This window comes from Falco peregrinus, chromosome 5, assembly GCF_023634155.1.
Source record: "Falco peregrinus isolate bFalPer1 chromosome 5, bFalPer1.pri, whole genome shotgun sequence".
In the NCBI taxonomy this organism is placed as follows: domain Eukaryota; kingdom Metazoa; phylum Chordata; class Aves; order Falconiformes; family Falconidae; genus Falco; species Falco peregrinus.
Genome location: NC_073725.1, coordinates 66,603,590 through 66,856,949, shown reverse-complemented (window position 1 = coordinate 66,856,949; position 253,360 = coordinate 66,603,590). Strand labels below are relative to the sequence as shown.

The window sequence follows — 253,360 nt, the reverse complement described above, 5'->3', positions numbered from 1 at the left end:
CCATGCTGGCGAGGGCCAGTGTGGGAAAGGATGGGTGTTCAATGAAAGGCACGTTCCCAGACAGCTTTTTCCCAGAATTTGGCCCATCAATTGCCCATGTTTGGTGACTGTCAGCAGAGGCCAGCCACCAGGAGAAGGGCACACACTTGCCAACAGATCAGCACCAGCACAGGCTGGCAAAAAGCATCAGGAGCTTCCTATGGAGTGTGCAGAGAGGAAACCATCCTCAGGAACGCATCCAGCTCTGCGCTAAGGCCACCAAGAATGGGATCTGCTGGGGAGTGGCATGGTCTTGACATGAACGTGTTCTATTGTGCAGGCAGCTGGGCTCAGACCACTGTCCGGGCACAGGCACACAGGCAGAGGCTGTTCAGTAGCTCACAGGGGGGCATAAGCGTTGCTTGTTATCTGTTGGGGAAGAGTTTGAATCACAAGGGGTGCTCTCTGCTATGAGGGCATCTCATCTGCTTTCAGAAATAAGAGGGAGGTTTGTGCCAGGCAGTGACTGCATGAGGATGAGGAGGGTTTTCCTCATGGTGTCAGAGCCCAGGCACCAAACCAGGAATTAAGAGAGTGGGACACAGCCCCTGCACACCCTCCTGCCAGATCTGCTCTGTGGTTGCTGCTGGCATTTTTGTGCCCTCCTCAGACCTTGCTATTTCAGATGACAAACTCTTCCAAGAGTTTTTTCTAGTGGTACTTCTAAGTGTCACCATGTCCTTGTTATAACAATCGCTCTTGTCTGCCCATGAGGCACTTAAAACAAATTTCTGTTTTCAACATAATGCACAAAGAGAGACTGTGTTAAATATTAGACTCCCCTTATTTTTGTAGGCTGGCAAAGGTTTCAAAGCATCTGGGATGGGACGTGCTTCTTTGAAGAGAGATGGGAAACTAGACAAGGCACAGGGATGTGCACTGGGAATGACCAGGATGGGATGGGGAGGTTGCAGGGAGATGCAGTGAAGGGGCCTGGAGGACAGGAGCACAGAACATGTGATTTCCCACTCCAGAAGTGACCCAGCTGGAGGGCACCCAATGCAGCCATCAGGCAGCAGATGGGCAAAAGGAGGTACTTTTCCACCCAGCACCTAATTAAACTAGACCTCATAGCCACGGGATACATCTTTAAAAAATAACCTTTAAAACTTGAGGTAAACATATGCAGGATTGGCCTGTTCTGGCTGGTTAAAGATGATGGTCCAGGACCTCCAGCTAAGGAAGTATTAAGTCACTGACCACCAGACGATGAAGCAGGACTGTTTCCTGCTTGCCTGCCTTCCTAGATTCCTTCCAACAGAGCAATACTGCCAGGGATAGGGTCAGAGGCAAACCTGTGGTCTGCCTTCTTCGGCACTTGCGGAGTTTTAGTGAAGCCACTAATTCCCCAGACTTTACTCTGACCTTCACCATGAACTGAGATGAAGCTTCTCCCTTCCTGAAACAGAGACAGCAGCTCCTGCTTTCTGCCCCATGGGGAGCAGAGTAAAGAGGGGCCGGGTGTCTCCCCCTTGGATACTCCAAGACAGCCCTGGATGGAGATGCCTCTGGTTCCCAGGGCCTGGTGCAGACGCCGCTATTAAGTCTCTTGCAGGACTTGCACAAACCATTGCTGTCTCCTGCCAAAGCTTTGCGCCACTCGGAGAAAGGATTGCAGCGTTAGATAAACACAACTACCTGGGTGCAAAGCACTGCCAAGCTTCTGCCAGCAGTGATGTAAAGCTGCAGGCTCAGGCCAAGCAAAAGGAACTTTCTCTTCATCTCCTTCCATTTTCACATCTCTTCGGAGCCAAGATTCCTGCAAATAAGAAAGGGTGAAAAATTGCTAGATGCAGGGGTTTGCTTTGGCAAGAGGTGCCTCCCTGCTTTGTCTGCACTAAATCTGAAAGCTTCCAGGACTTGAGGCAGCCCTCGCTGTGCCCGTGGCCCTCACCTAAGTGGGAGAGCCCTGGTTGTGCCGTTACAGCACTGCCAAGAGCAAGGCGGTTTTTCTCTCTCCTGGTTTCGATAGCCTCTATTTTCATCTAGAAGAAAGGGAGAATGAGAAAGGTCTCTCCTAGCCCCTGCGCATCCAGAAGCTCCTGCTGAGTTATACAAGCCAAGGCCTCTGCAGCGTATACACAACTGCACTGGGAAGCGCATGTGACAGATGACAGCACTGGGAGAACTTCCTTTAATTATTACTGTTATTGCTGTTACTATTAGCAATTAAGGCATTTGTTTTAAACCTGTCTGTATTTCAAAACAAGCACGGGGTGGTCAGATTGGCAAAGACTATTGGGTTAACAGGTATGGCGTCCTGCCTGGAATAAAGATAATAGAGTGCCTGGGTGGTTGCTCAATGATGATGGATTGGTGGGGAATTTCTCTTGGACCCTGACACCAACCCTCTGGGGCCTGACAAGGCTTGTGCTGTGCTCCTCTGGAGGCTGACTTGCACAAGTACCAGGGTCACGATGTTGTAAAGAGCAGGTGTTTCAGACATTTGAGACTTTAAAGCCACACCTCGCGTGGGGTGCAATCTGTCTTTGCCATTGCTGCTGATGCTTTTTGGTTGCCGGGAGCCCCTGCCCTACCTGCTGAAGGAACACAGATATTTACAGCTCTGCAGATGTGAATAAGAACAGGTACATTGCTCCCAGTAGGCTATGCAGCAGAAATGGAGACGAATGCTTTCATTTGGCTGTGTAAAGCACATCCAGCTTTAGCATGTCTCCTGCTGCTGTTATTATTTCTTTCAGACCGCGATTTGCTAAACAGTTTCCAAACCAAGCAGAGGACGTGGTTCCTGCCCTGTGGAGCCATGAATGACATGGATTATCTAACTGTTCGGTGTTAGCAAGGCTCCCAGGTCACCTGCCTTTTTTGGGTTTGTGTTTTTTTTATATCTGGAAGCATGAAATTGCAGCCCTGGAGCTCGAGCTATGTACCAAAAGGAGCTGGCAGTGGGCTGCAGCCTGTCCAGGCTGCTCCAGGGCCTTCGTGGACACAGGCAGAGCGATGCAGCAGGGCACTGGTGAGCCCCAGTGCCTGGATTCCCTTCCCACTCACCCACTGCCTTGTTGTAAGAATGGAGCTAAGTCATTCCATCTCCTTCCACCCCAGGGCTCTGACTCACGCTTGCTGAGCAAACAGCAGCGGTGATGTGGGATGCCAGTGCTCCCACCTGACCCTCCCTGCCCTGGCTGTTTGTTATTGCCCCTCTGCCCACAGTCGCAGCCCCACACCAGCTGAGGCAATAAATAAAGACACATGCCTCTGAGCCACAGCTTCTCCAAATGGGCTTTTTAAAAGAAATCCCTCGTCATCAGCAGTTCAGGCGGAAGCCTCCATCTGAGGTGCTGTAGGACAAGGCAGGTAGAACCAGCCTCCAGCTCAGTAACTGAATTCTCCCAGACTTGCCTGCCAGAGTCCCCACTCCCCTGGTTTGGTGGAACCAGCAGCAGAACTGCTCCCTCACCGTGGCTTGTGAGTGCACGGGTACAAAACACCTGCAGATGGGCCCTGAGGCTGCAGGTTCAGCTCCTGTGAAAGCCCCTGCCCCTTCCACTGCCTGCTCTCAGCTGCCTCACTGCAACACCCTGGGACCCTGCTGCCTGCCCAAGGGATGACAGAGAGGCAGAGGAGCCAGGATGAGGCTTTCCAGATTAAATCATGTCCCATATTACAAAGCCTGGGACATTGCCTGGGATGTGGGGTCTTGCAAGATGGTATCAGCCCCAGGGAGCAGGAAGGGAACAGCTAAGGAGACAGGATGAGGAACAAACCTCATCCTTGAGTTTTCCTTGCAGATCCTGGTGCAACATCATGGAATCATAGAATGGTTTGTGTTGGAAGAGACCTTAAAGATCATTAAACAGCACTGGTCCCAGTACCAGCCCCTGAGGAACACCACTTGTCACTGGTCCCCACAAAAAGAAGAGACACATCTGAGCGAGGCAAGATGTCACATGTTAGAAGAAAGGTGGAGGGGAGGCAGCAAGTCTTAGCAAGGAGATGAGGACTCTGGGTGAAGCTTTGAGAGAAAGGAGTCTCAAATACAGTGAGATTTAGGGGAGTCTCTCTGTGTAGCTCTCACAGGAGACCCAGAAAGCTTCACCCCTGTGCTCCCTGGGCACCACATCTCCTCAGCCCACTCCCTTGTCAGCAACCTCAGCATCCCAGGCCCTTCTGACCACAGGCAGGAGGATGTAAACATTAGGAGGAGCTGGGAAGGAGGACTCACCAGGAAATCAGCCTCTTTTTATGACCTGAAAGCTACTTATTGATGAATCAGGGCAGATGTGGATTCATTACACCCTCCCCAGTTATTTATTGATTGTGTGGCACAGGATATATGAGTGATGCTTGGGCGCTTTGCTCATGCCACGGATGTCAGAGATTTTGGAGTAGGAAAACTCATTGTTTTCAAAGATGTTCATCTAGGCCAGGCATCACGTGTTTGGGCAACGATCCGTCTTATTATCACATCCACCTCTACATTTTCCCTGACTGACACCGTACTTCACCTGCCTCCCTGCGCAGTGGGATGGGCAAGTCACCACTTGCTTCTCACTGAGATCCTCTGGCAAATTCAGCACCTTCTTTCAGCCTGCGAGATCAGCCTCCCGCTCGCACAGTCCCTTCAGGAGTTGTAAGTGAGTAAGAAGCAAATTCACCCCAGACTTCCTCCACGTGGACACCGCAGTGCAGCCATCCAGGGGGTAGAAGCAGCTTGTCGGGGACTGCCTCTGATCTTCTGCTTCAAGCTGCATCATCTGTCCTAGAAAGACACCCAGCCTTGACTTAGTTGCGCGTAACGGAGGCTCCACCATGTTGTAATATAAGCTGCTTCAGTGGTTAATTACCCTCTCATTTCAAAACGCATGTGGATTTGCAAAGTTTTTGTAAGCCCTGGCATCTTTAGGAGGTGACACACAGCGCAGGTCTCCCAGGTACACTCTTTTTCATAGAATTATCAAAATTAATGGCTAAGCTTCCCAAACAGCCAGTCCCCGGGGCAAAGCAGGGCTGCTGTTCGATCCCTACTCTTCAGGCAGCACCTCGACAGGGACAGGGGCACCTTGGATCTTGGTCTGGCCCTGCCCTGTGATGCTGAATGTGGTGTCTCCCCAGCTCCAACAGGAAGAACTGACCAAATAATCTTTTTTATGTGTAAGGAAGCAACATATTTCCTCTTTTCCTAACTCTACATGGAGGAAAAGATGCTGATTTTGGGGAAAAGTTTAATTGCTCCCCATTTTCTTGACATCCTGAATAGGATTCAGGGGGGAAATGTTTGCAAAACAGTCACCCAGAAAGTGTCCTATTCAGCCCATTCTTCAAATAAATAACAAAATAGACTAGCTAGAGAAAATAAAACTATTTTTGATAATAAAACAGTAGTTGGGGAAAAGTTGAAAAGCAGCTCAAATTCAAAACCCGAGAAAAGAAGGCAACAGCACCTTGGTGCACGCTTCTTGCTGAAAACTGTTTTATTGGGGTTTAACCAGCTCTGTGAGGGAGGCTGTGTGGACCAGTCCCTCCCCTGGGAAAAACAGGGTTAGGACTGGGGTGTGCACGCATGCGCAGGTAACCTGCCTAGGGGCACACCGATGATTTCAGACTGCATTTCTACCCGCTCTTCCAACCTTTCCAGCTCACACTTCTCTGCCCTCCCTCTCTGCCCCTGCCCATTTGGGTGCACAGATATAAACCCTCCAGCCAATATGTTCCCTTTAGGGCGCTGGAAGGTTTGCCTGGAGGGTGCGCATGGCTCTTGTCTCATCCCAGTGCTTTCCCTAGAGACAAGCAAGGGTATTTTCTGGCGGCTGCTCCTGGTGAGCTCACACCGTGGGCACTCCTTCAGAGCTACAGCAGCAGGGCAGGTTACTGCTCCAGCTTTGCTAGAAACCTTGGAGCTGTCAACGCTTCGCCTCCCCGTGTGGAAGCAGTGCTGGTCCGTCTCAAGAGAACACAGGTAAGCCAGGCTGGGATGAGAAGCGAGCAGCAAGCCAGCAGCCACTGGGTGCTTTGATTGCTCTTTTGATTTTTCTGTTCACTTTTTCTTCTTCTGTCTTGTGTCTTCTCCAACCCCTCACCATCTCTCAACTGACGTCTGTTCAGCTAGGAGTTAGGGTTTACCATCTTGGGTCTGATTCTTTTTTTACCCTACGCAACCACTTGCATCGCTGTAAAAGCGTAATGCAGAGCACCAGGGATCAGGAAAGAGTCACTGTGGTGTGAATGAGCACATGGAAACCCAAGATCATGAAGACTCAGACCTCAAACCAATCTGCCTGCCATTTTTTTTGTTCTTCTTCTGTATCTGTGATCTCACCTGCTCTGGGGAACCAGCCAGCCTGGATTAAAGAGAGGGCATCATTAACCTGCAATTGTAAAGGAACAGTGGAGGTTTATCCACAAGTCAGTTTATCTGGTTGGAGCAGGAGGTTACAGAAGAGCTTGTTTGTATTTGTGTGACATTCTTGTGTTTTCTGCCTTTGAACTTCTTGGGAAGAGACGCAGAGGAAGCTGTGGTACCTTCACACCACTGCACACCTACAGTAACTGCTGAACTCGGTGGTGTTGCTCAGCTGACACCAGTGTAAATAGAGACTTAACTGTTTCTCCTCAGGGGTGGTTTTAAGATAAACTCCCCTCCCTGAGTTAGACTCAAAGCTGAAAGGATTTTCAAAGAAAAGAAAGCTCTGTTTTTCACCGGTGCCTCGGGAGATCAGAGATGTTACTGCGGTGGTTGGTGTCACACTGGTACCTGCTCATTCTGCAGAGTTAGAGGACAGCTGGACAAGTTAGTCCTACACTGCATCCAGGGACTTCACTGCTCAGCTCCAGGGAATTTCTGTGGCTCTTGTGTACCAAATACCCATCTGCTAGGGTTTGGATGGTGCTTCCAGACACCTGTAAGGTTGGCACCCATCTATCAGCTTCTAAAATACCTCCAAAGTCTCGAAGATCTGAAACAAAATATGCCAAATAGGAAACTTGATCAGAACTTTTACTTTTTCAAATGAATAAAAGAGAGCTGAGAAATGATGCTCACACTGAGTATAGCAAAGTCTTTAGCATGGGGAAGAAAACCAAGCAAAAGGTTAGATTTTTTTGTTTAGCCTCCCACCTGTAACTGCAGCTCCTGCCACTACCAGAGGCCAGGCTGGGGGACCTGGCAGTGGAGAGCCCACTCAAGGTGTGAAGCTCTGATGCCTTTCACTGGGAAACCAGGACAGAGATTGCATGGGAGCACATTCAAAGTGAAATCACTGCCACTGAAGAGACACCTCCCAGTGCCTTTCCTCTGTGCCCCCAGGACTCCGGTAATACCCAGGGTCTGTGCTGGTGCTCCAGGGCTGAGCTTGCAGAAAGCAAGCTCCAGCCCTCAGGAAGATGCTGAGAAACAACTAAGGAGAACAGAGCCAATGAGCAATTAACCCTGTAGAGTTGTCCACTCCCAGAAGGTAGCTCACAGCCTACAAAGTACAGGGAAGTCCTCTTGGCAGAAAGACCTGAGTCATAAAGAAAGTGAAGAGAAGGGAGAAGACACTGTGACAGGGACAGGGCTGAAATGGGGAAGCATCGTGTGGCGCCAACAACCTCTGATGAGAGATGTTAATACCATGGATGAGATTGTGGAGTTCGAGAACATTTCCTAGGGTGATTTGCCACTCCTGCATCGTGGTGAGAGAGGAGGAAATATTCTGCAATATGATGCATGCTGGGAAGAGGATGCGTCTTTTGTAGCAGGGTAAGGATGCGGTGCTTGAGCAGACTTGGTGCAACGTGGGTGTGCATGTGCGCAGGAGGCAGGCAGGCAGAGTGTGCTTTTCCACTTTCCCTTTGGCTGTGCAGCACACTCCTTGCCCACGTGCAAAACTAACCCACTCCTCTCCCTTTTGCAAAGGTGGCCCAACGATGCCGAGCATATTTTCCTACCAAAGTGCTGAAGTCGACTGGTGTGAAGGCAACTTTGAGCGCTCGACGGTCATTGCAGAGTACTACAACACCGTGAGTGCGGGTGCATCCAAGGGCTGGCTGGGGCACAAAGGCAGCCGTCTCCGGGCACCCAGGAGCTGCTTTTGGGAGAAAAAGGCGGGACAACCTTTTCTTTCCTCCTACTCACTCCTTTGAACTTCCTGGTGTTGGAGGGTGCTGGTATGGGGAATGTTTTCTGACTTCAGGTAAATCATGGGACTTTTATTGCTTACAACAGCCAGTTGCTCAGAAAACAAGCTGGGGTCAGGGGTACTTCTGGCTTGTGTGGAGCTGAGTTCCCAGTGAGAAAACCCTGGCAGTGCTCCTTCGCCCAGATTTGTGAGATCCTGTTATACCAGTCCTGCAGCTCTCCTGCCAATTGGGGTAAGTCCCACACAGGGCTTATATATTCCAGCTAAATGTACAGGAGTGGCAAAATGAGACACAGCACTTGCATGAACCGTGTTGGGCAGGTTGGGAATCTGGAACTCAGCACAGAGGGAAGCTGATGCATAAGCCAGTTTCACCTCCTATGATCCTTTATAATTCAGGCTCCATCCAGTGCCAGGCCCTTGAATGCAGCCTTCCGGCTTAAGCGTGGCTAGAAGCATCCACATCTGTTTGCAGAGGCCTCGGTACACAACCGCTCTCTGCAAGCGTGTCCTTCTACCTCAGTGCAATTACAGGCTAGCAAGGATGTGAGGCATGTGGATTTACAACCTTCCAAAGGCCTTGTTTACAACTTTTAGCAATTACTGCCTAACCCTAGAAGTTCTTGTTCTCATGGAAATGTCTCTTCCTCTTTTTAAAAAGCATTTCCTGCTTTTAATAAATTGCCTATAATAACAATAATTCCCTCCCCTCAGTCCAGCAGCTCCCCAGCAATAATTGCCCAGCTCGGGTCTCAGAGGAGGGATGCTCGGGCTGTGTATAGTCACTTCTCCTTGAGGCAGTTAAGAAACAAAGATCTGCCGGTCCAGGCCAAATCCTGCTTCCCTCTGGCACCCAACTGAATGTGTTGTGTTGTTGCTTGTTTACTGGCATTGCATCCCTGTCGGATGGGCTCAGAGCTGCAGAGGAAGGCACAGCTAGAAAGGAGATACAGAAATCACTTATATCAGTGTTTCAAATGCAGCTGGGGATGCCAAAGGTCTCTGTGTTTTGGAGTGTCACTGGCAACACTGGAGAGGGGCTGATTTCCACAAAGAGCGGGAAGTCTGAGAGCTACATTTTTAATCGGAATTCATCCTGGGAGATAAATCTGCCTCACCTCCTAGTTTAGTACATAAGCAGCATTTTTAAAATGTGTCTTTGGAGCTGAGACCCCGTTTTCACAAGGATCCTGATTTACACCCAGACTGTCAAAGTGGCTGAGGTTCCTTTTAACACACCAAGAAGTACCTCAGGAGCTCTCCAAAAGCATTTCTGTGTCTAACTTCTCTGCAGCACACTGCTAGACACCAGTTGGTGTGGCCAGATGCATAACTATCTTTCTTAGAACCCAAAGCCCTTTTCAATTTCCATTAAGAAAAAACTTATTTATTTTAGTAAGTTAGCTTAGGTGCCAAGGTCGTTTTGTGGCACAGGTTTCTAGATTATGTAGCTATTCCTGAAAACCTTACCCAGGTGTCTAGTTCTGGACTGAGGTCCCTGCTAGCCACAGCCTTCTCCTATGTTTCCATACTACGCCACTGGGCTTGTCGGGATGAATTTTCACTGGGTAGGACTCAGACACAGCCCTCCTCTAGGACAGGAAAACTGCTCCAATTCATGTTTCCACACAGATGTGAGCCACTGCAATACTGAGGAACACAGAGATGTGGGCAGAGCAAACCCTGCAGGACTTTTCCCAGTGATTAAACTAGCCCTTGTTCCTCCCTATATGTGAACACAGGGCACCTCTTTCCCAGCAAAGAAAGCGCTTTTTTTTGGTCCCTGCACTGAACTCCTTCTTGCCAAACTAATTTTTACCAGTCCATGGAGCTCAGCAGAGTGCCCATGTAGGTGGAGGGTACCACTTCTGCAGTTTCTGCCTTAAGATGCGATTCCCATTTCGAGAGAGCAGCAGAGATCAGGCTCCTTGTGATGTGCCCTACAGGGGGGACTCTAGAAAACTGACCGGACTGAGATCCCTACCTATCCCTGCTGGCTGGCAGCATGTTGTGGATGCAGCTGGGGATCAGGATACTATCTTGGATGTGTTCCTAACAGCCTGGACCTCATCCTCTTCTCTCCTCCATTCATTTGTTCCCTATATTCAGCTTCTTCCCTGTGGCAAGCTTTATGGGCTTTATCTCACTGGCCTGCCCTGAGATAATTATATCAATATTGACTTCAGCATCAGTTTGCCAGTTTTAGACTAGCTGGGAATGCAGCCAGCTCCTACCCAAGACTCCTACACCAGTAAATCAGCAGGGCTTCCTAATGGTGCATCCTTTCAGTGTCTTCTTCGCAACGCTGCCCGGGGCTCAAGCAAGGTAGCTTTGTGCCAGCAGCAGCAATGTGCTGCTGAGAATTACTCTGTGCCAGCCACACTCTCTCTCAGGTCTGCTTGGGTTTGATGCTTTTTATTAGAAATAAGCACCAAGGGTATGAGCAAAGAATGTAAACAGTATCTTTAAGTACCTAATAATACATGGTGGTTTGTGATTGGAGGCAGTTCAGCAGCAAAGCACTAACTATTTATAGTGACTCAGTGACCCAGAAATTTATTGTCTTCTGGCTGTTCGTAGAAGAACAGTACTGTGCTACATGAGGGTCATCAGTCAGGGACTTGTCTTTCTACCCTCATTTCTTTCCTGAAATGGCTGATCCAGGATGCTGGTAATGACACCCAGATCCCCAGCAGTCTTGCTGGCAAAGCAGCAGGAGCTCTGACACTGCCGTATATCCAGAGCTTGTGGATGTTTCATCGATTGGTGGAGATATGCCCGGCTGCAGGTGCAGATTACCTAGATATGCCCAGAGAAGCACTCAGAGTGCGCCAGAGCCGTGGTGTGCACCCTGGTCCTCCACACCCCAGCCCTCTGCACGGGCTCACTAACCCTGCAGCATCGCAGAGGCATTGTTCTCTTGTCTGCCCAGAAAGTTGCATGCAGGAGGATGGCAGCTCCTTGCCCAGCACTCTGCAGGCACTAAACAAACAGCTGTTTCCTGCCCCAAAGCACTGCCAGGACATTGTGATGGCAGGACAAACAGCCTCATCTTCTGCTACGCAGCTCTGGCTATTAGGAACTTGCTATACAGGTCTGGAGAGCCTCTGAGGTATTCACTGCTGTCTTTGGCCCTGTGGGCTCTTCTGTCAGCTAAAGCTGGTTCGCTGGCCTAAGTGAATGAACACACTCCCATGAGTCTTGCAGAAATCTCCTTTCACTGCAGAAAACGCCTGTCTTGAGTAAGGACCAGCACATGCCTTGGCTGCTGTTGCACTGTTGCCATGCTCACAGAGCCAGGCAGAGCTCTGCAAACCAGCATCTCCTGCCCCAATCTGTATCCAAGGCTTGTTCTCACCCTGTCATGGATGGAGATGCAAACAGATTCTCTGCAGGTCTCTCCTTTCATCTTAGGCTGCAAAGCGCCAAGTTGCAGAAGCCCTGGGGCCTTTCTGATGATCCTACTAATGCACCAAGATTAAAGCCATGTCGCTGATCCCAGTCTCAGTTTTCTCCTAGTGAAAGAAGCAGATGTCAGTACAGGCCTAAGCTTGGTTTAGTCAACTGGAGAAATAACTCACACTTGTTAGGAAGTGGGACATTGCTATGAGCTCACACTGTGGAAAACCATAGGGCTGAGTCACTGACACAGGTCAGATCACACCTTGGCTCCATCACCTCTTTTCTCCCTGGATCCTGGGCAGAAAGAGCTCATGCCTCCTGGGCCAGTACAACCCAGCTAGGTAGAAGCCGTGCTGGGGACACACAGCATGAGCAGAGACTCTGGAAAAACTTCCTAATGGGAGTACTGGGAGCAAACCCCTCCTAACCACATTTGAGATGGAGCTCACCCCATCCTAGCGGAAAGATATAAGGCAGCACTTACAAATCAGGCCTTGGATCTGACGAGCGGTGAAGACCCCTGATCTGTCCCCCACAGATGCAGTTTTGTAGCAGTCCTCCCCTAAGCTCTGAGTTTGGCTGCTCTGCAAGGAATCACTTTCTTTTTGACCATATTGGAACAGTTCCCCTGATTATCCCTCCCCTCTGATATCTGATCTTGCACATCTCACGCTGAATTAATGAAGTGATAACATTGCTATCATGTAATTAATGGCACTGTTGCAATGCCCACTGCAGCAGGGATTCCGACCTCTCTATACGCAATCTCAAACTCCCGGGTTTCCTCACATTGACGTGCATGCTGGCACTTGCATACTGCTGCCCTTTCTGCAAGCATTTTCTCTCTTCTTGCTATCCCTGCTTGTCTTCCTAAAGCCTCTTCAACCATTTCACAGGAAAAGAAATGTTTGCAACACAGTTGTTACTTTAACACATGGTTTGGTTTCTTGATCATTTCTGAACGGTTTGACCTCAAGTGTGCAAGTGGGAGCAGCACTTCTCTTTTCATAGCTGGAATGGGAATAGGCCTGGATTTGGCTCTAAGCACATGTAGAAAACCAATACATTTGGCCTGAGAGCTGCTGTTAATGGGAGCATCAACTTGTTTCGTAAAAGCCTTAGTGAAATTCAAGATTAATCTCCAGGTGTTAAAGGGAATAGAGACCTTACATTAAGTGTGAATTATGTTTCTCTCTGAAATATGAGAGGGTGTGTTTCATGTATATGACAACATCCCTGTGATTTGCAGCCCTGTTACCATAAACTTAGATCCCATGGGGCATCACAAGCCGAGTGTCAATTTTGCAGTTTACTTGGTGCATGTAAGGGCTGCTGAGGGGTAAGACTCCAGCTGTGGATGTCAGGTTCCAGGCGTGGGGTCTAGATCAGAATCTAGCTGGAAGATGAAAGGAAAAGGATTGTCAGGGTGAGATAAAAGTCTCCTGGTGGCTTGCCAAATGGCACTTTAGCAGATGGCTCTTCCCTGCTGTCCCCCAAAGAGCTGTCTGGCAGGTAAAACATAGCACAACAGTCCCAAACTTTCATAAGCAAGAAAGATTTTCCCTGCAGAGGCTGTGCTTCCCTGTGATACCCCTTTACTGAATTGCAAAATCAGGTGAAAAAGCCAGGATTATTTCAAACTTCATTCCCCCATAGCTGCAGGGTAGAATGGGCCTGATCCAGCAGAAAGGTCCAGGCTTTGGGCACTTGCTGCTGTTCCCCAGGTCCCAGATTTTGCCCATCAGCACCTACTGTTCCCCAAAGCACCGGCACCTTCAACCAGTCTAGGCAGCAGCAGCAGGCTGAGCCCCAGTACCATCCCCTTGTTCCCAGACAAATAGAACTCTGTCAATGAAGCAGTTTTGCAGAGAAATTAGGGCAGAATAATATCACTGCATTAATTTGCTAGGTATGTTTAAAGGAGGTTTATGACTTCACGTAATTACTAGTACCCAGAATACCTCTCCCACCAGGCCAGGTGGCTTCGCACATGACACTACAGGATGCCACCTCAACCCTGCCTGTTCCCACTTACCAACGTCCTGCTTGCTGTGCTGCCCTCCACCACACCTGCTACCAGCTAAGGATGGTTTTCCTGACTGTGGTTTGCTGTGGTGGCCTAGCTCCTCACACCCACCCAGCCCCTCGCCGGGGGCAGGCTGCTGGCTGAAAGGGGCAGAAGCCATTCAAGGAGTTTCTGGCGGGTCTGGGTTGACAGGAGAGGGGGATTGCTGAAAACAGAAGAGCTTTGGCAGCTTGCTTGAAGACACTGGACAGCTGAAGATAAACAGTCACCCAAAAGGGGCACACTGGCTTATCCTGGGCTTGCTGGCCCCAGAGGTGCCTGCAGGAAGAGCACAGGTGTCTGCAGCCATTGCTGTCACAGCAATAGCTGTCCTCCCAGTTCCAGCCTTGCTTCTCCAGAAACGCCTCTGCCCTCTCCCTGTGCCAAGAGTAGTACCGGCTTCCATACAACACTTTCCACTAGAGATCAGTATCCTCTTCACACATGGAGACACGGAGGCACATGGTGGGATGAGACTTGCCCAAGAATATGCAATAAGCTGAATGTGCCTCTTCTTTTTCAGATCAGCAATGTAAGCTTCTTTGTCCTTTCTCCTGCCCTGCTCTACCTGAACCGGCAGTACTGTCAGCAGCGCACCTTGCCCATGTATGTCGTCTCTGGCATGCTCTTCTGCGTAGGTGGGTGCCAAGGTTGTGAGAAGACCAGACAAGTTGCCAGAATACCAGACTGCTCATTCATGATACCTTTGGAGGTATCTTAGCAGCTAAAGCACAGGGGCCAGCTGGGGTGGGATACCAAACAGCCATGTCTGTCTGAAGCCCTGCAGCTCCTGGGTCCTGCTGGCTGTGGATGCACAGCTTCCAGCCAGTAAATCCCCATGGCGCTGTGTGGACTGACTGACACAGGCCTCCGTTAACACCAAGGCCCATGCCTCTGCTCTTCAGGAATGGTGTGTCTTCAGGAATGGCCCCCAAGGACTTCCCAGGCCAGATGGGTTTGTGTGAGGATGAAGCTTTGCTGATACAAGCTATCCTTGCTCCTTGTAGGTATCTTCTCCATGTACTTTCACATGACACTGAGCTATGTGGGACAACTTTTGGATGAGCTGTCCATCCTCTGGACACTGGCTGTGGCATATTCCTTTTGGTACCCAAGGGTTTACTTCCCCAGGTGCATCAAGACCAGGTATGACTCAGAGGGACACAGGGTTGCAGGCTTTCAGGGGAGGGATGGGACATTGACATCGATGTGTGCGACCCACAGACCCACCCCAGCCCGCAGCCAGCTCCCCTCCCCTGCAAGGGGTCAGCATTGAGGTTACTGCAGTTTGCTTTGGGACCAGACCCTCTATCACTCAGTGGTGGATGTGCTGACAGAGGAAGAGTAAGAAACGCTCCCACAGGGAAGGGCTGTGCTGGGCTCCTGTCAGCTGGAGCTGTTTGTCTTTGAGAAGCTGCAGAGGAAACTTTGCGTGGAGAATTTCAAAATCAATTAGGAAATTAAATGTTCCTGAGCACTGACATTCAATTATGCATGCTGTCAGAATTTATAGCATCCCCTGCCATCCACAGAGAGCTCTCCCTGAAGGCTGATGGGGCTTCCCATAGGATAAACTGGTCCAAGTTAACACGCCCTATTTTAAAGGTTGTTTGCAGGAGGGCTGCCTGGAGCTCAGCAGAAAGAATGGGAATACTGGGTGAGCATGGATCAGCAGAAACAGGAACCCAGCAGGGCTTTGCTCAAAGGATGGTCCCATCCTGGCAGGCTTGCTGGAGCCCTCTGAGCCAGCCCCGGAGAAGCCTTGCAAAGGCCTGCTCCAAGTCTGCTCTTCCCATGCCTAAGAGGAGGTCACCAGGAGTTCACTGTGGAGACACGGTTGGGGGAGAGGGGAAGGGACTTGGGAAGGGATTTGCATGTGAAAGGCCCCTCTGAGCCCTATTGTTGTTCAGTCAGCCCAAATCTGCATGTTTGCATGGTTCAAGCCCCTGCCCCACACTGCTGGGACTCCTGCTTTGCAGCCCTTCCCTAAGCAAAGCTCCCGATGCCTTCGGTTCTGCCTTCGGTTCTCAGTGTGCGTCTCTGGCATCACCATGAAAATGCACAAGGTACCTTCTGGGCTGTGTCCCCTCTCAGTCAGGGACTAACTGGGGGCTTTGGGCAAAGCACCGATATAAACAGATACCTCAGCCTTCCTGCCAGGACTGCTGCAGAGGCAGAGGTCAGCCATGTGCAAACAGATTGGAGGTGCTGGAGAAGGGTTTCCTCTCCCGGGCAATGAGCAGGAGCTCTCCCATCCTTATCCTTCCATACTGTGAACCTTGGGGGCACTGACACTCACTCCCAACTCCCTTTAGGAAGCATTTTCTCTGGCTGAGTGCTGTCACCACTGTGATCAGTACCTTGATGTCCTTCATCAAACCGGCCTTCAATGCCTACGCACTCAACTGCATCGCCTTCCACCTGCTGTACCTGACGTGGCGTGAGCTGAAAAAGTAAGGAGAGAGCTGAGAGGGGTTATCTGCAGGTCCATTGCATGCTCCTGGCAGGCTCACGTGTGTCAGTGACTGGGCAAAACAGTGAATTGAGCCCAAGTCTTCATCAGCCACACATTGGATTATCAGCTCTGCAAAGAATTGGGGCAGCCTAGGAAGGACCAGGAAGAGGCATAGGCAGGACTGTGGGCAGTGGGGTACAAGGCGACAATCTGGACCAGGTGCCACACAGAATGGAGACAATGCAAGTGTATCTTCTCCTCCCCAGCTACCACCTATGGCAGCTCCTTCCCCTTTGTGGGGATTTAGGAACCAGAGTGGGGTTGGAAGAACCCACCAGAATCTGGGGAGAAAGACAGGAATGCCTTGGCATCTCCTAGCATTATCCTCACCACAGAAAGTCAGAAACTCTCTCTACAGAGCCATACTTCTTCAGTTATTGTGGTCTGATGACTAGTCTCCAGAAGAAACTGCCCTGTTGCATTAGCATTTGCAGACAGGAACCAGCCCTCTTTAAAATTCACTTTTCTTCCAACGTGATTGCTTCCTCTTCCTCACTGTGTCTTCCAGGTGCAATGACAAAAGGGTTCATCGGATGGCCACAGTCATGGTTGTGTGGTGGGTACTGGCCATCAGCAGCTGGATAAGCGACAGATGGCTCTGCGGGCTCTGGCAGGCAATCAACTTCCCCTACTTCCACAGCTTCTGGTAAGGGCTCCAGTATAAGGGCAGGAATCCCAGCCCAAACGTTTCAGGGGCTGAAGGGCCATAGCTATGGAGAAGTGGCAGCTGGGATGAGATACCCAACCAGGGAGCAGCCACATCTCTGCTCAACCCTCTCGCCCTTTCTTCTGTCATTGATGCTGCTCCTCAGCCTGGCCCCAGCCCAGGGTTTTGGCCCTAATCACTGCTTAATATCCCTTACCTCCTATGTACTAGCCAAACAGTGTTTTGCAAGTGAAATTGTTCTAGAAGTCCCTCCAGGTAAGCAGCTTGCTTTCAAAGAGCTGCATCTGCTCCCAGGAAGCTGCATGAAGTGCAGTGTTCTTTGAGTTATTTTAATAGCCAGACTGAAAGACACTGATTTGCTTGGGTGCTTTCAGTGCCTGGCCAAGCATGGCTGCAAGTGCTGCACACAGCAGCATTCTCAGATTCATCCTCACAAATCACTGGGGTGACAGGGACGGATACCCAGCACTGCTGAGCTGGGCCAGGCAAGGTGGAGAATGGGTGGGCTGGTTTGGGGCTGAAGTCCCCTGCACCACCCCATCCCCTCTGCACAAAGAGTTGCTCCTGCCCCAGCTCACAGAGCAACTCTAGGGTTTCCCCATAGGTACAAAGCTTGCAGAACCCACGCTCCCTGCAGCCCTCATGCATGACAGGACTGGGACCTTTGCCTGCCATTGCCGTAACCCCTGGCTCTAGCCTCACGGTGACAATGCCAGCCGCACACCACTACAAGGTGCAGGAGCAGGTGGAGTTATCCATGTCCAACACGTGTCTTTCTGGTTTCCTTGCTAGGCATGTGCTGATAGCCATGTCCCTCCTATACTGCTGCCCACTGGTCATCTACTTCGATGTCAGCTACGAGATGCCATCATTCAAGCCAAAGCTTGGATATTGGCCCAGCGACTCTTGGCCTGTTGTGGTGCCTTACGTTGCCCTGGAGGAACCCCACAAGCAGTGCTAGAGCCAGTTGCCGGTTGCCATCAGGCATCCCTTGGGCATGGGGTGCGTGATGCACACGTGTGCGCCTGCATGGGGAACACCTCAGTTGTGCGCCTGTTCCTTGGACAAGGGCAATGTGGCTAGCGGATGGGGCAGGGAGCAGCTGAGGCCTCGTGATGCTGGGCATGAAGCAGGGTGGGAGCCCACAGGTGCCTCGAAAGACTCTGCCCAGACTGGTGTCCAGGGAGCTGAAGATCTCCTCCTCCAGCAGATCCGCACTGAGAAGGGGAGGGAGATGGTGCTTCTTCTGTGTCTTCTGCATTAGTCAGGCAGCAGCACCCTTTGCTGACATGGGCACAGCCGAGAACACAGAAGCTAAACTGGTGACAGTTGGGTTTTTTGGGGCTGCTCGAAGTATTATTATTATTAATAGATGTATTTATTTATTGATGTATTTGGTCTTGCTCAGGAGAGCTATGCATTAAAGCTGTGGTCACTGACTTGCACTGAGCCCCTTTCTTTCCCCTGACTGCACCATGTCTCCTGTTATCTGTTAGTCACTCCCCCAGACAGGGTGGCCAAAGCGCTCTCTGACCTAGGAAGAGCTGTTTATAAAGAGAAATCCTCCAGGGTGACAGCCCAAAAGAGGCTGTGCTGGCCCAGGTCCTGGGGTGCTGTGCCCCATGCTCTACCCTTTCAACCCCCAACTGCCCTTGTTCGTCCCCAGTCTCCAATGGTCATGTGTAACTTGGAGACTCCTCTGCCTGCTGAGGGCTGGCTGGTGGCAGAGCACGAGTTAAGGAGCCAGTACATTAGACAAACTTGTTGGTACCTTTCAAGAAGCAAGAGAACATGTAAAGCCTCAGAGAAAGACCACCGCTGTGCCACAAGTACAAAGCGACGCTTTCCAGGTTCTTCCCATAGTGTAAGAGTGAAGAAGGTGCTCCCACAGCCACAGGACACACTCGTGTTCTCTGAGCCTTGCTGCATGACAGTGACGAGTTGAACCATGTTGTGGGTCTGGGTCCTCGCACAATCAGCGGGGGCTGTCCCTGGAGAGCACTGAGAAGCTGGCGGAGTTGCTGATACTGGCTCACTTCAACACAGCCAGAACAAGGCAACATCACTTCAGGGACCACAGGCTTTTTGGGCCGCTGTGAGTAAAGCAAAAGCAAAAGCACTCTGGGTGTAACTGAGGTAGAAGGTGCTGTGCAGCATGCCACCCAGTGCCTGTGCCGGGGCCGCTGCTGTCTCGTGGGTCCCTCTGCAATGGTCCCCAGAGCCACTAGATGGCAAATTTGGCTCAGTAACCCCGAGCAATTTTTCATCTTGGGGAAAGGGATGCCTTGCTCAAGGACTGAACCCCCAGGCCTGGTCCCCCTTGCCCTTTCCATCACCCAGCACGGGGTCAGAGACCTCTCCTCCAGCACAGCCACCGATAAAACACCTGCACAAGGTGCAGGACAAGGGAGAATTGGAGCTCCAGCCTTTATATGGCCTTGCCTCTCCATGCTGGTGCCCATCTCCTCCTCTGTTTGCCTCTTTGTCTTCCTGCATGCCATCACTCTTGCCTCATCACCCCATCTCCCTTTCACTGACCCTCCCCGTTTTACTCCTTGCTCTCCCCCCGCCTCACCCCTTCCCCAGCCCATCACATTCTTCTACAGCCTATTAATAACTTCTGGGCAATTGCACCGGGTCCCCGCTGGGCTCGGCCCCTCCGTCGTGGCTGCCCTGCGCAGCCACTGAGCGCGCCAGCAGCAAGTTCAAAAGTGCAGCGGGGCTTTCACAGCCCCTCTCCCCGTCAGGGGGTGGAGGAGGCCGCTCGCAAAGAAAGGCTGCGTTGCCAGGGAGCCTGGCACAGGAAAAGGGGGTCACCTTCACCTCCGACAGGACCGCCAGAGATGGACAGGCGCCAGCAGCCCTGCAGGCCAGAGATGCTGAGAGCCACGAAGGGATGGAGGCTGGGGCGTGGGCAAGGAGGGGTAATTGGCCGTCTCTGGCCATGGAGCTGGTGTGATGCTCAGCAGAGAAACCCAGCGGCAAAATCCCCCGTGCAGTATGGTAATAAGGGAGGTGTCCCGGGCGCTGCTGCCTTGAGAACAATGTTGCTGCAGTTGAGTGACTGTAACAGGGCCTGATGACAGCCGGGGCCACGTTAAAAATGCCTATTCAAGCAGATCAAGACATTGAGAGGCCTCGTGGGGATCTGAAACCCTCAGGGATTTCTGGATGAAGCCAGAAGCTGAATCCTCAGCCCTGGGAACCTGGGGGGGGGGGGGGCGGGGGGGGGGGGCGGGGGGGGAGAAAGAGAGAAAAGAAAAGAAACCCACAAAGCAGCTTTAAAAGGACTGCAGCGCCTGAGGCAGGGCCTCCTGCTCCAAGCAGGGCTGTAGCCTGAGAAAGCCAAGCAACCCTGACACCAGTGTGTGACTGTGGTCTGGCCGTCCCCAGGGCTGCATGGGTTTATCTGAGGCTGGGGATGCTCTGTCCTTCCTGTCAGGGAGCCATGGCTCTGGCTTGTGGGGTGCAGAACTGACTTCCCACAAAAACGAAGGGGGCTGTCAAAGGGATGGGTCAGGGCATTTTTGCCTTGAGCTGAAAGGGGTCCTGCAGGGATGACCAGCATGCTGGACAGAGAAAGTTAGGAGCCCTCAGAGGGCAAAAAGCAACAGTGGCCCCTTCTCAACCCCCCCAGGCCATGGGGAGTCCTGATGGTACCTTCTGCACCAGGACCCTTGGCTGTGTGAGCGCCTCTCTGGGTGTAACCACCCAGCTTGCTCAGCACAGGAACACAGGAAAACAGGCAGGGCAGGAAGAGCTGCAAACCCGCATACTCAGGGATCTGAGTTAGGACTGGTCAAAATTAAACCTTTCCGTATTTTTGCCAGATGAGTCTTAACCCGGATCATTTCCCTGATTTGGTTCCCCATGTGGCTGCCTGAACCACAAAAAAAGAGGCAAGAGAAGGAGCAGGAATGAGGAAAAGGATAGAGGCTGCTCCTTTCAACTGATGCCAGATTAAAGAGGTTGTGAAACAGCAGCATCAATTGAGTCTATTTGGTGCAATTGCAACACAAATTAAATAATAATGTTGATAACGCACCAGTTCTGCAGAATCAAGGACTAACACTTACCTGTTCTGCTGCACCGAATTGCCTCCTGCTGTTATAGATTTACACTGCAGGGTTTGGCTCGCAGACTGGAAACTTTTTGAGGCAGAGTGATTTATCTGTAAAAGACATTGCACATTCATGGACCTGCATAAATAATGCAAAAGTAATTAATAATAACCCAGTCTCTGCTCTTAACAATGCCAGGAGAAGAAACTGCTTCACTGGAGTGTCTCTTATGCCTTTTGCAAAAGATCTTTATTTGTTAACTGTCTCAAGGAGTAGGAAGATAATAGTTTTGAAACACAGAATGGATGTCACTAGGTCCTGGGATTTTATTGCCAGCCTGGCAATCTTTACGATTGATTTAAAGAACCCTCTGCTGGAGTCATGTTAAAACAACATTGATTCAGCTTTGATTTTTTTTTTTAGTTTTAATCTCCTAGGTCTGCAGTCAAAAGTTTGAAACCATGAACGCAAAGGGCTGAGAAACCCAGGAAGGAAAGAAATAAGCTCCAAGAATTATTAATTCTGAAAGTCTTGTCCTTTCAACTCTAAGTGCTACTTTTGAGGTTCGCCACAGGATTTCCAACCCAGGGGCTGGCAGTTCTGTTATACCCACCTCACAACTGCTAGGAAACATGTTTAATTTTTTTTTTCCCACTGTTTTACCTACATCCTTGCTATCCCCTTTACATTTAAGACAAAACTAGCCATAGGGACATAAAAAAATGCCATGATTTTCCAGATATTGATGGCTGTTCTGGACAGATGAAAGCATCAGGTCCTGATCAGCTGAAAGTCGTATTTTAGCAAATACTCTGTGTCACCATGTTTGCATGGTCTTGAGATCCTCTGCCCATGTCCTTCTGTATTAGCTCACATGGTGGCTGCACACATAATCGGCGTGGGTTTGACCAGTCATCATAGAGGAGGTGTGTGTAGAAGTGCTTCTCAGTAAGGAGAAGCACAGCCATTACATGGCCAAATAAACCAGTTGACAAAAATGTTCTTTAAACAAAAGATCAAATGATCTCTTCAGCTGTTTCTCTAAAACCCCATGATTTGGTTCCACTTAGTAAGACATTCTCACTGCTGTTTTCCGAAGAAAAACAAGCAGTTCACATTTATCTGACAAAGTGGTTCAAATAACTTCAATTCTCTAGTAATGGCTGCTATCAAAATACCTAAAATGGAAGGATTAATTTTTCTGTGCCTTCACATTGCAGCTCAAAACATGGTTTCAATTAGGACTGTTGTCCACTTTCCTTTATTCACTTTCTATGAATGTTCAGTCACTTGGGTCCTGATTCATGAGCCCACTTTAAGCACATGTTTTTTTATAAATGTTTATAAATGTAAAACTGAATAGGGTTTTTCTGAAATGGCACACTTAGTTTCACTGTCAAAAATATTTAACAAAAGGCAAAGATTTATCCCAAATGCAGAAGTATTCACCAAAAGCAACACTCAGTTGTGCATCGGGTTATAAAATTCGCAATCTGCAATCGATGCTGCATTTATTTAGATAGGCCTTCCATAAGAGACCAGCTGTCTCGGTTCACTAAAATGCTAAAGCATATGTTTAATTTTAAGAATATGAATAATTCCATTGATATCAATGGCACTTACTTACACTTAAGAATATATTTTGCTGGGCTGGAGCCAGAAATAGTGCCATGTAATGCCAATAAAGTGCAAACTGCAATATTTCTGTAAATGCTTTCTGGGACCAATTTAAAAATTAATCAATGAAGAACTGTAATGTGAAAATGCAAAAATTAATGTATGTGAGATTTTGCTGTTTACTATCCTAATATTGCCAAGTATTAACATTCACCAGAGCACTGCCAAGTGAAATCAAAACCAAATCTGTGAAATAGAGCAAAAATGGCAACAAGTTGAATTTGTTATTCATCATGAATCATCCTATCAGACTTAAAGATTTACTCACGTAACACTGAGTAACATTTACCATCCTTACAGAAAGGCATACACCTAGATTAAAGACAGGGTCTGATCCCATTTGTACCATCTCCAATGCACATTAACTCTGTTCAGCCCAAAGAGCAAGTCCAGTTTGAGGTGATGCTTGAAAGGGAGAACAGGATCTGCTCTGTAGCCGCAGAACAAAGATGACTTATAATGATCCAAATATCATAGAGCAAAGTGTCACTGAAAATGTGATTTTACTCTCCTGCTTACTGTACCTTAACTTCTACAAAACTCTATGAATTGCTCTGTTATGAGGAATGGATAAAAATTTCCAGGCACCAAACAATTCAGCTATTTGTATTTGTTCTCATCGTGAGTCCAACAGTACCAATGTTGCCAGCGACCTACACAGACCAGGGACATAGCCCTTATTTCCCTGTGATGGTATCATCATACAAACAGCTCCATATGCAAATGATTGCTGTTTTCAAGCTGTTCCTGAGTGACCTTATACACTGCCCATACGGTACACTAATATGTTTTCCACATATATCAGATGTTTCATGACACATTTCACGCATATATTTAAAATAGATTTCATAGCATATAAAAATGCAGAGGCAATGGAAGAAACATTCTGCATCTGCAATGTTTACATAATGCATTTCAAAGTTGCATGAAATGTGCCCAAATTGATTGTATTCTTCATCTATCTAAAATATTGATGGCATATAAAATATATGTGTAATGGATTCACTCATGAGCATGTATTACATGCCTTATTTTGATGCCTGAGTAACAAAGGGAAAGAATTTGTTACAGCTCTGCCTCTGCAGTGTAGCTACAGACACAATTCTCAGTTCTCCCTGTGGTGGTCAGAATGGTATTTGTCGCATGTGTGTATTGCTTTATATTCCAACCTGACGCCCTTGAAATGGCACTGGCTGAGCCTTTATGCAACAAAATCAAGCTCCGAGGCATCTGAGACATGCCATGCTGCTAAGATATGACTTTGCTGCAATCAGGTGCACTATTGTCTCACAGGTAGTGATATCAGCGATAATGATTAAGTTTCAATGGGATAAATTTCAAACGGTAGGGCCAGCCAAATTCCCTGAGTCACAGATAAGTTTGCATAGCCCATACTGCAGTGTGGAGGATTATCTGAACTGCTATCATACCTGAGCTAGCTAGATTAGAGGTGGTTTGCATACATTTACATATGTGGCAATCCCCACCTCCAGTTGCTGTGTAGACAGGTGAAAGCTCATTTCATACCATTCCAGCAAAACTAAGCTGTTTTGCTGGAATCTGTCATGAGAGCAGCTGACCCAGAATCCACAAAAATCAGAAATTCATACTGATTTGAATGTTACAGTCTCTGAAGCACTGCTTCACCAGCTCTGGGATGTCTCACAACCTGCTCTGAGGACAGAGAGGATCAAACCACCAGGCTGGGTAGGTATCTGCTGATGTTGGAAATGGCCAGTTGCTCTAAAACCCACCAAACTGACTTACTGGGGTTGGAAATAGCAGGAAGACCAGTCCTGAGAGGAAAAGGCACTACACCTTGTGAGCCAGAGCTCAGGATGCTCAGAAACATGGCAAGCATGAGTGTGTGGCCACTGGACTACTACATTAAAGCCCTAGGAAACACCTTGGGAGAGGTTATATCTGACAGTATATTTGTCTGGGATAGTAATTTCTACCTGCTTTTTGGACTCATCAATCCAGAAAACAATTCAGAAAACAATTCAGAACAGGCTTTTGAGTGCTGGTCAGACTCCCCTACTGATCTCCTCCTGTCATGTCCTATTTTTCAAGCTATTTTTTCCCCCATCTGGTATTTTTCAGTGGACTAACGGTTATCCTGTCTAGGGTGACAGTCACCAGTCAGAAGGTGGCCTCTCTCTGAGCATGCAGATGAGCACCTTTCAATGACTTTGGCATCAAGCAAAAGAAGCCCCATGCAAAGCAGACACAAATTTCACCAGTGAATTTCACTCCCTCCTATTGTACCGTGATTGTGTTTGCTTCAATGGGCACATAAGATGCCTGGGCCCATCTTCTCCAGCCTGCACTTCTACCAGCAGCTCGTATTCAGTGCTGGGCAAATCCAGCTTGTGCAATGCTCTCCGTGGCAGGTCCAGCCGGCTGGCAGGTTTGGCACAGCACAGACCATTACATCACTTGGCCAAACTTGACCCCTGTCTGTAGAGTACAAGAGAAAGGTACCATCATCCGACGGCTGCTCAATAGCCAGGCAAAATGAATTGATAGGTGTCAATTCAGCCTGCAGTGGACCAGTAGCTACATTATAATGCCAACCTCACCTTTGGTGTTAATGAGGCCCCTTCATTAACAGCCTTGAGCAGAGGGGTCAGAGACTGAATAGAGACAGACTCCTTTCTCACCCAGAAAGCTGGTCCTTCTCATTCAGAATTGAAGCACGTTGGCGGGGCAGTTTGAGGACGCTTGCGCTGCCCATCTTGCATCTGCAAGGGACATGACGTATTTGTGACTATTCATCTGGCTCTTTTCACCAGCACTAAATACACAGAAAGAATAAAATAAATTGTCATTGTGTTCCCACTTACTAAGAAAATTTTCCCTCTTCCTTCTGGTTTGCAGGGTTATTGTACATTAAAAGCCTTTTGCATTTTTCAGTAGCTGTAGTACGCTATAATTTAGATTTTCCTCAGGCACAAAAGAACTTAGATAAGCTAAACTGTATTACAGTGTGGGGTTTTTTTTCTACTAAGTCCTTCATTAATAAGGGAACTAAAGAATTTCCAAGCTGTCTCTAATTTTTCCCAGATGCAGCTAGTAGTTGCTAGGAGTATCTTTTTGGCAATCAGAGTTTTTGGCCATTAACAATCTGGACTTTCGCTATACTTCCCTGGTGTTAAATATGTGTTGTGAATACTGTAGTGTGGAGCATGAACTGGAGAAGGAGAGGAAGGCAGACAACAGGCAAAAGAGAATCATTTTTAGAAGAATAAATATTGCTGGGATTAACAGCTGATTCAAATGAACATGCTTCCCTGCAGGGATCCCAATGCTGATTAGCAAACCAGGAGCCCTGCTACACCAGAACAAGCATTGCTGCCGAACTCACGGCTTCTCTCACTGTCACTACCTGTGCTGTTTTCTCCCTGGCAGCCAACACAAACAAGCCCTGCAGTGAGCCTGTGCCATGAACTAAAGACAACAAAGGCCACCAACAGCTGTACGCAAACCAAAGCAACACCCAGCACCTCTCGGTGCCACCAGAGAAACCGAATCCTCTCTTGACTTCAGGTTTAAGCTGTATTCTGAGGCTGTACATAAGGACATGACACCGTTGTTGGCAAAGCCACGGTAAGTACAGGATCTGCCCCTTATTACCTAGAATATCGTTTGTTCTTTGTTTTAACTGCAGGTATGTTCACCTTGGAAATGCCACAGAGTACTTGGCTCATTGGACGTGCTTCACAGAAGTAGGTGAAGACCGCTATAATCCCTTTGCAGCTGATAAGAGAAGGTGGTGCTGACTTACGTCCTGGAGAGAACTTGGGGGTCTTTCCACTCAGTCATGCTGCACATGGACACAAAGTGGAGGCACGTATTCTCTCAGAGAAACCCTGCTCAAATGCAGGGTTTGTGCCTTAATCTCTGAGTCTCTGGGACTATTACAAGATCCTGATTTTTCTACACTGCCTGACTCTTTAAGTGCTGGAGACAGCCTTGCTTCTTGGCTGGCTGGTGTCCAAGCCACTCAAAGCAGAGACTGACCACAGAAGCTGTGGTCTTCAGTTCAAGAGCGGAAACAAGGAAGATGCAACTAAATTAGTAATGAGAAAATAATAATGCATGGCAAAAAATAGTGAAAGAAACTTGTTTCTCCAAGGATAAGGAGGGCAAGCCGCAAACATACAGACGTGCACATATAAATTGACGATAGAGCCTTACAGCTGATGTACAGTCAACCATCCCGACGAGCGATGCCCACAGGACAGTACTTTTGCTGCAAACTGAGAGAAGTTGCTTGGAGGCTGGTGATTTGGGTATCATGGGTTGCATGGAAATTGGGATTGTCTTAGGGGGCTGCCAGGGGGGGTAAGGGTCTGTGTGTGTTTGGGGTGTGTGGTGTCAGTGTTGTGTTCCTGCAGAGAAGGGGAGCCAAGGAAGAGGGAGGAGAGGTGCCTGGAGGAGCACTTCTGACATCTCTCCCAGGAGGTGTCTGTGGACACCCGAGCATGGGCTGCACTGTCCCATCTCATACACGACATGACTTTTCCCACCAAAGAAGTAGGATGCAGCTCTTCTCAAACACTCCGGTTGTTGCCTCCTTCACTCATGCTCCCCAAGAACAGCCAGGTTTGGCCTCTAAAGCAGCCACGGATGGTGTGGTCCAGCAGGAAAAAGAAAGGATGTGTTCCACCTTCCCAGGACTATAGATTAGCCTGTGCTGGGGGAAACACCCCAGAAATCTTTCCTATCACTGCGTTTACCTGGCCAAGACCAGGAAAAGTGCAGCACAAAGTCTTCTTTCCACTTTATTTTCCACCATCCCCAACTCCCAGGAGACAGAACCAGTTCTTGGCATAGTCCCCTACCGTGGGCCAAGCCAGATTAAACACACACCTTTCAGTCCAAGACAAGGATCTTTGAAGCAAGACTCTGGAAAGAAAAATAAAAAAGTCCAAACAAAAATTAGGGAGAGCTGTCATGGATGATTTGCATATTTGAATATGCAAATAAGACCTGTTTCTTATCCATTGGCACTGGCCCTACTGTAGATGGCAGCAACACAGCAGATCTCTGCCAGCATACAGTGTCACAAAGAAAGACGCTAATTGGATTTGCAGACGCTTATTGCAAAACCCAGAAGTTGCTGGAATAGATATAAAGAAACAGGAGCTCAGCCCACGGCTGCCTTGGGTGCGAAGGCACTCAGCTGACAGCTCGTTAGCTTGAGATGTCCCTGCAAAATTAGAAGTTTGGAGGAGCCTGAATGACTGCTGGCTACACCTTCCCCAGCACTACCCAGCACCTGAAACCCCCAACGCACTCTTACAGAGCCTGGCAAATTTTCTACCCTTGGCTGTGATTGTTTTTTTTGCAGGGTGGGGAGCTTGAAAAGAAAAACAGGGGTAAGCTTGATCAGTCATTGGGCTGGAAACTGTTCAGAGCTGGGAACAGCTAGAGGAGCAAAGGCTGGTTATAGGAATTTCTCTGCTTGAGTATTCTCGCAGTTGAATGTAAAAAGCTACCGCAGCACATTTTAAACGAATCCACTTGCACTTCACGTCCCAGCACAGAGCCGTGGGGTGCTGGCTTGGAGCAGGCATCAATATAATGTGCTTTCTCTGAATGGGGCATCCCAACTTCTTCAGTCTAATGCAGTTTAATGACCATGTACTAGACTGCTCACCTGAGGTGCTGTGCAAGCTCAGGCGCCTGCTCTGGGTTTCCCATCCTTGACTTGGAAGTGTCAAAGTCCTTGCTCAGATCTCACCCCAGGTCACAGCTGAAAGCTGGAGGAGCAACTTGGGTCCAAACTAGCAGAAGTAAACACAGGCGTGCTGTGGAGGGAGGGCAGTCCCAGTCCTGCACTGGTAGAGCATGGAAACAACCATTAACACCAGGTGAGGCAAAAATAAAGGCCCAGAAAACTTGTCACCGATGGGAATTAAAATAAAAAGCAAATTCTGATGATATTTCAGAGGATGTTACAGACAATTTTTCAGGAAAGGGAAAAGTTCAGGGTCTTGCGCGTCTGAGCAACATCTCTTGCACAAGGAGGAAATGCAACAGAGCAAGAGTGGAGTCAAACTTGGGAAAAGAGACATTTCCAGAAAAGATTCAGGCCTGGGAGCATGTAACAACCATGGACTGTGATGAGGCTATGAGTGAATAGCTAGGACTGGAGTTAGAAAATAAAAGATTTAGATCTAAGAGTCGCATGCATGGGAATAATGTCCACAATTAAAGATATCAATGAGAACTCCCAAAGAAAGAGGCCCTGCCTCAATGGAGAAGAAAAGAGACTGTCCGAGGAGATGTCTCTTGGGACTGCATCAGACAGAAACATGGAAAATTAAAACTGGAGCACTTAAAAGAATCCAAATCAGGCTCTTTTTTGTTGTTGTTGTTGCCAACTGAAGCGATTAAGCATTTTGCTTTACTAATATCCTCTATCAGGTTGATGAGGTAAACTGGCTCTTTAGAATGATTTGGGAACCGATTAATCCTTGCCTGTGGCTATCAGTTAGCAACACACACGTTATTGGCTAACACGCATTTTTCTGCTGCCTTACAGAGATCAACAAACTATTTCAAACAAGAAAGTTGCGCGAAGAAAAAAATTCTGCCTTGCACCTAAAAGAAAATTTGCTCAGAAACAGTCACAAATCGCACTTGTAAAGACAGTCCCGCGTTAATTTAAGGCTCACAAAATCGAGCGCAATAACTTGTCATTTAGAGCCCGAAGAAAAGGTAAACAAAACCCACTTTTCAGATGCAAATTGTCACGCTCCGAGTCAGCAGCGGTGCTGAGAAAACCGCGTTTGCAGGGCGGGCGGCTTTTAATGCTGCCTCCGCCGCAGCCAGCAGCTCCTTTCTCAGCCAGGACAGTGACCTCCGGGCTCGTCACCCAGCTGAGCCTGCGGCTGATAGCCACCGCTTCACTGAAGGAATCCCTGGGCCCATTTGCATTGCAAATGCCTCCCGCTACAGACCAGAAAACGAGATATTGTTTCCCCCGCCGCGAACACCCCGCTCCCCCGCCGGCTCCATCGCGGCGCGGCCGCGGGCGGGCAGCGCGGCGGGCCCGGCCCGGGGGCTGCGGGCGGAGGGGAAGCGCGGGAAGGCGAGAGGAGCTGCGGGAGGATGAGGGGAAGGTGAGGGACAAAGGGGGGAGGCGAGAGACCGAGGGGAGAGTGAGGGAGCCGCAGGGGGAAACAGAGGCTGAGGGAAAATGAGGGGGGCTGAGAGGGAAATGAGGGGCACCGCACCGAGGGGAGAGAGAAACCGAGGGAAAATGTGAGGGACTGAGGGGGAAAATGAGGGGGTGTAAGAGGGAAATGGGGGAGACTGAGGGAAAATGTGGGGGATTGAGGGGAAAAAATGAGGAAACAGGGCGAAAATGAGGGAGACTAAAGGGGAAATGGGGGAAACTGAGGGGAAAATTGAGGGGGACTGTGGAAAATGAGGGAAAAATTGAAACGGAAAATGTGGGAGACTTGGGGAGAATAAGGGGGACTGAGGGAAAAAATTGAAACTCGGGGAAATGAGGGAGAGCGATGGGGAAATGCGAGAAAATGAGGGAGAGTTAAAGGCAGCTGAGGAAACAAGGGAGAGCAAGGAAAAAATGCAGGAGAATGAAGGAAAGCGAGAGGAAACGAGGAGAACAAGGAAAAAGGAGAGAAACTGAGAAGAAATGATGGCTAAAGAGGGAAAAGGCATTGAACGAAAATGAAGAACAGTGAGGGGAAAAATGAGACCGAGGGAAAATGAGAGGGGCAGAGATGGAGAAAATATGAGAAGGAAGGAGAGAGGCTGAAGGAGAACAAGGAGAACCGAGGGCGAGCAGTGCCACCAGCTTCCTCCCCAGCCAAGGCTCAGCCCTGCCCAGCCATTCTAGACTGCCGTGTCCGCTGTACTGGGAGCTGTGGTTTCCCTTGTTCTCAGCTCATTCGTGTAGGAAATTAATAAACGGGTGAGATTCGCTGCCGCTAGCGGCGGGGAAGCGTGGGCCGAGGGAGGGAAAAGGGGCGGGTTGGCGCGGCCAGGGCGCACGAGGCCCAGGCGCTTGGTGCCAGTGCCAGCTGTGCTGCGCCACTCCGGGGGGCCGGGGACAGGCTCAGGAGCGGCACCGGGGAGCGGGGAGCGGGCCCGAGCCCGGCCACGCCGCAAGGCAGGAGCGCGCCGCCGCGCCCGCCTCGGGGGCAGGGGGGGGCGGCGAGGCCCCACTCCCTCCCACCACCCGCCCCGCCTCCCACTCCCCGCTTGACCCAGCGTGGGCCCCGCCCCTGCCCCCGCCCCCTCGGTAGCCTGCCCGTCGCCGATTGGGTACAGCGACTGCCCATTAGGCAGAGGCGGGGATGGCCGGCGGCTCCCGGGCGGAAGCCCCGCCTGCAGGCGTGAGGCGGCGCAGCTATTGGCGGCGGGCGGGTGCCTCTCTGGTGGGGTCGGTTTCCGGTTCCGCGGGGCGGGCGCCGGGGGGGTGGCGGGGCTGCTGCCTGTGAGTGACACACAATGAGGCGAGCGGCGGCGGCGGGGCCGTGAGGGGCCGCGACCGAGGAGGCGGCGGCGGCGGCCGAGGCGGCGGGGAGGGGGGTGGGGGGGGGGACGGAGAGCGGCTTCGCTCGTAGAGGGAAGGAAGAGAGGGGGGGAACAGACTACCCCCCCCGCCGACCGGCCAGCGAAACCGCCCCGGCGGGAGCGAGCGAGCGAGCGGGGCCCGCGGCGCTGCGCCCAGCCATGGACAATCAGGTGAGGGGAGCGGCGGCGCCCGCCCCGCCGCGCCGCCGTGGGGGTGGGGCCCCCGACGCCGCCCCTCCCCCCGTGCGGGGGGCACGCGTGGGGAGGGGCTGCCCCCCCGCCCCCGTGCACCGGGGAGGGGGCCTTGCATCGGGGGGGGCCACCCCCGTCTTCGAGGAAGGAGGGGAGGTGATTCCCTCCGGTGGCGTTGAGGGCATCGCCCCCCTTTGGGAGGCACACCTCCCCCTTTTTTTTGGGGGGGGGCGGGTTGCTCAGTCCTCGCCCCTTCATGGGCGGCCGCGCTGCAGCCTCGCCCGCGGCGGGGGGTGGCAGCAGCATTTCCCGCAAATTCCTGCCCGGGCTTATTTACGGGGAGGGGTGGTGCCGGCGTTACTGCCTCCATCAGCCGCCGTGCAAAGGGTTAATGCCACCGGGAGAGTTATTGCCGCTCCGGGGAGGCGGCGGGGAGCCGGCTGGTAGCGGCCGGTCGCCGCGGCGCTGCAGCGGGCGGGGATGGATGCTGGAAGTTTACCTGAGGTGATGCAGAGCAGGCTGGCTCCGGCCTTTTGTGTGCGGGTGCGTGCGGGTTGGTAACAGGTTACCTATGAGCCTGAGGTTCGGGAGGTGAGCCCCGCTATCCTTTGAATAACTATCCAAAGGAGAGTGAATGGAAACTGGTTACGGCTTTCAGGCAATTAGCACATCAAACAAAAAACCAGAGCAGCCTTCAGAATGTTTATTGAGAAGTTGAAAAGCAGACTCCTTTGTATTATTACAAATTGTTTGAATAGGATCCTGATTTTCCTTTGTTGAGAGACACGCTTGGGGAAAAAAAAAACCCCTCCATTTTCAGTGGAGCAACTTATACGTGTGTTATGTTGGGAGATCTTATTTTCAAATGTGTTTCAACTTCGGGTTTAATTCATAGCGATCGTTAATTGGACCGGTATGTGAGGAGTATGGCAAGTACAACTTTTGCTCTCAGTTAAACAGTTCTCTTTTATCTTTAATTTTGTTCTCTTCCACATAGTCCCATCTGTTTCTCAGCTAAAATTTCTCAGCCGTTTCAACTAGAAAGGCAAATTTTGTAGACTGACAGTCATTTGCACTTCTCTGAAGAGGGGTAGTAACTGGCAACAGTAGCATGATTTAAAGGGTAATTATGGAATCGATAACGTGAAGCTGCAGAACAGACTGGCTCGGTTGATGTGAATGCTTGCGTGAACACTGTGGGAAGTATCCCAGATAAAGCAGGCCTGCGAGCACCCTCCTATGTGGGCTTAGGATTTAGGCAGACTGTCTCCACATAATGCTCTTCCACTGTAGGAGAGATTGCAGTGCTTTGAGTGAAGCACACCTTGCCATTTTTTTTTCTAATTCCTTAATTCGACATGAAAGAACAGACAGCAGTGTATCTTCATTTTTAGCGCAGGAGCGAGATGGAGCTAGTGTAGATAAGCCATGAAGTGCAGAATGGGAAAAAATGGCCTGCCAAGAGAACTTGAAGAGGAAGGTAACCTAAAGAAATGTTGTAATAATACTGGTGAAGGAATTAAATGAGTTTGTCCCTGAGTCTTGGAATTGATGTGTTGGATGTCAGCTGAAGGTATTTTGCTGCAAAGATAATCGCCTGAAAGAGTGTGTTAAGGCTTATAGTTGAAATTGGAACTGGGCTACAATTTGGGAGGTCGAGCTTTGATGCCTGGTACTCTCTAGACCTCCTGTGTGATCTTTTTACAAAGAAAAGAATACTGAGACTGAGTGACTTGTGTTTTTTTCATAAAGTGTTAACGATGTTCTAAAAAACCACGTTCCCATAAAATGTCAGGTTGGAGAAGCAAAATGTTTTTTTGAGCGTTAATCATGGTCATACTCCTTGTTGCAGTTCCTCAGTGGGAAAATGAGGATAATATTTTTCCTAAACATTTGTCTAGAGCTTGGGAAGCTTTCTCTTTCCATGTTCATTGTCTAACATCATGCCCTCAGGTTTGGCTCTGTATCCACCTGTAATACTGGTAATGACAAATAATGTTGCCTTTCCCAATGGTAATTGAAACCTGCCAGAAAGAACAAGACACCTGTTTTCAAGTCTTAGGTGAAGAAGGAGGTAAGGACTAAAACTGGCCCCTTTTTTTATAAGCTTCCAGTTGCTGAAGCTGGATTTGGGTAGGTTGAGTTTGAGATAGCTGTGGTGCTAGTCTAGTTTGTATAACATATATACACAAAATTAGTAATTAGTTGGATACCTTAGGTGTTATTCCCTGTCTCTGCAAATCTTGCCCTGAGATTTGCTTGCTTTAACTTGTGTCTGAATCATGTTTGCCTTTCCTCTTACATCTGTTTAATTTGTTTGCTTTCTTCTGACTGTGAAGTCCGCAATAATGCGTGGATCTTCACAATTAATTTAATCTGTTTTTTAAGACATTTAATGGGGTTTTTGTGCTTTGAGTGAGACGTTGAATACACCTTCTCTGTTATTCAATGATGAGAGTAGGATTCGGGAGTGCAAAGCAGAATTAGGTCATTTTAGTCTTGGATGTTGTGCCAGCATGCTGTATGTTGACTTGGTCTTTGAAAGTGTGTTAATAAAATGTATTTAAAAGAATACAGAGAGCATTGTAGTTTTATTCTAATGGATTACATATTCTAGAAAATATCATAAACCCCCAATTCATGATCTAATTTTTCCAGTTTTAAGATCAGTTTTCTGTCAGTGCTGTGAATTCTTTAAGCTGTGAACATCAAGTTCTGTCTCTGACACTTTCTAGAAATAAAGATTCCACAATTGGGACTTTGCTGACAATTTAGATGATAAGGGAGGCAGATAAACCTATCCCTCTTCTAAAGCTGTTTTCTCTGCAATGCTAATATTAGGAAGAAAATAGGTATGAAGTGGTGCTAGGAGCTATTTTTATGATACGTTTTCTGTTGATAACATTGTACTTTTCAGTATGAGTTAACCTCTCTGTGGAGGCTGTTGTATTCCTCCCCTACGGTGATCCAGTGTCTTCTGTCGGTGGGGCTTAGCATTATGCATAACACGCAAGCTGTTTCATTTTCCTTATGGTCTTACCTCTGTCCTAAAACAGTGCACAGTTCAAGTGAAATTGGAGCTGGGGCACCGAGCCCAACTGCGGAAAAAGCCCACCACTGAAGGGTTTACTCATGACTGGATGGTGTTTGTCCGTGGCCCGGAGCAATGTGACATCCAGCATTTTGTGGAAAGGGTGGTCTTTCGGCTACATGAGAGCTTCCCAAAACCCAAGCGAGGTGAGTGCATTTTTGAAGATGTGTTATTAGGCCTTCTCTGTACGAAAGGGCATTGTGCAAGTCAAGGTTGGCTTGGACTGTCACTTTTCAGTAAAATTAACTTCTTAAAGAGGAGCAAAATGTACATTGCGTGCATTTCAGCTTTAACCTTTACTGTCTTTGTTTGAGGAAGGTCAGGGAGAATGGGACCTTTCTTCTGATGAAAGGGCTGGAGGTGAGATGCTTTCTCTTATTTAGGCTCTAGTACATGAAAGTTCTCAAGACATTTAGTGACAGCAGAATATAATTCAGGTTACTAAATGGGAAAGATGGGTTTGATTTGTTAATATTTCCCAACAAAGACTGGAGGCATGTGATTGGTGAGAGATGTTCAAATACTGGGCTTGTATACATACGTACATTGCAGCCGCACGTCTCTGTGTGAGCACTGTGCTGTCAGCATGGATGGGGATAGTGTACAAATTGTAGTGTTACTGTCTGCTGGGTCTGTTCTTTGCTCTCTGTGCAGCAATGTGAACCTTATTCTTGGCACGGGGCAGCAGGAACGCATAGCTGAGGTGGAGGAGCAGGAATTGCCCTTTTGGGCAGCAGCACAGTTAGATCTGCTTAAGATTGTGTAACTACATCTGCAGTGTTACTGTTATGTAGCATTACAAGGAATGCTGGCTGCCTAATAGTATTGCTGTAAGTTACTGTGTAATATGTTCATTGAAATATTTCTCTGGAAATCTGCTGGTCACACAGGATGTCTTAGGACTACCTGCTACATGGGCTGTTCATGAGAGTCCACAGTGGAAAGCAACTCAAAGGTGTTCAGCTCATGAGGATGTGAATCTAGTCTGTGTATTAATATCATCTCCTTCAAATTGATGTGGTAAAACTGATGTATGATAAGCAAGTGCAGTCCTGAGCTGAAAGCTAATTTATAGGATAAAAGTTACAATCTGCTGTGCTGTAATTCTTGTCATCTGGTGCAATTACTGACTTACAAACAACTGTGTTGGGATAGTACGTGGTCTTTGCGCAATCTATTGCGTATCATTTACCTTTAAAGAGACAGGTTTTTTCTGATCTCTAGGTTTTGCATGCTTTCTTAAGCTTGCTCATAATGCCAGCTTGCTTTTGACCAAAGTGTGTCTGGGTTGTGCGTAAATGGTATGACATATGCATACTATTTCTAGATTTGTTTGAAGGGTTTCTTCAGATGGTTCGCTCTTACTTGGAGCAGAAGCTACGGGTGAAGGTAGGCTTGTGCTACTAGCAGATTGCTTGTGTAGTAATTTTAATTTGTTAGAATACAGCAGCAAAGGAACAAAGGCTGCTTGGCAGATAGTCTTAAGATTCCTGCTGCCATATTGGCACTGTTCTTTGGTTTTGGGCTTTTTCCCCTGAACGATAGGGTTCTTGTATGAAGTTCAAGTTAAAGTGAGTCTAGAGATTTTTATTATTTTTAGATATGCTCTTTTTTCACAATTGAATTTTGAATACTGCTTTCTAGCACCTTAATGATGGTAGATTTAGAGCTGGGGATAATATATCTGCATTAAAGGAAAATAATTTGTGTGCCTTTTAGGTCTGAGGTAGTTTCCTAGTCATGTTAATTGCTTGGAATTCTTTAGAGAAAGTAAAAAGATTTGCACTGAATTCCTCTAATTACTTAATTTACTTTATTTACATATATTGTAGTGCATAAATTACAAGCAAGTGCATCCGGTTCCTGAGAGGGAGAATATTTGTGTTCGTCTCATGTTTCTTCTGGCAGCTGTTATGTAGAAGTATGCCATGGCCAAATAAATGATTCGAGAATCCTTCAGCTCTGCTGTTGCTATACTGAAATGCAGTGGTAGGTGACAGGAAGGATTCGGTAGCATAGGTAGTAGGACAGGGGGAACTGAGGCAGGAGGCATGCAGATGAATTTCTTAAAGCAATTAACTTTTGTAATTGATGTTTCTGCAGTAAGCAGCCCTGTGACCTTAGTGGCAAACTGTTTAACCTTTCTTCATTTCCTTGTATGTTAAATAAATGGCAGTGCTTACCTGCCCTTCAGGTTTGTTATGATGTTTGGATGAAGCGGCTGGTAGTATGGTCATTACGTAATTATGAAGATTGAGCATTGCAGGAGAGCATTTCAAGGAAAAAAAATAATCCGCTTGCATGGTATATAGTGTTTTGATTAATAAATATGAGAATCAAAGTAAACGTTACCTTTCTGTACTGTTCCAATTCCCACCTTTTAGGTCTTCCCCTTTTTTCGCAAGACAGCTTTAGCAGGCGGTTTGCATTGTTGTGGAACAGCACAGAAATGTAACTGTATCTCACTGCAAAAGAGGGGGAAGAATTGCGGGAGACTCTGGCATGGAGTGTTTTATGTTTCCTTTCCATGGGAGGAGCTAAGAACAGATTTTCATGTTCTTAACTAAGCTTGTGACCACCATCTTATTTTGTTTTGATTTTTCTTTTTCCCACAAAGGTCAGTGTTTTAAATGTGTCCTGAGTTGTCAGAGGCCTATTACTCATCTTGTAATTCCTTTTTGGCTCAAATTAAGCTGCATTATATTCAAAGTTAACATTTGTCTGTTCTCTTTTCAGTGTGCAAGGAGCCCCCTTACAAAGTGGAGGAGTCTGGCTACGCAGGCTTCATTATGCCTATTGAAGTGCACTTCAAAAATAAGGTAGAATCTGATTTCTGGTCTTCTAATTGTTTTGAGCTGTGCCAGAGCCTGAAACTGCCTGACAGAAAGACTCTAAATTATGTGACTGTTTTATGTGTGTGTTTTTTATTAGTCTAATAAATAGAATTTAACTGGGAGTTGGAAGCTCCTGCCAGACTTCAAAGAAAGCTTTTGGCAGAAATGGAATTGTGTAGAAAGGTAATATCAGGACAGTCAATGGTCACAGAGATTCTGAACAAGGGATTGTACCACTTGTAACAACCTTCCTTAGTATGGATAGTATTAAAGTGGTTTAAGATATTTTATGTAAATGGGGAAGTAAAACATAAAACACTTATTTGTAAAAATTTGTAAATACTGTGTTAACTGGCAATATATTAATTTTTTTTTTTTATTTGCAGTCTTATTAAATTTACTACACAGGTATAAAATCTGTATAGGCCCAAGACAAACATTTGCATACATAGGACGAGTATTTACAGCTATGTTAAAAGGATTGTTGTTCTCATTCAGTACTCTTCCAAAAAGAAAACACTAAATATTTTAAATCTTAAGATGCATTGCCAACAAGTATATGAAGGTTAAAATTTGGGATTTATTGCTTGCTTGAAGTCTTACCGCAGAGGTCACGTGCTACATGACTTGAAGAAGGTTATGAAAATAGGGATTTGGGCACTTGTGTTCCTATTAACTCAGATCCAGTTAAATTGTTTTGTTAAACATGAATAATGACTCTTTCTGGCTTTGATTACTACTTAAATAATAAAAGAATTTGCTTTGCTTATTATCCCTAAGAGGGAACCTAGATAAACTAAGAATTTGTCCATTAAGCCGCATCACTGTAACATAGGCTCTCACCCGCAGCACCCTCAGCCCTCTGAGCACAAACCATTACCCCGGGTTTTGTTGACAGCAGACCACGTATAACAACCGAATTCTGTCTGGCTTCCCAGCGTCCTTTCCATTGTACCTCCCACAAACATACCTGTCTCTTGTTTCCTTCTCTCCCCAGTCTAGCGCAGTGTACTCTCCTGGTAGTGTCATTTTGTGAATAATTAACATTTTAGTTTGGTTTTTTGGCCTACCGCATTGCTCTAACCCCGCTTTATGAGTCTGAGTAATAAGCCAAATAATGAGACTGAACCACAAGAAGACTTGTTTTCTAAACCTGGGAACGTTTTGCCCACAAGTTTCTTTTGAGTGGGTGGGGTAAGCCAGAAGGATGTGAAGAGAAATGGCAGTTAGAGGGTTGGGGATGAAAGTTGTTGATAGAAGCAGCTTTTTGGCAAAGACTGAAAACTACTACTTGAATGCAGAAAAAGCCCTCAAGAGTTTAGAAGTAGTTTGACTTCTGGTGGCTTTTCTGAGGTTTTGGATGGAAATAGGAAACTCTTCATCTGCACTGGTATGTTGGCTTAATTCAGGTTCAAAATCTACCCTTATGTTCTGACCAAAAAATGTGAATTTTCCATGCTGATTCATTGTACGGGGAATCTCTAATGACTGTGATGGGTGAGCTGTGTTTTGTTTCTACTCTTACCTTTTATTTTTCCTTCCTGTCTTCACCCAGTCTTTTCTCACACTTGCCTTTTCCCTGCAGGTCTCTGATGGCTTTGACCTTCGCAAGTCCTCAGGTCTTTCTGTCTCATTTCTGCCTTTCCTGTATTTTTTGGTGGATGCACTTGTTTGCATTGACTGTCTGCATTCATAGGTTTTCTTTCTCTCCCTCCCTTATATTCCTGTGCTCCTTGCAGAATATGGAACTGGCAGCTCTTCTGAATATAACTTGGTTTCACACCCACCGAGGTCATCACTTCTCATTGTTTCTATAAACACGTGACTGCATAGTTGTTCTTTCTAGCATTAGGGATAGGATGACTTTTATAAATAAGGGAAATAGGTGGTCTCTGTTCTTAGTGGAAACAATGGAAGTAGCAGTTAATCTAGGAGAAGGCGGTTTGGTTTTGACATTTTGGTCTTCAGAAACATGAAAAATAAACAGAACAGGTTTAGTTGCAGGCTTGTTTTCAAAATTACAGATCTTCAAAATACTAATCTTTGCCCTGTTTTTTTAGCTGCATGCATTACAGACTAGTTCTTTTTCACTTTTAAGCTGATTGACAAATTGACTAATTAAGGAGTTTCAGATGGCACCTCCCATTATTAATTTGTGGCAGGCAGCGGCTGAGGGAAAACATGATAGCTTCTGTCTTCCAGCGTGTCATTTGAACAGAGACACATTCCCAGGTTCAACCATGAACTTCAAATACATGAGCTATACTGAAGTTGTTTGAAATTTGCTTTTACGCCTTAAAAGTAATTTTTCTGTCCTTATGTCAGCAAATGTAATGTTCTTTGCACATTTGGAAGTTAAGCTTGGTACTTATGATTGCAGGAAGCTTAGAAGCTGCCTGACGATGCGAAGAATTTGGCTCCTCTGACCGCTATTGCCTGGTGATAATGCCATCTTGAAATATTAAGAGCTATGATTATTTTCAGTAAGTGGAGTTGAAGGAAATGTAAAAGGAAAATTATTCTGCAAAGATAGAAATGCAAAAACAAATAAGCAAAGACTGGGATACAGTAGAAATTAAAAATATTGGGGAGGAGGAGGAGGAAGAGTGGCAAAGGCTTAGAATACAGCCTATTTTCTCCTTCCTGCATTAAAGAATGTGACATTAAAGCACCAAATAAATAAAAGTCTTTACTACTTTGAGACCATATGTTCACTCTGATCTCTGTAAACCTGTTGACACTGGTGGGGATCAGCTGTTGTGTGTGGAGCATATATTGTTCTGAATTTGCCTGAACTGATTACAGCATTTGGGACTCATCCTTGAATAACTCTTTTCAAGTAGATGTTATGGATTGATTCTGGGATTGGGTGGAAGGCAGTGTTCCGTAGGTGGCTGGGCAGGAGGAATCGGGTAGGTCTTTCTGGCCATATGCTCCCTACATTCTAGCACGTTTTTGTTGTGTGTTCTCTCAGTTGAAACGAGTTGCAAAGGCTGTGGGATTTGCTTATCGATGCATGTTTAGCTTTGTAAAGGTGAGAAGAGAAAGGATTTAAAGAGGGGGTGAACTGATCGGTGAAGGTTGATCTTTGCCGTGGCTGGCTGGAATTTTTTTTCCCCCCCCAGTTTAAGGCTTCTTTCTTTGTAGTTTCCTTTCCCTGTTCTAATTTGTTACTAGGATGATAAATAGTGGTTGTCGGAGCCAGTGTACTCTTTGCTTTGGCTAAAGAAACACGGGCCTGTTCAGTGCTAAGGAACAGTTTTACTAAGAATGGCTTAAAAATGGTTTTAATGGGCTTCATCAGGGATTATTATTATTTTTTTTGGCAACTTTGCATAAAACTGCCCATTAACTCTTTGTGTTGGAGTACTCTCTTTTTGTTATTGTTGTTGCCTGTTTGGAGTAGGAGAGTCAGTGCTCTTGGCCCCACTGAAGCTTTTGGTGCCTTTCTGTCAGACAGGGAAGTGTCAGCAGAATATTAAAAAAAAGGTGCAAGAGCTTGTTCTTCTGTGAACATAGTTATGCCTTGTTGGTACGTGTTTGTCCTTCCAGTGCTGTAATTCAGTTCCTCAGTAAGTAGGTGCTTTCTCAGTCTTGTCATTTGAATCACAGAATATGCATTTTGAGTGTTGCTGTGAGCCTGGACGGTTTGTATCTCCAGGCTTTCTAGAGAGTTGCAGTGGTCTGCGCAGGCCACAGGACTTGCAGTCTCTTTAGATATTGGTGGTCTGCTAGAGCCTTTGCCTCTGCAACTGAACCTGAAAAACAAATGGCAGGGTCTCAGCAGGTTCAATGATAAAGCTTTTGAAAGCAGAGTTGACTAATGATAGTGGATCATTTGGCATTGTTGGACTGAGAATGTTAGTAGGCTATTTTTATTTTTAAATCCTTTGTGTTCCTGTAATGAGGGCTGCTGTTAGTGGCTTCTGGTGCTTGAATCAATACAAACTGGGTACAATAAATGCATTGCTGTTTTTCTACTGTTCTTCCCCTTCCCTCTCCCCTCTTGATTTCTACAGTCTCGAGGGTTTTTTCATGGCCTCATTGTTGTCTCCAAATACGTCTCTCATAGTGGCGTATGTTGTAATCTGGAGGCTGTAATACAGGTATGACTTTGGTATTCATCCCCTGTTACATTTTTTACATCCTAATCAAACTAGATCACACGCGCACCCCCCCAACAAAAGGTCCAGTATACTTTCATGCTATTCTGATATAAGGCAGATGACATTAATGTAACATGGATAAGATGTTGTATTAAAGTCTCTTTAAAGATACTGCCTCCCAATTTCAGTGCTAGAGATAAAAGGCTTCCAGTATTTACATAATGGATACATGTAACTTGGGCTTTTTCTGTTAGTGAAAAGGGAGATAAGCAAAGAAAGCAGAAAGATCGGTTTGATTTTTCCAGTTAGGTTCAAAATAAAGACATGTTTATTTTACCCTTTCTGCAATATTTGTAGGTGTGAGATATATAAAATACAAAGAAAAATATTGGAGAAGGGAAAAACTATTTGTGTATCAAAGTAGGGGCTCGGTGGAGACATTGTATGTGGGTTGCACATATGGCAGGATAGGTGAAACTGGAGATCAATTAGAACTGTGTGTCAGGACTGTGCCATCAGGGAGGTATTGGCTTGTGAAATATGCCTCAGGAAGGCTGCTGAAGAGCCCGTGTTTGCATGAGGCATTTGAATTTACTTTACAAGTTGCTGTGGTTTTGGGGCAGGGTCTGCACATGTTTGAGAAAAAGGGGAGTAATTTAACCTGTTAGCATTTATTCAGTGTTGCAGAAAGTTGTGGAAGGAGTAAAACTTGTCATTTTGTCTGGCCTTTAAGCGGAAGCATTTGTTGCTCACATTTTTTAGATCTGCTCTGTGTCACTTTACTTACCAAACCTGCTGCACTTTCTCTTGCGCTGCTGCTGCTGTGGTGAATCTTTTCTTACCTTTTTCTGTCATAAATTAATACATATTACCCGTTTACCCATTCATCTATCTGAGCAGAGTGCTTTCCTGGCCAAAACACCTAGGCTGTGTGTGTTTCAGTAGCCATTCAGTGTGGCATATCAATAGGCATCTCCATATGCTGAATAGATTGCAGTGCCTGGCAAGGAAGCGTTGTCAAACATAGCAGCTTTACTGGCCACGACAGCATCATACCGTGTGTAAGAGCTGGTAGGTTATTAAATGCTTGTCTTTGAGCAATGAGTATATTTTCCTAATTTTCCAAACTAAGTAATAGGTTTCAGATGGAGGAAAGTCCCAAAATGCTGTTCTCTGTTTTTACTTAACCCTGTGGAATCTCAAAAAAGAAAAGGGGTGCTTCATGGACTTGTTAGCAGAGTGTAACGTAAGGCTACTTCAAAAAAAAAAAAAGTAATATTGGGCTATTCACTTATAAATGTCCTGTGTGGAAGCCGGGTGGAAGACTAGTCAAACGGGTTGTACAAGCCTGGAAAGGGGGTTTCATTTAGACAGACATTATGGACCAGTTGTGGATAAATGACTCTGTCAGGCTGGATCTATGGCAAAAGGGAAGTAGTGTTAGATGTTATAGTTATTGAATAACCATGAGTCTGCTTCCTTGGTGTGCTAGATTTTTGTAGATAATTTTATTTTATGGCTTTCTAAAAGTGATTTATGAGCTTTATGCGCACGCTACCAGTGAAATTCTTTTGATTCGTGTTAAGTGGCAAAGGGCACACCCTGCCTTAAAAACAGGACAAGGAAATTTTAACAAAAGACTTTGAAAAATTCCTCATCTTACAAAAAGTGCCAAAAGAACTTTAACCCATTGCTTCAGAACTCAGGAGAAAAATAAAGCCACTCCAGTGTTTGTAACAGTGCAGTGGTAGTCAGTGCAGACAGGAAGCTGGAAAACAGTAGAAATGAAGTGTAATGTCCTCGGCTTTAGAGATAGGAGGCGGAGTAGGGGGATTCACTGGAGGGAGGGGAATTTACAGCAGCTGCAAATAAAAGCTCATCCCTAGCTTTGTTGTATGCGCTTCCAGTTTACTTCTCTGGCATCCTGAGGTTTAAGGGGCAGATACAAATTCAGGTTCTAAGGTGGCGTGCTGAGAGATCCCATACCAGGTTAACCATTTCATGTCAAAATCGACCAATTAAAAATTGCATTTTAATCTGAATAGCCGCAATATCTACCGGTTAGAAATGGGTATGATCCATCCTTTCTAAAGCCTTTCCTGGGTGTAAGGCCCTTTAGAAAAGCTTGTGGTCTCAGAGAGCAACAAAATATCCACAGAAAGTCCCCTCTTCAGTTGTACTTGCTGACGTCAAGGGTTGAATATCACAAAGTGGAATCATCTAAGAATAAACCCTGGCTTGTGAGTATAGTTGCTGCTCTAGCAGGAGTACGTAAAGTGGTGGTGCAGTATGCGATCAGACTCCCTGGCCCCGAGTTCGTGGGTGAAAAAGTACCTGTGCTTTATCACAACTCCAAGCGCAGGATGTGTGGATCCCGTGTTGTTTAGAAAAGCTTTGAAGTGTGGCACTGTGAATTCAGTGTAGCTTTCCATTTAAAGTGAGAGGATGTGTAGGTTCAGGTCAACTGAGATATTTTCCTTGGTTTTCCTCTTTCCCACCCCCCTGGCTTCTTTCCCACCCCTCCACCCCCCTTGGTGGTTGTTTGGAGGGAAGAACCTTTTAGGGAGGACCGGATGGATTAAGCTTTGGAGTGTCTTGAGCTGTAATCATTAGCTGGTCAGTGAAGGCAGTAAAGGAAAGAATGTTTATTTGCAGCTTTTTGCTTTGAGACTTTTGTACTCATTCTTTTAGGAGTGCTGTAATCTTAACTATTCACTTGGGTGGGGGGCTTCTGATGGCCTGAGGCAATACAAAGGATATTTTAATGATCAGGGTACTTGGCTAGGGCTGGGTTCCCAGGGCAGTCGTGATCTCTGAGTTGGCAAAAAAATCACGTTGAAAAACTGTCTTAATTTTACAGAAAGTGGAAGCTCTTCAGTAGTTATGATAAATATTTGGGAGGTTCTCTGCTTTTGAATCCATATAAAAAATGGGATATGTAAGATAAAAGGAACAGGAATCTGCTGCCCTTCTGCTCTGAAAGCAAATAGGCAAATGCCAAAGCAGAGGTCTGATAATGTGATGGTGTAACACTATGAGTAAAGTCTGCTTTTGCTAATACACCCCAAGATCAATTTACTCTGTGTTGTAAACTAGAAAGAGCATTTTTGAAACTGTTCTTAGGCCACATTTGGATTTCTATTCATCCTTCATTTAAGTTTATTAGACTTTGAGGGACCCTCTACAGCTGCTGTTTGAACTCCAGTGTAAGCATGCACATGCAGAGCTCGCTAATGATTCAGTTAATGAGAATGGTCATAGAAAAGAGGAAAATGACAAGGCAGTGTATTTTGCAAGTATTTTTCTTTTTCTTCCCATTCATCAGTTTCAGTAGACGTTGAACCCTTTCAAGGCTGTGTGGATTCTTCAGGACTTTTCCAAAAGAGGGTCTGAAGACCCTCCTGTTGGTAGCATGTTCTTCCTTGTTAATGTGAGACTCTTCTATTGTACGTGTCTGCTTAGATTTCTGCCTTTCCCTGTTTGGGGAGTTAGAACCCAAAACCTTGGCTCCCGGCTGAGCTTAGGGCACTGATTTTGATGTAAACCAGGTGTGGTTACCACACTTTTTATTATTAGAGCTATAGTTTGTACAAGAAATGGCTTCTTTAGCGATGTTAGTATCCACCAAGCGAACAGCAGGAATCAGTGTGGTCTGAAGCCATTTGACGCTTCAACCTATTTTCAGCAAATCTAATGGCTTGGCCTAGAAGCCTGCGGCGTCTGTTCCCATACAACAATGCAACTACACCAGGAAATCAAGCTGCTGGATATGAATTGTGGAGAAGACTGCTGTGCAGCTGCTTGATGTTGCGCATTGAATGAGGCATGTGGGATGCATTCATGTAAATACTGAATGTACTGTAAGGCTCTGTGTGGTTTTCAGGAGAGTCTCTTTTGCCACATTTTTGAGTTTTCATCTTGAAATGCAGAGTGTGAGATAATGCCAGGAAATGTGCTATTGATATTTGTTATACACAAGCAGTATGCAATATTTGCGATTTTGGGAGAAAAAAAAAGAGGTTTCTTCCATTCTGTACTGCAAATGCAGAGTGTTTCCTGTGCTTCTGCAGCAGGTGGAACAAAACCAGTGAGGCGCAGATGATCCCCAATATGCATACAAACTCGGGATTTCTTCGGTGAAAGTGCCCTTGGAAAGTTCAAAAGCCTAGGATATCTTCCCATTCAGCCTCTGCAATATGCATATTGAAAAGGATTTTACAAAACAAGTCATCCTTTTACCATTGCATTTAATCTTTTCTCAGTACCCACAGAGATCCTGTGAGTTCAGAAGTTGTTCTTTCTCTGGGTAAAGGATTATGCTTTTCTTAATATTGATGCTTATAGTTCAGTTGCTTCCCAGAGGAGATAAGATCTGAATTTCGGTGAAAACAGGATAGTGGATAAAGCTTGTGAATCTGCTTTCCTAGGAAGACTTGAACAGCTTTAAACAGGCAATTGTCAATCAGTATCCTTGTCTGTGTGTTGCTTTTGCAGTGAAAAGCCATGCCTGAGTTTCTGATGAACAGTACGTTAACTTCAGGCACCAACAGTTTAATTTCTGGCTCTCTGATCTCATGATGAAAAACTGTGAATGCAACACTGAGTGGTTTATTTGGGATTTTCAGACATGACTGTTTGATTCCTCTGACATAGGGTGCTTGCCAGATTTCTTCCGTTTTCCCAAAGTCTGTCTTGTTTTTAGGAGGAGCCAAAAAAGGTTTGTTTCACATACGACCTGTTCTTAAATTTGGAGGGGAATCCACCTGTGAACCACCTTCGTTGTGAGAAACTGACTTTCAACAACCCCACCAAGGAATTCAGACGCAAACTCATTAAGGCTGGAGGGGTAAGTGCCAAAGGGATTGGAGATCTGAAGAGGTTCTGCTGAAATGTGTAGTGATCTCGTTTTGCTCTGAGGTTTCTTTTTAGCTGCAGCCCAGCAGGCTACAATTTTCTGTGTTCATCTAAAGGATGACCCAGCCAATTTTTACTCCTGGTTATACGACTGAAGCACTTGAAGCAGAACTAAACCATTGCTAGTGTGATTGGTGGCACTTCATTTTTCAATTTAAATGTGACCATTAATATCAGAGCAGTAAAACCCCTCTGGAAATGGAGATCTGTGGATGTGGCACACTGTCCGTCAGGCAGTTACAGTTATCTGTGACCTTCCTAGTGTTGTGAGCTGTATCAGTGTAGAAAAGCTTAAGAAAAGGGAGAGGCTTCTAATCTATTCCTTACTCATTTTTGCCACAGGAAAGCTTAATACTTAGTGCTTCCTAGTCAATAAATGTCCTCTGAACCCAAGGTCAACTCCTTGTGGCTTAGATAATAAAAAAGTAAGAAAAAGTGTTGGAATATACAGTGAAAATAGGTGTGGGAGGAAAAAAAAAGTACTCTTGAAGATACGGGTTGCCACAGCGGATGGACTCTTACTTCTGGGAAAGTAATATGCAGTGATAGACTAAAGAAATGATCTTCAAATAACTACAAGGTAAATGGGTACAAGCCACAAAGTACATGAAATTTTTAACTACACAGAGGATGTCTTGACTGTATTCTGTGACACCCCCAAATATGGTAGTGTTCTCTTCAAGGATTTTATTTAAGTTGATCTTAATTGCTGACTAAATTTACTTCTGAAAAAACATCTTTCTAGCCTGAAAAAGTAAAAATGTTGTGGGGAAGTTTGTTGATAGTAGATCTCAGGAGTGGCAAGTATTCCAAGCTGATCTGTCTGGAACTTCCTTAGTGTGCTGGTGTTTTTCTGTATTGGGCACAGAGGAAGGTGCTTATTTCAGCCATAGGATGGCTGGAACATCACTTGCTTTCTGGGAGTTTCACACTACATTATTGCATTCCTTACGTATGAAGGTGTTTCATCTGTGAATCACTTTTGATGCCATCTGTCCAGTGAAAATTTTTGTCAGGATTATTCTGACAGAACACAGGGGAAGTAAGAGGGAATGTGTTTCATGGAGCAACATCAAGCTCAGTGCTTGGTGTTAAGATCTTGTCAGGGGAGAGACTCAGGGCCTAGTTTGTTCTTTTTGTTCTCTTTTTTTTTTTTTTTTTTTTTTTTTTTTTTTTTTTTCCCCTGAATGAGGGAATTCAGCTTCTACTAAGTTGATGAAGTCTTGTTCATTCCTTCCAGATCTATATTGCTACCCTTTTGCAGGATAAGAGCATTAGCAGCAGAACACACAGTTCTTGTCCAGTGCTTTATTGCCTGCTTGTGCTCAGAATATTGGCGTTCCCTTTGGGAAAGATACTTGATACTGCATGTTGCCTTTCATTTTTTTTTGTGTGGTTTTAATGTTCTGTGTTTGAGGAGTTGCCTTGAAACTGAGCATTACCTAGACAATATTTTTTTATGGCCTTTAAGCAGGGGAAAAAACATTCAAAAGATGAATAATAGTGGCTTAATTGAGCGAGTGACTTAACATAATCATGTGTTAATAGTCCATGCAACTTTACTCATACATAATTTTTCTCTTCTTTATTACTAGGTAATGGTAATGCCAGAAGGAGCAGAAACTGTTTCAAGGCCAAGTCCTGATTATCCGATGTTACCCACAATACCGCTTTCTGCCTTCTCTGATCCCAAAAAGACCAAACCATCCCATGGGTCAAAGGTCAGTGACTCATGTTTTTGTGTCATCCTGAGGTGAAGAAGCCTTTCAGGACTTGCTATTAAGAACTTGTTTAGCAGCTCTTTCCAGCTACTTCTGATTCTGAAACCTTCTTGCTTGTACTCTGTAGTTCACTAGCTAATGGTCTGGAACTTACCATAATTTAGGAGGCCTTTTTATGATTTGCTAGACTTCTCTCCAGGGAAATATTGAAAAGAAAATTAAATGTCCAAGACAGAATTTTTGGTGAACCGTATCTTTCTCCTGATTTGCTATGCTATAGCAGATAAAGTTGAATGAAGTCCTCTCCGATTACTCTGACTTGTATACTTGATGCTGAGGATGAATTATGTGCATCTTTCCGTGCCAGTCATGTAAAGCTGTACTCCTGAGTCCTTGCCTACTCAGCCTTGCTGCTTAGAGATGGAGTCAGTGCTTCCTCTGTTGTTAGGACTGCTTGGGGTAGTGGTGTAAAGAACATAAAACATGCTGCACTTCATCAAACAAGTGATTTCAAGATTTGACGTTTGCATCCAGCAGTATCTAGTTTCTGAGACTTCAGGAGCACCTTAGGTTTTCTTCTTTCACTTATGTGAGGAAGCTATTTTTGTATAATTCTACATAGGAGAAACAATCCACAAGCAATGTGTTTTGAAGCAGATTACATACACTTTATCAGCCTGAACAGTCACAAATATTAAGAGCATTTAATTTTATAGTATAATTCAATTTTGATATTCATTTTCTTCAGGGCTCTAAACACTTCGGGCACTTCAGTCATGCTTTCTGATGTTGATGTTATGAAATGGAATAAAGACTGCTTTCCCGTTAGTGGCTGATTTAATTTTGGTCAGGAATTAAGCATTAGAAAACACAGAAGAGAAACAAAGGGCTCTGACACAAGCTCTGGTGAAAATTGCCAGTAGCTAAAGAGACAGTGGTGTCCTGCTTCTCTTCCTTCATGTGCATGTGTGTTTGCATCTCAGGGTGTCCAGTTCGTGTGTCAGTGTCTCCCTACAAGACCCACTTCTGTAAGTGTTTTAAATTCACTTAGAAATTGCAAAGGAAGTACTCCTTTGCCTTCGTGCACCCCTGACTGCTGGGGTGGGCAGGGTCCTAACGATTGGTGTCTTAAAGCTCTTAATAAAGGTGATAAAATGCCTGCTGATATCAGAGACTTTGGCTCTCTGGTGGTTGTGGGGACTTCTGGTATTTTTGCCAGGCTGCAGTGGGGTTGATGTGGTGAGTTGGGGCCTAGGCTGCAAACATAGCTTGCATTTGACATGGATGTGATATAACCTTAAAGAAACCTCTTTCTTTCTCCTCCGCCCCCCCCCCCCCCCTCAAATGTGGCAGGAGGTATAACTTTGTGTTAACACTGCTAGACTGAGTTTCCCCTTATCTGGCTTCAGATATTAATCCTGCAGATTAAATCTGAACTAAACATCTGTAGTGATGAACTTGGCAGTCCTGGGTTAACAGTTGGACTTGATGATCTTTAAGGTCTTTTCCAACCTAAAAGATATTATAGATGTTTATAGACTTCTGTTTATAGACCATGGAAAGGAAGAGGCGTTTGTGAAACATGTTTTGTCCTGTCATAATGTAGATGTTTAAGTGCCTACTGTCAATTTCTGTCCATCAGCTTTAGGGAATTCTAGATGTTTACCTCAGAGGTAGATAAGTACGTTATGCATCTGTGGGTGGATGTCTACATGAGACAAATGCTTCAGTGATTTATGAGAATGTGTTTTATAATTCTTCATGGAGCTTCAGTTTTGTACCTACCTTGCGTGTTTCTGCTGCTGAATTTTAGGATGCAAACAAGGAAAGCAGCAAGGCATCCAAGCCACACAAAGTAACCAAGGAGCACAGAGAAAGGCCAAGAAAAGACTCTGAGAGCAAAAACTCCTCCAAAGACCTTGAAAGAGAACAGAACAAGCCTTTGAAGGACTCCTCCAGAAAACCAACTGAGAACAAACTGCCTAAGGAGGAGAAGGCACCTCCAAAAGCTGCTTTCAAGGAACCAAAACTGGCCGTGAAGGAGACCAAACTGGAGAACACTTCTCCAAAGGGTGGGCCGCAGCCGGAGTTAAAGTCTTCCAGCAAGAGGCCCTCCAATGTGGAGTCACCAAAGCCTAGTGCCAAAAAACAAAAAAAGAGTAGCTCCAAAGGGGTAAAGAATATCCTTGGGACATCTCCCAGAACCTCGTCTTCCTCATATCCAGAGAAGAAACAAACCAAGGAGATGAAGAATGCCAAAGTGGAAAAGGTAAAATCAGAAAGTGAGGCCAAGGAGATCAAAAAGCCTGTGGAAATGGAGGAGTCGAATTCAGAGGATGAAACTTCTTTCAAGTCAGAGGTGAGTAGGGATTTGTCCTTTACCAGAAATTTTAAGCATGCTGTTTAAATCCCTGCATGAAAAAGGTGTTCAAAAATCTTCCCTCAGTCAAGATAGGGAACCAGATTGGCAAATGCTTAGGCTGGGTTGTATCTCAAATAACTCTTCTTTGAAAATCCTATCAGTATTAATCGTTACTGCTACCTGGTTTACCTCCCATTTAGAAACGCAGTTCTATTAAGGTTTATCTGCAGGCAGTTTTCTAAAAGCCAGAGTTTAAGGTTATGGTCTCTCATTCATCCCTTGCAGTGACATTTATAGAGCTAGGGTATAGTAGGCATAGATACACTTTCTGTCTGCCTATGATAACATAATGTTTTTGAACGTGAGCTTAATTCCGAAAAGGAGAAAATAATTTCAGTTTTGTTTCTGGAAAAAAAAAAAGGTATTAAAATGTAAATAAAACCCCCTATTCCTGACGTGGCTTGTGAGAAATGTGCTATTGGCTACAGCTCAAAATACAACCACATGCCACTAAACCTAAATAAGTTGTGTTGTAAAACATAAAAGAAATTGTTATTGTACTACTATTTTTAAAAGCTGTCTAAATATTTTTCCCTTTTTACAACTATGAACATTACTCATCCTCTGTCTTCTAAAAATCATTTTCCTAAAGAAGGCAAAAAGAAACGTGGGAGGGGAAAGACAACTTAAGTCCATACTCTCTCTACTTTTCGCCTGTATATTTTGTATTTGCTATAAAGAAGCCAGATAATGTCACAGGAATTTCTGAACAGCTTCCTACTGACCACTTTTAGAAAGATTTGTTTGACTAGAATAAGTCTTCTAGGGACAATTCATATTATGATTTAATCAGCACCATGATAAAGTAAGTAGTGATGTGTTTATTTCAGAAAGGATTTTTTTGCAACGGATTCCCAGTAGAAGAGTTTATTGGGGAAGTGATAATTCAAGTTACTCTGAAAAGATATTTTTTTTCCAGATTGATTAAATGTATAGCTTGTACGTTAAAAAGAGGCAGCTCCTCTCCACTTTGGCCTTATACCTGAAGCACATCAGAGCGTAGCAAGCCCGTCATTTCTGTACCAGATACATGGCCCTCACTGCGAGCTTCTGTACTCTGCTGATCTCTGTTAAGTCCTGAGTGTCTTGTACTTCATTATTTCTTAGGTGTCATCCATCCCCTTGGGACTCACCATGCATCTGTAAGCTGATAGTGCTGTTTAGACTGTTCCGTGAAACCACAAACTGTGGTTGTGGGTCCACAGCGTCTGCTGCAGTCGTGTCCTGCCCCCACCAAGCTTTGTATGCTTCTGTGTCCTCTCTTGCACCAGCTCTTGTGTCTGTTGGATGCTTGACAGAGGTATTTGAGTGCTAGCCCAGAAGGAGGGTAGGAATACTCAAGAGTGTGGTGGAGGGGGAACCATGGCAGCTGCCAGTCAGATCAGCTTAGGTTTCCGTGGAACTTGAAGCTTAAGGGTATAACTGCATAATGCATTGGCATCGGCAGAGCAGGCTCTTTGAGTTCCTTTTCCGCCCTGGGGGGTTCTTTTTGGTCCCAACGCTGCAGTTTGCTACTCCATCGTTTGTACTGGTACAGCTGTTTGTGGATCTGTGTGGTAAGCCACATCACTAAAGCGAATGAGCAGCTGGAGGTGGACTAGGGCCCGGAAACTCTTAAATCAGCTTTGCTGCTGCAGCCAACATATTGTGCAACATGCTCTGAGGCTGCAACTCCACGATTGCTTTGAGTTGACATCTTTGCAGGCTGCTGTTGAAAGGAACAGTCTTGCTCTCATTTGTGCTGCTGGCATGAGAGCTCATGTGACTTGCAGGAGGCTGGAGGAGTTTCTCCTTCCATTTCAGTCTCTGCTGAAAGTTAGTTGTCCTTTCTTTTTTTTCTTTTATTTTTTTTCTTTTATTTTTTCTTTTTCCTTCCCCCGTCAAGTCCAGTTCCCTGAACTGGCCTCATGCTTGGCTGCCTAAATGCTAGTGCTGACAAAAGGGAGAGGCTGAGATGTGAGGACAGGATTGCTTTTTTCCATTGTCGGCATGTGCTTTTGTCATATCATGGTGACAGCAACTGCAGCCTGAGCATGCAGAGCATGTCTAGCTGGAGGCCTCCTCAGCGGCTGGAATAGCTGATAGGGTTAATGGCAGAAGGAGAGATGGGGTCTGTACAGCTCCTGACTTCAGTCCATTCGGTCATTTTAAGGGAACACCTGTTGGATTTTCAGAATGAAGGATGTTAGGGTTGAATCCGTGGGTGAGGCACAAGAACAGTGCTCACTTATCTTGAAAATACTGCTCTTTACTTTCATGTTGTAATTTTTCTAAACAAATAAGGCTGCTGCGGTGTGCCAATATAGCAGATATCGGGATTGTTAAATTATTCTTCTTTGCTGCTGAATAATTGACAAGGGTTGTAATCCCCCTTTTTGACATTGTAAAAAGGCAGAGAAAATAGTTGAATAAATGAGATTCTTAACAATACTCAGTGATAAATTATAGGGGAGGGTGGTAGTGGGATGAAAGTCCTGCCACCACTTTCACCGCTTTCACTTATTAATGCCCAAAGCTGCTGCTGTGCCTCTTTCTACCTGTGTATGATGTTTTTATAATAATGACGTTTTGTAATAAAAGTTATTGTTCAGTGGGAAGGTATGTTTTTTCTAGCACCAGGATTTGGTAGTGGAAGTAATAGGTGGAGTCTCAGAAATGGTGCAATGAAGTTGAAATGCTGCATTTCCAGGGAATTACTTTCAGAAAGGCAAAATAATATTACAGTACAAACTAGGTCCTGCTAATTACAAAAAAAAATATCTTTAGGATGGTTGTAATAGTTGCTGCTGCTATTGGGGATGAAATAGTTGCTTTAGCCTTCACTGCCACCTCGTGGTCCTTTAAGCTACAGCCTATGATTGTTGTACAATATTTGGTTTTATGTTAAAAACATATGTAGCAGTAAAATATTGCTGCTGGATGCTGTTACTAGCAGTAGCTCATCATATCTTTTTAGTCACTCTTTACTGCATAGTATGCTTCTGGCATTTCTGCTGAATACTGACAGTCAGCAGAGCTGGTTTCGCTAGAGTTTATCTGGTTTCCGTTATGCTTTCACAATAAAGTGGAAACAGTACAGAGGATCACTCAAACTGGTGTAGAAACAACTGTTTTGAGGGTATACTAATAAATTGGAACTATTTTTGGAGTTGAGTGAGCTAGTGAGGGTAGGCATCCTTTCCGTCTTTAATGGTCAGTATGGGGTGTTCAGCAGGAATGTTGGTGGGTTGCAATAAATACACTTTTTAAGACTGCTTTGAAAATTGTCTGGGTGATACGCCAGTCATCTTTCACATTGGAAAGTAAGTGATTTTTTGCTTAGACATTTTTCAGATGCTATATTTCATCACTTGAGGCTATTTGAAACTAGTGGCATGAAGGGTGTTGGTGGAAGCTGTTGATGCTGCTGCCCAGGAGTGCTGAGTTACAGCGTGCCAAAGTTTTCATAAATGTTGTTTCTATTCACCTTGCATTTTGTATATTGTCTGTAATTCCAAGAACTGCATTCAGTGATGTATGATGTTGTAGAGTGCTCAAATGCTTCTGTCTCACTGTGCTTTGTGCTCTGCACTGGTTTTCTGTATTAGAAAGGTTAAGATTCTTTTTCTTTTTTTTTTCCCTTTTATGGGGGGTTAAGTCTGTCCAGTCCAGCCCTTCCAACTCCAGCTCCAGCTCCGACTCCAGCTCTGACTCTGATTTCGAGCCATCTCAGAACCACAGTCAAGGTGTGTTGCAAGAAATAAAATTTGTTAGAATCTTCCTTGCGTAACCTTAAAAGGCTCATGAGAATTAAATCTGTTTCCCCAGCACCATATATAAGGCTAATATGTTTCTTGTATGCAACCATGTGTTGAAGCTGTGACACTTCAGCAAGAAAAGGCAATAATGTCATAGCGTAATCAGGAACAACTATTTTTCTTCTTTTGGCAGTCAATTTATGCGTAGGGTGTCTCTCTGGATTTGGTTCTTTCCCTGTTGACTTTGGCTTCTGCCTCTGTTTATAAATGTGTTTGCTGCTGCTTGATCTATAGCGTCACCAGAATACTTCTCCTCCAATCTCATATGTTTTATTAAAAATTGTGTGACATTCATCACTTTGCCAGTGCATACCATAGCTTTTCACATTCCTCCACTGATAATCCAAAGAGATATACTGTGGCAATAGTAAACGTTCTAACCTTAGCAAATGCTCTGTTGCTACAAGTACTGTCCCTTGAGTGGCATATAAAATAGTCCCCAAATGCAGGAAAAATGTGTCCCTTTGTTTTCGTTTCAGAGGAGAGCGGGAGGGTTTGGGGGAAGGCTAGGGTGGCTTTATAGCAGTTGTAAAGTTTTATCAACTCTGCTTTAGCTTTGAGACTGGAATAAAATTGTCTTTTAGCAAGATCTTTGTGCAAGAAGAAAATAGCAGTGACATCTTATTGGAAAATTGTCATGTATCTTAATAATAACTAGTCCAGTTTAGATCAGATAGCTCGGATGGAGTTCTGCCGCATGTGTCCTGGTGTTGAATTGCTTTCTCCCTCTGATCCCAGGCCCGCTGCGCTCGATGGTGGAAGATCTGCAGTCAGAGGAGTCAGATGATGATGACAGCTCCTCTGGAGAAGAGGCAGCAGTCAAAGCAAACCCAGTCAGCCGGGATTCCAGGTGGTAAAAAATCAGGAGGAAAAATGTTTGTTGTCTTTTTGCCTTCCATGTTTGGTATTTTTGAGTGCCCTCCATTTGGAGGGAGAAATCAAAGTGATGGGGCTATGCATGAGAGGGAAGTGTGAGAGGAGGAGAGAAAGGGCAGATGTGTGGAGTACTTCACACGGGGCGAGGACACAGTTGATGAAAACAGCAGGATGAGAACAGAATTGGATGAGGAGAGATCACTGGAGCTCAAAGAGAGGAAGCCACTGGGAAGTGGTATGTGTTGAGCTTGCAGGTGTTAGTGACTGAGCCCCTTAAAATAGTCACCTAATTGTCATCTTCAGATCTCTGCTGAGCTGAATGGCGTGTGACACCTTTGATCTGCAGAGATTAGAGAAGTGTTATGGAGGCTGTCAGCATGTGTGTGCTTCTTCCTGCATGTGACTGGTACAAAACTGAGAAGTCTTAGTCTTTGCTGATAGTGCGTGCTGACAGTTGGTTACTTGACTCCTATGAGATTTGCTTACCAGCTGTTTCCTGCTTTAGTCACTGGAAATAGTTGAATTTCATCCTTCTCCCCTCAGGAAACGCTGTTGTAGCCAAGACCTGGAGTCTCAGGCTGAATATTTGAAATGCAATGCCTGGCCCAGATAACAGCTGCAAATTTGAAATTATGCTTGTGTTCACCAAACACAACAAAAAAATCTGTTGCGCTCTGTCATTATCAGCTAAACAGGATTAGAGAGACTTCGAAGGATATTTTTTAGACCTTTAGGAGAAAGTTAATAAAACGGTTTTCCAAGCCCATCAAAAGTAGGACACCTGCTATAATACATCTGTAAGGCCACGAGAAGAATGAGTATAAATAAGAAATCTCAAAGATCGCAGCAGAAACACTAAATGCCCCCCCTTTTTTTTTCTCTCTCTCTCTGTTGCCTGTGTTCTCAGTGGAAGTGTTAGTAAGCCTCTCATGCGGGTACTCGGTGACCTTGGAATGAATCACCAAAATGAACAGTTGCCATTTGGGAAAATTTGGTGGTCCTCACTCAGTTGTTCTAAGGGGACTTGTGTATGAAAGAGTTGAACTGCCAGCTGTAATGTGCAAACTAAAACTCACTGCTCTGCCTGCCCAGAGAAGATGGCAGAGGCAATACAGCCTGGGAAAAAAAGGGATTCTTGGAAGTTGCAGATTGACCGTTTCTCCCAGACAGTTCAGTAGTCTGTAATAAAGAAGAGAACGTCACTTAACTCTGCGTGGTTTAGTTGACAGCCAAGTAAGTTTCCTATTGCCTGGTGATGCTAATTCTCTGCTGCTTGTTTTTCAGACTGAGCCTTAGTGACAGCGACAGTGATAACAGTGCAGATTCCTGCCTGCCGAGTCGAGAGCCACCTCCTGGCCAGAAACTGCCCCCAGCAAATAACAAGGTATTGCATCCTACCTGCCCGCACAGTGCTGCTTTCCATCACTCTTGGTTCCTGTTGTGTTCAGTCCGTGGTGTTAGTTCTCACTTGCACCAAATTTTCCCTATTTCACTGTCTTCATCAGGCAGGTAATTTCTGTTCAGTGCTGTGCATCCAACCCATTAAACAACCGTGTTGTCCTAAGTAATACTAGTCTCTAATGTTGATTTCTTTTACCCTCAGGCATCTGGAAGAAAAAGCCCAGAGTCCTGTAACAAGCCAGAGAAGATCCTGAAGAAGGGAACATACGACAAGGTACATTTGAGGGTTTGCATGTCATAGAACTGTTGGGTGCTCCCTAACATTTCTGTGTAGAAAACAGTATAAATCAGCCTAGCCTGTTCACATTGTTCTGTCTCGGCAGGTTAAAAGCCTGAGTGTAATGAAAAACAGATGTGGAAAGGACAGACTTTGGAGAGTGACACTGCAGAAATTGTGTATATTAAATAGATAGACCCCCAAGTCATTTCAATATGCAAAACGTTAAAATTGTTTTATTTGTTTGCCCTTTGTCTGAACCAGTGATCTAGCCACTGCTGCAGTGGCGAGTGCCTCTTCATTAAAAGGCAGTTTTCATCTGTCTTTGATCTTACAAATGAAGGACTGTTTGATGCTCTGCTTTGCTGGTTTAGTTAAAACCTTTGTTTGTTCAATGAAATTCCCTTCCTTCTTGCCTCCAAGGAAAGCGGAGCAGTGTACATGCTTCTAGAGAAAGCGTGGCTAACTTGCAAGCAAATTGCCAAACCCCAAATTGTCCAGAAAGTTCTCCTACTGGTTTTTTCCTTAAAGAAATCAATCAAGTGGGAGCTGAGTATTTTTCCTTGGTCTAATCATTGAGGTCCTTACAGTAATCAAAGAATCAGTCTGTAGCTCTCACTTTTCTTTGTTAGCAGGAGAATATCACACAGGTTAATCACTTAACGTTAGGTGTAAGTGTGATCATGGAGATACTCGCGTGAGTCTCCTGTTAGCTACAGCATCTTCCACTGTTCATCATAGCTGAGATGGCTTATCTGGGGCAAGGTTTGTAGGTAATGGTATATTTTATTAGACTACTTAACGCAGATAGGAGAGGACACCGTTGAGAGCCATTGAAGAGAGTGCCTGAAATGCCATCAGCTTTTCCAGCCTTTTTCAGAGGTTTTATAAAAGACACTAGCTGTCCCAGCAAGCGTAGCACTCAGTACTGCTGGGGTGTTTGGGGGGAAAAATGCTTTTCTCTGCGTGACTGTACCCAGGGGGTGGGGGGCCCTTTGGTTTTTGTTTTGCCTTGACACAATTACTTAGATGAGTTCAGGTTTGCTGATAGGGCCTGAACAACTCTGGGGCAGCTTTATGGATTAAGATTCTATGCCGTGAACAATAGCGTGCCAACAGAAACTTGCCTTGTTGGCTGCCTAAGTAATACAAAACATAAAGAAAAAACAAACCAATCTTATATAAGAGCAATTAACATGTTGAGCTTGTAAACAATCCTGCATTTTCCATTGTGGTGTCTGTGAAACTACCTTGGGTATATGGTGCACTCAAAGAGCTTTTCCTTCCCTGCCACACAAGTCATTGTTCAGCAGATTGCTGGGGTGTTGGTCACCGATGCAGGTATTTTCAGGTAGTGAGTAGTTTATTAGTACAACCTGCTGATGAAGAACTCACACTGAAGTACACCTTGGTGAACGAGGTCCTCTAAACTCAAAAGGTTCTGACCACTTGTAAAAGCTGGTTACAGGTGTTTGCTTAATGGTGGTGTTAAATAGTCTTGCTGATGGTCTTCAGACCATCCGTATTTATGTGAAGGCTTTAATCTCCCAGTACTTGATATAAGGATGGAGGAGGCAGTAAAAAAATTTAGGGAAAAACTGGGAATAGGAACATGTCTGCAAGGGCCTCAAGTTCCTCTGATCCTCGCTAGGAAAGTCGCTTTGGCAGTCGTACAAACACGCCACGTATGTCACTGTTTCTGTTCATGCCTCCTTTACAGGCCTACACTGATGAATTAGTGGAGCTTCACAGGCGACTAATGGCACTACGAGAGCGCAATGTGCTACAGCAGGTAGAGATCATTTGTCAGCTTTCTGGCAAGCTGTTGTACTCTGGTAATCTTTGTGTCCAAGAGTCTCAGCCGGACCCCTGTGATGCTTAACCTTTCACTTGCCTCTCCTTCACGAGAGCGTCTGGTTCGCTTTGAAAGCAAAGATACGTAGAAAAAAAAAAACCCACAAAACCAGATCTGCATGCAATGTTTTTGTTGGAAAAGATAGAGAAGTGTGGTTTGTGCATCTTTCCTTTGCCAGCGGGCCCAAAGCTGGGCTCCCTTGGCTAATTCAGAAGGAAAGAAGTGTGCCCGTGTCACATTCAGCACCGAGCTAGTCAGGCGTGCAGGAGGAGCTGGTTTATTTTTTGGGGAGAGTATTCCCTTCCTGTTGCAAGACGTTCTCATCTCTCAGGCTATTCTAAAGGGATGAGAAAGACTGGATGGGTTGCTTGGTATCTGCTGGCCTTTCTGCTGTAGTTAATCTTTATGGGGTCTCTGTATACATCGTTGCTTGTCTCCTTTCTGTACAGATTGTAAATCTCATTGAGGAAACCGGGCATTTTAATGTTACCAACACAACCTTTGACTTTGACCTCTTCTCCTTGGATGAGACAACCGTCCGTAAGCTGCAGAGCTACTTGGAAGCAGTAGCGACATGACGCTTGGCCTTAGAAGTAGGCTGCTTTTGAAACCAGAAATCCCGTTTATTGGTACCAGGAAACGAACCCATGGAACTAGGCCTTCTTATTCTCTCGATTCACCCGAAGCACTGCCTTAGAGAACAGCCATGCTCGATGAATGCACAGCCAGCTGCACTTTCTTGTAGGCTTCAAACAAGCACCCATATTGCTGAGTCTGTCCTCCCTAGCTTCATAAGTATGCTTGGGCACAGGTCCTGAGTAGAGCAAAAGATGTGCTGCACTTAGCCGCACAGTGTGAACTTTTTGGTTTTACTTCAAGCAACTGTGTTTTAAGAGCACATTTTCAGGCGTCTCTGAGATCTGAAGAAGTGTGGATGATGTTTTCTTCATCAAATCTAGGGACCAGCCTGCCTGCGGAGAGCTCTAGTGAGTCCCGTTCCCTCCAGCTCTGTGAAGAAGCGTTCGTGCTGTGTAAGTAAGATTGGCTTTTACAAAGCTAGCCGAGAGACTGATGACAGAGGAGGCCTCCCGGGGTCCTGCTGGTCTGCTGCAGAGGAAAGGGGACAGATCCCAGTTTTGATCACTTGCCAGTTAGTTCTGCCACGGTTCGGTACAGAGCACTGCTGTAATTTGGCTCCCGATTCCTACAGGGCATCGTTCCACGCGCAGGACCTTCAGCCTCCTGCAGCGACAGTTTGTGCTCTTTGAAGAGGCCTCTAGAATCTGCTGTCTCCTGCTGGGGTTTTGAGATGTCTTGTTTGTTGATCTGAGCTCCTAAACAAAGTCTCACTCCTTTCAGTCTGCTTTAACTGTAATAGGACTACGAAACTGTAAGCTGTATATTTTATATATATATTATATATATGTATGTACTGTATGTATAAGAAGGGCCTAGTTGGGTCTTATGATCTTAAGGGTGTGTTTTTCTGTTATGTTTTTTAATGGCTATGGCAGGGGAAGGGCGCTTAATAAGATTTGACTTGTTTGTTAAAATGCCTCTTGTGGACAATTTCTAGTTTGTGGAAGCTGAACAGCAATCTTCAAAGCATTTCGTGCTCTGGAAGGGGCTCACCTGTCGTCTTCTCATTTGTCAGTGTTTAATAACTTTGCCAAAATACGTGATTGGTTTTGTTCTATGTTCTCAAAGAGGAATCTCCTACAGTGGCCCCTATAGTAGTGGCTGTACTTTGGGAAAACCAAAACAAGGGAGAATTTTTATCTTTGGACGCACCTGGAAAACGCTGATGTAAAAAACCAAGTGAAGTCAGGTTTGCTTCCTCCTCCCTTTCTCGCCCTGCTGCCTGGCCAAGAAGCAGCAGGAAACAGTAAACACTAATCCGGAATCTTTCCTACGTTCCTAGTTAAAACTAGTATTGACTTCCACGTGTTGTCTAGGTGGGTGTGACGGAAGTCCCATAGCTTTCATCAAGACTGCATTACACTCCCGTTCCCTAAATTCAGTCAGGGGTTGGTTTTTGTGTGGGTTTTTTTTTTCTCTCTCTCTCTTTTTTTTTTTTTTTTTTTTTTTTTTAAGAATTGCTCGGTTTCCCCAATCAGTGTGTAAGCTTTTGCCAAATGTTCAGTGGGCTGCAGGCAGCGAGGAGGGGAGCAGCAGTCCCGAGGAGCCTCCTGCTCGTGAGCGGCCCTCCGTACCTGTGAAAGCCCGGTGTGGGAGCAGGGGGGTTGCATCACGCCAGGGTTTGCTGTCCCTTCTCCATTACGAAATTGCGGTCCCTTGTTTTGGGTTATCCCTTTCTTTATCATGGAAATGTTGCAACTAATCAACTTAAGTGGCAATATGATGATAAGCTTGTTTGAGTTGGGTCATGTTGACCCGATTCCCATTAATTTTGTCTTTGTACCATCTTTCATGTGTCGTGTGTGTGTGTATATATATATATAAAAAAAAAAATCAAGCTCATGCCAGGTGCAAACCCTGTCTCGACAGTGATCTCAGCTGTTTTCTTTCTTGATGGACAATGCCAAGCCTGGATAGAAATCCTGTGCAAAAATGTACACTGAGAAGGTGGAGGACAGTGGGAAGAGGAGGAGGAGCTGCAGTTCTGTCCTGGTTGGCAGTGGGATGCACAGCGGTGGAGGACGGAGGACGGCAGACGCAGCCCACGAGTGTCACAGACTCGCCCGTGTTCTGCGTTAGGTGTGGTGGGTACGTGCAAGCTACTCACGGTCTCTGTTGGGCCTGTGGCGTGGAGGAGGCAAGCCTTGTGCGGTCACTACAGCCCCAACCTCTGCTCCCTGGGCGTGCAGGGGCCCCTGGCACGTGGTGCCTCATGTCCGCTGCCCCCAGTGAAGCAGGGGCGTTGGTGATGTGGTCCCCGAAGCAGTAGGAGCGGCGGTGGTAGCCAGCCTGAGCCCAAGATCTCCCGAGGTCTTTGCCTCCTCTTTCCACCCGGGCGACCTGCTCCCACAGCTATTGCATCGGTCTCGCCCATCCTGGCAGCACTTCATTTCTCCTGGGACTCTCAGTAGCTTCCAGAGTCACCCACGAGGGATTGGAGGTGCCACCTCCCTTCTGCCCCCTTCTCCTGTAACGCTCCGAACGGTCGCGCTGCTCCCAGCCAGTCCAAGAACACGCGTGGGAGGGTGTTCCTGAACTCTGCTGGAAGGGGCCGCCCGCGGCCGTGGCATCACCTGTCCTGGAACCGACTTTATTCGTGAAGTCTAATGAGCATTGATAAGAATTTTGTTTGGTTTTTATAAGAAGTATTTTACACATGGATTTTTTTAGACTGTTTATAGTCTCCTTGAAAACCTGAAATAGGATTGTTCCCCCAGCAATAGTTCTTTTCCATTGTGTGCACATGCTGATTTGTTACTAAAAGGTTTCTTGCAAGTACTTAGTTGTTCTACAGAGTTGTTGTTTTTTGGGGTATGTGGTAGCGTCGGGGACCACAGGAGGAATGACTCTGCAAAAAAGAACGGTCATGTTTGGGCCTCGTCTTGTGTCCCCCTCTAGTTACATATGAACGAGTTCCCTGTGTAGATTCTCTATAGGCTGGCTGAATGCTGTTCTGAACATGCCGTGTACAGGTATTTGTGGATAAAGTGTTTGTTCTTGTGTCACTCTTGAGAGCATGGATGGATTATTGTACTCTAGGAAGGAGGTGGCAGTGCTGCTGTCAGCATTGCTTCAGGTCTTCGAGGATGTGTAGTAGCTTGCGTTGTTAAAAAAAGGAAAAAAAAAAATTATCCAAAATTGACTTCTAGCCATAATGGTTTTTCCAAGGAAAATGGACAGAACTCTGTTACTTTTCAGTGTCCTTCATCTTGTTACTGAAGGCGTGAACAAGTGCTGAGCAGCCTGAAGGCTTTCAGAGTCGCGCTGAATTGAGTCGTGTTGGAGGTGAGATCAGGATACAGCTTCTCCTTTGTCCTTGGCCTTTGTATTAAAGGGCAAAAGAGGGGTCAGGAGTGTTTTCCTGCTGTCTTGGTCTGCGTATGTATTAAGCCTTGAGGCTTTGATTACTGACATTTACTGTTAAAAAGAAAAAAAAAATGAAAAAAGAAAAAAAAGGGATAGTAAGGCTGGCTGGATTCCAACAGACCAGCTGAGGAGTATTGGACACGTAGGTAACGAGACTGGCTGTGCTGCGGTCAGGCTGAATACATGGAAGTGCAATGATTTTGCCACCAGTTCTATTGCAGTGTGCGGTGGTAGCATCAGAACTAGCAAAGCAATTGATGCAACAATCCAGAAGCAGTTTTTGTCAGATCTTGAAGGTATTTGATGGTGAGAGAGGTTGAAACTTCCCTTACGGAGCTTGCCCCGTCACGTTCTCTGCAAGCAGAGACCCGAGTTGCTCTGGTTCTGCAAAATTTCAGCTGCCATGTTGGCGAATGCACTGGAGCATGGTGGGGATACTGGGAGCTTCTCTCTCCTGGCCCCAGCGCCTGGCACTCACTGGCTGGAGCGCTGCTGGCGCCAGCCCTTGTGCACCTTGCACGAGTATTACTTCCAAAACAAGGAAATTGATCGGTGTTGCTTTCCCCGGGGGCGCGAAATAGCCATCAAAAACTGACAAGATGAGTTTGCACTCCTAAAAGAAAAATGTAAGTACTTCAACTTCTAGATAATTTTTAATTGTATTTCTGCCTAGAGCCGAGGTATTAAATACCTTGTCACTTGAGGATTTTAAAAGTTGTGTTGGGAAATGAATTCTTCACTCAGCTGTAAGAAATTCAGCTGGCCCAAGACTAACTTCAAGATTAAAAAAAAAAAATAATCATGTTTGTAATACGTTACAGGATTGTTTGTCCTGAATTTTAAACTTTTTGTTAAATTTGTGGAACTATGGAGGAATTTTCTAGAAAAAGTGAAATAAAGATGGAAAAGTAAAACTGCAAGCATTTTTCGTTTGTTGTATTTGCTTCTCCAGGGACAGCGATGAGGCTTCCCTGAAGCGCCGCCGCCCGCCCTTCAGCTCTGCCAGCCCCTCGCCTGCGGGCAGCGCTGGGGCATGGCTGCTGGAAAGCGAAGGAGAAGGGGGCTTGTTTTGGGCGCAGGATGGCTGTGGAGGCCTCTGTGCCCGGGAATGCTTCCAAGTTAAGTCAGTTGGTTAAATGCTCTTTGTGGCGGGTTCCCCACTGCTCACCACAGCAGGAAGGAGCAGCGAGTGCCCAGCAAGCTTTGCCCAGGGCGGGCCAGGCGCTGCCTCTCACCTTCTGCAGGTGGGGAGAGGTTCCCACGCACCCCAACAGCAAGGCCAAGCTTGGGCACAGGTGTCCCTCACCCTGCCTGTAAGCAAAGGTGCGGGACAGGAGCTCAGTGCCCCTCGGCAGTGTCGCAGTGCCTGTGCACATCGGCCTCCTCCCTGGTGCCGACTGGAGCACCTTCAGCCTTGCAAGGAGCTGGTCCGCCTGAAGCTCCCTGCCATAAGGCAAATGAACCTTTTTGCCACCCTGGCACCTCAGCCCCTGACCTCAACTGAGCCTCGGTGGGCAGAAATCACGGGAGCGTTCAGGCAGGAGCAGCAGTTTATTAGGCATTCCTTGGAGTGCTGGAGACACTGCAAATGCAGACAGCTGAGAATTGCACAAGAGCAGCAGCAGTTACAATCGCATGTTACTTCCAGGCGGGTGCCATCAGCATATGTGCATGTGGAATTTCACCGAGCCCAATCAAAGACAAAGTTCAGGTTTAACCCCCCCATAACCCCCCCAGGTCCCGCTAACACCCACCGCAGCCGGGCTGGGGTGCAAGTAGAGCCGGAGGTGCAGCTCCATACTTGAGCCGTTTGTGTTACTTAGTAGCATAGCTGCCCCCCACAGCATGGCAGCGTGCATCACCTGGCATCGCCTCCTGCTCCTCCTGCGGCTGTGAGAAATACTCCTTGGAATCCAGGAGCGAGGCTGTTCCACTTGGTTCTGGCCAGTGATTTCTAGTTCAAAATAAGCCACTGACAAGCAATCCTTCACTGCCTCTTGGGCTTAACCAGCCTCGCAGAACTGGGCAGGATGTAATATGCCTCGCGCAACCACTGCGGCGAGCCAGTGTCCTGCGTTTGATGAATTCAATGCGAAGGGCCTTCACGGTCCCTGGCGTGGCTGCTGGCAGGCCTTCAACAGCACCGGCCCTGGGCGGCTGCGCCCCCAATGCCGTTGCTTCCCCATGGCACAAAGCCTCAGCCACCCGCCCCGTTCCAGGATGCTCCCGCCAGCACCTCTCTGATTATAAGACTACAGACAGATTTCACACATGTTTTTACAGCGCCTCACACAAGGGACTATTTATAAGAGGCTTCTCAGAACACGGGCCGCATGTACTATTTTAACAATACAATTTATGGCTTCATATAACTCAAATATAAAAAGGACTCAAAATATTGCACAGACAAATCTGATATACACGAGGTTCCCCATACGCACTTAGCCAGCGTGTGCAGGCATGTGGCATTCATCATCTTTGACGTCATCTTTGACAGAAGATAGTGAGTAAAGAGACTTAAAATAATTCCAATGTCATCAGCATGCAGTTAAACATGCAGCAGGAGGGAGGGACATACACCACTATAAAAAGAAACCTGCATTTCTCCCCCAGCAGGAAAAGGGCAGTTCCCGATTGTTTTACATTTGGCTCAGGAAAAGGAAACTTTGGTTAAAACAGAACATGTAATATGGACTGAAGGTAAACATTGCACTGCCCTTCTAAAAGTGGCAGGACAAAAAATACAAAGCAGAGACACTCAGGAGTACCTCAGCGGTAGAACAGAGATGGGGGAACACTGGGCACGAACACACCCAACACGCTGCAGTACGAGGGCCAAGAAATGCACAGGTAAGCGATGCGGGAGGGCTGTGCACTGACCCAGCCTCCTTTATTTCAAGGGCACCCAGGGGATCCTTCCCAGTGGGGCAATGTGCCTCCAGGCTACTGCCGGAGGGTGTTCCCTGCGGCGGCAGGTTTATCCGCATCTGCGTAGAACTGAGCGATTTGGTCTTTGTACTTCTGCGCCACCACTGGTCTCTTCAGCTTCATTGTTGGGCCTGTGGGAAAAAACATGGCACAAGGTTTTAATGGTGATGGCACCACTGAGAGCCACAAATCCATATTTGAGCGAAGCGAGCCCAGAGCAAGAGCCAGAGCACGCACGGACTTCTGCGCTGCTCTGCGCGATCGATACACCTGCCTGCCTTCCCCTGCGAACAGGAAGGGCGCAGCCCTCCTGCCAGCGACAGCGCAGAACTGGGGTGCGCAGGGCTCAGCTCTGCCCGGCAGGAGAAGGAATTCAGCCCGCCCTTCCCACAACGGTAAGGAAAAGCCCCAGCGAGGAGAGGCCGGGGTAGCACCTCTGTGTACTGGGGTCTGTTCCGTACCCAAGGGAAGGGTGACAGGGTCGCCCTGATAGCCCCACCCGCCACTCACCAAGCTCTCCACCAAGGACAGAAAAATCCTTCTCCAGAAGGACCCACTTCTGGACTTTCTGGGCATTTGAGACAGCTCCCTCGTTGACTGCTGAAATTCCCTTCTGGATAGCCGCATAGATAGCCTTGTCTTTGCTGCTGATAATTTCGGAGACTTTGGTAGCCTTGCTGCCCAGTTTCCGGCAGTATTCAATAGCTTCCGCAGTCAGATCATCTCCTGGCTCGCCGGTTTCCACATCCACGTTGCACTGCAGGAGAGGTCGGAGCAGGTAACTATTGCCCAACATGGTTCCCTTCGTCCTCACGAGCCTTACAGCCAGGGGAAGCCACCCCCTCCCCTTCCCCACCCCGGGGACAAGGGCCCACCCACCAGCCTCTGCGGTTTTCATACGCTTGACGCAAACCACTGCTTCGAACGAGAGCTCACTGGGGCAAACTGCAGGTGAGGCCCCTGCAGGCCTCTGCCCACGCAGCCAGCTGGGCACGCAGCTTGTCTTCCAAATCCCTCCTGCGCTATCCCGAGTTGATCGCTTTTTTGCTTGACCTTTTTCTGGGGACCCCAGTTTACTTCCCTACATCCCACAGCAGCAGAACAGTGACACCTGGCCAAGAGCAGGACGGCACTGCCGCCCCCAGGGCCTGGGTCGGTGCCTCTGCACAGGGGCAAGGAGGCTGCTCTCGCTAATGAGTGACGCCGTGGTCCTGAGCCCCCCAGCCTGCGGGGCTCGAGGGAAGCCCGTGCAGGCCACCACAGATGCATCACCATGGAGTTTAAAGCCAGGGTCTTAAAAAGAAACCACAGACAGCTTGTTACTGCCCAGGCTGCTTCAGGGGACAGGGACAACGTGCGAGAAAAGCAGAAGGGTTTCTGTTTTCAGTCTTACTTTTAGGGCTTTTGCTTGTTTCTTTCTGACCTGCGTGGCACAGAGGGAAACAGTTGTCCTGAACAACAGAAGAACCCAATCAAGTGGCAACGTTCATTTGCCTGTAGTTACAACTGCTGTTTGCCACTCAGCTACAAGTCAGACCCCACGATGCCTCCTGTCTCTACAGGATGCTGTGAAAACGCATAACAGTTACCCTCCTCGCTCGAATTAAATGCATTCAGCAACACAGGTGGATTCCCATGCTGTTTTCCATTACCTTTAGCGTTAGAAGCATAGCAAGGAATTTTGCTTTGTCTCCAACCAACATTGCATTGCTGATGATGGGAACAGCATCTTTTACAGCATCCTCAATTGGAACGGGAGGAACGTTCTCACCTCCTGCAGTGATGATGAGCTCTGGAAAACAGTCAAATCTTTATTAACACTTGGAGCTTTCCCCCCTTCCTTCACAATCTGAAATAACTTGACCGCTCCTTTGCATCTGCTGGATCAGAGAGTGAGTCTGTGTCCCAACAGCTGGAGAAGGCAGCGAACCAGAAGGACACCAGCCAGGCTCAGGGAGAGGAGACAGCACAGCTGTGTGCACACAAACAGCATTGCAAAAGCTGCTTTAATGTCCAGAGATGTTTGCAGTTTGGGAACACGGGGTGTGGTGTCTGAGCACCTCAGTACACCGCCACAGGCACCTGCGGCTCTACGGCGTGTGAGCTGGTACCCAAGTGGTTCACAAAGTGAAGCAAGAGTTTTGCTGGGGCAGGGTGTTTGAGGTTACACAGCTGATGCCGAGCAGGGGACAGTCTGTCTTTCTCAGCTGTCTTCTATTTCTTAAAGCAGCTCCTTAAAGCTTTGCATGACCTTTCTGATGACTGAAGACTCACATGAAATTGGATTTATTTGGGGTTGGGCAAAGCGGTGTCTCAAGAACTACATTGCTGCAAGCCGTTGTCACAGCAGTGTTAAGCTGTTGTTTAAGAGGGTAACTGGCAGAGCCAGCTGATACTGGAGGCAGCTGGTAGCACACGCAGCTGGGTGGCTCCAGCACCTCAAAGCCAGCCAAGCTCTAACTCCTGCTTCTGAAGTCAGAAGGTTTCTTCCTTACTCTGCAAATGCACCCTGGTTTCAGAGGCCATCCCTCGCCTTCCCAGCAGCAGGATGCCCTGCAGCCACATGGGCATTCAGAACTTCACAAGTATTTAGATATTCTTCTGTGCAACTCACGCCCACAGAACTAGCGTGATGCATCCTGTCACAGTACTTCACAGCCTCAAGACACTCAAGTCAGGGGACGTGTTACCTTTGATTCTGCCAGTGATGTAGAGGAATCCATCTTTATCGTGCTTGCCAAGGTCACCCGAATGCAGCCAGCCATCTTCATCGATTGCCTCTTTGGTTTTTTCTTCCATGTTCAAGTAGCCCATGAAGATGTGCCTTCCTGAGAAGCAGATCTCCCCGTTGCCATCTCTATCTGGCTTATGGATCAGTGTCCGGCAGCCTGTGATTTCCTTTCCACAGCTTAAAGAGAACACAAACCCATGGCTTTTGTTGTTGTATTTTTTTAATAATTCAATAGCTAAGCAGCAGAGTGAGATTCTAGCAGTACCCTCTCAAGCTGAAGTGCCTGAACAAAGTCAGGCAGCTTCTCTTACAGCTGCTTCAGCGAAGAGCTTAGAAACTTAAAAGGCATCAGCTTATGTAAGGGGAACTTCAGAAAAAAGCTGTTGTTGCCAAAAGATCAGCACTCACACACAACACCTGGTGTTTTCCACTTACTGTCCCAAACACCTGAGCTTTGAGTTAGATTATTTATGTCCTTGGCAGCAAACTTTTACTGATGGTGGTATTTACTCTGCAGACTGAACCTGTGGGGACTGAACAAGCCATTCAACGTAACAACCACAGTCTTACTGCATTTATTCATTTGACATTCAAGTGAACTGTAGGCTAGAATTACTAATTCCTCCTTCTTCTCATCAGTCCTTTGCTTCCTCCTCAGCTCCTAGAGGATCCAGGCCAAGTTAAATTTAAGTAACACTGCTGTTGCCCTTGGCACATCTCTTCATCTGCAAGATGTGGCCGAAGGAACTGGCTCCCTAGCAACTTTTTACTGGCAGCAAGACTCTGGGGATGAGCTGCACCAGGTGAGACAGACACACCAGATCAGGAGAAACCCGAAAGCAGCTCCTCCCCGCAGGCAGCAGTGCCCCGCTTACAGAGAGGCATTTACCTGGTAAGCTTGAATGCGTGAGGTAGAGACATTGTGTGAGGTCCAGAGCTCTCGCTCATGCCATATAGCTCAAACACGGGAATGTTCAGGCTTAAAAAAAATTCCAGTGTCTCTCTGGTAATGGGAGCAGCCCCCGTGTAGCACTTTGTGCACTGGTCCAGCCCAATGGCCTTTCGCACTTTCTTGTACACCAAGTGCCTGGCAAGGCGGAAGTTCACCGGGACTTCTGAATACCTGTAGGAGAAAAATGGTCACAAGATCTCGGTCACCAAGCAGAACTTCTCCCCCTTCCTCCCTTCACCTTCATCCTATTTTAGTTTAATCAGTAAAAGAATTAATTTCCCCTGCCAGCCCTTGCTGCTCACCCTCTGGTTCAAGGACTGCATCTGGCTTTTACTGTCTGTAAGTCTGGCTGGTTACCATGGAATATAATTCCTGATCTGATAGTAAAGTTCTAGTATTTGTAACTTAAGTTAACATAATTTGTAACTTAAGTGTAGTTCAGAATTACCCATTCATCCGCTTCAGGTTTGTCTGCAGCCCGACTCCCTTGGCCCACGATGCCACTTTTCTCCTGAGTGCTGATGATTTTGCACCTATGGATTTCATTTTTTCTTCCATTTTTTCCCAGACACGAGGAACTCCCAAAAAAGCGGTTGGCCTCACCTCCCGCAGGGTGTCCACCAAGGTGCCCTGAGCAAAGCAGAATTTAATACAGCTTTCAGAAGCGCCTCACTGTAGGCTTCAGGTCAACACTGTCAATAGCCAAAGCTTAGGACTCTGCCATCTATTTTGAGGAATTGCTCATTTCCAGCTGCAGTGCCACCAAAAGAAAGGAACCCAGGTTTTGAGAAGACAGCAAGGGCCAACGCTTTCAGTGCCAATGTGATACAGTGCTGAGAGAAGAACCGTTCTTTTCTCAGGACATAGATTTAATGGTGGTGGTGTTTTGCAACATGGACAGAGCAAATACAAAGCCATTGCTCAACCAAGCTGTCAGGGCAGAGAACTGGTGTCAGGTGGGACACCAAGAAGCTCCTAGTTGTGAAGTGCTTGATCAGCTTAGCCCAGCTTGCACTACAGAGTCAGAAGGCAAAGGTCAGAGTGGCTATATTCTCAGATCAACAGACCCTTAAATGGGAGCAGTCAGTCACAGAGCAAACAAACCGAGTTAGCACAGCTTTCGGAATCCTGAGATAAGCCATCCATGTTTGTTTTAAAGCACCCACCCCAGCCACAAGCAGGTGGATGGCTGTAGGTTTTTTATAATCTTACATTTTTACCTTTAATGCATCAGGCTGAGCAAAAAAGACTTGTACACCGAATGTCATTGCCGACCAAATATCTGACATCTGTGCAGCAATATGACTGAGGGGCAGATAGCTAACCACCAGCTCTTGCTTTTCTTTAGCATCTGTCAGCATTATGAAGCGCCCTGCTGCCGATGCCGTCCACGTCAACTGTAACAAGACCCCACATCAGTATGAAGTGTCAGCACTTATGAGCTGGCGCAACACAGAACACACAGCTCACACAACAGCTCTACCACGTCCTGTGTTCTTAACATCAGGCACGTTCTTCAGCTGACCCCTGCCCTCCCTGAGCACCCACCCAAGGTCACCGTTCTTGGAATGGGCAGCTTTACAAATGATACTTACATTGTCATGGCTGAGCATTACTCCCTTTGGCTGTCCGGTGGTCCCTGAGGTATATATTAGCGTACAGCACTGATTAGGCTTCTGTGACGCAATGATTTCACGGAGCTGAGTATCTGGAACATCTTTGCCAAGGTCCATGAACTCACTCCACTGTATAGAGAAGGGCTGGATCACTTTGTAGGCTGTCATTCACATGCAAAATTAAACCCTCTGCTATAAAGGGAAGGAAACTCTTTCCTACATCCAAACCTCTGCCAGAATCTGGAAGAGGCTGTAAATACGCACTGCAGCCCCACAATGTTGTCTTCTGGCTGCCACAACTGGCATGGCAAGAAGCAGAGAAGGAGACTGATCCACCCTGAAGAAGCTTACTAGCTCTGCAGCAAGCCTGGTGTTCAGTGGGAGTGCAGAGCTGAGGTAACTGTGGGACCCGAGGCTGCCTTGCAGAGGTCTGTACACCAACACTCTCCCTTACAACATGGATTATCGAGGTTTCAACAACAGTAGACATCTAGTGCTTCAGCAAGGCAAGAAATCCCTCACTAAGCTCACATGGTCCCGTGGAAGGCGACGGTTGCAAACCATCAGCTAAACACAGCCAGTATTTACAAGCCATCAAGATGCTCAGTACTTACAGAGTACAGATTTGGTCTCTTCTCTTTTAGCTCTTCCCCATACTGGATAATAGCTTTCAGATGAGGTAGTTCATGCTGAATCTGTGTTAAGAAGCGAGATGAATGAGCAGAAGCAAATCCTGCCTGTCCCTTTTAGGCCTAAGTAACCCACCACTGACCGTGCTATTGCTATTTGCCACTGTAAGTGAAGCTAAGAGAATCTCACCTGTGTTATTGACAGAGGATGGAGAAGCCTCACTAGAGACAATAATCATTTGGACTGGGACGTTGCCAGACAACCTTAGGGGACGCTCCACTGTTCATTTTGGCTTCTTGTATTTTAAGCTCAAGGCTTTGCTAAGCTACAGAACCACCGTTTAACACCTCTAAGATTTAGCACTGGTGACTACTCATCTGGCTTGAGCAGGGAGCACGCAAAGTAGGCTCAATCAGTTCACCCTCTGCTTTTACACCCAGTGTTTCCCTCAGGTATTACCCTCCCATGGCATCTACCCTCCCACATCTGCCAACAGGATGCTGCAGCCCCCAGCCATTTAAAAAAGTATATTTACTTCTAAGATTTTCTGCAGTTGTTTATGGTTTTCCACAACCACAATGTTAGCACTGCAGTTCTCTGCTACATAATGACAGGCCTCAGGAGAGTTTGTAGTGTAGATACCAACAGCAAATCCACTACAAAAGAAAAGGGAAAAAAGAAAAATAGAAAGGCAAAACACAGAATTAGAGGATAAGCAGAGTTGCTGGCAAAATTCAGACCATTTTCAGACTTTAACAGAGGAAAAACTTCAGGAAGCATTTCCCATAAAACAACAAAAAGTGGACAGCTTAACTGCAAGAACAAAGGCTCTGTTTTGGGGCATGGGAAATGTCAGAATGGTATGAGGGACCAAAATGCCTCAGGTGGAAAAAGGCTGTGCTGTGATTCTCTAGCACTTCCCATCATATTTTCAATCACAGTGTAAGCAAGCATGCTTTTGGATTAACCGACTGTTATCTTATTTTGAGAGTACCAGCTAGCTAAAAAAAAAAATAGTTTTTGTCTCATTAGTTCATAATGAAGTAAAGGGTTTAGGTTCTAGCCATCTTCATTAAATTCAAATGAAGGCAATTGGTTTTGTTCTGCATTTTTTTGTGTGTGGTTTGTTTTGTTGTGTTATTTGCAATCAAAAAACTACTTCTCACATGAATACTGAAATTACTATCTGAATGCTAAAGCAAAACGCATGTCAAGAGACAACACTCATTCTTACCCTGCAAGGATAGCTCCAATATCAGCAATAAACCACTCTGCAGAATTAAATCCCAAAATGCACACTCCATGGAAACGCTCTAGTCCCAGCTGTAAACAAGAGATGAGATTACAGCAATCTTGGTTTTCCTTTGAAGAATGCTGAGAGTTAATTTAAAGACCTCTGCTGTGAGCACAACATCAAGGGAAAAGTTCATGCTATCATATACTGTAATTCACACTGAAAAACTTCCAAAGACCTAATATGGAACCAGTTAAGTTTTACATCAGACACTGGCCCACTTTATCAGTAGGCAGAAAAAAAAAAGGATTTGCTTAGGTCTGCAGTCAGTATGACCAGCTCACTGACACTAATTGTATTGTAAAACTGCAATCCAGGTAGTTACCCATTCCCTTTGGACTGGGAATGAGAAGGTAAGGGCTTAAGTTAGGCATGACCTACTGAGACATTTAGTCATTTAGTATAGGTTAGGTATGTCAGATATCAAAAATTACAAGAGCAACAAGCTCCAATGACAGTCAGAGGCACCTTGCTATGAAATTCCAGCTGTTGAAGTCCCAGTCTTTAAATCTCCTTCAGCCATTCTCTGGCTTTGTCCCAGAGTGGAAGTATATAGCGTGGAAGATCCCACCGTAAGAATAAAAGCAGAATGGCTTTAACTTCAAGAAATAAGACTTCATAATGATAACAGTAAGTGCATGTAACATTGGTTTCTCTCTTTGAGCATCTTAACTCCCAGCAGTACTCCCAACAAAAGACTCAGCCAGTTTGGACATTTAAGTCTGACCGATAAGCATCCCTTCAAGTTTTTTCTTAGAAAGATTAAAATTTACACGCCTCATGAAGAGCGTTGTCCAGGTTTGCCATATACCTCAAACACCTCACTTTAAATGTTCCCTTACTTTTTAGTTAAATGTGGAAACAACTTGCAAGAAATTCAAACAAAGACACTGCGGTCATTACCAAGCTGTTCATGGCATGTTCAGGTATTTCCCTGTCACTTTAAGACTCACCTACACTCAGAGAATTTGCAGGTTTAAGATGCAGTTGACTAGAGCCATTTTAGCAGTTAAATTGACTGTGCAGGAATGAGAGGAATTCAACAAAAGCTTACCTTCAGAAAACTTTTTGCTGCTTTCCAGCACTCATCATAGTACATCTTATATGTTAGTTTTATCCACTGGCCACCCTTTTTGGATGCAAGGGCATAATAATCACCGTATTTACTAGCAGCTTCCTGGAATAGTTCATGAACAGTCTTTGGTGCCTGGCTGCCTATGCCCTGTTCATCCATCCTCAGCCTGACTTCTCCATCTCGTCGTGTTGTCCACACACTGGAGGTAGGAGGTGAAGAGGCTGGTTTGAAAGAAAAGTGTTCAGCATCCTATATTTAGAAATTGCTTGTTACCATAACAAAAATATAAAGCCAAGTATCAAACATATGAAAGCAAATGCTACTGCACCTGCTCCCACACCTCTTTTTTGACTTTGTATTCCCAGCAAGTTTGCCATACGACTCCCAGTATCTTAGACCAGGGTTAACAGATGAAGCTTCTAAAGCACTTTCAAAATTTTTTAAACATTTCCCAAATGTTTAACAAAAGCCCTAAAGCTCTTGTACTGGTAAGGTGGCAGCTTCCCACAATATATGCTGTGTGCTTTTTTTCCCCTTTGCTTTTTTTTTTTTTTTTTAAGGAGGACTGAAAGCAGTACATTATTACCTGGTAGATAAGCATTAGGCAGTGACACTACGTATTTCACTCCTGGAAGTGCATTCTACTTAGGTTTAAAGTCTAAGTTCAAGACACTTCTGGGCAGACCATCCCTCAGTTTGCGTTTCTTCTTCCATTGTTATGGTTTGATAAATTCCTCCCTCATTTCAATAATAATTTTATGCACAATACAGTAACTAGAAATTCTTTCCACTTACCTTTGAACCCAAGCGTGTCTATCTGATGTCCCTCCATCTTAGTATCTTCAACTGTCTCAGCACTGTGGACCTCAACGGTTCTGCAAAGCACAAGCAGTTAGCCCTGGAGAGGCTTCAGCACACTGGCTGAAGAACACCTGGGGCTTGCTTGCTCTATCCCTTAATTATATTAGTCCTTGGATGTCAAAGTGGTTCCTGATGTTCTGCAGGTGACTGTTCATTTCATTAGCCTGCATGGCTATGGCAACGCAACAGGTCCCTCTCAGAGAGTGTGCAAGTTTTGCCTGAACTGCTCTTAAACACATATATGTTGCCCTAATGGTAGCTATCCTTCCAGATAAGCTGCAGAAGAATCCATAAACACATAATCCAGAAAACAGCGATAATTTAATACCAGAGGTCTGCTCTAGGTGCCCGAAACAAAGAGCCTACAGCAGTGAGGAGATGGCAGGCAGGAAGGAGCATGTGGATCTGGTGCTTATCTCCTGTCTGCAACATGCAAGCCTAACGAAGGGAAGGCCTGTCAGCCCCTCTCCTGAGCCGTACAGCAATCCCCCGGCTCGTCGCCCTGTGGGGAAACCCACAGAGATTTCCTGCAGAAGGCCAGGCCAGCTGAAGAGCAGGAAATTGATTTAACAGGAAATCTCACTCTTAGGTATTCCCAATAAAGTTAGTGCACAGGGCTCCCACCAGATGTTTGTGAAGAAATGGAAACAGGCACCTCCCTCGTCTACCTCAGCCGTGCTCCTCACCAGGAGCTGGTCCTGCGGGGCCAGCTGAAAGTTGCCCCTTTTACTTTAGGCCTTGGAAGACGTGGTGAAACACCACCTGCCCGTAGCTGTCAGTGTTATTCCTCCATCCCTTTCCAAGACGGGCTCTTGCACAACCATAAATGAAGAGGATAAGGAATAATCAAGTCCCATTCCCACTTCAGACCATGAGTTGGAAGCCAGACCCTGTGAGATTTGGTATTCGAGTCCCTGTGCTCTGTTCCCTCAAAGGACATCCCACCCTCCAACCTACAGGCAGATGATGCTTGTCCCCCTGCCCTGGGTAATACCCTGCTTGGACCATCAGCGCAGCGCTGAAGTCAACTTTCAATCAACCCAAGATTATATTCCAGAGGACCAAAACTTCCATCTTGCCTTGCCAAACAGCCCTCCCAGGGCCCTTTGCTCCAGGCCATTACAAAGGTGTTTGTTTCTTCATGCCAGTGCTAGGTGTTTACTCTGCCCCATGGCAATGCTTGTGCAAGGTTTCTTCTCTAGCACCAACTCCCAGGCCTTCTAGAAGGGCTGCAAGGCCCTGACATCACAATAGCCCCTGCCCTCTGCAGGGGCAGCCTGGGGACAAAAAGCAGCCCTGACACCTCTGCCTGTCACAATCAGACCACACCTGCACACAGGCAGGAGCAAATCGGTCCCAGGCAACCCTCCCCCCCAATCCAGGCAGGGTTCCCACCGAGCCTCAGATTTTCTTCCCTTTCTACTAGACCACAGAGAGGACAAGACGGCACAAGGCACCGTGTGAATTTCGGTGTAAGGGGTAAATCGCTTCCCTCTGGTTTATGTTTTCTCTGGATTTCTAGGGGACAGTCAACTATTACTGCTTTGGGCATATGGTAAGGTTTAAGGCACAGAGAACATTTGACATGGCTACTCCTATGTTCTGTCCAAAAGCAGAACTGCTTCTCCTAACTAATCCGCAAGCCGGAAACTAGAGGGAAGTACATTTTTTTCCCCCTTTATTTCCCCTAAAGGGATTACGAGATGTTCCCTACTACGCGTTTCCTCCTCATTATTGAGAGCATTTTTCAGCACAAATTAATCCTCAGTTGCAACAGTTCTGCACTATTTCTCCACCAGCTTTTATGATCAAAGCATGCAAATGACCCAGTAATACGAGCAAAAAAGGCCCCCAAAATCCCCTTCAGTGAATCAAGTCATCTTTTTCTCCCCCTTACTACATATAATTCAAATGCAGCCTGAAAAAAATTAAGCAGAGGTTTTTGTCAGCTATATCCCATTACACTGTGGTGAGACACAGACCCTTAAAGCCTAATCTGCTCTTTAGTGAGAGACTGCTTAGATTTACAGAGAGACTAACAGGAGTCTGATGAAAATCAGCACTGCTACTGCACACAAGCTATCCCCTACAGAGGCACACCTCTGTGTACAGTACTGCAACACGTCACCAACAAAGAAGTACTTACTAGGTATTCCAAGTATTTGATCAGTGCCCTCCCAATCACATAGAACTAACAATTATGCAAAGTTCCTTTATAAAAGGTGATCCTTCTGACTACACAGAACATTCTACCATTCCTGCGCTCTAAGTTTATATTAAATGCACACTACTTCAAGCTCTACACTCTGCATGGTAGCTATGTACAGGAAATTTAATTCTGTTCTTCTTCTTTTGAGAGGGAGAGAGTAGAGATTCAGCTTTTGGATTTTGGAAGTAGTAACACATGCTTGAAATTTCTTCCAAAAGAACATATCATAATTAATCTAAGTAAACATGAGAGAATACAAACTACATCCTACGTAAACAGGTACCACAGAGAAAATAAAATCTTAAATTAGACAAACCTGGCTGAAGAGTTGAGCAGTACATCATCCAGTGACACCTCACAGTTCCCTTGAGGATCCGAATTAAAATAAGCCGCAGGGACTGGTTCTGCAAGTGCCGTACGCGCATCTGACTCACACAGCATTGTCCCTGTAAAAACAGGTTTTAAAAATCAAAATACAAATGAATGCTACAGTAAAATCGGCTTCCATTGGTGTAGCTATCTGACCAAGGCAAGCCCAAAGCAGGCATGACTCAAGGCTGCTGTATTTGCATGAAGTACAGCAAATTCTAACCGGATGCAGCGCACCCCACATCATGCTCGGTTCATTTGAAAAACCTGATCAGCAGTAGATGATACATCCATTCCCGCATCCAAAACCAAGCGTGACAATTACAGCTCTGAAAGAGCACCATGAACCTAACAATTCAAATTTTACACTCCCTTTGTCCCAAACGTTCCCCCTCGGCTCTCAGACTCCCCCGAAACCCGCCACCACAGGGCTCCAGGTCCAGCCTTACAACGCATCGCCTTTGTGCGTCCTCTCCTCCCGCAGCTGCTCCGCACCAACGCTGAGGAGGATGTGTAATATCCTTTATTTTTAAACTAGCGCCCAGGAGGCAGATCTGGAGCATCTTATGTCATGTGCTGTCTGCCTTGCAATTGGAAGCAGCTCGTCACCCCACACTACCGCCTCTTAAGGAAGCTCTCGCCCCACGCCTGCCGCCAGCCTCGGGGACACTGGGGCTTTAGGGTCCCTTTCAGGGGACACAGCCCTGGGACACCACAGAGATTTAATCTGTTCTCACAAAAATCAGCGCTTTTGCAGCTGTTGTTTTTGGCAGCCCAACGCTGCTTTCTTTCAGTACTTTGTCGTTAGGGGGTTTCATCATCTCAGGCTGAAAGCTACGTTGATTTTAGTTAAGGTTTACATTCATTAAAAGCCTTTGATGCTTACGACTTGACAGGCTGAGCTTTAATTGTTTCAAGGCATTTCTAACTGATTTGAGATGAATCTCATTAACCTTGATCTTTTTAAAAAGTGGGATTTTAGCATGCTATCTTGTACCAACATCAGACAGACGCAATTTCAAGCCAGCAAGGTGAAGAGCATATTTGTTTCAACGAGGACAGACAGGAGGACAAGGAAAAAGCCCTTTTATCTAACTGCAGCCTTCTGCCTCTGATGGGTGGGGAAAGCCAGGGCCAGCCACAGCGCCAGCAGGCCAGCCTGCCTCCAGCCCAGGCAAGCACCTTCCCTCCCTCATCTACGCAAGGACACGTTGCTGCTCACGCCACACGCTGCAATTCATGATACAAAAAATAGTTTAATTCACAAGCAGCTGAGAAAGGGATGCCTCAAAAAATCCCATCTCTGAAGCTCCATGATAAATGCCAGACATCACCCAACACCCCATTCCACACCAAAACACCAAAGAAGTTTATTTTGAGGTTTGGGTTTTTTATTACTTGTTTTTTGCTTTTTTTTTTATATGTGTGTGGGTTTTTCTGTAAGACAGCTATAAGAAAAGGGGCATTAGCTCTACAGAGCACCCAGTCCTAGGAGCAGCCACCCAGACCTGTGAAACCTGGGTTGCACTCCCTCCCCAGCCTGGAGGAACTCAAACCCACGCCTAGGAGAGCATGGTGGTTACCAGACTGCACGGTGCCCACTGGAGGTGCCACCACCACCACCCCTCTGGCTCAAAGACAGACTCAGGTGCAAGGCGAGGAGGAACGTACTGCAGCAGCTGCCATCAGGCCTGACCCCCTTTCACAGTACTGTACCCACATGCCTTCCCAGCGCCCCACAAGGAGGGGTTTAAGGCTCCCCTGCACCCCTGAAGGAAGCTTTTCTCTCTGCACTAATTACAGTGTTTCTCTTGCCATCTGCTCTTTAATGCAGCAAGAAAGTTTCAAGTGGAAGGGTGGAGATGTCCTCATGCCAGCTGTCTTGCAGGACAACCCAGCAAGCTCCTGGGTGGCAGAGGTTGGCTGAAAACCAATTGTGGGTTTCTGTGTGTGTCCCCAGTCACTCAAGCGGAAAAAACGCTTCACAGTGGGGACCATAGCTGCATTCTCCCCTTGCTGCACTGCGTACATGCTGCTCACCATGACCCCCTGTACGGGGGCACAACCCTGATGCAGGGTCCCCTGCTGATGGGTGCTTGGTTCCCAAGTGTGGGCACACCAGGTATGGCACAAAGATCAAGGACACAAGGCTGCACAACTGCAAAGTCCAGTGGGACACAGCAGGACGTCACTATCACATCCAACAGGATGGGTTCATCTAGGAGAATCTAGATATTAATGCCACATGGCCCTCAGCACCTGGAGAGCAGCTGCACCTCCCTGCATAAGCAGACACAGAACTTCTGGAGTGCCCAGGTACACCTGAACCATGAAAAAGAGCTGAAATGCAACCTGGTTGTGCAAGTTTCCTTGTGAGCACAGACCACAGGAATCCCAAGTCAGTCATGCATTTTATATAACAAATCTTGGTTACAAACAAAAATTTGTGCATATATACTCTCACTGGCTTGGCTAAGCACTGCTGCTTGCCCCTTCCTCTGCTGATGCTGAGTTAGAAACACAGCTCTGCTACACCAGCTGCTGGAGAACACACACATGCTCACCAGAGCCAGGCTTAACACTCCCAGTAGCTCACCGGGGGTGGACGGGATCACAAATGATCCTCACCTACCCCACACTGTTTCCAGAGGAGTTAACACACCATGATGTACCACAGATGTTCAGGAACATGAGGAACATGCACCCAAACAAAAACCTGCTGAAAGAAATCTCCCTTTTAATTAAATCTGTGTGACAACTTAAGTAATTTAAATACAAAGAATCTTCTGCTTGAAGGGAGCGTTGTGTCCTAGAAGAACTGGAAGTTAGTGAATGGTTTCATTGAAACTGCTGCAGAGCTTCACTGACAAACAATTTAAAAGCTTGACTATATGTAAACTCGTGAGGGTCAACAGGACAGGAGCGAAGGTTTCATTTATAACGGGCTCTGAACATGTGTTCACTTAAAACACACACAGACCTTCAAAAATACTGGTTCAAATTCAAATTAATGCATAGTTCATCAGCCATCTTCACATTTTCCCGCACATCCCACTTTGCTTCCTGTTGCTGATTTCTTTTTATTGGTAAAGACACCATGGCTGACCTGGTCCATTTTTATCACGTGCAGATCAGCTTTAGGAGATTGCCACATTATCTTACTGCCTGTCCACATTTCCACCAAAACTGAAACTTAGCCTTTTTGTTCCCTTGTTTTCTTTAAAGATTTATTAAGTGAGGAAACGGTAGCTGAGCAACCTCCTCTTCCTCTTTTAGATGAAGTCTATTTTTAAAAAGGGCAGTGACAAAAACTTGCTAAGCCCTAAAGGTTTTCTCCTCAGCAGTACCACGACCACGGGTCAGCCTACAGCTGTGCTGGGAAATTGCCTGATGCAGGAGCAGAGGGCACACAAGGGAAAACACCTCCAAGCCCCATTATAAAGATGGTATCACGCCAAGGATCTTGAATGATAGACACAACAGCAGGCAGACATTTGACTCCATGGCAGCTCCTTCTGAGCTGAGCTTTGGTGGAACGAAACTGCCACAGAACGTCACCCTCGGCGGCACCTGGGGCTTGCCCACGTGAAACAGCACCAGCGCGGGCAGCCACCGAGGGCTGGGGGCACTGTCACCACGTATTTCCTCAGCCACGCCAGCCACTGTGCAACTTGCCATTCTGAATTTTACGCAGATTGCTTCTCCAGGACACCGGGATATTTTAGGTGAATTCCCCAGCAAAGTGACTCACCAGGAGGCTGGTTTAAGTTGCCTAAACTGCTGTTCATTTTGCTGTACCATCTGGGCGGGAAACCCCCTCACGCCAAGTAAGAAAGCACAGGGACAGATTTTTCCAAGACACATCACACGTGTTTCTGCCAACTTCCACACCACCCAGGTCTTCATCACATCAAGCCCAGCCAGGCTTGGAGCCGGTACTGGTGCATCCCTGATGGCCTCGACGGTGTTTCACCACCTGCTCCGGCTGGGACTGGGGGGTGGCAGCCCTGCGATGGCCCACCAGCCCCAGCCCACAGCACAGGCCCCCTCAGCCCCTCACAGCATGGCTCCCCTCACAGCATGGCTCCCCTTACAGCACAGCCCCCATCACCCCCCTCACAGCGCCATGGGCCCCCTCAGCCCCTCACAGCATGGCTCCCCTCACTGTGTGGGCCCCCCCTCACAGCACAGCCCCCATCACCCCCCCACAGCGCCATGGGCCCCCCTCAGCCCCTCACAGCATGGCTCCCCTCGCAGCGTGCCCCCCCCCCCGGCAGCGTGGCCCCCATCACCCCCTCACAGCGCCATGGGCCCCCCTCACAGCATGGGACACCCTCACCCCCTCACAGCACCATGGAACCCCTCACAGCACCAGACCCCCTCACAGCACCGGACCCCCTCACAGCACCGGACCCCCTCAGCCCCTCACAGCATGGCTCCCATCACCCCCTCACAGGGCCATGAGCCCCCATCAACCCCTCACAGCATGGTTCCCCTCACAGCACGGCCCCCATCACCCCCTCACAGGGCCATGGGCCCCTCTCACAGTACGGGACCCCCTCACAGCACCACGGGCCCCAGATGGGCCAAACCGTGGGCTTGTGGAACCAAAACCTCAAAGCTATTCTGGACCCCTGGCCAGGCCACCCCACGCGTGAAACGAGCTGCTGGCCCGGCAGCTGCAGGCTGATCTCACAGCGAAGGAGTGAGACCTCCGGGGCGGGCAGGCCCACGCGTGGGCTCAACACTCGCCCCAGCCCCGCAGCCCACCCGGGACACCCTGTCGCTTCCCACAAGTTTCCCGTACCACGAAGGCCCGCGGGACCGGAGCTGCCCCCGCCACCCCGTGGGACGCGGAGCCCCGCGCGCCGTTACCTCAGGAGCCGGCGGGAGCGCGATGACACCCCCCTCCCCACGCGGGCTGCTACCGCGCGTGGCCACGCGAGGCCCCTTTAAGGCGCTCCGGAGGGCGGGGCCATTGCCCAGAAGGGGCGTGTCCTCCCGCCTCCCCGTGACCCGCGCTGTCGCGCCATTGGGTGACGCGGCTGTCGGAAGGCGACGAGGTCCCGCCCCCTCCCGCCGCCGAGGTCACCCGCGGTCGTTGTCCCGCCGCCGCGCCCTGGAGCCGAGCCTGAGCCTGAGCCTGAGCCTGAGCCCGACCCAGAGCCCAGGCCCCGCAGGCTGAGGGCGGGACGGGCTGAACCAGGGCGGCGGCAGCCGGGCGCGAAGGCGGCGCGAAGGCGGCGCGAAGGCGCCCCGCAGTCACCCCCAGCGCGGCGCGCGCGGACCGCGCCTCAGAGCCGGGTAACGCGGTTGCGTGAGGCGATGGGCGGGCGGCGCGGCCTGGCCTGCCCGGGCGGCAGCGCGGGGAGCCGGGCGGGAGGAGCGGCGGGGGAGTGGCACGGCGGCCGGCGGCAGCAAAAGGGAGGCCGGCCCCGAGCAGCCTGGCCCCGGGCTCCGAGGCACAGACGAGGGGAACGGGCTGGATTTGCAGCACAGTATCGGGCACCCGCCACCGGGCCTGGGGCGCAGGCCGCGGCCTAGTGCCCTTAACGTCCTCTTAACGTCCAGCGGCACGTTTTTAAATTGATTTTTTTTTTTTAAGTTACGGTCAGGTAGATCGTTGCACTGTTCTCAGTTGTTCCTAGCTGATAAAGTTGCAGAAAAGCCAGAAATTTGTTTATCCTGGTAACAAAACAGCTGTATCTGTCAAATTAATTATTGCTGCTCTTTTGCCAGCGCAGATCAAAAATTCCTAAATGTTGTTTTTTCTCCTGAGACTTTTTCTCTCCCTCCCCCCTGTGCCCAGAGATACTTCCCGCTCCCTTGCGGTGGGGGAGGGCATGGTTCACACCATTTAGTTGATGAGCAAACCTAAGGAATATGTCATGAGAGAAGCTCCTGCCAGAAGGTCAGGGCCACAGCTGGAGCAGCAGCAGGCCCAGAGGACAGAACAGCGCTGAGGATATTGCAGCTGCGAAACAGCAACGGCACAGTGGGACAGGGACTGCCAAGCCAGCCCCGGGAGTCCAGCACTGTGTGTCGGCGGGTCCAGGCACCCAGGAGTTCTTGCTTTCTTGACTGTTTACCATCTCCTGCAGTTTGAGCCTTCCCTTGCAGCTCCACTGCAGCCTGGCCAAATCCCTCACGTGACTCCCGTTCTGATTCGGCTGGCAAATTTAATCTGAAGCGCAAGAATACAAACAGCATCCAGAAAATTGGTGAGATCTGTAAACTTGGTGGTCTACTAACCCTCTTATTCCAGGCATGCCTTGGTCGTTAGCCAGTACCTGCTGTGCTGACAAGGGGCACATAGTTCTCAGTGAACCAAAAAAAGATTCACAGCCCAAAGGTTAGCTGAAGTGGCAGGGGTAACCACTTCTATTTTTGGCGATGCCCTAAGCCAACAAATTACCTTGGCCAAGCTGCTTTTTTGTGCTCCCAGTGTCCTTGTCTATCAAGCTGAGGTTGCATCACTACTGAGGCAGATGCCCTGGTGTTTGCAAAAGTCCCGTTGGTTCTGGGACCAAAGGGGACACGGTTACTGGTGAAGGACTAGATAGGAGCAAAGATAAGTGCAGGTTGTGCTCAGGCAGCTCTGCCACAGGCCGGAAAGGGGCTGCTCTTGCTGCCTGCAAGGGATCAGCTTATACCTCTGTATAACAACTACAAGAGCTGTCATTAGTGACTGGTGATAGCACAGCACAGCCCTTAGTTAAGCTTGAACTAGCAAATGCACCAGAATGACTGCACTCTTCGCAGACTATCACCTTTGCTGACTCTGTATTTACCAGCAGTTAACTTGAGCAGTTAATTAACATGTGTAGACGTGGCACTCAGGGCCATGGTTTAGTGGTGGCCTTGGCAGTGCTGGATTAATGGTTGGACTCTGATCTTAAGGGTCTTTTCCAACCTAAATGATTCTATGATGCCTTCATGTTTCTGTCCTGTCTTGACATTTGCAGGTATTTAACATGGTGCAGCAGAAGACCAAGGTGGAGGAAGATGTCATCAGAGACAGGGGTGTCCCTCACAAGACAAGAGTGGTAGGGTAACTGCCTTGACAGGGCTCAGGGTAAATGCAGATGGGGGCCATGGTACTTTAAGCTCATGTATGACAAGTCACCCAACTGTGGTTAGAAACACTGGTGTACGGACAGCACACTCCTTCCTGACGGGGGTTAGTTAGTCAGTGAGACATAGGCTGGCTGCTGCCAAGAGCTGAGTTCTTCATCTCGGCCACAGGTTTCCTGTGACTGACAGAACATCACCCTGCTTTCTGGTAAAACAGAAGAAATTCCATTTGCAAGTTCTTTCCTACCTTAAGCAAAGAATCATTTCATACAGCTGTGGACAGAGAGAGAGAGTGTAGAAATAAGTTTATTCTTCAGTTTAATCATTTCTCCTATGCCCACCTAAATGACCCAAGACAGTTTACACAACTTTTCACTTTTGTCACCCTTCCCGTCCAGCACTGGCATTGGATCTGTAAGCTATTCTGGGCTAGTATTCCTCTGATAACGCTTACAAATTTCCAACTCAGAGTGACTGGTAGCAAGTGACTCAACCCGAGATGTAGTTGCACTTCAGGACATTGACTTGAAAGATAACGGGGGTGGGGGGGTGGGGGGTGGGCAATACTCTGTTTCAGCAATTTCCATATGAAGCTTTTCAAGAGGAGAACGAATGCACTGGGGAAATATGCTGGTAAACATGCTGTCACAAGGAAGGAAGGGAGACAAAAAAGTCTGTTTATAGCATAGTTATTTCTAAACTTAAATAGATCATGTTGTCTTTCCCACCAAGGACTTGCAACATCTTTCTGGTCATATGAAAGTGTCTACAGTAAATAGGCGTAGGTCTCTGGAAAAAAACCAACATACCCAAAAAACACACAACAAAAAAGACATGTGCACACAAACACACACACACACTAAAATCCCAGACCAAATTAAGTTCTAGATTCATACCCAACTCTCAGCTGTCACAAATCAACATAGCTTTAACAAAACCAAGGAGTCTTCACCAGGACACACCAGCTGATACTTACCTGCCTGTCTGTAATAATGTGACTCTTTCGCAGCTTTGTTCTTCTAAATAAAACTGGAGGAGAAAGTGTCTGCCCTGTCTGTCATAGGCACAAACACTTTTTTTTTTTTTTTTAAATACTCATTCAAACCTGCACACTAGTGGATGTTGAAACAACACAGTATAGGCAAAGGCTGTCCATTGTTTTATGCAACATGCAAAGTATAGTATGTGGCACACACATCCATAAAATGTGAAAGGCAGTGGAGAATTCAAATTTCTAACCTATATAATAATTTAGTTTGATGCCATATATCACCTACCTCTGGAGGTCTTGTCTATGTACTCTGAACATTAAAGCTAAAACCAAATTGCAATGCTATTTATGCCCACAGGTAATTCCACTTTTGAAAAAGAATTTGACAGAAAGCCCTTTGCTCTAAAATGAGATGCATACAGAAGTTAGGTGTAGAAGAGTTGTTTCCAGCAGCTCTGGAAAAAAAACCCTAATTGCATCTCTGGAACTTCAGTAAACAAAAGATTTCTATCTTTTGCTCTGTAGGAGAAAGGTGGGCTGCTTCCAGGTTCCCAAGCCAAGGGACTTTGTTGCAATGTCCCAGTGTTTACCGGTCTAGCCCAAAGCAGAACAAGGCTATGCCCTGTCTGCCCTCCCCATTTAAACTGTGTTGTAACCAGGAAAGTGATGAACGTGTGACCAGAGTTAAGAGATCACAACACGGAAACATGGTCTGTAACTTGATCACACAGAGTGCGGATCCCGTTCAGTGTGCTGTGAGACAATACAGGCGGAGAAGTGGCTGGGGATGGTTGACTGTAGCTGGGAGTGCAGTGCAAGGCCTTTGCACCTGTAATTCAGTCTGAAATGTTAATAATGCACAGGGCTACTTAATATTTTTCCATGTTTTTTAAACATAAACTCACTGTAGTAAAAAAGTTACAGAACTGTAAAATGATCAGTCATGAGCATGAACCTCCCCATGTGAACAAGCTGTTCCTGTTTAATATTCATGCTCTGAACTTCCATAAGACTTTTTTTGTCCCTGTTCAGGATGGAAGAAGTGACCTGAAACATTGGGAACGTTCACAGGGTAGGCAGATAAGGCTGGCCTTCCACAGTCCCGTTTTCGGAATAATTCTGCCCCAGCTTATCCGGTCAGCACACACATTCTGCTATATCCAGCCGTGTGGTCTTTGCCCTGTTGCGGTCTGTCCCGCAGGCCAGCCATCTATGCCCATACGGCCACTGCAGCATGATTCCCGATGGTGATTTTTTCTTCTTTGTAGAAGAAAATTGTCCCTCATCTGCTGGCTCGAGGAAATCACTCTGTAGCAGTTGAAGTAGTTACTGCCTGTCATTGTCACCCCTTACCTTAGCTGCTGCAGTTCACAGCATTGCAGCTCGGACTCACTTTGCTGCTGGGCGAGGCTGCAAAGCTAGGCTTGGTGTGGAGGTGGCCAAAGCAAAAGCATACCTACCTTTCTCTTGGTGCTTCTGGGCAGTTGATGGCTTTTGGCAGAGGGCTGGCATGGAAAGGTGAGGACAGACACAGCATTTCACTGCAGCCTGTCCGTCAAAACCTTAGAGACTCAGTTACACCTCCCTTACATCCAGTTGAAGCTGTTTGCTGTGATCCTTCTGGTGCAGAAACCCAGCAGCTCTTCCCACCTGCCTGAGTGCAGTCAAGTGTCTTAAACTGCACATCACACTGCTGTTTAAGTGTGTGTGTGACTTCGGTCTCACCCCTGCTGATTATCAGCCCCGTAGATTTATTGCTGCACAAATGTTTGCTAAATTATTGCAGGCAAAAGCAACTGATACAGCTGAAATCATATAAATAACTTGTCTAAGTTAGGGTAGCTGATTTTGCCTGATGGCAATTTCAGCAATTGTTTCTCAGCTACACTGCTGGTAACATTCACCTCCAAAATGCACGAGAAGGTGGTGTGAATCTTCCACTAGACCAGGTTGATCTGAGCCCCGTCCAGCCTGGCCTTGAACACTTCCAGGGATGGGGCATCCACAGCTGCTCTGGGCACCCTGTGCCAGCACTTCAGCACTCTCACAGTAAAGAATTTCTTCCTAATATCTCATCTAAATCTACCCTCATTCAGTTTAAAGCCTGTCCTATGGCTACATGCCCTTGTAAAAAGCTCCTCTCCGGCTTTCTTGTAGCCCCATTTTTCAAACTCACTGCACTAGAAAAGAAGTTCTGCATTGTACAGAAATTCCATTGAAACCTTATGCCAGAGCTATTCAGTCACTGAGAGTTTAATTACACAGACGTTGCCTCCATACAGAAGTTATGTTGACATAAGCTGTATTAATTTAGTTATATCAACATGACTGTCTTTGATTACATCCAGGTTGTGGACACATCCTCCTCTAGCTTCTGTGAGCTGAGAAAGCTACAGCTCCCTGCAAGGAGTAGCACACAAAACCCCACATACACTGTTTTTTCCATGACCATACACCGTGTTTTTTGCAGAATTTCCAGACAGCTACAGCCAAACCAAACAGATAACACACCAGATAAACGCTCGGTCCTTTAACTCTGCTGAAATGAGATTTCAAGGCTAGGAAGGAGCATTTGGGTTTCCAGCTGTGCTAAAACCTTGTTATGGGGAAGAACGTTGAGAAGAGTAACCTCTTCAAAGCCCACATCCTCAAATTGGGAAGCCCTTGCCAGGGACTGCTGCGATACTTGCTGCCACCCAAGGGACATAGAAGAAAGGGCAAGGGAAAGGCTAAACACCATTTCTTCTTTCTGCCACCTTCAGCACTCACTGTTTGCTGTCAGAGGAAGGCTGGAGGGAAAGCAGGGCTCTGCTGTGCTGTCAGGGCAGGATGGAGCATCCCATAACACTGGAGCAGTGACAGCCTGGATTTTCCCGCTGAAGAGACATGTGGGCAGTGGAGGACGTGCCACAATGCCACTAAGAAATTCCAGCGTGGCCTTGGCACAACCGCGCTCAACAGATTTATCCTCCTAAGCCCAGCCAAAAGCCCTGAGGAGGGTGGCTGTCTGACCAGCAGAAAATTTAGAAATGTGTGATGCAGGAGACAACACTCCTGGGGCTGTGGTTGGAGCAGGCTTTCACCTGGCATTATCCACCTGCAGTGCACGAGGGATGTGGCAGCTCCACGCAGGAAAAGCTGTCGCTTCAGTTTGCTTCAGTCCCTCTGAAGAAGCTTCCTCAGTAGCAGCTGGTGCAGAGATCTCAAGTGCATCTCTCGAGCAACTACGTGCCTACAAAAGCAGACCCTGTCCCATCTGCATTAAAATGATTGTGAAGTTAAGTTTTATCGCTGGTATATTGAAAGAAAATCTGTTATTGCTGTTTAGCCAGTCTTAGTCTGCATGGGGTGATGCTGTTTATACTGTGGCAGAGCGGACGCAGAGAGCCACCGGTTCTGGCTCCTTACACACTGCACCAGATCACTGAGATCACTCAGCAGTAAAATACAGCACGGACGGGGGGAACGCGGCACAGAAAGCTTGGAGGTGGAAAGTCCTGTCTGGGTTAGTACTTGTGATTCTCCCCATTCAAACTGGCTGAACACAATCAAACCTTTCTTTGGAAATGAAAAACCCCAAAGGCAACTTTTTGTTCTGGTTTGGGTTTAATTCTCTGGGAATTTTTTCATTTTTTTCCGTATAACAGTTCAAGGGAATAGCTTCATTTCAGGTTTCATTACCAGCAACCGAAACAACAGTATTTGTGATGGATAAACATTGAATTTCAAAGGATCCCACTACCTTTGCAGGGCATTTGCTTCCATCAAAACGCTAGTTTCTGTCAAAATCTCCCTTTAGTGAAATCGAGTCAGACAGATGCTTTGAGTCGGATTGGATTTTAGCTGAACTCCGGTTTGCTTTGAGGAATGTGCCCTCCTGTGGGTGGCTGTTACAGCTGCAGCAAGCGTGCTCCTTTGCCAGCAGGCTTCGTTTCTTCTCATTCTTTACCAGCAGCTTTCTTAAATAAGGCTCCTTTGCCCAGACCCACCCCGATACTGTCGGGGCTGAGTGGGGTGAGATGTGGCTTATGCAACAGGTTGCAAGAAACAAGGGAAAATTAATTCCAGTGATCAGCTTGACACAAGAGGTGACAGACAGATCCCTAATTAAAGATAACAGCCTTGTCATTACTCCCTGGGTTCCCAGGAGGAAACCGGCCAACTTCCAAGGTTTGTAGGACTTTATCAAAGGTATTATCAAGAATTTCATGATATTGCTGGCAGGGTACAAGAAGACAAGGAACCTCTGCTTTGGGTTTCATACAGTAATCCCTCTTTGGAAAGAATAAGAGCACAGCTGAATGTGGTTTACATTTCATTTGCAGAGGTATGGATGCTGTACAGTGGAAAATTGTGCCATAAAAATTAAAGTGATAACAGACCTGCAACACCACATTGCAAGTGATACCAAACGGGGAAGGACCGCAGGCACTTCTGAAGGATTTCATTAAGCTATTAGTAAATTTGAGTAGTGACTCAAAATAAACACGATGCAATTCAATATGGCCAGATGCAAAGTGCAGTGCTTAAGCAGGAATAAGTGTCCACAGTATTGCAGGTTCAAAAATAACTATTTTACATGGCACTTCTGTAGGAAAGGCCTGGAGTTTTCTTCAAGAAAAAACAGAGGGTTGTCTGATTTAGAGAACAATCTTCAAACACATCAGAAGGAGCTATTAAGAAATTAATCTGATCTCCATTTCCCATGGTAAAGGTGGATATTTATGTGCATTAGATGTCTTCTCAAAAACCATTCCATCCCTATTTTCTGTTTTACTGTTTATTAAGCAACGACACCCTCACTAAAAGTTGATCTTTTTAAATAATCTTGGCTTAAGGGTCCACAGCCCATTAAGAGAGTGACTTATTTTTCTTTGGAGCTTCTCAAAATCTCACCTGTGTCCTTGGTGCTCACACAACTCTGAATTTTTCCAATATAAGTTGTAGTAATCTATGGAAAGCAGGTACACCAACCCCAGGTCTGCAGACATATGAAATGCTGACCAGCAAGTCCAGTCTCTCCTATTTATATTGCCTCACTCAGTTCCGTTCTCTCCATCTCTCCCTTTTCCAGTAACTCCTTTCCTGATATGTTAGGTAAGAAAACTAATAACCCTGCGGCCTTTGGAGCTGACTGTGTTATTGGAGTCTCCATGGGTACAAATTCCACACACTTCCTTGGCTTAGGCTGGGACATACTTTTCAGAAAACGTTAAAGAAAAATACATCATAAAAGCTTTATATTGCATGTCAATAAGGTGATCCTTGAAATCTTGAAATGTCTGATGGGCATTTTTCAAAAGCAACTGAAAAGCGCACATGGTGATTCTGCTGGGTGTAACTGGGGGAAAAAACCCAAACAAAACCCCCACAAACACAAGTATTCTGTAAAGCTTTATAAAAAGTGTTGCTTTCATTGGCAGCACCTGCCTTCAGAAACCACAGAGAAGAACAGAGACCGACCTAGAGCATGTACTGGTTTTCATTATGCAGCCCTTACTGCCAGAATTAAAGTAAACAGGAGAGGCTGTGGGGAGTGGAGCACCTCCTTCTCCTGTGATTAAAGCAAGTGTCTTGGCCACCCCAGATCTATCGGTCATTTTAAACTTAAGAGAAATGCCCAGGATGTAGGACTGGGCTGCACTGGTCATGCCAACTCGGAAGCAACGAGGTTGATGTGTGTTGGTGGGAGATGTGATTACCCGCACTAAGAGGAAGGACACATCCCCACTGGTTTTTAAAACTATCCCTCCATTCCTAGTTTCTTCTTTAGGAGCGAAACTGTATTTAACCTTAACCGCAAAGCCATGACCAGGTTCATCAGCATCGCAATACTGTCAAGACCCTTTGATTGCAAAGAGAAGCCTCTTAGAATTTGAACAACGGAACTATCTTAACTTTCAAATATGTTTAAATTTGTTACCTATTACAAATGCAAGGTGAAAAAGAGAAAAATCATATTAACAGAAGCAGCAGTGTTTCCTTCACCATCTCTTAGGCACAGGCACAAAACAGCCTGCATGAAATGCCAGAAAACAAGAGAGATTGGTTGTTCTTTGCTTTTTGCAAAGGCTTTTTTTTTTTCTTTTTTGACTGGGACAAGGTGGCTCAGCATGAGTTGCGGTTCTTGCAACTACTCTAATATTAATTTCCGAGGGAGTTACTTTAACTATCTGGAAAGGTTTGTACATGCTGATTTGTTTTTATAGGTATCTGTATCCAGAGGAGCTTCCCAACCCTGCAGGCGCAGAACTTGTCATGCCTGCTATAAAAAGCCTGCTCCGCGCCCCCCCCCCCCCCCCCCCCCCCCCAAATGAAGGAATAAAGGCCATCTTCATGGATAGATTTTAGTCTGTACACGTTCAGGACACCTGCCACTGCCTTGCTGGTGAGGCCAGGCAGTCATGTCCAAACTGGAAATGCCTAATTTCTGGAAATCCCCTTCTTCACACAGCACGAGCTTCCAAGTCTCTCCTGGTCACTCAGGGGAGGGATTTCAAGGAAATCCCACCTGAAATCTGCTGAGTTTCCAGCCTGAACCACTTCTAGGAGGGCAGAGAAGGTCTGTGCTGGATCACACCAATCCTTACCGCGGGCATAGCGGGGATGTTCATGAGGAGAAAGTGTAGGGCTGAGGTAGCTGCTGCTTTTGCAGTTCTCTGACTGCAGGGAGTACAGTTTAGGCTTCATTTTTCTTCCATCACCAACATAAAAACATCAGCTACATCTTCCCACCCATAAGCAGGTGCTACGTGAGTTTTCCCCGGTGCAGCACCCCAAAGCCTTGCCCTGCTGCACGTGTGCAAATATCTGTATCTGTGGGGTGCTCGCATTCTGCACACGTGCTGGCCGAGCACGGGTGCTGGGAGCTGTTCCCGAGTTGCCATCAGCTGGCAGATGGTCTCCTCTGGATTCACGGCAGCTTGGCGTGGAGCTCACCCGCAAACACACCTGCTGCTGCAGCCGATCGGGGCTTGAGCCCAGCATTCCATGGACTTGGCCTGTTCTTTAAAACCCGTGATGGATGCTCCATCAGGAAGCGTTCACTGTTGGATAATTTTGTGTGATGGGACGATGATTCAGCTTCTGTCCTTACCCACTGCATCCCCCAGGCAAATTTCAGGCACTGCCGGTGCCGCTTGCCTGCGTTGGGGCGGGATGCGGGATGCGGGATGTGGGATGCAGGAGCCAGTACCCATGCCCAGGGATGCTGCACGCCCATCCACTTCTCTTTCTAGAGTTTGCGCTACACCAGCGTCCCGGGCCCCTGTTCCGCCATTAGCACGCCCCCCCGCCCCCCCCCCCCCCCCCCCCCCCCCGCTTTGTTGTCTGTGACTTCACAGCCGGTCACTATAGAAACGGTTTGATGTCATGGGGAGCTGGGAGCTCAGGTAGGGAGAAACCAGCGGCAACTGGGAGAAACCCCGAGGTCCCCCGGGAGCGGGCCGGATTTGTGCTGTTGCCGGGAATGCAACGGGAACTTTTTAGTGTTTAATAGAGGAAAAAACGTGTTCTTTGGCTCTACAGCAGCGCCCCCGCCCTGGCCCCGCCCACAGAGCGCCCTAGCCCCACCACGGAGCGTCTGGCCCCGCCCACGGACCGTGTGGCCCCGCCCAAAGAGCCTGGTCCCGTCCACGGAGCGCACTGGCCACGCCCACAGAGGGCCCCTGTCCCGCCCACAAGGCGCCCTGGCTCCGCCCACGGCGGCCTCTCGCCCCGCCCCGCCCCGCTCAGAAGCGCCAAACCGCGCGCCAACTCTCCGCCCCACCCCTTTCCCGCCGCTATTGGCCCATATCCGCCGCGTCCCGCCCCTCCCCTGACAGACAGCCGTCCCGCCAACTGCCGGCGGCGCCGCGCGGGACACGCCCCCCCGGGCGGTGGAGTGGGCGGGGCCGGGCGGTGACGTGAGGGTAGAGGCTAGCAACAGTTGCCTCGAGACCCGGCGCCAGGCGCCATAGTGACCGTAGCCCTGGAGACTGTTACTTGCCAACGGGAGCAACGCGCGGCCCCGGCGGCCGGAGCCCAGCGCAGCCCGCGGCGCCCGGCGGGGAGGGCAGGTGAGCGGGGGCGCGGCGCCCCGCCGGGGCCGCCCGCGGAGGGGGCCCGCCCGCGGAGGGGGCCCGCGGCGGGGTGGATGTGGCGGGGTGTGTGTGTGTGAGGCGCTTCGCGGCTGCCGCGGGGGCCGGTGAGGCGGGGGGTCGCGGAGGGTCGCGGGGACACCCCCCCCCGCCCCGGTCCGGCTGCAGCGGCTTCGCGCCTCGGCTTGTTCCCGCAGGGCTGAGGGAGCTCCTCGCGCCGCCCCCGGAAAGTTGGGAGCGGCGGCGGCCCCGGGCGGAGCGGGGGAGGCGGCACACACACCCCCCGGGGGCCGCTGCCCGGGGCGCGGCCTGCCCCGCTCCTCGCCCCCCGGGCCCCACACCGCCCCCTGGCCGAGGGGGCCGCTCCGCCGCGACCGGCTCCTCAGCCCGGCTCCTGTTGTCCCGGCGAGCGCCGGCTCCGGCCGCCGGGGCCGGGTCGGAGGCGGCTGCGGGGGGCACCGGGCCGGCAGCGCTGGAGGTCGCGGCTCCCGCCCGGCGCTGGTGCCGGCCGCGCTCCCCGGGGCCGCGGGCGGGGGGCGGGGGGGCTTCAGTGCCGGCTCATCCCCCGCTCCCCGGGCGCTGCGCCCCGGCGCTTGCTCCTGTCGGGCTTAGGAGCGGGCGCAAACTTCGATCAGACCTATTTTTAAGCATCCGCCGTCAATTCCCGACTTGGTTTCTCTGCTCGGTTTGAATAAAGTGCGTTGCGAACCGCGGCTCGGCCCCTCTTCAGGAGGAGTTTGTGCATGTGCCTATTTCAAGCGTGAGTTCCTGCAGCCTGATTAAATCTTTCCATTCTTTTTACTTAGGTCCTGTTCTGAAGTCTTTATTTTGGTTTTGCTATTGAAAGAAGCAAACAGGGGAATAAATAATAACTTTATTACATCTCCTTTATGGTTTTGCGCTTGAAATATCCATAAACTGACCGCACTCAGCTTCAGATTCATTTGATAGTTGAGGCTTTTTTCCATCTGCTGCTGCCCAAACTTTTCAGCTCTCTATCTCAGTTACAAATCGCTTGAGAACATAGAGTATTGCTGGCTTAAAAAAGAAAAAAAAAAAAATCAGTCTCCAAATACAAACCTTCAGTGCCCAAAGACTGGGGATTGCTTTTTGCCTCTGCTGTTTGACTTTTTAGGTGTGAGTTTGCTTCAGTCAGTTTAAGATTAATTCGGTCTTATCTCAGGTTTGATTTTAAAGTTACGTGTCTAGTGGCAGTCAATCTACGGATGGCAAGGCATCTTGGAATGCCCTCGTGGTTACCTGTTCCAGGATGGGTTGAAGCAGCCTCTGGAGGTACCTTTTGTGGGAATTTAGGATGGGCAAAGTTTTGACTTCTAGATGGCTGAAGTCAGGTGAGGAAAAAAGCCCACACTTGTGGGGTGCTGGATATCTGACATCGGGACTGGGATGCGGTAGCTCCAACATTGGGTGCTCGTTGTTTCATTTTGAAAATCTTAGTTCATGGTTTTACAAAAAAGCACGCATCCAGCTGGTTCTTTACTGCTCAATATTGCCGTCCCAAGGGACGTGAAATTTATTTAAATGTTGTGAGATGCTTTGCATTTGCCTTACGGCGTATACAGATGTGGGCATGCTCTGGTGTTTTTTGTTTTAAGTACATGTTCTCAAAGCCGTTCCCCATAAGGTGAGGTTGGGAAATACTCATCTTTTTAAATGGAATCTGGGTTCTGGGGTAACTACAGGATCCAAAAGCAAGTGAGGGGTTGGTGGCTGGAACTGCTTTGTCCCTGAGGGGCTGACAACTGGAATTGCCTTGTCCCCCCTGTTTTCTGCAAACCCAGGAATGATCCGAATGCGTGCATTGGTGGATGGTGATGAGAGCATCCACCACCACAGAGGAGTGCAGGAGCCAGGTCCCTCAGCCTTCACATGGGACTCCCAGGACAGTCCCTGCTTTGCATTTCCCTGCTGTGTCATTTGCATCTCATGAATTCCTCTCACAGTACCGTGTCCCTGTCCTGGGGCCCTGCGTGCCAGCTCCGTTTGCTGTGGAAGGGTCCGAGAGGGTGAGAAATCCCAACGCTGCGCTGCAGCAACCGGAGAGGGTGCAAGACGTGCAGGCAACGCGCTGGGTGCTGTGGCCATGGCCCGACGCAGCAGATTCTCCCTTAGCGTCAGACCCATGCTCTCAAAGTGTTTTGAAGGTTTGGCATATAAATTTGTAGGTTTGGCATATAAATGGAGGCTGGTCTTAATCGGGAGGCTAGGCACTGTGTGTCCCATGGAGTCCCTGCAGCAGGGGTGGGGGGAGGGACAGGGTCGCCTATCTCAAGACTTAAGGCTGAGCATGGTGTAGAGAGAGTTGTTGTTAAGTCGTGTGTTATATATGTAAGAATACACTTTCTGTATACGTCTGTGTGTGTTAACGTGAGATGGTAACTTAAGGGCGTAATCATCGAAGACCCGAGCAGCCAGCACCTCCAACGATGTTGATGTTGCGTGTCTGGGCTATTTGTTGGGGTAAATTCTCCAGCTGAGGGAATTCATTGCCACTAAAAGTCACCTCTGTACTTGTTACACCCTGCCTGTCACAAAACTCCTTCAGGGCAGCCATGAATGCAAAGCCTCCGTCAGCGGTTAATAACTGTAGCTTTTCCTAGCTCGATCGCAGTAAAATAGACGGCGCCAGTCATTGTCTTTAAATAGTCTCATGCTTGTAACACCTCAGAGCATTGACAGCTGTTCTATTTAATCGCAACATGTTTTTGCTTTTAATACAGGCCTGTAAACATAGCTGTTTTAATGTATTCTAGCATATTTTCCTTGTTCAGTTTTAGTACTCTAGAGTTAAAAGCGTCCTCGGTGTGCGGAGTCACAGCGCAGGGAGGGCAGTGCTGATTCAACAGGCGTCTCTTACCACTCGGCTTCTCAGCCAAAGTTTCTGCTGGAGGCTGCCGAGTTATATTTAAACCCAGTTTTCCCTTCTTTCCCTCCCTCGAAACAAATGCCAGCGCAGTTAACGTCTGGCTGCCGGCCAGCTGGAGCAAAGCGCTGCCCCGACCAGCGTGCCAGGGCTTGCCGTGGGTGCTGCGGCGAGGAGCGCCTATCCTCCCCGTGTCAGCGCACGGCGAGCCGGGATTATGTTCCTGATATTTGAAACATATGCGAGGTTTCTTTCTGTAATCTGTTCTTTGAGGCTCGGTATTTTGTCTTATTTGGACTGGCACTTCTTCGTTCCTGCATTCAAACATTCACAAATCCACCTTATTGTCTAAGAATGTGCTGGCTTTTTCATGTTAGGCTGTTTCCATCTAAGTAACATATGTACTAATTATGCTGTAAATACATAAATAGACGACAAAACATTTCTGCAGCACCAGCCATGTACCTCTTAATACGCTGAACAAAGAGGAATCCTTTCATAGTGGGCACTACCTACAGACAATCACTTTTCTTAACCCAGAAAGCATAGAAGAAATTATTTCGGGGCACATCAGTACACAAACTGTCTCCAATTGGGGGGGGGGGGTGTGGAGGGAAGGAAAAAAAAAGACAACCCACAAACCCACCTTCAGCTTTGGGTCATGTTTTTGTGAAAGATGGCTGCCTTTCACCCAGCTAAACCAGGACTAGAAAAGTTTAAATTTCCTGAATTCACCTGACATGTTAAAATGGTATGTATAGGCATGTGTTTTCATGTCAATGAATGCAAAAATCTGCCGATGATATTCCTCCTTGCTTAGGACACTGGTGGGTTAGGCAGTATCTCTCCAGCATTGCATCTACAAGGAGTATTTTAAATTGCAACAGAGGCAAGTCTTCCCAACCAGAACTTTTATCAACTGTTTTGTTTTGTTGATCTGGTATTACACAAGAGTTCAGAGCTGTACAAATGCCAAATGAAGGTGTCTGAAAAGTAATTCAAAGGCAATTGATAAGCTTGGTTTTTTTCCTAAATTAGATTTCTATTAAGAATTTATCTTCCTGAGCTTAATAAATTCCAAAGAAGTCTCAGCAAGAGTACAAATGTGTTGTAGCGCTGAAGCTTTGCAAGAGATTAAGTTGACCATTGCAGTTGCTTTCAAAGGAACAGAGGCCACAGAATGCTATGCCAATGATGACTTTATATAAAAGCAAATGCAAAAAACCCCCAGATTCGTTTTCTTGTCACAAATCCTTACTGCATTGAAGGAAATCTTCAATGTCTCTAGCAAGAAGCTGAAGGAAATAATAATTGCATTGACTGCAGCCATATTCCTCACTGATGCATCACTCAGTTCACTGATGCATATTATGACTGTCCAGTCTCCACAAATCTTTTTTTTTCTGTTTGAGGTGCTGCTTTTCCGGCTTTATGTGCAGGAACATATCTGTGTAAGGACAAATGACAGCAGGTACCTGTGTGTAGGCTATGATGAGGTCCAGCAGTTTGAAACACATCCCTGTCTTCTGTGGCAGAGCAGCTTCACACTCAGGAGACTCCAGGGCATCTCTAGTTTTTCCAAGTCTCTAGTTCTTATAAAGAAAATGAAGGACACAACCGGGAGCAAGGTGAAAGCAGGAGGCAAGAAGGCTTCTGTGGGTTCCACCGTGTCCGAGATGCCTGTAACAGCATCTCCACGCTCTTCAGGAGTTGTCCTGCCTTTGGGGCAGCCCAAGCTGAGCTGACAAAAGCACTTTTCTGTCGCTTGCTGCATCTGTGCCATAAATTTTGCTACCACGCATGGTGCCGAAGGGGTGTGTTTCCTTTCTGCGCCTTTGCCAGCTGAGGCTGTTCTGCTGTGAGAAATCTGCAGTGTGGGTCAGGGTTTCCAAAACGTTGCCTGCTCGGCTGCCCTCATAGGAAAGGATTTGTGTTGTACTGTGGTACATGGCAGCAAGCTCCATGTTTTGAGCAGGAGACCTGCCTCCAGTCCTCAGCATTTATTTTTTATTATTATCTTGAATAGACATCCCACAGCCCTACACTGCGATGCAGTGATGGCCTCAGTGCTACACTGGTTGGAGTTATTCTGCTCACTTGATTTGGAAAGGTTATTCATGGTGGATGCATATGTCTTCTAGAGTGGTACAGTCTCAGTGGTCAGAGCATGGTGCATCTGATGATAGCTTTTGCACGGAGGATTTCCCCTGTTTCGTTGCTCTCAGGACTAGATGCCGGCATAGGGGAGCTCTAATCAGTTTGTGTGAAAAGGCCTTTTTCTGTTCCCTGCCTGGCTTTCTCCAAGATCTGATCCTGAGCTGAGCCAGTGCTTGATGATGTGTGGGTTGGGTTAGTGCTTCTTGTGCTTAGGACAGGTTCAGAAGGCTTTACTGGTTGGTAACAGACAATTTCACAATTAGACAATAAAGTACCCTTCACCGGGTGTGTAAGTGAGGCTGCGGGACTGGCTAACAAGGCACAGGGACAGTAACTCCGAACACGAATGGTATTCCTCTCCCTATCGCCTCCTGGCCATGGTGGGGAGAGGGTTTCACCTGTGCCCAAGGGCAGAACCGAGTCTCCACCTGGACAAAGCAGGGCTTTGCTGGGAAGGGTGGAGAAGGCAGCCTGTCCTCACCCAGCAGGGTATCGCTGCTTCCCACGGGACAGCCCGCTCGTTCTGCGCTGATCCCCCAAACCTTGCTGGTCTGTGGCAGCCCAGGCTACGGCTGGAGGAGGGAAGCAAAAGGAGGTACCTGGAGATTTGGGACTAGGTGGACAAATGGCCTGTCTCCATGCGGCTAGGGGATGCTCATGGGAAGCAAGGCACAGAGCTGGATATTCTGGTTAGTTCAGCCAGATCTGGGGCCTTTCTGGCACAGGCAGTAGTCTAGCCTTTTCTTTTACCCAGGCTGTGGTGTTTGGGCAGTAAAGGGAATTTGCACGTTTTCTTGCCTCTGATAAGTTTAAGCTTGCAGAAAGCTGGGAGGAAGCGAGTTCTGAGATAAGACCAACCTCTCATGTGCTGTAGGTACGCTGTTTGTCAGTGCTGTCACCTCCCTGGCCTGGGCAAGGATATCTTTCCCCTCCTTTCTCCTCCCCCGAGCTGTCTTGGATGGTACAGTCAAAAAAACAACTTGAAATCCACCTCTGGGCTGTGAAATGTGGGGGTAGATGTGCGTAAGTGTGTGTGAACTAGTTCTGTCTAATTTATCTTCAGTCCTTGCATTTAAACAAAATATTTTACGTGCTGTTTCAACCCCCACCGCTTCCTCTCTCCAAAGAATCACAGAACAGATTGCGTTGAAAGGGACATTAAAGATCATCTAGTTCCACCTCCCTGCCATGGGCAGGGACATTTCCACCAGCCCAGGTTGCTCCGAGCCTCGTCCAACCTGCCCTTGAACACTTCCAGGGATGGGGCACCCACAGCTGCTCTGGGCAGCCTGTGCCAGCCTCACCCCCCTCACAGTGAGAATTTCTTCCTTAGATCTAATCTAACCCCCCCCTCTTTCAGATGAAAGATGAAATGCAGATATTTTCAAATGTTCGTGGACTTAAATGGCCAATCATGGCAGGAAATTTTTCTTTAGTAGCTACAGATAATAAGAGAAACAATGGCTTCTGGTGACCAAGCTAATCTTCAGAGCTTCCTTCTTCCTGGCAAGTATTTATTCTTCTTAGTATGATGGATGTGCACCATTGTTTAGTAGACTTGCACCCACCAGGAATTTGAAGTATCCTCCACCCTGGTCCTAAAACCCTTGAAGAAACTGGGGCTTGCCTGCAGGCTGCCTGTCCTCCACAGCTGTTTGAACTCAGAATTAATTACCTGTCCTCCGAAGCACAAATCCAAGATTCACCTTTGGTGTTTTAGGCACCAGCTCTGTGGCATTCCCTTGCTGAGGCTGACTTGGGCGTTTTCACAACTTGGGCGTTGTGAAAGCTCAGGTTGTTCCTACTCCTGCCTTAGCCTGTTGGTGTTTTCCTTCAAGGAATAGCATTGACTATGGTACTTTCCATAAGATTGCTCCCAACACCAGGATCAGACAATAATCACCAGATCGGAGCCGCTGGCAGCAGGACCACTGAGGTGGTTATAACTGCTGCTTGCTGTGCTAATAAATGGGAGTATTTAAATTTCAGAGTATTGTCTTGTATGCTGCAACCGTTAGAGATAATTGTGTAAGATAAGGAGTTGTAAGCAAGATAATTCATGTTTCAAAACATACTGGAGCAGTAAAAGTGCTTTTTTGATTCTTGCTGTTTTCCAGGTTTTCATTCTTCTCAATCTAGGTGCTGCTCAGAACTTAAAAATCTTTTTAAAAACCCCAAACAAACAACAAAACAACACACACACCCCCCCTTGCTTTTAGCTAAAAAGTGCAGTCAACATTTCTGTAACATTTCATAAACGATGTGTTGCCAGAGGTTTACCTGGCTACTGAAGTTTTGAGTCAGTTCATTATTTAAACTTTCTTGAGGTAGAGGCAGTAGACAGAAACAGCTTATTTTAGACCGATTATGTAGTATCTGTTAAAACCCACAGATGTTTGAGCTGTTACAGCGCCAGGAAGCCCCAGCCCACCCCGACAGCACATTATCCTGGGTGCAGCGGGGCTCGGTCTCTGCCCCAGGGTGCTCACAGTGGCTTCACGGGAGAGGCAGAGCCAAGGCTGGCACAAGGATGGGGATTAGTTACTTGTGGTTTATCCGTCACAGAAACCTCCTCTGCAGTCCCCATCCAAGACATTCCAGTGTGATGCCTCATCAGCTGCTGCTGCGTCATCCCCGAACTGTTGGGAAGAGCTGTCGCCACAGCTTGTTGTTACTAGGGAAGAGCCCCAGCACCTTCAAGTAAAGGATCTTTAGGCTATTTAAGAGATGTAACCCTTCTAGGTATCAGCTTCCATGAGAGCAGGCACCCTTCTCTGCCTTTGCGGAGGAAATGCACAAGGTGAGCTATCATGTTGGTGCTTGATAAGCTACAAGCACCTAATTTTTAGAGTTGATTTTTGGGGGTCAGTATTCTGGTCCTTAACGCGGTGTGAGGACAGAGTGTATGCAAGTATGGGCCAGGCAGTGCCTTTCTGTTTATTTCACTGTATCTATTGTCATGGTGGATTACAGCCGAGCAGGGTGGTGGATTGCAGGGTAAGTCTGACCTGAATGCAAACTGTGGACTGGGTACTTTTCTGCATCTTTCTCATGGATGCAATCGCTCATAAAATCATGATCCACCTTATTGTAATTAATGCTCAGGAATTTTTAAGTCCCCGGCTGCTGCCCTGCAGGGCAATGTGTTTTGTGTTTAGCTCCACAGGTACCATGCAAGCGCTGTCTCCCTATCTCAGTTGTAAAAAACACTAGTCATCACTTCCTTAGGTGGAGACTGAAAGGAGACATTTCAATATTGAGACATCTGAGGGTGTGTCCATCACAATAACATCTCTCTGTATGTTTATGCAGGCCCTGAGGCTATATCTGTGTATGTGGAGATACACATATATTTTATTTTTTAGATACCTGCAAACACATAAGTATGAAAATATACCTGTATATCTACATATATGTACATTATAAAAGAGTGTAGTTCCAAGAGGACACCACGCTGAACGATCTTTATTCCATGTTTCTGATGCACCTCATAGCCGCCAGACCCTGTCCTTGCTGGGGTTTCCGTGCCACCATAGACCTCCCATGGGACTGCTCTGAGGTGTAAATTAGTCTCTGATCTAGCAAGTCCCATCTCTTTCTGATCCAGAACCCACATCTATTGGTACTTCTCAGCCTGTCTGGGAAACCGAGCTTTATTTGCTCTGTGCTTTCATTTCCATTTTCTGTTAGGGAAAAATTCAATACCTGCCTTTGCCAGGAGCCAGAGAGTTGAGATGGGTAGGCTTGTAATATTTGTAAAGTGCTTTGAAATCCTCACGTTAGTGCTGCTTTACTCACTGAGCAAAATCACACAGGCATCTTCGTGCCCTCTGAGAACACTGGGTGCAGAGGCACTTGCCTTTGACCCTCAGGATGCTGAGAACAGGGACACAGGCTTCACGGCTGGGGCTGCTCCGTGCCCTCTAAGAGCAGCACCCGGTGCTGTGGCTGCTCCCCTCTGCTCCTCTGGGTGCGCTTGGGGACAGTCCCCTGGGAGAAGCACCCACTCGGAGGATGTTACTCCCCCAGTTTGCTCTCCCTTCTGCTGGCAATCTTGCAGCGTGCTTGCTGGTGGAGATGCAGAGACCGTGCTCAGAGCCATATTATGGTCCTAAAAAAAAACAAGAGAAGGAAAACATCAGACTGACCCCTGGAGAAATTATTTCATTAGAGAAATTCTTTTGGGGAAAAGAATGATTGGGGCATTCCTTGCTGCAGTGACTCCAGTATCATTGTTCAGGCTGTTTTACAATTTAAATGAACCCACATGTAGACTGCTCTCAAAAAGTGAATTTTGCAACAAAAATCTTTGGGAGGATGAACTGTAGACAAGCTAAACTCTGTTGTTATGTGTTGCTCTGTTTGCAGCACCTGATGAGAAACACAGGGTAATTTTGGTGACACTCCCTCTCTTTGCACATTTTGAGAGACAATTTATGTCATGGATTGAATTTTTCCAGCAGTATTCTAACCTCATCCTTTAAACTCAAGCTTTGTTGTCTTAAATGCCACCAAATAACTACATTAATACATCATACATTGCGGTTCTTATTCATGTTCCCCAAAGAATTACTTAATGCTTTGGTGATGAGTCTCTTATTAGTCTATCATTACGGAATTTTTGTGATAGCTTTTGTTTTGGCAGCTACTTGGTTGAACTTATATTTCAATGTTGGGCAACAAAATGTTCCGTGGTGAACATTTTGAGTGCATCTCCTGGTTTCTAACTGCTTTCTTCCTATACGGGGATTGAATTACGGGATTAGCCAGAACATCATGCAGTATTTCTGCTGGAGAAAAGTAAATAGTCTAGGGGTGAATTTCTACTTTACACTTTTGGCTTACAGCCATCCTAGGCTAGAGGTAAATTGAACATTGGTAAGAACTGACAGCCTGTGGCCTGTCTGCAAGGATTTTTATACCTTTTTCTCTATCAGGTTTATAAAAAAAATCACTAATTTTCTTGCCTCAGAAATTTAAGATAAGGGTTGAGCTCCTGCCTGTTCCCTGGAATTCACATTTACCCCCCAGATCAGCAGGAGCATATGCTGATCAGTTGAAGAAGGTATGCAATCTTATGGTCCAATAATGTAATAAGAGGGGATTTTAATTCTAAAAATCTGCCCCCTCTCTACCCCCAGAAATCTTACTCAGCTGGGTACAGCGAGTTGGCTGTATTATTCTTTTGAGACAATAGTGCATTGAAAACCTATTTTGGAAGGTAAACTCATCTCTGTACTGTTAGCGTTTTGTGAGTTTATAACACCAGTGGCTGTTTTCCCACTGCAGAAGCACAAACAGCATTCTCCCTTGGACACACGTGTGCATGCACTTGTGGAACTGGAGATAAAGGCCGCAAACACCATTTTTCTAAAAACCCCCACCCTCCTTTTTTTTTTTTTTTTTTTTTTTCCCCTCCCCTCTTTGCAAATGGCTTCTGGCATCATTGCTGTAACTGCCTCTTTCCTCGAGACAGCAAGGTCTCTTGTGAACTTAATATAAATTGTTCGTAGTACTCCTTTGAGTCCATTTCTTGAATTGTATCTTTGAAAGATCCCTCTGTAGCTTCATGTCGGTGTTGGAGGGAGAGCTGGCTGACTTTTTTGGCATCTAGTGATTGTGGGAGAAAAAAAAATAATTATGTGAATGCTCAGCTGAACAATGTGCAATATTTCTAGTGGAGTGCTTTTTGCCTGGGCAACCTAAGTGCAGATGCAGAGAAGGAGATGATGGTGTTTTCTTTTTCTCCCTCCATCTGCAACAAGTAGAATTTCTCCACTAAGAAAATTAATGTCGTATTTTTTTTATTTTTTTTAAACTGCTGTTAATGTCTTGATTGTACTCCTCTGACCTATAGCACTGAACTAAACCCATTCACTTTTGATCTACAATGTGCTAAATGAGAACAGAAACTGACCCTTCTGTTTTGGAATATAGAACTGGAAATTCAGGATTAAAAAAATCTACTTTTTTGCCTTTGAAACAGGCAGATGGGATCATTTAACATATAATTTGCTAAAGTTTATTTTGACTGAAGTCTGATGTCAAGTAGCATCCTGAGCAAATATTTCCGAATAAAATAACATATTGCTGACTTACAACTCTGTTGCTGTTGGTTTAAACTAACTATGGTTATAAAATCCCTTGTATTGGCAAAGGGTCTGTTAGCAGAACAGTAATTGTTTGTATATAGTATTTTAAACCAGTTGTGTTTTCTGCTGTTATGTTAATGGAAAGCACGTTTTGACATCTTCCCCTTAGCTCCCTGTCTGGATTTGGCATTCCATCTGGCTGCACCAAAGAAACTCTTCCCCCTATTCCCCACCCATATCTCTTCTGGGTAAATAAAGGAGCCACTGACAAGTTTAACTGTGTTTTTAAGAGAACTAATCATTCTGCTTTCAAAATTGGCAGTGCGATGGTCGTTACTGGCTACTGAACTGAAGCTCTCCAGAGGTACTGTTTTTTTCTGAAATGTTTTGAGTTGTTTGAAGCACGCTTGGCTCATAAATACCTACAGACCATAGCCCATGAGAGACCCATGAGTCAGGGAGCAGGAAAGGGTCAAGTCTGGATGTTGTAGAAACCCCAGTCCCAATACTTCGAGTAACAGAATAAACTGATGTTTCGTTTGACGGTGCCAAAACCCATCTGTAATTAATGCTCTCTCTCCTTCACAAATGTCTTTTTTTCCTTTTGTCTATTTGGGCAAGAATGCTGCAAACAGGGGATTTAACCCATGGAATGGTGAGGTTAGTGTTCGATTGGGTCTTCCAACTTTCTTTTAGAAGACAGATTTATGCAATTCAGACAATGGAAGGGAAAAGAAGAGAGAGCAGTAATGGGTCGATAGCTAAACAATTCATAATTTAAAATGAAAAAAAAAAAGTGAATCTGCAGTGCCAGGGGAAGATATGAATACTAACTGATTCCTCTGATGCTTTTGAAGCTGCTTTTGAAGCTCAGACAGGAGAAGCAGTTTGAGGTGGTTTAATCAAGACACCTGTGCAATCTCTCTTATGGAAAAATCCACTGAAAGCTTCACAGCCCACACAGAGGAGCAGGGTCTGGCTCTTAATGTCTCAGACTGATCTTCCTCTGCTTCCTGTAATGACAATTCTTCATTGTTCTTCGCAAGCAGAATAAGGGGGGAAAGTCGCTGCTGATGTTCAGAGCAATTCAGCGTTTCTTGCACTGTGCTTTGTGTGAAAAACAGGATGGGTGGATGCTTCAGGCAGTTCTGGAGGATGCTTAAAACCGCAGCATTCAGTTGGTGCTCCTGGACACAAGGATGTCTAGGTGCTACAGCTCGGACAACGTCCTTGCACCTCCGTCCTTGTTCCAGGAAGAAAATACCTGCTCCTGGTTTTTGCAACTTTGATACAAAAGACTTTTCTAAGTCGTCTGTGGCATCACTGTGAGGGAGATTGACCTTGTTTATAACACTAACAAGTTTTGTTAATCAGCGCAGTGTTGATTGGGCTCTTTGTGTGGATTTGTAAACATCTGGGCAGCCAAGGGAGTTCCACCTTCCTCCAGGAACCTGGCAGAAGAGCCCTGATTCCTTCCCTGTTACTGCCGTCACATTCATGTGAATTAAAAATTAAAATCTCTGCAACTCTTACTGATGAGGGACTGAGAGCACGCGGGTTATCGCGGTGAGATGAACACGAGAGCACAGCACGGGCTGTTTTGGTGATGGAGTGGCCCAAGCGATGCCCTCCGCCCCATCTGGGGAGTCTCTCACCATTGAAACTCAGCCTGACCGAACAAGTGTGGCAGGCTGTTGCCATTTGAAATATCGGGTGGGGGGTGGGGGGGGTGGTGGTGAGAAAAAAATAATAATAAAAAAAGGCAGGAGTCCCAGCCCCCGAGCCTGGTGGTCACTCACTTTGTCAGGTCAATTCACTGCCTTGTGCAGTCACCCGGGAGAAGATGGTGATGGTTAGGGTACTGCTTCTCACTTGGCCTTTTCTGCTCCTTTGTGAAGTGCTGTATCATATAAAACATGCTCTGTTGCAAAACACTTTTTGACTGCAAGAGTATTCCTAGAAAACTTTTCTCTTTGCTAATGGTGCTGCACTTCCCTGCTAGTGTTTGCTTTGCTGATTATTTGGCCTTGGGAGGATAGTTACTTTGTTCTCAGCAGCTGGTGGCTTTCCTTTCTAGAGGAGATGGATTTGTTTTTTCCATCCCTGAATAATTTAGATACTACTGATAGCTTAAAAATACTATTTTGCAGAGTAACTAGGTACTTGTGTTGGACTGCAAATGAATACTCTCCTGTATCTCCATCTGCAAATTACAAAACTGCTACATGAAGTTTACTGTTACAAAGCTTTAGGGACTCCAATTTAGTTTGCATTTAATCAGTTTATTTTGTGGAGGAAAATTTATATCAGATTTGGCCGTCCTTTTAATAGTTATGTTTCGGAAATGAAATTGTGTCTGAATCTGGTTCCAAATGTGCCATGACATTAGTGTTAAAAAAAAAAAAAAAATCAAACCAAAACCCACCATTATTGCTTCTCTTAATTGTGAAATGGGCAGTCATTGTGTATAAAGAGATTTGTTTTAATTTTAAAAGGTTTTGTCATCCTCAGCTGTAGTCCACTGTTGTTGCTTACGAGTGCAGCCCCAACCCAGGAAATGTCTCATAACTTGAAAAACAAAACATTTTCTGGCTGGTCTGTATTAGAGAAGACATTGAAGACATTTAGCCTGGAAACTTGAATTAAGATGGTGACATGTATCAATAGGATGCTCTAAGTTGAGGCAAATATGCAGAGTGGTACCCTTCTAGTCCCTGATCTGATGCACAGATAGAGGAGACGTCTGTAAAGACGTAAAGCAAAGCATGTCCGACCTTCTCCTTGCTTGCTGGTGTCTTGCCTGAACATTGCCATTGTGTTTTGGCTGTAGTGGAGCCTGCTGCATCTGCAGGGGGTCTGAAACCAGGACCTTCTGACACCAAGACCTGCTCTGGTTCTCCTTCCCAGGTTCCAGTGGTGTGTGGATGCTCCTCTCTGCTCCAGCTCCTGGTCTTCTGCTAGTTGCTCAGTTTGTAAGTGGAGGCATTCTTAGCATTCCTCCCAGTCTGCATCATAGCTACGAAACGTCTAATTACACTTCTGCACAACAACTAGCCAGCAAATTAACATTATAATGGATCTTAAGGTTCTGTAATTACTCAAAAATGTCACTGGGCTGAAGGAGTGCTGGCAGCAGCCTTTCCTCCCAGGGCAGGGGTGTGCAGCCCTTCTTCTCCTGCCTTTGGAGTCTGCCTGCACGTGAAAAATTTGTTGTCCTGAGGCCTTACGGTCCTTAGCAGCACTTTGGTAATTACTTAGGATACAGGAGTGTCACCAAAGTTTAGGACCAGGCTCTCAAGCAGAGCTGATTATGTCGCTGACTGTCTTTGCTGAGCTGAATTCTCTCGGCCATTTTTAAACACAAGCAGCTGCTGCTTTCTTTTGTCCTATCCCAATTTTGATTTTTGTTCCTTCAGGCAGGATGTCTGCTGAAATCGCTGGAAGAGTTGCTGTTGGCTGTGTGGGGCTGCAACTTGCAGAAGTGGCTCAGAAGAGGGAGGGGAGCAGCAGCCTCACGCACTGTGTAGTCTCTCAAATTCTGCCCTAGCGCTTGCCTTTGGCAGGGCAGCAGCCCCCTTTCTGCTGTCCCCCAGCCCTGCTCTACAGCTTTGTCACTTGTCCTGGTGAAACCAGGGCTGTATTTTCACAGGAGAGTTCCCAGCTCCAAAAGGATGCCCCGCCGTTTGAGGGCAGGCTGCAGCAGCAGCACTGGCGGCTTTGCGTTGCTTCACTCTGGGCACTGAAATCAGGATTTTGGCCTTCCTGCGTAGGCAGCGCAGAGGAGTTACCTCCAGAGGTTGACCCAGAGTAGCTGCTTCTCCTGGTGTACCAAAAAATGAGCCCTTCAGCCCCTCGGGGGGGGCATTTGGGGTAGGTGGCTAATGCTGGCTGATGGAAATCCTCTGCATCCCACAGTGCCTGCACGCATCGAGAGCATCCTATAGCTACACCGGGTATGTTCAACCCTTACTGGGCTTTCACTCCCTTGCCAGCTTCGTTTAGCCAGCGTTCGCTTTTGGGAAAATAACTGCTGTGGATTGAGGTTGCTGCCTTTTTGTGGAAAAGGGGGAAGGAATGAAATAATAGTTAATACTTAATGCATATGAGCAGTGATGCTGCTGGGGTTGCCTAGCAGCCGGTTAGACAAGCAAGAGAGTAAAATGGTCTGTCTGAGGGATGGTGGTTGGAGCTGGTTTCTTGGTTTGCTAGTGGAATCTGACCCATGCAGTCCGCTTTTTTGGGAGGGGGAGGAGATGATGGAATTTACCACTAATGGATATTTTAGCTCCGTCGGATCGTCTCTATCCACTCCCCCACCCCCATCTGTTTTTCCTTTTCAATTTTTCGAGTGTAACTTGGAAAGCTTTAGCCAAAGGGAGGTGTTAAAGTTTTGTATGGTTTTTGGAGATGGAATGGGCAAAAAATCTCTCAAAAGAGACTTTTCCCTTCTATTTAGGACTGTATCTCTAGCAGTCTGGAGATCATTAGCATTTCACGGCCTCTTCAATATACTGCTCAGCACATGCAGTAAATGCTGTGTGGACTGGAAATAGCTCCTGCAGTCACACTTAACGCTTCTAACTTTGCTCTCATTCTCGCAAGAAGTGGATGTACATTTCGTTTTTTGGAAAGCAAAAGTAGAAAGATACTTTGGAAAAACAAAAAAAGGGGTGGGGTGGGGTTGAGCTGCTATATGATTGCAAATAAACTGCTCCCTCCCCCATGGGGCCAGAAATTCCCCAAAGTATAAGGTTGGATTAAAACCCCCCAGGAGATAAAAATAAGGAAGGCTGACTGGTTTAACAGTGATTTTCTGAAATTGGGTTCTTCTTTTTTCCTTATTCAGTAAAAGTTGGAAAGCTGGAAAGCCTTTTTCATGTTGCACGTAGCTCTGTGGGAGTAACAGGACTCCAGGAACTGAAACCCTAAAACCCTCCACTAGCATCTACCCTTGAGATGAGAGGTGTCAAGTCTCAATTCTCCTGTGTTTTCCTCATCCCAGCCGTAACTTTTTAGCACATGAAAGCAGAAATAAGGGCACTTAGCAGAAAGGAATGGAATGAGAAGAATCTTGGACTTAATTTGCTCATCTTAATAAGGAGTAAGAATAGTGGGTCTTTTAAGGCAGCTAGCCTTTTCTACACACTGAAATGAGTTGATGGGTCTTGGGTCAATGCCAGCAAAAATATCACTCTAGTAATTTTGGTGGAACGAGCAAGGGGTCCAGGCAGTGAGTTTTGGCTTGCTTTGCAGGCTGGCGCTTGAACGAGACCAGAGTTATCGAGAGGTTGGTCACCTTCATATATGCTGCTTCTGCTGCCATGGCAGAGGTGTTCCTCTTACGGAATTATCTGTAGAAGTCCTTTACTTGCCAAATGTTGCAGTGTTAAAGCATCCTTTAAAGATATTTCACAAAGCTTGGAGACTTCAATGCTGAGCTGTACCCTAAGGCAATAGGTAGGCTGGGCAAGGATACTGTGCAGTAAAGGAGCTTGGTTCGAGTTTATATTTTTGTGCAAATGCTACTGGATCACCTCAAATAGCTGCAAATATGCATATTTTATCCCTTTGCTGGGGAGGTTCTTCAAGTTATGACATTTCTTAATTTTCAGTTGTCATTTTTAAGTTGCCAAGCGGTGCTGAACTCTTGGCTGCCTTGCATGAGTGTCTGCTCTCTGTTGAATGCCGCTCTGAACATCAGAAGAAAATCAGCTGCCTTCTGCAAAATGCTCCAGGGTCTACTGTTCTCATGCAAGAGGCATGTGAGCCCCCCTGAGAAGGAGATAAATGCAATCAAATACTAAAAGACCAAGGAGGAGTTTGGGGGCTGAGGTCAGCAATAGTTTTGGAGGGGGGAGGAAAAAAAAATCCTTCAACAAAGAACAGAATTTTTGAAAGACTTTATTTAGAAAGTGCCCAGTGCTATGAGTTTTTATTTTTTATCCAGTGGATGAGTGATTTCTGCTTTTCGAGACATCTACCTCAGAGAAGCAAATGCCTTGCTGCAGTTCGGTTGCAGTTCCCGGGAGGACTGTGAAACACCAGAGGAAAGCCAAAGGAAGCACTAAAAGCACCACAGCCTGGAAATCAGCAACTTCAGTGATAAGCTTTAATTAATCACTGTGCAGGTGAACTGATGTGATGCCAATGCCTAAGCTTAGGTTTAAATGTTGGAGGGACAAATTCTGCCCAGCTTCTGCTCCTATTGAATTGGGGAACCGGTGACAGCAGCATGTGGCCTTAAAGATGATTAGCAAGCACAGCAGAACTTTTATGTTTTAGATCATACCACCGTGCCCAGGACAATGATCTGTTGCACCAGCCCAACAAAAGCCTCTCTCTATTCTTTATTTCCACAGAGAGGAGGCTCTCCCTTAAAATCCTCTGAGTGTTTGTAAAGTTTCAATGTAAAAAATGCAAACCAGAGAATTTGAATTAGTTTCCAATGTTTGTGGAACTAGGAGAAAACATCCTTCTGGTGATTTCTCCTCTTCATCAAATCGGAGGACACTGAAAAACTACACACACCCTCTCCTGAAAGCTTATTTCCCAGTCAGACTACCTTTCTCCATGCTCGGAGATAACCACAAAGAAAAGTAAACCTCTTTTAAGTAAGCTAAATCCTGCTTTAAAGGGATCTAAATTCTGCTAGGAAACTTCTAGGAATCTACAGATAGATGAAAAAGAGGACGAAAAAGTTGAAAGAGTACTTGCGCAGGGGCTTGTGTTTTTGTGGGAGCTCTGGCTGTGTGATGCTGCAGCTCTGCTGGTGCCGGTGCTGTGGGTGCTGTGCGTCCCTGGGCGGTGCTGTGCATCCCTGGGTGCAAGCTGGGCACACGGGGCTTTGCATAATGGCTCGTTGCTCCTGGGTTAACTCTTTAATAATATTTTTAAAAACAGGCAAAAAGGTTCCTTTCCTGGGCATCTGCTTTGAAGAATGCTGCCCAGCCTGTTAATCCGTTTATTCTGAAATAGCAATTAAATAAAATAAAACAAAACCAAAACAAAGCAGCACACCCCGCAGTCCTTACCCCCCCACACCCCCCCCTCACAGTTACTATAGCAAAGAAATTATTTGTCAGTCCTCCCGGGCTTCTGAAAATACCCGCTGACATATTTAGTGTGCGTTCGCGGCGGGCGGGAGCGGGGATGGGGATGTTTGGTTTGGGAAGCGCTCCCCGCGTTGCCTAGCAACGCACCCTGGACACGGGAGTGGACCGCGTCGCCCATGGCAACTGCTGTTGCTCCCCAAACAGCGTGGGCCGCATCCTGCCCGGCACCGCGTTTTGGCTGGGCTGGGGCTCCCGGGCTATGCAGTGTGGGGTCCCCCCTGCCCCCCGCCCCCCCCCCCCCCCCCCCCCCAAAGCAGCCTCAGGCTGAGGGGTAAAAACAGCTCCCCCTGCCCCTTATTGGTGATGCAAAAGAGCTTAAATCTTTCCCGCTGGGCTTAGACTCTAAGAACAACCCTGACCTGTCAGCACGGCGCTGGAGGCTGAGCTTTTAAAACTGCAGCTTTGCCTTGCCCGCTTAGGGGATGGAGGAAATAACGTGGTTTCTGGGTGTCATCTGAACCCCTCTGTGGCTGGACTACAGACAGAAAGTTTTGTGGGCTGAGCCGTCTGTCGGAAAGCCACCAAAAGTACTGCCCACAGGAATTGATTACCTGGATAAAAGATACAACTCGGTTAATTCTAGTTCGGTAACAGTCAATTTTCTTTCTTTGGGAGAGTGAGAACTTGTAGAGCAGCGTACAGTTGTTGCAAGCCTTTCTCTCCTGTTCATCTAGAATATGGTCTGTCCTGACCAAAAATACAGCAGTGCCTTTCCCCAAGTGCAGAATATTCAAATATATATTCCCAAACTGCGTTTCTAGGGCAGCCTTCTCATTTCTTTGCCTTTCCAGGAAGAATTGCACGTCTCTAGATAGTTTATGTCTATTTGGGGTCTTGTTTAGTCCCGGAGCCTGTGGTGCCAGTCACTCATGGCTGTATGAACCTTAAATTTCCACAGGGAAAAAACCCAGCGTCTCGTTCCCCGTCTTCACTGGTAGCAGTGCACTGGGTGCTGTGATGGAGAACAACCATGAGTTTGGTTGTGGGACCCCCCACCATGCCAGCCTGTGGCTCTGATCAGCCACTTGCAAATGCACGTAGGCAAAACATTTTGGACTCGGGGCAGTTCTACTGCATGTGTAGAAGCAGAATCATCAATAAGCAGATCCCAGACTGTCATGGGGAAAGTTTGCAGGATGTTCTGGTGTGGCACCATCACATAAAGGGCAAGACTCCATTTTCTGTGGAAGATGAACCACCCAGACCTCCGTGGTGGCTCCTCCCTAGTATCACCAGTCCCTGCTGAGGGTGATGCTCCCCAGGAGTGGGCCGAGTTAGCACAGCCTAGAGGAGCATCTCGTGTGCAGGCAGGAGGACGGTGGGGTCAGAGCTCATGCAAGTACTCGAGAGAGACCGAGAAACTTGCCCTTGGTGTTAGGAGAAAGCAAGCCAGCCCTCCTCCTCCTCCAGCCCAGGCACCACCTGTCTTTCGGAGGGGAGAAGTGACCACTTGTTTCTCTCCTTGCTCCAACTCTCCTTTGGGGCTTCTCCAGCTCACCGGTATAAACCCACAGCAACAGTAACACCCGTGACCACTTGTTTATCCCCTCCTGCCCTGCTTCAGTCCACCCCATGGTGGAATCTCTCCCAGAGACCACGGGAGCACTGTCTCAGCTGGTGCTGTAAAATCTAAGACAAAGCTGTCTGTTCTCTGCAGGGCCACAGTTTATGTTTGTGGCTTGTTCTACTTAACAAAGTTAAGCACTGCAATGCTTGTGGATGGTGCTATATCAATAAATAACAATGTACTGGGCTGTGTTGGCAGCGGTTACGTCTGTATGTGCTGTTCACTGGATAGGCATGATGGAGACAGCTGCTGCTGCCGCCCCACATCGAAATGAAAAGCTGCAGCACATCTCTGACTTCACACTTAAATTGTGCAAAGGCTGGCTAGCCTTAAGGCCAGGGAAAGGATTGTCTAGCCTAAACAAGCAAAAAGTGAGTGCTGACGAGCGTACCAGTTTCGATTAAGCTGATCTCTTGGAATTAATTTAAAATATGTGACATATTCCATGGTTTTCTGCCATGGGACAAGCTATAAAAGCAGGTCTTGCAAAAACGCAGTTGAGTACCCAGGTTTGCAGTTCTGTGTTCTGAAAGGAGCCCAGCTCCGTCGGGGGAGGGCTGGCTGTACCCAGGTACCGGGGATCCTCCTGGGAGCGTGCAGAACCAGAGCTACAGACCACAGGGGTCAAGTAACCAGATGTTGTGGTTTGATTGATGACTGAAACTTTGAGATTGGTCCTAGAGTAGGAACCTTTGAAATGCTCTTGTGCCGGATTTTTGCTTGATGCACTGTACTGACTCGCAGCCCTGGGAAACCCCTGCAGTGCACATACTAAAAATATGGGGAAATTATTAATTTGAGCCCAGAACTTGTGCTTGCTTTCATCAGATAGCATCAATGTGTGTGTTGCAGCCAGTATCTGAAGGGCCTGGACATGGTGTACAGTGTAGCGTGTACCTTTTAATTCCTCTTCGCAGACCTGAAAGCTTTCTTGCTGCTCAACAGATCCCCATACATTGTTTCGTGGGCAGCGTTATTTGCCATCGTTGTAGCAAAGCTTTTCTGAAGTGAAGTTTTTAGCTAGTTAATAGGAAAGAAACAGGGAGTTTCAAGTGCTTGTTAGCAGGGTCATCCTAGGCTAAAAATTCTGGAAGCTGTTGGGACTTTTTCTGAAGAGCAAACAGCCGGGATTCGTGCAGGTATGTCTGTTGAGAGGCTGAGGGTGAAATGCAGTGCGGCTGTAAATCGGTTGCATTTCTGAGCACCAGAAGGGATGCATTCGGTTCCAAGGAATCCAGTCCTGGCTTTTGACACTTGGAAAGTGTCTGTATTATTAACCCAGGAAGAAAATAGGGCAGGTTTTTGTACGGGAGGGAGATTCACAACGTTTCTTTGCCCTTGTTCAGGTCTGAGACCCGTGCACGTGGGGTTTGGCCACAGACAGCTGCCAGCAGCGTACAGCACGAGGGCTTCGGCTATTCGGTCTCAGCTGGCTCTTAAGGAAACTCCTGGTTATCCAGCCAGCACAGATACATGCCTCGCTCTCTTCTGCCTCTCTGAAAGTTATTTTAAAGAAACAGCAAAAGATTAGTGAACTGCTGTTACACAACAGTTACGTGCGTGTGTGTATAAATATATTACTTGACTTCGTGAAATCTAATTAAAGACTGAGTGTATATTTGTATTGCAGTATATTATTAACTTCCTAATAAAAACCATTTCCAAATTTGTATTTTTCCATGAGGACCAGGTTTCTGAAAAAAGAAAAAAAAAAAAAGCCACCACCCAGCTATACTGCCTGCTGCCCTTGAAGCTTGTGTTTTGGGTTTATCTGTGTTTCCAGGTAACTGGATCTCTTAGACAAGCAGCATTTGCTTCTGTTTTAAATTAATTTAACCTAATCAGTGGAAGGGTCTGGTGCCTTCTCTGTTTATAACATTTTGAAGCGATGTAATGAGCAGCCTCTCCAGAATCAGCCTGTTACCGAGTCCCTTGTCGTGTTTGCTTCCCCCTTCCATCCCCTCCGCTTAGCACCGCTTATGAAAAGGCTAAAGGTTGTGACACGGGGTTCAGGACACGCTTTAGTGCCAGCTCGGTGAGCCTGGCAGAGCTCGCTCCCAGCTGCAGTCGGCGATGGTCTCAGCCTCTCCCCATCCTCTGCTGGCCGGGGATGCTGGTGGAGGAGGGTTGGGAAGGGCGAGCGCTGCCGCAGCCCTCGGCACACAGGGGTACAGGAGGGCTTGGTGCTGCTGACGAGGGTGCCAGCACCATCCTGCAGCATCCTGGGCTCTGTGGGGGGGCTCGGCATCGCGTGGCCGCAGGCGTTACGGACTGGCCTCAGTGCGGGATGAGGGGCTTTGGTGTGGATGTCCAAGTTTTGATGCACCAAGGCTCTGTCCAGTCTTGACCTGCTCTGGTGTTTCCTGGCTCTCTCTGGAAGTCAGGACAGCAGGCCCTTCTTCCAGCGCTTTTAGAGCAGTTAAAACCCCAGCGGATAGTGCAGCTTTCCCAAGTCAGGCTAATATCACCGTGACCGGTTGTACAACTTTTTGGACAAGGTTTGAGAGCATCCCCTCTATGGTCTGAAGGAAAAGATAACTGCTAAACAGGGATGCTGGCAGAGCAGGTTTGCTTTGGCTCAGCCATCCAAAAGGGAAGAATTTATTTTGCTTTCATGCATGGGTGAGCTGGAATCGTGTTTTTCCAAAGAGGGTGCAAAGCTGGGGGTGTACTTGGCCCTTGGTCTCGCTTCAGAGCCTTGTGCTGCAAGTGCTGGCTCCTGTGCTCCTCAGGCTTCTGAGTCTTTTGGGCAACGGAAAAAAAAAAATAAATAGTATTTTCCTGATTGTAATTTCAAGGCAATGCTTGTTTTTTCTTGGAGATACCGTGCTTTGGAGACACGCACAGCAGGGGTAAAGGATGCATGTGGAGGCAGGAGTCAAGCTGGGTCGGAGACAAGTATTTGCCTCAGTTCTGCTCTAAGGCAGTATAATTCACTCGGTTGCATTTTCATTCACATCAAATAAAGAAGTTTCTTCTTCCAAAGAAAGAAACACTTCCTTTCTATGCTCTGGTTAAAACACAGCTAATGCCTTTTCAGGGCAAATTGTTAAACAGAGACTAAGCCAAAAATGTTGAATGAAACGGAAAATATTTGGGAAGTTTTTCTTTACTAAAATAAATGTGGCATAGAGCGTAGTGGATGAAGTTGATGGGTAGTGTGCATCTGCTAGAAAAGAGAGCTAGAATCTGGTATTCCCTGCATTCCTTTTATTATTTTCAGTCACTTTTGAGAGTGTTGAGGGTTCTCGGTAGCGAATCTATTAAATGTAAAAGCTCTAGTTCCTTTTTCTATGGTCAGGGGAGAAAATACCATTTAGAGCCCATATAGAATGTGATGGTTCAATAGCATTTTTATTTCTTCTGAATTCAGTTATTGCTGTTCTGGTTTTCCTATTTATCTAAGCTCCAAGCCAACTAAACCTGAATAAAAGTTCCAGAAACCAAATAACTATTTTTAAATATAAGCCTTCCTTTCAAAGTATGCAAAAAATGCACAAAACCAAACAAAAGGGAAAAAAAAGCAAAAACTGGGTTTGAATTTTGATCATAGCATGTCAATGTTATGGATGAGAGAGAATTTTTTTTTTTAAATTAAACTACAATCTTCCCATTATTTTCCATAAGATAACAGATATCAGGAGATTTGTATAAAAAATTCATAGCTGTATCATGAATTTGCATATGGAAATGTGACTGTATGTGATTCCCTGGTTATTTTCCCCCCTGCTTAGCCTGAGATCTATTGAACAGAAAGAAAACTTGGAGCACAAACTGTGCCCAGCTGAGCACCCTGGCTGTCGGGTATACTAAATCTCGTTAACTCATGATAATATTAAAGATGTACAAAGGTTACCTACTGCATTAATTTCGGGTAAAGTTTTCTATAAAATGCCTTTAGCAATCGCATCCAGCTCTGGAGGTTTCCTGCGGTTCTGGTGCATCCACCCTATATACCTTGATGACCCCATGACCGTACATATTCTAGCTTCAGGTTTATCGTCAGTTCGTGTTATGGGATGTTTCTGACAATGCATGCAGGCAATTAAAAATCCAGGATACCTCATTTTAGCTGGAGAGCTAATGCAGTTGGCATTTGCTTCCTGTTTGAAGAACACACGGCATCAGAAATAAAAAGGCAAGGGTAATTATAGCAGGTTCACCTGGAAAAATAAACTTTTCCCACCGTTATATCTTAATTTGAAACCTTTATATCTTAATTTGAAATGAAAGCCATGAAGCACATCCTTCAGTGATCCACAATCTGATTTAGTCTTGGGTTCTGTACTTCAAGGCAGTCATTTTCCTGGCAGATTTTTATGCCCGACGTTTAAAACCCCTTTGAGAAGAAGTTGTTAAGCCCATTTACAAACGGCAGATGGAGAGGCAGTGGAATTACTTACCAAGTAGGGGTAATAACACCCACCAAGGTTTACTGGGAAGCTTAAATATAAGTACCTGTGAGAAACTTTGTCCCAGAGGTAGAATAATTGACTGTTTTTAAAAACAACAACAAAACCCTCATCCAAGGTATTTTTCTTTCCCTCAGTTATGTACCAGTACTATATTCTATTTCAAAAGTTCTACCAGAAAAGAAGGATGAAATAAAGGAATTGAAAAAGTTTAATGGATGACCAAGTAAGCTTTGAAAAGCAAATTAAATAAAAAAATGATATGTTTTGTCTTCAAGTGAGCAAGTGGTTCACTGAAACAGTAGCAATTTTAGTATTTTGAAAGCAACACTGGTATGATTATATGGTTATTCTGGATTAAAAAAAAAGCATTCGCTGGTTTCTCTTCTAGGGTAAATAATATGTTTTACATTTTCACCTTCAGAAAACAAAGATATGTAAATACAAGACCTAAATACCACATGAGAGCCAAGGCTGTGCCACTTCCACCCCTGATTTATGTAAGGCTGCTCTTAAAAAATTAAAATAAGGTGGTGGTAGTGAGGGGGGAAAGTTATATTTGACTTCAAATGGTGAAGTGAATATACTTCTAGTGAAGTTCTTCTGGTATAAAACCACCAGGTAGGTTGGTTGCAATTACTGCAGAAGCGACCCAGGGCCTGAGGAAGGCAGGGGCTGAAATCCTCTTTTATTTGAAGTCTCGGAGCCGCCTGGGATCGCTGCTGGTGCTGCTGGTCCTGTGGAGCGAGGACCAGAGCACCGAAGAGAAATAAACCAAATATTTCCCCGGGGCAGACTCCCTGCTCTGGCTCTGATCAGCAGTAGTTATTAGACGCCTGAGAGCTCCGCATTTAGCTCCGAACCGGTTTTGTTTTGAGTGTTCGGGAGCTGATCGTTTATATTAAAACATTCTGTGGAAAAATACTTGCAGTTCCTCCTCACATCCTGGACGGCAGAGCTCGTGGGCTGCAGCACGGACAGAGCACCCAGGACGGGCACCCTTCCCGCTGCTGGGGGGCTCTTGCATCAGCCCGTCTCCTTCCCCACACTCTTTTTGGGAGTTTGGGAATGTTGCAGAGGATGCTGCTGTTTTCCCTTCTGGGCGCTCGCAGGCACCTCGCAGGAGGAAGCTATGTGGTGTTTGTTCTGCTGCCCCCTCCTTTTTTCCCCCTCTCCTCTCGCTGCAAATTTGAATGTGGAAAATATTTTTGAATGCCTCTCTTATCTCTGTTTCCCCAGCATTTTGGAGCTGCTTTAGGCAGGAGAGATTAACAAAGGCAAGGCTATTTACATGAAGGCAAGTGGCTTGTGAATGAAAGGGTGACAGCTGGAGTTTTTATCAACCCCTGTAATATTACTACTTGTCTTTCTCAAATGCATTCAGACTTTGACAGCCCTCTGAGACCAGTGCTGAAAAAATTCCTCACCTAGGGGAGTGTTGTGGCTTTTTTAGGAGTGGGAAAATTGAAGCACGGGGAAAGGGAAGCATCCTGTTGAAGGTCACGGAGCAAAGCTGGTGGCAGAACCAGAAATAGCACCCAGAAGTTACTAGTTTTTTCTGTATTTCCTTTCCTGTCACTGCTGTTTGCTTGGATACCGAGATAGCTGTGTGTAAACAGAAGGTTTCCAGAGGCACCAGCCTTGTTATCGGCCTGATTCACTCAGTGATGATGCAATCTGGAATCCAGATTTCTGCAACGCCTTCCACAGTGGTGACGCCGCACGTGATGTCACCGGCCGTCTTGTGCAACCAGAATTTTAAACTTGCCTCTGCCTGAACCGCTGCCGATGGCTGGATAAGCCCCTTCTCACTGCATTTTTATTCCTTAAGCATGGTCAGGTCCTGCCTGCTTGTTCCCCTGGCATTACAACTGCCTTGCCTTCTTGCTCTCCTTAACCTGGTAAGGAGCCCTGGAGCTGAGATTGTCCTGTGGCTGCTGATCCTCTCTGTGCCCCACCAGCGGCTTTGTTGACTAATTAGCTAATGAATTTGTGCAAACTCCCTGGTACTAGGGCGGCTGCCAAGCTGTCAGGCTTTCACCGGCTGTCAGGAGCCACGAGACACTTTGATGGCTTCTGTCAGTCACTCCTGCTGCCAGACCGCTGTGGTTGTCCCCCCGCCAGGCGCGGGGAGCTGGCACGGCTGGCATGAGCCTCTCGTCCTTAGACCAGATCTCGGGAGGAGGCACCAAATCATAGATCTTTATGGAACAGGCTTTTGACCGCCGGAGTCTCTGTTAGGGTGATCAAGAACACTGCACAACTTTCGCCCCCGTGGGAGGTGAAAAATGAGATGGAAGGAGAGCAGCGAGTCCTTTCCTGGGCATTTGCTTTAGGGATGCGGCAGAACTGCCAGAGAGCCGTGCCAGCGCTCCAGCCGCCAGCATTCCATACGGAGCTACCGGGATGCTCTGCACACACGGCTCCCAAGAAGAGGAAAGAGCAAGGCTTCGGGTGCCACGTTCCCTCTCCTCCTTGAAAGCCAATGCTTCATCCATCCCCTGGCGCCCTGGCTCGGCTGCTGGCTCGCTCGGTACCTGTGCTCCGGGACATCGGCAGAGCCCTGAAACACCTGGCAGTGGTTTCTCGGAGTGTAGGAATTCTGTTACCAGCTTTTCATCAGTGCGAATTAAGTTAGCAGATGGCATGCACATATCTGCCTCTCCAGTTCTCAGGAAGCACGGGATGGCTTTAATGGAAAATGAATTATTCTTTATCCAGGATGTTTCACCAATAAACAAAATAATAAGGGGTCTTGTACATGTGCCTTGGCGGTCCAGTACTTCTGTGTCTGTCTACCTTGTCTGGAAGTACCAGCTGCACAGTTCCTCGGAGTCTTTGTGTCTGGCTTGGTTGTCATCATTAACAGAGCCTGCGTTTTGTAACAAATCCGAAAATAATGTTGATGATTTATTTTGGCAGCAGACAATTCATCTTCCACCCTGCCTGCCTCTCTCTGGTCTCTTTCGGTCACTGAGGGAAACCAGAAGACAAAATTTATCAGCAGAGATGAGTAGGTGGCAATTTTGAGATGGCATCTCTTCTGGCTGTCCTTTTCTGATTATAACCACACTTGGAAAGAGACCTTTCTGTAGACCTGAAATGCCAAGAGCTGACCTGCCAGAACCGTTCTCAAATAGGTCATTAAAATATATTTGGCAATTTACCCACCTTTCTTCTCTAACCACACCATGCTATATTTTTCCACTCGCAAAACCCTAGGAAGCTGTGAACTGGAGGTCTGGGCACAAATGTCAGACAATAAAACACTCTTGCAAAAGTCAGGAGAATATCTGTGCTAAAAGTGACGTCTCTCTTTTGCCTGAGCATCTTCACGTGAGCTTTGTAAACCTGCCTCCTCTGCTGACAGTGCTGGCCAAGTGTTTGGGCAGGGACGGATGGCAGGCTCTTTCATTAATTTACTGTGAAAACTGTTATTTTTCATGATACCCCAGCGCTGTTGCAACTGGTGACTTCTCATGGAGAGGTTTTGGCTAAAACCCACGCAGAGGCAGTGATGGGGAGAAGCAGGTGCTGCCTCTATATAGTGGAGCTGCAGGGAAGGGGGTTGTGCATGTGCGACGGGCAGGTCGGAGGGCTACAAAGGGACATGGGTGGCAATAAATAAACAGCGACTAAATTTCTTTGCCTTGGCTCTGGTTTGTTGGATTCATCTGGTAGCTGTGTTTGGAGCAGCGACTATGTGGGTTCTGTGGCTACACTTTCCTGGATGCGAGAAAGATGATGTGAAAATTACTTGCAAGCTGTGGGGTTTCAGGGAAGTCAGGAGAGTAATTGTTGTAATTTGCTAATGGGTAACATGGGAATATGGGGTCAGCACTGACTGGGAAAAAATCTTAAAAACTTGTTTTGTGAAGAAGCTAAATATTTGGGTTTTTTTTGGTGGCTGAGGGAGAATAACCAGGTAACTTGTAACTTCACCTCCCCCTTGCCTTTCTTTTTACCACAAAGAGCTGTCAAATGATTAGGATGCAGTGTCCCTCCATTTCTCCTTTCCTTTTGCCTCTTAACTTGCACAGAGTTGAGGAAAAAGTTTAAATATTGGATGGGGAAGAGAAACAAGACACGAGATTTCATGCCATGATTTGGAGGCTGCGTTTGCACTCGGCAGCGAGGCTGAGAAAGGAGAAACAGCACTGCTCAAACCTGGATGTTTCTGAACCTTTTGTTTTTGAAGTGACAGCAGAAACCCTCCTAGAAAAAGTTTTTTGAAGAGGAACTTTCACAAGAAACTGAGAAAAAAAGGCTCTCCCACCCTTCCACATTACATCAAAACCCCCAAAATGACATTGCTGTCAGGAAGCACCGTCACAGCAGCCCTGGGTGTCTCTGGGGCATGGGGTGCCGGAGCAGTGCCATGGGGGAGCGAGGAGTCCCAGGGGATGGAGAGCCTGTGTGCAGGGCAGGCGCTCAGCCCTGCTCTCCTGCCATCTCCCCATCCCCAGGACATTCCCACATCACCCTTGGGAGTGCTTCCCAAGGCGGCTGAGCAGTGCTGGGTGAGTGCCGGGACAGCGGGACCTGGGTGACTTGAAGATGCTGAGGGCACAGCTCCCGCAGGGCTGCAGCGCAGAGCAGGACCGGCGGGCGATGACGCGTGTCTGGTTGGGGACCCTAGTGGCATCTGGGGCAAGGGCATGGATGGGAGGGCGGGCGTGTTTCTTTGTGGGGGTGGTTCAGGGGTTTTTAAATGATGGTGAATCACTGTTCTTCTGCTGTTCATGTTTGATTATCAGTTGTGATTATAAACCCTAATTGACTGCACTGCTTTCCAAATGAAAGCATTAGCCAAGTTCCAGGCATGTACTTAAACCTGATTAAAATTCTTTTTTGCAGTAGTTAAACATGATAAGGCAGAGGGGGAGAAAAAATTATTTTTAAAATATGCTCTTACAGATCTTCCAGATCTGAAGTGATCCTCACTATGACACAATAATTTTCCAACACTACTTTTCGGTTATATTTAGAAGTGCATTTTCTGTTCCTTCCCTCTCCTTTCTGTGGAACAATTGTGCAACTTTCTTTTTTCTTAATATAAAACTGTATTAAAATTAGCTCCAAGACTAAAAAGAGTCCTCTGTGTAGGAAGGTGGCTACCTTCCTTCCTAGCACTTCCCCTTGATCTTCCACTGGGATTTTGTTCCTTCTAGATGCGGGTTCCTTGGGCGCTTGCTGCGGTGTGTGCTGTGCATCCCCTGGCTGATCTCCCCTCTGCTCTCCTCTCCCCAGCAGTGAGCATGCAGAGTTCAGAGGGTGGATCAGACTCAGCAGCATCTGTGGCACTTCACAGCTCTGCATCAGCCCAAGCTCCAGTTGTACAGCCAGTGCCAGCGTCGCAGCAGGTAACGTATGCACAGCTGGGAATGCCGTTTCCATGGAGAAGAGACCTGTTTTACTGGCAGATGTATTTTAATCCCAGGTTTTTGTATGCGGGAGAGGATTTTGCTCAGCTTGTTGAGGTAGTGGGTTGAACCTGTTGCTGCACTTTGTGTTGATAAAGGCCATAGATATTTCAGTGTTAGCCCGATGAATATGGAAGCTTTAAAACATGGGATTTAGATTTTAACTTGGCTACCCAAGGAAGTCACTTTGTGCTGGTTTGGTGTTTGCTTCAGTATATAATATCCTGTTGTCATTATTTGATGTGTCAACAAAAGCAGGAGAAAATGTAACAGTCCTTAAAGGTGTCTCTGCAAATAAGGCACCAAGCTCAACAGAGAAGGAAGGGGGGGGGAGAGGGTGGAGGAGCCACATGCTGGTCTCTTCCTTTGGTAGGTGGATCCCGACTTTTTAAATCAAGGAGGGGAGATTCACGATTCACATACATGGATATGAGCCACTTGGGAGGTCTCTGGATAGGGGAGAAATGATAGCTTCAGCTGATGAATGAAAACTACCTACTGCAAAACGGGAAGGGTTAAGTGAAACTTGTTCCTTTTTATGCCTTTTGGGGAACTATCAAAAGAAGTTTCTGTTGCAGGAAGCTGGAAGGATAAGAGGATGGGTGGGTACAACTTAGCTACACCCTTCTCTAACTCCCAAGTGAGCAGAAGTAGCTGCCATTGGATGCTGACGGAAAGGAACAATTAAAAATTGTGAATTGGTAGGAGCATTTGATTCACCAGGAGACGTGGACATTCACATTTGTGACTGGGTGCGTGGCTGGCCAGCTCGCTGTCATCTCTCAACTTTCCCATCTTCCATTTCTCTGGGTGACATTTCTTGTTGGTATTGTAACGATGTGGATACCGCTGGTCGATAGTGTCAAGTCGCTTAGGGATCGTCAGTCGTTAACGTGAGTTTGGCTGTGACAACGTGTTAAAGAAGTTTAGAAAACCCATTGGGTTTGGATTATGAAATTACCCATACAGCCTTTGCTGGTGCTGTCATCATGACACGGAGTATCAAGTGGAACTCCATGGATTAAGGAAGACCCAGAGGATCGTGGAAAGTTGCTGAAGAGAAGGAACATCCAGAGCCTTCCCTTCTCACCATCGGGACAAAGAATGAGCTACTGGCAGCATGACTGGTGTGAGGCTGAAGCCTTCGGCATCGTTGATCACTGGTCTACCTTTCAGTGTGAGCGAAGGCTGTATGAACAGGATGGCCTCATCTTACAGGTTGGGGATGATTCATTTTCTTTTGTTGGAAAGTAGTAGGAGCAACCAGGCAGGCAGTGACAAATGACACAGGTAGCTGAGCTGGGCAGCTGTGCCAAAGGAGGAGACGTGTTCTTTGGGAAAAGCAATGATGGAACATGGGTAAAAAGTGGGAGAAAGGAAAGGGTCTTGCTGAGAATTTGATGCAGGTGGCATTGCCAAGGCCTGACTTGAACAAGGACTCATGTTATTCCCATGGTGCACTGGTTACAGCCTCCTGGGGACAAAGTGATGGCTGGCACCCGTGTGCGTGTCCTCACCGCTAGCTCAGCTGCAGGGTCTCCAACGTGTCTAGACTTGCTGAAGGTCAGCCTGGGGACTGGTGATGCAGAAATTTGGGCAATTACCATATTCCTGTAATTCTGCTGGAACAGAATTTCTGGCTGGTTACAAAGGACATATTGGGAGCGTGTCAGAGGACTAAAAATCAGAAATATATACATATAAGGTAGCTAGTAATTATCAGGGTCTCTTCTAGATTCATATGGGGTTGTTTTTCAGCTTTTTGCCCTGTTGGCTCCACTGCTGGGTATTTTTAAAGCCCCAAGCCACCGAGGATGACCGTCACCTTGGAGAAGGTCCTCATTGGTTTAAAAGGCCATACTGATATTTGGCTCTGTTCCCACGGGCCTCGCTGAATCATTTCTTTCCATCCACCCCAACACAACCCCACGCTTGTTTTGCTGGATCTGCAAGGTGCTGAGCACTCTACGAGATGTGTGGCCAACCTCAAACCGAATGGCGAGCGTAACACAGAGCCAGGGGAACGATGGAAACGATGGTGCAGAGGACAGAGTGAGCACTGCAAGGCTACACGACGTGTTTCTGTGCCCTTGGTGGCACTGAAGGGAGGTCAGAACCATCTGAGCTTTGGGTGCTGGTAGAAACTGTAAGGGCTGTGTGGCACCCTGGAGGGTGCGATTTCTTGTTGCAGGTTGCAGAACGTGGTTTGGTACAGAGAAGAGACTTTGCAGCCGTAGGAGGAAAATGTGAATGTGTGAGGAGTGATTCTTGTTTAACTGTGACTGAACCGCAGGTTGAGCGCCTCCCATCCATCAGCTGTTAGCTGTTATTTCCTCAGGTGGAGACTTAAAGATGATCCATGTCAGAAATCGTGGATCCAGCTTTTCCCAAGTTGGGGGTGCTGAGTTCAGGCTGGTGTCTGATGCAGGTTACACTGGAAGGTTGGGGACCACAGGGATGCTAGGTCAGGGGTACCGTGGCCGCTAGAGTAGCAGGCAGGCTTTCCATGAAAGTTTGACAGAGGATACTTCACTCACCTGTATTGCAGACTGAAAGTAAGTGTGTGCTACTGTATCTTCTTCTTTCAGAGGGTTTTGGTCCAAGCAGCAGGCTCCGCTCCCAAAGGAGCGCAGATGCAGCAAATCTCTGTTCCCAGAGTTCAGCAGGTTCCGCAACAGGTAATATCTCCAGGGTGGGACACCACGCAGGGACCCCCATGTCGACAGGACCTCATGTCCCACACGACATTTGAAACTGTGCCAGATAGCTGCTTAGATAAATCCATGCTCTTAATTTTGTGTGTGGTTAGAGAACTGGAGATCACCGTGAGAGCAGCTTTCTCCATCTCTCTCTTCCTTTCTTAGACCGATGGCAAAAGAAACTCTCAAGATATTTAAAGTTTAGAAAGAACCTTTACTGTAGCAGTTGTCTTCCATACATTTGAAGATTTGATGGATCCTTTTAATTGCCATTTAAAAGCAGTCCTCCTCTGTAAAGATTTTCTTAGAGGCAAAGTGTTTGGGAGTTTAATTATACAAACAAATGTACTGCCTGTGTGTGGCTTCATAGAAACGTTAGGTGACAGAGCCATGCAAGTGTTTTTATTTATCTGAACTTTGCCTTTTGCAGTCCTTGTTTCCTAAGAAACCAGGCATGTGTGGTGCTGCTTCATGTGGACAGTGAGTCTGACTCTTGACTTTTTCCTCTAGCAATTTTTAATTTGGTTGCTCAGTTTCAGGAAAAAAACCCAAACCAAAACCAAAAAAAACTTGACAGAGGGCAACTACATCCCTCCCAGACCGATGAAGAAGGGGGCTGGGGTGCAGATGGTCACTGCTGACCTCCTCTCTGAAGGAAAGGCTGCAGCATGATCTCACCCTTATTAGTCAGCAGAGAACCAGCCCCGAGATGTGTGTGCAGAGGAAACCCAGCTCCATTGTTTCCACTGCTCATGGAGCAACTGCTTATTTATTTATTTTAATTTGACCTTTTAAAATAAATATGTCCTTTGGGATTCCTAAGCATATGGGATTTTTGTTTTCTTTTTATTTTTCTTTTTAAAAGAAAGTCTAAATGTCAAGGTAAGGTTGAAAGCCGTTTAAGGGTGTAATATGTGATTTCTCCAGCTGTTCCTAGGCAATCTGTAACTTGAGTTGATGATGCTCGTTTCAGGTGCAAGCGGTGCAGCACGTGTATCCATCCCAGGTCCAGTATGTGGAAGGAGGAGAAGCTGTTTATACCAACGGAACCATGTAAGAGTCTTGTTGGCTGCAGCAGAGCCCCGTTCCCCCCAGCCAGGCTGAGCCCATCGCTCCTCCCAGCCCCTTCCAGCCCAGCGCTGCTGCGGGCTCTGCCTGCCCTTAAAGGGAGGAAGAGGAGGAACAACTGTCCCACATGGTGCGTTGTGTGTAGGGGGGTAGTTCCTGCAAGACTACAGCCTTGGAGGTGGTGGTGTCCTTGTGGAGGGACTGTTCTCCAGGGAATCCTGCTACATGAAGGGGTCGGGTGTTCCCCTCTGCCCAGCCCGTTGAGTGGTGAGGTGCAGGGGCTTTAGGAGCCCGGAGCACAACTGCTAGAGGAAGAAGGGGCTTTTGGAAGGTTTCTTCTTCCTCCTGTCTGCTGTGCCCCTGCTTTGGCCCTGATGTCTTTGCTGCCCTCCGGGGTGCTCTCAGCCTTCTGCTCTGAGGTTGCTTGCAGTGACTGCGGAGCAGCTGCTGGGCTCCGTGCTGTGCAGTGGCTGTGGCCCTTCGCTCCAGGGCTGTCTCACACTGTCAGGACTGATTTCTATAGCCCAGGGTTCAATTTCAGTGGAGCAAATCCCACCAAGAGTGGTGCTGAGTTGTTTTCCAAAGGTGGTCCAGAACCGTTGTCCACGAGATTCTATCTGCAAGCTTCTCTCCACCTCCTGACCTTATCGTTCCTTTGACAGACGAGCCGCCTACTCCTACAACCCCGACGCTCAGATTTACACCCCCAGCAGCGCAGCATCCTATTTCGAACCGCAGGGAGGTGGAGCTCAGGTGACTACAGCGGCATCCTCTCCTACAGCCATTCCCTCTCACAACATGGTGGGCATCACCATGGACATTGGGGGAAGTTCGATCCTCTCCGGCTCGGGAGCCTGTCTCATTCATGGGGGGATGGAAAACACTAGACATTCTCTGTCACATACTTCACGCTCCTCACCAGCAACGGTATGTAGCCCTGCAGATGTTGCAGCTCGGGGGCCAGGAATTATTCCAAGGGAACTGAAAAGCCTTCAGAAAATAAAACTTCCTGCCTTTATCGCTGTGTATATGTCTGTATAACATGCCATGCAAACGCAAGGGAGAGAATAGACACTGGTGTACTACAGATACTTTTCAACGGGAGTTTGGAATGTGTCTCTTGCTGGTGGGCAGAGGCTTGTCAGGCTTTCTGAGTGGATCACTGAAATTATGCAGCATGGAGATAAGAGAAAATTCTCGAGGTTTTTAGGTTTTTTTTTCACCCAAGCAAAAGGTTTCGGCTTTTCAATTCAAAAGAATTGTCTGTATTTACACTAATAAGTGTAACGTCTGAACATGGGTCTTGGCTTACCAAAAATAAAGTAATATATATTTTTAATTATGAAGAGACATGAAAAATCCTTTATTAACACCGTGAATAATTGGCACATTAGGTATGTCAAGCTGGTCATGCCAAATGCACAGTGATCGAGAAGTCTTTGTATATATCTCCTACACCATTGTGTATTCTATCCATGCCATATGCTACAGAAAATGGATTTTAGGGATAACACTGATCAAACAGAAATGTTTTAAAGCTCTTAACTTTTTTTAAACATGTTCCTCCACCTGTCAGTTGAGGTGCCAGCTTGCTAGAGCACAGCTGTACAGCTGTGTGGGACTTGGGGGGGGGGGGGGGGGGGGGCGGGCGCTACAACTATTAATACAAAACAGCTTTTCTGCAGCTAGTAGCTACCAGGGCTTTTATCTGAGAATCTACCAGCCCGTAGTAGCAGCTGCTGCCAGGAGTGGGTTGGGGCTCATTTTCTGGGACACTGCGCACCTTCCTCTCCAGACTGACTTGTGTGTGTTTATGTATTTGTATGTAAACATAATTACAGGTGTAGGTGTAATTCAGTGTATGTGGCCAGATTGTAAAAATGTGAACAGCACCAACCAGGGAGAAAAACAGGAGCTGTTCACTACTGAGTACTCAGGAAAATCTGGCCAGTTAGGTTGTGCTTTTTTTCCCCCATTGAGTTTTAGAATATCAACTTCATGTTTTTTGAATCTCTGTGCCTTGAAAAGTTGCCTTTTGATCCTGGAGTAAATGTGCTCTGCCTTAGGTGGGAGTAGGGGAAAAATCCTTAGCTTTGGGTAGAAGAGAGAATGACAGATGTATCTGGATTACGTGGAGTCTCTTTCATGTGTGACAATTGTGTGCGCACGTTTTAACTGTTCATATTTAAAATCTAGCATTGGACTATCTTCTGATTTTTGCTCAGGCTTGATATTTTGAAGGAGGTAAATGCTGATCTGGTCACCTGCGTGGGACTGCATCTTGTATAGCTGCACAATACTACTCTTGGGTTTTGGTTGTTTGGTTTTTTGTTTTTGTTAGTTGGGGTTTGGGTTTTTTGAATCTCCATGCTGGCAGGCACAATGTAAAAAGCCTGAGTAGAACATGTGTCAATAGAAGTGTCCCATGAACAGTTAGTTTGTAGCTGTCTGTCACATGAGAGAAAGCTGTTCAGCAAAAAAAGAATATAGGAAGTGACCTTTATGAAAATGTACCTGAAATAAATATACTCTGTTGTATGTAGGAATGAACTTTTGGAAGGTATTGCAGCATAAAATGTCTGTGGCTGTTGTGGAGGGGCTCAAGGGGATGAAATAGCTTGTGGAAGACAGTGTAGGGATGTGTCTGTGTGTGGCTTTCAGTTTTTTCAGCAGGATAGAGCAGAGCCGTGATAACTGCTTTGAATTTTGCATAATAATGGGTGGACAGATAGTGGAAGGCTTCAGGAGAGCAATGACTAAATGAAATCAATGGGTAGGAACACTGGTTTTCCTTGCAATGTCTTGCTTAAAAGAGAATAGGAAAGGCTGGTGTTAAAGGGGCTGGAGAGGCTGTCATCCTGGCTAAATGTGTTTGAGGCAGGATTAAGAACTTTGTGGAGAGAAAGAAAAATACAGCTCCTCCAGAAGTAGCCAAGGAAGCTGTGGTGTTTGCATGGATGTCAGTGGCCAGCAGTGCAAGGGCATTTAGAGACACCCGTCTGCCACGTCTGCTCAAATAATGATGCTCCGCTCCATCGAATGGGCTGAAACAGCACGTGAAGCAGTCCCATCCAATGTCTAGGCCAATGGAGCACTATTAATCTTTATTTAATTATAGGCTTGGTATAGCTTAAATTAGGCTGTACCAAGAGAGGAAATCCTTGAGACCTCCCGTAAGTGGGTCCTGAGAGCTCCTCACTTTTGCGCGGGGCTGTTGAAAAGCCTTTAGTCTCTCCCCTGTAATATTTTCCTCTGCAGATGCAAGTTGCCCATTTGTATGGGATGCCTACCAAAATGCCCAAAGGCCAGGCGGGGTTTCTGTGCTTGCTCAAGAGGTGTTGCTCAAGCGGGCACTCTTGCTCCTTGAACAGAGGAAGGAACTGGTGTCTCCCTCCAACACTGACTCATTTCCTGAAGGCTGCATCAGCAATCGGGCGTTGGTTCCTCGTGGTACATCACAGTGTGCTAGACAGTTTTCTCAAAAAAACCCCACTGATACATAGTCTTAGGCTGACCCTTGTTTGAATTCGGTGATAACTTCCCAAGAAGGGATGGCACTTTTGGATGGAAACCGAGGAGCATGTGCCGGAGGTGCCTGGGCAGAGTATCACATTCCGGCAGGGATATGGCACAGACTGCATCTTTGGGTGTTGAATGTTGTTTCAAAAGTTGTATCTGATTTGTTCTGTTCTCCCACCTTTCTGACAGAGCTTGGTTTTGTAAATGGCTGGTTTTATCTCGACCTTTTATCTTCAGCCTGCTATGAGTCAGTGCAAACTGAGTGTGGAGGCCATTGACTGATGGTTGTGCAGACGCTTTGTTCATGTGCCTACAGATGAGTGCACGACCATGCATGTGAAATGAGGACAGATGCTAGAGACAGCTGCTGACTGCAAGTTTTACTGGCTGATTTGTGCTGCCTTGTCCTGCCTGCACTAACAGGTCCTAGAGAACAGGGGTTTGAGAACATCTACTGGAGAGAAACAGCAGGTTCTGCCTCTGCCAGTCCCTTATTGTGAGGGTTTGTTGCTTGGTTTGGGGTTTTCCCCTCCTTTTCCTCACTTGCAAAAAGCTTGTGCTCAGGAGGACCAGAGCTCTGGGACCAGCAGCTATCGGCTGAGCAGTTTGCCAGATCGTCAGGGGAGCCCCAGCAGCAGAAAGGAGACAAGAGGGGTCTGGGGGAGGGTCCGGGCACAAGGCAGCAGCCGTGGCTGGGCTGGGTGTAGAACAGAAGCTGGACAGGAGGGAGGCAAGGGGGCTCGCGGGGGCAGCCTGCCTCACCATGGCTCTGCTTGCAGCAGCTCTGGGGTGAATGGAAAGGAACTGGGTAGCGTCAAGATGGGCCAGCCTGCCCTTGCGGGAAGAAGCTCACTTAATTGAAACCCATCTTCTTCCTTCAGAGCCCCTTTGCACCTCGCTCCAGTAGCAGGGAGCTCTTATTCATGCCGGCATGTGCATTGTGTGTCAACCCTCCTTGTGCCTGTTTTATTTAGTTGCCATTAGTTTTTTGTCAAAAATGTGAAGAAGTAATAATAACCAGCCATTACTTCCAGTTTTCATTGAAAGGTCTGGGTGAAATGCACTTTCTCTGTAGCAAATCTCCTTTGATTGCTGCAGCCTATGTCTGGTGGTGGTTTGGGCTAATATGAAGGGGAAAGGAAAAGGAAAACGGCTTCTCTTTTATAAATGGGCAATGTATATAGTGGAAGATCAAAAGCCCCCTGGTCTCGCTCTTTTGCCCTAACAGGGATTCTTGCTGTGTTAGTTTGCATGCCATACAATAACATCTGCAGCTTCATCCCATAAGGACTGTGCCTCATCTGTTTGCCTCTTTTTCACAAGCCTGTTGATATAAAGCATTAATCATTCAAATATTAATAAAGAAATAATAAACCTGGCTGTTGCTAACTATCTGATTTCCTTTCTTTTTCTTTTTTTCCTTTTTTTCCCCTGTGCACATTTTCTTTAGCTTGAAATGGCGATTGAAAACCTACAAAAAACTGAAGGGATTACATCACACAAAAGCAGTTTGCTCAACAGCCATGTAAGTTACAATCGGAATTTACAACCTTTTTCCTGCTTTGGTAGGAGCATTATTTGTAGCTGAGCCACTCAGAGCAGCCTGGGATTCAGCTGTGCTGCCCAAAGCAGCCCATTCCCAAGAAACAAGAAGCTGCAAAAAGTGCCATGATGTTAATGCTTGTTTATGAGATGCTCTGGATTCTGTTAACTGCCTCTGCACTGTGTTTATTTATTTTGTCTGCCTTGCAATGGAAATTGCTGGCAATTAGATAAACACATTTGAGGAAGTTCTTTCCTTTCACTGGAATTGAAAGATGGCTGGAAAATAATTTGCAATTTTACAGCAGTAACTTGGCGTGAATCATGACAGGTACCCTTAGATAGCGCATACCAAAAGCTTGCTCCTGTGGATGCCTTGATTGCCTCTTTCTGTGCCTCAGGGAGACCATTACTGTTACAATGCTATGCTAAATTCGTTTGCTAGACCTCTCTCTTCTCACTCTGCCAACAATGTCTCTGCTTTGTGTGAAGTTCCCACTGTTCTGCTGGGCCTTCTGCATCATGGTTTACGGCTCCCATGCAGTAATGATTAACGACAAGCACATGCTTGTGTGAGATTTGAAGGGTCTAATTCAAGTCCTCTTGAAGTCATTGGACTTGCCTTGACTTCATTGTGCTTTGGATTAGGCTGAAGCATGTTCTGCACTGATAAATCACAGTGCACAAAGCAGTACTTCTGGATTCTAACAGATTTCCTTTTGCTTTGTATTTGGGGGCAGATCTGTTGTCATTCTTGGGTTCTGCAAAAAAAATCTGTGCCCTCTTCACCCTAGAGAAATGGCCTGAGAAAGCGAAAGGAGCATTAAACCTAAGGATCTGATTCTCTTAGGCTGTTGTCGAACTCCAAGCCAGGGTCCTGGACGAGCTTAATCCTTATTTCAGCCTCTAGGAATTGAAGGTTCCTGGTTGGAGCTGGGAAACACAAACCTGCAGGATCAGGCTGGTAGTTCCTGTTCTGAGCATCTCCGTGCATCCTTTCCATCCCAGGCGGTGGCTGTGCGTGTACCCCCATGCTGTGCCCCCAGCACCATATGGATTTGGCTAAGGATAATGTCCCTTCTAGAATTTTTCTTGTTGGTTCAAGTGCAGAAGCAGAACGGGGGGGTCGTGGTGTGGTATTGAAGGAGATTTGACAAAAAGCAGGGAAAGCGCAGAGGAAAGAAAGCAAAGACAGGAAAGAGATTTCATCTGACCACAGGCTGCGCAGGATGGAGCTGGGGCCCAATCCAGCCTCTGATCACATCTTCCCCGCTTGCAGGGTAGAAGTAAAGAACTTAATGTCTCTTTTCTGAGGTCACGGCTCATCGTTTGGCCTAAGGCTTAAGTTCTTTTACAAATTCTAAAGCAAATAGACTACTTCCTAAGCATGTGTGTACACATCAGCTCTCCGCTCCTCTCTGCTCAAGAGGTTGGTCCAGGCACAAGCAACGTGCTGCCCTGGGCAGCTCCAGGGCTGGGGTGGGTAATTCCCTCTGCCAAGGTGCAGAGCCTGAGCCAAGGAACCTTGTGGAGCCCTTCTGCCCTGTGACCCTCCAGTGTCCTTGCCCTGCCTTCCGGGAGCACGGAGCCGTGTCTGTGGATATGTGCGAGTAACGAGGAGGTGATGGGACGAGCAGTGCCTGTAGTAAATGCAGCACGTTGCAGACCCAGAGCAGGCAATCTCTTTCCAGAGCTGGAGGACGGTCGGTGCTGGTGCCCAGGGAGGGTGCGTAGCCTCTGCCTGGGGGGGGTTCTGGGGCTTCGACTGGCCCGAGGGACCTGACCTCCATTGGAAGTGAGCCCTGGGGTGAGTAGAAGGCTGGAGTCATTCCACAGACCCATCATCAGATGGTTTGGGTTGGAAGGGACCTTCGAAGGCCAGCTAGTGCAACCCCCTGCCATGGGCAGGGACATCTTCAGCTGGATCAGGATGCTCAGAGCCCTGTCCAGCCTGACCTTGAATGTTTCCAGGGATGGGGTATCCACCAGCTGGAGACTGGAGAATGCCAGAGGCGTGTGGGGCAGCCCGGTGAGCGCGGCACCGAACTGCTCTGCACATCTCCCCGGCACGTGCTGTGTCACAGGGCATCCTGCTCTCCAGGGTGTTTTGGTTCCCACCCCTTTATGTGAAAAAAAAAACCAAAACAACAAACCAGACAGGGGATTACCCATCCCAAATGCTTGTGTGACCAGCACACGGTACTGTCATAGATGAGCTTGACAAAAGCGAGTAGCTGGGGAAGTTGTGAGTTCATGCTAATTGCGCTATTAGTTGTGACTTTTAAGGTTGCAGAGTTTTTCATTAACTGTTCTGTCTCTCATTTTAAATCTCACATTTTTCAAATCTGTGAGTTATTGGGATAAATGGTTTATTTTGTTGCCATCTGCAGATGTTGCGTGCCAGGAATCTTTGATTTCAAAAATACAACCAAACCAAAGAAACCCTAAAGGTATCTCAGTCAAGAGGCAATTTTTTTATGTAATGCTGTTTAAACACAGTCAATGTGAAGTGGAGCCACACTTGATAACGCAATTTAGCTTCAAAAACTCTCTGAGAGGTTATTTAAGTGCACTTGAAAGATCAAATTTGGAAGCCTAAGCGAATGTTAATACCCCAGCGACACATGATGTTTCTAATGAAATCATGTCAATCCATTACTGTTATTGAAGAAGCCCTGCTCACGAGGGTACTCCAGAGACTCTGGGCCAGAGGATTACGTCTTTGCCGATTATGGTCTTGCAGATGATGCAAAGAAATTTGAGGAAAATTACTACAGTTTTTGTACGTGAGTGCCTAAAGCTAGGCACGTAAGGAGGGAGCTGGATGCTAGAACCTGCCCAAGGCTCTGCGGCTCCTCGGTGTGCACAGCGCTCATAGGAGTAGGAGGGAGGTGGATTTTTTCCTCACCGTAAAACAAACAAACAAAAAACCGAATAAACCCCCAAAAGCCTATTGGACTTCTTCCCTGTGGTTGAATGGCTCTTAGGTAGGTGCTGATGGAGTTTTTCCCCTGAGGGAAAGATCTTACCCCCAAATGATGTTTAGGTGGAAACATCTAAAATGAGACTAAAGAGAGAGGTAGGAAAATTGTTAAAGGGAATAATTCTGCCTTGGCCGGGGGAGGGATGTAACGCCCTAATGAAGGATGGATTTCCTGCTCAGCAGAGAAGGGCGGGCGGTGCTGATGGATGCAGGTGGCTCGGGGCGCAACTACGCAAGGGACCAGAGCTGACGGGCACTTGTTGGAAAAGAGACTTTTCAAGAAAATAACTAAGTTCGGTTGAAACTTGAATTGCAAAAGATCGGTGGGGCTGAGCAGGGAGCTTCAGGTGTGAGGGAAGCGTTCCTCCCCGTTGCTGTGTTCGGGGTGCTCGCAGCGGGGTCTGGGGTCCGTCCTGACTCTGAGCTGAACTGAGCGGGGGCTTAGGAACCGCAGATGTCTTTTTTTTTCTTTTCATTTCTATGAAAAAGGTTTCTTTTTCATAGAAATGCTCATAAGAAAACCTCTCCAAACCTGGACCTTCAGAAAAAAAATTTTTTCTTTCTTTTCCCAGACAGCCCCAGGTATCACTTTTTCTATCCTTAAAAAGCCATCCTTGAATGGAACAAAGCCGAGGTTTTTCGCTAAAGGTTATTTTTTAAAAAATCAAAACAAACAGTCAGTAGAGATAAAGTTAGAAGTAGAAATGAAATTGAAATGTTCCCCTGTAGTGCCTATAACAAACAAAGCAGCATACGGCTGCGTAGTGATTTTATTGGATCCTGCTCATAGTAAACCCAGAAATTAAACTGTATAGTATCGTGTCATTGTCACCACTAAGCAAAATTCAAACAATAAACAGAATAAGGGATACAAATGGAAAGACTCTTTAATGTTCTCGTTTAAAGTGCCTGGTTTGTTATTACTAATGCAGGAAGAGCAAAAATCATGTTTTGAAAATTATTTATATTCTAACAGATTTCTTTTTTAAGCTCTTCTGTGTGTTTTGTAATAGATTTGTAATTCAACAGTGGGAGTTCATATTGTGAAACTCTGTGGTGTTTTAAAAGAATATAAAAGACACTTGCAGAAAAGAAAGCTGGAAGATGAAGCGAATAATCTAGAAATATCTGGGATTAGAGTAAAAATGCCCAGGATCACATTTAAATGAGAAGGTTTTACCTATAGATGAATTTTCCATAGAAACTTTCAACTTTTATATATATGTATACATTTTTTTAACACTTGGAATTAGAATAGGTTTAGAAAATAAATAGCTGATCCACATTCAGTATCTTCCATAGGATAAATAAAATAAATGGTTAAAAAAAAAGAGGACCTTCTTAATCATTAATCTTTTAAATATAGGGGATGGGCCAAAATTAGTGCAGATGTGGACTACCTAAAACCTGAGTTCTTGCTGGTCTTTTATGTCATAACCACTGGGGTCCACTTTTGCTGGGGATGGATAATTGGGGGGTGGGGTCTCGGGGGTACTGAATGGCTTTGGGGGGCTTCCTGGGGGACTTCTCACCTCTTCTGCCGGCGAGAGAACAGAGGGTTGCAGATCACTGGCAGACACCTCTTGGGGCTGTAGGGTCTGGAGGTCCGAAAGGTGGTCGGTCGCTGGAAGAACACACTAAAGGGTGTCTTAGGTGGAGGTGGAAGGTGGGAAGGTGACAGGCAGCTCTGCGGAAAGTGGGACAGCAAAAATGGCCAAGAGGTTTCTTTTCTTCCATCTGTGGCAGCCCCTGGTCTGCTCAAAGGCCACCAGAACTGACGGGCCCAGTCATTTGAACTTGTGGTTGCTTTGGATGGAACCCAACTAATGAATGAAAGAGTTTTAACTGTACAGCTTTGGATTTGGCTCATTTGATGCAGCGTAAGTTTAAAACTGGGACAGGTGAATGATAATGGCAGAACGTACGGTCAGAGGTGCTGGAAAGCATTTGTGTGAGAGTTGGGTGTGACACACAAAACCTGAAAATGACTCACTGGAGTGAGGTGTCAGAGGTGTCATTGCACATTTCAGGTTGTATTTTCACAGTTACTGATACAAAACTGGAGTATAGCGGTGAACTGGGACCTCAGAGTTTCACTGGGAGAAAAGAGCTGGATACTGGAGTATGAGTGGAGGGGACTTAAGCATAGGCCAACTTGTACATCCATGTGCATGGTTAAATCCCGCTGATTTCGTGCTTAATTGCAATACGTACTTGTTCTATTTGTTGTGCTAATATTGTGGCATCCATACCCGGAGTCTGTTTCGCCACTGCTGGGGTGTGAATTCAGCAGCTTCTGGTGGAGCTGTGCCTCCTGTGGATCAGGGCTGGAGGGCTGGGTGGCGAGGGAGGTCTTGACATCGTTAGTCCCAGATGTCCCTAACGACAATGAAAGGGCTCTTACCAAAGCTATTGATTTTAGTCCATTTGTGCATCTAGTTCCTTCAGAGATTCACTTAACATAACACTTATTTTATGGATGCCGAAGTCATTTCGCCAGCTGAAGGAGAGCGGGGGTTTTGTCTTTTTGCATTTTAATTCCTGTGCTGACATTGTGCACCAGGCCTGCCCTTTCGGGCCGCCTGGGTATAAATAATTTATATTAATTGCAAACTTTAATCAACAGAAATGTCAGAAGTTCAGACAGTAAATTTTGAAAAGTAGATGGACCCCCACAGATTTTTATCGTTGCTTTGGTAACTGTTAATTTTATTGTTAAGGGAACAGTTGCACACATGCCAATCTTCAAATTAATAAAGACTTTGCAGCATATTGGTTTCCCTAAATTTTATTCCTCCTAGGCAGTATCTTAACATCTTTATTCTTGGAAAATACAAGTTCTTACAGCTTTATTTTATCTCTGCAGAAATTAATCTCTATCCAAGGTGGACACTGAGATGGCAGGCAGGCTGTGTCTTAATGCCTTTGCAAAATCTGACAGCATTTTTGTTTGGGTTATTAGCTTTGGACTGGGAGTCCTTTTATAAAAATGCAACTGGCATAAGTTATATAAATTAACTACCCAGCATTAAGTTCTCTTGAACATGTCAGACGAGCTCTCCTGACATTTAAGTGTTGACGCTTTGATGCAGCCCGTTCCAGCCCTCTTTAGACTTTCATGTGTTCTTTATTTATTTATTTGTTTTCCATACCTGAAGCTCCAGTGGTTGTTGGACAACTATGAGACGGCGGAAGGAGTCAGCCTTCCCAGGAGCTCCCTCTACAACCATTACCTGCGGCACTGCCAGGAGCACAAACTGGATCCAGTGAATGCCGCTTCCTTCGGGAAACTGATCCGTTCGGTGTTCATGGGGCTGAGGACCCGCCGCCTGGGAACCAGGTTGGTGCGAATCTACATTTAAAAAAAACACCAACTCCTAGAACTTCTGTCACACATACTGAGAATTTACCGAGCAGCCTTTAGCAGGTGCAGGTGTTTCCTCCAAGATCTACAGGAACAAGCGGGAATGGTCTTGTGGGGAAAGGGATGGCTGCTCTGAGGCACGGAGTGATTTCTGTGTGTTGTTAGGCAAAGCTGCTCCCTCACCGTGAAAGGTGTGAGAGGCTGGACAATACAATGAATTTTGGACACGCTCCAGGTCTCTGGTGATGGTGCCTTGTCCAGCCACACAGTGGAATTTGGTCTGTGTCCTTTTCCTAAGGAGTCTGAGAATGTTTTATTTGAACCTAGGCTTCTTCTGATTCCATTACTGTCTCAGAAAGATGAAGTCACTAATCTTCCCGATTGCTGCTGTCAAAATTCTGGCACAGTGCGATGGTTCCTCCCGTTGGGTCCGGTAAAGGTCCTCCATCGCAGAACCCGTGCCCACATCTCTGATGCAGACAAGCTGTACAGATGTAAATGGCTTCCTTCTTCAATACCCAAAGTGGCAGGCTGAATCTCGTGACAGAATTTTTTCTTTTAAAACACCGAAGATCCATATAACACAACAAAAGCACGACAGAAGAAAGTACACTGGCTGTAATTACAGATGTGTCCTTCAAGGGATCGCCTGCACAGCTTGCACAGCTGAATTTGCATTTTATCCCAGCTCCTAATTTTTAAAAATTAGCTAATATGCTGGAGAAGTAGTGATTGCTCTGATTGTGTAAGATTTTATAATGAAATTCAAGCTTAGATATTTGGGCTTCTAAACAAGAACAAAACCAGATGTGTCCAGGGCATTCCACAGCTGGAGTGTGGAGGCAACAGTCATAGGAAGAGCAGGGAGGAGTGTGGATTTCTGTAGATTGGTTCAAGTGCAAGAGCTCTGAAATAATTTTTTTAGAGGAGAGAAATTCTTTAATCCCATCAAGGATTAAAGAAAAAAACAAGCAAAAATCCCATTTAAAACTGCAAATGTGCAGGCTGGGAAGGGTACAGTAAACCTGAATAAATATTAAAATAGCTGTCCACCGTTATTTTCTTACTCGTTCCTTTAGGTTATGAATGCAGGTGGTATTTAATTTGCAGGCACTTCAAAAAATCACTCGCGGCGTGGCCGAAGCGTGCTGCACACCTGAGCGTTGGGGAGGTGTAAAAGCCTTTGTACGGTGGCAATGGCTGAACGCTTCAGCCATGCCCTGGGCAAGAGCAAATTCCCCCAGCGTGGAAGAAAGGGTTAATTCTTCAACACATGCCCCTCTCCTAAATTTCTCGGTGTAATTTTCCAATGGGAAGCATCATTGGATTGAAGGTGCCTCCAGCCCCTTCCGTTGTGACACAGCAGAGGAATTTTAAGCCTCCCCAGTAAGGGCTCTGGAGACCCCGCTCTGCCCCCCGGCTTGGTCTCCTCTCCCATGGAGGGCTCAGCTCAGCCATTATTAGCGACAAATTGGCTAAAGCCGAGTTGGACATACCGTCATCACGTATCCACGGCTGCCTAATTGTCCTTCTTGCTCCCAAATGCAGATGCTTGGGGGTTGAAAAATTCCGGTTTGGTGGAAAAACTTTTTTAACTGGCGCATCTGCCGAATGTGACGGAAAGGCATTCTTCTGAGGAGCATCACAGCAGCTTCACTGACAAGCAAAGGGAAAAGGATTCCACCCTCTTTGGCTTGCAGAAAGCTTTCAGTTTTTACAAAAAATTTAAAAATGAGCAACTCCAAGAACAAAGCCACATCAAAGCCCGTTGCTGTGGCTGTGAAAGCATTGGCAACAGAAAGACATTTTTCTTATCATACTTGACTATTCAGTCAGACTTGTTCCATCCAAGTCTAGATAAACATGGAAGTTTGTTTTTATGGAAAAAAACAAATCCTCCAACCCTAACCAAATAGCAGAGTGTCCCCTGAGGTCTTTCTGTCATTCTGTTTAATAACACTTGGTGTTGTAGCACTTGTCTCTTCTTCTCCAGTTACCATGGGTGACTTGAAACAAACCTTGCCGGCTTTTAGATGTGGATGTCACTGAACTTTGCGACGTGTGGTTTTAAATTTTATAGGGGGTGATGGCATTCATTAGTTCCTTGGTTCGGCCGTTCGAGCAGCGCTTGGCCGCAGACTGAGGGGTGCTGTAAGAAGGAGGCTGTGTTTTCAAAACAAGCCCAAGAGTAAATTGCAGGGCTACGATGTCCCTTCCATTGACTGGCTTTCACTGAGCGGTTTCAACGCTGATACTTCTCCAGGGGAAACTCCAAATACCATTATTATGGGATCCGTCTCAAGCCGGAGTCTCCGCTGAACCGTCTGCAGGAGGATACCCAGTACATGGCAATGAGGCAGCAGCCCATCCACCAGAAGCAGAGGTAGGTGGTCCCGGTGCCCTGCAGCTCGCTGCGTGCCCCCAGCCCTGCCGTGGGCAAAGGTCCTGTCCCAAGGGATGCAGCAGGCCACGTCTTGGGATCAGGCTTCGCTTGGCAGCAAAGGGAACGTGTTGGGACAGCTCAGCCCCGAGTGTGGCTGAAGTGCCAGCGCTGAGCTGTGGGAGACGGGGCTGAAAGTTGCAGCAAAGGGAATGTGTTGGGACAGCTCAGCCCCGAGTGTGGCTGAAGTGCCAGCGCTGAGCTGTGGGAGACGGGGCTGCAAGTTGCTGGCTGCTCTGAGTAGTGGAGGAGCCCGGGAGTAATTCTGGTGGGTGCCCATCGTGGAAACGTTCAAGGCCAGGTTGGACGGGGCTCTGAGCCGCCTGACCTCGTTGAAGATGTCCTTGCTTATGGCAGGGGGGTTGGACTAGGTGACCTTTAAAGGTCCTTTCCAACCCAAACCATTCTATGATTCTATGAAAATGGCATTTATCTGCCTACTCTGTTTGCCAGTGGCGTGATTCAGCCCACAGCGACGGAGAATGCCCCAGCACGTGCCACTTCTCATGGCATCACTGTGACCGAGCCTTCGTAAGACCTCAGCCGCAGAGTTGGTTGTGCCAAATCAGTGTAAAGGACTTGGGGGGTTGTGTTGTTTTCAGGCAGATTTGGGGTTTTGGGTTTTTTTGGTTTTTTTTATGCAAAAGTGCAAGTTAAATAGTGCTGTGGCTGGTCTTGTGTCTGAGTAATTTTGAATATAAAACAATGTACAAAGGAATTTGGAATGGTCTCCTGGAAGCATGGACACTTCTGGTTCTTGCTGGAGGGAAGAAGGAGCAGAGGAATTTATTTCTTCAGCTCCCAAACAGAAAGTAAAAGCAAAATTCAGCTCCTGAGACACAACCTGTGCTCTGGCACCCACTTCAGCTCTGCTTCTCATTTTCTTTTTCTTTTTTTTGGTGTCACCTTGGGCAAACTTCTTAACCCCTTTAATTCTGTCTTGGGGAGTGCTTTTCAAAAGGAGGTTCTGATTTTCCCCCCTCCATATGAGTAAGTGATATAAATGCTCAGCCCTCACGATGCTGGCCTTGAACATAGCCTCACGTAGTGCACAACGAACACGAGAGTCTGCATCACTGCGTCGCATATAATGAGAACGTGTTTGCTCGTGCCTGTGTCAATCCCAAGCCATGCTCTAAATTTAGGTATAGACCAGCACAGAAGATGGATGGCATGGCAGAGAGCGGGTCCAACAGTAACCCGCACACGACGCCGGAGCAGTCGGTTGCTGCTCAAAGTCAACATCATCAGCAGTTCATAGGTGAGGAGACAGCTTTAACGTATTAGATACTGCATGCCCCGGCTTAGAGCTGTAAGGGGAAGGAAGGTCTTGTCCAGCAAGCCCTGGCTGTCCTGCATTTGTTTGCTTTTCTAATAAATCTAGAGTATTATATATTATCCATTATAGTATACGTTCTAATAAGCTTTTGTAAAGTCACACTTGCTAAGTTTATTTCCCAACTCCTTTACCCAAGGAAGGCTTTTTTCTTGTGCCGTCAGGTCTGTTGGTTCCTTTTAGTATATTTTTATCTGTCTGGTTTTATCCAAATGGGGTGGAAGGAGCAAAGCTCCAGAAGAGCGGTGCTAAGGCAGGCAGCCAGAGGGAGAAGGGCAGTTCTTTTCATTGCAAAGGCTGCAGTACGTATCTGATTGGAGACGATCCGTGTGGACCTGCTCCTTGTGAGAAGACAAGCCCTCTGGCTTTGCTGGTCCTGGATCTGAATGTCTCCACCACCTCCAGTAGAGAGAGCAAATCCCGGCCAGCTCTGAAATACAATTGCTCCTGATACTCTGCTGCCCAATTATATTTCCCATTGTACCAGAGAGGCATTTTTCAGGTTCGGAGAAAATCTAATGGGAAGCACGGTAGATGAGGACAATATATTCTTGTTTCTGTTATTACAGAGAGAAAGAAAACATTTTCCTTTCCACACGGAATAAATGGGCTGCAGTTGTTTGCTTTTTGCCCAGTATAACAGCACGAACCAGGGACAGTACTGGATTATTGGTCTTACTTCTCCTGTTGCATCCCGATGGAAACACGAAAGATAGCCATCAGCGACAGCAGCACCTTGTACTCGTCTGCAGTCCGGCATAACCAAGTGTTCCTAATTCTCACCATGTTTCCCGACCTTTTTTTTCCTCTAGATGTAACCCATGCCTTTCCCAAGTTCCCAGCCCCTGATCTAGGTAACGTCCTCTTACAAGAAGGGTTCACCTTGAACGATGTGAAAACTCTGCAGCTTCTTTACAGGCGGCACTGTGAGGTGATTATTTGGAGTATTTTAATTGATTTATTAATTGATGTGGGACATAATTCATGTGCTCATCTCATATCCTGCGCTTAGAAAAAGCTGGAATATAATAGGAAATGCTTGATTTGCTGCGTATTACAACTCAAATATTGTGCTTTATGTTATGTTTTCATTGTGTGACTTGTTTTATGTTATGTTCATTATCGAAACAATGCCCTTTCCTTTATTTTTCTTGTAAATTATTTAATCTAAGTGGCAGCAGATGAAATTTATGCTTACACTGTGTGAGAGGATGCTAGCGGAGCAGCTAATGAATTGTGTTCTTTGTTAGGCAACTTTGGATGTTGTAATGAATCTTCAGTTTCATTATATTGAGAAACTGTGGCAATCCTTCTGGAGTCCTAAAACACCATCTAGTGATGGCTCTGCTGCCCTGCCATCCAGGTACGCTGTTGTGCTCTGATTATTTCCGAATGCTCCATTTTCTGGTGGTGGTTTTTTTATTTTTAAAATGCATGAAGTGTTTTCAGCTTCATTAGGCATTTTGAGGGCTTTGTAGGACCTGAAAGTATTTACTTCCCTGTAGAATCATTACAAAGAGTGTCAGGAGTATTTAATGACGTAATGACCACAGAAAGTTCAGACCTCCAAGGGAGGCATCTGCTCTGGTTCTGTACATCTGCCTGCCTTATACCTCCTGTCAACAGTGCTCATCCCAAATGCAAAGATGGATGAGAACGGGATGCTGCTTTCATAAATGGTCATCAGGAGCAGGCAGGAACGATTCCGTGCCGTGAGGTATCGGTCTCAAGTGATGTCTCAGGCTCTGAGGTTTTAGTGACGTGCAATGCTACAGGCTTGGGGAAGAGGGGCTGGGAAGCTGCCTGGTGGCAAAGGACCTGGGGGTGCTGGTTGACAGCCAGCTGAACATGTGCCCAGGTGGCCAACAGCATCCTGGCTTGTGTCTGAAGTGCCATGGCCAGCGGGACTGGGGCAGTGATAGTCCCACTGTGCTCAGCACTGGTGGGGATGCACCTTGAATCCTGGCTTCAGTCTGGAGCCTCCCGTGATGAGACAGACCCAGAGGGGCTGGAGCGTGTCCAGAGCTGGGGAAGGGGCTGGGGCACCAGTCTGACAGGGAGCAGCTGGGGGAACTGGGGGTGCTCAGCCTGGAGAAAAGGAGGCTCAGGGGGAACCTCCTCGCTCTCTGCAGCTCCCTGAAAGGAGGCTGTGGGCAGGGGGGGTCCATCTCTTCTCCCAAGTAACAAGTGACAGGACAAGAGGAAACAGCCTCACCTTGCGCCAGGGGATGTTTAGGCTGGATATTGGGAAGAACTTCCTCACCAAAAGGATTGTCAAGCACTGGAACAGGCTGCACTGGGAAGTGGTTGAGTCCCCATCCCTGCGGGTATTTAAAAGACGTGTGGACGTGGTGCTTAGGGCCATGGTTTAGTGGTGGCCTTGGCAGTGCTGGGTCTACAGTTGGACTTGATGATCTTAAGGGTCTTTTCCAGCCTAAGTGATTCTCTGGTTCTATCACATCTGGGCTAACTCACTTCTTGGCTGGTGACCCAGATCTTTTAACTGCCTCGTTTGAGGCAGGTAGTGGGAAACAAAGCTCCTCACATCTTTGTACTCCTGCCTGACTTGTTGCCTTTTCTTCATCCTTTATGTGTTGGTAGTCTGCTGCCAAGGGAATGGAAGTAAGTGAAAACAGAGAAAATGGAGAAGGCAAAGGTTTCTTCTTAAAATTTATATTAAAAGTCTGTATTGTCCACTTCTACTGATAAGATAAGGACTTCCAGTGCGGTCATTTTATATTCAGAAGAAAAACAGTAAAAGTTTGAGTATATAAGCAAATACCCCATACATATCTATAGAATTACGGCCCTGTTGTCCTCAGTAGATGCTACCCAACGGATATTTTCCCATTCCCACAAAGAATCACTGTAGCTGTGTTTGATTGTTTCAGAATCTTTTACTTGAGGGTATATCCTCAAGGCATATTGCAGCACCAGAGAGCTGTGCCAGGTGCAAAGAGGCTCACTTGGATGCTGGAGGCAGCGTTTCTGCTGGGCTGAGTCTAAACCAGCCTGTCTTTTCAAGGCTGTGTGCTCTGGTACCACTAAAGCAGTACCGCTGCTAATAATCAAGACAGGTAAATAAAGCACTCCCTCCCCCTGCTTTATAGATGTACAAATATAAAACCAGAATATTATCAAAGTGGCAAACTGCAAGCATGATAAAATGCAGAATATGCTTCCACTTAACAGAAGGTTTAGGTACTTGATGGCCAGTTTCTCCATGTGAGTATACCTGTGGAGTTCCCTTAGTAAAACTGCTCAGGCAGGGGCTATAAGTACCTCCTTATAGTATGTCCAGGGCTTGGCTTTAATGATCCAACGCGTGGGCAAAGGCCCTTCCAAATGGCCAGTTCCCAGCGTAGTGTCTGAGCAGCTCGGCTTTGATGCTCTGGCAGTGCATTAGGGCTTCAGTCCTCCCTGCTTGCTCTTTAACCAAATATCTTATGCCTTAATCATGCAGGGAAAGCTTTCATACCTCTATAAAGTGAAAACAATGCAGGCTTGATTGACCTCATTCAGTTAGAGACAGTAGCTCTGTTCTCATCAAAACACCACATCTTTTCCCTTCTGAAAGCCTTCAGCATCTCCAGGTGTTAAAACACCTTGAAACCATTTGTAGTATTTGTTAATACCAGCTAATCTGCTCAAACATGAGCTGCAAACTTTTTTTTTGTCCTCCACTGCTGCAGCTGCTGAGGTTTAGAACAGAGGGGAGAGCAGAGAGGTGTGAAGGTTTTGGAAACAGCTGCATCTGTGAGGAGGAACCAGCTAAGCCCTTGCTTGCTGAAATAAGTGCACAATTCGCACGTACGTGTGAAGACAAGTGTGCGAAGGGCTGAGGATGGAAGAAGCAAAGGCAGGCAGGGCAGGTGCTGGGAGGTGCGGGTGTGAGGGAAAACTGTGATCAGAGCTCTGACCTCGTGGATGGAGAGGTGCTTGCAGAATCAGATGAGATTTGTACAAACTCAAAGGTTTCCTTTTGAAAGCAACATGAATGGGCTTTTTTCTGATGAAAACTGGGGTTAGAAATCAAGAAGAGGAGTGAATGCACTGAATGCAAACCTGCTGCTTACACTGCCTCCCTACCCCCCCGGCAGCGAAGAAGAACATGAAGGGATCCTCCCAAAAGACAAGCTGATCACTCTGTGCAAATACGAACCCATCCTCAAATGGATGAGAAGCTGTGATCACATCTTGTACCAGGCCCTGGTGGAGATTCTCATCCCAGACGTGCTCAGACCGGTGCCCAGTGAGTATCCTGCAGCGTGCTCGGGAGGGCACGGGTGGTCTTGACTCCTGCTCCATCCTGCTCCACGCTGGGCTGAGTCATGGGATGCCGTGTCTGACAAACAGCGGTCCGTGGCTCACCCGGTCTGGCTACCACTTGTCACAAAGATTTCCATTGTAAAACCTGATTTAGAGGTTTTTGTTTTGAATACAAGCTAAAATATTATGGCAACGGCAATATTCCTGCTGCAGCATTGCTCTCTGTCGACAGTGCTTTGTGGCCCCTGGAAATTCCCATGCCTTTTAAAATTTGGTTTATTGCATATCACATCTCCTGACTTTGGCTAGGAGTCGAGGTAAATGCATAGGCTTGATGCACAAGTAAGCACAAACTAATCCTGGTGAGGTGTTTCCTTGGAGATAGTATCTTTGTTTACGTAGGACCATCCTGTCCCCTGCCACACCTCCTGGAAATTAGGGGTCAACTTTCATTTGGGAGGTTAGTGTGGGATATTGAAGGGTTTCTCTCTGATTTGGCTCCTCAGTGAAGCGCATGTGTTGGTCTCACCGAGGTCTCAGCTCAACCCTTGACCGGGCTGAGCAGTACTGGAAAGCCATGTCCCTCTGAGCTGCTCTGGTCAGTCTACGGTGCTGGGGCTGGTGTGTCTGTAAAGAGCACACATCAACATTTGGAAAACGCTCAGAAGGACCATGAATAAGAAAAGGATAAGAAAGAATAAGAAAATAAGAATAAAAGTTTGAGTAACAACATTAGAGAATAAGAACAATTGGAGTGCACCTCGGGAGCCAGCTGGTTTCGTGGATGCTAAACCCAGATCACAGCTAACCCGACAAGAGGCTGTGCCTCCACAGCAGCCCTCAGCTAGAAAGTGGTCTCCAAAGATGGTGCAGAGCCTTTCTAACGCCGTAGACTTCTTTGCAGGCACGCTTACACAGGCGATTCGTAATTTTGCCAAGAGTTTGGAAGGCTGGCTGATGAACGCAATGAGTGAATTTCCCCCCGAGATTGTCCAGACCAAGGTAAGCGGAGGGAGGGTGTTGCAGGTCGGGGAGATGCACTGAGTGCATGTGTGTGCCTGTTACAGCTTTCCGCAGCAACTGGAAATCACTCCTAGGGTTTGGCCACCTGTACCTCAGACTAGCACAGTATTATGAACCAAAATCAGCAAGGAGTGGGAGGACAGGTAGGGCAGTTCCCTTGTCCCAGCAGCTGATGACCCCTTGTCCATTAGAACCATTCCTGCATCCTGCAATTGCACTTAAAGCTTTGTGGAAGAAAATCTCCGCACTGGAATGAGGCTGTCCTAGAAAGCACGGGACGCCTCAGGGACTGAACGGCCTTGCAGGGGCTGAACCCAACGCCATCCTACTCCTGCTCTCCTAAAGCTTGCAGCCTGTTCTCACCTTGCTGGTCTCTGCTGGAAGCAAGAGTGTGGAAACTTGTTAGTTTAAAGGGAAAGAAATGCAGAGGCTGGTTTGCAAGATGCTATAGGGCTGTTTTGCAAGATGCAACAGATGCTGCAAAAGTGCAGCTCGGGAGCGCTGGTGTGTGCTTTGGAGAGCAGCGCGGGTGGGACGGTGCGGGTTACCCCAGCCGATGTGCGCCATGTGCTTGAGCTCAGCGTTGAGGAGAGGTTGCCGTCCCAGCATCCTGCTCGCGCTGCCCTGCATGCTGTGTTGCAGGTCGGGGTAGTGAGTGCCTTTGCCCAGACGTTACGGAGATACACGTCCCTGAACCACCTGGCTCAGGCCGCCCGTGCAGTGCTGCAGAACACTTCCCAGATCAACCAGATGCTCAGCGATCTCAATCGGGTCGACTTCGCCAACGTGCAGGTAACTCACAGTGTCTTTTCCTAGGTTGTGTTGTCCAGAACTAGGACTCGATACTGTCTGCTGGTAACCAGTGTCGTATTTCCCAGAATAAAAAGGGATTAAATGAACAATTCAATGGTTTTAGTGTTACTTTCCCAGGTAAGTTTGCCATCTCACTGTGAATAGCGGAGAAGGCACTAAGGACCTTCTGTAAGAAGTAGTGCTACCAACAGTAATATAGTTCCAATGTTAATAATGTCCTGTGGTCTGGACGGATCGGAGGAGACATGGTTCAGAGATGGTTTGGAGTCCTTGTCTGCTAGAAATGAAGTTGAATTCCTGGGTTGGGATGCAACAACCACGCAGGCTTGGCGTGAGTAACTGTCAACCCTTCTTCCCGAGCAGGAGCAAGCCTCATGGGTGTGCCAGTGCGAGGAAAGCGTGGTGCAGAAGCTGGAGCAGGATTTCAAGCTCACCCTGCAGCAGCAGAGTTCTCTGGACCAGTGGGCCAGTTGGCTGGATAATGTTGTTACCCAAGTGCTGAAGCATCACGAGGGCAGTCCCAGCTTCCCCAAGGCAGCCAGGCAATTCCTGCTGAAATGGTCTTTCTATAGGTACGTTTTCTTTCTTGTTTTGGAGGTATTTCTGCGTCGGGCTTAGGGCATGTAAATAGCTCCTTGAAAAGCCAAAGATAAGTTCTTTACTCCTGTGCAACTCCAGTTAACTGTTGCTCTGCCCTGGTCCAGAAGGGAGTGTTATGGAGTGTTATGTCTCCTGTATCCTTTTGGAATGGTGATAGGATGCTCTGTCAACTTTGACTCTTGGGTTAGGGTTAGAAACAGAGCACAGTGTCCCACAGTACCTTCAGGGTCAAGAACTCACATCAGCCGTGATGCAAGTGTAAAACTCAACCCAAATACTTTGTTTCCCGGCCATTTTCCAGCTCCATGGTGATCCGTGACCTCACCTTGCGCAGTGCTGCCAGCTTTGGCTCCTTCCACCTGATTCGCCTGCTCTATGACGAATACATGTTTTATCTGGTAGAGCATCGTGTTGCCCAGGCAACAGGGGAGACACCGATTGCTGTGATGGGAGAGGTGAGGATTGTTTATTCCCTAGAAACAAACCCCAGCTGAGCAGCGCTGAAAGAGGCACGGCTGGTTCACAGACCGCACTGTGTCCTGAACATGCTTTTATCACCATCTTTGCTGAAGGATCTGCTGGGTTGTTTTGAGTGCCTGGCACAAGGATCCAGCTCCTTGAGCATCTTCCATCGGGGCTCACTAATTCCTGAGCTGGTGGGTTTGGGGGCGGTTGAGCATTAGCTGGGCTTCGGAGGCCTGGGGCAGGGAGGAACGCTTACCTCCACAACCTGTGGGTACCAGCCCTGACCTGGGGGTTCTTGCCAGAGCAAAGTCCCATCAAACACAAAAAGTCAACCAAGCAAAAGAAGGTCCAAAAGTTTCTTTCCCTGCAACTTTCAGTGGTACCGTTCACTGAACTTCTTCAGGCCTCTGTGTGCTGCAGTTACGTGCGCGTCAGCCACTTTCTCTGTTTTTGACTTGAAGAGAAATGATGGGTGGTTTGGGTTGTTTGTGAGGGTTTGGGTTTTTTTTAAAACAAATGAGACAGTAAATCTGGTGCCTGCCTCATAGGCAGGTCCTGTCCTGCCTAGCTGAAGCCACATCCAGTTTTTCATGCTGAAATGCAGATTTAAAAGCCACTGATCAACCTCTGACAGCAATATAGAAACCACTGTTAGATTAAAACTGATCTCATTTGCCTCTTGAATCTCATGCTGTTTTCTTCCTTCCATGGAACTTATGCAGGGGAGCCAGACAAATCAACTGCATGCCTCGTGCTTTCCCTTCCCCTCCCATTAGCCCCATGCTGTTGCATCAGGTCAGCAGGGCTGCGAGGTCCTTCCCGCTCCCCCTGCAATATTTTATTGATGCTAAAGCAAAACCTGGCTGTGGGAAGCTTTCATCCTTCGGGTTTTGCCTTTCCTTCATTAAACGCTTGCAATATTTCTGTTCTCCAGGAGGAGGCTTATTCTCCCCAGCAAAACAGGATGAATTGTGTCCTTCCATTTCCATGGCTCACTTTATAACTCCTGCCCTCCTCAGTTCCTTCTGCTGCCCAACTCTGCATGACTTTTGAGCGTTGTTATAGCCATTAGTGTTTCAGACCTCGTCGTAGAGGACGACAACACATCTCCAGAGCCAAATATGTCCCCAGCTCTCTGGTTACGGTTGGCACTGTGGCCTTGCAAGCGAAAGGGCTGCGCTGACATGAATGCAAAGGCTTTGCAGAGAGTTGCAGAGAGGTAGAGTGATGGTAGAGTCCCACGAGAGGTGGAGAGCTGGCATGTCTGAGCAGTTGCCCGTGTTATAAACGATAACAATTAAAACAATTTTATTTGGGGTTCAATCAATTTAGGTTGAGAAACAAAAGCAAAACCAGCGCTGGGTGCGCGGAGAACTCGGTTCCACCACACGCACACCTGAGTCCTAACAGCAGCGTCTTTTATGCCCGGATCTCGACCAATCTCCTCTCGCCGGATGTTCGTCCCGCTCTTTCCCCACTGGGCCGTTAGCGTACGCCTTCTCCTCCTATTGGCTCTCCTGTGGCGCACTTTTTCAAATCTCAAGGTCTTCGTCTCCTTCGGCGGGCCTTCCCTGGCGTGGTTTCTCTTTCTTTATCTCCTTTGGCGGCTTTTCCAAGCAGCCTCAGGGGACGGGGAAGCCATCACATTGTCTCAAAGGAGAACCACACGTGCCCACTCACCACAACTGCGATACAGGTCCCAGATTTACACAGGGTACAACAATTACACTTATCACAGTACATTCTATTTTTGACATGAATCATGACTGTGTTTATCACAATCCCCCCTTTTGTTTTTGTTTACCTTATTGATTCATGTCTTTAGTTTCCAATGCTCAAATCAAACAGGGACAAGTAACAACCCCCCAAATTATTAATCAAGTAAAACATTGAATTAAACAGGGATAAAGTAACAACCCCCCCAAATATTCCCAAGAGTATAACACTCACTTCGGTAACTCAATTACATACAACAATTGGTAAGATTAAATAGTTACCCTTTGTTATATTTTTAACTAGTTTGACAAACACATTTTTAGCAACTGTGGGAACTTCATATTTGACTCCCGTTTTCATCTCATGATAAAACAAGCTAGATAACAAACGATGTTTTTTATTTTCTCCTTTCTTTATCCATCCCTCTGTTTTCTTAATATAAAGTTGGAAGTATAAAGGATGTCCACACCTTCCCACAGGGTTCCAATCAGGACCCTTATCAAGAGAGGTCCGGTCAGGGTCATACTGCTCAGCGGTTGCAGCCCTCGGCAGACCTTGTCAGCTGCAGCACCAATTCCCTCCGGTCTTGCCCTCTCCAGTTTTATCAAGGTGTGCGACTCCCAACATAACAAACACCAACAGAGGTCCTGGAAAATTAGGGAAAAGCAGGTTCAATCAGCTACTAAAGATAACATCGGTTCTCTTGTACTTTAAATTTTTGTAAATTCAATTACCCTTTTACGGAAGTCAATATAAATTTCCCCAGCCGTTACTTCAAGTTCTTTTAAATTCAATTTTTACATTTTTAATAATAGGAACCCTGAAAGGTTCCCCTGTTGCTCCTACTACCAAAGCTGTATCTCTACTTGCTCAGCATCCCAAAGGGATGTGCCAAACTGTAGATCGTTCACCTCCGGTATCAACAAAAAAACCCCATTACTTTCTCCTCTTGGGGACCAGTCTTTAAATTTATCAAGGGCTCAGATGTTGTTTTTGTCCCCAGAATGTAGAGCCCTGATACCCCTATTCATCTTCATTAAACATCTGTTTGTCCTTCATTCGTCTCCTCCAGTCCTTTTTGAAATGTCACCTCTGCTCATAATGGTAACATTTGGGCATTTTCCCCAGGAAATCCTCCATTTGTTGAGTTTCCCAGACTGCCGCTACAAACATTCTTGCTTTCTCTTTTTGTTTTTCCTCATCCCTCCGTACATACACTTTCTGAGCTTCCTTCAACAGTTCTTGTAATCCTCGTTCTTGCCAACTGTCTAACTTTTCCAGTTTCTTTCTTATATCCCTCCATGATCCAGCCACAAATTGGATTTTTAGAAATGCTTCTCCAACTGGAGAGGCTGAGTCTAGCCCCGAATACATTTGTAAAGTTTTCCTCAGTTTCTCTAACCAATCCACAGGAGACTCGTCCTTTTCCTGTTGTTCACTAAAAACCTTATTAGTATTCTGCCCCCTTGGGACTGCCTCCTTGATTCCTTGGATAATCAACTCTCTCAAATCTGACATATTTTGTCTATCACGGGCATTTGGGTTACTCCAGTTTGGGTTCTGGTTAGGCCATTTCTGTTCCCCGGGGGGCCTTGTTGATACCTTCTTTCCCACATCTGTATCCCTGCCTGTCCAATCATAGACCTTTCTTCAGTTGTAAATAATATTCCTAAGATAGATTGCATTTCTTCCCAGGTATAGGTATTAGGACCTAGGAACTGGTCTAATCGTTCAGAGACTCCCAAAGGATCATCTAGTAGACAACCCATTTCTCTTTTAAAAGATCTCACATCTCCTGTATTCAAAGGTACCGATACAAATCCAATTCCTCCTATATCTGCTCCGTTGGTACCTCTCGGAGGGGAGCCAGAGCCACTGCTCCTTCTTTTTTATAAATTTCATCTCTCTCTTTCTGTACTGTTTTACTCCTTGTGTGACTACAAGGAGGAGAGAGTAGGGAAGTCGAAGGAACGGGGTCGGGAGGCAGTGGGGGAGCCGACGGAACGGGGTCAGGAGGCAGTGGGGGATGTATCCTCTCCTGACGGCCTTCCACGTCCTGCCTTAAATAAGGTGGGGGTAATGGCTCCCATGATGATGTGGTTGTTTTAGTTTCAATCTCTCATGCCTCCCTTTCCCTCTTTTATCTCAAAGGAAATAATGAAACCAATCTTCCCGTCTCCGACCCTCTCCACAGTGCAGCATATTCACTTTCTTCCTGACTAAAGGGCTCTTTATTATTCACATATAAATTTAATGTCTCACACATCCAGTCATCAAAACATCCAAATATTGGCCAATATACATAATCGGATTGAATTTCCTCTCTCGTCCACACATTCATACAGTAATGGACCATTTTTGTTTTAGTTTTTCCCTCTTGAGATGGCCAGTGACACCAATGCCTGAGCATTATTCCTAAAGCACTATTCAGGGGAATAATTTGTGGGCATTCCTTTTCTTCGTTTGTTTCCTCTTCAAATCTTGACTCCTGTTGGCCCATTGTATTAGGAATTTTGTGGCAATTCCTATAGCCCTTAGCAACCAAAAAGTGTCTCACAGGGGATCTGTCTCAAATCTGACGACCCCCTACGATACCTGGGAGTGTTACACCCTTGGTTACCGATACCAATGTCTACAGGGGGTTTTGGACCTATCACCCACCCGCGAATCCTAGGACTTTTACAGTGGCTTCCTATCGCCCGTAGTTACCGGTGAGAGTGTCCTGCAGGGGGTGAACCCTTCACCCACCCACATACCCTATAGGAGTTGCGATCCCACCCACGAATCCTATAGGAACCGCTTTGGTCTTTCACTGGCCAGGTCCCTCATGGGAGTTTGGAACCGCGGTTAGAAGACCTCCACACTCGCTTCAGAATTCAACTCCTGGCTCCGAACCTAGAGTCCATTTCCAGAATTATATTCCGTCTCAATCACACTCTTACACACAAGCAACCGATCCCACCCAACCGAACGGCTTCCCTTATACTCACGACTCCGTCGTCTTCGTTCAGATCTTTGTGCACCAGAATTACGGGTCCTTTCTACTGCAGTTTTTCCCTAGGATCTCCAATCCCTTTTGGTTATTGTTTCTCTTTTGTTTGTTGATCTCCGGAGACTGACCTAGACTGCTACTCTTGAGCCACAGTCTGTGGGGCACCCCTCGAAGAGTCACAGTCCAGGAAAGCACAGCGAGATCACGTCGGGGTCACCAAATTGTTATAAGCGATAACAATTAAAACAATTTTATTTGGAGTTGAATCAATTTAGGTTGAGAAACAATAAGCAAAACCAGCGCTGGGTGTGCGGAGAACTCAATTAGTTCTACCACACGCACACCTGAGTCCTAAAAGCGGCATCTTTTATGCCCGGATCTTGACCAATCTCCTCTCGCCGGATGTTCGTCCCGCTCTTTCCCCACTGGGCCGTTAGCGTACGCCTTCTCCTCCTATTGGCTCTCCTGTGGCGCGCTTTTTCAAATCTCAAGGTCTTTGTCCTTGAATCATGACTGCGTTTATCACACCCGACAGATGCAGAGGGCTGGAGAAAAGGCACCATCCTTCGGTCTGTGGCAGTGCTTGGTCGTGACTTGGGAGATGGAAAAATTTCTCCCTTTGTTCCAGAGCTCGGTCCTGCCCTGGATTGTTGCGTGTGGTGTTTGCCCAGAGGTTTATATGACAGTGACACACTTTTCCCCCAAAACATGTGGTTGGTTTTGCTTTCTGCTCTTCACCACTGGCACTGCTGGTGCTTGTGGTTTCACCGGAGAGCTGAAGCTGCTTGTTAGCAATTAATTAATTAAGCAATTGTTAGAATTGCTTGGAAATAAATGCCAACTTGCAGGTCTGGCACTTTGGATCTTCAGTAAGCTTCACTTACCTTGTAACTCCTTTTTCTTTCAGTTCGGTGACCTCACATCCCTGTCCCCAACACTGCTGGACAAAGGTACCTCCTTTCCCTCAGGGGAAGTCCTTCTGGGTCAGGGTTGAATCCCTGGGGGAGGGGGAACCTTGTGCTGGCTCTTCCACCCTGCTCTGTTGGGAAAAAAAACCTTTTCCCCTCCAGTCGCCACTCTCATGCCGAGACCTGTCCTTTGCAGATGACATTAGTGACCTGGGCAGCGAGGTGGACACGGACGCCCGGCACATGGGGGAACCGCTGGTAAAACGGGAGCGCAGCGACCCTGGCTACTCGCTGCAGGAGATCTGAAACGGGGACTCGGCTTTTCTCCAGCTGGATGAAGACATCCGGAGCCAGGTTTGGCGGTCGCAAGCCTGAGTCTCCCCGTATCTGCGTCATTAGTGCCTCTTAGTTTCTCTTTATGTTTACTTGTGTGTGGGGATGAGCTCTGGGGGTGAGCCCGGGCGGGCAGTGGGACGGGGCTGGTTTGGCCACTTGCTTTCTTCCAGCGTGGCTGCTGGCCGGAGGGAGAAGGTCCAAAGTTGCTTCTGAGCGATGGGAGCCTCCACGGTCAGCAGCGGATCAGACGTGCCTGTCTGGGAGAGGCTGTCCTCCCCAGCCCGAGCGAGGCGGGCAAACAAGGCTTTCTCTTTCAGGGAAGGTGGTTTGGGTTTCTTCCCCACTTCTCAGACTTCACTGTGATACAAACTTGAACCAGTCAGTGCCCAAGAAGAAGGAAAAATACCTGACCCTTCTCCTCCAGCCTTTCAAGACAAGCTGTCCTGGCTCTGACTTTGCCAAATCACATGTTCCAGGAGCACAGGACGGTCTGTCTGTTGTATCCGCCTGGGGAGGGGGCTCCAGGCTGCACATCCATCGGGTCCTGGCGGAGCGGTGCACGTGCCTAACCTGGGACTGGCACATACATGCCCTGGGACTGGCACATACATGCCCTGGGACTACGGGACACACATTCCCACCTGCTCCCGTGTCTCCCCAGCTTGGCATTTCATCACTGATCCGCGAATGCTCCTGGGACGCTGCCAGGCCAGCTCAAGATACCAAAGGACTCCGAGGAAGCAGCAGCCGGTCACAAAGTGTGTTCATTGCCCCCTGCGCTCCGATGCCCATGGGCAATCCCACGGGCAGTCCCCATCCTCGCCAGGGTACCTGGGCAGAGGGGAACTGGTCCCATGTCCTGGGTTTTGTAAAATTCTCGCTTGATGTCCTTCTAAAATGTGGAAGGTAGGGTGCAGCTGCCCGCGGGGCTGCGTCCGGAGCATGGGCGACGGTGTGCGACTGCAGTGCCTTAGGGTGGGCCAGCGTGCCTGCTTCCCCCCGCTCCGGGCGAGCCGGCGAGCTCGGGCGCTGATGGAACAGCCCGTCCCGTGTAGCAGCGGGGGACTGTCACGGCCCTGGGTACCCCCGACGCCACGGTGGCATTTCCCCTTGCTGTGTCGCTTCGCCTTCTCCTGTGGCATCGTTGCGGCGGTGGCTCCTGTGGGGCTGAGCTGGAGGAGCTTCTGCCTCGGCGGGGCTTTGTTCTCCCCTTCCCTGTCCTGTGGGGTGTGGGCTGATGGGGGCTACAGGGCAGAGGAGGGGGGTGGAATCTGTTGTCAAGCCAAACTGCAAAAGCAAAGCCCCGGGGCAAATCTTTCTGTGAATAAAGGCCGTGTCATAAATAGCTTTTATTATTATTATTATTATTATTTCTAATGATACAGTATTTGATGTGAGCTTTCCAGGGGTCTCGTGTACATTTGCATATCAGAGTATATTCTATCCAAATATATTATTTACTCATTCCGAATGGTACTAAGGTAGCTGTGACACTTTAAAAAATATTGCTAATGGAAAGTAAAAAGAAAGTGTGTATAGTGACACATCTTTCCCTCTTACTGTCCTGTGCTGTTGTCTGTCAGGGTGATGTTTGTCTGTAAATGTCTCATATTGAAGTAGCAGGAGACAAGTGAGAAAGCCGGATTTATCTGTAAATAACGACAAAGAATACTCCTTGGGTCAGAGTCCACCCTTCAGATCCTGCTAGTGAGATAAGATGGTCTAAAAAACCAACTGAGCAACCAAGTCTTAAACTCCCCTGCTCCCACTGAGTGTGATATTAACTTCAGCTGGTGCATTGGCTCTTCTTTGCAGCCGCTACCAACCGGACCCAGCCACCTTCTGCTCACCATGGATGTGCAAATGAGATGCTCTGGAGCTCTGCAGCGCTGTGCAAGGAGTCTGGATAACCACCTAAACCCAATATGCACAAAATTCCCAGCTAAACCTGAATAGCAATAAACATGTATCAAATGCTCAGGCCTGTACAATAATTGTTGTGGTCCCATTTCTTCTTTAATCACGGAAAGGGGATGTTGGGCAGATGCTGCAAGGCTGCAGCGGCAGGGGGAGATGCAGGATCTGCCCAGGACACCCTAATTAAAGCAGTTTTGGCCAGGGATCCAGCGCCTGCAGGAAGGCAGATGCACCATGCAAGCGGCTGGTTCGTGGGGGCAGCATGCCCATTACCCCAGAGTTCACGGGGCAGGGAAGGGGCTGAAGGATCAGGCTGCTGCTAAGCACGGGGCCGTAAGAAGCATTTTCTAATTCCACTTCCAGACTGATTGTGGAGGATGGGAGCAGTGAGACAGGGATGTGACGAGGGACAGCTCGCTCCTGCTCTGACCCCTTGGGATGGGGAAGAGCCTCAACCCCTGCATCCCGGCTTGCTTCACGCTCCCTCTGGATTATGGGTTTTGCGGGGATGACTGGACCAGCCTGAGCATCTTCCTTCAGACATTGAGTCTCGGGGCTGGAACGGGGCGTTATTTCCCCCAGAGGAGCAGAGCAGCACCTCCTCACCCTGAGCATACCCAGCTGCAAGCGGGGAGAAAATGCTCCCATTAAAACACCCCCCCCCAGCCCCGGCTTGCCCCTGGCTCCAGCGCCCCTCCTAGGTGGGCAAATCCCTGCAGAGGTGGTGTGAGCGTCACTGGGGGGTGGGCTGGCGGGCTGGGGGGCTGCCAGGCTCAGGGACGGGACCCCTGTGGAGAACGGGGAAAGCCAGGGACGGGGCACGCAGGGGTGGGCACAGGGGGCTCTGCAGCACCGGCAACACGCGGGACTCCAGGTGAGAGACAACTCGGAAGGGAGCGTTGGGTGGGTTAATCCCTGTAGCATCCTGACTGGCGGTGGATCTCCCTCCCACAGATTCAGGTGAGTGGTGTCCTCATTGTCACCTGCCACCGAGTGCCACCACCCATCAGGGACAGTGGCTGTCCCCGGGTTCCCTGCTGGGTGGCTCTCGGCCACCTTTCTCATCCCAGGACTTTCTTTTCCACCCACCATCCCACCGCAGTCCCCAAGCGGCAAAGAAATCCAGGAGGTGGCAGGGGACATGGAGGTGGCAGGGGGGTGACTCCAAGCACACCAACCCCAGGGAAACCAGGGGGGTGCAACATCCCAGAAGTGGTTTGGCATTGCCGCTCCCTGTGAGCTGTGCCAGAGGGATGAGCTTCCAGCTGGCTCCCATGCAGAGATGTGCCAGTCGGCAGGTTGAGGGCTCGGGGTGACGAGCCCTTGGCTGGTCCTTGTGGCCACAGGGCACAAACATCAGCTAAACCCTGCGCCTGGACAGAGGGGCTGAGGGCCAGCAGGGTTGGGCTCCCCAGCATCGACCCTTCCAAGTGGCAGCTCCAGTTCTCAGCCACCTCCACAGCCCCCCACCCGCTGGCATCACCCCCAGCCCCCCAGCTGCTGCCCAACGCGGGGCGCAGGCAACAGGGACATGTTTCAGCCCAGACCTTCCCCACCTCACACTGAAGCTACCAGCCATCCTGCCCCAGAGCATCATCCCCTGTGATGGTGCCCTGGGCTTAACCCACTCTTGGGGCTCTTCTGATCCCTCTCAGTGGGCTGGGGGGGGGGGGGGGGTGTGTCTTCAAGAAGGACACTTGCTGTCACTCTGGCAGCGCCAAGAGCCCAAAGGAAACCCTGGAGCAAACCCTCCATCCACCTCCATGCAACAGTTACTGTCACTGCACAAAACAGGGAAACTGAGGCATGAACTGAGGTGCTTCAGCCTCGTAGCATCAGCTCACTACCCCTCTGGGTACCGGTGGTGGTGCGTACCCAGCCTTGCTCAGCAGTGGAGGCAGGAGGAGCCTGGCTGCCCCCAGGGCTCAGCTGGGGCCATTTAACCCACAGACTGGTTTCACCTGGAGCCTGATGGGTCTCAGGGCAGGTCCCTGACTGCCTGCTGGGAATCCTGGGCAGCCGCTCTTATAAACCAGCAGCCTGCTTGCTCTAGGGGTTTTTTCTTCCTCGCTTTTCACTTTGTTTCTTAGGAGCCTTAGTTTGGAGGTGGTGAGGGTCTGTTGTCTGCAGGTCTTGAGGATGTAGTGTCAGGACTTTCTACCCTTCCCAGCACTGCCAAGCAGGTAAGGACACAGCAAACTGCTATCCCTGGGGGCTGCAGCCCAGAGCAGCGCTCTGCCCTGGGGCTGGTTGTGGTCAGGAAGCATCCCAGCACTGTCCTTCTCATCTGTGATGTCCTAGATGAAGGATGACCTCGTCATGTAGCTCTGGAGTGGCCTTAGGGCTCAGTTCCCAGCCCAGCTGCAGCACCCCAGTGCCAGTACAAAGAAATTCCTTCCCGGCGCTGCATCTCCTTTTGCCACAGAGCCATTCGCTCTCCCTGCTCAGCCAGGAGGATATCCTTGAGAGCTTCAACAGGTACGTGGCTGCTGGGCTGTCTGTGCACGCGGGCTCAGACCTGCTCTTGCCTTCTGTTTGTCTCCAGGACAATGTGTACCTTGTCTGGGGTGGGTTTAGGTTTGTGTTCTAGCACCAGGTGGCTCGCAGGGTGCAGGCTGACATCGCTCCCCTGCAGCCAGAGCAAAGCTGGTGGGTGGCCCTGGCTCTCCCTGGTGTCTCCGCTCTCTGAACTGTTGCAGCTGAGACCAAGCAGGGCTGCACGTACCAAAGGCCACCAGCTCACACCTGTGTCCCTGCTGCCCTGGCAGGAGCTTCTGCAACGTGAACGATGCTCTGGGAGCTGATCTGTTGGACTGCAACTTCTCCATCCCTGACCCACAGCTGGTCCGCAGGATTGTGTCCCAGGTGGAGTTCTACCTCTCAGATGAGAACCTGGCTAAGGATGCCTTCCTCCTGAAACATGTCCAGAAGAACAAGATGGGCTTTGTCAGCATCAAACTGCTGACGTCCTTCAAGAAGGTAGGCGGCCCATGGTGCCAGCCAGCTGGGGTGGGAGGTGGACTTTGTGTGGGGGTGTCTGGGTGTGCTCTGGCTGTCCCTGGGGGGGTGTATGGGGAGGTGGTGCTTGGGTTGTCTGTGTCCTGGCAAAGTGCTGGTGGTGCAGAGCTGGGCTCTGCTCTCTGCCTTTGATGTGCTGCAGCAGCTCTCAAACGAGGGAGCGTGGCTGGGGAAGTGGCGAACGGTTCTCGGACCACCTTCAGGGCTAGATTCACCTCTTCTGCCCATAGTTCCCCCTGGCTGCTTGGGAAGAGATCATCCCTTAACTAAAAAAGCTGCAGGGAAGCACTGGTGGTGTGACATATGGGGAAGCCATAGCTTGTTGCCGCAGACCAACTGCGAAGATGCTCCCATGAAAGGGAGATGTTGCCTTTCCATTGCTTCAGGCTGATGGGGTTGCAGCCTGCGTGGATGATGGGTTTAGGGTGGTCCCTGCCTGGGGAGACTCATGGGAACTCAGCGGCCCCCTCTCTCCCACAGGTGAAATACCTGACACGTGACTGGCGGCTCACGCTCTATGCCCTGCAGTTCTCCGAGCTGCTGGAGGTGAACAAGGAGGGCACCAAAGTGAGGCGGCGGGTCCCCATCCCAGAGTCCCTGCTGAGCATCCCCCCCAGCAAGCTGCTGCTGGCCTGGGAGCTGCTGCCCCAGGAGCAGGATGTGCTGCCGCTGCTGCAGAAGAATTTCCTGGAGACCATCACAAGGTTGTTCAGCCCCTTCGGGGCTATTGCCTCCATCCGCATCCTGCGCCCGGGCCGCAAGCTGCCCTCGGATGTACGAAAATACACGTCACGCTTCCCCGAGCTGCTGAGCAAGTGCTGTGCGCTGGTGGAGTATGAGAGCCTGGAAAGCGCCTGCAGGGCCTTCGAGGACCTGGGCCACCAAAGCCGACTGGGCAGTGAGAGCATCAAAGTGGTCCGGCTCTGCGGGAAGGGCTCCAAGAAGAAAGGTGGAGCTGAGAGGGAGGTGGCGAAGGAGCTGGGGGACCAGCTGGGCTGGAAGGCACAGGTGGCATCCACACCGGTACCCTACAGCATCGGGGACTCCCTGCTCTGCAGCTCCCTGGAGCCAGACGGTGCCCTGGTGTCACGGTCCCCCCTCCTGAGCAAGGACCCCCCGGCACCCGACTGGCCCAGCGGTGACTTCAAGCCCAGCGCCTTCAGCAGTGCCTTCGCCGGGTCGCTGCTCACCAGCAAAGTCTTCCCTCCGCTGGGCACAGGCTGGAGCACCAGCAGCTGCTGCAGCCTTTGCTCTGGCCCCGAGAGCCGCAGCAGCTGGGGGAGTGGGCTGGGTGCTGGTGCCCCCTGGCACAGCCCCGCTCTGGATGCCAGCCCTTTCCCCAGCCGTGCCCTGGCAGCCAAGCAGGTGACAGAGCCCCTCAGCCTGCAGGATGGGGTCCTTCGCCTGCCCCATGGCCCCGATGGCACCAAGGGCTTCTGCAGCAGCTTTGGGAGAGGGGAGCTCGTCCTCCGGCACTGAGGATCCTTTCCGTTTGGGTTCTGGGTTTGTCTTTTTTTTTTCTTTTTTTTTTTTCCTCCTCTCGAGCAGCAGAACTCTCTGTGGCTTTCGAGAGCTGCGGGTGGTGGCGGTGCAGCTGCTGCAGGGGACAGGAGTTTGGGGCAAGGACGATGCCTGGGGAGGGTCAGTGTGCGAGGTGAGATGCTGAGCAGCACCAGGAGCTGTGCCATGCTGAGGCCACTGTGCCCACCCGGGGTCCGGAGCAGCTCGCACCACCCCAGTGGCATCACTGGGGCTGCCCTAAGGAAGGGGCTCAGCCCCCCAACCCCCGGCGCTGGGGTGCTGCCCCGAGGGGACCTCAGCTCGCACCCGCTGCCGGACCCGGCGAGGTGATGCCGCTTCCCGAAGGCTGCGTCGGCCCCAGGCTGTGGAGCTCGGGTGCGAAACGGGCAATAAAGGGACCAAGTTTCCAGGCACTTTCTGGCTGGTGTGGGTTTTTTGGTTTTTTTTTTTCTGTTTCCCCCTAGGGAGGCTGTTGCGGCCACCGAAGGCGCACGCAGGCGAGGGGAGAGGGTCCTGCCTGGCAGGTGGCTCCTCCATCACCGCTGCTGGGGTGATACCGGGCTGTGCAGCTGAGCGTGGACGTGAGCAAGGGCAGGATTGTCCTGAGGCTTGGAAGGGCTTTGCACCGAGCGCTGTCCCTGCTGCAGGGGACGCTGGTTGTGTTCAAGGCTAAGGGGTGGCAGCCCTTGTTGTGGTGTGCGTCCAGTCCCCCCCCTCAGCCCCCAGGTCTGCCTTTGTCCTGGGGGCTCTGTGCCACTTTCTGCGTGGGGCCGTGTCCATGGGTCCTGCAGGGACCTGTCTGTCGTAGCTATCCCCAAAGGGCTGCTTCCCCTGGGGAGGGGGACAGGGGAGTGGTCCTCTGGCAGGGGCTTGGCCCTGGGGGGGGGGGGGGGGGGCGGTCTCGGTGCCCTTTGGGGCTCGCTGGTTCTGACCTGGGGCTTCTGCACCTCTTGGGTGCCATTTCCCCGTGTTCCCTCCCACACAGGCACGGAGCGGGATGGAGAAACAACATTTAATGGAAAACTAATAAGACTTGCCAAAACATCAAACTTGCTAAATCCCACCCAGTACAGAGCACTCTTTGCTCCCACTCCCCCCAGTACAGAACATTCCTCCCCTGATCCCCCCTCTCCCCACCCCTCATGTGGATTATGTGGATTTAATCCCCCCAGGTGCTGGCTCTGCCCTTGCTGGGGGGCAGGAGCCAGGTGTTCTGCCTCTTGCCCTGCTGCTATGGTGCTGCAGGTGGGGACGGTGACAGGTCCCAGTCCATGTCCCCCCACAGCTCCTGGGGCTCCATCTCAATGGTGTTGAACACCTCCAGGCTCACCAGGGAGTCCGTCATCTCGGAGACGCTGTAATCGCCATCAAACAGGTCTTCAGGCAGGGAGAGGGAGCTCAAGTCACAGCAGGGCACAGCTGGGCTGGTGTCCCCAGGGGTGGGGACGCTGCTGGGACCCTCCTGGATGTGCCCTGCCGTGTCTGAGGATAAACCAAAGAGCCTCAGGGCCTCCTGAAGAAGCACCTCTTCGGGCACATCATAGCTGTCTTCTAGATCCCCAACCACTTGGTTGTGGGGGGCAGCAGAGGGGCTGGGGGGGACGTGGCTGCCTGGGGGTGCCCCCGCAGGGGTGGCCGTGCTGCAGATGGTCTCTTCGGGCTGGCCCTGGATGAGCTGGGAGCCAGCGATGGATGTTGGCAGCACCAGGGGCGCCGGGGCCACGGCTCCCCCCTTCTGTGCGTCAGGCACAAGGTGTGGCAGTTGGCCCCGGGGGGTCCCGGAGTCCCCCCGGGCACCCCCCAGCAGAGAGGTGCTGCTGTAGTTGGCTATGGCGGTGACTGGTGGAGGCAGGATGCTGCTGGTCCACTGAAGATGGAAGAAGCGGGGATCAAAGTAGCATCCGCACGGAGCCCTCTGCAGCCCTGCGTGGGTGAGCAGGAGCCGTGCTGAGCTGGGGGGACCCTCCAGGGCCACCCCCCCACCCAGCCGGCCCCCAGCGCTGACATCCCCCAGCCCTGCACCGGGTGTGTGGGGAGCTCCCCGTGGGGTGAGCAGCTGTGCCGGGGGGACAGGGTCACAAATTGCGGGTGGGGCGTGAGCCTTGGGGAATTCTCTGGAAATGGGATTTCCTGGGCACACACCAGCAGGCGAGGGCAGACACACTGGTGCAGGCTGCTGAACCCCCGCCCCGTGCGGAAACTGCCAGGGAAGGGGGGGGGTGGGGGTGTGGGGGTGCCGAGGGGACAGGGGTGCCAGAGGGGACAGAAGTCTCCGTACCTGCTGGGGGCTCCAGGGGGACCTCGGGTGCCCAGGCTGCAGGGGGGGGCTGCTCCTGCTTGGCCGGCTGGGACGGGCTGGCGGAGCCTGGAAGAGAGACAGGAGCGGTGGCCGGGGCTCGCCTCCACCGGTGCCCCCGGGAGCGTCCCCGGGCTGGGCGGCTGGGTCGGTTCCTACCTTGGGGGCAGAAGGATTTGGGGAGCTCAAAGTTGGGAAGCAGCTGGAGCATCGGGGGGCCCCAGGGGCTGCACCCCGAGAGCTGCAGAGGTGGGAGCTGCAGCGGGGGCCGCACCATGGTCCCTCCTGCCTCGGCTGCCAAGGACTCTCGGCCGTAACCAGGGTGCAATGTTGGGGCGCCCCGTGTTCCAACGGCCCCGGCGGCCCCGCCCCCCGGCAGGGCAGGGGTTAAGGGGCTGCAGGCAGCTCTCGGCGTGGGGGCAGGTGCCTTCGGCTGGAAGCCTCGGTCCCTTCCCCGAGCTGGGACACCCTGGGGGTCAGCGGGACGGGGAGGGAGCCCCATGCGGGGGCGCTGGGCCGGAGGGGGGGCTGTGCGGGGGGCTGTGGGGCCGGCAGGTGTTGCACCAGGGGGCAGCGGAGGTTTGAGCTCCAGCCCTCGCGGTGGTCGGGAGCCTCTGGGGGAGGAGGAGGCCGGTGGGGAGCGAGGCAGTTGTGTGTATCCCGGTGGCAATTCGCAGAAATCCCTGGATGGGGTCGGGAGCCCTTGTCCTGACGGCAGTTTCCACCTGCCGGACACCAGCTGGGAAGAGCCTGTGGCTGTGCCGAGCTGGGAAATTCCTAAAACCGGTGGGAGATGAGACCTTCTTGTGGCAAGGACTCAGGGCGCCAGCGACAAAAGGTGCCCGCCTGGTCCTGCTCGTTGGACACGACTCGTGGGATGGGGGATGGTCCCGGCCACGGTGACCGCGCGCTGGTTGTGTGTGAGGGGCTCAGTGCCATGAGCAGGACGGGAGAGCAAAGCTGCTCCCCTGGCTTCGGAGAGAGCAAACATCCCAGCGGCATCACTGGGGACTGCTCAGGTGGCAACTGGGCCATAAAAAGATGAAGTTTCCAACCTCCCCAGCTCCTCCTGGGGAGGGAAAGGGTTGAGGGGGGCTGGGGTGCCCCTGGCCCCTACAGGCGGCTCTTAGGGGCTATGGGGGCAAGTGGTTTTTGCTTTAAACAGTATTTTTCAGGGAGGAAAAGGACAAGTTGATTCAGCTGAAGCGTGTGGGGATGAGGCTGCACCCGCAGCCTCCTGGGGCCACAGCAAACATGTTTGTGGCCATTTTGCCCACCCTCCCACGTGCGGCATTGACTGGAGGGATGCAGAGTAGGACACAGGACCTCAAGGGGTAAGGTTCTGCATCATCACTCGGTGGCATGCGTTCCCCCAGCCCCACCCCCACCCCCCTCCCGTAGTGCTGTCAGCTTTTAGCCTCCTGATGGAGAAACACAGAGCTCTGGATCCCCCCGGGAGGGGGCTGTGCCTTCCCTGGGTCCGTGACACCCGGGAGGGGATGGTACCCGCCGCTGCATGCTCCCAGAAAAGGACTGGATGCTGCTCAATGTCCAGCGATGAGGTGCTGGGGCAGCTTGTGCTCTACAGGACCCCAGGGACCGAGTCAGAACATCCCCTCCTGGTACATGGAGGATTTGGCACTGCCAAGGGCATCCTGGTAGGAACAGAGACCTCTCGCTCCCGCTGTGTGAACGGTGTGTGGGGTGGGGAGCTGGGGCACCTCCTGCCAGGAACTGGAGGCCAAAGATCTCTTCTGGCCCATACCCCGTTAATTAAATGGATTGCTCTCTGTTAGCGAGGCGCCTCTGGCTGCAAGACCGTGCACGTAACTCGTGGCAGGGACCGATGCCCGGGACATGAAGGCAACCACACTTAAAAACATAAAACTTTATTTCATTTCAGAGAGCAGCTGAGCAGCCCTGCTCCTCGACACACACCATCCCAATGCCTTGCGACGCGATGCTGTGGCAAAGTGCCTCACCAGCCCTATCTGTAGGAATTCGCCTTGTGTTTAGGCAGGAAGGTGAAGCTGGTAGGTACGGGTCCCAGCAGCATCTCACTGGAAGAAAGAAAACCAAACCCAAACAAAAATCAAGGAGAGGTTTGTGTTCAGTACAAGAGCCACCAGTCCCCAGCCAGTGCATGGCCCTGTAGCTCTGCAGCGACAGTGACTGCAGTCAGATGTGTCAAACCAAGCCTTTACCCTCCCCAAAACCTAGGGCTGCTGCACAAAGCCACCGCTGGTGCTGAGCTTTAACCCTGAACCCCAGCACAGGAGGGACCCAGCTGCCAGGTATAGGCAATGCCCTTCTTGCTGAGAGCTGGTGCCAAAACAGCTTCTTAAGTTTGGTGACCTGAATGCCACCGGGTTTGGTGACCCGCTCGCAATGACGCACCTAAAATCAACGTGAGCCTCTGAAAAGTTCCTCCCCACCTCTTAATGTTTAAGGTCAGGTCCTAAACCGATGTAAGCCAGTTCTACTGCCATCAGGTTTATCCTCGCTTAAGACTTCAACTAGTTCTCACTTTGGAACGCACATTGTATTTTCAGGTCAGAGTGACTTTCTTTTAGTCAAGGAGGTTTAACTTATTTCCTAGATGCTGGTTCAGTACAGCACCACTACAGCTTTCCGTAAGACATGTCAGAGGGAGAGTCACAGAACTGCACAGCAAGAGACTGCACCTACAGCACAGCAGCAGAAATAGGGCGCTCGGAGAACCCAGCTTCTGGTCAGCATCTTAAAATGAGCTTTAACAAATAAACCTAAATTGCTTTAAAATCTTGAGTTCTGGTGCCTACAAATGCCTATTATGTGGCACTGTAAAGGCCACAGGTTACAAAGGTTTGCGCAGCAGCATGCAGGCAGGTTCCGCTTGAAAAATGGCATTTAAAAATATACTTCTAACACGGTTTTGGGCAGCCGTTCCCAGTACTAACACAATGGGTGAGGATTAGCAAAATCAGAGAAGGCTGTAGCCACGCTCCGTTTTTGCTGATCTCTGTTTCCCCGAGATGGGAAATAGCAGCTGGCTGCTCCAGCTCTCATTCTAGCTGGCTTGGAGCTTGCGGAGTCATTTCCAGCCAGTGCCTGGGGACTCGTGGGTGTGGGGGAAAAGTTTCCTGATCTTTGCTGCTTGAACTCAGAAATCAGGTAATGAAAAAAGGAGAAAATGCTCAGCTCTAACCTGGGGATGGGGACCACCCCCCTGCTTGGTGTCTGCATGGGCCTTGTGGGCTGGGACTGTCTGGGCAGAGCACGGAGCGATCTGATGCTGAAAGCCTGAGATGTCCCTTCACTGCGCTCCGTTAGTTCCTACAACTGTCCTGGGATGAACAGCATGTCACGAGAGAGGTCAACTACCCCAGATTTGCAGCGGGTACAGAATGATGGGCTGAAGCACAGAGAGGGATGGAGAAAGCTCTTTATGGCAACTTCAAGCTCAGTTAAAACCTCCAAGTAAAGCGCTGGTTAACCCTGGCTGTTCTCTTACCACCTCTTAAAACTGATGGGAGTCATCACCTCCTCTTTGGAAGATGCATGCGTGTAGAGGAATGAAGCTGGGTTAATTAGCATTGATAATATACAACTGTGGGTTGGCTTCAGGGGTGTCGGGTTGGCTGATGTAGATAAGGTGCAGCTGTGGCTGGTTCTGTTAAGTGGTTGAGAGCTAATGGAGAGAGAGCAGCAGAGGGAGAAATAGAGAGGAAGAAGAGAAGAGAGTGGGCCCTGCATGAGGTGAAGGCAGCAGAGGGACTGTATGAAGAGTATGCTGGTATGAGATGGTAAAAGACCTTGTTGCAGCTTGGAGAGTGCTGCAACATGTGCAGGCAGAGTGGGGCTGCGTGGGGCTCTGTGATGTCCCTTCCTAAGAATTTCAATGAAATTCAGTGCTTTATTACCTTATTTTAATCCAATCATCCACGTTTTGGCTCGCCATCAGCGTCTCCAAATAGTCTCTTCCCATGTAGTAAGGTGGCCGCTCATTAATTTTCTGAGGTAGGTGTTCTAATAACCCAACTGGAATATACCTGCAATGCAACGTAGTGGCAGCATGTGCTATTGTTCAAAGGGTACGCACTCGCTGCATTACAGATCCTCTCAGCTGGCGAGAATTACCTGCACAGGAATGAGAGCCATTCCAGCAGGAACTTCCTCGTCTTCTCCACTCCCTGAGTATCTGACCCCCAGTGCTCAAGGCCATAGTTGGTGAAGTCTTTGAGGATATCAAATCTCTCGCTGGAGGAGATATCCCAGTGTCTCTGCTCCTTCATTTCAGTGAAAAGCCATGGTTTGATGAGTGCCCCTCTGTAGCCCCAAAAAAATGTGCATTGTTATTCCCATGACTGATGTTTCCGAGGATGCCAGTTAATTTAAGAGGCTCACGTGCAGCCGATGCTGCTTTACTTTCTCAATTTCAACAGGAAGCTGCTCTAAGCTCCCACAGATGCAAAATGACTTTACTAATTTTTAGAGCAGTTTCACCAAGAGGAAAGATCTCATGTTTTGGGTTTGCTTAGGTATATTTTAAATTCCATTTTTCCTCTTGCACCAACAGAGCTCAGAAGCAAAGGGGAACCACAGGCACTTGCCTTGCAATCATAACCCCCGAAACGCCCATCTGCATGGCTCGATTAGCATCTTCGTACGACAAAATATCACCGTTTCCTGTCCAGAAGGGAGAAGCCAGAGGTCAAAGGGATACGTGAAGGCAAGTCAAAATGAGTTAATCCAGGCATGGGATAAAATTCAAAATGGACACAAGGTCCAAGAGCCAGACTGTCCAAAGGGGCTCTGGGGCTCCTGTTGAGACTCTCAGGGATGTTCTGGATTAACGTTCCCCTTACAAGGAAAAGCAGAGCCTTCTCCCCTCCCAGCTCTTACCCTGAAGGTTTAGCTGGGACTCTTTGTGCCACAGTGCCCAAGGGAGAAAGCACCTGCTAAAAACCAAGTGCTCTGTATCCTGCCTGTCCCCTCCCCTCCTACTCTGCTCAGCGCTCCTCTCGTCTGGCCCAAGCACTTGGGCAGATCCAGGCTGCACCGGAGCTGCTGCATCATGTAGGGATACCCCAACCTTTCCCCCAGGCTGAATGTCCTTGGGAGCCTATTCTCGTATTTTTTAAAGACATCTGAAATCAAACATGCAGCTTTTCCCAGCCCACGTGACAGAACAACAGAAAGACCTACCAAAAAGAGGCATGGGGCTCGCTATTTTTGCACATTCTGCTATGTAGTCCCAGTCAGCACCCCTCGTGTACCGCTGCTCTCGGGAGCGGCCGTGAAGCTGGGGAAGAAAGTGGCAGTGAGCCCTCACCGAATGTGACTGTTCACAGGGAAGGGGAATATTTCCTGTGGGCAGGAACTACCCATCCCCGTGCCGACGGGCTGGTCCCATCGCTTCCCCAGCCCTGCTGTGATGAGGCTTATTTGGCTGAAACCTCTGTTCCAGGGCACTGCAGGAACCATCTCCCTCTGTAACGGATGCAAGGCTCAGCAGCACCTAGGAAAATACTCTCTGCATCTGGATTTTTCTCTGTCATTAGCAGAAAATGCTAAGAGGTAGTACACAGCTCACCAAAGGTGCTTGAAACAGCTACTCAGTTTGGGGAAGGGTAAGGTCACCCCCACATCGTGCTCTAGGCTGACATGCAAGCAGAGCCCCCCCGACACCAGCCAACAATCTCACGCCACAGCAAGTAATCCCTGTACCGTGACCATGGATGCTCCCCACTCCCGGATCTTGGGGATTATTTTATGAGCCACATTAATCTTTTCTTGCACTCCTGTCCGTATCTTCACAGTCAGTGGGACATCCAGCACCTGCAGAAACGGGAGAATGAGGCCAGGCTGGGGCATGAGATGGCTCCACCAGCTCATCTCCCACCGCTGGCAGGTGGTCTGACTCACCGAGTTCATCCCTCGGACGATCTGTTCAAACTTGTTGGACCGAGTCATCAGAGCACAGCCTCCTCCCTAGGGGACAAAACATGGCGCAGTCAAGACTCTCTGCCTCCTTGCGTAGTGAAGAGCCTCCGTGGAGCTGCCCAACAGCAGCCCTCTGCTCAGGGGATGCAGGTAAGGCTTGGAGCATCTCAACACTTGGAGAAAGTCTTACAGCTCTCTTCCTTTCCAACTTCTGCCTCTGACAGGCAGAGACAGCAACCATCCCCTGCTCTTTGGACCGCTGATTTGCCTTCTGGCTCAAGTCTAGCGCCCATAAAATGCACGGGGAGCTCTGGGTCAGACTGGCAGGAGCAGGTCACACAAACATCTACCAAAGGAAGCAAAACACACCGCAGGACATCTTCTTACCTTCTTGTAGACCAAATCAATGGGACAGCCAACATTGATGTCTACAAAGTCCACTTCAATTGTCTGGTTCAGGAGCTCTGCACACTTGGTCATCGTGTCTGGGAACGCTCCCTCCAGCTACCAAAGGGGGACAGGTTGCACGGGTTCAAGAAGCAGCTTTTCTCCTCTGAATCGAGTTACCATTTGTTTGGTTATCAAGATGATAGCACTCACCTGCACCCCAAAAATATCTTCGGTATGATGCCGTTTGAGGAGAGCCCACTCGGAGGACTGGCCCTGGAGCAGGTTTGTGCACACAGCCATCTCTCCGCAGGTGACGTCTGCCCCGAAGCGCTTGCATATCCTTCGGAAAGGGAGGTTACCGCACTGGAAGAGGCAGCAGAGAGATGGTTTGTCAGGAGATTTGCTCTGTTCCAAAGGTGGAAATGGCACATTTTGACAACAGGACAGACAATTTACCTACCGTGGTCAGTGGAGCCAAGTAGAGCTTGCCTTGGATTTCCAGCTGGAAAAAACACAAGAATGGAGGAGCATGTTAGCAGAGCTGAACCAGAAGTGGTTAAATGGGAAGATGTTCCAGCTAATAATTTTATCATTTGCCTTGGGTAAAACTCAGTGGGAAACCCAGAAAACCACCCGTTTTATTCAAGAACTTCAACTGTTCCCTGAGAACATATCATTTGGATAAAGAAACCAAAACTTGAACCGATCTGTTTGCACTGCTCAGCTTGGAGAAAACTCAAAGCAGTTACAGATACAGGGGCTAGACAGGCTGGCTAATGAATGCAAGGACGGAGGTGATGATGAGGAGGATGAAGGCAATGCTCTCACCCTGGGAGAGGACCATGCAGCACACACAAACGCACCAGCCCCAGCCTCAGCTCTCCTTGTGGAACATCCCCACCCTCACACAACTCAGCCCCTACCCTCCACCAGGCACAAGGGGCTGCAGCTTCTCTTGGTTTTCACCCCTCCAAGGACACCACCGCAGCCCCCAGAGCTCACCTTCCCGCATCCTTCCCCTCAGGAACGCAGTGCCCAGGCAGCTCTGTCCTCTGCCTGCCTCTCACCCAGCTAAGAGGTCTCTTCTGTCTTCCCAAGCACAATCTCAACCACTTGACAGGCACACAAGAGACGGCAGCCCTCGACCAAACTCTCACCTTCTTCTTCTCACACGATCGCAGCTTTATCGTGTCTTCGTCTGTAAGCGGGCCCACTGTTTTGATGGAGGAAGCCTCCTGGCGGCCTGTGGGGCTGGGACTCTGTGAGGTGTCTGTTTTGGGATCCTCTCCCTGCACTGGCAGCACAGGACATTCAGGGCTGTCCCCCAGGCTCTCCTGGGGTGTTGCGCAGTTGGACACCTCTTGCTTCTCTGCAGAGCACCCCGTGGCTTTGCCTCCCTTCCCACCATCGCTGTGGGGCTTGGCCAAACCACGGAGATACTCGTCAGCCTTCTTGAAGCTGAACTTCCTCTTGCGCAGCTGGTGCTGGAGGTCCTTGGAGAGGTTGTTCCTCACCAGCGACTTCCCTTCCCACTGCTTGGTCAGATCTGCATTGACGATGTTCTGGTAGCCATCCCCAAGGTGGGCCTGGGCGAAGCGGCATGTCACGCCATAAGCGCACTTGCCGAAGGTTTCAAAGAGCACGCAGCTGCGCCCCAGGTCAGCCGGCTTGGTGGCCATGTACTCGCCGATGTCGTGAAGGAAGCGGCATCGCGGCCCGAAGTAGCACTTCTCTGCACACCCCTTAGAACAACGAAGAGGAGGTTAAAACCTCTGCCCCCCACTTGCCTGCCCGGGCGTGCCTGTACCTTCCAGCACAAGCCAGATGAGCCTGGGTCTGCCCCGGCCCAGCCAGGGGCCAAAACTGCTCTGAGCGCCCCTCACTCCCCATGTCGCTGCCCCCTGAAACACTCCCAGGAACGTGCTGCAGAAGGGCAGTGACGTGCCCACTTGAGGGGATATTTTAGTGCTACATGTCAGGGAAGCTGACACTTGTTCTTCTCAGCTCATCCCACTTCACCCTCCCCAGCCAGCTGACGGAGGCGGTTCTGCCAGCACATCCATGCCCTCCCTGCCGGGAGTGTCCCCTACGTGGCTCTACCTTCCGTGTGCTTTCCTAGACTTAAATGTCAATGCAGCCTGTCCTTGAGCAGGAAGGGCCCCCCAGGGTCCCAGACCCCCTGTCCCAGTGCGGAGCAGGGCCCCCGCTGCCCTACCTGTGTTACCGATGGGCACAGCCTGCGCTGCTCGTAGCAGGTGGGTTTCATGCATGGCCTGCTCTTGTTCTGCCCCCGCGCCCGCCTGCGCTCCACGGGCTCCTTGTCCTCTGCTCCTGCATCCTCTTGGCTTTCCCCATCCTCACTGAGCTCCTCTGGCTTCACCCGCTTGGCGGGGGGCTCGCTCTCGCAGCCGCTGGCCTCCTTCTTCTCCTCTCCCTCCTCCTCCACCTCTTCCTCCTCCTCCTCCTTGCTGCCTGGCTGCCCGCCGGCCCGCAGGTAGGCATGGAACTGCTCCTTGGAGGCCAGGAACCTGTGGAGACAGAGGCAGCCCCCGCTGTGTCCCGGTGGGTGCCCGGGATGTAGGGAGAGGGCTCTGCTGGGTGGGGGGGCTACAGTGGGATGGGCACAGGGTCGGGGGGCTATGGGGGGGCCGGGCAGGAACTGGGGGGCTATGGAGAGACTGGGCACCAACCGGGGGGCTACTGGAGGGCTGGGCACGAACGGGGGGGCTATGGAGAGACAGGGGGGTTACGGAGAGACTGGGCATCAACCAGGGGGCTATGGAGGGGCTTGGCATGAAGCAGGGGCGCTACGGAGAGACTGGGTACGAACTGGGGGGGTTATGGAGAGGCTAGGCACCAACCGGAGGGCTATGGAGGGGCCGGGCATGAAGCGGGGGGGCTACGGAGAGACTGGGCACGAACCAGGGCGGTTATGGAGAGACTGGGCATCAACCGGGGGGCTATGGAGGGTCCGGGCACGAACTAGGGGGCTTATGGGGGTCTGGGCACGAACCCGGGGGGTTATGGAGGGTCCGGGCACGAACTGGGGGGGCTATGAAGAGACTGGGCATCCACCGGGGGGCTATGGAGGGGCCGGGCACGAACTGGGGGGGCTATGGAGAGACTGGGCATCAACTGGGAGGCTATGGAGGGGCCGGGCACGAACCGGGGGGGCTACGGCGGGGCCCGGCACGTACCGGGAGATGGCAGGGCCGGGCACGCAGCGGGCCGGGAGGACAGGGGGGCCTGGGGCCCGCACTCACCGGGCGCGGACCGGCGCCACCCCCGCAGCCGCCATGCTGCCGCACGCGGCGGTGACGCGAGGGGCGGGGCCGCGCCACGTGACGGGGCGGCACCACGTGACGGGGCGCGCGGCGGGGCGGCTATAAAAGGCCCAGCGGCGGGGTGGTGGCCTCACAGCGGCCGGCCGGGGAGTGCGGGAAGCGGGCGGCGCTTGGTGCGGCCGGCCGGTCGCTGTGAGGGGCGGCTGCGGGAGCCTCTGAGCCCGCTGGGCTTGTTGGGGGAGCCCGCGGTCCGCCGGCTGCGGGAGGGCCTGGCGGCGGGAGCAGGCCGCGGCGGGGAGTGCCCAGCGCGGGGCCCGTGTGGGGAGACAAGGCCGGTGTGAGACCTTGCACCAGGGAGCAGTGCCGGCCCTTGTAGTGCCTCTTCAGGGTTTCTCTTTTGGGGCACCTCCAAAAGTGCAGTGAGGGATCCAGGATTAACGGGAATTAGCACCAGATGCTGCCCCAGGCCTGGCTCCTGAGCCGGGCACGGCTGGTCACGGCTGAGGGACCCCCTCAGCAGTGGAAAAAAAACACTGGAGCTTTGCCTCATGACTGCTGAGGGGTTCCCTGATTTGGCGGAGGGTGATTGTCTCTTCTGCCTCTATGTAGCTGTCAGCTGGAGCAGGTGGAGCTCTCTGCAGCAATGCAGGGCACTTGGTGTGGGGGTTTTGTGTGTTTGGGAGATTTTTTTAAGGGGTAAATGCAAGGCCCAGTCACTAGGTGCTGGGCCTAAACCGAGGGGGTGAGCCATGCCTGCACCGCTGCCTTGGGGCTGTTCCATGGGCAGAATTTTGTTGCAGCTGCTCTGGCAACAGGATTTTCTATGTTATCCTTTGGAAATGTTTTCAAGCTCAACCCAGCTGAGCTGTGGGAGGGCTTCGTCTTTCAACCAGTGGTGGCCCATGGGAAGAGCTGGTCTGTCCTCTTCTTCGCAGGCTGTGTGCTGTCCTGCCTTCCCCCTGCCACGGACAGGGTGGGTGGTGGGGCTGTCAGGCAAGGCCACCTTGTCCCTGGGGACTGGGGTTGTCCTCAGATGTGGGCTGCAGTCAATGCAAAATGGACTCCAGATCTGCAGTGCTGCCACATGTTCCTGATGGTTGGATTAATGAGGCTGTCCTAACGCAGTGAGCAAGGGCTGGTGCTTATGAGACTGACCGGTGTGTAAAGTCTGCCCTTGCGTTTGGTATGTGGGAGGAAGTTTACGCTGGAAACCAAACTGATGTGTCAAATGTGGGGTGTTTGGTATGTGACAGCATGCACTGGCCTCTGCTCCCTTCCCTGTAGCTGCTGTGTCTTCTCCATGTGTTTGGGGCACTCGTTACACCCCTCCGTGGATCCGCAGTCCCTGCATGCCAGGAACAGCCACCACCTCATCTGTGCACGGGCCTTAAGCAACAGACATCTTGTAGCGAGGGGGCTTGATGTCTCACGGGGTGATGCGTTGAGCTCTCCTTGATCAGGTTCCCTCTCCATCTTTGGCTCGCATCCCTTCCTCTGCAGTTACACTCAGTCACTTACACAGCCTTGTTTGGCTAGTGCTTGACCTGGGCTACCAAGAGGGCAAGAAATAGCTGTGAAGTCCAAATGAAGAAAGACTTGTACTCAGTCTTCCCTGTTCCCTGCCGTGCACTGAATCTGAGGGCTTGCCAGGACCTTCTAGCCAAATAATTACCTCTTTGTTTCCATAAGCCCAGGAAAGTGAAGGCTGGAATGTGATTCCAGCCCTGCATTGTAGTGCGGGTACCAACAAGAGGAAGTAGAAGGTGACTTGTGGTTTTTGCCTTTAGGGGCTGCTAGATGCTGGTGAAGAGCAGCCATGCTTGTGACGTCGGGGAATTAAGGCAGCGTTGAGTTTGTTTACAGGCATGTAAGAGTTGTGTGTGCACATGGGACAGAGGTAAGATTGCACATGGGGCTTTAATTTTGGTGTTTTCCTGTTTTGTGTTGCCTTAGTGCAGTTGTCTCCAGATGCTCCATCAGAAATGTCTTTTGGGAGGAGCTGGGAGCTTGGTAGGGTGCTTTTGCTGTTGCCAAGGGTGGGCAGGTTACACGATCAAGCCAGGCTGCTGTGAGAAGAGCTTTTGGCTGATTGGGTATTAATTAGTTTTGGAGTGAAATATGAGGAATGCAAAATACTATTTTAAGCTTCAGCTTGGCTGAGGAAGGAAGGGAGGAAATGAGGCCCTGGGGATTAATGAAATGATTTCACTGATGTTTTTGTGGGGCAATAAGCCTGAAGTCAGAATGCTTTTGACTTGCTGCACTCAGCTGAGGTCACAGACTTTTGCATCTAATCCCTTCTCAGGGCAGTGGCTCAGCAATTTTATGAGGCTGAGCCTTGGACAAGCTTCCCAACAGACCCTGGGGAAAGGTCTGAGAGCACGGCATGAAGCCCCTGGGAGTGCCAGCTCTGCTGCAGCCTCTTGGGCACTGAATTGGAGCCAGCTGCAGTCTGTGTGTTGTGCATCAGCACAGCTGCTCCTGCCCAATGTGCTGAGGGCTTAGCCATGTGCAGCCGAGCAGCTCGATGTTCACCTGTGGTTGCTTGAGGACACATACAAAGGAAGGCAGGGGGATCTCTGCTAGGTACAGAGAGGTGCTGCTCTTGTTGGCTGCTTTAGCTTTTTCACCCCTTGCTGTCGTCATGTCATACTGAGGCTGGAAGTGGGGCCAGGGGAGTGAGTAGCTGTGAAATGTGCATTGTGGCTGCCTGAGCTGGACGGCTTTTGTTGGGAGTATAGTGCTTTGATCGCCAGAGCTCTCATGTCAACATCCTTGAGCAGTGCTAAAGCAGCTTTGAAAAAAAACGATACCCAAGAACTCGCTGGGAAAGGCCGCGTCAGGAAAAAATGAAAGGTTGATTACAGGAAAGTGTGATTATATACAGGGAAAACTAAGTCAGAAAAAGTTCAGCTTCTTCAATGTCCAAGTTAAACAAGACACATGTATTAATGAAACTACCCCTTCCATGGGCTCCCACATAAGCTGGATGTGTCAAGCCCATGGTTCTGGCTACTACACCCAGGCGTTAGCTGAAAAATGAGGTTCTGTATCAGCCCCAAGAGGTCGCCTCCACAGCTGCAGCGGGGTGAGAGCAGCAATAGAAACTTGGGCTGGTCGCATTTGTTTGGATGCCTTTTATAGCAATGCAGTAATGTTCTGACCACCTTTGCTGGCTGATTGTGTAGATGGGCAAAGGCCGCAGAAGGCAGGTGTGAGATTTGCTGCTGGTGTATGGGAGGGTAGCTAGAGCTGGAAGTGAACTCTCGGGTCCTATCCATCTTCTGGTCAAAGCAAAATCCATTCCTCCTGTCTATTGTCTCATCTTTTATCCGGTCTTGGTTTTAAAGCCCTGTGCAACAGAGCTTCCAGCCTTCTGCAAGGGAGACTATTCCCATTGCTCATAAATCTACTATCAGGAAGCTGTTTCCAAGATTAAACCTTAAATGTTTCCCCTCTCTAGTTTCATGTCCCAGCTCCCAATTCCCTCCTGCCGTAATCACCAGGTCTGAGTCTCCTCCCAGCAGCTGACAGTTTATGCATGCTGGGGTCTCCATACCCCACACCAAGACCCTGAAAGTCGCTTTGCCATGTCTGCCCCTAGAAGGTCTGTGGTGGGACACTTGGGAAATGGGGTGTGCTCCTCAAATGCTTATAAATGGCTGAGCCAGGCTTTGGGTGGGCAGTTGTGTAATGGCATTTAGAAAAATATCTCTTGCTGTCATTCCCTCTTGGCTAGTTTAAGAGCTGTTCAGAGAGCTGACTTAGCGTTTGGCCCATGGATGGAGTAGTTAAAGGTCATTATCTGGGCAAGGCCTCTGTGGTTTTGGGATAAGCTGTCAGTGTGCTGGAAGTGGACTGGAGCTGAGGGTCTGTTGTGGATGTTGTACCACCTATGGCAGGAATGATCGTTCCTGAAACTGCAATAATAAACCATGGTGGTGAGCCCTTGGAGCTGCAAAATCTACGTGGTGTGTGGGCAGGGATTTCTAACAGGGGAGGGAGGGAAATGTACAGGACGTCTGGGTTCGAGTGGGGGTGGTGGGAGCGAGGGAGCAGCGTGTGATCCTGTGTCTCTTGGCTGTGGTACTCAGCCCTGCATTAGTAAAGCTTGGAGAAGACCCCAGGTCTTTTCATCGGACCCTAAAATAAGACAAAGCCAAGGCACCCATCACAGCACAGGCTGATTTCTTGGCGCAGGCCACGCTGCATGACAGAAGAGGCAGGATGTGGCTTTCCCCAGCACCCCTGGGCACTGGAGTTGGGGAAGGCCCCAATTCTCCTGTTCTCACAGCTCTTGGGGCTTTTCACACCTACCTTTGATGTCCCTGGCAGCCTTCAATGCCCTTGACCCTGCTGTTCCCAGGGCCATTTTGGGGCAGCTCCTTGGGCTGGGAGGGGGAGAGGCTCCTGAGAGGGACCCTTTTCTTCTGACCTCCCCTGTCACCTGAGGCCACCCCATCACCTTTCCATGTAGGTTGGCTAATCCCCTGTGGCTCAGTCCTCTTTTGAAACTTCAGGGGAGTTGAAGATCTGGACAGCAAAGGTGCTTGCCTTCAGCCGGTCCCTTCTAATGCCCTGTACTACCAGATAAAATCTTTGGTACTTTTTTATTTTTACATGAAAAAGCAACACTGAGATTTCCTCCTGACATTTAACTCAGTCAGTAAGTGACAAACCAAATAAACATTCCTGTTTCACTGGGACAAAAGCTCCAAGATCCTGCTGTGACTAAAATATTTCATCATTTCCGAAGTGAAATGTTTCAGTTAGAAAAAATAAGAAAAGAAGAAGAACTAAAAATGACACGTTTCAATGTTTTTCTAATTATTTTCTCCATTTTGGCTGAAGCTATTAGTCAAATTTGGCCCCACTTCACAAATAGTTTTAGAACCTTCCAAAACTTCTATTTTGGTGACTTTTCCCGTCATTGATGAATAACAGTTTGATCTCTGTCCTGGTCGCCAGTGCAGCGCATGTTCCGATTCACCCCCAGGTGCTTTGCATTCTGTTTTCTGCTGGGACCTGCTTTGGCACCCCAGCCACCGTGACTCCCGCAGCTTCCTGGCTGCAGAGCCGCCTGCCTTCCCCCAGGCAGCCTGGGGCTGCCTCTACCCTTTCCCATGCTGGATGCATGTTGAAATGCACATGTGTGCATACTGGGTGTTCTCACGTGCTCAGGCCGTAAGACTCTTGCTCATCTATGTGTCTCTTACAGGTGGATGGAGCCTTGGTGCTACACAGTGATGGAGCAGGATCTTTTTTGCAAGACCAATCCCATGCTATCCTAGCAGTTGCAGCTTGTGTCATACCTGAGCTGATCCTCCATGCCAAGTTCCTCCCCATCGCTGGCACAATGTATTTGCTGGATTCCAGGTGAGCAATGTTTTTCTCCCCAAAAAACTGGCTGCTATGAGTGTGTTGCCTCTGCAGCTCAGCAGCAGTCCTGGAAATGAGCTGGGGAGCTTGCAAGCTGAGGAATGGCGAGCAAGCTGGGATCTTCCCTGTTGCCTCTGTTTGTCCTCATGCCTGCTCTGCCTGCATGAGTCAGAGAGGAACAACATCTGCTGATTTTTAGGGTCACAGATGGTTTGGTTTAGCTTTAATCGTGATAGCAGGGCCTGTGACTGACACATGGCTGTTTTCAGTGGTGGGTGCTGAGGTTCAGAAACAAAAAGCTAAAGCATGTTCTTCTGTTAGTCAGTTTTGGACCTTACCTCGCCTCAACCATGATTCACCCCATGCAGTGACCCAGGGAACTGCCCTGCTCAAGGATGGATGTTGCTCCAGGAGAGGAGCAATGGTGGGGAGGTGGCAGAGCCTCGTCTCTCTCCTCACGCTTGTGCCCGAAGCCTCAGGAGGAGGGCTTTGCAGTGCTGTCTAAAATCACAGTCCTTTTTAGAGCTCCCTTATGTTGAATTTTGGAGCCAGTTGTTTCTTAGCATCTTTTGGTAAATTTTTGCTCAGTTTTCTTTGTGAGGCACCTGAATGAAGGAGGTTCTTTGAATCTCCTCTCTCCCATTCCCTTCTGCATATGAGTTGGTGGTTGACCCTTTAACAGTGGGACAAGCAGATACTGCCAAAGATAAACAGGGTGGGTGACCCATGCAACTTCCTTCACTGCCCTCTTCAGCATCCAGCTAGGAATAGGGCTTTACAAGGAAAAAACCCTGCAATTTCATTTAGTTTTGGACAATAAAATCTCGGTGCTAGCTTTATCCAAAGTCTTTCTTAACATCTGATTTTTTTGTACACTAGGGTAGAAGTATTTTTTTTCCCTTCCTCCTCCTGACTAAAAGGTAGAGAGGACTGATGCAATGTCATCTAAACTTGGAGCAGCCTATGCTGCAGTGGCTGATGAGGTTTTGCAAAATTAGAACCACCCCCAGTTTTCCCCTGCCTTCCGATATGATGGTGTGCCAGTTTTTTATCCTGTCTTTCTTCTGGAAGACTCACCATATGCCTTAAAAAACTGAGTATTGGAGGCGGTTGCCCTTGCCTGCCTTCAGTGTGAAATACCAGTGTATGCCAAGGACCTTGCCCAGCTGATGGGGAGTCCTCTTTGTCTTAAGGGATTTGTAGCCAGGCGGTTTCATTTCTGTGCCCTGCATAGCTGTGCCACTCCAGGCTGCTCAGTGGTGCCTGGGGTATCGTGCTAGCACAGTGACTGCAGCGTTCCTGTGCTGGTCGCTGGCGTCCAGCTCAGCTGCAGAGCATGCACTTGGCCCGTATCACTGTAACTTAAAGGCTAGCTCAGCCTTTTCATGAAAGAGGCAGCTGTGCCTATAGTGTGGACATGGGCCCATGCAAATGAGTAGGAAAAGAGACAAGAGAACAAGCAATATTGTCCCCAGAAAATTGTAATTGTTTTTGAGATGGAAAGATGTCATTTCACTCTTCTTTCCTACAGCACAAGGGAGAGAGAGCGAACCAGCTTTGGTTTAGCAGTTCTAATAAATATCGTGTGTGAGCTTTAGGGTGCTTATACAGGACAAACCATCCTTTCTGGCTTTTTGCTGCACTCAAACAGCTGCTGGCAGCTCTGCTCATGCTCTTGGAGTGTGACAGAATAGCAGCACTGAGAGCAGCCATTAGCTTTGTCCAAGTAGACCTTGGCAATGCCTTGGGTGTGAAAAGTCCAGAAGAAAGCAAACGGGCTTTGGCTGGGGTCTTGGAGCCTGAACGTGAGATGTGCTACCAGAACTCGCTGTACTGGTAGGGAAGCGAAGAGACTGCAGTGTTTGCAATGAGCCTTGACACTCCCCTTCCTGAACTGGAAAACTTCCTTCCCATTTGTTTCTCCCCCACTATCCCCATGTCCCTTCGCAGCAGGGATTAATAGACTTGCTCTCTAGGCTGGCTTAATACTGACATGAGATTGCATCTCTGTGTATTGCTATGTGTGCACCTTCCCCCTGCTAACAACAGTTGAATCCCTTGGCTAATCTCAGCAGCGTTTGGCAGGGAGGAAATGTCTCAAAAGCATTGAATTCCTAAAAGTTTCATGGGGGTGCACAGTTCGGTTTAGTACCCAAATTTGTGCCCCCTCTAAGGGAGGTCTCGGGCAGTTGGCCAGCTGACAGGGTGGGAGCTCAGCAGCCAGTGGGCACATACAGCTCCGAAGCCAGCTGCAGTGTGCCCCAGTTCCTGCGTGGCAATGCGGGGAGCAGGTACAGGGTGATGGAGGGCATGGCAGGGAAGGGTACCGCTACCTGGGGGGAGCGTGTATGTTGGAAGGGTGTATGCATGTGTGAGATCTGGCATTACTGCAGCACAGGGGCTACAACAGGTACAGGAAGGAGCTGTGATTATCAATGTGTGAGGAGAGATACAGGAGCTATAGGACATCAATCCATAAGGGCTTCTCCTATTCCCAGTACAGCCCCTGCTCTCAGCAAAGCAGAAGACAGGTTCCGTATTAAAATGTGCAAACAGCTCTATGTTAGCACTAAGAATATAACCTTCCTTCAAATAAATCCCTGAAAGCCACCTGAGGTGAGTCAGGGATAGGTAGCCAGAGCCTGTTTGTGCTGGTGTTGTCCTACAAGGCAGGATTGCTAACACAAGCACTCAAGCAATGCATCTCTGTCCAGCTGTAAAACTCTTTTCCATAGAGTCATACAGTCTTAAGAACAGGTGAGGATTTTTCCAAAGCTTTAATTTAAGGAATGGGGTGTCCTTTCCTTGTTAAAGGTAGGATGGTGGTCCCCTATGTGCTATTGAAAAGTTTGATCAATTTCTCCCCACAAAAGCTCCCTGTTTCTCTCTCCTTTCTCCTGTGCCACGCAGTGTTGCACACCAGGCAGCGTTTAATGAACTTGGCTCTGGAGAGTCTGTCTCCCTGCAGCTGCTTTTTCTGCTGCATCTCTGCAAATCATCAATATTCATGTGCTTCATCGGCAGAGCCTCTAAAGGGCTCTGGAAATCTGGAGCGGGATCCAGTGCTGGAAAAGTCTTTCCTGTGTGGGGTCAGGGAGCAGCGGGCTGTGTATTTGCCACGAGAGGGGGTTATGAGCCTGCGAGAGCCCAGGAGTGCGTGCTGAGGGTGCTGTGGCTCAGTGCTGGGTACCCAGGCAGGTCCTGGCTGGAACGAGCATCACCCTGCAGCTGCGCTGAGCAGCGTTGTTGTGTGCTTCAGCTTACTGGGGCCACCCTGGTGTGCAGTCTTGCCATGGGGATGGGTTGCAGAAGGCGCCTTTATCTCACTCCGCAGGCTTTGCTGCAGCTTCATCCCATTTTCCCTGTGAAAGATGGGATGACAGTGGATTAAGTTGCGATAAGGCCCTGTAAGTGCTGATGGATGGTTAAGTGGGATGGTGTTTAACAGGGGCTGTGACACCTGCCACAAGGCAAACGGCAAGACAGAAGCACACTTGGCAGGGAGGAGCTCAGTCCTTGTTTGCCCGCAGGGTCTTGCTCCCAGATGACCTCGTGAGGGAGAGCTAAAGCAGGAAGGTGATTTTCCTGACTGCAGACGGGGTACGGACTGCTTCGCAAGCCTGCCTTCCCCTCTAGGCTGGTTAAAAGCATCACTTTCCTTGAACGCATTTTCCCGTGAGCTGCTTCCACTGATGTGTACCGTTCTCTCCTTTGCAGTGATGCAACTATTTGTGTGATTGCAGGAAACGGCGAGTTACTGATCTGGCTGATCCTGGTTATTTTTTTCCCCTTTCCCAGGACAGGAATATTTCCTTCACAGGTGTTGCTTGAGTTTAGTGTGTTCTGGAGTCTGAGCTAATCTGCCTGCAGCCAGCAGAACTGAAACTAAATTATCCTAGCATATTCTCATTTTGGTCTCATTGTGGGTGTCAGGACACTAATTTGATATTTGCCCTCCCTGCTCCCTGGCCTTTTGCTCAGAATTTGAAGCCTTGGGAACAGTAGAGGTTCTGGGTCTGTGGTGTCCAGCTGAGTACAGGCTGTGCAGTTGCAGCATTTGCAGTCCAGTTCTTCTGTGAAGTATCCTTTATGGTCTGTCTGCTGCACAGAGATGACTAATAGTCCCCAGTCCCCATCCATCAAACATAATTAGGTCCATTTCCTAATGACCCTTTGGACTGCTCAAGTGGGAGCTGAGAGGAAGATGGAGCACCTTGTCAACGGGCATCACTTCCAGGAAAGAAAACTAACAGCCTCTTCAGCAATGCTGGGGCTGGCTCCAGGGTGGGTTGCAAGACCCCAGTTGCTGGACCAACAAACATCAGGAGCCCAAATATCTGCTTAAAAGGGAGAGAAGCCCCAGATGATAAAACCCTTAAGGTTCAGGATGAAATCAGGTACTTGCTGATATTTTGTGCTCTTCTGTGCCATGTGCAGTCCTGACCAGTGACCTGGATTCCTGCCTCTGCCTCCCATAAACTGGGGGATCCTGGAGAAGTCTTAACAGTGTTTTTCCCTGAAGTGGCTATGGTTTATTTTTAATGAGAAAGGATTTGATTTTTAGAAGATATTGATTAAAATAGAATCAGAATCTGTTTCAGAGAGAGTGTTGGTTGGATGAGTGTGTTTGTTTATTTTATTAGTTTTTGTTGGTTTTTACATAGACGTATCCATTAGGCCACATGCCAAGGAAAATGTGGAGGGGAGGGATTAGGCTAACACAACTGTGTCTTCTGAAATGTTCATTAATCTCTATTTTATACAAGGAAATTTTTTTCCAAAGGTCACAATTAAAACATATTCCAGTTGACCTGGTAAGTTGTCCTCCACTCTCTGATTTAGTACCCTGACAAGAAAGATGTCCTGAATCTGAATCTGACTCTTCCTGTGATTTGGCGGTTAAGTTGGTTTGTGTGTGTCTTTTTTTTTTTTTTTTTTTTTTTTACATCAGGGATACTGAAACATCTTGCAGGCTCACAATTGTGTTCCTTCAAGAGTGGACATGTGGTAGCTCAGTACTGGTAGGGTCTCCACACATTCTTCACGTGTGCTTCAGATCCTGTGTCTTTCGGCTGTCGTTCATCGCAGTCACCTCCTGGCCAAGGCTCGTACACTTATACATGTACCATGTTATCATTGAACAGGTCAGTAGGTCCATGCAGGCTCTGCAGAATAAATCCTTTTTGAAATAAAGGCTCTGCTGAACTGCACGGAAGCCAAAGTGAATTGTTTTGCTGGTTTAGCTTGCTGAAATGGTTCGGCACAGGGTGTGATGACTGCGTGGGCCAGGGCGGCTGTCCAGCCAAGAGGGCAGGGCTGGGGCAGCCAGCAGTTGCACTGGTTTAGGCTTCCACATAACTGATGCTGTAGCTGCTTGGGTTTGAGCACCCTGCTTTGACCTACCTCTCTGCCCAGACAACAAATCAGTGTTGCATACAGCATAAGAACCAGAGTCATGGTCCTCCAGGTGTTGCTTTTTTCTCAGGACAAGTTATTAGTGAGCCTGACTTTCTTCTTTGGCTTTGCTGTCTTGGGACTCTGGCTGGCAAGCATAATCAACAAGGGCTGGGGTTTGTAATTCCTGGCACAGAAACAGCATTAATGGATTTGTTCAGTTCCCTTTTATCAGCCTTTCCAGCCTGCCTCTTATCTCATTACTTTGGGGAGGGCTGAGGTGGGATTAAAAGAACGTGAAGGCCTGATAAATGGAGATAGAAACCAAAGTGTAGAGGCAGATCAATACAGGTCCATCACGAAGACTTGCGGAGAGCTTGCGGGGCTGGCTGGGTGGACCCAGGCCCTGGGGGAATGAGGCTGCCATGGGATGGTGCCAGAGCTCAGGGACCCCAGAGGAATGTGTCACAGCAGTCATGAAACCTGTTGGGCTGGGTGAAAGTGGAGCATATGTGAAGGCATCTGGCACTTCGCTTTCTGCAAATCAGTCCTGTGCTTCTGTTTTCCTGACTCAGCAGTTTGCTGTAGCACTGATTAGCATCTTGGCTGAATGAAACTTTCCCAGGCTTCACAGTGCTGCAAAGAGTTGCTGGTGCCTCCTGCATCTAAAGAAGCCACTTAACATTATTTGTACTCTTCTCCCCCAAGAGGTGAATGTATTAGTCACTGCGTAGAGGGCTCAGGATGGAGCTGGGATCTGGAGGAGAGGCAAATTGGTATGGGAATAAGGATGCCAAGTTTGGAAACTTCTGAGCCATCTAACACACCTAAGGTTGCCAAGGGAGTGGAAAACGGGTCTTGTGGGAGCAGGTTTCTCTGTGCCTGGAGCAATACCATGAGTGACCTTTGTCCTGGATGCTGGGCAAGTTGGTGCCTCCTTATGCATCCTTCTTTTTTCTCATCCTCATAGGCTGAAGGGGAGTATGTGCTTATGGTGAGGCTTCTAGGCAGCCTTGTTGTCTTCCTGGAGGCAAGGAGCAAGTCTCCCTGTTCAGCACAGAGCCACCCATCAGCACATGTTGTGGCTTTGGGAATTTTGCCTCAGCAGCCTGGTTCTAGTGTGACCGCTGACACAAAACTGGCTTGTACTCTACAAGCAGGAGAGGGCTGTAGGGTCCTTTCCCTGCAGGGCTGCCCTGTGTCTTGCTTTGCTTGGGTTCGTGAGGCTCCTAGCCTGTAGGAAGGTGGGGAGGGGTGAATTATGTCCTTCCTCTGTGCCCGCTAGGATTAGCGTGGCAAGGACTTTGTGGTGGATGTGGACACTGAGTACTTTCATGTGACAGTGCTGCGTTTCAGCTGAGCTTTGACACAAACCCAGCCAGGAGTCGATACCTAGCTTCTCAGAGTGGCTCCTGGGGCATAGCCCTTGGACCTGTCTTCCTTTAAACCAGTTTTTTCTGTTCTGCTTGGAAGCACTGAAAAGCATTCCGGGGCTCTGCTGGGGACCTCTTTTGACACCAGCTCTGCTGTCCTTCACTAATTTCTCCCCACACTTTCTCAGGTTTCCACGTCCCCTGTGTTTTCAGAAGAACCTGGGAAAAGCTTTCTCTTCACCTGGCATTGGTCGCAGATCTCTGCTCAGTTTCTTTCCTCCCTGCTGTCTTTCCCTTCCCCTGATTCCCGCCTTTAATTCGCCTTTGCTTATTTTGAATACAAAGCTCCTCCATCACAGTGTTTATAGTTTGCAAAGCCTTGGGCCCATTGCTTATTCTCCTTCTTATATCCCTACTTAACTGCCTTGGCTCCCTGTGCCCTTTCTCTGCTTCCGAAGTATCCATGATGAATCACAGTCCCTGTCCCCAGCTGTCTGCTGCATAGTTCCCATATCCCAGGAACCCTGTTCCCAGACATTGCAGCAGTTCAGTCAGAAAGCCCTCCTCTTTCTCATCCCTTAAAAATTGCTTTCTCTGGAGTCAGCAGCACGCGCCTTTGCCTCTCTCGCGGGCCTCTCAAGGCAGGAGCAGCCTTGAGCAAGATCTGTCACCCGCACGGTGCCCAGGCCGTACCCAGTGTGGGCTGGATGGGTGGTACAGGCATCCCCTCACTCCACTGGTGCTCAGAGCATCCCCACCTGCTTTGGAAGCTGCTGAGTTGATGCTGGCTGGCACTGGGCTTATCTCCCTAGCACCAAGTAAATGCCATCAGCCTGGTTGGTATCCACTTTTCCATATCAGCTTTTGTCATGGTTTCCCTTCGTCTTTTCCCAAAATAGGCTGGTCTGCTCTAAAGCACAAACGCCCTGGTTCCCATCTTTGCAAGGGTGTGGTGAGGAACGAGTGCTGGCCGCATCCCAGCTCTGTTCCCCTCCAAGCGCTCCTGGACCAGGATTATATTTTTATTTTTATTTTTTTTAGTGAACTGAATCTTCAGGCCATGTTTTGTGTCCAAACAAACCAAGCAAAGCTGATGTTCTTGCACCAGTGGGGACTGAAGCAATTCGAGAGCGAGTGTACAGTGAGCAGAAGACAAGTGGGATGAGGATGTGGGATGCTTTGGTCTGAGACTGAGTCAGCGAGTCAGAGCCTGGTGCTGGGGAAACAAACCCACGTCCTCTAGTCGGGGCTTGCAGAGGGGAGGGAAGGAGCCACGCAGCTAGCCCAGCGGAGCTGTACCAGCCCAGGGCTGGCACTGTAAGGAGCCAGGGGCGCAGCATGTGCCAGGCCTGTGCTGCAGAGCAGGAGGGAGGCCAGCCAAAGGGCAGGGAGCGTGGAGCGTGTAAATGGTGAGGCAGGGGCCAGGGTGGGGAGCTGATGGGGTGGCTCGCTGCAGCAAAGCCCTCCTTGGTCATGGTGCTGTGGTGGGACCCAAGCAGGTCCAGGTGGGTGAGAACAGCTCTGCTCTTGCCCTGGATGGCCTCTGGATGAGAGCATCTGTGCAACAAGGTGGAGTGTGGGCAGAGTGAGCTCAGGCCCATTTGCTTCTCTCCAGAGAAGTACACCCAGAGTTGAAATTTCCTGACTGCTGCACTTTTCCTGCCTGTGACTTAGTCCTCCTCCCTCTCCCCAGGCAAAAGCTTCTGAACTGAAATAATTCTGCAGATGGAGACCAGGACTCCGCGTCACTTCAAGTCCTTCCCGTCGGGCCAGGGTCACTCTAGTGGGAACATGGGACTCGAAGCAGCCTGCAGTGCAGGTGAAAGCCACAAAGCCAGCGGTGCATGGCCGCTCACCAGCTCTGGATGCTTGTTCCCACGCACATCAGAGGCCGCTGCTGCTGCTGCCTTTGCTCGCCTCCCATCGATGGGGACAGCTTGCTCCCCTGTCCTGTCCTCCAGAGACTCAAGGTCCAGCTCATCCCATGCCTGTGCACAAGGAGTGGGGACAGCGGCCGGCAGGAAAAGCGAGCCAGGCCAGCTCAAAATAGACTGCTTGTCGGAGTTTTCCATGAGACCTTTGAGACTCCTTATCTCCCCGCTGCTGTTCTGGCACAGGACGAGTTGCAGATGGAGCAGCCTCTATGAGCAACATTACCTCCGTCACCCCAAAGCTTCCTGCCACCCGGACGGGACGTGAGGCCGTTGTCCTGTGGGATAACGGCTGCTGCAGGGGGCACCGCAGCCTCTGGTTTAGCAGGACTAATTGGGTGGAAGTAAAACCTGCCTAGTGTCATGGGGGTGGGGGATATTGAGAAGCCTAGCTTTGGTGACAGCAGCTTTAGCAGAGTTTGGGCATGCAGGCATGGTAAGCTGTTAAAAAAATGCCAGTAGCCAGAGGGTGGTCTTGTACCTCTCCTGCTGTAATAGCTGCCTTGCTTTCAGCAATGCAAAAGGCAGCAGGGGCAGCTCAAGCCACCCTAAGGTCTGTGATCCTTCTTCTCTGTAAAAGTAAGTATATTCCCACCAGGAAGCAGGCAGAGCTGCTGCTTTGCTTGATGGGAGGTTGGTCCTGCTTGCCAGGCTCCTGGCATGAGCCATGGGTTTGTGGGTCTGTGCTCAGGTGTCACCAAGCTGTAGGCTTGTTTGTAGCCCTGGGGAAGTTTTGGCAGTGTGACCTAGTGCTTTCCACAAGTGCTTTCCTGACCCTGTAAGGATTTTCTTATGGCCTTAATGAGACATCTGGGGGCAATTAGTTTTCTGTTTTATGACATGCCTGGCTTTTCTCATTGAATGTGGCATGGTGGGGCTGTGCTGGTTCTCCAGCCACATCTGGGAAGGAAGGAGGGAAGGCAGCAGGAGCAGAGTCAAGCTTTGCATCCATCCTTCTCCTTCCCAGTGCTTTTGCTGCTGTGTCTTGTGTGCCTGTACAGAGTCCAGGTCCAGGCGTAATCCCACGTGAGCTCAGATGCTCAGCTATAGAGGGTAAGGCCTGTTGTGACCTGTTGCTCTCATGCAAGTCCAGAGATTAAGGTTGAGCCTGCTTCCCACCCGCAGTATCCTGAAGTTTCTTAGAGTAAGAGATTACAGAGAGGATTAGATATAAACCTTTGCTGCTGCAGTAAATCGTTTTTCACTGTTGCCAACTATGCAGAGGGGAGAGACTGTAGACTGGTATTTCCCATTGCATTATTGCTGACCCCAGTTATTTCAAAGTGATAAACCACTACCTGTCCCTGATCTGTCATAAACTACTATGCTGTATTGAAACCCAGGCAGGTTAAAGAGGAAATAATGAGCATCCTTTTTCATTGCTTTTTAGTTCTAGGGCTTTTGTGGTGATGTTTCTGAGGTTTTTCTTGATGACCCCAAGAGTGCATAAGCTTCACCTAGAAGTGTGTGATCACTTCAGGACCTGAGGCTTTGAGATTGACACTAAAACTCATGAGACCTACAGCACGCTTCTAAAGGCTTCAGTCACCTGCAGGGACCGGCTAAAGAGGACCCTCCATCATGGGGCTTAAATGATTACTTTGGACAGAGTTGCAATCATTTTTGTTTTACAGAGAGGGAGCCACAGAAGAGTGATGTACTTACTGCTAGAAGCAAGGATTTCTGGGGCTCTGCATGATGTTTAGCCGTAAGGTCTCCCTACCCTGACCAGTACCTATGCTGGAGAGGATGCTGACAGTCTCTGATGCAGGCTTTGCAGCAGAGATGAGCCCATACTTGGTGCTAGGAAGAAGCAAAAAAAGAAGCTGATGCTGGGCAGCTACTTACTTGTGATTCCTGAGGATGAGGTTCATTTTAGACAAGTTCTGAAGATCCATCCCTCTAATAGACCAATACATGTGCAGACCTGCAGAAAACACTCTTAAGAAATCTATTAGAAATCCTGCATGGAGGAAAAGGCCATTGAGCTGCTGCACTGGGAATGACAGGGCTTTTTTGTCTTTTATTTTCCCCTTGCAGTTCACTTAATCAGCTAATGGTTTTTGCTGACAGATATTTATCAGCCTGAACATGCTTTCCCTGGTCTTGGAAAAATAGAAATCTTTACTCCTGGCTCCAATAAAAAAATCACCTCAGTATCCCTGAACGAGCAAGTCTGGATATCAATCCTTCTCTTGGCATCTTAGCTCTGGGAGTCGTTAAGAAGAGAATGGCAAAAGCAGAAAGCAAAGCCACCCAAGGTTAGAAACAGCCCTGACTATTATTATTAATTTTTTTTCAGCCAGAAATTTCATATGTTTAATGAGCTGAGGGGCATAGCGTGCTAGCAGCTATCCCCAGGGCTAGAAGCAAAGCTGCCCCAGCACAGCTCACTGCAACGTGTGAAACAGCCCCATGCTGGTGTGGGAGGGTATTTGTGGCACTGGTACTGCCATGCCCCATGAGCTGTTACCAGGACCTGGCTCCAGCATCCCTAGCTCTGTTGCCCATCAGAAGTCATTTCACTGAAAAAAAGGCAGCTCAGTACCCTGTTAGTGGTTGATTGCTTTTGCTCCGTGCATGTCCCTCCCTGTCTGCAGAGCTAATCCTCCTCTCCTTTACACCCTGTTTGCCATCCTGCATTGATTTACTCCTTTCTTACACCAGTTTAGGGTGTTGAAATCTGCTTTTCAGCCCTGTCTGCAGCAAGTGAAACTCCACGGAGGCACCTCTGTTTGGATTAACCAAGTCTGGCCTTACAAAAATATCTCTTAAGCACAGCTCAGAAAAGCAAAACATCCAAGATAAGTTAGATTGTGATGTTAGATTTATTATCAAGGAAACAAGCCGTAACTTCTGAGATGCTGCTTGCCATCATAAATGCAGTTAGACATTCTTTCCAGTGCTAATGAGAATGAAGATTGATGTCCTTGCTTGTCCTCTCTGGTGGTGCCAGCAAACACTGGGGTCTTCCCTTTTTTTCTTCTCAAAGCACTTCATGGTTCTGAAAATTACTGAAGTGAAATTTTACAATGTGTGCCTGCTGGTTTGTGACTTCAGTACATCTAGGAAGCCCAAACAGGTTTGTAAAAGCTCTCTTGCTCTCTGTATATACGAATGTATATATAAACATATATCTGTGTATAGACTAAAAGGAAACCAGCTCCTACTTTGTTGCTCAGGGCTGGGATCTGCACATTCTCTTTTGAGTATTTCATGCCAGATATTAGCTGTGACTTATATTTTGAATAAAAAATTTTAATTAAATTGGCGTTTTTGAGCTGCTGGGGGGCTTTGGCCACTATCTTGCTCAGGAAATAAAATGACCTAATTTGTGAGAGTTGCAGGGTGAAGGAAACCAGCTTCTGTCCCTGTTGGATAGTGACAAATATGTGGAAGAAGGCAGTATTCCTGGGGGAGAGGGGGGCTCAGCCGGTTTAACCAGGGGTCAGAGGGATGCCCAGGACCAGGTACTAACCAGCACAAGGCTTTGCAGACATCTCCAACACACTGTGGGACTTTGACCTTGGTCTGGTTGTTCAGCTTATGGGAGAAAAACCATCTCGTTCACGGCCCCAGAGCAGCAGTAGAACCTTTAGCATGGCTAACGTAATCCAAACCGTAATGGAGCCAACATTGCTGTGCTTTCAGTCAGCTCAGAGGCATTTGCCAGGGTGCTGGGCTGAGTCCGGCCATCGCGGAGTCTTGTGAGCTATGCAGTGCTTGCCAACCCTCTGCCTGTTTGCAGACCTGTCTGCTTCCCTTTGTGTGTTCTCATTGCCCGTTGCCTAAAACGTAACACACTTCATTTGTTTCTGTCCAGGCACAGGATTTCAGGATGTGAGAAGATTCAAGGAAAGATTTATCCCCACTAATTGGAAGTGAGAGAAAGTTTTCCAGTCTCAGATTTCCTCACTACCATCAGAGCCTGGCCGAGAGGTACATCACCATCACCATGCTGTTTAAAATAATCTCTTGTGCTGTGCATAAACGAGAGGAACATTGAACTCGGGTGACAGCCCCATGACCCTGGTCTCAGAACAGGTAGGAATGACTGGAATCAATAAGGATCTCCATGGAGATTGTTAGTTCTTCAGTAACACTCGGGTCATCACTGAAGTGTTTGCTGTTAAGGATGGGCAATTCTAGCTGGACAGATAGCAATAAGACAGACATTTCTGTCCTAGCAATGAAACTGAGTCCTCAGTGCGGGGTAAATGGAGAATTTCCTACAGAACTGACCTCTGGCAATTTTCACCTGCTGAGGAGCTCTGCTGTTGTCCTCGGAGATGATAAAAATGATGCAGATGCTTCCAGTCCTGCTCTGCAGTGACTGCAGCCTGACTGTAAATAAGAAACAGTCCCAGCAGCGCTTCCACTTACCCAGCATTTCTCGCTCATGGATCCCTGTGCATTTTGCACTGGCTTGGGAGTGTTATGAACTGGGAAACCTCTAGTGATGTGTTATTCAAAACACACTGGCTTTCACTGCGAAGTTTCAGTTGTGGTTTCTAGGGTTGGGCTGAGATTATTGCATTTAAATTCAAGGCAGATTCCATTCACTCATGGGGAATGAATGCTAGATCCTTGCCCCTCTGCTAGGAAATAAGCCCTGGATACACAGATTTGCAGAGAGACCCTGGCCACAGGTCACCTGGCTGCTCTTGAGCTGCTCAGGTAACAGCTCTGCCCACTGGCTGGGCCGCTGCGTGCTCCAGAAACCTGCTGAGATGTCAACATGTTGTGTTTGTAGTAGCTTCTGGATGTGGGAGAAGGACAGAAGACTGGTGAGGGAACACAGAGCTCAGGAGAGGTCTGTCCCTTGTGCAAGTAGCCTGTGATTTTGGCAGGGTGACAAAGGTCCAAACCCTCGACAGAGGGAACCACCACAAAGTCTGCTCCCTGTCCCCATGGTCTACATGACCAGCATGAGGCTCTCATGGATAAAAGCTTGGACTCGGGGCTCACTGTGCAATCTAATCCTGACCTTGGTTTATTGTTTAAACTGCTGCAGCCTCAGTGTATGGTAGAGGCTGAGAAAACCTCAGATCTTGTTTCAACTGAAACAGGAACCTCTGCACAGCCATTGACACCAGATGGTCTCAGCCGGGTTGAAGTCCAAGTGGATGAGGAAAAGCAGTATAAATTCCACCCTGTAGATGTGGCCTTAGAGTCTCCTAAAGGGAGTAAGGGAACCTGTGTTTGAGCTGCTTGAAATCAGGCTGGATTAACTTTTGGGGAACTTGTGGAGTGAAACTGTGCTCCTAGAGCCCTGAGGTTTGCTGTTTGACAGTGATGGGGGGAGACCTTCCTCCAGTTGCTCTGCAGTCACTCCACTGTAAGGCCCAGGAGGGCTGATGTTCATCAGTCAGGAGCAAACACGCCAGGAGGTCTGTGCGCTCTCAATCCTTACCTTTTTTGACAAGAGGAGAAGGTGGACCCATCTTTCACCAGGTGGGTGGGGGTTCACCACCTTGCATGCTGTGACCTTGAGCTCAGTTGGGACCATCATGCCATGAAATGAAAGCAGAATATGGGAGAATCCCTGGGCAGGACTGGGCACAGGCAAGGAGGTCTCCAAGGGCCAGGCTGGCTGCAATCCCGTTGCCACAGGGCTGCAAGGCAGAAGTGGGGAAGTGGCCACAGGGCTGGAGGTGACAGAGTGCTGAGACCCTGCTGCCCCTGCCTGATCCCTCCGAGCAGCAGGTCCAGAAACCCCAGCAGATGCTGTTCGTGACGCCAATTAGCAAGGCTCTGAGCTGTCGTAATAGGACAGGCCCCTTGCCTGCAAGCCTTGGTGGTGATTTCTGCTTTGGTTTCTATTAACAAATCTCTGTGGTTATGTGCTCATGCTGCGCAGCGACGGGCGGAGGGTTCAAAGCCAAGATAAATAGTCTTGGGGTCTGGCTGAGGCTCCAGGAAAACAGAGAGCATAGCAAGTAATTTGGTTAATACGTTCAGACACAACCATTAGCCCGTCAGTGCTTCCTGTGAGGGAGGCTCAGCCAGAGAAACCTGGACTGCCGTGGTTTAGGCACAACTAGCCTGGGTCTGCAAAGCTGCCGTGCTGCCATGCAAGGGCTGGCCTGGCACCGGGGTGGCCACGGGTCCCTGTGCTCTGGCCTGGAGCCAGGTGTGGGGAGAACGGGAAGACACCATCCCTGCCTTGTCTTTGCTCCCAGGAGCACAGGTGGTTCTCAGTGGACTGGCGTATCATGGAGGACAGAGACTGTGCCTGTCCCTCTTCCCAGCTTCCCAGTCACCCATGCAGGAGAGGTGCCTTGGCCACTGGAAACCAGTGAGTGGTCTGTCCCATGCAGGGCTGGAACTGGGTCCCTTTCACCTGCAGTGATTCGTCTTTGGTATGAGGGGTCTGGATCAAGCTCATTGATGTCTGTGGGATGTGGTGGGGAGGCGGTGAGCCCGGACCTCCCACAGCCTCCAGCAGACACTCTGACTCTCTGCTGGGTTCTGCTTGGTGGTGGGTGTCGTTTTTCTCATTGTGGCACTAGTATTCCCCTCTCCTGCTTCATTCCCGGGTGTGCCAAGGTGTATTTACACCGCCCTGGCTACATATGTGGGTACCAGCGTGAGTGTGAGCAGAGTCTCTCTGCTCTCTGAATACTAAAAGTATTCATCGCCCTTGACCAAAGACGACCTGGGGCAATTCTGGAGGTCAGGTGTTGTGGGGCTCTGCTCTGCATGCAAGTCCTGCATTAACGGTCCCAGGAAAGAGGCTGGTGTCTGTGTCCTTGTGCCCAGGCATTCTGCAAGGCTGTGTCTTTTAGTGTGGGTCTGAGAGAGCAACAGCTCTGTCAGTCCTTGGAGCGAGAGCTCGTGATGAGCAAGAAAGCCGGATAATCTGCTATCACCTTGAGAAGCAGCGCTGAAGTGTTCAGCTCCTTTGATTGTCTCCTTTTGGCAGGGGAGAGGGAATAATCCCAGAAACAACAGGTTTCTCTGAGAATCTAGATTAGAGTCCATCCATTACAGCACCTTTCCATTACTTATTTATGCTTTTTCTTCTCTTAGCAAAATTCTTCAGCCATCCTGGTTTGTCCTGTTGACACCCCAAGAATGAGAGGGAGGGAAACCTCACAGGCAGAAGACCCTCCTGCCTGCTGGCTGCCTTGCCTCCCCCTTTACTGGCTTCAAGGAAGCAAGAGCAGGTGGGTGCTAGTCAGCAGCCAGCACAGTAAGATTGGGTTCTTGGGAGTCTTCTGCAATGACAACTGATTTTGAGGATGCCAAGACTAACCCCTTCGACTCTGATTCCATAAGAATCAGCCAGCTTCGGCAATGAAACATCTGCAGCTAATGGGAAGAGCAACTCACCCTGCAGGCATCCGAACAGTTCAGCTTTGAATCTCCTGGCCCTCAGCATACTGTCATCTCTCTGTCCATCCACAGCTCCAAAATCTGTATGCTGTGCTGCATCGGTTTATTGCTTTATATAAGGTTTATTACATGCCAAAGGATGCCCTTTTGCTTGTAGAGTGATATGCCAGCCACAGGTGTATGTGATGTAGCCTCATTGGGTCTCTTTCTATAAGATCCAATGCACAGGTGCTTTTTTGCAGCCTTGCAGGCTACCTGTGCTTGGAGGACCACACATTGGGGAGCTGGGCTGTGTGTGCTGGAGGCCTGCTGGGCTACAGAGAGCTTCAAAACACGCAGGGGGAAGTCTCCAGCTGGGAAAAGACAAACTCACTCTGTTGAATGTTTTAGGTCCAATTCCCCAGCTAGTGCAAGCAAACAAGCATCTGCTCACTTTAATCCTCATCTGTACTAAGCAAGGATGTTGCTATGCATTGTCCAAACAGGGTTTTTGCAAAGGAAGGAAAGTAAACCCCAAGATAAATCTGTTGCTAATGGCAAATCCTTTGAGAAAGCCAAACACCACTCCAGGAGCTGCAGTGAGATTCGGGGAGTGTCTCCCAGCTGCAGGCTCAGGAGCACCTTCAGCTTCAGTGTTACCCCATCTTGCCTGCACATGGTGTTTCCAAGAAGGCCAAATACTGACTGCAGATGTGTGAGCAGCCAGGTCCTGGCTTCTCCCAGCTGCACCCAGGGCTTTGCTTCTGCCCTTCTTGTCCACACAGGCTGGAGGCTCTGGGAGTACTTGCAGTCCCCAAGCCCTGTCCTGGCATCCAGGCTGCCATGCTCCAGGGTGGCTGCCAAAAGGGATGGAGAACAGAAGGAAAAAGGTAGTTTGGCTCATCACGAACTGTAAGTAGCCAAGCCACCACCTGTGGCAGATCACAGACTTGTATTAGACCCATCTCCATGGAGATTAAACCCTGTTGCCACTCCAGAGGATCAGCAGGAGAGCTCTGCTGATGGCAAGGTGCACAAGGGTGAGAGGAAGTTTTGCTCGTGCTGCCTGCCAAGTCTAATCAGGATCTTTACACACCAGCTCCTATATGTTGGCATCTCTCCGGGAACTGACAGACCTGTTCTTCCTATTGTGCCCCAGGGAGCAAGAAACATTCCATGAGTCTCCTACACTGATACTAGAGAGTAAAGCAAACACGGGACAGTGAGTTCCAGTGCCCTGGAGAGGAGGAGACACTGGGAGCAGCTCAGTGCCCCCCTGGAGCTCCCAGAAGGGCTGGTGCACCCCTCGACTTGGTTGTCTGCATGCAAAGCAGCAGGATGCAGCTGCCCTCACATCTCTAGTCCAGCCCGGTGGCCTGTCCCCTGTGTTTTTACCTGGCATGGCTTTTCCCTAGCTGAAATGGCAGAGGGCTTCCCTTATGTTTTGCCCACTGAGCTTGCCTGGGGCTGCAGCAGGTTTCCCAGCTGCAAAGCACTGTAAATCACAGGCCAAATGCGGCTGCCTCACAGCTGTGCAGAGAGGGCTCTAAGTCCAGGGTCACTTAGCTGCTGCACGGTAGCTCCAGAGAAGTGATATGTGGATTAAATTTCCAGGAGCTGGTAGGGCCAGACTCAATTTTGAGCCACCAATTTACCCGATTAAAAATAAACAGAGTGTTACAGACAGGCTGTGCTCAGTCACAGCTGAGTTTTATAAACGTGGCTGGGCACTGGGATGGAAAGAGTGCTTGCTTGGAGTCACTCTCTTTCCATTCCCAATCCATGCTGCCTCGGGAGGATTTGGGAAGCAGAAAGTTCGAGTCAGGGCCTCTGTGAAATTCTGGCTGCTCTGAGATTTTCCCACATGTTCATTAGACGTACAGCTCATACAAGTTTATTTCCAGAGGTTTTAAGGGCTGTGAAAGGCTCATTGTATCTATCTGGTGTGATACCCGTTTTTTGTGGGAGCTTGAACCTACGGCTTGCAAAGCAGAGAGGCACTAAACACTGTGTTGCTGCGGTGGTTAACAACTGGGTGAGGCGGCTCTTTTCAGTCCCAATTTGGAAGTTGCAGGAGCCAGCAGAAATACAGAGATGCCATGGAGGGATGCCTGCCCTGCGCTGCATCCCTTAAGGATGCTTTTTAGCTGAGATGCCCATCCGTGCAGTCAGAGCTGTGAGATGCTACTGTGGCAGAGCTGAGCCATGCCAGCAGCCCCCAGGGAGCAGGGTCCCTGGCCCCCGCAAGGTCCCTCACTGTGGTGGGAACAGTGGGGTTATCAGAACGGGGTGGCTCCTCTCTAAGATGGAAATTTCTCCTCTGGCCAGAGGCAGAGGTCTTGGCTTGCATCCCTGCTCCCTGTCACTGAGCCTCGCCACCTTCCAGGGTTCACTTTGTTCACAAAGAGCCTCAGATAAGCTTCTTGGCAGGGGTGCTCTGTTCTGCATGGCATTAGCATGGCTCAGGACAGGGTTTTTTAATATTAACCTCTTGTATCCCTTGGAAGATGCAGCTTAGACACAGCCCCTGGGGCTGGGGCAGCAAGTCAATGCTCTTCGTCAGTAGGAAGCATCAGCATCACCGCAGGGGTTGGCTTCCTCTGACTGCCAACACAGACCGAGGAGATGTCAGCCTCCTTGGGTAAGCACCACGGAGGTAGCAGCAGTGCTCACCTGTGGGCTGAGCCCTGTGCTGGGGCACCCAGCGTGACCCAGAACCTTCTGCCTGGTGAGAACAGGCTTTGAACCCCCTCCTGTCAGAGCCACGGGAAATCTTGGCATGATGATGAGCATGTGTGCCTGAGGCTGGGTCTGCAAAATGCCTAAGGAATGGTTGCAACATAGGGGAACTTTTTTTTTCTTCACTGAGTAGTTTTATGTGGAGATGTGTTTCTTCATGAGTTAAGCTTTTTTGCCAGCCTGAAAAATCACCTTAACCCCCTCTGCTCAAACTCTTAAAACAAGCGGTTGGTGATCTGGGGGAGCCAGTCTAAGGCATCTCATAAAGCACCTCGTGGGATGCTGTAGCCGCTAACCAAAAGCGTGGCCTCAGAGTGCTGCAGCATGCCCTGATTCACAGGGAAGGGCTGGCTGGCAGCCGATGTGCTGCCCTCCCCTGCCACTCAGCCTCATTTATCTTCGTTACTTGGGCTGTTTACGCAAGCAAAGAATTGGCCAGAGGCGCCCGGCACCGCTGCGTGCCAAGGGAGGAAGTAGGCACCAGCACGAACTCTTGTGGCTGGCACCCAATTGCCTGCACGCTCTTTTGAGAACAAAAAGCCAGGATGTGGTCTCCGTGGCTCAGGGCGAGGGGTGGCTCTGGCCCCTTGCATGGGTTGTGCCGGGGGTCCCGGCAAGGGGATCCATTGCCTCATGCTCTGTGCTGGTGGCCCAAGGGCATCCCACCAAGTGGAGATGCTCGGGCACCTCCACACAAAGCTGCAGGGCACAGAGCTCCTGGGTACCTTTGCTTCCAAGGCTTGAGAATGTTGTCCTTGGGTTTAGTCCACGTTTAATCCTTTATGGCATGGGAGCTGTGGCTGAGCTTGTGGCTGAAGAGAGGTGACTTACTGCTTTGTTTGTATCTCCCCTGGTCGCTGAGCTAGCACGGCCACTGGTGCCTTCCCACTTTGCTTCTCTTATTCAAGCAGCTCCAGGAAATCTCTGCTCACCCCATGACCCCGCTGCAGAGAGAGGGGCATCCTCCCCGTGCCTGGGGCTGGCGGGGGCCTGGGGCTGGCAGGGGCAGAGCTGGGGTTTAGCACCCCTGGCTGGGCTGTGCTCACCTGGAGAGCTGCCACCTGGCCGCAGGGGCTGTTCACCAGCCTGGAGTGGGTTTCCAAGCTCGGGGTTGGAGATCAAATGAGTGCTGAGCTGCTGACAGCCAGCTGCCACTCAAAGGAGAATAAGCAAAATTTTCTAGAGTGTTTTACGGGTTTCTGTGTTTAAAAAAAAAAAAAAACAACAAAAAAGGCCTTATTTTTTTTCCCCCTGCTCCATCAAACATCATTTGATGTAAAATTGCTAGTGGGAACACCACTTGCTGCAGTTCTGAAGAAAGGAATGAATGGGATGGTCCAGGGACATGTCATCTCTAAAGCTTCCCTAAGCCAGCATCCGTGAAGAGAAGTCTAGACATGGCAAAACCCCTTTGACTCCTGCCTCGAGGTAGCCAAGTCCCCCCCCCGCCAGCAGCTTCCCGTGGTGGGCGGCTGCGCCAGCGTGTGCCCAGCTCCAAGAGGATGTGCGAGACAGAGCACGCTTTGTGTCACGCCTGGCCCGGGCTTGCCTGGTGAGAAGAAACACGGCAGAAATATGCTGGGGACTGACACAGCACTTCAACGGTGGTGCTGACCCTTTGGCCCATCCAAGATGTGATGAGGAACCGCGATGGAGTCTCAGGGCTGACACCGGTGGGTCCTTCCATGGTTTTGTTTTGTGTCTCAGCCCCTCCACTCTAACGGTGGTCCTGTGTGTCCTGTCCATACACCATGCAGGGCAGAAGGTCGTACCCCACCACAGAAGTGGGGAAGCAGGAGGCGATAGTGGTGCCCAGGATGGTTGCAGGTCTGGTCAGCATCCCTAGGTACCTTCAGGTTACTTTGCTTCTGGCTCCTTCCAAAGCCACAGGGGTTGCTCGCTCCTGGCAAGATTGCCCACAGAGTCACTTGGGGACACTGTCTTTTCTCACACCTACTTTCCAGGTGACGGGAAACAAAAGAACCCAAGATATTTAAAAGCAGGAAGCCAGATTCTGTAAACTGTCTAAAAATGTATCCTCCGGAGATGAGATTTCGCTCTGGCTCCAGGCCCGAAGGAACGATCAGTGCTAATGAAAGCAAGAGACCGAGGAAGGGATGGTGGCGGGGGGAGCGAGCTGCCCGGCCGAAGCATCCTTGCTGCGTCCCCCTGCCTGGTCGTCCTGGTTTCATCTGGGATAGAGTTAATTTTCTTCTCAGTAGCTGGTACAATGCTGTTTTGGATCTAATATGAGAATAATGTTGATAACACGCTGATGTTTTTAGCTGTTGCTAGGTAAATACTAAGTGAAAGACTTTTCGGTTTCTCAGGCCCTGCCAGTGTGAAGGCTGGAGGGGCACAAGAAACTGGGAGGGGACACAGCCCAAACTAGCCAAAGGGCTATTCCATACCATGGGCCACCATGCCGAGGATATAAACTGGGGGGTTGGCCAGGTCCTGTCGATTGCGGCTCGGGGGCTGGCGGGGCATCGGTCAGCGGGTGGTGAGCAACTGTACTGTGCATCACTTTTTTGTTGGGTTTTTTAATTCCCTTTTGGATTTTATTCTTCTCTCCCTGCCTTTCTATCTCACTGTAATTGTTGTTATAGTTTAATTATTAAATTGTTCTTATCTCAACCCACAAATTTTACCTTTTTCCCGAATCTCCTCTCCATCCCTCTGCAGGGGGGGGTGAGTGAGCAGCTGCCTGGTGCTTAGTCACTGGCTGGGGTTAAACCACAACACTGGAACACTCCAGACCTGGTGGGCACAGAAAAATCTTGGGTCTCACCATGCCTTGGGTTGAGGCTGCTGCCTGTGAGTTGGGATGAAATAATTTAACTCATTAACTCTGCACATTTTTGGCGTATAGCCCCAGAGAGCCAGTGAGTGCTGCAGGAGGGAACAAAATTCACCAAATAGAAACAACTACCTGCTGCTTTACAGCTGCTGGTAGCACTTGGGACATTGAAATCCCCAAGGTGTCTGGGGAGTGCAGGGCTTTTGTGGGAGGTGTCCTTGCTTTCTAGCCTTGCCTTATGCAAGGCCTTTTACAAACCAGTAAAATCTCTGATTGCTGCCACTGGTGCCCTCTTGACTGGTTTTGGTAGCTAGGAATTGCAGGAACAATGAGCTCTGCTGGTTTATTTCCCAAATGTTTCCTTGAGACTGACTCATAACTGATGAAACCAAAACCTTGGAGTAGCTCATCATGTGTGGTTGCTTTCTACATCGCGTCTGTAGGCACCTCATCCACCCTCCAAGCCTGCCTCACCCACAGACCAGCTGCCTCTGGGTGATTTATAACATCTCTGCAATGTAGACAGCTTATAAGAAAAAAGGAATTATTCCATGATTGATCTCTGGCAGCTATCCAGTAACTCCTGTTGGACTCAAAGCCATCTGGCTGGGTGCTGGTCCATCTTCAGAGGTGTGCTGAGCAGATCAGCAATGTGTGGGCTGTTGGCCAGGAAGGGCCATCTCCCGGAGCAAAGAAGATGTTTCTGGAGAGGAAGGAGAAATGGAATTTGGGAATGTCTTCCCTTAGAACACAGATGACGTGACTTCTAGGCAGACCATCCTTGTCTCCCATGACCAGCCTCAGGGCGAATACCCCTTACCGATATGGATGCCGGGAGCGAGGCAAAGCTTGTCATCACCGCTCCGAACAGAGAACAGATCCCGGAGACCACAGGCTGAGCGGCCGGGAAGCCCAGACAAGTGCTCTCCTGAGGCACGCAATCACAGACATCCTCTCCCTTGGGACCGGCTCTTCCTGCCTGTTGATCCTTGTTGTAAATCCCAAGAAAAGCCCTGGGAAAAATAGTACCCCCGGTCCCTGGCTGCTGAAGTAGGAAAGCCAAAGAGCTCCTGGGATCCAGTGGAAGGCTGTGATGACAGCAGGGACCTGTTGCTGTTTCAGTTCTGTGTGCTGGAGGGGGGGTGAGCTTGCTGCCGAAGCATCAGAGGCAGGGCGGGATGGAGGGCAGTGCTGCCACCAGTGCCCACCCCGCAGCCTCCCACCTGCCCCTTGCCTGAGCAGGGCTGGGACGAGGTGGTGGTGCTGGAAGGCGTGCGGGCCCTGAGTTACACGAGTAACTTGCAATTAACAGTGAGGAAACACTTTAAAAAATCTGGGAGTCCTGGAAAGGGAGGAAAAAGAGGACCGAAGACAGTGGGCTTCATCCCTCCCCAGTAATGATAATGATTAGCCCAGACACAAACTGTGGGGACAGTCCAGCTCCAGGCAGAACAGGGCAGTGGGCTTTCCATGACGGGCAGGCTCGGACTATACTTGCAGCCTGGCAAAGGGACTGAATCCTTTGTCATTTTGACCAGTGTAACCCCAGCACATGCAATGTCTGGGCTCACACAAACTTGTCTGGAAAAACAGCCAGGAGACACAGCTGGGGCTGCTGGAGAGCCCGGCTCTGCCGAGGGAGCTGATGCTCCTGTCCCAGCACATGACGGCGTGCAGGTGTGTTGATGCCACGCCATCCATCCCCAGCGTCCATGTGCTCCTAACTTCCATAGATCTGCCAAAAACCTCAGATTAGTTTATCTGAAGGGGTGAGAACAAGAATTGACTAGGACGAGGATGCATATAGCAGCAGTATAAAAGCTCCAAATACAGCTGCTTTTCAACAGGAGCTCCCCAAATGTCTATCAAAGCACCTTATTTTAAAATGAAAATCTTTTAGTTACCAGCTTTATTCTTACCTATTGAGTTTTGGAAGAGATCAATCAAGTTTTAGAATTTTTTTTCCCCTAAAGACCCAGAGAAGCTGCTTTTCTAAATGAAAAGACTGCTTATATTTATTTTTTTTAAACCAAGCTTTGGAAGCACAGAGGAAGAAAATGCAAATACTTTCATCCACAGTTTTTGTGGATGAAAAGTTGGGGGGTTTTTTCCCCCTTGCTGCTGTCTTCAGCAGCCCTGTACTGGGCTTACTTGAAAACCTGTATCTTATTTAAAAAGCTCAGATGGGAACTGTTTTGTAAATCAACCTAATACATACAGACTTCTCTTTGATTTCTCAGGAGTAAAGCCAAGTCAGCTTGCTGCAGGGATGGAAGAAAACTCAGGATGAGCTTGTCTCTGGACTTTTTTTTTATTAAAAAAATCCTATCCTTAGTTGACGCCTCTAGATGCTGCCCACACTTGAAAAGGTGAGTTTTGACCCTGCCCAAATGCTTGATCCCGCATAAACGTGTTTGGTTTTTATGGGTCACAAGGAGCATGGCCGGGAGCAGTGCCCTGTCAGTCTGTACAGCCCCATTAATTACTGCGATGGAGCTGGCTGCCTATTAATTCACAACTAAAAGGTGCAGCATAGCTGTACCCTTCCCCTTGACAGCGCGTGTAAACACCACAGCGCTCCCAGCTTTCCCATCCAGCGTCTCATCCAGAGGGAAACGTGGGCCAAGTTGGCTGGGGGGGGCCTTCTCCCTCCTCTCCTGTTTTCCATTTCCCTGGACCTAGTGTCATGTGCATTTCTGTGCTCCCAAGGTTTCTCTTGGCACATGCCTTGGAGAGCAGGGGGGCCTAGGAGCCCAGCAAAGTGATGCTTTATGTAAACGAGTGCTGATTATAATTACGCTGCTATAATTACTGCTAAGCAAATAAACAATAAAGGGCAGCGGCATCCCGGAGGCATGTGGGGCTTATGCAACCTCTGCAAAACCCCCAGAGCAGATCATGTGTGTTCCCCGGGGCTCACGGAGGAGGGAATGGACTTGGAGCAAATGCTGAACTTTATGGCGTTCTGCTCCAGGCAAGCTGGGGTGACACGGGAGCAGCCCGGGGAGATGGGGCATTGGGAAATAAAGTGTCTCTGTGTGTGTTTTGCAGGAGGACGACACTTTTCCGCTAAGTAAAAGTCCTCTTTGCTCCCTTGTTGGGTTACTTGGATCAAGTGGATCTGCTGGGGGATCTCCGAGCCTGCTGGTGGAAGTTTCTCATCCCATGAAACCAGCCGTGCAGCGAGCCATCTCTGCTCTTCTCCTGCGAGGTTCCCAGGGATGGTCCTGCAGCGCTGCCCACTCGGAAGGCAGGGCATCGCCGAGGGATGCGGGACAGGACCTGGCCTCTCGCCTGCAGCCTGCAGGGAGCCAGGTGGAGCAGCCCAGCCTGGTGCCTGCCCAAGCCTCCCCTCCCGCAGTGTGCCCTCACTGACGAAGGCCAGACCTTCATACCTTAGAGAGAGATGCAGCTTATGCACTCGTTTATTCTTAATAGAGTAAGTACTGGCTGTCTCACGCCTGGCACTGTGTTGGTGCTTGTGCTTCATCCCTGATTTTATTTGTGTGCTTTAAATGTGGGCAGCACCCAGCAAAGCTGCATTTCAGGAGTGACTGCAGCGAACGTAAAACAATGCCCTTCTCCAGAGACATTCCCCATGAGCTTTTTTGACGCCCCCATGGCATCGTGGGGGTTAACAAGAAGTCCAGGCAGGACTTGTGGACCTGGGTGCAGGGGATAAGAGACCTGGAAGGGCAGGGGCAGAGGTCTGGCTCTAGCTTCCCTCAGGATGCTGAGGTGGGGAAGGGATCTGCAGGGAGAGGTCTGTGGAGCTGAAGGAGGCTGTCTGATGATGGCGGGTGGGGAGGTGGTTTGGGTGGGACAGAGAGGGAGTTTGGGGAGCCCCTGAGCTGCTGGAGGGGGATGTGACCCTGAGGAGGGGGATGTGGCAGGGCTTGCTGGAGATGCAGCTCTTCTGTCTACCTAAACCTGTTTTTTTCCAGCCAGGCTGGGGCAGTGCTGTGCTGGAGGCCGGGAGAAAGGCTGGAGCGAAGCTGGGGAATGCTGGCTGCGGTGGGACAGCCAGGGTGCAGGTACTGCCGTGGGGAGCATGGTGGGGCCAGGCTGCCTGTGGTGGGATGCACGGAGGGACCTGTGCAGGGGAAAGGGCCCTTGTGTGGAGTCCGTGTCTCACGTAGCCTTACCTCAAAGCATCTGTGCTTTTGCCTAGCAAAGCCGTTTCTGTCTCCCTAAGCATCGGGAGCTGTCCTGCAGGTTTATGGGCAGCCAGCTAGTGCCCCTTTACATCAGAGCAAATGTTCATCTTTACCCTAAATCGCCTCCATCTCTGCAGTCTCCTCTGCCTGCAAGGGTGCTTTCAGTGCTCCATCCCACCTCCTCGCTCCCTGGTTTCCCAGGATAAACAAGCCAGCTCCCATAGTCCTTGCCTGCAAGCTGGACACTCTGTTTCTTTTGAGTCTCAGTTCCTCTTCATCCACCCCGGTTATTTTCCTGAGCACGAGTGACCACAGCCATTCCCCCTGAGCGCTCCCAAGGGCTCAATCCCAGCTCTTCTCCTGCTCTTTTCTCCCAAGCAAGTCCGTACGTGCCGCAGCCCACGGTTCTCCCCACCTGCCTGCATGCCTGCCTCCATCGGCATGCAGGGCCGGCGGCTGGAGGTGGGAAGCAGCCGGCCCTGTGCAAGGGCAGGGTGTAGGTACCTGCCCGTGACATGGCAGCGGAGCTGGGAACATCCAACTGGTCCCCCAGTGACATTCTGGTGCTCTGAGCTTGTTACACCTCTACTCACTCCCCGCTGTGATTGCTTCCAGCCTTCAAATAACATTTCAGACACAGCTGTGTGGTGGAAAACAGTTTTTTTCCTACCAGATTGCTGTGAATGCACCACATCGTAATTAAAAGCCAGTGAGTTGTGGGTACTGGAATTAGCACGGGCATTTGCAGCCGGGTGGCTGCTCACCAGCTGGAGGCACGGTGCTTGCATGAGCCTTCTGCTTTGCCTTATTTCACACGTCTTTCTGTAACAAAATCAGACTTCTAGTGCTAGCAAACCATTTGCTGCTTCCCAAAGGTCCGCAGGGACATGAGCGCCCTGTCCCACCCTCTGCAAAGCCCCTGCCATAGTCCCGATGGTTTCGGGCTGGAGGGTGTGAGACCTTCAGCTCCATTGCTCACGAGTTCTGGCTTTCACAGGAGGTCAGTGTCGCTCTGGAGAGGTGCCTGGGCAGGAGGAGGTTTGAACCCTGTGCGGGGAAAAGGGGAAAAGCATCAACAGGGAGAAAACATCTCCCTCCATCCCCTCTCCCTGCTGGCTTTTCTGTGCAGCTGAGGCTCTCTGCCTCTCTCCAGGGTTCCCCCCACTTTGCTGCTGAGGAGCCGTCTCCGAGTGACAACGGTGAGCGGATTAATTAATCTGCCTGTCAGCCCTTGGCAGCAAGAAGCTCTGCCACGCCAGCTCTAATTAAACTGAACAAAACCTATCTTTATCTCCAAACCTCGCCGCAGGCTGGGATAAGGCAGGAGGCCACCGGGAGCTGAATTGAGGCAGCTTCATCATGCCCAAAGGCCTGGTGCCCAGCCCTGCTTCTTGCTGAGCACAGAGGGGCTGGGGAACGTGTACCCCACCATGGCTGTGCTCCCTGAAAGGCAGGTCAGGACAGGGAAAGGCACGGGCAGGGGTCCTCCAGCCCCTCCGATGACACCAGACCTCATGGGGGCTGTCAGCCCCCTGGCAGGTTTGATGCTGAACGTCTTGTCCACATCTTACACCCAAGGAAGGATTTTCCACTTCAGCCTCCAGTCCTTCTAGGAAACCCTCGGTGGGCTCTGGGCATTGCTTGCCGTGGGACCACCCGTGGTCTGTCAGGAGGGTCCCGGGTGAAACCTGGTACCTGTTGATGCTCCCAGCAGCTGGAAAGCAATGTTTACATCAGAAACACGTAAAAAAAATGCAGAGAGGAGACAGCCTGCTGGGAGGGCATGTGCCATGCAGGGTGCAGCTGCTCGCAGCCTGGTGCCGCTGCGGGGTGGTCCCCAGCCCTGGAGCTGCCCACACTGGGGGTGACCCTCCCTGTCCAAGCCCTGGACCACCAGCCTTGGTTTGCCTGCGGCACGGCCTCTGGGCTGTGGGGAGTTGCTGCCTTGCATTTCTATTTCTCCTGGCAGAGGACAACTGATCTTACTTAGCTGAGGAAGGCTGATAAGAGCATTATCTGGAGGTAGGGCCAGGATGAGGCCATTGTTTGCAAGGCAATAGCCTTCTCCGGGGTCCCTAACGAAGGGGAAAGGCAAGGCTAAGCCAGGGTGGGTGTTACACAAATCCATGCACACATGGGCTTTCGGCTGGTATTCCACCTGGGTGAGCATCACTCACAATATATGCTGGTGGTCCTGTCCTAGGGTTGGGTTTTTTTCTAGCTACATAGTTTGGGGAACTTTAATTGCTCTATGATTAAGTGACTTTTAATTTCCCTCTCGTCAAATGTAATCCCATTTGCTCCTTCTTCTTTTCCTTTCTTTCTTTTTCTTTCCCCCTCCTGGAAATTAAATTAACATTCCATCTAATTACTCAGCCACTTCTCTAATTGCTGAGGGGACTGTGGTGGTTGTGCTCATTTAATTAATTGAGACCTGCAATGTTTAATGCAGAAGAGGATTTATTGGCTGTGGAGCTGGTGTGCAGGGCTTGTCTGGCAGGACCAGTGTGCTCCATGGAGAGGGAGGTAGACACCAGCCCAGAAGGCTAGGAAAGGCTGGATCTGAAATCCCTTTTTTGGAGTATAAATTTGGAGTAAATCGCTTTCCCTGCCAGTTCAATTGCCTTTCTGGGTGCATCCTTTTTGACAGAAGAATGTTAACATTTTAAAATGCATCATGTCCAGAGACCTTCCTACAGTCAGCAGAGATTTGCCCTCCGGAGATGACCCTTGGAATGCTTCTGTGTCCCCAGTACAGCACCAGCAAGCCCAGCTCCCTGCACCAGCAGCGATGGCTGGAAGCGGAGCAGCCGGAGCAGGGCAGACTTGTGGGTGTGCCAGCAGCGGGAAGGAGGGCTGGCCACATCTTGGGGTGCATGGGCCCTGGGGCAGGCTCTGCTGGGAACAGAGGCAAGTTCAGGAAGGGAGATAACAGGCTCCTGCTGTGTTTGTCCTGGGGGCAGGATGGTTTGGCTGTGGTCTGTGTCGGGATTTAAGCAAATCCGTTGTATTTTGCATTGGTGTTGACTAGGAGCAGGGGTGCAGCCCTATGGGCAGGCAGGATCTCCCAGCATTGCATTTATGCTTGAGGGTTTTTTAAAATGCCTGTAACTCAGCTGCTGGAGACCTGCCTCAAGCCACTGCCTCTGTCTCCCCTCCAGCCCCTGTTTCAGGGCTGACCCTCACCACTTCTCCAAGTGCCACAGCCAGGACATGGCTCAGTTCAGCCCAAAGGCTGGGTTTTTCCTTCGCCCCAATGCACAAGGCTCTTCTCTCTGGCTGCTTCGCATCTCTTTGGGGCAAACCCTGCCTCTGTGCACGCAGCGCAAGGCTCTGCTCTAAGCTGACGCTTCCATATGTCGCCATATTATCAATACTTAAACCACCCCCTCCCCAAGGCAGCCCGCCGATGTGAACGTTTTATTTGCAAACCTGCCAGGCATCTGTAAATTCCAGGCATCCCCATTTCCGTGGTAGGGGATTTTATAAAAGGCAGAACAGCTTTGAAGTCACCCCCTCTGCCCCAGCAGCAGAGTCGGAAGCTGAACTGTGCAGGCGGCTCCAGCTGCAAACCCTCAGCCAGAGCTGAGGATGCGGATGGCCCCATGCTGAGACCAGCTACGCACCTTTGGAAGGATGATACCTGGCTGGAATGTAATGGAGAGGGAGCAGTGAGCAGTGCTCCTGGGCTGAGCCCTCCCAGGCACAGCCACCAGCACCCAGGGGTAGGTGAGTCCTTCACATGGTGCTTTGCCAGGAGGAATTAAACCAATTCCCCAGCACCTTCTCTTAGCACTGGAGCAGAGGACATAGCTGGAGCATGGATGTGGTCTGACAAGCTGCCAGGGCTGAGCCACAAGGATCCCCACAAGGATCTGTAGTAAGGACGCAGATGGATGCTGAGTCTCTCTGGACCAGCAGCTCCCAATCTGAGCTCCCCCAATGCACCGTGTCACTTTGCTCCAAGCCTGAGCTGGGCTGACGGCAGGACGGAGGTGGCTGCCCACGCAAGGGATGTTGCAGGTACTTGGCAAAAGCGATTGTGCAGCAGAAGCATTGGTCTGCACTGTGGCAGGACCTGAACACTGGGGCATGTTGCTGTGATGCTCTGTCCTTCCTAACCTGCATGAGAGCGCCCTGCACGGCACCTGCTCCAGATTAAGCTCCCTCCCTCCTGCTGCCAGCCGCCCGCCGGCACTGTGGCTCCTGGTCATCGTTTCCAGTGAACGGGGCCTCTCCCCAGTCTTTGATTCTCAAAAAAATGTGACTTTCCCCCGAGAAGCCCAGTCGCCTCTTTCTAAATGGCCAGTCGGGAGCTGGCAGCAGCTGCCTGCTTTGGCGTTCAGCAGCAGCACGGGTTCTGCACAAGCACGCACAAGGCAGCAGCTTTGGAATGGGGTTTCTTTGTAAGGAGATACAATCCCAGAGCAGCTTCTCAGGCTCTCTGTAATGGATCCCTTCTCTCTAGCATTTGTCTCGCAGTCAGTGAGCAGGTTGTCTGATCAGGGCTTGGGTTATTTCTATGTAGAGTGGAGGCAGCAGGACCCAAATCCCCTCCTGGGCTGGTTCGGCTCCCTTGGGTGAGGCTCAGGCTCAGATCTGCTTTTTGACATATTTCTCATTAGACTGGTGAGCGATACTAATGCAGTCCTCCTTGGAGGGCACGTGTCGTAGAGATTAGGCTATTGTGTTCGACAGCACTGAGGGCATTAGATAAATCCTCCTGCGAGAGCGGCCCCTCCTCTGCTTTCCCTGGGCAGTGCCAGGACAATGTCCTTATGCTGCTCCCTGTGCCGCCAGCACTGATCCTGTTGCAGACTGAATTCTGCTCCACGGTGGTCGGCTTGCAGCCCCCAAGCCCATGACTACAGATGGGTCTATGAGGCTGAGGGCTGCGGCTCAAAGCTCCCAAAGGGGTGTCCTGCTGGCGTCTGAAGGGATATTATCTAAAGCCATTTCTCTCCCCTGGACGCGCCTGCAGGTCACAGCCCTGTCCGTCTCCCTCCTGCTGTGGGTACACCACCAGGGATGAAGCTGGAAGACCAGATCCCTAGGGTCCCTGTGGGTGGCCAGTGGCAGAACAAGGACTGTTCCTGGTGGGAGACCTCCAGCAAAGAGCCCACGTCAGCTGGGCCGTTTCTTGTGGCATCGTAAGAGCTCAGCTCCCCGGCAGCAGTGCCGGCTGCTGAACCTCTGAGCATCCCTGCTCTGCCAGGGTGGGCAGCGACATGAGTGTGCTTGTGGTACCCTGTACCCTGAGATGAGCCAGCCAGTCAGTTCAGCATCCTGGATGACAGCATGCTTTTCCAGACCCAGGCACCTTTGGCTGCCAGCAGTTATTTTGGAAGAGATCTTGGGAAGGCAGGATCTGCTCTGTATCCCAAGGATCGCACTCCTTGTGCATCAGCGTTCATCCCCTTCCCTTCCCAGCCAAATACTGCTCCAAGAACAAGTATCACTTGCCTCTGAGAAAATGAAGGCGATTTGACTGCAGGGCTTAAATCCGGTGTAAAAAGTACTAGGATCTGTCTGCTGATGGGGAACATCTGGTCCGTGACCTTCACGCCCGAGGAGGTGTGAAACAACTCTTTGGAGATAGCTCTGCAGCAGGCAGAATGCTTTACAGTGGCTCGTTACTGCTCCGGAGCGGAGCCCTGGGCAAGGTCCCGGGGACCTTGGGAATTGCTGGGGGCTGCCCGCTGTGGCTCGGTGGTGGTCGAGGCAGTCCAGGTTCAGGTGGAGAAGGGAGAAATGCAGGTGTGTGGGACAGCCTTGCTGCCAGGCGCTGAGACAGACCCCCAGGACACCAGCGATGTTGCGGCGCTTCTCTTCTTGCTTCATTCCCAACAACCCTGCTCAGCTCGAGGAGCGACCCGTGTGGCTTGTATCCCCCACAGCTCCGTATCCTGGTCCCTCCCAAGCATCCCATTGGGAGCATGTTATGGGGAGAAGGTGAGGGACACGTTGCAGAGTCTGTGCTGCTGGAAAGCACCTCTGTTCTTTTGCCTGCCTGTCACTGCAACTCACTTTTGGGGACTCTGTTTATTACAGCTTGAACTTTTAATCTGTTAATATTCTGGCACGTTACTCAAAGAAAGGAGATGGAGATGGAAAAAGGCACAGCCACCGCTCTTCTGCTGCACAGCATGTGCCCAGAGCTCAGCCCATGCAAGAGGAAAAGGGGCTCATAAAAATATGATTAGATTTACTCTGCCTCATTTCAAACCAGAGCGCGCTCGTAACTCACGGTGACAGAGGAGGGTTCACCAGGCGGAGACCCCATGGATAGACATTGCAGTCACCACTTTCAATTAGGAATTTCTTGGCAGGTTCCCAACTTTGTGTCAAACTCTTCTGGGCTGCGTTTTGGCCGGGTCAGCTTCATATGTGTAATTGGGTCCCTGCTGAGCAGCGAGGCGGAAGGGTTGGTTTTGCTCGCAGGGAAGGTGGAGGACGGTCCCTGACAGCCTGCGCAGGAGGAGCGTTTCATACCCAGCCCAGAAAACGGTCTTCTAGCTGAATTTTTCCATTTAAAAAAAAAAAAAAACAAACCAAAAAGGAAGTTTTTTTGGAAACCATTGGATTTGCATTTAAAATAAAATAGTTTTTCAAGAGGTATGCCAAACAAAAAAATAGGATTAATCCAAGGTGTCCCTCTCCAGGCCAGTATCCAAGATCCAACCATCCTTAGGCTGATGCAGCTGGGGTGAGATGCTCATATGCAGGGACTGGTGCAACCACAGCATCTGTGCCGTCTCTCCTGGCACTGTGGGAGGACTGGACAGCCCGTGGCTCCCCAGCTCGTATTCCCGGCAGGCTGGGATGTGGCTGAGCTGGAGCAGGCTCTCGCCTTAGCTCCACTTCAGCATCCGCTGAAAAATTTTAAAGCCTGTTTTATGGCAGGCAGATCTGGCCTGAAGCCTTTTTCCCTCCCCGGAGATTTCAACGAGAAAGTCATTATTTTGCTGATTTTTGTTGACACTGTGTAAGAGTTGCCATGGCTCTCGCCCAGCACACCTCTCCTGGCTGGGAAGTTGGGGGACTGGGATGGGGAAGGTGCGAGGCACGGCTGCTGACATCATCTGCCAGGGACAGATGGGGACACGGCTGTGCCCAGGGACCTGCTGGGGAGCAGGGACCCTGGCAGCCGTGGCCAGTCCCCTGCGCCATGGGTGAGACCGGTGCCCTGGCATTCCTGTTTCACCTCTCTCTTGCCTTGATGTGTTTTGCCATTTAGCACCATTTTGCCCCAAGTCCCACGTTTTTTCTGTATCTTTTCCCAGACAGGACTCCGAGTATCCTGAGCGTGCTGAAGTTTCACGGCCCATTAGGAGAAGGGAATGACATCCCTATCGGCCGGGTTCACCGCTCTGGGCTGCCGAGCAGCAGGGAGCGAATTACGAGCAGGCTGGGAGCTGGGCTGCAGCCTCCAGCGAGGACGGGATTACTCGGGATGCAGCCGGCGAGGATGCACAGAGGATGCAGTGGACCCAGAGGTGCTAGGACCCCAATCTCTGTGGCTGCCTGTCGCGGGGGTCCATCGTTGCAGAGCCGAGGTGGGTGTTTGCTGCTCTCAGAGGGACTGTTTTCCTCGTACGGGGTCTGTGGCCCATGCGGGCAGCCCCTAAACTCCCCTCTGCCCCTGGCACTGCTCAGCACCCTCCTTAATTAATTTTGCAGACTACACAGCCGTTTTTGATGAAAAACATCCCACAAAAAGCCAATGAACAGTCACCAAGCAACACTCCGGCCTCTTCTAATGATATTTTCTTTGTGGTTTTGGTTTGGAATATCTTTCTGTTAAATGAAGAAAGAAGCCCCTCTCTTGGACCGAAATGATTTGAGTTTATCCCTTCATTTTCTTGCATTCCTAAATGCTCAGCTCCGGTGCTTGGGGCTTAGTAGGAGTTTGAAATTAGCCGTAGCAGGGCCAGGATGCTGACCTCTTTACCGGTTCCCTTTCTGCTATCTTCTGCACCATCCTTGCTTGTGCCACCACTGATGCATCTGCATCCTCAATTCCTTTGCCACGTGTGCTCGGGTTTTATGAGGGGGCAATGCCCGGCTCGTCTTGTGCGTGGCTGTTTGCAGCAGGCACGAGGGGAGCCGCTGCTGTCAGCAGGAAGGATTTGTCTCATCTCAAGCTGGAAACATGGCACTTGTGTTCACCAGCACTTTCACCAGGTATAATCTTGCAGTTGCATCCTCTAGGGAAGGTGTTTTATCCAGCATGGTATCTAGGAGCCAGCCCCGGGCATGCTCCTTCCCTGGACATTTCCAGCTCCTTCCAGTATGGTTGTATTTTATCTGTGGAGCTCTGTAAGGATTTTGTTCCGTCATCCAGGAATTTTTATGACTCCTTTGTGTGTATATAATGCGATTGCCCTGGAACAGAGAGAAATTAATCATTGTTCCTGTGTTAGTTTTCAGGAATTTCTAATGTCTATGTTTTTGTTCATCTGTCATGTCCAGATGTGGGGTCCATGGGCTATTTGACATTTAAAATGACTTAATTTCTTAGATTTTTCCCCTCAGTGTTTATGAACACTTGTTCATAGTAGATTTTGTGTGTGACATTATGTACCACGCATTTTCTGACCAGTTCCAATTTTCCACTCCATCCTAGTGCTTCACATCTCTTCTTGATACAGATCATGTCTCCGAACTCATCTCCCAATGGATCAATGAGGTGAGCAAGGTTCCGAGAGATACCCGCTGCGCATCCCTCCCTGGGTCAAATGACATGGGAATCCAGGGCTGTTTGTGGCTCTTTGAAGATGCTGCATAGGGAAGACATCCAAGATGGGGCACAGTGCCCAGTCCCCGTTCTCCAGCCAAGCTGTAGATACCACAAGGGACCAGGACGAGGTACCCGTGGTATCTGGTGGCAGCTGGTTTTGGCCCCAAGCCTGGGAACAGGCTTACTCAGCCATTCTCATCTGCCAGATCTCTCATTTTGGGGAACTGCTGCCTCTTTCACAAGTCTCTACCCTTTGCAGCAGGCAGACCGGCCGGGTGCTACTCCTGCCTGTGTCCCGCTCCCTCCTGCATGGAGGTCTGCTCTGGGAAACTGCGCGGTGCATCCTGGGTCTGTCCTGGGAAGGTGCGTGGTGCGGGGCAGGCATTGCCCTTTGGGGCTCTGCGTTGCCCCTGGTTCGCCTGGGTCGCTGTAGGCAGGTTGCTTCACCACAGCCTTCAACTCCGTAGGGCCACCACGCCAGGGCCAGCTTTGATCAGGAGACACCTGAGGTCTTTTCGCACCTTCTAGGGGACACACAGCAGGACGGGAGGCCAAGTGCGTGGTGGCTATGAAGTCTGGCTTCATCTCCCCATGGAGACAAGGTAGAGCTCGGCTGCTGCAAGGCCAGAACTGGGTTGTTGCACATCCATTCCCTGTGCCTGTCACCTGCCCCCTGCTCACGCAGCTCAAAGGCAGCACTGAAAGCTTTCCAGTCCATGCAGCTACAGGCAACAGTTTTATGAGCATCCCTCCTTGTCCTGGCACATCCCTGCGAGATGCCCAAGGTGGGCATCCTTTGCAGGTACCCAGATGTGCAGCCTGCTCAGGCTCCTTTTGTAGCTGCAAGCAGGAAACACTGGAAGAGCAAAGGGAAATCTGCAGGCTCTGCTCACAGCCACCCTGCAGAGCAGCAGCTGGCAGGTAGATCAAACTGGGGGGGATCCAGGGTAGCTTGACTGGTCAGCAAGAGGCAGCCAAGCCAAATGCGAGCAACTCCCAAACCTCCTCCCCAAGCCAGAGGCTCCCAGTCACACTCTGGGTTTCATTCCTCCTGATTTTAGGCAGAAGGTGCTGGTCCCAGCCCCGCCAGGTGCAGCAGGGTGAGGTGTGGGGACTGCAGACGCTGCGACCAGACAGGATGACATCTGGGCTCTTAGCAGACGCTGCAGGATAGATGGCAGCTACATATCACGGACCATATTACACATGTCATTAGGAAAATGTTAGTTAAAACAAAAGATGCAAATTGTACCAGGCTGTGCTTCCTGAGCGCTCTGCAAAGCCTTTGCAATGTCATGTGCTTTTTCTGTGGCTCTGTAATGGCTTCGACGCTTTCTTGGGCACGTTTGCTCCTGCTCCATTGAGGCTGTTTTGCATTAAATTGTTTGTTTAGCAGCTACTGGGTTTTTGGCAGGACAACTGTTGCCTTCTGCGGGTTGCAGAGCAGGAGGGTGTCATGCAGTGCTGCTTTGCAGAGCAGCCAGGTGCATCAAGGTGAATCCTCCTCATTTCAGAAAGAAGAGCAGCAGCACCCATTGCTGCTGCCCACCCCACGGCTCCCACCACCTTACAGAACCCCACGGGCTCGGGCCAGGTGCACGCTGTGGCAGGGGCACACACCTCTGCAGATCCTGCCAGGGCTGTGGGGACCTGAGGCAACCGTGGGCCAGGCTCTGTAGACCACTCCTGGGAAGGTCCCCTGATGGGCCAAGGTCGCCCAGATCCCAGACCCCCAGCAAAACCCTCCAGACTCAATGTGTGCTAAAGAAAACAGTCCCAGCGTATTAATACTTGCAAAAACAAACACTAGGCAAACAGAAGGACTGAGCCAGCCATAAAGAGAGCACCAAGTCTCTCCTAGACCTCTGATCCCTCCATCCCTACGGCTGTTGCCTTCCTGAACACCCCATGCCAAGAGCAGCCTCTAACTGTCTTCAGCTGTGCCCTAGCAGGTCTGTCCCAGCATGGCTGCTTCCCAAGGGGCACCTACACCCCCCCCCCTCCCCAAGCCATATTCGCCTCTTTTTCAGATCTCTTCAGCATCTCCAGCCCTCCCATTGCAAAGCAACGTCTTGATTTCCAACAGGGCGAAGCTCTGCTTGCATGGGGGAGTGCGGCGCGGAGCCACCCCAAGGGGGACATGGCACAGCCACCGCGGACCCTGCGGCGTCAGCAGCTCAGCTGGGGGCCTTGCAAGTCTTCTCGCCTCTCCTCAGCGTTCTCAATTTTTTCCTTTTTTTAATTTTAGGAGCAAGCAGGCTTGGGTGGCTCCTGAGCCCACCAAGTACAATCAGACTGACGCTGCGGCCCCGTGGCAGCTGGAAGAGGTGACCCCAGCTCCCCATGCGATGGCAGAGGAAGCAATGTGGGCGAGGTGTGCCCACCGCTCGCCCTTGGAGCGCTCGTCCTGCCGAAAGACGAGTCCGAGGGTGCCCCTGGGCGTGCGCTACACTGGTGGCAGGTCCAGAAAGACAGCAGGGGTGGCTGAGGAAGGAGTAAAGGAAATCCTGACACCCCAGGGCAGAGGAAGCAGCTGGGGAGCAGCGCCAAAAGCCGTGTGCTGTAGCCCATGCGTCATCCTAAGGTAACACTTCGACAGTCTCCTGCTGAACTGGGCGAGTGTTTTGGGGATGGTGGCATGGCGATGGTTAGAAGGGACACCTGGAGGTGACAGGTCCAACCTTCCATGCAGGGCAGTGCCTTGCTTATGTTGCTCAGGGCCTTATCCTGGGGAGCTTTGACCATCTCCAAGGTCACCAGCCTCTCTGGGAGCTGGCCAGGGAGGGCTGGTGGATGAGAGAGGGAGGTAGCCCTGGCTTCAGCAGCTCCCTGGTCCCTAAGGGACACTGGGGGATGGAGGGGGGCCAGGTCTGAGGGTGCCAGCCCCCAGCTCTGTCTGCTGCTGAGGATGAGGGACCTGCTCCCTGAGGTCCAAGTAGGGGGAGTCAGGGGCTTCAGCCCCTCTGCGCAGGAACCTGCTGGGGAGAGCCGATGCTGAGCGCATCCTGAACACCAGCCGCCAGCCCCAATGCTGCCGGGGCTTGGGGCACAGACACGGTGGGGAGCACTGGGAGGCTCCCTCCACCCTAGCTTGCCCTGCACATTTAAGGGTGTTTAAAGGATATTTAAGGGTGTTTAGGTATGTTTAGGAGCTCACTCTTCTCCCTGGGACTAGAACAGGCAAGGGAGACCGTGTAGGAGATGCTGTAACCAGCAGAGTGGTCCCAAAGCTGCCCCAGTGTGGGTGGCACAGCTGGAGCTGGAGGGGACCCGCAGCCTCCCCGCCTGCCACCCCCCGGGGTGCCCCCACTTGGAATTTGCTGCCGAGGAGGAGGCGCTGCATGCAGCGAGTTGGGAGCGTTCTCAGCTGCTGGCGGCACACGGGTGGCTCTCTGCTCACCAGCCTGTGTCGGGGACCAGCCACCGCACCAACGTGTGCCTGCTCCGCGTCCTGCCTGGACACCCCTGGCGCTGGTGCCATCCAGCAGCATCCCAAGCTGGGGAGATGAAGGCTTTTGTGCAACAGGATCCCTCTAGATCTGCACTGGAGATGTACGGGGCAGGCCTGAGAATGCCTCCAAGCCCCAGCCCTGCAAGAGGGGTCCTGGAGACGCACAGCTGGATGAAAGCAGACACATCTGGGTTGTATTCCCCACTCGGCTCCAGCCCTGCTGCTGGGGCTGGGCACCTTCCTCCCGGCTCCGGGCTGCTCCCTGCCCCCTGCTGCAGCCAGGGGACCTTTGGGGGCAGAGATGGGCTCTCCCCCAGGTGTATACAGAGCCACCCCTGCAGCCCCAGTGGGGGTGGCCAAAGGATTTCGGTGGTGCTGTTTCACCCCATTTTGAATTTTATTTTTTTCCCCCCTTTTGGTTGATTAAATCCAAGCACGGCTGATGTACTCACAGCCCTTGCTCGCTGGTGCTGGCCAACACGCCAGTCTCCTCCAGCAGCGGGCAGAGCTGGTGGGTCCGGTACGGGCTGGGTCCTGCCCCAGAGCTGTCCCAAGGGGTGGTGGTGGCCATTCCTCCTGCTCCGCTCCGCTCTGGGTCACACCTACCACGCCCAGCATGGTCCCCAGCAGGCGGTGGCAGTTTGCCTTGGCTTTCCTTTGTGCCCAAACCCAAGCAAGTCTCCCCCATCCTGGGTACCTCCCCGCCTGTCGTCAATTAGAATTAGCTTTACTCTGTGTTTTCTTCCTGGTGCTTTTCCACAAATATCTGCATAAACAGGATTTCTCTTTTGTAGTTTTCCAATTGGAGCTATTCTATTTCAGGTTCTTTGTTTGTTTGTTTGCTCTGTGAAATTTGTGATGGTTTCCAGGAAAGGTGAAACCTTTCCAGGCTGCAGTGAGAAGCCCGGGGTGCCCCAGGTGGGGGACACGTGCCTGCCTCCCCCCGCACCCCGGCCAGCACGCGCCGCCTGCCCCAACCTGCACCCCTCCGACTTGCACAACCGCCAGCGGAAGGCACGGATCACGTTTCTGCCAAACGCTGCCACAACGCAAACCTGATGGCACTTTTGGGGAGCTGGAGAAAGGGAGGGTTGAAGTGAACTGTTTCCGTACAATGGCAGGAAAGCAGGAAGCTGAGCTTTGCAGTGGTGTCCGCCTGCTCCTCCGGCCAGTTCCCCCAGCACGAAGCCTCACGCGGCTCGAAACCCGGGGCTGTGGCAGCCGCTGGTGCTTGCAAAGGGGCTGCAACAGGAGCGCAGAGAGGTAGGGGCTGTCTGTACCCACAAGCTGGCTGTTAACTCTGAAGACTCAATGATGACAGGCAACAGCAAGAACCGTTTGGTTTCTAACCAAGCCCGCAAAACGGAGAGATGATACTTTCTGTTTCTTTTTGTAAACTGAAGTGCCTTTCTGTGGTCATCCCCGAGGTGACTGCCGGTACCCACCTGCAAGGAGCCAGGGATGGGGATACTTCCATCAGTCCCACTGGCCCCAGGGTGAGCGGGGGGTGGGGTGGGGTGTGAATGAGGCTGGGGAAGAGTTTGACAGCTGACAAGTGGGAGAGATGACATGGGGGGATGTCCCTGGCTGGTTTCAAGCATCCCACCAAGGCCCCCAGGTGCACAAGCATCAGCTGTGGGTGCTGCTGTAGCCCTTCCCACCAAGGGGTTCGGTCCCCCCGGACAGGGCCACTGCAGGGCAGCCAGAGCCACCCTCTGACCTTGGCGAGGCTGAGGGGTGGCAGCATTTCGGGTGTGCGGAGTCCCAGATTTGCCTTAAATTAAAAGTTGTTTCTTGCGGGATTTAAATTCCTTGACATCGCTCTCTGTGTAGCTGACCTGGATTTATTTATTATTAGAAATAACTTCTCCCAACTTTGCCATATTAGAGCATCACTGCAGCTGGGGCCGGGGCCAGGAGCTTGGAGCTGGGATGTTTGTCACCCCGGTCCCTCATTGTCCCCAACTCTTCCAAGCCCTGCATGGCCGGGACAAATTGTAGGGATCTGTTACATGGCTGTGTGCCAAAGCTGGGAAAGACCATCGTCTCTGGGTTGCTCCAAACCATTTCTTTCTCTTCTGCAAACCAAGAAGTTGCTGGAGAAAAGAAACTTTTGGGATGAGATAAAGGGATGAGACTGAAAAATAAAACATTTTGCACGTGAAGAACATTTTAACTGACAAAGTATAATTTAATAAGAATCATTTGGGGAATGTGATGCACTCCTGGGGTTTTTAGCTTTGACCAACATAAAGTACAACTTTCCGGTGTATCTGATGGACCTGGCTTTTGGTTGGGATTTCGGGCATCTCCGCAGAGCGGGAGCCTCATCCCGGAGCCTGGGAGCTGCGGATCTGTGCGGCCACGCTGGTTCCTGACTCGGCACCGGGCGCAAGGACCGCGTGTGCCATGGGGGTGAATCCAACCCGACGGTTTGTTTCTCACACAGAAAGTGCGACCCCCGTCTCCGTGTCTTCAGCCAGCCCGTGCCCTGCGTGTGTGGGATCCCACCGCCCGCTCCACCTGTCCTCGCCCTGCAGCCACTGTGGGCAAAGCCCGGACGACAAGCCACTGGTGCCGGTGCCACCAAGCCGCAGCTGCCCTGCGGAGACCAGAGACCGCTGTGAGGTGACCCCAGGGATGCCCTCGGTGGGCACGGGGTTGGGGGGCTCCCCTGGTACTGCTGCTGGGGGGGGGTCCCAGGCTCGCTGCCTGCCGGAGTCCTGTGTGGTCAGGGCTGCACAGGTTGAAGCCCCCTCGGCCGCACGGCCCCCAGCGCCTCCCCCCCGACAGGGCTCTGGCACTGGGGGCAGCACCGGGGGGAACGGGGATATGGACCGGAGGGTCCGGCGGGAGCGCTGGGGGGAGCGGGGCAGCACCGGGGCTGCAGGGCAGAATCGGGGGGGTCCGGGGGCAGGGACCGGGGAGAGCGGGGGCAGCATCGGGGGGCCCGGGGACAGCACCGGGGGGAGTGGGGCAGGGACCGGGGGCAGCACCGGGGGATCCGAGATAGGACCAGGGGGGTCTGGGGACAGGGACCAGGGCGAGCCGGGCAATGCGGGACAGGGACCGGGGGCAGCGGGGACAGCACTGGGGGGAGCGGGACAGAACCAGGAGATCCGGGGAAGGGACCGGGGACAACGGGGCGATGCGGGGGCAGCACCAGGGCTGCGGGGCAGGACCGGGGGGGTCCGGGGGAGGGGATCGGGGCGCTAAGGGAGCTATGGGCTGCTAGCACCGGGGCCGGCCGCAGCTCCGGGGCAGAACCGGGGATCCGGGGGCAGGGACCGGGGGGTTTGGCTGCTCCCGGGCGGGGCGGGGAGGGGCCGGGCCGGGCCCGTCGGCTCCGCTGCGAGAAGCGGCCGGTGGCGCGGGGGGAGCGGCGGGGGCGGCACCGGCACCAGGAGGGCCAGGGCCGGGACCGGGGCGCAGCGCGGCTCGGGACCGGGCGGAGGCGGGACCGGGCGGGGCGGGGGACCCGGCGGCTCCGAACCCGCCCCCCGCCGCGGGGAGGAGGCGGTGGCCGAGCCCCCCCGCCGAGCCGAGCCGAGCCGCGCCGTGCTCCAGCCGCGCCGTGCTGAGCCGCGCCGAGCCGAGCCGAGCCCAGCCCAGCGGTGCCGAGCCGCGCCGAGCCCAGCCGCGCCAGAGCCGAGTCGTGCCAGCCGCGCCGTGCGGAGCCCAGCCGTGCCAGAGCCCACCCGGGCCGAGCCCAGCCGAGCCGAGCCCCGCCGTGCCAGAGCCCAGCCGTGCCGAGCCGCGCCGCGCCGTGCCGAGCCCCGCCGCCCCCCCGCCCATGGCGGCCCCCGGCCCCACGCGTGCCCCGGCCCCGGCCCGGCGCCGCCGCTGAGCGCTGCGCCCCGGCCCGCCGCCAGGTAAGTCCCGCGGGCGACGCCGGGCACCTGCCCACGCCGGGCGGGTCCTGCCCCCCGGCCCCGCTCCGGGGGTCCCGGCGGAGCCCCCTTCCCCCGGGGGCGTCCCCGGAGGCTTCGCCGCGCGTTATCCCCCCGCCCGGGTGCTGCCGCCCCGCGAACGGGGCAGAACCGGGTGACTTGGGCTGGCTCGGAGGCGGGGGGGGGGGGCGAGCCAGGATCGGGCCCCCGCCGCCCACCACCCGCTCGCCGGCCCTCGGGCTGCCGCAGGAGTTTGCTTCATACTTGGAGACCGTCCCGGCAGGCCGAGCCGCGAGCGGGGCGGGGGGCGGCTTGTTCGCGGGGGGGGACGCCGCCTGTCTAAATATTAGTGTAAGGAACGGCAGGATGGGCGGCCGGGCTCCCCCGGCATCCCCCCGCCTCCCCCGGCCCCAGCCCCGCTGCCCGCACCGCATCCCGAGCCCGGCGGGCACTGGGAGGCCGGTTCCATCCCGGCGTCGAGGGAGGGAATTTCCCACTCGGGCTGCGGGCAGTACGGAGGCTTTAAAAAAACATCCTGGACCTCGGGTGTCTTTATTGCACATATATGGAAGCTTGTAGCCGGCACCGATGGAAATCCGACTGCTGCTTCGGGAGCCAAGGCGCGATTAGGCGCCGGGTCGAGGGCACGTTTATTGCGGCCGGCGAGGGCACGTTTATTGCGGCGGGTGAAGGGGCTGACGGCGGCGGCGTGCGAGTCCTGGACGGGTGCTCAAGTCCCAGATCTGAAGGCAGGATCAGCTCTGGATCCCAGATTCAGACTCTCGGGCTCACGGGTGCTCCTAGATTTCACGGCAGAAGCAGCCGAGATGCTGCATGGCACAAAGCAGAAAAATCAAGCAGGAAAGGGGGGGGTCTCTGTGCAAGATTTTAGGCTTGCGCGCTTGGTTTTGGTTTTTGAGCTGCTGGCTGTAACCAGGCCTTCGGTTCAGACCCAGCTCTACCCGCCGTGGCGCTGGCTCGGGGTTGCAAAGCAGAGCCAGCGATGCCGTGCTGCGATGTGCACTGGGCTGGGGCAGTGCCGCAGCGTCAGCATCCTCGGTGCCGCCACGGAGCTGCCCGTGGGTGCATCCTGCACCTCCGTCCCCAGCAGGTCCAGGGCTGGGCTGGGAGCGGGAGAAATGGGACTTACCTGTTAATACATCTCAAGTTTTTAAATAGCGCTGGATTTTTAAGTGCTTGCTCAGTCCTGGTCCAGCTCGTGTCTTGCCTGGAGGAAGGAGCAGAGGAGGTGCAGCGCGTCCCGACGCCAGCTGCAGCACCCCACGGGATGCCGAGCTGTCCCTCCCGCTTTGCCATCAGGCTGTGCCTGGCTGCAGCTGCTTCGCGGCAGGATGCGGCCCCAGGGCCAGGCTCCTGCTGGGCTGCGTGGCCACGGGATTTGTGAGGGCAAGGGGGGAGCCCAGCACCTTCCAGGCCTCGTGACATCCAGCCCCTGGGCTGTAAATAAGAGGAGCTGGTCCAGTTTTCTGTGACGCAGCCAGAGGGGGACATGCAGGTCCAGGCACTGCTGCAGTGTCCCTTCTCCCTGGGAGGTGGGCGCCCCTGGGTGCCCGTGCTGAGGGAGGGCTGGGTGGCGCTGGGTGGTGCTGGGTGCTGGTGCGGGCCTGGCTGCGCTGCTCTGGGTGCCCTCCCACGGTGCAGACGTGAATCACAGCTCCCCGCGCCACCATCTCCTGCTCTCCCAGCCAAAGGCCCCTCGGTGGGCTGCTCTCCGACAGCCCTGCCAGGCTCCAGGCTCCAGGCTCCAGCCGTGCTTGCAAGGTTGATTTCCACCTTCGGGGAGCTGCAAGGGAGGAGCCAAGATTTGCAATGTCCACTTTTTTGAGGTCAAGGTACTTCTCATGTGGCCCTAAACGCAGCCCGGCCAGTAGCGCGACCAGAGCAGATGTCACCTTGGCTGTCCCCAGCACAGCATGCCACGCGTGCGCCCACTGCGGTGGTGCTCAGCACACAGCGTCCTGCCTGGGAGAGCCCCATCCTGCGACATGCTGAGCCACGCTGTGCCCACACAGGGGCGGGCTTGGGGGTCACAAAGAGCCGACAGTTGCCTGTTGATGCCAGCCCCTGCCGATAGAGCATCTTACGGTACCCAGCGGGGCTGAGCCTTGGCAGAGAGGGAGGTGCCAAGCAGAGGGAGGGTCCAGGGGCCCATCACAAGAGGTGCAGTAGCACAGCTCAGGACAGATGTGGTTGGTTTTTTTCCCTTGGTGCCACAGGCAATTTCATTGCTGGCCTAAGCTAAAGCACGTGTGCACCAGCCCACTTCCAGGACCCTTGCTAAGCCCAGCTGGGGCAACAGCATGTGGTCCCACTCCAGCAGCTCCCATGGCTCAGCATGTGTGGGGAGGGGGTGAGAGGACCTGCGTACCACCCAGCCCCTCCACTCCCACCGTGCCAGGGATCACTTTGCACCCCAGGAGTGCTGCCACAGTGATGCAGCCATGGGACAGACCAGTGCCTTGGTCAGGGTGAGCCATCTGCTCCAGCTCCACCATTAGCTGGTTGGACTGGAGACATCCCACCCAACCCAGGTTTTGCTGGGATTTGGCCAGTTTGGAGTAGTCTTTCCCCATTGAACTTGAAGGAGAAGAAGAGAAGCCCAAACGTGCTCCCTCTTGGTTGTGCCGGGCATGGTGCAGAGATGCTTTCATGTGAAGGAGCATCCCGCCAGCACAGGAATGACGTGACCCCCTCTGCAGCTGCCCTGGGAAGGGAAATGCCAGAAGCAGTTTTATTCCCATTACTTCTTCGTCACGAAACCCAAAACGGGCTCACTTTGTAACTCAACATCCAAAGAGCTAAATTGAAACAATCTATTTGCCACTGCGTTGTTCTCGAACGACAACAAAAAAGCATTTCCTTCTGTAGCTGTTCAAAGGCCGCGTCACCAGCATCTCAGTCCCCTAATAAGCAATGTCAGCCGCATCAACGCTGGGTTTCATGAAGCGTTTTGATGGTGATGGAACCACATTTTTTTTTTTCCTCAGCAGAAAAGGTTTCCTTTGAACTTTGTCCAAACCAAGCGTATAACAGGATGGATGGTGGCTGCTGGGAGGGAGCAGGGCAGCCCTGCCGGGCCCTCGCTGGGTGAAGGCAGTGCTCTGAAGGGCCAGCATCCCTGCACAGCCCTGGCGCAGCAGCGGATGTGCCAGGAGGGGAAGCTAGCATCGCTTCCAGGCTGCAATAATCCAAAGCAGGAGTTGCATTTTTCTCTATTTCAGCAGCTTTTTCACAGCTCAGGGACCTGGCTGCGTGGTGCTTGGGGCAGGGCGATAAATCTCATCCGTGAGCTCTCCTGGACAATGCCCGGTGCTGTGCCAGGAGATCGTTCATGAGCAGCATCTGGGCTTGCAGGTTTGCTGTTAGCAGGGCTCCTGGCTTTAGGGACCCCCTTGATTTCATCTTGCCCTGTTTTTTTCCAGGCTGAAGCAGAGGGGTGAGGTGGTTGTAAGCCCACCCCTAGTCCTTCCCAGGGAAAAAATGTGTCCCCAGAGGAACCAAATGAGTGCCAATTTTCAAAGCCTATTTAAAGCAAGCAAATAGGCCAGGATTTGGAGGATGGATGGAGCAAATAGCCATCATCATCGGGGGCTACGGAGGGCTGGCAGCCCACCACCCTCCAGGCCATGGCAGCTCCAGGGGCAGCCGGCCATCAGCAAACACGTTCTGCTCAAGTCCTGGGGGTCAGAACCACGTTTGCCCCTTCTTTGCTACCTCTGGGTCTCACCAGTGACAGCCATCGCTGTTAGCTGCACACTCGCATCACTGACCAGCCCACGGGCTTCTGCGCCACTTGTGGTGACTTTTTTGCCTTTAATAATGTTGGTTTTGGCTGTGCTGTGCTGGAGCTGGCCTCGAGCACAGGGTGTATTTATCGCTGGCTGTTGTTGCTCCCTGACCTGCCCCTATAAAACACGGGTGCTGTTGGACTTGGTGAAGGCAGCTGGTGGCCAAGGACCTCCTGGGGCAGAGCCCCTGGTCCTGCTGCCCCAGTCAGCTTCGTGCTGCGTTCCTGGAGCAGAGCAGGCTCAGCTCATCCCTGTGCCACTGACCAAAATCCCAAATCCTTGTGGCATCCATCCCAGTGGTTGTGGTCCCCAAGCAGCTCTGGGCTGCAGCCAGCAGAGCTGTGCCAAGAGGAACAGGCAGGGGATGATCCCAGCAAGGTTCTGGAGTGGCCTTTTGGCTTTTCCCTGGGGCTTTTCCTTATCTGCTGCCTTCCCCAGGACAGGCAGGGATGCTGTGCCCTTGTGCAACCTGGGGGGACCAAAACCTTGGGTACAAACCAAAATGTCTTCATCCCCTCGAGCAGATGCTGCATCCCACCCAGGGTCATCAGTCCCATCCCTCCAGGGTGTCCCTGAGGAAAGACTTGCCTCTGATTTAATGGGGCAGCTGCTGTCTTCATTAAGTGGTGCTGGCTTATTAAGAGCACATTTTTGAGGCTTAGCAGCTCCATGGAGCCATCTGGGAGGGACAGTGCCAGCGGCAGAGCCGCCGCACGTGGCAGGAGGACGCAGGAGGCAGCCGCTGGCAGTGATGCTCCACTGAGCTGGGCTGGGTGCCGGTGGAATTGCCCCGCTGCCCCAAACCAGGGTGGGGATGCACCCAAGGGCAGTTTGGGCTTGGGGGGGCAAAGGAGAGGCTGGAAGGATCCAGCTGGGATTTGGGTGGCACGAGCCCTCCAAGCATGGACAGAGGCGGGTGTGTGGGCATGAAGGGCTGTGCCCTGGCAAAGCATCGCTCACGGTCACGTCTCCACAACAGAGGATTGATGGGGAGGAGAGAGGGGTCTGGCCCCCGCCTGCCTCCCAGAGCAGATCTGGGGCTGATAGATCTTCTCCATCCCCAAACACCGGCACAGAAGCTGCAGCAGGATGGGCTGCATGGGCCACCGGCAGTGGAGGAGAGATGGCATCAGCATGCCTGGGGCTCCCCGCCGGGACGGGGACGGCGGGGTGTAGAGCTTGGCTGTGGCTGTCGGCTCCGCTCCACAGGCAGCGGGAGAGATGCACGACGATCCATCTTGCTGGAGCTCTTCCTCCAGCGCGCCGTTATCTTCCAGCAGCCGTGCTTTAATTTCCTGTTGCTCTGAGCAGCACCGGTGGGTCCCGCTGCAACCTCTGGGCTGGGAAAGGTGGAGAAGTGGCAGAAAAGGGGCAGATTGCCCCTTCCTGCAGCCCCCAACCATCCTGCCCTCCCCTCGCTTCCCTTGTCGGCTCCTCTGCAGGAGCACAGGCAGGGTTTGGGTGGCTGCGCTGGGATTGCGAACAGCGTTTTGTGGCAGTGCAGAGCGCACCATGCCATCAGCTGGGGGCAGGAAAATTGGTCCCAGTCTCTTATCCACAAGCTCGATTGGATCTGAACTGGAGTTGTGGGAGACAGCAGCCAGGTGGGAAGGACAGTGCCACCGCAGCTCTCCCACACACTGATTCCTGGGTGTGATCAAAGGGCAAAATTGGCTTTTTTGGAAGCTGTGTGGCTTTTCCACTCGGAAAGCCTCTGGTCCCCAAGGGCATCCCAAGCGGCTTTTCCCTGTGACAACAGGAAGGGTCAGGGGATGTGTCCATTTGTATCAGCATGATGCTGCGCCACCGTATCGGCATCTCTGCATGCAAAGGTCCAGGTGACCCACATCTGCTGCCTTTTGGAGACCCTCCAGCTATTCCCGTCATCTCCAGCCCTCTTTATCCCAGGCATCCCCCAGTTCTGAACTTCCTCCACCCAAAAGCTCAATTCCCAGTCTACTGCTGTTGCTGTCTCGGGAGGAATTCCTCATTTGCTCGCTCTGGAGCAGTGCTAAGTGGTTCAATATGTCGGCGGTTGCTGCTGGAGTTGGACAGTAAATGCTAATGGGATATTAGTCTGTGCACCGTCCAAAACCCACTGGAAGGGTTTAGTGCAAATTGGATTTGCAAACCTCTCTCGGGTCTCTCTGCCCTTAGCAAAGCGCTGTAATCCCTGGCGGGTGCCTTGACAATCCAGCTCCTTTTGTACAAAAAGAAATTAAATATATATAGGGATAAGAGGAGCGAGGATACGGGGGAATTCCCACTGCCAGGCTGGAGGTGGCATTGGCATCACCTGCACTTCTTGCTTGGGATGCTGTTGGGGGATGCTGTTGAGGGATGCTGTTGAGGGATGTGCATGGGTGCTCATTGCTCATCCCTCGCAGGGCACCCAAGAGGCTGTAACTCCTCCATCCTGTCCCTGGCACCGCTCATTTCCTGCTTGCAGGGATGCTGCGTTAGGGCAGGATCTGTTTCTCTGGGGACAAGAACAGGAATTATTAAGGTGGGAGCTGAAGGGACCATGCCAGCCCACCAGATATGTGGAAAAGTCAGAGGTGGCCACTCTGCTCCCACCTCTGACTGCTCTGGAAAAATGGGGAATTAATACATGGAGGTTTTCAAGGGCTGTTGTGCTCCCAGGGCATTTTTGCAAAGGGGAAACTGAGGCACACTGCAGCACAGTGACCCCTCTGGGGATCTGGGAGGGGGCTGGAGCATGCCATGACACCAGCCAAATCCACAAGGAAAGAAAACCCTACAAACAGGGAAGGCGAAAATGGCCAAAGCTGCTGTGTGGGAGGAGGTGATGCTTTCATGGCAGCCTTCTTGCCCTCCTGCCTCTGTTATGTTTTTTCCTCCTGGATCCCACCGAAGGTTTTGCTTTTCTTGGGAAAAAAAGGAGATTTTGCCCCCAGCACACCCGTGGCAGCTCACAGATACCAGCAGTGTTGAAACCAGCCCAGAGGAAAGCACATCTGGGGCCTGGACTCCGTCTCGCTGCCAAAATTTAAGCTTTTAACCCTATTTCCCGAGGCACTGGGATTGTTCAAACAAGCCACAGTAATTAGTTTCCTCTGACAAACCACCCCCTTTTGGCATCACAGGGTTATTTAGTGCATGAAGGGGTGGTTTGTCACTCCGAAGGAAAATAAAAAAATGACGTTCAGACTTCAGGTTTCAGCACGAGGGGGAAATTCTGGGCTGGAGAAACGGTGTGGGGCAGTGCACGAGGCTGCTGTTTGTCAGCACACCAGCACCCATGGGTGCCCAGCACTGGGGGTGCTTCTTGCATGTGCCTTTTTTTTTTTTTTTTTTTTTTTTTCCTGGAGTTATCGCTGGTTTCCTGCAGGGCTACAGAAACCATCCTGGGTTTGGTGGGATTTCAGATGATAGATTTGTATTTTCTCTGCCCATCAGCAAATGGGATTTGGCTGCATCAGTGGGATTTTGTGCAGGTTTTATTCCCACCTCGTTCCCCATTACAGCCTTGTTCCGCGTCATGCCACAAACCGTGCTCTCAGCTCCAGCTGCTGTGCCGAGCAGTACCCTCCTGAGGCATTTTATAGTAATTTTATCTGTAATTACTCATCTTGTATCATAAAGGGCAGCTCTTGCCGCTGCTTAGAACTGGCTGAATCGGCTTATGAAGGGTTTTGGGTTGCCGCAGCCTCGCTGACCTTGGCGAAGCAGCCGCACCTTGTCGGGGTCAGTGGGGATGTGCAGCCACTGGGCTGGGGACCAGCACGTGCTGGAAACCACGAGCTGGGGACCACAGCACCCATGCCCAGCCTGCCAGGATTTTTAACGACTTTGGCTGCTTTGCAGCTAGAAAGATGAATAGAGATCCCCGAAGTGTGATGTTTTCAATGATTTATTTGCAGAGCTGGGGGGGGTGAGGGGTGCAGGTCCCAGCCGGGTGCCCCCAGACCCCCGTGCAGCCACCACCCGGGTATCCCTGAGCTGGCGGGGCAGGGTGAGCGCTGCAGTGAGTCGTGCTGCATTTAAACCACTGCTTTTTTTTTTTTGCTTTTTTTTTTTTTAATGCTGATTTATATTGCAGCTGTGTTTCTGCCTCCGTCGTGCCCCTGCGAGTGATGGAGAGAGCAGCAAGGACGGGAGCGGCAGGGTGGGAGGCGAGGGCAGCCGGGGCTGGAGGGGGAGCAGCAGCATCTTTATTTGCCCTTGCAGGGACCAGCTAAGCCCAGCCGTGGCTGAGCCAGTCCCAACGGGGGGGACCCGACAGGACACCGCGGCAGGAATGGCCACGCCACCGCGCTCAGCTCCACATCTGCAGCGGGATTCCTCCCCGCTGGGCACCCGCTTCGTATCCCCTGTTAATTAATGACATGAAAACCCGCGTGGGACCGCTGGGGAAGGAATCAAAGGTGCCGGCGCTGCCTGCCAGGGCACGGATGCGTCCCGTGGGGCCGCCTGCCTCCCCGCAGCCCCGCACCGTGCCGGGGCGCACGCCGCACGGTGAGAGCACAAATCCTGCGGGAGGGATGGGAGACGGTGGGACTGGTCAGCACCATCCTGGCATCTGGCTGGCGAGGACTCCTTGGAGGAACCCAGCCCCAAAATGGGTCTGAGTGGGGCCGGCTCTGCTCTGGGGGGATGCGGGAGGTGAGTGGGTTGTGGCCGTGGGGCTTCTGGGCTGGGGGCACCGGAGGGGTGCTGGGCACTGCACAGTGCACTGGCACTGGGGTTTCCATCCCGGTGAATTTGGCTTCTCCTGCCCGTGCCAGCTGGGGTGGTGGGATGCTGGCGCTTCAATGTGCCCCTCGGCTATGGTGCAAATCAGGTGTTTCCTCCGCTGTGCTCCATCCCCTCCTGGAAGAGCTCCCACCCCCCCTCGCTGGCAGCGTTGGCTCAGCTGCCATCAGTTGCTGGGGGCTCCCCTGGCTCAGGAACACAGACAGGGCATCTCCTCCTTGGCTCGGGGCTCTGGCCATGCCATGGGGGCTGCAGGGGGGCCTTTGCCTGCTCGCTCCCAGCTCTGTGGCCTGTGGGGATAGAAGATGATGCCCTTTGGCGAGGCGCGTCACCAGAGGTGCCTCAGGATGCATGATGAGCATACAGCACAGATGAGTTAATGCACCCGAAATTCCTGCCACCTCCTGGCACCATCTCTGGTGCTCAGCCCAGCTTTGAGTGGGTTTGGCTCCCCAAAGTCCGAAACGAGGGAAATGGTGGGAACAGGGACGCGGCCATGGGCAGGGCTGCTGCGTCTGACGGCAGCTACCAAGGCTCAGCTCAGCAGGGCTGGAGAGCTGCACCCTGGGGACCTTGCTGCTCACATTTTGATGCAGCGTCCCAGCTGTGGCAGAGCCGTGACATCTTTCTTCTCCAGCCACAACCTGGAGCATGGTGTGGCCGTCACCCCCCGGCATCACCTGCGGCACTGCAGGGTGCGCGTGCCCCTTGCAAATCCTTCAGCTGTGTCACACAGGCTTGGTGAGGATTTTTTTATTATTATTATTATTTTTATTGTGATGATGGGGTTGTGGTGGTTTGTGTTTTTTTTTTTTTATTTTTACCCAGCTGTTTAGAGAGATGTAAACCAAACCTGCCATAATTCAGCCCGAATGTAAATGTCATGTAAGCGTGGGAACGGCGCAGCTTGCCGATGGTTGGTGTGTTCAGCCGAGGGGCTCCCCGCACTGCCGGGAACACTGATGCTCCCCCAGCTCTGCCACGGCCCCTTCTCCCTCCCCACCATCCCGCAGGTCCAGGATCGGCTCCACCACTGCCGTTTCCTCACTGGTGCCGTGCCGGGTGGCTGCAGCCAGGAGGGGCTTTGGTGGTTGCCCCAAGAGGCTTCCCCCAAGAAGCCCAGGGCTGAGTCTGGCTCATTTGTGGTTGTTCCTCTGGGGGGGGCGGGGGAAGCTGGGGCTGCGGGAAGAGCTTTGGAGTTTCTCGTCTTGGGCTGGTTTTCACTTAGGAAAAGCAGAACCATGTGTCCTGCGCTCAGCTCTGGTTTTGCTTACGGGGGAGCGGGGAGGGCTGGGGAGGGGGGGAAGGCAGCGCAGGGACGAGCCAGTGCTGCAGGGTGTGGGACGCACCGTGGCCATTGTCGCTTTTGGAGTTCAGAGCACGAGGCTGTGCCACCGTGCCGGGCTGGGAGAGCCGCTCAGGAGGCCACTGCACCGTGTCCCCAGCCAAGGGGATGGCTGCACTGAGATGGTGGCAGTCCATGGCCCCGGAGCACCCTCCAGCACAGAGCTGGAGATGGGGACGTTGTCCTTCTTCCCCTCCCTTATGCCCCCACCTACTGTCAAAAGAACAGGAAAATCCAACAGTTCAACTCAGATCAGGGTTTGGGGCATTTTTCCTTTCCACACTCCCCATTTTGGGGCCAGTTTTGCCAGTTTGGGGTGGGTTTGACCCTGGGGCATCGGCCACCCTGCTGCAGGCAGTCCTGGCTGGGGGCATTGGAGATGCCAATGCTCCTTGCAGGGGTTCAGTTCCCAAAAAAGCGTGTCAGGAGCTTGTGACAGGTTTTGGGGAAAGGCTGCCCCAACGTCTCTCTGCCACCCCTGTCCCATCCAGGACCGCGCTCCCAGCAGGACCAGGCGCTGAGCCGGAGGCTGCTGCTGGAGGAGCCGCTTCTCAGCAGCCCCTGGAGCTCCTTCACCATGAGCCTGGATGGAAATTGTTTAATTCCTGCGGGGTGAGTCATGAGGAGCCAGGATTTCAAAGCAGCTTGGCTCCCATGTAAGGCACTAAAATAAACAGTGTGTGGCAGGTGGAAGCTCTCTCTGATGTTCCGTCAAGGCCTTGGTCTTTCCAAGTGTTTTGCGTTGCCAAAAAACCCTCGGCCACTCCATGGCCTCATCCATTCTTGCAGTGTGGCTGAGCCCTAGCACTTGAAAATAATGAATCAATGCCCGGAAGCATGAATCGACTGAAAATTTATGACACACTTATATTATAATGTCTTTTGGGTTCTGTTTCCTGGGCTTTAAAGCATCAGGACTGAAAGTTTTCACTCTCCTCCTTCCCCCTCGAGCAAGGAAGATTTAGGGTAAAAAAAGTAAAATTCTGCTTTTCCTCCCTCATCTCGTGACTCCAGGAGCTGAGGCTTTAAGGGATCAGTGGATGCTGGAAACAAAACCTGAGAGTCTGCTGGAAAAATTGGAAATGGGTTAGAAAAAAAAGAGCTATGAGAAAAACCGAGAGCATGAAAAGCGAGGGAAGTCCGAGAAGCCCGAAATGCTCTGGTGGTATGAGCGGAGGCGATGTCTCTGCGGGACGCGGGCGCTGCTCTTTGGTTTAGCAGGAAAAGGCAGCGGAAACACCGGCGCTCGGGAGCTGAAGCGGAGAAAACTCCCAACCAGAAATGAGTCTCTGTTGCTTTGACTTTGGTTTTGTGATGGGAATCAAGCCTTGGAAAAGTTTACTTAGGGCCATGGGGTGGGTTTGTTGGATCCTCTTTGAAAAGAAAGACGAGGAGCTCACAGAGGGGTTCTGAGGGGATCTGCAGTGGCGGGGCGAGCCACGATAATCAACTTGCTCCCTCCAGACTAAGCAATGGGAGTTGGCTGGCCTGGTAGTTGTTGCTTTTCCTTAAGATTTCCAGTTCCTCAGGGCACGGAGTGTTTTTTTCTCTGCCTGGGAAGCAGTGAGCCCTGGCAGGAGCCGGCTGTGGGGTGAGCAGGGCAGGTGAGGGCGGAGGAGGCTGCCGGAGCAAAGGCTTCGTGCCGGAGCGGGGCTGGTTTGGGAGCTGCCTGGCAGGGAAGGGTCTTCTCCTGCAGGGGTGAGTTTCCTGCTTGGCAGCAGGCATGGCATGGCTAGACTGTTGTGATCGCCTTAATGGGTTATCAGGAGAATGCAGGAAAATAGGGAGCTTTTGGGCTGTTCTCCAGGAAAGCTGAGTGCAAACTTTGGCCTTTCATCAAGCCAGGGAGGATCGCTGGGTCCCTCCCCGGGATGTAACGTGGCTGTGAGCACCCGAACCCCACCAGGACTCAGCCCAAGAGCCCCCCGGCAGCAAACCCAGGGCATGAACCCATGGACCATGGGTGTATTTTGGGGCTGGAGTAAGTGCACAGGCACAGCCTGGGGCAGAAGCCGGCTCGGAAAGCTGGGATGGCTCCATGGGTTTTGGCTCCCCGAGGTGTGCAGTAAGAGCCGAGCAGGGTGCCCAGCACAGCTGTACTTGCCCGTTTGCCCCGTGAAAAGAAGGGGGGTTGTGCTGGCAGAGGCTGTGCAAGGACCAGGCATCCCCGGTGAGACTGCAGCTCTCTGGATCCCTCCTGCCCGCGTGCTCCCCACCGGTCCCTTGGCACATCCTTGCAGCCGTGATTTTGTGCCTACAGCTCCTGTGGCACCCCAAAGCCCTGGGTTTGCTGGGTCCCTCCATCCCCTCCGGAGAGAGTGAGCAAAGCCCGAGCAGCCTTGTCCCCCTGACCCCAGCTGCCTCGCAGCCGAGCCCCATCCCCAGCCATGCAACGCAACCTTTTTCCAATATTGCTTTGAGCCTGAGGGACGAGCCACCAGTCTGGGTTGAATGGGTGAATCTCCAGGCCTGGGTGCCAGTCGGGGTACCCAGGGTGGCAGGGCTGCCTCCTGATCCTGGGAATGTGGGATACCCATCCTGCAGTGCTGAGCCCGGAGCAGGCGAGGCAGGGAGGTGGCTGCACTCTTGCAGGGTGCAGTAGCTGCAATGAGACTGGAGCAAAGAGCAGCAGCAGCAGCAAGACTCAGCAGTGGCCATGCCCAGCACTGTGGGGTCTGGATGGGGGAGACCCTGGTGTTCCCCAGCTGGAGGCTCGCCGTGCCAGTGGTTGCAAGACTTGGACACATCAACGCTCAGACTAGGTATGAGAAAGAAATTTTTTACACTGAGGGTGTTGAGGCGCTGGCACAGGGTGTCCAGAGAGGTGGTGGGTGCCCCATCCCTGGAAGTGTTCAAGGTCAGGCTGGACAGGGCTCGGAGCAACCTGGTCTGGTTGAAGATGTCCCTGCTCATGGCAGGGGGTGGAACGAGGTGGTCTTTAAGGTCCCTTGCCACCCAAACTGTTCTGTGAGTCTGTGATTTTTACAAACAAAGATGCTGAGCCATAGCTGTAGGCAACTTTTTGATAGCAGCCACTTGAGGTGTGGAGGTTTGGCCCTGGGTCCCCACAGGATTCGGCCCCACTCAGCATGGCCAGAGCTGTCGTCAGAGCTCGCCGGGCTTTGCCCGGTTCAGCTCCTTGCAAGTGCTTTGCACGCTCGTGTGCAAACCACCGCCCCAGGGCAGCTGAGGGTGCAGGTCTGCACCGGGGAGGGTTTGGGGCTGCGGGATAGGGCTGAGCCAGCAGGGCCGAACCCCCTGGTCTGAACAGCGTGGTGGGGACCCCCCAGCCATGCCTGCAGCAGCGGGCCCAGGGGAGCACGTGTCAAACCCCTTGTGATTATTTATCCTTACTGGGAGTGGGTTTGAAGTATGTGGAAACCAGAAAGATGGGAGGGTGCTGCTGGAACCCCGTCCTGGGTGAGTCACGGCTGCGACTCCTGCGTGCGCGTGTGTGTTTTTCCTTTCCCCCCACCCCAAACTTCAGCTTTCCCCACAGGCTGGCACATGCGGTCTGTGGCTTTTTAGAGCAAGAGAAACCACAGGCAAAGCCTGGAATATTTTTTTTATTATTATTGTTTTGCACGTTGGAACTGGGGTTTTAGTTTTTTGAAAGGTCACCGGCAAGTGGGTGGGGGCCAAAATTACTGGCTGCTGAAATAGGAGGCTTTTTTACAGGATGAAACCACTCTCCTAAAATTTTATGGGCTTGCAAGAAGCCAGGGGCCCTTCCTCAGGTGGACGGATCGAGTGTCGCAGCCTTGCTGTTTTCCTCACCGGCCCAGGGCGAAGGGGGCTGAGCAGGGGCTGAGCGCCCCGAGAGCCCCTCGGGGGGCAGCGGTGAAGGCTGAGCTCTAGGTCCTGGCTGCCCCATGGGGTCCCCTCCCCGAACGCTCGGACACCAGCTGTCCAAAGCTGCTTGTTCCTCCTGGGGGGGTGACTGCCGCTGCAGGTGGGGTCCCTTCCCACCTCTGGGTGCTGCTGGTTCCTCCTGGCCCTTCATCCCCTGGATTTTGCCCGCTCTCCCAGAACAAACTGCAATTTCCTTGGTCCTTCACCCTTCAGTGCCCATCCCGCTGCCTCGCTGGGAGCTGTTTGGTGCCGGTGAGCATTTTCGGTGCCTGTTCCCTGCTCTTACCTCAGAGGGGAAATCGGAACCTAAGGCACCTAATTATGATGACGAACGTCGATGCAAACACACCCAGCAGCCTCCTGCATCCTCCCCGTGCCCACAGGATGGGGAGCCAGGCTTGACCTTGGCTCTGGGGAGGAGGAGCGATGGCAGAGGGGGATGCCACTGTCCCCACTGTGGTGCCCATGACGCTGCCCACGGCGGTGCCTGTGATGCTCCCCACCGCAGTGCCGTGACGCTGCCCACGGTGGTGCCCTTGATGCTCCCCACCACAGTGCTGTGATGCTGCCCACCACGGTGCCTGTGATGCTCCACACCAGCCGGCTGTGAACCCTGGCCCCAACGCAGGTTTTGGTGCCGGTGCGTGTCGGCGCGATGCCTCGGCCAGCCTCGCCGCTTGTCCCCCGTCGGGATTTCATGGTCTTGCCTCCTTATATGGCCAAACTATTCTTTTTCTAGCTTGGCATTGTTTATAGCCCAGTTGAAAATATTTAGAGTCTGGCTGGGTTCTACAATTATCTTGTAACCTACAGGGCATATAATTACTGTTAGTTAATGTGCAATTATCTGCATCCTGTAAAATAAAGGCTTGCTGGCGATGAGGCAGCGTTCGCAGCCTTCTTGTTGTTTTCTAAAGTAAAAGTGAACCTGTCAAATTCCATTTTAAAATAAACATTTTTCCCCCTGGTAAATTCTATTTGGCAAATATTGCTAAACTGGGGTTGGGTTTTTTTGCTTGGTTTTGTTTTGGGTTTTTTTCTTTCCTTCTTTTCTTTTTTTTTCCCCCCGTGGAAAATTTATTTCAAAAGGAGAAATGTTTGGAGTTTGCAAGGAGCTGAAATAAAAAAAGGGGCCAGGAGGCGGCTGCAAGTCCGTGCCGCTTTCCAGAGCCTGTCTTTGATGGGGATTTAATGGCCGACAGCCATTGATGGGAGCCCAGACCAGTTCCCCACTGCCCTGCCTGGCCACAGGGTCAGCTGTGAAATCCCATCAGATCCAATCTGGTTTCGATGGAGAAGATGGAATGGTGTAAGGTAAGGGCCCAGCTCGCCCGCCAGGGAAATGCCAGCCAGGTTTTTTTGTGCTTTGAGAAACTGCTGGGCTACAACCGCCGAGGTGGCCGGTGCTGCCGCAGACCTCACAGCCGCGCCAGGATGGTCCAGCCACCCTGTTCATTTTTGTTCCTGAGGTTTTCAGGATTTTGGCTGGTTTTGGTGGAGCTGCCACGTCGGTGCACCAGCGGGGAGGGACTCAGGCTGCCCTGGAGCATCTGGGCGACAGGCTGGCAGGAGCAGACTCACAGTGCTGGGCGCACCTCACCGCAGGGCAGGGACATCAAACTGCACCCCGGCTCTGGGGGGAGCGGGGAGGGTGGTGGCACTGGGGGCTCCTGCTGCTCACAATGTCCCAAGGAGGGATGCGCCGGGCAAAGAGGTGTCACAGGGCGGCGTGACATGAGTTTGCCCATCCTTTACGCACAGCCACCCACTGCAATATCGGCCCCTGCTGCAGCCGGGGCGTGGGGAGTGGACACCCACCTGCCCACCGGCCTGTGTGCTGTTGGGGATGGACCAGCTGAGGACACCGCTGTGTCCCCACTGCCACCGCCAGTCCCAGGCCACCCTCACCTGCCACGTGCAATTTCCCCTTTGCAGCACAGCCCTGGGCTGTGCCGTAGCTCCCTACCTCAGTTTCCCTATTGCAACAGCGGACAAGTCTTGGGAGAGTGCAGGGGATGAGGTCAAGCCAAGGGGATGCTGGTGGTCCCGTGGGAGATGGTCAGCCAGCCCGAGCCACGGGAATGGGGGGAGGGAAGAGGGGGCCACGGGTGGAGGCCACGTAATAAGGATATTTGTTTTGCCTGTTTTGCAGAGTGTCAATGTTCTGACTTGCTCTAAGATGAAGGTATGGAAGTTTGCAGCCATTGCATCGATGCTCCTCAGTTCCATGTTATCCATTTTAGTTTGTAGAGACATGTTCAACGGAAGCCGGAAATACAGCCCCTTGCCTTCCTCGCCGTCTTCCTCACGGGCATCCTCCTCCTCCTCGCTGCCGGAAGCTCTGCGGAGATCCCCACGAGCCCTGCAACGCCACAGCTCGCTGCTCTCCCAGTGTAAGCTGCTGCGCCTCTGCCCCGGGCACCGTCCCCCCCGCACCTGCAGGATCCGGCCCCCACCCCCAAGCGGGGCAGCTTTCGGCGCACAAACAAAGCCCGACGCAGCCCACCGGGTTTATTCCCCATTTGCTTTGCCTGCCGCCCTCTCGCTCCTGTGCATCCCCTTAGGAGTGTCTGAAGGCGAGTTTAGGGGGCAGCGGGGGCTGCTTGGGCCAGCAAGTTGGGGGGGGTCCTGCAAAAATGCTGGGCACCAAACCTTGGTGCGAGCACGTCAGCTCTCCACACAGGGAACTGAACACAAACAGCTCATCTTAGTACAAAGAAGCTGCTTTTTGAGCTCCAAATGGCTTTTTTTTAAAATGTTTTTTATTTTATTTTATTTTCTGCACAAATGCAAAATGTCAAACAGGAGCTGAAGACGAGGGGGGATGGCCCCTCTCTGTGGGGAGGCAGCGGCTTACCCCGCAGTGCCGCTCGCCCCTCGCGCTGGCAGCCCGCTGAAACTCGCCGGCATGTTTGTTTTGATTCCAAACCATAAAGAACTTTTTGGGTTGAAATTTGGAAATCGATGACAAGCTGTCAAATTATGCTTTCCTCCGTCTTTCCTGTGCTTCCCCTAGCGCCGGGCTGGACTAACCCGGGCTTTAGGGTTAGGACTAAGGGACTTGGACCTTCCTAGCGGCTGTCAGGGACAGTTTGTGTCTTGGCTGCTGGCCCGGGGGTCTTGTCAGGGGGGGCAGCCCTTCCACCCAGCCCGTAGGGAAACAGTGCAAATATTAAATTGGTGTTTCTCCCCAGTCCCATCGCGGCTTTTCTGCAGCAGCATGTCTTGGTTGGAATTTGAGGGTTTTTTCTACTTTTCTGGGGGTATTTTTTGGCACGTTGAGGTGATGCCACTAAGGAGTAGCGCTGGCATCTTTAACTCCTACCAGGATGCTCTTTGCAGGCACTTGGTCCCTTTGGCATCCCAGCCGTGGTGCCGGCGTGTGGCCGTGCCGGAGAGGCAGGGCTGCCCCTTCCCGGCCACAGCCGTGGAAAGCGTGACCGTGGCAGGAGTTAATTGTGAGGGAGGGGATGGGATTCCCCCTCTTACACAGTTGACTTTGAAGGATGCACTTGATGTTGTGCGGTGGAAGGGGCTGTCTGGGACAGCTCCAGGCAGGGGAGAGCTCGTAGGGAGAAAAAATGAAAATAAGGCAGAAGAGGGAAAGGGGGGAAGGGGATTTGGGGATTTTTTTGCCCTCCCCTTGTGGGCTGGGGGTGGCTTGGAGCCACCCTGGGGCTCATGAGGCCACAGGGATCTCTGGCCTTGGGGTTGGGTTTTAAAGCCTTGGGGCGTCTCATGCCCATCACAGAGAAAAGCTGGTTCCTGGGCGGCGCTGTCGGGCTGCAGCGCTGGGTTCTGCAGGTTTTGTCATTGCTGCCGGGCATGGAGGGAGCCAGGAGCCAGCGCTGGGGGACAGCCACCGCCCCAGGGGACCACCATCCTGGGGGAGATCCACCAGCCACAAGGGACTTCCATCCTGGGGGACATCCACTGACCCCAAGGGACCCCCATCCTGGGGGACACCTACCCACCCTAGGTGGCCTCCATCCTGGGGAACATCTATCTACCCAAGGGACCTCCCTCCTGAATGACATCTGTCTACCCAAGGGACACCCACTAACGTTCGCCCCTTCTCTTGCAGACAGCAGCTTGCTGGAGAGCTACACAGAGGGGGAGATCCGGCAGCTGATCTCAGCACTGGTGGAGCGCTACAGCCAGGCCATGAACTCAGGTGGCCACGAGCTGCCACTCTTCCCCCGGGCAGGCAGCCGCAGGAAGCGTGCCCGCGCTCGCCACAAACCCTGTGCCCTGAAGGAGCTGGAGGTGAGCGTCAGCGAGCTGGGCCTGGGCTACGAGTCAGACGAGACGGTGCTTTTCCGCTACTGCAGCGGCACCTGCGAAGCAGCCGTCCGGAGCTACGACCTCTCACTGAAAAGCATGAGGAGCAGGAGGAGGATCAAGAAGGAGAAGGTCCGCGCTCGACCCTGCTGCCGGCCGCTGGCTTACGACGACGACGTCTCCTTCCTGGATGCCTACAACCGCTACTACACTGTCAACGAGCTCTCGGCCAAGGAGTGCGGCTGTGTGTGAAGGGCCGGGGCCCCCCCCGGGAGGAGTGGGCGGGAGAGGCAATGCCCCAGCCCCGAAACCCCGCTGGGCAGCAGGCAGAGGGACCGGGGGCTGCGGCGGGGGGAGAAGGATGGTCCCTAGACCTCTGGCTGGAGGAGGAGAGACTGAGCCGCTGGTGGATCCCTTGGCGTTGCTGTCCTCCTTGCTGCGCAGGACTAGAGATGTGGCTGTTGGTGACGGTGGAGGCTGCGGTTGTTGGAGCGGTGACAGCTGCTTGTGGCTTTTGTCCCCCGCTGGAGCTGGCCCAGGGGTCCCTGTCAGCCCCTCCAGAGGATGACAGTGGGTGTGCAACATGCATGGGGCATGTTCCACCCTTGGGATGCATGGCGTGCGCGGGGCGCATCCCGTGTCACACATACAGGTCACGCTGCCGGCAGAGGGGGTGTCACAAAGTCCCCTGCCGGGGGTGTGCCACACACAGCAGAGGTGACGGGTGCGGGTGTGCTGCTGCACACACCAGCATGATGCACAGGCGGGGTGTTCCTGCGCAGCGGGTGTTGCTGCCTGCGGTGTGGTGTGTGGTACTGGACAGGGTGTGCTGCATGCACGGGGGTCTTATGGGGTGCATTACAGGTGTGGGGTGCATTGGGTGGCTGTGGGTGCCCCAGGACAGGGGCTGAGCCCTGCAGCCTGTAGCTGCCCCCTGCGGGGGTTTCCCAGGGTTTTGTGACCACCGCGCTGGGATCCCTGCACTGCCAGGGGCAACTTGGCACCCCAGCTCCCTGTGTTTGGGAGCAGAGATGCACCAACGGCGGTTTGCACTCGGGCGAAAGGCTCTGGCTCTGCTCCCAGTGCCCGCCCGAGCCCCGTTTGCCATCGCCTCGCTCCCCACAGCCACAGGCTTTTCTTCTTAAAACTCGTGATAATCTGAAGTAACTGGATTAACCTCCCATCCCCCCCCTCTGCGGGCAGCTGGGCTGGAGACCTGCCACCACCGGGGAGGTGACAGAGCCTCACGAGGCCACCAGCGAAGCCGTGGCACTCGCCGCCCTCCGCCGGGTTTGCAGCGTGGGCAGGAGCATCCGCGGTTCAGCATCCCCTGAAAGCCAGAGTGGCTGTCCCGGCCGCGGCACGTGAGTATTGCCCATCGCCTCGGTGGGGCTGGAATCACGCGGGAGGGGGGATGCAGGCCTGGGGTTTGGCTCCAGTTCACATTTACAGCAGTGTCACTCTTGTTTACTCTGCGGAGAAATAAATGAGACCGCAGACTTTTGCATTCTCTGGGCAGGCTATATTTGTTGCCTGGGATTGATGGGTTTTCTCCCCTTGGCCCTCTTCCCAGAAAAAGCAAATCATAAACAGAAGGAGAATATTGGTGTCATGTCCTGGGCATTAACCAAGACGAGGGAAAATGCTCTGCTTGCCGCCCCCTGGTCACAACAGTGTCCCAGCTCCTCAGTCCAGCTAAACGGGGGGAAAAAAGTCCCATGCACCTCCATCCCAGAGCGGCAGCAATGAGCAGGAGTGCTTGTGTCGATGCCCACAGCAGCCAGCAGCTGCTGCTGCAGGATTTTGGGGAGCAGGTCAGCATCCCCCAGGACAGCCAGCTCGGCTGGGGCTGGGAGACAGCTCTCCCCGCTCCATCTCCTGCGGGCGACCAGCAGCACTCCAGACCTCTGCAAAGGGCCGGGCTGGTGGGATATTTTTTTTTCTTGCTTTTCATCCAAACGCCGCTCTCGGCTGAGCGAAGCCAGGATGTAGTGAAGCAATATAAACACCATCCTTCAGCAGGGCTGGCTGTGCACCCGGCGCCCCCAGGAAGGCAGCCTGCACTCTGTAGCACAGTTTTCCCCTCGCTGTTGGGAAAGGGAGAAGGCAGCTGTGGGCACAGAGGGCTGAACCTGTCCCTGGGGCATTGCACACGCTGGTGAGCAAGGGGTGCTGAGCTTGCATCCTGGGCGTGCAAACACTGCTGAGACCAGACAAACTCAAGCCACGCTGCAGGTGCATGGAGCTCCCCAAAAAAGCCTTGCAAGGTGCTGCAGCACTGCAAGGGAAAGTTTGCATCATGGGATTTGGATGGAAATGGAAAAGTTGTCTCAAAATTAAGCAGCCAGCGGGTGCGCAGTGGGAGCAGGATGGGGACAGCAGATGGGCAGCTGTCAGCGTGATCCATGCCATGCTCACAGCAGATAATCGGCTCACTCTTGACTTAAAAAAAAAAAAAAAAAAGCACGTGCGCCCAAATCTAATAATAATAATAATAATAATAATAATAACAACTGCACTCTGAAGGACTTGGGTGCTTTCCAGTTCTCAGTACTATAAAACTAAAATTAGTTTTGTTGCAGAAGCCTCCAGTAAAAAAAAAAAGAAAAAAGGAACTAGAGCAATAAAGCAAGGTAAGGTGTTGCGGAGGCAGTGCAGGACCAGGCGCCATGGGAGGAGGATTTGCAGGATGGCTTCCCAGGGCTGCTGCTGCTGGCGGTACCCTGAGCCCAGCGGGTGCCTGGGAGATGCCAGAGCTGTTTCATTTCCCCAAGCAACTGTTCGCACCCTGGTTTGGGACATTTTTTCGCAATATTTAGGATTTAGGGTGCCTTGACTTGCAGGTGTGAGGGGGCTGATGGCTCTCCAGCCCCAAGGGGACCCTCATCTTGCCAGGGTCTTGTTGGGAGCAGCAGGGAGGCAAGGGGGCTCGGGAGCAGGTGGAGGGGGCTCAGGAGCAGGCAGAGGGGGCTCGGACACCCCAGACCCACTCTCCTACCTTCCAGCTGCAAAACACCCCCAGCAGCACCTGTGCGCAGCACAAACCTGGCTTGCAACCCCAAAAAAACAGATGCAATGGGGGGGGAACGCCATGTGCAAGCTGTGTGTGTTAAACCCAACATGAACAGCTCCAATTAACCTTTTTTTCCCCTTTCACCCTGCTGGCAGCTGAGCAGCAGGCTGTGCAGAGGTGCTGGGAAGTGCCTGGGATCTGCTGCTGCCAGCGCGGCGGCCACGCACACTGCGCCTGCTTTTTTTTTTTTTTTTTTTTTTTTGGGGGTGCAGCTGGGGTGCAGCTGGGATTTGCAACGGCAAGACTCCCTGACCAGGTCTTGGGGTTAGCAGGGGCATCGCAGCCGTGGCCAAAGGGTGGCTTTTGCTTGGTGGCTTTCATGCATCTCACTTGGGGTCCATCTTCTGCATGAAGCTCCTTCGGCTCCGCTGCAGGAGCGTTGCTTGGCCCGTGCCGTCCTGCACCGCTGTGCTGCCGCCTGGGCATGGAAATATGGTTCCAATAGAAAGGCTGATATTTCCTTAATGCTTTCCATTTCTACAGCCCTCTCTGCTGTAATAGGAGCTGGAGCTGTCCGGAAGAATGTCTACAATGCAGAAAGGGCAAAAAAGGATGGAAAATTCCCTACTCAAAGCTATAGCAAAGTCTCATCTGGCTCCTTCCTCATCATCCCATGCGTTATTTAATGTTAATAATAATAAAGAGCGTGCAACGTCCATCAGGTAGGGTGTTCTTAGGTTGTTTTTTGTGCAGCTTGCCTATCTGTCGCTGCAGCTTTGCTGTTTGCAGCAGCATTGCTCCCCAGGAGATGAGGGTGTTTGATGGTGTTTGAAAAATCAGGAGGTTTGGAAAGACGAGGAGATGTTTAAAACTGTTCTCGTGGTTGTGACAGCGCAAAAATATGAGTGTGATGTTATGCTGGCTCTCCAACAATGAGTTATGGGGCGTTTCATTGTGGTCTACTATACACATTCTATACGTGCGTGCCTGTGTTTGTGTAACGCTGGCCAGTGCAGGAGGCGGCTGAAGCGCCGTGGCTCTGGCTCAGATCCACCGGTCGCTCGCATCGGTTGGGATCCCATTTGCTGACATGCTCTCCCTCCCAGTTTGGTATCTGTGAGGGGGAAATGGGTTCTAACAGCATTGTTTCCACTCGATGAAAGCGCTCACAAAGGAAGTGTTCCTTATTTAAACAGGTCCAGGAACTTGCTAGGAAGAAATCACTTTCCCAATGTATCAACACAAATGATTTTTCGGCGGTATTTGAAACCTCAGCCTTCCTCCTGTCGTAAATAGGGCTGCCACATGGTTTTGTTCGTGGTTAAACAAGGCGTAGCCTCAAATTTGAGGCCCAAGAGGAGCGGGGTGCGGAGGGGGGAGAAGTAAAAAAAGGGAAAAAAGGCGACTTGCCTCACCGCTGCCGGCAGGAGCAGGGGGAGCGTGCAGTCCAGCCCACGGCTCCACTCGGCACCATCCGGATTAACCCATTTCCCCTCCGGTATTGTCGGGTCTGACCGACCATCTGCAGAAGTTGATGCAATGCATCTATATTTTAGATACTCTCTATTTATTCGAAGTAACTTATGTTATTTATTTAGATACCATAGTGTGCCATCTACGTAATGCGTTCTTTCTCTCTCTCTCTTTTTTTTTTGAAGTTTATTTATTGATCCAAATGGTGCCAAGTGCAGTTTACATTTATTACATTTCTACCATTTATTCTGAACGTTGGGGGGGAAAAAATGCAGTATGATTTTTTTTTAAACAAACATAAACTCGGGTGTGATGCCGTTACATACTCACGACAAAGTGGAAATAAAAGGAGGATTATATTGATTTCTCACTGCTTATTGTCTTCCGCTGCTGCCGGTGGGTACGTGATGGTAGTGGTGGTATGTCCCCAAGACGGGGATGGGGATGGGCAGGGAAGTGGGAAATTTGGCTTTTCTTTTAGGAGCACAGAGGGGGTCCCAGTGGCTGGCTGCAGGATGGCAGGCGCTTGGCTTGATTTTGCAGTTTCCTGCAGAAACCTCCATGCACACCTGCAAACAGCCACGTTTCTTGCATTTTTGTGCGCTGCAAAACTATATTTATGCAAACCAGCAATTTGAAACATTACCAAGGCTGGGCTGCTGCCTGCGTGGGTCTGGGCTGGTTTAGCCACAGAAATAATCATCTTTGCCCCCTTCTTGTAAAGGCACTTCCAGCTGCATTGGCTCAAAGACATGCCAATTCTGGCACAATGGCATTGAAAAAAAAAAAAGGAAAAGAAAACGCAAGATTTTGATAGGAGTAGCCAGAGAAAAAAGTTCAGTTGTTCATCTGGAAGCAGTGCTGAGGTTAGAAACATGCTTTATTTTACAGGGAAAACATCTCAAAGTCAGCAGCAGGCATTGCCCGGGGTTTTGTTGCTCTTATTAAGATGATTATGGTGGTTGGTTAATATTTTGTTTTGGGTGAAATGCTGCAATTTGAAAGCCCAGCCAAGTTCAGGATGCAAACATGTTTCAAAGCTGTGGAAAATGGAAACGGCGGGACCAGCGCTGCCGCCACACACGCCAGTCCCACCTCAGCTCCTTCTCCCTGCTACTGGTTTCCAGTAGCTCCATAGAGGACTGAAGCCAGAGGCAACCTGCTGTTTAAGCCCCATTTTAGCAGACATTAGTTAATCCCATTTAAGGGACATTGAGCCTCTTAGATGTACATTGCCCCCTTTTAACATGTGCTACCCCACAGTTAACACACGTTATTTCCCGTTAACAGGTTACCCCCGCCCTCATTTAACACTCATTAACCCCACTGAGCACACATTACTCCCAATTAGCACATATTGCCCCATCTTAAAACACATCACCCCTGCATTTTACATGCATTATGGCATTTACCATGCAGAGCATCAGTGGCCCTGGTGCAGGGAAGTGCCTGCATCCCTGCCCTTTAGAAGCACTATCCCCCACACCTGTCTGTCCAGAAAAAAATAACTTTTTTTCACTGAAAAATGGTCTGAATCTGTCCGGTGCCAGTGGTGAGAGTGGGCACAAGCTCCTGCATTTCTTTACAAAACACCCCATTTTGAGCAAAGCCAGTGAGCTGCCCCACTGCTCTGCCAGGCTTGGCACCAGGCAGTGGGGAACAACTTGGGGGGGGGGGGGGGCGGGGGAAGCTAAAATGCTTTTGAACCGCAAAGGTTTATAGCATTTTTTTGGGGGAATGGAAAAAAAGGTCTGTTTATATTCCCTCCTCTTGCCACCCTGAGGCCTGACAGCTATGGACGGCTCGTGGCCGAGTCAAACATTCACCCTCGGAGCTCCACTTTGTAAATATTTTATGAAGCATCTTTTGAGACTCATAAATCTTCGCATGTGCGCACGCGTGCGTGCATGTGTGTACGTGTGCGCGCACACTCCAGAGCTAAGAAAAGCTGCAATCCTGCTGCCAGCCTGTCCAAAAAAAAAAAAAAGGAAAGAAAGAAAGAAAAAAAAAAAGACAAACTGAAGTTTTAATGACCAAATTGGAGAGGGCTGCTTGGAAAATCTGACTCTTCTAAGAGTGAAAAAAAAAAAAAAAGAAAGAAAGAAAACAACGGTTGCAGGCAACAGTGTGAAGCCAGGACGTGCTGCTGGGCTGGGACTGGGGCTGATTTTGGGTGCAATTTCTTGGAGATGAGGTGCATGTTGCCAACTAAGAGGGAGATTTTCACTAGCTGGTGTTTGTTTTAAAGCCCCAGCTTCAAAACCCCAGTTCTCAAATGACGTTTTGTGTTCATTTGTTAATTTTTAAATGGAAAAAGTATCAGGCAGGCAATGGGATGCTGAGAGTGCTCAACCCCACCACTCTGAGCTTCTCAAAATTACCTTCCAGTAAGAAAAACCGTGGGAAAACAAACCCAGCCGACTTCAAACTGGAAAACATGAAATAAAAGTGAAGACAAGAGTGTGGAGACTGCAAGCCTTAAAAAAACACAACCTAAACCCATATATACGGTGATTTCTCTCCCAGTATCTCTGGTAGTACTAACCGAAAATGTGAAGCTCGGGAACAATTTTTGTTCCTTGTGCAGCTGCTGATGGGGCTTTGCTGCCAGGGAAGGAGGGAGCTCGGTGGTGCTGGATGGCCGTGGAGAAAACAGTCTTTGTAGTTCCATGTTCTCCCTCCCAGCCTGACTGGACAAAACAAGGAGCAGGTTTCCAAAGCACAGGGGGTATCTGCCCGTAGGCTCAGCAAAGCTGGAAATAATAGTTTACAGGGCTGGTTTAGGCACCTTCATGCACCCAGAAAGATGAACCCAGTGGTGATGGAACTCTGGATCTTGTAAGGCTCCAGCTGCTGTTTTCAGGATTTTGGCATATCTGAGCTTTTTCTCTTCCCTTCCCCAAATGCAAAGCTCTGCTGAGCCGGGCTTGGGGAGGATTTGGGTTTCTCCCAAGCTCTGCCTCTCCTTTTGGCTCGCCTCCAGCCCTGGGGTCTCTGCAGGGCAGAAGTCAGACACTGCTCCAAAAGCTCTCTGTTTCCAGCATTAGTATCTCCCTGGTTTCCCATGTGGAGCAGCCTCTGTCTCATCTCTTGTCTTCAAGAAGCTCTCCCCTCCTCTGCTTTTTGGACCATCTCTGCCCAAAAGACTCAGCCGGGAACCTTTCAGCCTGCCTCCTACCACCTTTGGGTAAAAAGATTAGAGGTTTGGGGGCAAATGGGGGGGGTTCACCTTTTCTCTGCAAGGGACTGAAGCAGCCCCTCATGCTGGTATCTCTAACTGGGTGTGGAGGGGGAAACCCACTTCAGCAAGGAGACTGCAAACCCCAGCACCAGTGCTTTGGGAAAAGCTGGTCTGTGACTTCTCAGCGCGGTCTCCCAGCCCCGGGCCCCCGTGGTGCAGCCATCCAGATGTTTCCCTTGATGAAGCCCCCCCTTCCAGAGTTTCCCAAGTGCGGTGTCAGCTTTCCCATCCCCTAACGAACTCAGCCTGTGCGTGGCTCCACGTCGCCCACAGGCACCCCCTCCCCAGGCCACCGCAGCACCCAGCCACCACTTAGAGGAGGGGAAGATTTAACACAATATTTTTGTCCTGCTGACCCCGCGTTCCCTCCTCAAGGACAACGGCTCAAGTCTGGCTGGGTGCAAGCTCCTGACACCCCACGTTCTGCTCAGCCCGGAACGCTTCAGCAGAACTAAAATTTGTATTTTGGTCACCCTCTCAAAGGCTGCAGCACAATTTGGGGGATGAGGGGGAGGTCAACATTTGTAAGTCTGCCCCCCTGAATATTTATTTTGCCTTGGCTCCTGCACCCTCGAAGGCTGGCTAACCTCAGGGTCAGAAAGACCCTGATGCTCCCCCCAAGGCTCATCCAGGTCCCCAAATAGCCCTTGGACCCAGGAGAGGGATGAGGCTGATGAGCCTGGCTGGCCTTGACCTGCCAAAATAACCCCAGGCTCAAGGGCAAGAGGAGGGGGCCCATCACCCTGGCGCTGCCATCCCCCAGTTAAAAGAGTCCAAAAATCTACAGGACTCATCTCTTTTTAATAGGTGTTAAATGTCTCCAGGTCTTGGAAGCAAAGGGAATTGGGCTTGGGAGGCTGGCAAGAGAAAACAGCACAATGGTGCCGATCGGTGTTTCCTCGCTCCCAGAGTGCTTTGTCCCCAAAGTGTAGCATTTCCAGAAAATGCCACCAGTGCCAGCTCTGCTGGGCCCACCTGCATGGCACAGCATCCCAGCTCGGGGCGGCGGGGCCGGCTCTGACCATGCTTCATGCCTTCCTCATGTGGGCTTTGGAAAGGCTTCTTGTCCCCCCAGTTTTTTTGCAACTTGGGCATGTCCTAGGCCAATGAGGCAGGGGGGGAACATTTTACCACTGAAAGGTTCTTAGTGAAGTTTCCTTCTGGGAATTTGTCCTGTCACTCTTTGAACTGGTGCAAACCTCCAGCTGCTCACGGTGCAGCGTTCTCTCCTCGCCCTGAGCTCCTCTGCAAACCTAAAGCTTCATACTGCCCATCTGGGTGGGCTCCCCAGACTTCTGCTACTGCCTGATGTTTCCTGCTGGATGGAAATAGCGACCACTGGACAGACCGAGGCAGCTGTAAGTGTAACCTGCAGCCATTCACAGCTGGGCAGAAGGAAAGCATGTAGAGCAGCAAAAGCTCTGGCTGCGCCCAGCCACATCTCCTTCCTTGCTTGGCTGCGGCAGCAGCGTTGCTCCTGGATAACAAAAGGTTCAGTCATCTCAGGAGTAACTTCTCTCTCCTTGATATCTAACCTAGTGCCTTCCTCAGAAACGAGAGATTTTCTTTCTTACCTATGAGGCTGAAGTTAAGAGCATGAGGTACACGAACTGCACTGCACATGTATATACATTACACATGCTCTCATACTCAAAAAGGCATGCAAAAGAGCCAAACTAATTAAACCTTCTTAATGACATTGCTGCGTTGTAATTTGCCACTCAATCAGTTTTGATAACATGCTGTCGATAATACTTACTTGTTGCTAGTGTGCATATTATGGAGAATTTCAGACACCCCGGGGTGTGTTTCCCTCCAGAGGACCATGGGCAATCTTGAGGCCACATCAAATGACAGGTCCAGGGGCTACACAAAAACAGATTGGGGGGGGGGGGGGCTGGGGGGGGGGGGGGTGGGGGGGGGTCATGGTGTTGGACCGAAGTTCCTGTTCACAGGCATTTGCTTCCCCAGTGTGAGCCTGCAGGTGGCTCAAAGGAACGACATCCAAGGTGGAACTGAATTGCCTGTTTACCAAGATGTTTATTTAATGCACATGGTGTTCTCCATAAACATCATCACCACGTCTCCAGCGGGACCAAACCTGGGCTCCCTGCCCAGGCACAGCCACTTGCTGTGCACCTGGTGAATGCCACCTTGTGTACTTGGAATGCTGTTGGCCAAGGGAGCCGCACATCCACAGTCACCCACTGCTGCAAGACACATCTAAACCCCCTGGAGACAGCGGCCCTGCCCCAACACACCCTGCATTGCCACCTCCAGGAACTCCCCTTCCCTGCAGTACAGCCCTTCAAAACAGGCTAAAGAAAAATATTTCAGGTGAACTGAACGTGTTCATGGGGCTTTACGCTGTGGTTTCTTCCTGGGAAGGCTTTTTATGATACTGGCTAAAGCCAGGAGCGAGCTCCTCATGGCTGTGTTCATGCGTGCAGCATGGGTTGTCTCTAGCAGCTCCTGGAAATTTGAAACACCCTTTCCAAGCAGCTGGACCTTGTGCCCTGACATGTGGTACTCCATTGCTGCTCAGTTTAATTAACCACTCTGTTTTGGAATCGGTTTTGTTGGCAACACCAGCAAAAGGCAGCTCTGGAGGCCAATGCTCAAAGCTGAAGTTTTCCCAATGGAAGTCTTGAGGTGGAAGGATTTAGCCCAGGGACAGGCATCATCTTCCCAGGAGCAGCAAAACAATTCCATCTCAACTCCCCAGTGCCGCCCATTCATAGCAAGAGAATGTTTGCAGCACTCACCTGCAGAATATTATTTACCCCTTACCCACATCCATATCAGCTCAATCAGTAACATTAAGGTCTTCAGTTTCTCCAGCTGCTCTGAACTGAACTGGCTCTGGAGACAGGAAGAGCACCAGGATGAGATCCCAGGAGCTACATGCTAAAGGAGGAGAGATGTGTCTGTCTGCAGGCGGACACAGCAGAGGCAGAAGCGTGGACAATTATTTGGCAATAAAACTCGATGCCTCACCAACCTACTGCTCTTGGAAGCAGCCAGCAAGCACATGGCTAAGGCAGGCATGGCATGGTTTTCTACCTGAATTTCCAAAGGGGTTTGCTAAGGTCCAGCAAAGGCTCTTCAAGAAACTAAGCACTCTCAGGAAGGTCTCATCCAGACAGGTACTTTCAGGAGGACAGGAAAAAGATGGGAGGGATAAAGGTTCAGATTTCAGAGTGAAGGATTTGTTCTTAGGCTTGTGCTGATCAATGTGTTCAACAATCTGCAAAGCAGAGAAAAAACAAAGGTTGCTAATGAAAATAAAGGACTCACAATCCAAAGACAAGGTCTTGCTGATGGTCCTTCTACAGAATGACTGCGGGAGGAAATGCAGAAGGAATTCTTTGGAAATGTTTGCTAAACGCTGATGACGGAGAAAACAATTGCATCTCTGTATGCATTGCTGGACTCTGAGCTGATTTTCTTCATGGAAACGTCCTGGGGTCAGGACAGACCTTTGAAAGCTCAGCTCAGGGATCAGTAGCAGTCAGGAAAACAAACTGAATGTCCAGTGGCATCGGCAGGGAGCCTGGAAAGGCAGAGCTGTGTCCACTGACTCCCTGCAATAGGGCTCCCGACCTGGGAAGGAAACAATTGCTGGTGATAGGGCTTGAACAGCAGCGGGAATCCCAGTAAAGGCCAGTTATTCTCTGTTTTCCAAACACATGGTCCAGAGGCATCAGCCAATGTCAGAATTTGTGGTTTGAGGCACAGGGGAGGAGGTGGCTGGTCCTGAGCATCTCCTTGCCACAGGGTGCTGCAGGCACTAAAACATACGCTTCTTTCAGGGGCGTCCTTGGCACCCCACACCTTACCTGCACCAGCCTGCTACTGTCAGACCCCCTCCTCAAACCCGTACGGACTTGCTAATCTGTCAAAAAAACAGCTTTGTAAAATAAATTGAGTTGCTTTCTACCCGTTTAGCATCCTGATGCAGCACCCCAAAGGCAGTCAGGGAGAGCCCGAGGCAGAGCAAGGGCAGGACTGGGGCTGCGGGGCTGGGAGAAAGAAGCACGGCCAGTTCCTCCTGCAGCAGCAGGCAGCCTCGTGGGGTGGTTACCCCTTCAAGCCACCGCTCTGCACAGTACACAGTCCTTGAAACAGGTTTATGATAGGTATTGCTATTTCACCTCCCCCTCTCGGCCACTTGCTTAGGCTCTCCAGCCTGTGGAGCTGATCCAGGATTGTTTGCTGAGACTGAAAGTGAACTTCTCCAAAGACCAAGGTGTAGCCAGCATAACAATTTGTTCAGGTAACTAATAGATCAGCAAAAAAAACAGTGTACTGCTCTATCTGGCAGTCTATTCTCCAGTAAGACAAAGACGTACAACCACCTAAGAGCTTCTTTGTCCTTGTTCAGTTCAAAGCTCCTCTTGTCCCTCCATTTCCATCAAGTTCAATCACCCTGTGAAATTGCAGCCCACAAAAAGATTGCAGTGGAGCAGAGAGCTGAGCAAACAGCAGTTACACAAACCACTCAGACAAACTGGGCACAACCTGGTACCTGGCCTCTGTAGTCTGCAAGAAGTGACAAGCTCTGCAGACGTGCAGAGCCCAGCCTGCCCCCGCCACAGGTTTCAACCACTTGCGCCACTGGAAGTAGCGCCGGTATCTCTTGGCATCCCTGCTCAGCTCCCACAGGTACTGTGCCAGGTCCCCAGCGCTGGCGAAGTCATCAACATGGATGAAGGAGTCAGGGGGCAAGAAGCGCTCATAGTTTTCTCGAGGAGGCCCCAGCACAACAGGGACGGTGCCAGATGACAAGGCATTCCTCCAGAGCTTCTCGGTGATGTAGTCTTCATGCTGTGAGTTCTCAAAAGCCAGGTAGAAGTTGTACTGGGACACGGTGGGAAGGAGCTTGTCCCAGGGCAGGGGCAAGTGATGCTGCCCATAGACATCCACAGCGATGTGTTTCTTCAACTCCTGGTAGTACTTCACCCGGTGGGAGCCTGCTCTCCAGTTGCTGACTACCCAGGCCACCAGCTTGGTTTTGGGTGGGATGTTGAGGGGTTGGGGCTGGCCAAGGAGCTGCAGCTCCCCATAAGGGGTGAATATGTCCGAGTCTCTCCGGTAAGACATGGTCAGGTTGAAGAGGTTGTCCATGGCGCCTAAGTTTGGAGAGTGACTTGGGGACTCCAGGTTGAACCAGATCCAACGCTGGGATGGGACTCTGGGGAGCTGGGCCAGCCCCTCCGCGTCCCCGCACACATCCCTGTGGTGCATAATCACCACATCTGCCTTTTGGGACCAGCTGTGGTTGACAGTGAAGTGGCAGTCCGGGGTGCCGTAGAGCTGTGAGCAGTTTATGAAGTTAAAGCGGTACCCAAAGGGCCACTTCCACAGCAGGATGGTCAGCCTGTGCTCCCCCTTCCGTGGGGTGCTGGTGTTTCCAGCACGGGCCAGTTGTGCAGTGGGACTGGGGCTGTAATGCTCTAGCTCCAAAGTCCTGAACTGATGAAGAAAAACCAAGACACAGGAGCTGAAGATGAAGCTGAAGAGGAGGAAGATGAAGGGTTTCCTGCAGGAGATCATTGTTCCATCTGCAAGCTCCATGAACGGATCTGCAAACACCACAGACAGGACAATGAGCGCCGGGCACACAGGGGTCCTGGCAGGGAGGTGGCTCTCGCACACCGATGGCAGCGAGATACGCGCAGGGGCTCGGGGACGGTGTGCAGATCTGCAGTCCTTGTACCTCCAGCCAACCCCTGCAGCAAGGGCGGCCTGCAGTGCGCTGTGCAGGCACTTACACAGACGCTCACCCACAGGGCACAGCTGCCCTTCCACAGCGCCCAGGCGTCCCCCCATCACCGCCCACAGCCTGTCCCCACCAGGCCACGCGTCCCCCTGCCCACCGCAGGCTCCTCAGGCCTCGGGGTGCAGGACGGGCCGAAGCGCCAGCAGCACCCAGGGACAGCTGCCCGCCCACCGCCCCTCCAGAAATCCTGCCACCTTCCCAGCAGCCTTTGGGCCCAAAAGCCACTCCCCCCCTTCTGGTCATGTGCTCTGTTGTGATTGGCTGGCAGAGGCAGCCACGCCTTCTGGTTTACCCAGACACGGAAGGCCTTTCCTCGACCTACCTGGGGCTGCCATTTTGGTTTGACCCCCATTTTAGGATGTGGCGCCACCACTGCATGGAGGGCGGCGGCCCACTTTTTCAGACAGCATTCTGCTCTGTGATTGGCTAACAGCCACCTCCTGACACCATCATACCCACGTGACCTCAGGCAGCCCTGTGATTGGCCGGCAGGACTGGCTGCGGGTGTGGCCTGAAGTACATCAGAAAAGGACCGCCATGTCCTCCCCTGCGGCAGGCCACCAGTTTTGACAGTGCCATTGCCCTACGTGCTCCCAGGCACTCCTGTGATTGGCTGCCTGCTTCCTTGGGACTAAGAAACAACCCTGTGATTGGCTGCCTGCCTTCTTTGGGCCAGGAAATGCTCCTGTATAAAAATATAAACATTTATATACTGTATGTAGTATATAAATGGATATTCTGTACTTCTATACAATATGTCAAAGTATTTGTAAAGGATGTACAAATACACATAATTTTTTTAAAATTTCGCTACAGATACACTGTTTTATATATTCTTCTATATAAATATATACACATCTATACATATATATTTATAAAGCTATAGATACAAAAAATATATAGCCACAAAAACACAGACACAAAATGGCCAGGCTGGGGTCCCCCACTTCACCATGTCTGGGTGGGCAGAAACTTCAGCAGGGCAGATGGGTACTAAAAAAGGGGGTGGCATGGAGAAGTCAGAGCATGCCCAGGAGCAACAGACCCCTCCAAAGAAGCCACCAAGGGGTCCCCAAGCAGGAACCCTGTGCATCAATGAGCCCCTGCCCCCGAGCCCAGCCCAGCAGGGGGGCAGAGCACCGGGGCTGAGCCTTTGGGCTTTTCATGGGGCTGCAAGAGACAGGCAGAGCTGTCTGCAAACGTGAAGAACCAGAACAACACGTCAACTTCAGAAGAACATCTGT

At 50.0% G+C, this 253,360-nt stretch overlaps 8 protein-coding genes and 3 long non-coding RNA genes across 24 annotated transcripts; 7 read left to right on the top strand and 4 right to left on the bottom strand.

Annotated features, from left to right (window-relative positions):
- Window positions 1-7,908: 7,908 nt before the first annotated feature.
- Window positions 7,909-17,730, top strand: ACER1 (alkaline ceramidase 1). Its single transcript, XM_005241691.1, has 6 exons — window positions 7,909-8,001; window positions 14,111-14,225; window positions 14,595-14,733; window positions 15,903-16,040; window positions 16,611-16,748; window positions 17,562-17,730. Exons 1-6 carry the CDS (start codon window positions 7,909-7,911, stop codon window positions 17,728-17,730), a joined length of 792 nt encoding a protein of 263 aa, XP_005241748.1.
- Window positions 17,731-24,781: 7,051 nt separating this feature from the next.
- LOC114013360 (uncharacterized) lies at window positions 24,782-28,399 on the bottom strand. Its single transcript, XR_003556289.2, has 3 exons — window positions 28,173-28,399; window positions 25,090-25,251; window positions 24,782-24,967 (listed from the first exon to the last, which is right to left on the bottom strand). It is a non-coding gene; the product is annotated as an uncharacterized LOC114013360 (long non-coding RNA).
- A 2,675-nt stretch (window positions 28,400-31,074) lies between these two features.
- MLLT1 (MLLT1 super elongation complex subunit) lies at window positions 31,075-63,474 on the top strand. 2 transcript variants are annotated; one of them, XM_055805518.1, is made up of 12 exons: window positions 31,077-31,234; window positions 34,312-34,492; window positions 37,083-37,165; window positions 45,989-46,132; window positions 47,796-47,921; window positions 49,735-50,280; window positions 53,981-54,068; window positions 54,879-54,990; window positions 56,301-56,400; window positions 56,620-56,691; window positions 58,415-58,486; window positions 58,999-63,474. In XM_055805518.1, the coding sequence occupies exons 1-12, from the start codon at window positions 31,223-31,225 to the stop codon at window positions 59,125-59,127; spliced, it is 1,665 nt and encodes a 554-aa protein (XP_055661493.1). In that variant the 5' UTR covers window positions 31,077-31,222; the 3' UTR covers window positions 59,128-63,474. The 2 variants fall into 2 exon arrangements, with proteins under 2 accessions (XP_055661494.1, XP_055661493.1); XM_055805519.1 differs by lacking the exon at window positions 58,415-58,486 and having other exon boundaries at window positions 31,075-31,234.
- Window positions 63,475-64,086: 612 nt separating this feature from the next.
- Window positions 64,087-82,186, bottom strand: ACSBG2 (acyl-CoA synthetase bubblegum family member 2). 3 transcript variants are annotated; one of them, XM_055805331.1, is made up of 15 exons: window positions 82,095-82,186; window positions 77,167-77,296; window positions 74,576-74,655; window positions 73,760-74,001; window positions 72,646-72,734; window positions 71,947-72,067; window positions 71,396-71,476; window positions 70,761-70,910; window positions 70,386-70,562; window positions 69,614-69,795; window positions 69,103-69,336; window positions 68,173-68,390; window positions 67,135-67,274; window positions 65,993-66,239; window positions 64,087-65,613 (listed from the first exon to the last, which is right to left on the bottom strand). In XM_055805331.1, exons 2-15 carry the CDS (start codon window positions 77,289-77,291, stop codon window positions 65,498-65,500), a joined length of 2,202 nt encoding a protein of 733 aa, XP_055661306.1. In that variant the 5' UTR covers window positions 77,292-77,296; window positions 82,095-82,186; the 3' UTR covers window positions 64,087-65,497. The 3 variants fall into 3 exon arrangements, with proteins under 3 accessions (XP_055661306.1, XP_055661305.1, XP_027648735.1); XM_055805330.1 differs by having other exon boundaries at window positions 82,027-82,163; XM_027792934.2 differs by lacking the exon at window positions 82,095-82,186 and adding an exon at window positions 77,669-77,816.
- A 180-nt stretch (window positions 82,187-82,366) lies between these two features.
- On the top strand, window positions 82,367-89,785 carry LOC106112754 (uncharacterized). Of its 2 annotated transcripts, none has more exons than XR_008747392.1 (4): window positions 82,367-82,523; window positions 83,340-83,440; window positions 84,185-84,270; window positions 89,610-89,785. It is a non-coding gene; the product is annotated as an uncharacterized LOC106112754 (long non-coding RNA). The 2 variants fall into 2 exon arrangements; XR_008747391.1 differs by lacking the exon at window positions 89,610-89,785 and adding an exon at window positions 88,047-88,870 and having other exon boundaries at window positions 82,368-82,523.
- A 3,384-nt stretch (window positions 89,786-93,169) lies between these two features.
- RFX2 (regulatory factor X2) lies at window positions 93,170-157,076 on the top strand. Of its 7 annotated transcripts, XM_055805943.1 has the most exons (19): window positions 93,170-93,341; window positions 122,758-122,949; window positions 125,598-125,687; window positions 126,682-126,761; window positions 127,439-127,703; window positions 131,746-131,820; window positions 137,979-138,160; window positions 140,448-140,567; window positions 141,770-141,885; window positions 142,773-142,891; window positions 143,211-143,323; window positions 146,061-146,212; window positions 147,134-147,231; window positions 147,895-148,044; window positions 148,429-148,637; window positions 148,967-149,120; window positions 154,746-154,788; window positions 154,943-155,100; window positions 155,400-157,076. In XM_055805943.1, the coding sequence occupies exons 2-18, from the start codon at window positions 122,758-122,760 to the stop codon at window positions 155,050-155,052; spliced, it is 2,268 nt and encodes a 755-aa protein (XP_055661918.1). In that variant the 5' UTR covers window positions 93,170-93,341; the 3' UTR covers window positions 155,053-155,100; window positions 155,400-157,076. The 7 variants fall into 7 exon arrangements, with proteins under 7 accessions (XP_055661918.1, XP_055661922.1, XP_055661921.1 ...); XM_055805947.1 differs by having other exon boundaries at window positions 122,840-122,949; window positions 154,943-157,076; XM_055805946.1 differs by having other exon boundaries at window positions 122,837-122,949; window positions 154,943-157,076.
- A 2,231-nt stretch (window positions 157,077-159,307) lies between these two features.
- On the top strand, window positions 159,308-161,496 carry LOC101923604 (la-related protein 6-like). Its single transcript, XM_013302624.2, has 3 exons — window positions 159,308-159,477; window positions 159,768-159,978; window positions 160,498-161,496. The coding sequence occupies exons 1-3, from the start codon at window positions 159,308-159,310 to the stop codon at window positions 161,494-161,496; spliced, it is 1,380 nt and encodes a 459-aa protein (XP_013158078.2).
- A 4,211-nt stretch (window positions 161,497-165,707) lies between these two features.
- DUS3L (dihydrouridine synthase 3 like) lies at window positions 165,708-173,468 on the bottom strand. Its single transcript, XM_055806537.1, has 13 exons — window positions 173,413-173,468; window positions 172,365-172,677; window positions 171,307-171,891; window positions 170,610-170,651; window positions 170,360-170,512; window positions 170,147-170,263; window positions 169,742-169,807; window positions 169,544-169,654; window positions 169,022-169,118; window positions 168,427-168,502; window positions 167,954-168,142; window positions 167,737-167,865; window positions 165,708-165,894 (listed from the first exon to the last, which is right to left on the bottom strand). Exons 1-13 carry the CDS (start codon window positions 173,445-173,447, stop codon window positions 165,822-165,824), a joined length of 1,986 nt encoding a protein of 661 aa, XP_055662512.1. The 5' UTR covers window positions 173,448-173,468; the 3' UTR covers window positions 165,708-165,821.
- Window positions 173,469-173,562: 94 nt separating this feature from the next.
- Window positions 173,563-203,799, top strand: LOC114013362 (uncharacterized). 2 transcript variants are annotated; one of them, XR_008747534.1, is made up of 6 exons: window positions 173,563-175,330; window positions 178,652-178,809; window positions 187,273-190,592; window positions 191,334-191,554; window positions 202,607-202,735; window positions 203,418-203,799. It is a non-coding gene; the product is annotated as an uncharacterized LOC114013362 (long non-coding RNA). The 2 variants fall into 2 exon arrangements; XR_003556294.2 differs by lacking the exons at window positions 202,607-202,735; window positions 203,418-203,799 and adding an exon at window positions 194,543-198,551.
- Window positions 203,800-220,301: 16,502 nt separating this feature from the next.
- NRTN (neurturin) lies at window positions 220,302-243,452 on the top strand. 3 transcript variants are annotated; one of them, XR_008747536.1, is made up of 4 exons: window positions 220,475-220,586; window positions 236,479-236,719; window positions 238,411-239,971; window positions 242,164-243,452. XR_008747536.1 is itself a non-coding variant. In XM_055806558.1 (3 exons), exons 2-3 carry the CDS (start codon window positions 236,506-236,508, stop codon window positions 238,857-238,859), a joined length of 663 nt encoding a protein of 220 aa, XP_055662533.1. In that variant the 5' UTR covers window positions 220,302-220,586; window positions 236,479-236,505; the 3' UTR covers window positions 238,860-243,452. The 3 variants fall into 3 exon arrangements, 2 of the variants coding, with proteins under 2 accessions (XP_055662533.1, XP_055662532.1); XM_055806558.1 differs by having other exon boundaries at window positions 220,302-220,586; window positions 238,411-243,452; XM_055806557.1 differs by having other exon boundaries at window positions 220,490-220,586; window positions 236,570-236,719; window positions 238,411-243,452.
- A 4,818-nt stretch (window positions 243,453-248,270) lies between these two features.
- On the bottom strand, window positions 248,271-252,923 carry FUT3 (fucosyltransferase 3 (Lewis blood group)). The gene has a single exon (XM_027792954.2). It carries the CDS (start codon window positions 252,164-252,166, stop codon window positions 250,823-250,825), a length of 1,344 nt encoding a protein of 447 aa, XP_027648755.1. The 5' UTR covers window positions 252,167-252,923; the 3' UTR covers window positions 248,271-250,822.
- Between the last annotated feature and the right edge of the window lie 437 nt (window positions 252,924-253,360).

Coding starts and splice junctions, on each gene's coding strand:
- FUT3 (XM_027792954.2), bottom strand. CDS start 252,166: ATGGGGGGACGCCTGGGCGCTGTGGAAGGGCAGCTGTGCCCTGTGGGT.
- ACSBG2 (XM_027792934.2), bottom strand. Junction 70,911..71,395: donor AGAGACCAAATCTGTACTCT/GTAAGTACTGAG, acceptor TTCTCTATACAG/TGGAGTGAGTTCATGGACCT. Junction 69,796..70,385: donor CTCAGCCTGATGCATTAAAG/GTAAAAATGTAA, acceptor TGCTTTGCTCAG/GGCACCTTGGTGGACACCCT.
- DUS3L (XM_055806537.1), bottom strand. CDS start 173,447: ATGGCGGCTGCGGGGGTGGCGCCGGTCCGCGCCCG. Junction 169,119..169,543: donor GGGGAGCATCCATGGTCACG/GTACAGGGATTA, acceptor TTTCTTCCCCAG/CTTCACGGCCGCTCCCGAGA. Junction 168,143..168,426: donor TCGGGGGTTATGATTGCAAG/GCAAGTGCCTGT, acceptor TTGGGGCTACAG/AGGGGCACTCATCAAACCAT.
- ACER1 (XM_005241691.1), top strand. CDS start 7,909: ATGCCGAGCATATTTTCCTACCAAAGTGCTGAAGTCGACTGGTGTGAA. Junction 14,734..15,902: donor CCCAGGTGCATCAAGACCAG/GTATGACTCAGA, acceptor AACTCCCTTTAG/GAAGCATTTTCTCTGGCTGA. Junction 16,749..17,561: donor CCCTACTTCCACAGCTTCTG/GTAAGGGCTCCA, acceptor TTTCCTTGCTAG/GCATGTGCTGATAGCCATGT.
- MLLT1 (XM_055805518.1), top strand. Junction 34,493..37,082: donor CTTCCCAAAACCCAAGCGAG/GTGAGTGCATTT, acceptor TTCTCTTTTCAG/TGTGCAAGGAGCCCCCTTAC. Junction 58,487..58,998: donor AGCGCAATGTGCTACAGCAG/GTAGAGATCATT, acceptor CTTTCTGTACAG/ATTGTAAATCTCATTGAGGA.
- LOC101923604 (XM_013302624.2), top strand. CDS start 159,308: ATGACCTCGTCATGTAGCTCTGGAGTGGCCTTAGGGCTCAGTTCCCAG. Junction 159,478..159,767: donor ATCCTTGAGAGCTTCAACAG/GTACGTGGCTGC, acceptor CTGCCCTGGCAG/GAGCTTCTGCAACGTGAACG. Junction 159,979..160,497: donor TGCTGACGTCCTTCAAGAAG/GTAGGCGGCCCA, acceptor TCTCTCCCACAG/GTGAAATACCTGACACGTGA.
- NRTN (XM_055806558.1), top strand. CDS start 236,506: ATGAAGGTATGGAAGTTTGCAGCCATTGCATCGATGCTCCTCAGTTCC. Junction 236,720..238,410: donor CAGCTCGCTGCTCTCCCAGT/GTAAGCTGCTGC, acceptor CTTCTCTTGCAG/ACAGCAGCTTGCTGGAGAGC.
- RFX2 (XM_055805943.1), top strand. CDS start 122,758: ATGCGGGTTCCTTGGGCGCTTGCTGCGGTGTGTGCTGTGCATCCCCTG. Junction 140,568..141,769: donor CCCATCCACCAGAAGCAGAG/GTAGGTGGTCCC, acceptor CTCTAAATTTAG/GTATAGACCAGCACAGAAGA. Junction 146,213..147,133: donor CGTGCTCAGACCGGTGCCCA/GTGAGTATCCTG, acceptor ACTTCTTTGCAG/GCACGCTTACACAGGCGATT.